This window comes from Aulostomus chinensis, chromosome 18 (genome assembly GCF_037954235.1).
Source record: "Aulostomus chinensis isolate RoL2024-O1b breed Wild chromosome 18, RoL_Achi_v1.0, whole genome shotgun sequence".
NCBI classification, from domain to species: Eukaryota; Metazoa; Chordata; class Actinopteri; order Syngnathiformes; family Aulostomidae; genus Aulostomus; species Aulostomus chinensis.
Window position 1 is genome coordinate 11922280 of NC_141337.1, and position 283076 is coordinate 12205355.

Consider the following 283076-nt stretch of genomic DNA (forward strand, 5'->3'; position numbering starts at 1 on the left):
GGTGCAGTGTAGGATGCCTACGATTGGAAGAGGCTGAGGTATGCCGAACTCACAGCAGATCCTCAAAAACAAGGCTGAAAAGTGAAGGTCTGCCCAGTGGAAGTAGGTTGCAGAGGGTTTGTAGCCACCTCAAAATCTAGGCTACTTAGGGAGATAGGAGTGCAAGGGAAGGCCCACCAGCAGGCAGGAAAGGACCTCTCCAGGGTTCCTTAAAAGGGGAGCCAGTGGCTGTGGATGAGGAGAAAGGACTCCACATGGGCCCTCAGGTGAGTCGATGACATCTAGGGAGTGAACCTGGGACTTTGGGATTCACTGCTGAACCCTCTGGAGGTGTCATGGGTTAATCAGCGAAACACCCAAGAAGGAGGGCGCCCACTTGACAAAACGAAGGGTGTCATCACTCATCTGAACACCCTACTGTGTCTCATGGGTGCTTCAAGTATCATCATCAAGTCTATACAGGTTGGCTCAGGGAGGAAGATCCCCCCGCCATGCAGAGTCCTGTGTTTCATAAAACATATTCAAAAAGGAGGGAGAAGAAGTTTAACTTCTGAACTCACGACGACGACGACGACTAATAATAACATCAAAAGACTTCCTGGTCTCAACCTATCAATACACTACTGATTAGTAATTTTATTTCTGATTTTATCACTGAGAATTTATCTATCTATATCCATCCATCTATCCATTGTTTTCCACTTATTCCTATTAAGGGTCGTGGGGGGGGGGGGGCTGGAGCATACTATCCCCGCGTCAATGTGCGAGAGGCGGGGTTCACCCTGGACAGGTCACCAGTCATATATCATAGGTCACCACACATATAGACAGACAACCATTCACACTCACAGTCACACCTACGGTCAATTTAGAGTATCAATCAGCCTCGTCCCCATTTACATGTCTTTGGATGGTGGGAAGAAGCCGGATTACCAGAGAGAACCCCCACAGGCACGGGGAGAACATGCAGACTCACACAGAAAGATCCCGTGCCCGAGCCGGGACTCAAACCCAGAACCTTCTTGCTGTGAGGCAGCAGAACTAACTACTGCACCACCATGCAACCCCTCTATCTATTGCCAAAACTGGAAATGAATGGATGAAGCCAGAATCCAAGATTGTAACTTCAAATACATCTAAATTCAATAAATCTTTATTATCTCTGGATGACAATTCTAGTTTATCTTTGAATAAAAGCACACAAAGGACAGACACACAGACATCTGACCATTACCAACACACAACAGCAGGACTTAAATACAGGAACAGTGAAAACCGATACATAGGAACCAAGCATAAGTAGATGTGTGATGATGAAGAGAGCAGACATCAGAATGATTAGAGTGATAAACATATGAGTATACTGTATGTACTACTGTACGTGAAACTATACTTCTAACTTTACATCTGTTATACTGCATCAAGTTCCTACCAGATTTTACTTTGTTTAAAAAACTTAGAAAACTTCATAAAACATGCAGACAAATAAGATGTTTATAAATGGCACATTTCAGAAGAGCCTGACAACCAGAGTGAACAAATTGTTCAGCTTCTTCCAGTTCAGTTCATTCATGAATCACTGAGTCCATTGAGTAAGTCGAGAAAATTATTACACAACTGTTGACAATGTGCACCATGACCATCTTTTATAAGCTGCCAGTGTCTGTATGCAAAGTGAGTCTCTCTCCAATCATAAATAAGTTGATGTCATGATGTCAGTTGCAGGAGAGGAAGAGGAGTTCCACCTTCAGGAGCAACCATGTTGTGTGTCGCTCTGCTGCTGCTGCTGGCTGCTGGATCCTGTGAGTCTCAGTGAGGCAGAGACACTGACAGTAGGATTCCAGCTCACTGACTCTTAGTCCACTGATTCAACATGTTTTCCTCCACAGGTGTCAAGTGTGAAAGTTTGGACCAGCCAGCCTCTGTGACTGTGCAGCAGGGTCAACGTCTGACGATCACCTGCAGGGTCTCCTATTCTATCAGTAGCTGGTACACAGCTTGGATCAGACAGCCAGCAGGGAAAGGACTGGAGTGGATTGGAAGTAAATCTAATGATTATGAGTTCTACTAACAGTTTTGGCCTGAGCTTGCACCAATATTCTACAAAATGTTCACTGAAATACAGGAAACCTCGACCCTTCTGCCCGACATGAACTGTGCAATTATTAGCCTCTCCTTAAACTGGACAAAGACCCAGCACTTCCATCAAGCTATCGTCCAATATCACTCATAAATGCAGATATTAAAGTCATCTGCAAGGCGCTTGCTAGAAGGCTCGAAAAAGTAACACCTCACATAATACATCCTGACCAGACCGGGTTTATTAAAGGATGGCACTCTACCAACAACACACGTAGACTTATCAACCTGATAGACTTCTGTAACAGTCATAGCAAGGATGCCATAATTGTCTCCCTTGATGCAGAAAAAGCATTCGATAGGGTAAATTGGAATTTTCTCCTCACCACATTACAAAAGTTTGGGTTTGGAGAAAACTTTGTAAACTGGATCAAAACATTTTACCGCACTCCCAGTGCTTGTGTCAGAACAAATGATCAAACTTCTCCAAGCTTCTCTCTCCAAAGAGGAACGAGACAGGTTTGTCCACTTTCCCCTTCCCTTTTTGCTATATTCATAGAGCCACTCACTGCTGCAGTCCGGCAAAACAAAAACATCAAGGGAATTGACACGAAAAATGTGAACCATAAGATAAGCCTTTATGCTGATGATGTATTACTTTTCCTACGGAATGCACAATCATCTCTCCCTGAAACGATAGCACTCATTGATAAATTCTCAACCATTTCTGACTGCTCAATTGATTGGAGCAAGTCAACTGTTCTTCCCATCAACTCAGGTTTCCAGAGTACGCTCGCCGCACCACTACGGCCAGGAAACATTAAATACCTGGGCATCAACATCTTTGCCAAACTGTCTGACTTGACACGGCTAAATCATACCGCCCTAATTAAAGAAATAGAGGACGACCTCACCCGGTGGCGCACACTACCCATATCACTTATGGGTAAGAATGAAGAAGAGATAAGATGAAGATGAAGAAGATGAAGAAGAGCAACAGTGAAAATGATGATCTTGCCAAAAATCAACTATGTTTTCTCGATGGTTCCGACCCAGCCTCCCCGGACTTGTTTCAAAACACTCAACTCTAACATCTCCAAATTTCTCTGGAAAGCTAAACCACCACGTATAAGCTTAAAGACTTTACAAAAGAGTAAAGACTATGGTGGCTTGGAACTACCAAATTTTTATAATTACTACTTGGCCAATAGATTGCAATACATACTAAAATGGTTAAAGCCAAACTCATTAGACCAAGCATGGCTCGATATTGAACAAACATTCTGCAAAGAAATCCAAATCTCTGATCTCCCTTTTATCAGCCCTGTTATCAAGCATCACAGCTGCTTTAAGTACATTAGCATCAGCAACACCCTCATAGCCTGGTGGGAATTTTTCAAAAGCAATGGGCTCTCTAACACCCCTTGCAGGCTCACGCCTATCTGGAACAATCCTGACATCCTGCAAAATAAAAAAAACAATACATTTTGCTGCATGGGCCAATAAAGGGATTAAAAATCTAGAGCATATCTTCCAAGACAAAGAATTCATAGAATTTAACCAAATTACAGCAAATTATGGTATTAACAAAAACAAATTTCTGGAATATCTTCAGCTCAAATCTATAATACAGGCACGGTTTGACCTTACCCAGTTAGACTTAGAGCTTCCACGTAGAATAACAGATTTTTTACAAATTTCACCCCCTAAGCTACTGTCTAAAATTAACTCAATAGTTTCAACAACAGGACTTATAATGTCTATTCCTTCCTCCAAATGGGAGAAAGATCTGTCGATCAACCCACACCCTAACTTTTGGAAACAAATCTGCTCCAACACATTTAGAATGATTCGCAGTGGTAACCTACAATTAATAAATTACAAGGTTCTCCACAGAACACACTACACAGGACAAAGGATGTTCCAGATGGGCCTCACACAAACAAACATTTGTCCATATTGTGCGACTGGCTCACCAGACTGCTATCTGCATGCTATATGGCTTTGTACACCTGTTAACAATTTTTGGCAGGGGGTTTGTAAAGACCTATCACGGTGGTTAGGGTACCCCATCCCCATCTCCCCCTCACTTTGTCTGCTAGGTGACCTCACTAATGTTAATATGGAAGTAAACAAATCCTGCATGCTTCTCACTGCTCTAAGCATAGCAAAGAAGGCCATCCTGATTAATTGGAAATCCAAGAACAACCTAAGCATTACTCAATATAGAAACCTTTTATTAGTCCGCATTTCCATGGAGAGGATGTCTGCTTGGGAGGAAAGTGGATCGTCAGAGTTCGAACAAATCTGGTCCCCGATAATTAAATCCATCACATAGTTTTGATGGGGGGGAGGCTTAGGCTCTGGTCCATCAACACACACACTAAATAATCCATAAACACTTGTATACATCAAGTTAAATGCAAGCACACTAACTCTAACATGATCAAGTAGTCATTATTCTGTCAGTTTCAGTTTTGTTGTAGTCCAGCCCACAGCTGGAAGTAAGTCCTCTTCATCCTGGACTGCATCAAACAGGGTTTTTGTACGAGGCTTTTTCATTGTGTCTGGCTGGGTATCACAGTGATACATGTCCATACAAAAACCTGGAGAGAGAAAAATGACATCTTCAACATTTGTGGTCAACTAGCGAGGGCGAAGCACAGAGTCGTCATGACGACGGTAAAGGTTAGTATTGTGTTTATCCTTTTAAATAAGCAGATTGGTGTTTGAAGTTACTTTTTAATTCATATTCTACATGAGCGAATGCTGCCCTCTGAAAACAGAATCATGTTGAAGTGCTTCAGAATGAACATCAAACAACAGCCGGCTTGGTGATGGAAGAGTAACGTTCTGTCCTAGACTGAGGGTCTGTCCACTCTTCTGTTTCTGTCCTTCATTTCAGAAACTTTAAGGCATTTTATCAACGTGTTGGATTTTTGTTCAGCCACTAACTGGAGCCGCAGCGCGGTGCTACTTCGACTACTGGGGCCAGGGAACTGAAGTTACTGTATCTTCAGGTGAGTCACTTTTCAACACAATATTTGTATCAAGAGTTCATTTTTCTATTTTGGATGTGATTTCTGATTGTAGAAAAAGTTGTAATCTGTTTTTTTAAATGAATAGAAAACTGAGCAGACCAGATGTTTTCAGTGCAGCTTTTTCTTAGAGAGCATTTAAAAGAGATGTTTTTTCTTTACATGTCACTGTTGCTGCTGGATTGTAACTGAATCTGTAAAATTTTATTGAAAATAATACCTCATCTTATTATGTCAGTAATAGAGTTTAAGACACGGTCCAGCAATTTATCAACACTTGTGACTGGTAAGGAGACTTCATCTGAACGTACGAAAACCTCGTGATGTTGGTGGGGTTCATTTGTTTTACAGTAAATTGAATACTGTTTATTCTCTGTGCTGCAGGACATATTACACTGAATAGAATAGAATAGAACAAACCTGAATGATCCCAGAGGGAAATTTTGACGACAATAAAGCACTCAATAAATTCAGCTCTTTTAAAAAAAATGGTACTGGACGAATACTTTAACAAAATAAAATAACTGTGTGTAATAATAAAAGATTTGTAATTTCAACACACTTTTATTAGGTTTTAATTTTACATTCCAAAAAAATAAAAATACAAGTTAATACATGCTAAATACAACAAATAATTAAAATGTAAAAAACAGATCTGAGGCATAACACCGTGACATATCAAATAATACTTATCGTATTGCCGCTCTGTTAATTTTTCCAAATTCAACAAAACAAAACAGTTTGTGGGAGCAAATTCCAGTCATCAAATGTGAGTCACAAAATCATTCTGACCAACAGCTGCTGATGCTTTGACATGTATTTTTATCTCTAAAATGTTCAAACTCTTCCCCAGAAACTGTTCGATCACCCACTTTGTTCCCTTTGATGTCCTGCAACTCGGAGCCTGGAGGTTCCATCACTCTGGGCTGTCTGGCTCGGGACTTCTCTCCAAAGAGTCTGACTTTCCAGTGGACCGATGCCAGTGGGACTCAAGTGGGTCATAGACAATATCTCGTGGGTCAAAGTGGTTCCTACACAGGAGTCAGTGTGCTCCGAGTCTCAGCCTCCGACCAGAAGTTGTTGCCTTATAATTGTTCTGTGACTCATCCTGGAGGATCCAAGCAGGTAGAATGTATGTGTTTTTAATTAAAACCTCATCATCGGTTGAAGCATCACATTTGAATTTCCAGCAGAAAAGAACGTTTAATAATCAGTTTTATGTGTTTGTTCCTGATCAGTTAGAAAATCTCCTCCAAAGGTGACTTTGGTTTCAGTGCCGAGTGAAGACTCTCAGGTCCTGATGTGTCAGACCGAGGAATTTTTCCCTGGAATGATTTCCACCAAATGGAAAAAGAATGATGCAGAGGTCAACAAATACACCGAATGGCCACCGAAAAAGATGGGAAACCTTTATTCAGCTGTCAGCGTCTTAAAGGTTGAGAAAACAGACTGGGACGAGGAAGACGTTTACGCCTGTGAGGTGACACATCTGGGAACAACATATACAAAGAAGGCCTACAAAGAAGAAGGTACAAGTTATTGGCTTTATGTGGAAATATCAGCCAACAGTAAACTGGAGGTTGGTGCTGAAACAAACTAAAGTTTTCAGTTGTTGATTCTGAGCCCTCTGCTCCTCCTCCTCATGCAGCTCGTGTCACAGTGACTCTGAAGCCTCCAACCGCTAAAAGCATTTTCAGCAACAACCAGGCTGAGTTGGACTGTACCATCGGTGGACCGGACTCTACCACTGTATCTCAAACTAATATCAGTTGGCAGATTGATGGAAGATCTGTATCCAGCAACATTACATCAGTACGTGAGGACAATCAGCTCAAAAAAACCAGCAGACTGACCCTTAGTCGCTCTGAGTTGGAGAATCTTGAGAAAGTTCGCTGTTCTGCAGAAGGTCTGACGCCAGTTACTCAAGATCTCACCTTCAACAAAGGAGGTATGTTGTGCTTCAGTAATCTAATCCACTGCCAGTTCACACACAAACAAGTCAGAGTTCAAATGTCAAAGCCTGCTTGGTAAACCAAATGTTTCTTTCAGACGGGACAGACCCAAAAGTGACTGTCCACATCCTCCCAGAGGAGGACATCAGCCGAGGAGACAAGGTGACCCTGGTGTGTCTGGTCTCCAGTCCTGTGCTGCAGGACTACTACATAGCCTGGTTAGTCACGGCTGGAGGGGATTCTGGGAGCTACACCGATGGAGTCACCTTCCCCCCTCAGAAGACCCAACCCGGCTACTTAGTTACCAGTGTTTACACCACCACCAAGGAAAAGTGGAGCCAGCACCACACATTCAGCTGCAACGTCTGGCCAGCCGGGGGGAATAAGTCTACCAAGTCCAGAGATGTTTCTAGTGTCCTGGGTAACTCGCTTGAATGTTGAATAGATGTGATTCAGCTTTAAGTGGGACATTTTGTGCCAACCTGCTCTTCTGTTTCTTTGTTCTGCCATGGAAACTCCTGTGATGTCACCAGTCTTTGTGATTGTAAAACAAAACAAAATATAAAAGTTTGGTGTTGTTTGTCATGATGTGTCAAACCGGTGGAGTGACAGCATCGTCTTTGTCACATGTCTAGCAGCTTTCAATCACTGTGTCAACTATTTCAAATAAATGTTGCATGGAAATACCTTTGTTACATCTTCATGTATGACTTCAGCAACCAACTTAATTGGAAATCTGTTTATTTGCCATCCTCCCCAGAGTCTGACTAGAAGATACAGAGATACTGCTAGTTAGCTTAGCACAACTTGTGGTAGTGGGTGGGAATTGTTAGCATGCCAGTGTCCAAATGCATCTCATAGATAAGTAGCTGGTTTGTCCTGAGGTAATCACCCTCATCCTCTCTGACAAAGTCGGCCATCATTACCAGCAGCAACCGCTCTTCCGGTCGTCAACATTCAGTTTGTTGCCAGAAGAGACAACAAGGTTTTTGCAGTGCTGCGTCCAGTCAAGAAAATAGTTCAGACTGTGAGTGCGGTTCTAAAATTCCAACACCTCATGATGTGAAACTGTTGTTTCTTCATGAATGTCATGCACAACCCCGATTGTATGAATGCAGTCAGACTGTAGGTTGAAAAAAGTGTATTTAATGACTTGTGATTCGTTTCCATCCACTACCATTCGTCGTGCTAAGCTAACCAGAGATCAGCAGGTCTGTGGGTCTCAGCTGCCTCATGCTCACACTCAGAGGAGAGACTCTCCTCTTGACCGGCTCTGGGAAGGAGGGACAATAAACTTAGTTCCTACAAACTTGCAAAGGACCAGCTGTAGAGGGGTAAAGCTGATGAGAGGTCATCACATGACTGGAGATCATCGTGAATTATTCCTAATGCCATGTTTTAACAGGGTGTGGTGTTGTAGCTTTGTTCATGTGCACATACTTTGCATTCTTGGATTTTCCTGCAGAGTCACAGATGAGTTTTGATCTGAGCTGCACGATCGAGGACGACGAGTTCAGCAGCCTGTGGTCCACAGCCTCCTCCTTCATATTCCTCTTCATGTTCTCCATCATCTACAGCACCATATTCAGTCTGCTCAAGGTGAACGCATCCCTCTGTTATCATGCCTTGTGAATGGAGAACAGATTATTCTCTCCCTGTAAATCCTTTCAAAAATCATCAATTAATTAAAAAGATAAACGAGAAAACAGAAGAGAAAGAATCATCCAGTAAAAACTGAATATCTGTGGATTTGAACTGAAGATTTAACCTCTGAACAAAATGTTTCTGATCATTTATTTTTCAGATGAAGAGAGAATAGATGGTTTTGATGGCTGCACATCAGAAACAACAACAGGTCCTGATTTGTATTTTGAAGTTTTATTTCAAGTCAAGTCCCATAACCCTTCATACACTGACTGACTTACTGTATTTTACCTGAATAAATTATCCTTGAATATCACGACGAACCAAAAAAGAAGATGTTTTGTGGTTTGTTTGAAATCATTTTTTCTGACATGCAAAAATAAAAACAAGTACTGATTTTTGTGTGAAGAATTTTGCTGTTTCTTTTACGGAAATATTAAAAGAGTTCTTGATGACTTTATCAGTTTTAGTGTCGTTAACGTGTTGAGGAAGTGTTGGTTCAACCTGACCTTTGCATCTTGATCAGAAATGACATCGCAGGAAAACTGTTAGTTTTAATTCTTCCTCTTCTTCTGATTTGATGCGTTCATGTTTCAGTTCACAAAAAGCATCTCATCAGTCACATTTAAGTTCTTTGTTAATTTGCGTCATACGACTGAAATGTTGATTTTTTTTATTGGACAAAGAAACATAAAAAAGGGTCCGAATATTTGTGGATAGGTTGAATCGCCAAATTTAGATTCATATTGAGGATTGTGACAATAAATAAAGAATAAACACCCATTTCAAATATGACACTTGCAGGAGACATTCAGAGGGTGTCTGTGAGGGAGGATTCTCCCCGGTTCAAAGGCTAAGAACATGAACAACAGGCAGCGCACTGGAAATGTCTTTAATCTGTTGAAGGTTTTCAGTTTCCTGGGGTTTCTAAACATCTCATCTTTAGAAAGTCACTTCTCTTTCTCTGCACCTCTGGGAGCCCACCTGGAGCTGTGAAAACATCCAGAAACTGTCAGTAGCACAAATAAACTTCCTTCACACGACAGCAACATCATGGCTGCATACAGGAGCCGGTATCAGGTGTGAAGCAGCTCATAAACACTGCACACACACACACCCCCACACACACACACACACAGGCAGCGCAAAAATAGCAACCTTGAAACAAAAATGAAGGCAGTTGGAAGAATTGTTCTTTATTTCCTGGGGGGGGGGGGGGGGGTTCCTCGAACTACAACAAAGGTTCTATTTGGTTCTATTTGTTTTAGCTCAAAGTGTTGGTGGATTACTGAGCACACAGCCGGATAAAGAAGACGTGCAAAAACTAGAACTTTGCCCTCTTTCCCGTTTTACACTTTACATTTCCTGACTTATTTTTGCCTTCGTGTGAATTTTAGTGTTCCGTTCATGAGTTTTTCCTGTTAGTTCTGCCTCATGTTTCTCCATCAAGTGTTGATCAGAGCTCATGCTTTTATTTCAGTCTGTCAGAGTTGAAATCGCCCTCAAAACCCAAAACAGCTCTTAGTGAGGGACAACTGTGATAATTTCCATCATTTAGCTGTCGTCTCTGTCAGATTTGTATCTCAGGTGAAGTTCCTTTGAGTTCATTGAATCAAGCTGGAATCAGAACAGCAACAACAGCTTCTGAGCTGTTTCTCACATCCTGAGTGTTGTTCTTTTGAGTTAAAATTTCATGAAATATTTCAGGAGTGCTCAAACATCCTGGAGCTGAGAACTTCCTGTCAGGCAGCAGATAGTGAAGCATCTTTTCGGTGATTGAAGTTTGAATGTTTGAGCCGTGGGAGGTGAAAATCTGCCTGCTTGCAGCGCCATCTTAAGGTTTCTATGTGCACTCCTTCTTCCACTCTGAGTCAAGCACTTCCCAGAGCCTCCACAGGCCTTTTCAACCCATAGAGGTCAGTGCAGCAAAGCTTTTAACCCTGTGAGGGGAGCAGGTTGTCTCTCAGGCTGAACATCAGTGCTGGGATCTGTCCTTCCAGATCACCAGGAGAAACACCAATGACCCTGATGCTAAAATACCCACTGAGTCCTTCTGACCACTGGTTAGTTTGGCAGCATGAATGTTGGTGGTCTTGGTTTGTCTTGGTCCTCCTCAACCTCTCTTCCAAAGAGGCCCATGATTAATACTAGCAGTCGCTCTTCTAGTATTCAACAAAGGTTGAGTTCTGTTGACTGAAAGCACTGCCTGTCCTGTCAGGAAAGTGGTTTCAGCTCAGTGATTTCATGTCAACTGTGAGGCAGAAGCCTTGTTCATCATTGTGCTAAGCTCACTAGCAGTCAGCTGGTCTCTGAGGGAGTCAGCTCCTGAATGCAGCACCGAGGTGAGAAGGGTCTCTGTCTTCCTGTCTGGCTCTGGACAGAATGGACCACAATATTCTACGAAAACGTTGGCGTGTCCCTTTTGACTGAGTCGATGTTTAACGCACCATGAATGTATAAAACATCTCGTTGCTGTTATCCTGATATTATTGATTTACCACTGACAATGAAACCTCTGAGAAACTCTAAATTTAGCAACATCTGTAAGAGTCAGACATGAAGGAATGTACAAGAGTTAAAGAAACAGCTGCCTTCATTAAAACATGAAGCTGAACTGACTATAAATTACATTTTGATATCAAGTCATGTCTCAACTAAGATATGGAATTGTTTGGGAGCCCCACTGTGACAACAGGTATTGACATATTTCAGAGCTGTTGCATTGAATGTGCAGTATTTTTTATTGGTGGTTTTGATGATATTATGCTAAACTGATATTTTCATATTTCATAATTATTACATATTTTAATTTAGTTAAATGAATGATTTAATTATCAAATGGGTTCATTAATATTTTAACAAAATTAATTCTGAAACCAGTCACTAGACTAGAAATCCAGTGTGTAGAAGAGCCATGATCCTCCCTGATATTTGATGATGCTGCAGTATTGGAACAGGAATCCACAAACATTGGTCATTAATGTATTTGCACATACCTGGGAGGTGAGAATTTGATCTTTTTTCAGTATCATTAATCCTTTTTTATATTTCTTCTTCTTTTCAGATGAAATGAAACAAGGTGAACTGTTTCTAAAAACATTTTTCACGTTTCTCAAAATCTCATTGTGTCATGTAAGTAATCACAACTGTCTTTTTTCCATCTTAATCACAAATGCTTCACATCTTTCTGAAAATAAACATTTAAATGAAGATATTTGATTTTGTCAATTCTTCTCTTGATGTGTATGAAATGTTATTCATATTTTGACTGAATGCTTTGTGAAATTAATTGTTCTTCTTCTTCAATAAACACATCCTTCAGAAGGGTTCATCATGTCTCCACCACCTGGAATCAACAGACCAACACAAATTGCAAATACTTTGTTGGTTCTGGAATCTGTTACTACTTGATTGGTGAACCAAAGCCTTCAGCAGAGTCTTGAGAAGCCTTGTAACTGCATGTGATGAGATATGAAACTCTTCTGAGATATTTAAATGTGCACTGTGCTGCTCCTGCTGGCATCAGCCCGTCTTGCACCTGCTGTCCGTGATGCACCGTTGCTCTTTGCTGGTTTCACTTCTGGTTTTGGTGCTTTTTGGAGATCTTGGTGTTATGCAAAGCTTCCACTTGCTGCTTGCTCTGATCACCCTGCAACATGTGTGTGACAAACTTCCAGCCTGACCTCCACCTGACTCTCACACACCAGACATTGTAACGGTCCAACGCTGCCATCTAGCGTAAATACAAAGGTATTACATGTAGAACTGTGACGTCATTCTGAAGGTATGTGGAACTCAAGCGCTCCAATCAGCTCATCTAACATTCAAAAATGGGCCACATAAAGAAAAATAATCATCTCCTCTCTTCCTCAGTTCCACAGATTGTCTCTCCAAACATCACATTATACCCAGTCTGGGAGGGTCATTTGGGGAAGTCAGCAGTCAGACTTATCTGCACCCTAAGCGGCTTCTTTCCAGACACACTGAGTGTCGAGTGGCAACAGGACAACCAGAACTCAGACGTGCGGAAAACTCAGAGAAAGATGCAAAGTGTGGAGGAGGCCAAAACCTTCACTCTGAGCAGTGAGATTGAGCCACAAATGACAGCCTGGACCAGCGGCTCTGAGTTTACATGCAAGTCCACTCACAGCAACACTGAGTTGAAGAAATCAATCAGTGTTTGTGAAAGTAAGTTTGTGTGGCTGCTGCCTCCCAATGCAGCAGGAACACATCATCATTGATACATCAGGACTGCTTCACATTAAAGTGATACTTCACCCAAAAAGTAATTGCCTCTCATGTACTCTCAAATAGGAGTATTGAGTTCATGAAGGTATTTTCTCCCTCCCACGTGACCTCTTCTTGGCTCCAGGATGCAGCTTGAACTGACCATGTACATTTAGCTTGAAGCTAATGGTGACTGGAGGCTAACAGCCGCAAAAACTGACCAAGAATGTCAGTTTACAAACTCTTAAGTGCATTATTCAGTATAATCCAGGTCTTCTTAATCCAGCTGTATGCTTCATGATCCCCAAACAACTCAGTTGTGAAGCACTAGCAAACACAAGGAAGTTGATTGGACTGAATGTGCTAGCACGCCTCTCTCAGTGCTAAAACAATAAGAGTTTGTTTTTACCTCTCATCAAAGTGTTTGTGTATTTCTGAGCATGCAGCTGGATAAAGAAGATGTGGATTGAACCGGACGATGAACCTGAGCTCCTCAATGAACATTTTTAGGACAGTTCTGCTGTTGTTAGCTGTCAGTCACCATAAGCCTCAATCTGAATGTACCTGGCTGGGGCTTTCTGCTTTCTGGAGTCAAAAAAGTGATGCAGGAAGGAGACAAAACATCATATTTCTGAGTACATGAAAGGCAAAATACAGATTTTGGGGGAAGTATTGCTTTACAATGCATGTTGGAATCTTTCTTTTTCTTCTGTTTTGGGCAGCAGCACAGGCAAGCACTCCTCCTTCCATTCAGGTGGAGCTTCCAAGCTTCAAGACTGCCATGATGGGAGAGACTAATGTGGTCGCAACATGTTCAGTCCACACTGTATTTGATGCCACTGTTACCTGGCTGATGGATGATAAACTCCTGTCCAATAACCAAGTGACCCAGTTGACAAACCCTCACCTTATAATCAGCAATCTGACCGTTTCCTCCAGTCAGTGGAGAAAACTGAAGCTTCTAAAATGTAAAGCTGAACATCGCTGTTTCTCAGGGACTGTTGAGAAGGAAGTAAATGTTCCAGGTACGCTGACTTGACAAAATAAAACTCTGGTGTGTTTATGAGTAAAAGACCTTAAAATCAGATCTGTGTTCCATGTTGGGATCATCCAGGACCTGCAGTTACAGCTCCATCAGTGGAGATCAGGAGATCTCTCCCAGTTCTCCTGAAGGGAGGCAGCGCTGTGCTTGAGTGTGATGTCACACAACTCGTCTCCGTTGACCTCTACATCACCTTTCAGGCCAATGGAGTTGATATTTCTGACAAACAGTTTGTGGATCTTCCTGAAGCTCCGGGCCTCCATTCAATCAGTCGACGCTTCCCTGTGTCTCCGAGCGACTGGAAGAAGGACACGAGTTTCACCTGCACTGTGAACCAAGGCTTCTCCCACAGCTTCCAGTCCAACTCTACTGGCAATGTCTTTGGTAGGAGGACTTGTGCTCCTCCACCTTAACAACAGCTGATTTGATGTCTCTGTTTATGCTTTATTTTTGTGGAATAACACCCACTGGTGTCTCTGTCCCCCAGTGGACCCAGAAGTGGAGCTCCTTCTGGTCCCCAGTGAAGACTCAGGACTACAGGGACTCGTATGCTCTGGATGGGGCTTTGACCCTCAAATTACATGGTTTCATGAGTCTCAGCAAAGACCTCCCTCAAGTACTCACATCAGCATGGCTGCAGACGGTCGAGTGGCAGTGACCAGCCAACTCAACGTTCCTCAAACGGAGTGGAGAACAGGGGAGGTCTTCACTTGTGTCGTCTCTGACAGCTCCCTGAATCAGAGTGTCAGAAAGAACGTCAGCCTCTGCTCAGGTAAACAAGATCCCATCATCATGTTCACGTTGAACACATTGGATTTCCATCCCAGCTGAGTCATGCAACAGTTGAATTCCAACAGAGTCCAGCTGGAATGGCATTTTGTTGTCTAATGGTACGTTCCAGTTGACCTCAGAAATCAGAGAGTTCACATCCTGCAGAGTCGTGATCAGCAGGTGTTGCACGCACCAACAATTTGTTTCTTTTCTGACTTTTCTCCACTTTCACTGAACAACTGTTACATCAGTCCCAGTTCAGACCTCTTGCTGAAGTAAAAGGAGCGCTGCACGCTGTGTCAGGTTCTCAATGAAACAGGATCATCATGTGCACCGGTCCCACATCCCACTTTCCTCAACCTGAATTAATTTGAGCCTCTGATCCTGTAACTGTGGTATTTTGGAGAAAGAAAACAGGGTTGGAGGTGATGAACAACCAAAGACACACCATTTCTGCTGGCTGGCAACCAAAAGCATCTTATCTGCTAGACATGTATACTCAGACATGTCTTCAGACGGACGTATTTTCTCCTCATCATTATTACTTGATGGTTGTTGCATTTCTGATGTCATGTTCTTTTTCTTAGCTATTCCACTATCAAGCCAGATAGTTGGTGTTTATGTCCAAGGGCCTCAACTCCAGGAGTCTCAGGACAAGAGGCAGTTGACCATCACCTGTCTTCTGGTTGGTCCTCATCTTCACCATTTCTCCGTCTCCTGGGAAGTGGAAGGGAAGAAATATTCACTTAATTTCCATACGGAGAAACCTGTGAGTCACAAGAACGGCACGGAGACCCTACGGAGCTTCCTGACTGTGTCAGCAGAAGACTGGCACGCACATAAAAAAGTGTCTTGTAAAGGAACGCAGAAATGTTCCGCCCGGAGCTTTGAGGACTCGATAATCAAGAGCAAAGGTATTTTACTTCACATAGTTGGAGAAGGCAAGATTGCATCAGAAAGTCATTATTCTAAAACAACATTGAAGACAGACGTTAAAGCATCGTGTTGTCTTCTTTTTTTCTCAAGACTTCTATCAACCCACAGTGAAAATAATCCCACCTACTGTCTCTGAGCTGTCCGCGTCACACGTCCTCACACTGGTTTGTCTAGTTTCTGGATTTTCCCCAGCGGACATCATAGTGTACTGGGAGAAGGACGGCCTCAGACTCCCATCAAGCACCTTCACCAACAGCCCTGCATGGAACGATGCAGGCAGCAGGACCTTTTCAATGAGCAGCAGACTCAATACATCACACACTGAGGAGCAGAGCTCCAGCTACTCTTGCCTGGTCAGGCATGAATCGTCTGAAACCCCCTTCAGAAGCTCTATCAAGGATGTGTTTGGTGAGCACACGCTTTTCTTTGAGCATTCAGCTTTTCTACCCTGCAAATATTCTCATTTTCCCTCCAGCCACAGTGACCCCCGCGAAACCTTCGGCCATCTTGCTGCAGGGCTCTGGTGAACTTGTGTGCCTGGTGTCTGGCTTCAGTCCTGCATCCATTAACATCACTTGGTTTCTTGATGACACCACGGAGCTTTTGGACTTCAACACCAGTGAACCGAACAGAGGCCCAGACGGAAAGTTCAGCACCCACAGCCGTCTTCATCCGTCCCAAGTCAGCTGGTTATCCGGGGCGGTCCACACCTGCAGGGTGACCCATGAAACCACCACCCTGTCCCTGAACATATCAAAACCAGGTGCCAGTGGGTCCACTGATCTGATCTTGCACAATCGTGGTTGTGTTTCACACCCGTGTGTCACTGTGTTCACTGCATGTATATTAACTCCCTTGATCTCAGATTTGGAGGAAATTTGGTAGAAAGACAGACAATCTGTCAATGAATAAGTGATCATCTTTCAGAGAGGATCTGGATCAAATTGTAGATCCTGGATCCTGAAGACTGTTCTGGATCACTGGTAGGGTGCAGCTATTAGTTTTCTGGACATGTCAAAGACAGTTTCCCATCGTATCCTGGGGTCTGTCTGAAAAGGTGGGAAGAAGAATGGCCTTGACTGTCTTTTGGATTTGTGACCCAGAAGATCTGTTTTTGCTTTCATGGTCAACATCTCCAAAAGACTTAGAGGGAGAAGTACTAAGCTCCCAGAGGCGGTAGGGATCCTGTTCAGGATCAGCGAGTCATAAGATGGAGAAACAGAAAAATCAGTCATGAATTTGTGTCCATGAAGCCTCCTTGGTGGAAGTCTGCACTCTCAGAGGGATTTCTATTTTTCTATCAATGTTCCTCAGCAGTCTCCTCTGCTCTGCTACAAAGCAGTGACCAAATGAACATGAAAATCTCTCTGTTCTAATTCTTTCACAGAGGTCTTGCAGGATTGTGACTTCATCGATGACATCACTCACGCCGTCATCAACCAAGACATAGATGTGGAGAGCTGGTATATGTCCCTCACCTTCCTCGTCCTCTTCCTCATCTCTGTCCTCTATAGTGTCTCAGCTACACTCATCAGGGTGAGTGTGAGTTTTGCTACTCTGAGGTCTTCTTCCAGTGGAGTATTTCACATCTCTTCACTTCAGCAACTTGACCTGATCCCTTCTTTATGTTTCTACTCTGAGCAAAACTGTCACCAGATCCTGATGGTGGTTTTTTCCTTTTAGATCAAATGATGACGACTGCAGGAGAACTCCCATTTTCTAGGCCTGTAGACTCTCTTGGCTTTGTGTGACTGAATGTTTGACCTAAAGACTCAAACACCAATGTAAAATAAACTTTTCATTTTTGTTTTGAGAAATAAAGATTCAGAAGAACAGAATTTGTCTCCTTTTGTCTCACTGATCACCATCAAACTCATGAAGACATTGACTGAATCCAGTATAGAGGACATTTAGTCCAACAGCCTTCATGAAACCTTGTGTCCAGTAGAGTGAGACAAAGATACATGCAGCAGTGGAGACTCTCCACCTTCATGGAAACACTCCACATGCACTCCTTGGGATAAACTGACACGTCTGAACAGGACCAGCTTAGGCAACAAAGACGTTTATTCACTGAAGACACAAACAGAGACACACACATATCTCTTTAAATATGTGCACACTTTGTCTTTGCATGACAGCTATATTCATCTCTGGGAAGTTGTGTGTACACACGCAGACTCACACACACACACTGAGCAGGTATTAAACACGTCATTTTTCTCAGTAAACACATCTCTAAATGTGCTATTATAACCGGCCTCAGACCTGGGGGATATCTGGGTTGGTCCAAGTGATTCACAGGCAGTGAGCACTGTGAGTCAATAAGGTGATCAGTGAATGACGAGGAACAGACACATCAGTTTGTTGTTGCGTTGCTCAGCCAGCAGCGTTTTATTACTGACTATAATCAAAAATATTCAGTCATCAAAACACATTAATTCGGCAATTCCATACTGTAATCACAATAATCATTTCAATATCAAAATACTATTTCCGGTCCAAACATTCAATCATTTTCAGTACTTGACAATAAATTCAATAACAATACTATCAAAAAAAAACAATAACCCAAATCATAATACTCTTCATAGAAAGAAAGTGCAAATAACCAAACTAATACAAAAACATTCTCCAAAAAAAAAGTGCAATCACCCAACCTGGATTACTTACTACACATTACACATACTTAAACTTAAGACTGTCAGAACGATCAGATTCAATGAACAATAACATTACATTTCTTAAATTCAATAAACAATCACTCATTCATTCATACCATTAGCTCAAATACATGAGCAAAACAACACGTTCACAGCACACACGCACGCACGCACGCTTGTGCACGCGCACCACGTGTGCTTTCTGTGTGCTGTCTGTGTATGTGCACACAGTGAGAAACTATCCAGCAGCATCCACATTTCAACTCGACAAAACAATAAAACTACTGGTCCAATCTTAAGTCAGGTCCTCCCAAAAAGTCACAAAACATGTTACCGATAGCTCACGTTAGTTTAGCATCATGAGGATGGCTAGAAATAGTTATTTTCAATACCTGTGAATGACGAGGAACAGACACATCAGTTTGTTGCTGCGTTGCTCAGCCAGCAGCGTTTTATTACTGACTGCGCATGCGCTGGGCCAAGTCTCTACACTGTTCCTCTTCTGTTTCACAGGAGCGCAATAGCGCCATCTGAGGACTTGGTCGTCTAATAGATGTAGAATCACATACAAAGTGTAATGTGATGTTAGTGTAGTTCTGATAAATCTTTAAAAAAAAATGGGGGGTGTATGTTTTAGTGCAAACTATAAATAGAGGCAATTTCTGAACCCTCTACACTATTGACATGAAGTTTTCACCAGATGTCAGGAACGACCCATGCAACACACATGGAATGATACAGGCGAAAAGGATTGAACACACTTACATTTGTTTAATACTTCCACAAAAATATCAAATGAATAATAATTTGAATATAAAAACCCCTCCTGGGTGGAGATACTAGTTGAATGCATTGTTCAGGTGTGATTTGGGCACTTTCTTCCACACAAATGTCTTGAATCTTGAAGGTTCCATGGGGCTCTTCTATGTACTCTGGTCTTCAGTTCTTTCCATAGATTTTCTTTTGGATTCAAGTCAGGCGATTGTCTGGGCCGCTCTAGCAGCTTTACTTTCCTTCTCTAAAACCAAATGGGTTTCCTTGGCTGTGACCCTCATTCCATCTTCATCATCCTGGTAGATGGCAGCTGATTTTCATCAACAATGTCTCAATACAATTTTTCCATTTATCCTTCCTTCAATTGTATGAAGTTTGCCAGTGCCGTGTGCAGAAAAAAAGCCCCCCTCCCCCTCCTCCACCACCACCACCAACTCGATGAACAAGAGGAGAGTCAGAGCTCAAGCACTCACTCGTCCTGACACAACCACTGAACACACTCAGGATCTGAAACCTTCATTACTGTTGTGACTCAAACAGTTCTGTGATTTTGTCCCTTTTGTTTTACACATTTCAAATCATTAAAAATAACATCAGGATTAAAAACTAAAGATGACTCATCAACAATAAAATATTCAGCACATTCATTTCAGGACCAGTGTTGTTTTTATTGAACTTTTCCCTCCATAAAGACATAAAGAATAGTTCCTCTTTTGGTGAAATGCTCTTCTGCAGCTAATAATCTACAGTAGGAGATCATTCTCATGTTTGTTTGTTCCATAAAACGCTCCAGTCAGCAGCTCTTGAACTGAAAAAAGAAATGAATACAGCTGTATTTTGTTTGACAAAACCTGATAGCAACTTAAAAACAAAAGCAAAATCTGTCACTCCAAAAGATGGATGAAGCCATTAATGTTATATATGAAATGACTGAATGAATATTCCTGATGTCTTGTTGAGATTAAATGAAAAGCTACTATTGTTATTTTTATTATTGTTTTTATAATTATTATTATTTATTATTATTATCATTATCATTATCATTATTATTGATGCTCATCATCATCAACGTCAACATAATAGCACTAATCACAGGTTATAGGATCATCACTTTCCACTTTGACAGGATAATAAGATGGAGATCAACAACTCTGGCTGGCAAAGATTCAGTTGGGATGAACAGAGTGAGAGGTCTGAATAGAACATGATTATTATCACTGAGGTTGGAGCTCACAGCAGCACTGAACTGGACCGTACCATGTTAAGATGTATTTCTAATGTTTGGCTTCCGAGCAGCAGAATTCATAGCAGTGCTGTTGTGCTGCTCTGCTTCTCTGTTGCTGGTGCAGCTGGCCAGTTTGTGGTCTCACTGCTTCTGCAGGATCCTGCTCTTATGAGCCCTCAGAATCCTTCCCTATGCAAAGAGAACTTCCTCCTCATCTGCTATAAAAACATGTTGATGTCAGTTGCAGGAGAGGAAGAGGAGTTCCACCTTCAGGAGCAACCATGTTGTGTGTCGCTCTGCTGCTGCTGCTGGCTGCTGGATCCTGTGAGTCTCAGTGAGGCAGAGACACTGACAGTAGGATTCCAGCTCACTGACTCTTAGTCCACTGATTCAACATGTTTTCCTCCACAGGTGTCAAGTGTCAACTTTTGACCCAGCCAGCCTCTGTGACTGTGCAGCAGGGTCAACGTCTGACCATCACCTGCCAGCTCCACACTTCTTATAGCTGGTCCGACAGAGAATGGTACAGAGAACCTGCAGGAAAAGGAAAGGAAAAGATCAGTACAGAATCAACCATTGTACCTTCCATGCGGAGAAAGTTCAGTGTCAACTTGGACTCCTACAGCAAGAGAATGACTCTCAATGGAGAGAACATGCAGCCTGAAGACTCTGCTGTGTATTACTGTGCTGCAGACCCACAACAACACAAAGCATCAGCAGACCTGAACAAAAACCCCTCAGAGGCTGAACACTTGGAACATGAAGCCACCAGAGGAGGAGCCCTCACACCAGTTTAGACCAGTTTAATACTGAGGAGCAAATGTCTCTTTGAAAGCTCTGGACCAAACATGAACTGGAGAAATGAGATCCAGTAGATTCTTGATTCTAAACATTCAGATTGGGATTGGAGTTGAATGATGATCAGATTCATGGAATTCAGTTTGTGAGAAGATTCCTCAACATTCATGTGATTTGTTTCAAGATTCCAAATAAGAGCCTCCAACATGCATTTGAACAATCATAGTCACCAGAATTTACTCTGATTGATGGCTGGAGTTGTCATAGAAACCTGAAAGATTAGTCTTAAAATATAACTTCATCATACTTTATCGTTAGAAAATTAATAAGCTTACCAATACAATACAATCAAAAGCACAATAAAAAATACAATAATACAGGATAAATAAACAACAATGCAATCAAATCTCTGAATCAAAGATCCCTGAGTTTCAGTGAAAGAGGGTTGGTGACAATAACTTGGATTAAGAGAACGCTATGTTTTCAAAAATCCTTCTCAGTGTTGAGACATTGTGACATCATCATCATCTCCTCTGGCATCTTGAAAGCATGTCTGACTAACATGGAGGTGCTCCTGTTTAGAACCTGATATGTTGACTCAAACAACCCCTGGTAGTCACCAAGAGGCTAAGTGAGGGAGCAATGCGCTGTTGACTTGCTGCACAAACAACAAGGCCATGTCCGTCTTTCCGACTGTCCAGTTTATTTCAGAAACAACAACCAAATCAGGCAAAAGGGGAAAGGCCAGCAAGATGGTTCAGTACCCAGATTGTGTTCATTTGAGCAGTCGACAAAAAAAGTCTCTCCCTTCTCAACCCCCTTTCCCTGCAGCCACAGCCGTGAACAGGTGAGTAGAACCATTGAGTACAACCACTCAATCAGCAGGCTCCTGACCACACCCCCGTGACCTAAGTGACAGGTGTCAAACTAACGACTGATCCCAGCACAAACACATCAAAACACACGTGTGGCATTTGGCACCTACAGAACCATGTCTCTACAGAATCTTTCAACCTTTGCTAAAACTGACAGCAACCAAATGCAGGGATCTCTTCTACTGGCAAGGCAAGGCAATTTTATTTGTCGAGCCCGTTTTCACAAACAGTTTGTCTCAAAGGGCTTCACATGGCATCATAACAACATCCTCTGCCCTTAGACCCTCACATCGACTGAGGAAAAAGTCCATAGAAAACCCTTTTAACAGGAAAAAATCTGAGAAACCTCAGGGTGAGCAACAGAGGAGGGATCCCTCACCCAGGACGGACAGACGTGCAGTAGATGTTGTTACTGGAACTCAAGGTTTCCCTGTTCACTCGTCAGACACAGTCAACGGTAGATTCACCATCTCCAGAGACTCCAGCAGGAAACTCTGACTCCAGATGAGCAGGCTGGAGGCCCAGGACACACCAGAGTGTTACTGGGCCTCATGGACACAGGCAGAGGCCACAAGAGGAGAGTCAGAGCTCAGGCACTCACTCGTCCTGACACAACCACTGAACACACTCAGGATCTGAAACCTTCATTACTGTTGTGACTCAAACAGTTCTGTGATTTTGTCCCTTTTTTTTTACACATTTCAAATCATTAAAATAACATCAGTATTAAAAACTAAAGATGACTCATCAACAATAAAATATTCAGCACATTCATTTCAGGACCAGTGTTGTTTTTATTGAACTTTTCCCTCCATAAAGACATAAAGAATAGTTCCTCTTTTGGTGAAATGCTCTTCTGCAGCTAATAATCTACAGTAGGAGATCATTCTCATGTTTGTTTGTTCCATAAAACGCTCCAGTCAGCAGCTCTTGAACTGAAAAAAGAAATGAATACAGCTGTATTTTTTTTGACAAAACCTGATAGCAACTTAAAAACAAAAGCAAAATCTGTCACTCCAAAAGATGGATGAAGCCATTCATGTTATATATGAAATGACTGAATGAATATTCCTGATGTCTTGTTGAGATTAAATGAAAAGCTACTATTGTTATTATTATTATTGTTTTTATAATTATTATTATTTATTATTATTATCATTATCATTATCATTATTATTGATGCTCATCATCATCAACGTCAACATAATAGCACTAATCACAGGTTATAGGATCATCACTTTCCACTTTGACAGGATAATAAGATGGAGATCAACAACTCTGGCTGGCAAAGATTCAGTTGGGATGAACAGAGTGAGAGGTCTGAATAGAACATGATTATTATCACTGAGGTTGGAGCTCACAGCAGCACTGAACTGGACCGTACCATGTTAAGATGTATTTCTAATGTTTGGCTTCCGAGCAGCAGAATTCATAGCAGTGCTGTTGTGCTGCTCTGCTTCTCTGTTGCTGGTGCAGCTGGCCAGTTTGTGGTCTCACTGCTTCTGCAGGATCCTGCTCTTATGAGCCCTCACAATCCTTCCCTATGCAAAGAGAACTTCCTCCTCATCTGCTATAAAAACATGTTGATGTCAGTTGCAGGAGAGGAAGAGGAGTTCCACCTTCAGGAGCAACCATGTTGTGTGTCGCTCTGCTGCTGCTGCTGGCTGCTGGATCCTGTGAGTCTCAGTGAGGCAGAGACACTGACAGTAGGATTCCAGCTCACTGACTCTTAGTCCACTGATTCAACATGTTTTCCTCCACAGGTGTCAAGTGTCAATATTTGACCCAGCCAGCCTCTGTGACTGTGCAGCAGGGTCAACGTCTGACCATCACCTGCCAGCTCGACACTTCTTATAGCTGGTCCGACAGAGAATGGTACAGAGAACCTGCAGGAAAAGGAAAGGAAAAGATCAGTACAGAATCAACCATTGTACCTTCCATGCGGAGAAAGTTCAGTGTAAACTTGGACTCCTCCAGAGTGACTCTAAATGGAGAGAACATGCAGCCTGAAGACTCTGCTGTGTATTACTGTGCTGCAGACCCACAACAACACAAAGCATCAGCAGACCTGAACAAAAACCCCTCAGAGGCTGAACACTTGGAACATGAAGCCACCAGAGGAGGAGCCCTCACACCAGTTTAGACCAGTTTAATACTGAGGAGCAAATCTCTCTTTGAAAGCTCTGGACCAAACATGAACTGGAGAAATGAGATCCAGTAGATTCTTGATTCTGAACATTCAGATTGGGATTGGAGTTGAATGATGATCAGATTCATGGAATTCAGTTTGTGAGAAGATTCCTCAACATTCATGTGATTTGTTTCAAGATTCCAAATAAGAGCCTCCAACATGCATTTGAACAATCATAGTCAAAAGAATTTACTCTGATTGATGGCTGGAGTTGTCAAACAAACCTGCAAGATCAGTTTTTAAATATAACTTCATCATACTTTATCGTTAGAAAATTAATTAGCTTACCAATACAATACAATCAAAAGCACAATAAAAAATACAATAATACAGGATAAATAAAGAACAATGCAATCAAATCACTGAATCAAAGATCTCTGTGTTTCAGTGAAAGAGGGTTGGTGACAATAACTTGGATTAAGAGAACGTTATGTTTTCAAAAATCCTTCTCAGTGTTGAGACATTGTGACTTCATCATCATCTCCTCTGGCATCTTGAAAGCATGTCTGACTAACATGGAGGTGCTCCTGTTGAGAACCTGATATGTTGACTCAAACAACCCCTGGTAGTCACCAAGAGGCTAAGTGAGGGAGCAATGCGCTGTTGACTTGCTGCACAAACAACAAGGCCATGTCCGTCTTTCCGACTGTCCAGTTTATTTCAGAAACAACAACCAAATCAGGCAAAAGGGGAAAGGCCAGCAAGATGGTTCAGTACCCAGATTGTGTTCATTTGAGCAGTCGACAAAAAAAGTCTCTCCCTTCTCAACCCCCTTTCCCTGCAGCCACAGCCGTGAACAGGTGAGTAGAACCATTGAGTACAACCACTCAATCAGCAGGCTCCTGACCACACCCCCGTGACCTAAGTGACAGGTGTCAAACTAAAGACTGATCCCAGCACAAACACATCAAAACACACGTGTGGCATTTGGCACCTACAGAACCATGTCTCTACAGAATCTTTCAATCTTTGCTAAAACTGACAGCAACCAAATGCAGGGATCTCTTCTACTGGCAAGGCAAGGCAATTTTATTTGTCGAGCCCGTTTTCACAAACAGTTTGTCTCAAAGGGCTTCACATGGCATCATAACAACATCCTCTGCCCTTAGACCCTCACATCGACTGAGGAAAAAGTCCATAGAAAACCCTTTTAACAGGAAAAAAATCTGAGAAACCTCAGGGTGAGCAACAGAGGAGGGATCCCTCACCCAGGACGGACAGACGTGCAGTAGATGTTGTTACTGGAACTCAAGGTTTCCCTGTTCACTCGTCAGACTCAGTCAACGGTAGATTCACCATCTCCAGAGACTCCAGCAGGAAACTCTGACTCCAGATGAGCAGGCTGGAGGCCCAGGACACACCAGAGTGTTACTGGGCCTCATGGACACAGGCAGAGGCCACAAGAGGAGAGTCAGAGCTCAGGCACTCACTCGTCCTGACACAACCACTGAACACACTCAGGATCTGAAACCTTCATTACTGTTGTGACTCAAACAGTTCTGTGATTTTGTCCCTTTTTTTTTACACATTTCAAATCATTAAAATAACATCAGTATTAAAAACTAAAGATGACTCATCAACAATAAAATATTCAGCACATTCATTTCAGGACCAGTGTTGTTTTTATTGAACTTTTCCCTCCATAAAGACATAAAGAATAGTTCCTCTTTTGGTGAAATGCTCTTCTGCAGCTAATAATCTACAGTAGGAGATCATTCTCATGTTTGTTTGTTCCATAAAACGCTCCAGTCAGCAGCTCTTGAACTGAAAAAAGAAATGAATACAGCTGTATTTTGTTTGACAAAACCTGATAGCAACTTAAAAACAAAAGCAAAATCTGTCACTCCAAAAGATGGATGAAGCCATTCATGTTATATATGAAATGACTGAATGAATATTCCTGATGTCTTGTTGAGATTAAATGAAAAGCTACTATTGTTATTATTATTATTGTTTTTATAATTATTATTATTTATTATTATTATCATTATCATTATCATTATTATTGATGCTCATCATCATCAACGTCAACATAAGAGCACTAATCACAGGTTATAGGATCATCACTTTCCACTTTGACAGGATAATAAGATGGAGATCAACAACTCTGGCTGGCAAAGATTCAGTTGGGATGAACAGAGTGAGAGGTCTGAATAGAACATGATTATTATCACTGAGGTTGGAGCTCACAGCAGCACTGAACTGGACCGTACCATGTTAAGATGTATTTCTGATGTTTGGCTTCCGAGCAGCAGAATTCATAGCAGTGCTGTTGTGCTGCTCTGCTTCTCTGTTGCTGGTGCAGCTGGCCAGTTTGTGGTCTCACTGCTTCTGCAGGATCCTGCTCTTATGAGCCCTCACAATCCTTCCCTATGCAAAGAGAACTTCCTCCTCATCTGCTATAAAAACATGTTGATGTCAGTTGCAGGAGAGGAAGAGGAGTTCCACCTTCAGGAGCAACCATGTTGTGTGTCGCTCTGCTGCTGCTGCTGGCTGCTGGATCCTGTGAGTCTCAGTGAGGCAGAGACACTGACAGTAGGATTCCAGCTCACTGACTCTTCGTCCACTGATTCAACATGTTTTCCTCCACAGGTGTCAAGTGTCAATATTTGACCCAGCCAGCCTCTGTGACTGTGCAGCAGGGTCAACGTCTGACCATCACCTGCCAGCTCGACACTTCTTATAGCTGGTACAACAGAGAATGGTACAGAGAGCCTGCAGGAAAAGGAAAGGAAAAGATCAGTACAGAATCAACCATTGTACCTTCCATGCAGAGAAAGTTCAGTGTAAACTTGGACTCCTCCAGAGTGACTCTAAATGGAGAGAACATGCAGCCTGAAGACTCTGCTGTGTATTACTGTGCTGCAGACCCACAACAACACAAAGCATCAGCAGACCTGAACAAAAACCCCTCAGAGGCTGAACACTTGGAACATGAAGCCACCAGAGGAGGAGCCCTCACACCAGTTTAGACCAGTTTAATACTGAGGAGCAAATCTCTCTTTGAAAGCTCTGGACCAAACATGAACTGGAGAAATGAGATCCAGTAGATTCTTGATTCTGAACATTCAGATTGGGATTGGAGTTGAATGATGATCAGATTCATGGAATTCAGTTTGTGAGAAGATTCCTCAACATTCATGTGATTTGTTTCAAGATTCCAAATAAGAGCCTCCAACATGCATTTGAACAATCATAGTCACCAGAATTTACTCTGATTGATGGCTGGAGTTGTCAAAGAAACCTGCAAGATCAGTTTTTAAATATAACTTGATCATACTTCATTGTTTGAAATTGAAAATTAATTAGCTAAACAATACATTCAACAGAACAATAAAAAAAATACAATAATACAGGATAGATAAACAGCAATGCAATAAAATGACAGAATCCAACATCCCTGTGTTTCAGTAAAAATGTTGAGACATTGTGACATCATGATCTTCTCTGGCATCTTGAAAGCATTTTGTAAGAAATTTAGATTTTCATAATTTTCACAATTACGCACCAGCATCTTACCCACTTCTTTTTTTTTAGAGAAACTTGTTTTCATTCAGCACACTTGTTTTTTGACATCCATGTTATTCATGAAGAAAGTCATTCTGGTTTTAGGGTAAACCACAGTACAGAGACTGCACTGAAAGATTTTAGATGATTTTAGATTAAATTTTGATTCACAAAAGTTGACAGTGTTGGTTCTGCTGGATCTTAGTGCTACCTTCAATACAGTCCACCACACTATTCTTCTAAATAGATTGAAACATCTTGTCAGCCTCTCTGGTACTGTACTCACATGGTTTACTTCCCACCTCATTGACAGAACATTCATGTTAAGTCTAGACACGTGTTCCTCCAAAGTCCAGAAAATCACATTTGGTGTACCCCAGGGTTCAATTTAGGGCCCTTTGCTTTTTGACCTGTACATGCTCCCTCTTGGCAGTGTCATCAGGAGACATGGAATCAGCTTCCACAGTTATGTGGATGATACACAGCTTTCCATCTCCATGTCTCCGATGACACCAGGCCTATGGATACCCTTTTTAACTGTATTTTACATGTCAAATCCTGGATGGCAGGAAGTTTTCTCCAGCTTAACCAGGACAATACTGAGGTTTTAGTTATCGATCCTGGGGCCCAGACCCAAAAACGACAAGCACTGTCTTTTAACCCATCATTTCAAGTAAAAAACCTGGATGCAATTTTGGACTCTGACTTTCAGCTGACTTTTATTCCACACATAAAGAACATAATGAAACTAGGGTTTGATCATCTAAAGAACATAGCCACAGTCCGCCCCATTGTCTCTCAGGGCAACACGGAGACGCTGATGCTTGCTTTTATCACCAGTTGTATTTACTACTGTAACGCCCTGCTCTCTGGTCTTCCCAAAAAGAATATTTCAGCTCTAGAATTATTACAAAATTCAGCAGCACATGTCATGACAAAGACCGAGGGGCGGGCCTGCATGACACCCTCATGGCTCAAGACACACCTTTAGATTTGTATTTTTATCATATTTTTATCATTTTTCATTAATATTATTTTACTCATGACATTTATTTATTTTAGGCCATTATTTCATATTTATTTAGGATTCTTTTCCTTTTCCTATCCTATTTTAAATTGTACTTTTTTAACCAACTAACCATCAAATTGCATGACAACAAGTGTAAAGGGGCACAAATGATGTCCAAAAGCTCCCGGAGAGGTAAAAAGTCAACTGAACAACTCAAAGACAACGATTTGCAGCTAGAAGCCAACGCGAGCTGTGCTGTGCTTTGCCGCAGTGCCTCTCCTTCGCCCAGCCCTGAGGATGCCGGTTTGGAGAATGAGGACGACCGAGCAAACTTGACCTTGATACAGAAACACCTGAGCGCCGTCGGGAAAGAGGTAAAAGAATTCAGGAAGGACACTAAAATCAGCTGCGGGACACGAGAGGAGAACTGGACAAAACAAATGTGAGGCAAGAAGACGTGGAAACCAGGGTCGCTGGGTACGAAGAAGAGTTACAAAGCTCAGATGAGTCATGAGCGAGATGATGCCACAGACAACTTGGACAAGATTGGTTTTATTCATCATAGACAAACAACATCAGAAGAGCATTACATATCCTAGGAAATATACAAAAGGACAAAATTCAATCTATTACAGGGAGTCTAGACGCGGAGAAAGCTTCAGACTCCCTCAGGTGGGTTTTCTTGTACAAGGTCCTGGGGAAGTTTGGTTTTCAAGATAATTTTCTCAGAGTGATTCAGGCTCTGCGTGACGAACCCTCAGCCCGTATCAAAGTCAGTGGTGATCTGTTTGGGTCCTCTCACCTGAAACGTGGGTGGAAACAGGGTCGCGCAATCTCGTCACTCCTCTTTGTCTTGTTGATTGGCCTAACACTTCTATGAACAGATCCAAGTGAAAATATTCAGGGTATTGTAATGTCAGGAGTTAAACACAAGGTGGCGATGTTTGCAGATGATGTGCTGGTCTACCCCAGGGAGCCAGAGAGATTATTTCATGAAGTGATGTCCACTTTGTCTGATTTTGGCAAATTATCTGGCTAAAAAGTTAATATTTCAAAAACTCAGTTGATGACACTAAACTATATAGTTCCTATGACTCTACGTAAGAAATGTAAGGTAAATTGGCAACGTGAGAATGTTAAATACTTTTGACAAGGAGCTTTCAGTGCTCTTCCAGCCAAACTATGTACCAATATCCTCAAAAATAAGCGCAGTAAAGATGAGTGTGCTCCCCTTTTCAGGAACTTGCCTGCAGTGTTGAGTGAAAATCAATTCAGGGAATGGGACAAGTGAATCTCCAGATTTGTTGGGCAGGGCCCTTCAACTTTATTATGGCAACATAATTAGGGCCTGAGCCCGGAGGTACTCCGGGGCGAATCCATCCATCCATTCTCATCTCATAGAGACAAACAACCATTCACACTTACTGTGAGGCGACAGTGCTGACCACTGCACCACCGTGCCGCCGTGAAATGAATTTCTGTTTAAAACACCTGATGACTCCTGAATTCTCTCACAAGCAAACAAACACTCACGACAACTGTTGTCCTCTACTTTTACTGCTCAGCTGATCACGTAGAAGGGAAACTCCCGTAGCTTCAGATGTTTTGTTCAACTGTCAATATTTGGTCTGAGTATCAAATTGACCCCACCTGCTCGGGATGACCGGATTGGTACTCAAGAGATGTTTAGGATGAAAAATTGGACCTTTCAACTGAGAACCCAACAGGACAAATTTTGCAAAATTTGGAGCAACTGGATCTTACTTGTACCCCCCATGAGAGCAGCCATTATTTGATCTCACTGGTACTACTGAGTTGTAATTTACTGATTTAATTTCTGTCTGGGTATTTTGATTATTTCCACGACAACAGCAGCAGGTTTTTGTAGTTTCCTTCCACGTGTGCTGTGAAATTCTAACCATTTGTGAGACTCAAAAGAGGAAAAACCCAAGAGCTGTGACTTTACTGTCCTTGAGTCCTTGTTCTTTGATGGCTGATGAAGCACATGAGGACTCAAACCAAACTGGAAGGACATTAATTTTCATATCTTTGAATATTGCTGTGTCCTCCTCGTGATCTGTCCCTGCCAAATAAAGATACAGCATAAAAAAAAAATAGGTTTTCATGTCTAAATATGCAGCGTCATTGTTTTCTGTGACAAAACCTGATGGCAAATTAAAAACAAAAGCAAAAATCTGTCACTCCAAAAGACGAATGAAGCATGAATGTTACATATGAAATGACTGAATGATTAATCTTGATGTTTGGTGGAGAATAAAGAAAAGCTGTAATGATTGATATTATTCTATTTTTTATCATAATTATTGTATTTATTGATAATCATCATCATCAAACTCAACATAATAGTACAAATCACAGGTTCTGGCATGACCTACTGTCCACTTTGACAAAATAATAAGATTGACAACAACTCAATTATGTGGTCTCACTGCTTCTGCAGGATCCTGCTCTTATGAGCCCTCAGAATCCTTCCCTATGCAAAGAGAACTTCCTCCTCATCTGCTATAAAAACATGTTGATGTCAGTTGCAGGAGAGGAAGAGGAGTTCCACCTTCAGGAGCAACCATGTTGTGTGTCGCTCTGCTGCTGCTGCTGGCTGCTGGATCCTGTGAGTCTCAGTGAGGCAGAGACACTGACAGTAGGATTCCAGCTCACTGACTCTTAGTCCACTGATTCAACATGTTTTCCTCCACAGGTGTCAAGTGTCAACTTTTGACCCAGCCAGCCTCTGTGACTGTGCAGCAGGGTCAACGTCTGACCATCACCTGCCAGCTCCACACTTCTTATAGCTGGTACAACAGAGAATGGTACAGAGAACCTGCAGGAAAAGGAAAGGAAAAGATCAGTAGAGAATCAACCATTGTACCTTCCATGCAGAGAAAGTTCAGTGTAAACTTGGACTCCTCCAGAATGACTCTAAATGGAGAGAACATGCAGCCTGAAGACTCTGCTGTGTATTACTGTGCTGCATACCCACAACAACACAAAGCATCAGCAGACCTGAACAAAAACCCCTCAGAGGCTGAACACTTGGAACATGAAGCCACCAGAGGAGGAGCCCTCAAACCAGTTTAGACCAGTTTAATACTGAGGAGCAAATCTCTCTTTGAAAGCTCTGGACCAAACATGAACTGGAGAAATGAGATCCAGTAGATTCTTGATTCTGAACATTCAGATTGGGATTGGAGTTGAATGATGATCAGATTCATGGAATTCACTTTGTGAGAAGATTCCTCAACATTCATGTGATTTGTTTCAAGATTCCAAATAAGAGCCTCCAACATGCATTTGAACAATCATAGTCACAAGAATTTACTCTGATTGATGGCTGGAGTTGTCAAAGAAACCTGCAAGATCAGTTTTTAAATATAACTTCATCATACTTTATCGTTAGAAAATTAATTAGCTTACCAGTACAATACAATCAAAAGCACAATAAAAAATACAATAATACAGGATAAATAAACAACAATGCAATCAAATCTCTGAATCAAAGATCCCTGAGTTTCAGTGAAAGAGGGTTGGTGACAATAACTTGGATTAAGAGAACGTTATGTTTTCAAAAATCCTTCTCAGTGTTGAGACATTGTGACATCATCATCATCTCCTCTGGCATCTTGAAAGCATGTCTGACTAACATGGAGGTGCTCCTGTTTAGAACCTGATATGTTGACTCAAACAACCCCTGGTAGTCACCAAGAGGCTAAGTGAGGGAGCAATGCGCTGTTGACTTGCTGCACAAACAACAAGGCCATGTCCGTCTTTCCGACTGTCCAGTTTATTTCAGAAACAACAACCAAATCAGGCAAAAGGGGAAAGGCCAGCAAGATGGTTCAGTACCCAGATTGTGTTCATTTGAGCAGTCGACAAAAAAAGTCTCTCCCTTCTCAACCCCCTTTCCCTGCAGCCACAGCCGTGAACAGGTGAGTAGAACCACTGAGTACAACCACTCAGTCAGCAGGCTCCTGACCACACCCCCGTGACCTAAGTGACAGGTGTCAAACTAACGACTGATCCCAGCACAAACACATCAAAACACACGTGTGGCATTTGGCACCTACAGAACCATGTCTCTACAGAATCTTTCAACCTTTGCTAAAACTGACAGCAACCAAATGCAGGGATCTCTTCTACTGGAACTCAAGGTTTCCCTGTTCACTCGTCAGACTCAGTCAACGGTAGATTCACCATCTCCAGAGACTCCAGCAGGAAACTCTGACTCCAGATGAGCAGGCTGGAGGCCCAGGACACACCAGAGTGTTACTGGGCCTCATGGACACAGGCAGAGGCCACAAGAGGAGAGTCAGAGCTCAAGCACTCACTCGTCCTGACACAACCACTGAACACACTCAGGATCTGAAACAGTTGTGTGGTTTCTGCCCTTCAGGTTACTCGGCCTGGAAATGGCAGTGTTCTACACTGGAGCAAATATCTTTGTTTGTTTCAGACCTCCACAAAAATCACACCTTCTCCTTTCAATCTGTTTTTACATTCAGATGTCAAGAATGACACCAGAATGATGACTTTTCAAAACTGTTCAGCTCCAACCTGCCAAGCACCTTGAAAAATGTCATATTCATATTTCACTGTCCCAAATTATTTCAGACAAATAAACGAAGCACAGTCTTCTTTTCCATTTCTCATCCAATTCCTAACCCTGTTGCACGTTGCTGAACTGAATCCTAAAGTAACAGAATTAATGTTGTGCTTTTCTGATGCTCCTCAGTCCAACTCTCAGTTCAATGTGTCGCCCTGTGATGAAGAAGTCAAGTGTCTGTCTGTGGTCGTTTATGAGGCAACAGTAAGTGGCAGTGTTTTATTCTGGTGAGAGGGGGTTGCAATATTGCCCCCCCCCCCATAATGATTTTATTACTAGTCACATTTCAACAAGCAGGACAAAAGCAAGAGGAGGACGAGCAGGAGTGTTTGCTGATGCTGTGACCCTGCCGACTGAACGGTGTGGATATTTATGAGGCAGCAGGAAGTGGCAGGGTTATCCTTCGTTACGGTCAGTGAGGTCTCCAGTATTTATGTGTGTCATATTTCAAGTGTTTCCTTTTCTTGTTCTTTTATCTCTTCAAAAAGCTCCACATTTTCTCATCAAAGCACTTTTTAAAATAATTGTAAATTCACGTTGTGGTGTCAAACACACACGCAAATTTGTGTTTTGCAAGTGGGGCAGGTTTTTGACAGGACGCATGCCGTCGTGATGCCTGGGTAGCAGGACGCTGCTGCACTCCATCGCAAAAACCATGAGGCCGAAGCCTCGCAGCATCACACATCAAACATTTCTCTGCTTCTCAATCATAGGAGAAAAAAAATCATTGAAGAAAAAAAAAAGAGATAAAGTTTACATAAAATAAATGAATAATGCTGCTGTTGAAGTTCCTGAACAAGACACCAGAAACTGACCTGGAGTCGGTCCCTGAATGCTCCATTTGATGTAAAGAACAAACATCATTGTGTCAGTAAACAATGAGAATAACGGCTTCTTCTTCTACTGCTAATTATCAACAACCCATCAGACCAATGTCTAAAAATGGTAAAACTACCAAATACTCCTGATGACCTGCTTCAAAGATTCAGACCAAAACAGCAAAAGTAGAATGCAGACGGTGCGACTCATCAGGCAAAGGTTTTTGTACGAGTGTGTATCACTGTGTATGACTGGGTATCCACAGTGATATATGGCAATACAAAAACCTCTGCTCAACTGCCTCCTGCGCCTCGAGGACACAAAGACACCAAATGAAGCCATTTTCTAAAATGTCAGACGATGAACCGTTAGATATTCAATGGAAGAGTGAGGAATCGTTCATTTGATGTGGAAATCAATTTATTTGAGTTTGAAGCATGAAAACATCCCCCCAGACAAGCTTCCACTTGTTATTTTACCGGCAGAGAAATTCACCTCCCAAAAACAACAGAATTTATATTTAGACTCACTGTCATGTTATTTACAGCGTGTTTCAAATGCCTGTGAAGGTTTGTTAATTAAATAACCAGGAAATATTTAACAATCACAACCAGAAACAACCAAGAAACAGCAGACCTCTGCCACGGAGGAGAAACTCTCACCAGACTCTGGTCATAAATCTTCTCTGATGTAGGGCTTCAGGATTACTGACCCAGAACTTGATCCTTGGTGCTTATCAGATCCAGATCGCCTCCAAAAGATCATCCCTTGTTCTTGGTCATTTTTCCTCTCTTTCTGGAAATTGCACCAGAACTCTATGGAAACCCAGAACATTGTTACGTCAACTGAGCGTATCATCCTCAGCAACCACCTACATGGTTCCATACCCTTGAGGTCATGGAGGTCGTCCCTGAAACCAAACAAAAAACCAGGGGTGACCCTTGCCCCTTCATTCATAGCCCCTAAACTGTGGAACGAGCGTCCCCTCCCTGCACACACTTGATGTTTTTGTCACTGTGTGGAAGGATGGAAGTGAGGTTTGACAATGGACGGCTGTTTTCCTATTTATTAGTGAAATAGTCATTTTTGTTTGTGCTCACTGAAAGTCTGATATCAAGTGCCTGATTATTGATATGGCAGATATTTTGGAAGCTGATCCTGGCCGAAAATCCAGCAGACACAAGTGTGATGTGGAGACTTGAAGCCTCCAGGTCACAAACAGTGAGGGGGAACTTTACAGAGAAGTAGGAGACGTCTTGACCAGCAGTTGAACTCTTGGAACGACAATTATTTGTACATTCATGTGAGCTGGAATTCATCATGACAGAGAAGCGACTCCTCTAAGATTACTTTTATGTGCCTTTATAAATGTGTTTGGGGATCTTCAATATTAACTTAGTGGCTGTAAATCACACTACTAGTGATTTAAAAGTGTTTCTGATGGAAGAAAACAGGGTTTTCAGCCCTTCAATATAGAGGAGAAAACTTGTGGACATTTTATCCTTGTGGTTTCAGTCAGGTTCATGTTTATGTAACTCACAGGAAACAAACTTCACCACAGCAGGTGCTTCCTCGTCCAGAGTGCAAACTGAAACTTTGGACTAAAACTGTGACACCCGACTGATAACACGAGATGATACAACACAACCGACAAGAAACCACAGTGTGTCTAACAAGAATTATGGAACTGAACTGGGGACAGTTTGAGTAGGAAGAACCAGTTAACTGCAAGTACATGTAATCATTCATCATCATGGAGTGTAAAATTCAATACTCTTCATTTAACATGACAGCAGAGTAAATATTTATTCTTGAGCTGTAAATGATGATGCAGCAGCATCAGTTTATTCATCCATCCATCCATTTTAAGGGTCGCGGGGGCGGGGGGGGGGGGGGCTGGAGCCTATCCCAGCGGTGATGGGCGAGAGGCGGGGTTCACCCTGGACAGGTCGGCATCAGTTTATGTTAAGCTGAACTCAACTCAACCCCCAGTTACTTTCCAGAGCATTAAGGCCTCAATATTAGCTGACACTCCCAAGGTGCTCATCTGTCCGGATGACATAGTCGTACAACACCAGTTCTCGAGGACACACACCTGACAAGGATATTTGATGTCCTCATGAAACACAACCTCACGCTAAATGCAGTAAAATGCATTTTTGCCACGCCTGTGATTGGTTGATTGGTGGGAGAATCCTATAGATGTTCCCCAAGAACTACTCCCCTTCACAGAGTCAGGGGTGAAACATCGTCCTAGAATGATGTGTGGGCAGTCGTCCCCACTTCTCTCAGGGCAGGCATCCTGGCTATTGCACACAAGGGGCTTCTTGGCATCATGAAGGTGAAACAGCATCGCAGGGCCTCTGTATGATGCCTGGGCATTGACAGAAGCATAAAGACTATGAGAAGAGACTGCACAGCTTGTTTGGTGATGGGAAGACCAATTCACCCCAGCCCTGCAACATTGTGGTGGCTGCCTAGCTTCGAATCACATTCAGGTGGACATCTGTTGGAAGCTCCATATCCTGCAGCACCAGCGCTTCCTTATCATTGTGCACACTGAAGCCTCCACTCTAAATGACCTGAAGTGGTCACCACCAGATTGGTAATAACTGAGGTGGCCACAGATTCTCTCAACACCCTGGTGCCTCATTGCATTCAGTTCCTCTGGGCCAAATTTGTGGCCTTTGAAGAAGACAAGGGAACTGTCCAAGTACGTACCGTCTTCAGCTTTTTGCATAAGCCTCCACTCTAAATGACCTGAAGTGGTCACCACCAGATTGGGAATAACTAAGGTGGCCACAGATTCTCTCAACACCCTGGTGCCTCGTTGCATTCAGTTCCTCTGGGCCAAATTTGTGGCCTTTGAAGAAGACAAGGGAACTGTCCAAGTACGTACCGTCTTCAGCTTTTTGCATTTCAAAGTGGCAGCTGTGACTCGGGATGACTTCAAAAATGTTTTGCGTGTGTGTTGGGGGGGGCACTAAACGCTTCCTTCTCCAGCTGAGAAGTTGTGCAGTCTGATGGCTGAAGGGATGAAGGATTTCCTCCCTGAAACTTTCAGTCCTGCGGTGCACTGAGATCACCCGCTCAGTGTGGCTGCTTCTCTGTCCAGAGATACTGTTGTGCAGGGGGTGGTCAGGTTTGACCATCATGCTCTGTATTTTTTCACCGTGAGCATCTCTCCACCACACTCCCAACATCATCCAAGCTCCTACCAAGCACTGAACCCACCTACCTGATGAGTTTATCCAACTGCTTCTCTTCTCTGACCAATTGGCGAGCACCCCAGCAGGCTGCAGCATAGAGCAAGGCGCTTTCCACCACTGATTTAGGTACCAGTATGAGGCCACACCCTTCCTGAGCCAGAGAAAGGCAGACTTGGGCCTATGGGGGACTATGACCATCTCTTTGGTCTTGGATTTGTTAAGGAGAGGTGGATTTTAACACTCCATTCACTGAAGGCCCTCACCAGCTCCCTGTATTCACCCTCTCCATCTTTCCTGATACACGCCACAACCGCTGTGTCGTCAGAGTACTTTTGAATTTGACAGGACTTAGAGTGGCACTGAAAGTCTGACGTGTCCAGTTTGAAAAGGAACGGTGCAAGAGCCGTCGCTTGTGGAGACCCTGTACAGCTCAGGACTGTCTCGGACTCACAGTTCTCAAGCCTGCTGTGGTGGACCTGTCAGGTAGTCGGAGACCCAGGTAGTGAGGTAGGTATCTGCCCCCATTCTTCAAGGTTGCCCCAGAGTATGTGTGGTTGGATGGTGTTCAATGCACTGAGAGAGAAGTCAAAGAACGTTATTCTCACATAGCCCCTCAGTAGAGCATGTAGAGAAAAGCGTCCCCTACGCTGATATTTTCCCTCTCCAGTGTCTTCATGAGATGTTGAAGCCACCGGTCTGTAGTCATTCATCTTGGCCAGACACCCGACTTGGGGAACCGGCACAAGACAAGAGGTTTTCCTTCGGACCAGTCCCCTCCCTTGCTGGAGACTCTTGTTGAAGACGCACTGGAGAGGTACAGCTAGTTGTGCTGCACAGTCCCTGAGCAGTCTTGGTCACACACCGTCCGGCCCTACTGCTTGACCAGAAAGTAGCCTCTTGACCTCTGCTCTCACCTTCTCTATTGTGAGGAACAGAGGATGGTTTGCCACTGCAGCCATTGGAGGTGCCGCTGCCACTCGTGGGACAGTGAACGTACTGCATGAAGCCAGGTAGATGAGATGTGAGGCTGATATGATTAAAATCCCCAGAGATGGCGACAAAAGCATCAGGGTGTTGTTGGTGGTGTCTGTATTTTCAAGACAGTCTCCTGGATGACATCTCACACTTCCACTGCAACGCGTGATGGGATGTCAACAATAGAGAAGCCGGTTAGATCCACACAGGAGTAGGTGATGTTGTTATCCACCAGGAACTGGGGGCAGTTCAGAGTGGTAGTTGGCTCTTACCAGCAGGTTGGCTTCCTCCCCAGGGTCGGGAGAAGGATCACAATAGGAACACCCCTGTTTAATAGATATATGTATCTGTGTGCGCGCGCGCGTGTGTGTGTGTGTGTGTGTGTGTGTGTGTGTGTGTGTGTGTGTGTGTGTGATAATCTTTTGATCTTTTTTTGTTTTTAAAAGCTGCTGATTCCAAGTGGTTCAGTGTGGTGATGGGATCTGTGGTCTAAGGGGGTGATACGAATCTATCAGCCTTAAAATAAACACAAGGCTTGTAGGCTGCTGCATGGATACAGACTCCATCTTATTATTATTCCATTATCCTGATAATAAGTAGTAGGAGTACTGGTAGTAGTAGTCATAGTAATTATGTTAGTAATAGAAGTAGTACTGGTAGTAGAAGCAGTGGTGGTGCTGGCAGTGCTGAGTTTCAGGTTCAATGACGTTCTTGTTGTCTGAACTCTATCCTGCAGGGAGCGGAGCTGACAGAGAGTTCAGTAAAGAGGAAGTTTTCACAAACCGTTGGAAAGACACACATTATTATATAAGCAGACCAAGACCACAGGAAATGAATATCTCCAGAGGAAGGGGTCAATAACAGTGTGCTGAGAAACGCTTTGGCAGTAAAACACTTGAGCTGTCTTGTTTTAAACTGAGATTAGAAGCAGATTGGAAACAACGGCTGCTTTGACTTTGGATGAAAAGGAACACAAGTATCATCTCATAATTTCCATTGAGAGTGAAGACGACTCATTAGTTATCCAGTTTTTTTACTTTAAATATACAGTCTAATATATAGTACCGGTATATTATATTGAATATGGAAAGAAGACGGAAAAATGCTGGAGAAATGTGAGATCTTTGTCGATACAATAATCAGCTTGTTTTGCTCGTGCTGGTATTTCACGCTGTGGAAATGCTTTTGTTTACTGAGGAAAAGGTTCGATGTTCCAGTAATTTCAGGTAAGCAATCCTACATTCTTCCACATTCTGATTTCAATTGATATTTTTCAAGAACTCAATTCTGGACTCTACATACTTCATTCATTGATAAAATGTGAGGTTCATGATAAACTCTGATGTTAATTCAGTTTGGTGGTGACCATCCTGTTTTCTTTCATCTTCTGACTCCAAATGTGCAAAAACCAAAGAAAAAATGTCTGTGGGCAGATTGTTGTGTGGAAGCTGGCAGGGAGAGTTGTCTGGGAACAGGTTTTGTATGCGATGGTCATTATTGGTCAGGCACAAGGATCCCCGTCACCTCAGGTATGTGCTTTTATTATGATTAGAGAAGGAAATGACATGAAATGTCAATGAAACCTTGATTCCATGTTTCGATCTGTTTAAAACCCCTAAAATGCTCCGTATGTCATGAGGTGACGGGATGGTGGTGGGTTTTTGTAACAAGTGTGAATGGAATGTTTCACTGTGCTTACTGGGTTACTCGATGGGGGAGCGGCACCACGGTAACAGTCACACCAGGTAAGATTTGTCTAAAATCTCCTGCTGGCTGTTCTGATGTCTGTTGTACTGTAACTTCTCAGCAGATCAGATGTCCTCTTAATGTGTCTTTACACTGGTAAAGTCAACAAAGTCCAAAGGACCACAGGAGTGGATCATTGATTTTATACATTAAACAAATGAAAAGGGAGAGTTTTTATTCTTCACATGAGTAGAAAGAGTTTTAGTACTGACAGTAGAGTAGATTCAACACTGTGCTACAGCTACTACTGGGGAGATGGTACAACGGTAACTGTGACACCAGGTAAGAACTCTCTCTCTTCTGTCAAATAATCGCTTCACGTCAAAAAAATATATTTTTCATTTTTACATCTATTTTTTTTATATATAATTTTTTCTATTTAAGGAATGGTTTGCTCTCCATTTGTGACTTCAACTCAGTCCAGTTTCAAGAATTATGAATGAGAACGTTTGTTCGTAGGTCGACCTTCGTAATTTTATAAACGTTGCAACTGTTGAGGAAGAAGCGTCTAAAAAAGATACGTGAATGAAGGAGACGGGCCGACTCAAAGATCGATCTCGTCGGCTTCTGACAATAATTACCTTTGGCTTTTTTTTTTTCAAGTTTTTCGGAAAAACAAAAAACTGGAGACAAAACATCACAAGGAATTTATTCAGGAAAAAAAAGTTGTAAAAAAATGACTTGTGAAGCAATTATTTTAAGAAGGTGGCGATTTGTTCATGACTGCGTGGAATTTTAAACTGTGTTTTTTTGTAAGATGGGTTTTGTTAAAAGAAGGTGTAATAACCAGCTTCTGTATCATTATTATGATTATCCAGCTTGTTTTATCATAACTGTCTGTTTTAATTGTGTTTCTGCATCCTGAAGTTTGTGTAATTTATCTAGAACTGTGAAGCAGCTTATAACTGTTTAGAAACGCAGAAATTAAAGTATAATGATAATGATAACAGTTGGTGCAGTCTTGAAAAAGGTATAATTTTACTTCTATTTATATTTCCTCTCTTAGTTTCTCCAAGAAAACCAACTGTGCCTCCTGTGGTTCAAAAGACTACAGTTGTCAAACAAGGTAAGACTGGTGCTGTGTCCCACGGACACAGAAAGACTTGAATGAGCCTTGTGTGTGTTTAGTAGGATGAGGCTGAATTCTAAAGTCTGTGTGTCGATCGTACAAACATTCCCGCTCAGTTTGAGAACAATAACTGAGAGTTCATCTCGTCCTGAATGTAAAATATAACCAACATATTAATGTACAAAACAGCATCAGAGAAATGCACGTTTCAAATGTATGGATTTATTTATGTATCAATTTATTGTATTTTGAAATTAAATTTGAGTTATGACTAGAATATGAATAGACATTTACTGATGTTGAATAACTAAGTCAAATGACACATTCTTGAGTTGAAATGATTCAAGAAATGAGTTATGGAACAGTTCATGAGATGTTGTCATTCTTCAGCCCACCAAAGCAAACAGGGAGGTGGGATGGAAAGGCTGGAGTTTGCTCTCCTTTAACTGCTGAGCCTCTGTCACCTGTCTGAGAACACGACTGCTATGCTTGTCGCATCTTCCTGCAGAATAATCCCAGTTTATCCTCCGTCTGCCTCCACCTTTGTTGTTGATTAACATTCCCTGTTCATAACAAATGTTTAATCTGTCACCTTCAATCTGTGTTGGCTTGCCTGAACAGTCAGTGTATATGCAGAAGCCAGCACACCAGAGGATTCTTTTCCACCCTCTGACGAGCTTGAGTGTCTCTACGTGGAGAATCATCTGTGTTTTCACAAAGACGCTCATGTCTTACGTTTATGACAAATCCTGATCAAATCTGCTTCTGCATATGCTCTATGTGTGGTATTCTTGGCTTCTGCATCCATATATCTGTGTGTGTGTGTGTTTATTTTTCAGAGGTGCCTTGTGAGCCGCCGGCTCTTAAAGTGTTGGTCTCCTCTGATGAGGAAAGCAAGACTTCCTTCGCCTGCTTTGCCAAAGACTTTTCTCCAGAAGTTTATGAAATCAAGTGGTTGAGAAATGAAGAGGAAATCACCAGTAAATTATACGAGTACAAAACAAGTTCTGACGGAAGAAAGACGGAGAACGGAACCACGTTGTACAGTGCAGCCAGTTTCCTCACCATACAGTCCAGTGACTGGACTCCTGATACTAAGTTAACATGTGAGTTTAAAAGCAAAGGTGGAGACTGTAGTGCAACTGCGCGCTCAGATATCACCCATAAATGTACAGCTGATCCCTCACGTGAGTACATTTCTACTTTTGCTTCAACACATTCCATTTGAATTCTACTGACCTGCAGATGTGCAGTAACTGTGAATGAACTCTTCATCCATCAGGGGAGGGATGTCGTGTGGCAGATGTGGACATTGAGATCTCGGCCCCCTCAATGGAGGACATGTTTCTAAACCGAAAAGGAACTGTGGTGTGTCAAGTCCAGATAAACGTGCCGTCTGTAGACAAGATTTGGTGGGAAGACGAGCTGGGAAATGAAATGGCTGGTGCTTCTAAAAACCCCCCAGTAGGAAAAACAGGGAAGGTTCGCCTTCCACTTGACATCACGTATGAAGAATGGAGCTCGGGGATTACACGCATCTGTGTTGTTCAACACTCAGATATGCTCGACCAGCTAAAGGGACGATATCAAAGAAAGATTGGTAAGAACATCACAGAAAGCTTCTCTTTGATCTTCTTGATTAGAGCGTCTCTGTGCTCAGTGTCCTGCACCAGGTTCTTTTGTCTGTGCCTAGAAGCCTAATTGTTCTCTCACTCTTGCAGAAAAACCTGCTCAGTGTCCATCAGTGTATATGCTGCCTCCAGTAGAACACACTAGACAGAAAATGGTCACCCTGACTTGCTATGTGAAAGACTTCTTCCCTCGCGAGGTTTTGGTGTCTTGGCTCGTCGATGACGAGCCGGCAGACGCAGCTCACAATTTCACAACCACAAACCCCGTAGAGACGGAGGGATCCTATTCCGTCTACAGCCGCTTGTCCCTCAGCCTGGAGCAGTGGAAACAGACTGATGTGGTGTACAGCTGTGTCGTTTACCACCAGTCTGTGGTTAGCACACCTAAAGCCATTGTCAGGTCCATCGGCTACAGAACATTTGAACAAACCAACCTGGTCAACCTCAACATGAACGTCCCCGACACTTGCAAGGCCCAGTAGATGTTCAGTTGTGTCGCTGTGTCTTCTGCTGTTTGTTGGTTCATGTTTGCTGCTTGTGATATGTGATTGTGTTTGTCTTTTAATGCAGATTCAAAATCAAAAAAATAAAAAACACTTCTGTTCCTGTACGTTGCATGTTCATGTGTTTATTTTTCCTAAGTCCTTCCTTATTAGTGAACACAAATGGAGATGTCGAGTGGTGACACTAACATGATGAACTCCACTCTCCACCATCGCTCCTACAATAGTGACACATGCAGCCACTCGATTCATGCCATAATTAGTCTTTGTGAATCAAGTGTCTTCACTTTGACATGTAAACGATGCATTAACGCTGTGTGTGTGACTTGTCTTTGTGTACGTGTGTTTCCTCTGCTGGGTCCTGCACCCTCAACACTAGAGAGATGAGCATTGAAGTCTCTCAGTCCTCCGATAACAGCAGCCTTCAAAAGTCACCCTGGCAACAGCCACAAATGAAGTCTTTCCAAAGCAACTCAGGACCACCAGTCACTGTAGTCGTTGGCTTCACTGGTGTTTTAGCAGGACGTGTCAAACTATTAGACCTGACGGAACGCTCCAGAACATAGATACATTTATTTTCTTCATTGTTCGTTCCGTCATTTATACTCTGAGGAGGGTCCACTCTCCCTAACATGAGAAATATTGCTCATTGTAACGTGAGCAGTGCTTCACATGCCGGCTGTGGATTCTCTCAAAGACTAACTGAAGTGTTACTGCACAGACTCCCTGAGAGAGACCCTGATTGAGACCAGCAACAAATGGAGCAACGCTGTGGAGGCAGAAGAAGACAACATGGGGAACACGGCCCTCACCTTCATCTTTCTTTTCCTCATCACTCTGCTGTTCAGCATTGGAACCACAGCTTTCAAGGTAATGGAGACCCAAGAGACGTGAGAGTTGACTGGAACGTTTCAAATAAGGTGTTGAGTTTGCAGACAACATCTTGTAACATCTGACCACATGAATTAAAGGAACATGCCACCGTTTTGGGAAGCGCTCTCATTGTCAATTGATATCAATTGTTTGGGAGCCCCGCTGTGACAACATGTATAGACATATTTCAGAGCTGTTGCATTGAATGTCCAGTATTTTTTATTGGTGTTTTTGATGATATTATGCTCAACTGATATTTATAATTATATATTATGTAATTATTTTAATTTAGTTAAATGACTGATTTCATTATCAAATGGGTTCATGAATATTTTAACAAAATTAATTCTGAAACCAGTCACTAGACTAGAAATCCAGTGTGTAGAAGAGCCATGATCCTCCCTGATATTTGATGATGCTGCAGTATTGGAACAGGAATCCACAAACATTGGTCATTAATGTATTCGCACATACCTGGGAGGTGAGAATTTGATCTTTTTTCAGTATCATTAATCCTTTTTTATATTTCTTCTTCTTTTCAGATGAAATGAAACAAGGTGAACTGTTTCTAAAAACATTTTTCACGTTTCTCAAAATCTCATTGTGTCATGTAAGTAATCACAACTGTCTTTTTTCCATCTTAATCACAAATGCTTCACATCTTTCTGAAAATAAACATTTAAATGAAGATATTTGATTTTGTCAATTCTTCTCTTGACGTGTATGAAATGTTATTCATATTTTGACTGAATGCTTTGTGAAATTAATTGTTCTTCTTCTTCAATAAACACATCCTTCAGAAGGGTTCATCATGTCTCCACCACCTGGAATCAACAGACCAACACAAATTGCAAATACTTTGTTGGTTCTGGAATCTGTTACTACTTGATTGGTGAACCAAAGCCTTCAGCAGAGTCTTGAGAAGCCTTGTAACTGCATGTGATGAGATATGAAACTCTTCTGAGATATTTAAATGTGCACTGTGCTGCTCCTGCTGGCATCAGCCCGTCTTGCACCTGCTGTCCGTGATGCACCGTTGCTCTTTGCTGGTTTCACTTCTGGTTTTGGTGCTTTTTGGAGATCTTGGTGTTATGCAAAGCTTCCACTTGCTGCTTGCTCTGATCACCCTGCAACATGTGTGTGACAAACTTCCAGCCTGACCTCCACCTGACTCTCACACACCAGACATTGTAACGGTCCAACGCTGCCATCTAGCGTAAATACAAAGGTATTACATGTAGAACTGTGACGTCATTCTGAAGGTATGTGGAACTCAAGCGCTCCAATCAGCTCATCTAACATTCAAAAATGGGCCACATAAAGAAAAATAATCATCTCCTCTCTTCCTAAGTTCCACAGATTGTCTCTCCAAACATCACATTATACCCAGTCTGGGAGGGTCATTTGGGGAAGTCAGCAGTCAGACTTATCTGCACCCTAAGCGGCTTCTTTCCAGACACACTGAGTGTCGAGTGGCAACAGGACAACCAGAACTCAGACGTGCGGAAAACTCAGAGAAAGATGCAAAGTGTGGAGGAGGCCAAAACCTTCACTCTGAGCAGTGAGATTGAGCCACAAATGACAGCCTGGACCAGCGGCTCTGAGTTTACATGCAAGTCCACTCACAGCAACACTGAGTTGAAGAAATCAATCAGTATTTGTGAAAGTAAGTTTGTGTGGCTGCTGCCTCCCAATGCAGCAGGAACACATCATCATTGATACATCAGGACTGCTTCACATTAAAGTGATACTTCACCCAAAAAGTAATTGCCTCTCATGTACTCTCAAATAGGAGTATTGAGTTCATGAAGGTATTTTCTCCCTCCCACGTGACCTCTTCTTGGCTCCAGGATGCAGCTTGAACTGACCATGTACATTTAGCTTGAAGCTAATGGTGACTGGAGGCTAACAGCCGCAAAAACTGACCAAGAATGTCAGTTTACAAACTCTTAAGTGCATTATTCAGTATAATCCAGGTCTTCTTAATCCAGCTGTATGCTTCATGATCCCCAAACAACTCAGTTGTGAAGCACTAGCAAACACAAGGAAGTTGATTGGACTGAATGTGCTAGCACGCCTCTCTCAGTGCTAAAACAATAAGAGTTTGTTTTTACCTCTCATCAAAGTGTTTGTGTATTTCTGAGCATGCAGCTGGATAAAGAAGATGTGGATTGAACCGGACGATGAACCTGAGCTCCTCAATGAACATTTTTAGGACAGTTCTGCTGTTGTTAGCTGTCAGTCACCATAAGCCTCAATCTGAATGTGCCTGGCTGGGGCTTTCTGCTTTCTGGAGTCAAAAAAGTGATGCAGGAAGGAGACAAAACATCATATTTCTGAGTACATGAAAGGCAAAATACAGATTTTGGGGGAAGTATTGCTTTACAATGCATGTTGGAATCTTTCTTTTTCTTCTGTTTTGGGCAGCAGCACAGGCAAGCACTCCTCCTTCCATTCAGGTGGAGCTTCCAAGCTTCAAGACTGCCATGATGGGAGAGACTAATGTGGTCGCAACATGTTCAGTCCACACTGTATTTGATGCCACTGTTACCTGGCTGATGGATGATAAACTCCTGTCCAATAACCAAGTGACCCAGTTGACAAACCCTCACCTTATAATCAGCAATCTGACCGTTTCCTCCAGTCAGTGGAGAAAACTGAAGCTTCTAAAATGTAAAGCTGAACATCGCTGTTTCTCAGGGACTGTTGAGAAGGAAGTAAATGTTCCAGGTACGCTGACTTGACAAAATAAAACTCTGGTGTGTTTATGAGTAAAAGACCTTAAAATCAGATCTGTGTTCCATGTTGGGATCATCCAGGACCTGCAGTTACAGCTCCATCAGTGGAGATCAGGAGATCTCTCCCAGTTCTCCTGAAGGGAGGCAGCGCTGTGCTTGAGTGTGATGTCACACAACTCGTCTCCGTTGACCTCTACATCACCTTTCAGGCCAATGGAGTTGATATTTCTGACAAACAGTTTGTGGATCTTCCTGAAGCTCCGGGCCTCCATTCAATCAGTCGACGCTTCCCTGTGTCTCCGAGCGACTGGAAGAAGGACACGAGTTTCACCTGCACTGTGAACCAAGGCTTCTCCCACAGCTTCCAGTCCAACTCTACTGGCAATGTCTTTGGTAGGAGGACTTGTGCTCCTCCACCTTAACAACAGCTGATTTGATGTCTCTGTTTATGCTTTATTTTTGTGGAATAACACCCACTGGTGTCTCTGTCCCCCAGTGGACCCAGAAGTGGAGCTCCTTCTGGTCCCCAGTGAAGACTCAGGACTACAGGGACTCGTATGCTCTGGATGGGGCTTTGACCCTCAAATTACATGGTTTCATGAGTCTCAGCAAAGACCTCCCTCAAGTACTCACATCAGCATGGCTGCAGACGGTCGAGTGGCAGTGACCAGCCAACTCAACGTTCCTCAAACGGAGTGGAGAACAGGGGAGGTCTTCACTTGTGTCGTCTCTGACAGCTCCCTGAATCAGAGTGTCAGAAAGAACGTCAGCCTCTGCTCAGGTAAACAAGATCCCATCATCATGTTCACGTTGAACACATTGGATTTCCATCCCAGCTGAGTCATGCAACAGTTGAATTCCAACAGAGTCCAGCTGGAATGGCATTTTGTTGTCTAATGGTACGTTCCAGTTGACCTCAGAAATCAGAGAGTTCACATCCTGCAGAGTCGTGATCAGCAGGTGTTGCACGCACCAACAATTTGTTTCTTTTCTGACTTTTCTCCACTTTCACTGAACAACTGTTACATCAGTCCCAGTTCAGACCTCTTGCTGAAGTAAAAGGAGCGCTGCACGCTGTGTCAGGTTCTCAATGAAACAGGATCATCATGTGCACCTGTCCCACATCCCACTTTCCTCAACCTGAATTAATTTGAGCCTCTGACCCTGTAACTGTGGTATTTTGGAGAAAGAAAACAGGGTTGGAGGTGATGAACAACCAAAGACACACCATTTCTGCTGGCTGGCAACCAAAAGCATCTTATCTGCTAGACATGTATACTCAGACATGTCTTCAGACGGACGTATTTTCTCCTCATCATTATTACTTGATGGTTGTTGCATTTCTGATGTCATGTTCTTTTTCTTAGCTACTCCACTATCAAGCCAGATAGTTGGTGTTTATGTCCAAGGGCCTCAACTCCAGGAGTCTCAGGACAAGAGGCAGTTGACCATCACCTGTCTTCTGGTTGGTCCTCATCTTCACCATTTCTCCGTCTCCTGGGAAGTGGAAGGGAAGAAATATTCACTTAATTTCCATACGGAGAAACCTGTGAGTCACAAGAACGGCACGGAGACCCTACGGAGCTTCCTGACTGTGTCAGCAGAAGACTGGCACGCACATAAAAAAGTGTCTTGTAAAGGAACGCAGAAATGTTCCGCCCGGAGCTTTGAGGACTCGATAATCAAGAGCAAAGGTATTTTACTTCACATAGTTGGAGAAGGCAAGATTGCATCAGAAAGTCATTATTCTAAAACAACATTGAAGACAGACGTTAAAGCATCGTGTTGTCTTCTTTTTTTCTCAAGACTTCTATCAACCCACAGTGAAAATAATCCCACCTACTGTCTCTGAGCTGTCCGCGTCACACGTCCTCACACTGGTTTGTCTAGTTTCTGGATTTTCCCCAGCGGACATCATAGTGTACTGGGAGAAGGACGGCCTCAGACTCCCATCAAGCACCTTCACCAACAGCCCTGCATGGAACGATGCAGGCAGCAGGACCTTTTCAATGAGCAGCAGACTCAATACATCACACACTGAGGAGCAGAGCTCCAGCTACTCTTGCCTGGTCAGGCATGAATCGTCTGAAACCCCCTTCAGAAGCTCTATCAAGGATGTGTTTGGTGAGCACACGCTTTTCTTTGAGCATTCAGCTTTTCTCCCCTGCAAATATTCTCATTTTCCCTCCAGCCACAGTGACCCCCGCGAAACCTTCGGCCATCTTGCTGCAGGGCTCTGGTGAACTTGTGTGCCTGGTGTCTGGCTTCAGTCCTGCATCCATTAACATCACTTGGTTTCTTGATGACACCACGGAGCTTTTGGACTTCAACACCAGTGAACCGAACAGAGGCCCAGACGGAAAGTTCAGCACCCACAGCCGTCTTCATCCGTCCCAAGTCAGCTGGTTATCCGGGGCGGTCCACACCTGCAGGGTGACCCATGAAACCACCACCCTGTCCCTGAACATATCAAAACCAGGTGCCAGTGGGTCCACTGATCTGATCTTGCACAATCGTGGTTGTGTTTCACACCCGTGTGTCACTGTGTTCACTGCATGTATATTAACTCCCTTGATCTCAGATTTGGAGGAAATTTGGTAGAAAGACAGACAATCTGTCAATGAATAAGTGATCATCTTTCAGAGAGGATCTGGATCAAATTGTAGATCCTGGATCCTGAAGACTGTTCTGGATCACTGGTAGGGTGCAGCTATTAGTTTTCTGGACATGTCAAAGACAGTTTCCCATCGTATCCTGGGGTCTGTCTGAAAAGGTGGGAAGAAGAATGGCCTTGACTGTCTTTTGGATTTGTGACCCAGAAGATCTGTTTTTGCTTTCATGGTCAACATCTCCAAAAGACTTAGAGGGAGAAGTACTAAGCTCCCAGAGGCGGTAGGGATCCTGTTCAGGATCAGCGAGTCATAAGATGGAGAAACAGAAAAATCAGTCATGAATTTGTGTCCATGAAGCCTCCTTGGTGGAAGTCTGCACTCTCAGAGGGATTTCTATTTTTCTATCAATGTTCCTCAGCAGTCTCCTCTGCTCTGCTACAAAGCAGTGACCAAATGAACATGAAAATCTCTCTGTTCTAATTCTTTCACAGAGGTCTTGCAGGATTGTGACTTCATCGATGACATCACTCACGCCGTCATCAACCAAGACATAGATGTGGAGAGCTGGTATATGTCCCTCACCTTCCTCGTCCTCTTCCTCATCTCTGTCCTCTATAGTGTCTCAGCTACACTCATCAGGGTGAGTGTGAGTTTTGCTACTCTGAGGTCTTCTTCCAGTGGAGTATTTCACATCTCTTCACTTCAGCAACTTGACCTGATCCCTTCTTTATGTTTCTACTCTGAGCAAAACTGTCACCAGATCCTGATGGTGGTTTTTTCCTTTTAGATTAAATGATGACGACTGCAGGAGAACTCCCATTTTCTAGGCCTGTAGACTCTCTTGGCTTTGTGTGACTGAATGTTTGACCTAAAGACTCAAACACCAATGTAAAATAAACTTTTCATTTTTGTTTTGAGAAATAAAGATTCAGAAGAACAGAATTTGTCTCCTTTTGTCTCACTGATCACCATCAAACTCATGAAGACATTGACTGAATCCAGTATAGAGGACATTTAGTCCAACAGCCTTCATGAAACCTTGTGTCCAGTAGAGTGAGACAAAGATACATGCAGCAGTGGAGACTCTCCACCTTCATGGAAACACTCCACATGCACTCCTTGGGATAAACTGACACGTCTGAACAGGACCAGCTTAGGCAACAAAGACGTTTATTCACTGAAGACACAAACAGAGACACACACATATCTCTTTAAATATGTGCACACTTTGTCTTTGCATGACAGCTATATTCATCTCTGGGAAGTTGTGTGTACACACGCAGACTCACACACACACACTGAGCAGGTATTAAACACGTCATTTTTCTCAGTAAACACATCTCTAAATGTGCTATTATAACCGGCCTCAGACCTGGGGGATATCTGGGTTGGTCCAAGTGATTCACAGGCAGTGAGCACTGTGAGTCAATAAGGTGATCTGTGAATGACGAGGAACAGACACATCAGTTTGTTGTTGCGTTGCTCAGCCAGCAGCGTTTTATTACTGACTATAATCAAAAATATTCAGTCATCAAAACACATTAATTCGGCAATTCCATACTGTAATCACAATAATCATTTCAATATCAAAATACTATTTCCGGTCCAAACATTCAATCATTTTTAGTACTTGACAATAAATTCAATAACAATACTATCAAAAAAAAACAATAACCCAAATCATAATACTCTTCATAGAAAGAAAGTGCAAATAACCAAACTAATACAAAAACATTCTCCAAAAAAAAAGTGCAATCACCCAACCTGGATTACTTACTACACATTACACATACTTAAACTTAAGACTGTCAGAACGATCAGATTCAATGAAAAATAACATTACATTTCTTAAATTCAATAAACAATCACTCATTCATTCATACCATTAGCTCAAATACATGAGCAAAACAACACGTTCACAGCACACACGCACGCACGCACGCTTGTGCACGCGCACCACGTGTGCTTTCTGTGTGCTGTCTCTGTATGTGCACACAGTGAGAAACTATCCAGCAGCATCCACATTTCAACTCGACAAAACAATAAAACTACTGGTCCAATCTTAAGTCAGGTCCTCCCAAAAAGTCACAAAACATGTTACCGATAGCTCACGTTAGTTTAGCATCATGAGGATGGCTAGAAATAGTTATTTTCAATACCAGTGAATGACGAGGAACAGACACATCAGTTTGTTGTTGCGTTGCTCAGCCAGCAGCGTTTTATTACTGACTGCGCATGCGCTGGGCCAAGTCTCTACACTGTTCCTCTTCATTTTCACAGGAGCGCAATAGCGCCATCTAAGGACTTGGTAGTCTAATAGATGTAGAATCACATACAAAGTGTAATGTGATGTTAGTGTAGTTCTGATAAATCTTTAAAAAAAAATGGGGGGTGTATGTTTTAGTGCAAACTATAAATAGAGGCAATTTCTGAACCCTCTACACTATTGACATGAAGTTTTCACCAGATGTCAGGAACGACCCGTGCAACACACATGGAATGATACAGGCGAAAAGGATTGAACACACTTACATTTGTTTAATACTTCCACAAAAATATCAAATGAATAATAATTTGAATATAAAAACCCCTCCTGGGTGGAGATACTAGTTGAATGCATTGTTCAGGTGTGATTTGGGCACTTTCTTCCACACAAATGTCTTGAATCTTGAAGGTTCCATGGGGCTCTTCTATGTACTCTGGTCTTCAGTTCTTTCCATAGATTTTCTTTTGGATTCAAGTCAGGCGATTGGCTGGGCCGTTCTAGCAGCTTTACTTTCCTTCTCTAAAACCAAATGGGTTTCCTTGGCTGTGACCCTCATTCCATCTTCATCATCCTGGTAGATGGCAGCTGATTTTCATCAACAATGTCTCAATACAATTTTTCCATTTATGCTTCCTTCAATTGTATGAAGTTTGCCAGTGCCGTGTGCAGAAAAAAGCCCCCCTCCCCCTCCTCCACCACCACCACCAACTCTATGAACAAGAGGAGAGTCAGAGCTCAAGCACTCACTCGTCCTGACACAACCACTGAACACACTCAGGATCTGAAACCTTCATTACTGTTGTGACTCAAACAGTTCTGTGTTTTTGTCCCTTTTGTTTTACACATTTCAAATCATTAAAAATAACATCAGGATTAAAAACTAAAGATGACTCATCAACAATAAAATATTCAGCACATTCATTTCAGGACCAGTGTTGTTTTTATTGAACTTTTCCCTCCATAAAGACATAAAGAATAGTTCCTCTTTTGGTGAAATGCTCTTCTGCAGCTAATAATCTACAGTAGGAGATCATTCTCATGTTTGTTTGTTCCATAAAACGCTCCAGTCAGCAGCTCTTGAACTGAAAAAAGAAATGAATACAGCTGTATTTTGTTTGACAAAACCTGATAGCAACTTAAAAACAAAAGCAAAAATCTGTCACTCCAAAAGATGGATGAAGCCATTAATGTTATATATGAAATGACTGAATGAATATTCCTGATGTCTTGTTGAGATTAAATGAAAAGCTACTATTGTTATTTTTATTATTGTTTTTATAATTATTATTATTTATTATTATTATTATTATCATTATCATTATTATTGATGCTCATCATCATCAACGTCAACATAATAGCACTAATCACAGGTTATAGGATCATCACTTTCCACTTTGACAGGATAATAAGATGGAGATCAACAACTCTGGCTGGCAAAGATTCAGTTGGGATGAACAGAGTGAGAGGTCTGAATAGAACATGATTATTATCACTGAGGTTGGAGCTCACAGCAGCACTGAACTGGACCGTACCATGTTAAGATGTATTTCTAATGTTTGGCTTCCTAGCAGCAGAATTCATAGCAGTGCTGTTGTGCTGCTCTGCTGCTCTGTTGCTGGTGCAGCTGGCCAGTTTGTGGTCTCACTGCTTCTGCAGGATCCTGCTCTTATGAGCCCTCAGAATCCTTCCCTATGCAAAGAGAACTTCCTCCTCATCTGCTATAAAAACATGTTGATGTCAGTTGCAGGAGAGGAAGAGGAGTTCCACCTTCAGGAGCAACCATGTTGTGTGTCGCTCTGCTGCTGCTGCTGGCTGCTGGATCCTGTGAGTCTCAGTGAGGCAGAGACACTGACAGTAGGATTCCAGCTCACTGACTCTTAGTCCACTGATTCAACATGTTTTCCTCCACAGGTGTCAAGTGTCAACTTTTGACCCAGCCAGCCTCTGTGACTGTGCAGCAGGGTCAACGTCTGACCATCACCTGCCAGCTCCACACTTCTTATAGCTGGTCCAACAGAGAATGGTACAGAGAACCTGCAGGAAAAGGAAAGGAAAAGATCAGTACAGAATCAACCATTGTACCTTCCATGCGGAGAAAGTTCAGTGTAAACTTGGACTCCTACAGCAAGAGAATGACTCTCAATGGAGAGAACATGCAGCCTGAAGACTCTGCTGTGTATTACTGTGCTGCAGACCCACAACAACACAAAGCATCAGCAGACCTGAACAAAAACCCCTCAGAGGCTGAACACTTGGAACATGAAGCCACCAGAGGAGGAGCCCTCACACCAGTTTAGACCAGTTTAATACTGAGGAGCAAATGTCTCTTTGAAAGCTCTGGACCAAACATGAACTGGAGAAATGAGATCCAGTTGATTCTTGATTCTGAACATTCAGATTGGGATTGGAGTTGAATGATGATCAGATTCAAGGAATTCAGTTTGTGAGAAGATTCCTCAACATTCATGTGATTTGTTTCAAGATTCCAAATAAGAGCCTCCAACATGCATTTGAACAATCATAGTCACCAGAATTTACTCTGATTGATGGCTGGAGTTGTCATAGAAACCTGAAAGATTAGTCTTAAAATATAACTTCATCATACTTTATCGTTAGAAAATTAATAAGCTTACCAATACAATACAATCAAAAGCACAATAAAAAATACAATAATACAGGATAAATAAACAACAATGCAATCAAATCTCTGAATCAAAGATCCCTGAGTTTCAGTGAAAGAGGGTTGGTGACAATAACTTGGATTAAGAGAACGTTATGTTTTCAAAAATCCTTCTCAGTGTTGAGACATTGTGACATCATCATCATCTCCTCTGGCATCTTGAAAGCATGTCTGACTAACATGGAGGTGCTCCTGTTTAGAACCTGATATGTTGACTCAAACAACCCCTGGTAGTCACCAAGAGGCTAAGTGAGGGAGCAATGCGCTGTTGACTTGCTGCACAAACAACAAGGCCATGTCCGTCTTTCCGACTGTCCAGTTTATTTCAGAAACAACAACCAAATCAGGCAAAAGGGGAAAGGCCAGCAAGATGGTTCAGTACCCAGATTGTGTTCATTTGAGCAGTCGACAAAAAAAGTCTCTCCCTTCTCAACCCCCTTTCCCTGCAGCCACAGCCGTGAACAGGTGAGTAGAACCATTGAGTACAACCACTCAATCAGCAGGCTCCTGACCACACCCCCGTGACCTAAGTGACAGGTGTCAAACTAACGACTGATCCCAGCACAAACACATCAAAACACACGTGTGGCATTTGGCACCTCCAGAACCATGTCTCTACAGAATCTTTGAATCTTTGCTAAAACTGACAGCAACCAAATGCAGGGATCTCTTCTACTGGCAAGGCAAGGCAATTTTATTTGTAGAGCCCGTTTTCACAAACAGTTTGTCTCAAAGGGCTTCACATGGCATCATAACAACATCCTCTGCCCTTAGACCCTCAAATCGACTGAGGAAAAAGTCCATAGAAAACCCTTTTAACAGGAAAAAAATCTGAGAAACCTCAGGGTGAGCAACAGAGGAGGGATCCCTCACCCAGGACGGACAGACGTGCAGTAGATGTTGTTACTGGAACTCAAGGTTTCCCTGTTCACTCTTCAGACTCAGTCAACGGTAGATTCACCATCTCCAGAGACTCCAGCAGGAAACTCTGACTCCAGATGAGCAGGCTGGAGGCCCAGGACACACCAGAGTGTTACTGGGCCTCATGGACACAGGCAGAGGCCACAAGAGGAGAGTCAGAGCTCAGGCACTCACTCGTCCTGACACAACCACTGAACACACTCAGGATCTGAAACCTTCATTACTGTTGTGACTCAAACAGTTCTGTGATTTTGTCCCTTTTGTTTTACACATTTCAAATCATTAAAATAACATCAGGATTAAAAACTAAAGATGACTCATCAACAATAAAATATTCAGCACATTCATTTCAGGACCAGTGTTGTTTTTATTGAACTTTTCCCTCCATAAAGACATAAAGAATAGTTCCTCTTTTGGTGAAATGCTCTTCTGCAGCTAATAATCTACAGTAGGAGATCATTCTCATGTTTGTTTGTTCCATAAAACGCTCCAGTCAGCAGCTCTTGAACTGAAAAAAGAAATGAATACAGCTGTATTTTGTTTGACAAAACCTGATAGCAACTTAAAAACAAAAGCAAAATCTGTCACTCCAAAAGATGGATGAAGCCATTGATGTTATATATGAAATGACTGAATGAATATTCCTGATGTCTTGTTGAGATTAAATGAAAAGCTACTATTGTTATTATTATTATTGTTTTTATAATTATTATTATTTATTATTATTATCATTATCATTATTATTGATGCTCATCATCATCAACGTTAACATTATAGCACTAATCACAGGTTATAGGATCATCACTTTCCACTTTGACAGGATAATAAGATGGAGATCAACAACTCTGGCTGGCAAAGATTCAGTTGGGATGAACAGAGTGAGAGGTCTGAATAGAACATGATTATTATCACTGAGGTTGGAGATCACAGCAGCACTGAACTGGACCGTACCATGTTAAGATGTTTTTCTGATGTTTGGCTTCCTAGCAGCAGAATTCATAGCAGTGCTGTTGTGCTGCTCTGCTTCTCTGTTGCTGGTGCAGCTGGCCAGTTTGTGGTCTCACTGCTTCTGCAGGATCCTGCTCTTATGAGCCCTCAGAATCCTTCCCTATGCAAAGAGAACTTCCTCCTCATCTGCTATAAAAACATGTTGATGTCAGTTGCAGGAGAGGAAGAGGAGTTCCACCTTCAGGAGCAACCATGTTGTGTGTCGCTCTGCTGCTGCTGCTGGCTGCTGGATCCTGTGAGTCTCAGTGAGGCAGAGACACTGACAGTAGGATTCCAGCTCACTGACTCTTCGTCCACTGATTCAACATGTTTTCCTCCACAGGTGTCAAGTGTCAACTTTTGACCCAGCCAGCCTCTGTGACTGTGCAGCAGGGTCAACGTCTGACCATCACCTGCCAGGTCTCCTATTCTATCAGTAGCTACTACACATATTGGTACAGAGAGCCTGCAGGAAAAGGAAAGGAAAAGATCAGTAAAGACTCAACCATCGAACCTCACCTGCGGACAAAGTTCAGTGTCAACTTGGACTCTTCCAGCAAGAGAGTGACTCTAAATGGAGAGAACATGCAGCCTGAAGACTCTGCTGTGTATTACTGTGCCAGAGACCCACAACAACACAAAGCATCAGCAGACCTGAACAAAAACCCCTCAGAGGCTGAACACTTGGAACATGAAGCCACCAGAGGAGGAGCCCTCACACCAGTTTAGACCAGTTTAATACTGAGGAGCAAATCTCTCTTTGAAAGCTCTGGACCAAACATGAACTGGAGAAATGAGATCCAGTAGATTCTTGATTCTGAACATTCAGATTGGGATTGGAGTTGAATGATGATCAGATTCATGGAATTCAGTTTGTGAGAAGATTCCTCAACATTCATGTGATTTGTTTCAAGATTCCAAATAAGAGCCTCCAACATGCATTTGAACAATCATAGTCACCAGAATTTACTCTGATTGATGGCTGGAGTTGTCAAAGAAACCTGCAAGATCAGTTTTTAAATATAACTTGATCATACTTCATTGTTTGAAATTGAAAATTAATTAGCTAAACAATACATTCAACAGAACAATAAAAAAATACAATAATACAGGATAGATAAACAGCAATGCAATAAAATGACAGAATCCAAGATCTCTGTGTTTCAGTAAAAATGTTGAGACATTGTGACATCATGATCTTCTCTGGCATCTTGAAAGCATTTTGTAAGAAATTTAGATTTTCATAATTTTCACAATTACGCACCAGCATCTTACCCACTTCTTTTTTTTTAGAGAAACTTGTTTTCATTCAGCACACTTGTTTTTTGACATCCATGTTATTCATGAAGAAAGTCATTCTGGTTTTAGGGTAAACCACAGTACAGAGACTGCACTGAAAGATTTTAGATGATTTTAGATTAAATTTTGATTCACAAAAGTTGACAGTGTTGGTTCTGCTGGATCTTAGTGCTACCTTCAATACAGTCCACCACACTATTCTTCTAAATAGATTGAAACATCTTGTCAGCCTCTCTGGTACTGTACTCACATGGTTTACTTCCCACCTCATTGACAGAACATTCATGTTAAGTCTAGACACGTGTTCCTCCAAAGTCCAGAAAATCACATTTGGTGTACCCCAGGGTTCAATTTAGGGCCCTTTGCTTTTTGACCTGTACATGCTCCCTCTTGGCAGTGTCATCAGGAGACATGGAATCAGCTTCCACAGTTATGTGGATGATACACAGCTTTCCATCTCCATGTCTCCGATGACACCAGGCCTATGGATACCCTTTTTAACTGTATTTTACATGTCAAATCCTGGATGGCAGGAAGTTTTCTCCAGCTTAACCAGGACAATACTGAGGTTTTAGTTATCGATCCTGGGGCCCAGACCCAAAAACGACAAGCACTGTCTTTTAACCCATCATTTCAAGTAAAAAACCTGGATGCAATTTTGGACTCTGACTTTCAGCTGACTTTTATTCCACACATAAAGAACATAATGAAACTAGGGTTTGATCATCTAAAGAACATAGCCACAGTCCGCCCCATTGTCTCTCAGGGCAACACGGAGACGCTGATGCTTGCTTTTATCACCAGTTGTATTTACTACTGTAACGCCCTGCTCTCTGGTCTTCCCAAAAAGAATATTTCAGCTCTAGAATTATTACAAAATTCAGCAGCACATGTCATGACAAAGACCGAGGGGCGGGCCTGCATGACACCCTCATGGCTCAAGACACACCTTTAGATTTGTATTTTTATCATATTTTTATCATTTTTCATTAATATTATTTTACTCATGACATTTATTTATTTTAGGCCATTATTTCATATTTATTTAGGATTCTTTTCCTTTTCCTATCCTATTTTAAATTGTACTTTTTTAACCAACTAACCATCAAATTGCATGACAACAAGTGTAAAGGGGCACAAATGATGTCCAAAAACTCCCGGAGAGGTAAAAAGTCAACTGAGCAACTCAAAGACAACGATTTGCAGCTAGAAGCCAACGCGAGCTGTGCTGTGCTTTGCCGCAGTGCCTCTCCTTCGCCCAGCCCTGAGGATGCCGGTTTGGAGAATGAGGACGACCGAGCAAACTTGACCTTGATACAGAAACACCTGAGCGCCGTCGGGAAAGAGGTAAAAGAATTCAGGAAGGACACTAAAATCAGCTGCGGGACACGAGAGGAGAACTGGACAAAACAAATGTGAGGCAAGAAGACGTGGAAACCAGGGTCGCTGGGTACGAAGAAGAGTTACAAAGCTCAGATGAGTCATGAGCGAGATGATGCCACAGACAACTTGGACAAGATTGGTTTTATTCATCATAGACAAACAACATCAGAAGAGCATTACATATCCTAGGAAATATACAAAAGGACAAAATTCAATCTATTACAGGGAGTCTAGACGCGGAGAAAGCTTCAGACTCCCTCAGGTGGGTTTTCTTGTACAAGGTCCTGGGGAAGTTTGGTTTTCAAGATAATTTTCTCAGAGTGATTCAGGCTCTGCGTGACGAACCCTCAGCCCGTATCAAAGTCAGTGGTGATCTGTTTGGGTCCTTTCACCTGAAACGTGGGTGGAAACAGGGTCGCGCAATCTCGTCACTCCTCTTTGTCTTGTTGATTGGCCTAAGACTTCTATGAACAGATCCAAGTGAAAATATTCAGGGTATTGTAATGTCAGGAGTTAAACACAAGGTGGCGATGTTTGCAGATGATGTGCTGGTCTACCCCAGGGAGCCAGAGATATCATTTCATGAAGTGATGTCCACTTTGTCTGATTTTGGCAAATTATCTGGCTAAAAAGTTAATATTTCAAAAACTCAGTTGATGACACTAAACTATATAGTTCCTATGACTCAACGTAAGAAATGTAAGGTAAATTGGCAACGTGAGAATGTTAAATACTTTTGACAAGGAGCTTTCAGTGCTCTTCCAGCCAAACTATGTACCAATATCCTCAAAAATAAGCGCAGTAAAGATGAGTGTGCTCCCCTTTTCAGGAACTTGCCTGCAGTGTTGAGTGAAAATCAATTCAGGGAATGGGACAAATGAATCTCCAGATTTGTTGGGCAGGGCCCTTCAACTTTATTATGGCAACATAATTAGGGCCTGAGCCCGGAGGTACTCCGGGGCGAATCCATCCATCCATTCTCATCTCATAGAGACAAACAACCATTCACACTTACTGTGAGGCGACAGTGCTGACCACTGCACCACCGTGCCGCCGTGAAATGAATTTCTGTTAAAACACCTGATGACTCCTGAATTCTCTCACAAGCAAACAAACACTCACAACAACTGTTGTCCTCTACTTTTACTGCTCAGCTGATCACGTAGAAGGGAAACTCCCGTAGCTTCAGATGTTTTGTTCAACTGTCAATATTTGGTCTGAGTATCAAATTGACCCCACCTGCTCGGGATGACTGGATTGGTACTCAAGAGATGTTTAGGATGAAAAATTGGACCTTTCAACTAAGAACCCAACAGGACAAATTTTGCAAAATTTGGAGCAACTGGATCTTACTTGTACCCCCCATGAGAGCAGCCATTATTTGATCTCACTGGTACTACTGAGTTGTAATTTACTGATTTAATTTCTGTCTGGGTATTTTGATTATTTCCACGACAACAGCAGCAGGTTTTTGTAGTTTCCTTCCACGTGTGCTGTGAAATTCTAACCATTTGTGAGACTCAAAAGAGGAAAAACCCAAGAGCTGTGACTTTACTGTCCTTGAGTCCTTGTTCTTTGATGGCTGATGAAGCACATGAGGACTCAAACCAAACTGGAAGGACATTAATTTTCATATCTTTGAATATTGCTGTGTCCTCCTAGTGATCTGTCCCTGCCAAATAAAGATACAGCATAAAAAAACAATAGGTTTTCATGTCTAAATATGCAGCGTCATTGTTTTCTGTGACAAAACCTGATGGCAAATTAAAAACAAAAGCAAAAATCTGTCACTCCAAAAGACGAAGGAAGCATGAATGTTACATATGAAATGACTGAATGATTAATCTTGATGTTTGGTGGAGAATAAAGAAAAGCTGTAATGATTGATATTATTCTATTTTTTTATCATAATTATTGTATTTATTGATAATCATCATCATCAAACTCAACATAATAGTACAAATCACAGGTTCTGGCATGACCTACTGTCCACTTTGACAAAATAATAAGATTGACAACAACTCAATTATGTGGTCTCACTGCTTCTGCAGGATCCTGCTCTTATGAGCCCTCAGAATCCTTCCCTATGCAAAGAGAACTTCCTCCTCATCTGCTATAAAAACATGTTGATGTCAGTTGCAGGAGAGGAAGAGGAGTTCCACCTTCAGGAGCAACCATGTTGTGTGTCGCTCTGCTGCTGCTGCTGGCTGCTGGATCCTGTGAGTCTCAGTGAGGCAGAGACACTGACAGTAGGATTCCAGCTCACTGACTCTTAGTCCACTGATTCAACATGTTTTCCTCCACAGGTGTCAAGTGTCAATATTTGACCCAGCCAGCCTCTGTGACTGTGCAGCAGGGTCAACGTCTGACCATCACCTGCCAGCTCGACACTTCTTATAGCTGGTCCAACAGAGAATGGTACAGAGAGCCTGCAGGAAAAGGAATGGAAAAGATCAGTACAGAATCAACCATTGTACCTTCCATGCGGAGAAAGTTCAGTGTCAACTTGGACTCCTCCAGAATGACTCTAAATGGAGAGAACATGCAGCCTGAAGACTCTGCTGTGTATTACTGTGCTGCAGACCCACAACAACACAAAGCATCAGCACACCTGAACAAAAACCCCTCAGAGGCTGAACACTTGGAACATGAAGCCACCAGAGGAGGAGCCCTCACACCAGTTTAGACCAGTTTAATACTGAGGAGCAAATCTCTCTTTGAAAGCTCTGGACCAAACATGAACTGGAGAAATGAGATCCAGTAGATTCTTGATTCTAAACATTCAGATTGGGATTGGAGTTGAATGATGATCAGATTCATGGAATTCAGTTTGTGAGAAGATTCCTCAACATTCATGTGATTTGTTTCAAGATTCCAAATAAGAGCCTCCAACATGCATTTGAACAATCATAGTCACCAGAATTTACTCTGATTGATGGCTGGAGTTGTCAAAGAAACCTGCAAGATCAGTTTTTAAATATAACTTGATCATACTTCATTGTTTGAAATTGAAAATTAATTAGCTAAACAATACATTCAACAGAACAATAAAAAAATACAATAATACAGGATAGATAAACAGCAATGCAATAAAATGACAGAATCCAACATCCCTGTGTTTCAGTAAAAATGTTGAGACATTGTGACATCATGATCTTCTCTGGCATCTTGAAAGCATTTTGTAAGAAATTTAGATTTTCATAATTTTCACAATTACGCACCAGCATCTTACCCACTTCTTTTTTTTTAGAGAAACTTGTTTTCATTCAGCACACTTGTTTTTTGACATCCATGTTATTCATGAAGAAAGTCATTCTGGTTTTAGGGTAAACCACAGTACAGAGACTGCACTGAAAGATTTTAGATGATTTTAGATTAAATTTTGATTCACAAAAGTTGACAGTGTTGGTTCTACTGGATCTTAGTGCTACCTTCAATACAGTCCACCACACTATTCTTCTAAATAGATTGAAACATCTTGTCAGCCTCTCTGGTACTGTACTCACATGGTTTACTTCCCACCTCATTGACAGAACATTCATGTTAAGTCTAGACACGTGTTCCTCCAAAGTCCAGAAAATCACATTTGGTGTACCCCAGGGTTCAATTTAGGGCCCTTTGCTTTTTGACCTGTACATGCTCCCTCTTGGCAGTGTCATCAGGAGACATGGAATCAGCTTCCACAGTTATGTGGATGATACACAGCTTTCCATCTCCATGTCTCCGATGACACCAGGCCTATGGATACCCTTTTTAACTGTATTTTACATGTCAAATCCTGGATGGCAGGAAGTTTTCTCCAGCTTAACCAGGACAATACTGAGGTTTTAGTTATCGATCCTGGGGCCCAGACCCAAAAACGACAAGCACTGTCTTTTAACCCATCATTTCAAGTAAAAAACCTGGATGCAATTTTGGACTCTGACTTTCAGCTGACTTTTATTCCACACATAAAGAACATAATGAAACTAGGGTTTGATCATCTAAAGAACATAGCCACAGTCCGCCCCATTGTCTCTCAGGGCAACACGGAGACGCTGATGCTTGCTTTTATCACCAGTTGTATTTACTACTGTAACGCCCTGCTCTCTGGTCTTCCCAAAAAGAATATTTCAGCTCTAGAATTATTACAAAATTCAGCAGCACATGTCATGACAAAGACCGAGGGGCGGGCCTGCATGACACCCTCATGGCTCAAGACACACCTTTAGATTTGTATTTTTATCATATTTTTATCATTTTTCATTAATATTATTTTACTCATGACATTTATTTATTTTAGGCCATTATTTCATATTTATTTAGGATTCTTTTCCTTTTCCTATCCTATTTTAAATTGTACTTTTTTAACCAACTAACCATCAAATTGCATGACAACAAGTGTAAAGGGGCACAAATGATGTCCAAAAGCTCCCGGAGAGGTAAAAAGTCAACTGAGCAACTCAAAGACAACGATTTGCAGCTAGAAGCCAACGCGAGCTGTGCTGTGCTTTGCCGCAGTGCCTCTCCTTCGCCCAGCCCTGAGGATGCCGGTTTGGAGAATGAGGACGACCGAGCAAACTTGACCTTGATACAGAAACACCTGAGCGCCGTCGGGAAAGAGGTAAAAGAATTCAGGAAGGACACTAAAATCAGCTGCGGGACACGAGAGGAGAACTGGACAAAACAAATGTGAGGCAAGAAGACGTGGAAACCAGGGTCGCTGGGTACGAAGAAGAGTTACAAAGCTCAGATGAGTCATGAGCGAGATGATGCCACAGACAACTTGGACAAGATTGGTTTTATTCATCATAGACAAACAACATCAGAAGAGCATTACATATCCTAGGAAATATACAAAAGGACAAAATTCAATCTATTACAGGGAGTCTAGACGCGGAGAAAGCTTCAGACTCCCTCAGGTGGGTTTTCTTGTACAAGGTCCTGGGGAAGTTTGGTTTTCAAGATAATTTTCTCAGAGTGATTCAGGCTCTGCGTGACGAACCCTCAGCCCGTATCAAAGTCAGTGGTGATCTGTTTGGGTCCTTTCACCTGAAACGTGGGTGGAAACAGGGTCGCGCAATCTCGTCACTCCTCTTTGTCTTGTTGATTGGCCTAACACTTCTATGAACAGATCCAAGTGAAAATATTCAGGGTATTGTAATGTCAGGAGTTAAACACAAGGTGGCGATGTTTGCAGATGATGTGCTGGTCTACCCCAGGGAGCCAGAGAGATTATTTCATGAAGTGATGTCCACTTTGTCTGATTTTGGCAAATTATCTGGCTAAAAAGTTAATATTTCAAAAACTCAGTTGATGACACTAAACTATATAGTTCCTATGACTCAACGTAAGAAATGTAAGGTAAATTGGCAACGTGAGAATGTTAAATACTTTTGACAAGGAGCTTTCAGTGCTCTTCCAGCCAAACTATGTACCAATATCCTCAAAAATAAGCGCAGTAAAGATGAGTGTGCTCCCCTTTTCAGGAACTTGCCTGCAGTGTTGAGTGAAAATCAATTCAGGGAATGGGACAAGTGAATCTCCAGATTTGTTGGGCAGGGCCCTTCAACTTTATTATGGCAACATAATTAGGGCCTGAGCCCGGAGGTACTCCGGGGCGAATCCATCCATCCATTCTCATCTCATAGAGACAAACAACCATTCACACTTACTGTGAGGCGACAGTGCTGACCACTGCACCACCGTGCCGCCGTGAAATGAATTTCTGTTTAAAACACCTGATGACTCCTGAATTCTCTCACAAGCAAACAAACACTCACGACAACTGTTGTCCTCTACTTTTACTGCTCAGCTGATCACGTAGAAGGGAAACTCCCGTAGCTTCAGATGTTTTGTTCAACTGTCAATATTTGGTCTGAGTATCAAATTGACCCCACCTGCTCGGGATGACCGGATTGGTACTCAAGAGATGTTTAGGATGAAAAATTGGACCTTTCAACTGAGAACCCAACAGGACAAATTTTGCAAAATTTGGAGCAACTGGATCTTACTTGTACCCCCCATGAGAGCAGCCATTATTTGATCTCACTGGTACTACTGAGTTGTAATTTACTGATTTAATTTCTGTCTGGGTATTTTGATTATTTCCACGACAACAGCAGCAGGTTTTTGTAGTTTCCTTCCACGTGTGCTGTGAAATTCTAACCATTTGTGAGACTCAAAAGAGGAAAAACCCAAGAGCTGTGACTTTACTGTCCTTGAGTCCTTGTTCTTTGATGGCTGATGAAGCACATGAGGACTCAAACCAAACTGGAAGGACATTAATTTTCATATCTTTGAATATTGCTGTGTCCTCCTCGTGATCTGTCCCTGCCAAATAAAGATACAGCATAAAAAAAAAATAGGTTTTCATGTCTAAATATGCAGCGTCATTGTTTTCTGTGACAAAACCTGATGGCAAATTAAAAACAAAAGCAAAAATCTGTCACTCCAAAAGACGAATGAAGCATGAATGTTACATATGAAATGACTGAATGATTAATCTTGATGTTTGGTGGAGAATAAAGAAAAGCTGTAATGATTGATATTATTCTATTTTTTATCATAATTATTGTATTTATTGATAATCATCATCATCAAACTCAACATAATAGTACAAATCACAGGTTCTGGCATGACCTACTGTCCACTTTGACAAAATAATAAGATTGACAACAACTCAATTATGTGGTCTCACTGCTTCTGCAGGATCCTGCTCTTATGAGCCCTCAGAATCCTTCCCTATGCAAAGAGAACTTCCTCCTCATCTGCTATAAAAACATGTTGATGTCAGTTGCAGGAGAGGAAGAGGAGTTCCACCTTCAGGAGCAACCATGTTGTGTGTCGCTCTGCTGCTGCTGCTGGCTGCTGGATCCTGTGAGTCTCAGTGAGGCAGAGACACTGACAGTAGGATTCCAGCTCACTGACTCTTAGTCCACTGATTCAACATGTTTTCCTCCACAGGTGTCAAGTGTCAACTTTTGACCCAGCCAGCCTCTGTGACTGTGCAGCAGGGTCAACGTCTGACCATCACCTGCCAGCTCCACACTTCTTATAGCTGGTACAACAGAGAATGGTACAGAGAACCTGCAGGAAAAGGAAAGGAAAAGATCAGTACAGAATCAACCATTGTACCTTCCATGCAGAGAAAGTTCAGTGTAAACTTGGACTCCTCCAGAATGACTCTAAATGGAGAGAACATGCAGCCTGAAGACTCTGCTGTGTATTACTGTGCTGCATACCCACAACAACACAAAGCATCAGCAGACCTGAACAAAAACCCCTCAGAGGCTGAACACTTGGAACATGAAGCCACCAGAGGAGGAGCCCTCACACCAGTTTAGACCAGTTTAATACTGAGGAGCAAATCTCTCTTTGAAAGCTCTGGACCAAACATGAACTGGAGAAATGAGATCCAGTAGATCCTTGATTCTGAACATTCAGATTGGGATTGGAGTTGAATGATGATCAGATTCATGGAATTCACTTTGTGAGAAGATTCCTCAACATTCATGTGATTTGTTTCAAGATTCCAAATAAGAGCCTCCAACATGCATTTGAACAATCATAGTCACCAGAATTTACTCTGATTGATGGCTGGAGTTGTCAAAGAAACCTGCAAGATCAGTTTTTAAATATAACTTCATCATACTTTATCGTTAGAAAATTAATTAGCTTACCAGTACAATACAATCAAAAGCACAATAAAAAATACAATAATACAGGATAAATAAACAACAATGCAATCAAATCTCTGAATCAAAGATCCCTGAGTTTCAGTTAAAGAGGGTTGGTGACAATAACTTGGATTAAGAGAACGTTATGTTTTCAAAAATCCTTCTCAGTGTTGAGACATTGTGACATCATCATCATCTCCTCTGGCATCTTGAAAGCATGTCTGACTAACATGGAGGTGCTCCTGTTTAGAACCTGATATGTTGACTCAAACAACCCCTGGTAGTCACCAAGAGGCTAAGTGAGGGAGCAATGCGCTGTTGACTTGCTGCACAAACAACAAGGCCATGTCCGTCTTTCCGACTGTCCAGTTTATTTCAGAAACAACAACCAAATCAGGCAAAAGGGGAAAGGCCAGCAAGATGGTTCAGTACCCAGATTGTGTTCATTTGAGCAGTCGACAAAAAAAGTCTCTCCCTTCTCAACCCCCTTTCCCTGCAGCCACAGCCGTGAACAGGTGAGTAGAACCACTGAGTACAACCACTCAGTCAGCAGGCTCCTGACCACACCCCGGTGACCTAAGTGACAGGTGTCAAACTAACGACTGATCCCAGCACAAACACATCAAAACACACGTGTGGCATTTGGCACCTACAGAACCATGTCTCTACAGAATCTTTCAACCTTTGCTAAAACTGACAGCAACCAAATGCAGGGATCTCTTCTACTGGAACTCAAGGTTTCCCTGTTCACTCGTCAGACTCAGTCAACGGTAGATTCACCATCTCCAGAGACTCCAGCAGGAAACTCTGACTCCAGATGAGCAGGCTGGAGGCCCAGGACACACCAGAGTGTTACTGGGCCTCATGGACACAGGCAGAGGCCACAAGAGGAGAGTCAGAGCTCAGGCACTCACTCGTCCTGACACAACCACTGAACACACTCAGGATCTGAAACAGTTGTGTGGTTTCTGCCCTTCAGGTTACTCGGCCTGGAAATGGCAGTGTTCTACACTGGAGCAAATATCTTTGTTTGTTTCAGACCTCCACAAAAATCACACCTTCTCCTTTCAATCTGTTTTTACATTCAGATGTCAAGAATGACACCAGAATGATGACTTTTCAAAACTGTTCAGCTCCAACCTGCCAAGCACCTTGAAAAATGTCATATTCATATTTCACTGTCCCAAATTATTTCAGACAAATAAACGAAGCACAGTCTTCTTTTCCATTTCTCATCCAATTCCTAACCCTGTTGCACGTTGCTGAACTGAATCCTAAAGTAACAGAATTAATGTTGTGCTTTTCTGATGCTCCTTAGTCCAACTCTCAGTTCAATGTGTCGCCCTGTGATGAAGAAGTCAAGTGTCTGTCTGTGGTCGTTTATGAGGCAACAGTAAGTGGCAGTGTTTTATTCTGGTGAGAGGGGGTTCCAATATTGCCCCCCCCCCCCATAATGATTTTATTACTAGTCACATTTCAACAAGCAGGACAAAAGCAAGAGGAGGACGAGCAGGAGTGTTTGCTGATGCTGTGACCCTGCCGACTGAACGGTGTGGATATTTATGAGGCAGCAGGAAGTGGCAGGGTTATCCTTCGTTACGGTCAGTGAGGTCTCCAGTATTTATGTGTGTCATATTTCAAGTGTTTCCTTTTCTTGTTCTTTTATCTCTTCAAAAAGCTCCACATTTTCTCATCAAAGCACTTTTTAAAATAATTGTAAATTCACGTTGTGGTGTCAAACACACACGCAAATTTGTGTTTTGCAAGTGGGGCAGGTTTTTGACAGGACGCATGCCGTCGTGATGCCTGGGTAGCAGGACGCTGCTGCACTCCATCGCAAAAACCATGAGGCCGAAGCCTCGCAGCATCACACATCAAACATTTCTCTGCTTCTCAATCATAGGAGAAAAAAAATCATTGAAGAAAAAAAAAAGAGATAAAGTTTACATAAAATAAATGAATAAATGAATAAATGAATAATGCTGCTGTTGAAGTTCCTGAACAAGACACCAGAAACTGACCTGGAGTCGGTCCCTGAATGCTCCATTTGATGTAAAGAACAAACATCATTGTGTCAGTAAACAATGAGAATAACGGCTTCTTCTTCTACTGCTAATTATCAACAACCCATCAGACCAATGTCTAAAAATGGTAAAACTACCAAATACTCCTGATGACCTGCTTCAAAGATTCAGACCAAAACAGCAAAAGTAGAATGCAGACGGTGCGACTCATCAGGCAAAGGTTTTTGTACGAGTGTGTATCACTGTGTATGGCTGGGTACACACAGTGATATATGGCAATACAAAAACCTCTGCTCAACTGCCTCCTGCGCCTCGAGGACACAAAGACACCAAATGAAGCCATTTTCTAAAATGTCAGACGATGAACCGTTAGATATTCAATGGAAGAGTGAGGAATCGTTCATTTGATGTGGAAATCAATTTATTTGAGTTTGAAGCATGAAAACATCCCCCCAGACAAGCTTCCACTTGTTATTTTACCGGCAGAGAAATTCACCTCCCAAAAACAACAGAATTTATATTTAGACTCACTGTCATGTTATTTACAGCGTGTTTCAAATGCCTGTGAAGGTTTGTAAATTAAATAAGCAGGAAATATTTAACAATCACAACCAGAAACAACCAAGAAACAGCAGACCTCTGCCACGGAGGAGAAACTCTCACCAGACTCTGGTCATAAATCTTCTTGGATGTAGGGCTTCAGGATTACTGACCCAGAACTTGATCCTTGGTGCTTATCAGATCCAGATCGCCTCCAAAAGATCATCCCTTGTTCTTGGTCATTTTTCCTCTCTTTCTGGAAATTGCACCAGAACTCTATGGAAACCCAGAACATTGTTACGTCAACTGAGCGTATCATCCTTCTGTGTCAGGTGACCGTCAAACCTTTGGATGATGTATTTAAAATAATTTCCTGAGAATTGCGCCAATTTGTTGATATTTTTAATAGAGCTAAAATGTTTTCCTGAAAGACATCATTTAACTGGAAATCCAATGCTCATAATATTCTGATACACCATGTGTTCCTTTTAAACTATTGATTCTATTTTAAACTTCTATATTCTATATATTCTATTCTGTATTCTATATTATATAAAACTTCAGTTTCATAGAACTGCAGACCAATTTTGAAGCCTCTTTAAAAGATCTTCTATCTATTTTTGTGGTATTTCCCTGGACTGAGTCGCCCTTTTAAGCATTTTAATGACCTCTTATTAACTCCTGCCTCTGGGATTCTGCTATTCTTGTGCTTTTAGATCTCCCTGCTTGCTCCTCTGTGTGGACGACTCCCAAATCTCCCTCAACAAACGCTAACAGCTCCCTGATGCCTCTGCTAGAGTGTCTGAAGGACATCAAGGTCTGAATGGCTTGAACCTTCAAAGGGTTCCTGTCAACCACTCGCAAAACCCAGAGTCGCCAACCTCTGTGGGGATGGGAATCAAAAACTGGTTCTTGTTGAGAACCGGTTCCCAATGTTTCAATTCCTTGGAATGATTTGACAGTTTTGCAAACGATTCCCTTATCGATTACAGTGGGCAGTTGGTGACGCCATTAGTCGCTCACCAGTGCAGCCAGCAGGAAACACTGCGCCGAAGCAGCACAAACGCTCGAAGGTTAAGTTACATTTCATGAGAAAGGATGACAAAAGGGAAACTTGACATAGTTGCAAAGTGGCAATTTCACCAAAGGGAGGAAATACTACCAATATGCAGGAACATTAGCACACAGCATGAGAGAACTTTGAATGAAGGTCGATCTCCTCCAGAGTGAGTCTCAACCCAGCAGCGGTAAAATTATCACGTCCTCTGCTTTTAGTATTTCAGGTTTCTGTTCTGACCTCAGTCCTCTGGCTCCCCCTCCATTTTAAAACACATCTTTAGACTTTAGTTTTTGTATTTAAGTCATTAAATGGGTTTGGGTCTCAGTACATCTTGGACCACCTACATGGTTCCATACCCTTGAGGTCATGGAGGTCGTCCCTGAAACCAAACAAAAAACCAGGGGTGACCCTTGCCCCTTCATTCATAGCCCCTAAACTGTGGAACGAGCGTCCCCTCCCTGCACACACTTGATGTTTTTGTCACTGTGTGGAAGGATGGAAGTGAGGTTTGACAATGGACGGCTGTTTTCCTATTTATTAGTGAAATAGTCATTTTTGTTTGTGCTCACTGAAAGTCTGATATCAAGTGCCTGATTATTGATATGGCAGATATTTTGGAAGCTGATCCTGGCCCAAAATCCAGCAGACACAAGTGTGATGTGGAGACTTGAAGCCTCCAGGTCACAAACAGTGAGGGGGAACTTTACAGAGAAGTAGGAGACGTCTTGACCAGCAGTTGAACTCTTGGAACGACAATTATTTGTACATTCATGTGAGCTGGAATTCATCATGACAGACAAGAGACTCCTCTAAGATTACTTTTATGTGCCTTTATAAATGTGTTGGGGGATCTTCAATATTAACTTAGTGGCTGTAAATCACACTACTAGTGATTTAAAAGTGTTTCTGATGGAAGAAAACAGGGTTTTCAGCCCTTCAATATAGAGGAGAAAACTTGTGGACATTTTATCCTTGTGGTTTCAGTCAGGTTCATGTTTATGTAACTCACAGGAAACAAACTTCACCACAGCAGGTGCTTCCTCGTCCAGAGTGCAAACTGAAACTTTGGACTAAAACTGTGACACCCGACTGATAACACGAGATGATACAACACAACCGACAAGAAACCACAGTGTGTCTAACAAGAATTATGGAACTGAACTGGGGACAGTTTGAGTAGGAAGAACCAGTTAACTGCAAGTACATGTAATCATTCATCATCATGGAGTGTAAAATTCAATACTCTTCATTTAACATGACAGCAGAGTAAATATTTATTCTTGAGCTGTAAATGATGATGCAGCAGCATCAGTTTATTCATCCATCCATCCATTTTAAGGGTCGCGGGGGGGGGGGGGGGGGGCTGGAGCCTATCCCAGCGGTGATGGGCGAGAGGCGGGGTTCACCCTGGACAGGTCGGCATCAGTTTATGTTAAGCTGAACTCAACTCAACCCCCAGTTACTTTCCAGAGCATTAAGGCCTCAATATTAGCTGACACTCCCAAGGTGCTCATCTGTCCGGATGACATAGTCGTACAACACCAGTTCTCGAGGACACACACCTGACAAGGATATTTGATGTCCTCATGAAACACAACCTCACGCTAAATGCAGTAAATTGCATTTTTGCCACGCCTGTGATTGGTTGATTGGTGGGAGAATCCTATAGATGTTCCCCAAGAACTACTCCCCTTCACAGAGTCAGGGGTGAAACATCGTCCTAGAATGATGTGTGGGCAGTCGTCCCCACTTCTCTCAGGGCAGGCATCCTGGCTATTGCACACAAGGGGTTTCTTGGCATCATGAAGGTGAAACAGCATCGCAGGGCCTCTGTATGATGCCTGGGCATTGACAGAAGCATAAAGACTATGAGAAGAGACTGCACAGCTTGTTTGGTGATGGGAAGACCAATTCACTCCAGCCCTGCAACATTGTGGTGGCTGCCTAGCTTCGAATCACATTCAGGTGGACATCTGTTGGAAGCTCCATATCCTGCAGCACCAGCGCTTCCTTATCATTGTGCACACTGAAGCCTCCACTCTAAATGACCTGAAGTGGTCACCACCAGATTGGTAATAACTAAGGTGGCCACAGATTCTCTCAACACCCTGGTGCCTCGTTGCATTCAGTTCCTCTGGGCCAAATTTGTGGCCTTTGAAGAAGACTGTCCAAGTACGTACCGTCTTCAGCTTTTTGCATTTCAAAGTGGCAGCTGTGACTCGGGATGACTTTAAAAATGTTTTGCGTGTGTGTTGGGGGGGGCACTAAACGCTTCCTTCTCCAGCTGAGAAGTTGTGCAGTCTGATGGCTGAAGGGATGAAGGATTTCCTCCCTGAAACTTTCAGTCCTGCGGTGCACTGAGATCACCCGCTCAGTGTGGCTGCTTCTCTGTCCAGAGATACTGTTGTGCAGGGGGTGGTCAGGTTTGACCATCATGCTCTGTATTTTTTCACCGTGAGCATCTCTCCACCACACTCCCAACATCATCCAAGCTCCTACCAAGCACTGAACCCACCTACCTGATGAGTTTATCCAACTGCTTCTCTTCTCTGACCAATTGGCGAGCACCCCAGCAGGCTGCAGCATAGAGCAAGGCGCTCTCCACCACTGATTTAGGTACCAGTATGAGGCCACACCCTTCCTGAGCCAGAGAAAGGCAGACTTGGGCCTATGGGGGACTATGACTATCTCTTTGGTCTTGGATTTGTTAAGGAGAGGTGGATTTTAACACTCCATTCACTGAAGGCCCTCACCAGCTCCCTGTATTCACCCTCTCCATCTTTCCTGATACACGCCACAACCGCTGTGTCGTCAGAGTACTTTTGAATTTGACAGGACTTAGAGTGGCACTGAAAGTCTGACGTGTCCAGTTTGAAAAGGAACGGTGCAAGAGCCGTCGCTTGTGGAGACCCTGTACAGCTCAGGACTGTCTCGGACTCACAGTTCTCAAGCCTGCTGTGGTGGACCTGTCAGGTAGTCGGAGACCCAGGTAGTGAGGTAGGTATCTGCCCCCATTCTTCAAGGTTGCCCCAGAGTATGTGTGGTTGGATGGTGTTCAATGCACTGAGAGAGAAGTCAAAGAACGTTATTCTCACATAGCCCCTCAGTAGAGCATGTAGAGAAAAGCGTCCCCTACTCTGATATTTTCCCTCTCCAGTGTCTTCATGAGATGTTGAAGCCACCGGTCTGTAGTCATTCATCTTGGCCAGACACCCGACTTGGGGAACCGGCACAAGACAAGAGGTTTTCCTTCGGACCAGTCCCCTCCCTTGCTGGAGACTCTTGTTGAAGACGCACTGGAGAGGTACAGCTAGTTGTGCTGCACAGTCCCTGAGCAGTCTTGGTCACACACCGTCCGGCCCTACTGCTTGACCAGAAAGTAGCCTCTTGACCTCTGCTCTCACCTTCTCTATTGTGAGGAACAGAGGATGGTTTGCCACTGCAGCCATTGGAGGTGCCGCTGCCACTCGTGGGACAGTGAACGTACTGCATGAAGCCAGGTAGATGAGATGTGAGGCTGATATGATTAAAATCCCCAGAGATGACGACAAAAGCATCAGGGTGTTGTTGGTGGTGTCTGTATTTTCAAGACAGTCTCCTGGATGACATCTCACACTTCCACTGCAACGCGTGATGGGATGTCAACAATAGAGAAGCCGGTTAGATCCACACAGGAGTAGGTGATGTTGTTATCCACCAGGAACTGGGGGCAGTTCAGAGTGGTAGTTGGCTCTTACCAGCAGGTTGGCTTCCTCCCCAGGGTCGGGAGAAGGATCACAATAGGAACACCCCTGTTTAATAGATATATGTATCTGTGTGCGCGTGCGTGCGTGTGTGTGTGTGTGTGTGTGTGTGTGATAATCTTTTGATCTTTTTTTGTTTTTAAAAGCTGCTGATTCCAAGTGATTCAGTGTGGTGATGGGATCTGTGGTCTAAGGGGGTGATACGAATCTATCAGCCTTAAAATAAACACAAGGCTTGTAGGCTGCTGCATGGATACAGACTCCATCTTATTATTATTCCATTATCCTGATAATAAGTAGTAGGAGTACTGGTAGTAGTAGTCATAGTAATTATGTTAGTAATAGAAGTAGTACTGGTAGTAGAAGCAGTGGTGGTGCTGGCAGTGCTGAGTTTCAGGTTCAATGACGTTCTTGTTGTCTGAACTCTATCCTGCAGGGAGCGGAGCTGACAGAGAGTTCAGTAAAGAGGAAGTTTTCACAAACCGTTGGAAAGACACACATTATTATATAAGCAGACCAAGACCACAGGAAATGAATATCTCCAGAGGAAGGGGTCAATAACAGTGTGCTGAGAAACGCTTTGGCAGTAAAACACTTGAGCTGTCTTGTTTTAAACTGAGATTAGAAGCAGATTGGAAACAACGGCTGCTTTGACTTTGGATGAAAAGGAACACAAGTATCATCTCATAATTTCCATTGAGAGTGAAGACGACTCATTAGTTATCCAGTTTTTTTACTTTAAATATACAGTCTAATATATAGTACCGGTATATTATATTGAATATGGAAAGAAGACGGAAAAATGCTGGAGAAATGTGAGATCTTTGTCGATACAATAATCAGCTTGTTTTGCTCGTGCTGGTATTTCACGCTGTGGAAATGCTTTTGTTTACTGAGGAAAAGGTTCGATGTTCCAGTAATTTCAGGTAAGCAATCCTACATTCTTCCACATTCTGATTTCAATTGATATTTTTCAAGAACTCAATTCTGGACTCTACATACTTCATTCATTGATAAAATGTGAGGTTCATGATAAACTCTGATGTTAATTCAGTTTGGTGGTGACCATCCTGTTTTCTTTCATCTTCTGACTCCAAATGTGCAAAAACCAAAGAAAAAATGTCTGTGGGCAGATTGTTGTGTGGAAGCTGGCAGGGAGAGTTGTCTGGGAACAGGTTTTGTATGCGATGGTCATTATTGGTCAGGCACAAGGATCCCCGTCACCTCAGGTATGTGCTTTTATTATGATTAGAGAAGGAAATGACATGAAATGTCAATGAAACCTTGATTCCATGTTTCGATCTGTTTAAAACCCCTAAAATGCTCCGTATGTCATGAGGTGACGGGATGGTGGTGGGTTTTTGTAACAAGTGTGAATGGAATGTTTCACTGTGCTTACTGGGGTACTCGATGGGGGAGCGGCACCACGGTAACAGTCACACCAGGTAAGATTTGTCTAAAATCTCCTCTGTTGTACTGTAACTTCTCAGCAGATCAGATGTCCTCTTAATGTGTCTTTACACTGGTAAAGTCAACAAAGTCCAAAGGACCACAGGAGTGGATCATTGATTTTATACATGAAACAAATGAAAAGGGAGAGTTTTTATTCTTCACATGAGTAGAAAGAGTTTTAGTACTGACAGTAGAGTAGATTCAACACTGTGCTACAGCTACGACTGGGGAGATGGTACAACGGTAACTGTGACACCAGGTAAGAACTCTCTCTCTTCTGTCAAATAATCGCTTCACGTCAAAAAAATATATTTTTCATTTTTACATCTATTTTTTTTATATATCATTTTTTCTATTTAAGGAATGGTTTGCTCTCCATTTGTGACTTCAACTCAGTCCAGTTTCAAGAATTATGAATGAGAACGTTTGTTCGTAGGTCGACCTTCGTAATTTTATAAACGTAGCAACTGTTGAGGAAGAAGCGTCCAAAAAAGATACGTGAATGAAGGAGACGGGCCGACTCAAAGATCGATCTCGTCGGCTTCTGACAATAATTACCTTTGGCTTTTTTTTTTTCAAGTTTTTCGGAAAAACAAAAAACTGGAGACAAAACATCACAAGGAATTTATTCAGGAAAAAAAAGTTGTAAAAAAATGACTTGTGAAGCAATTATTTTAAGAAGGTGGCGATTTGTTCATGACTGCGTGGAATTTTAAACTGTGTTTTTTTGTAAGATGGGTTTTGTTAAAAGAAGGTGTAATAACCAGCTTCTGTATCATTATTATGATTATCCAGCTTGTTTTATCATAACTGTCTGTTTTAATTGTGTTTCTGCATCCTGAAGTTTGTGTAATTTATCTAGAACTGTGAAGCAGCTTATAACTGTTTAGAAACGCAGAAATTAAAGTATAATGATAATGATAACAGTTGGTGCAGTCTTGAAAAAGGTATAATTTTACTTCTATTTATATTTCCTCTCTTAGTTTCTCCAAGAAAACCAACTGTGCCTCCTGTGGTTCAAAAGACTACAGTTGTCAAACAAGGTAAGACTGGTGCTGTGTCCCACGGACACAGAAAGACTTGAATGAGCCTTGTGTGTGTTTAGTAGGATGAGGCTGAATTCTAAAGTCTGTGTGTCGATCGTACAAACATTCCCGCTCAGTTTGAGAACAATAACTGAGAGTTCATCTCGTCCTGAATGTAAAATATAACCAACACATTAATGTACAAAACAGCATCAGAGAAATGCACGTTTCAAATGTATGGATTTATTTATGTATCAATTTATTGTATTTTGAAATTAAATTTGAGTTATGACTAGAATATGAATAGACATTTACTGATGTTGAATAACTAAGTCAAATGACACATTCTTGAGTTGAAATGATTCAAGAAATGAGTTATGGAACAGTTCATGAGATGTTGTCATTCTTCAGCCCACCAAAGCAAACAGGGAGGTGGGATGGAAAGGCTGGAGTTTGCTCTCCTTTAACTGCTGAGCCTCTCTCACCTGTCTGAGAACACGACTGCTATGCTTGTCGCATCTTCCTGCAGAATAATCCCAGTTTATCCTCCGTCTGCCTCCACCTTTGTTGTTGATTAACATTCCCTGTTCATAACAAATGTTTAATCTGTCACCTTCAATCTGTGTTGGCTTGCCTGAACAGTCAGTGTATATGCAGAAGCCAGCACACCAGAGGATTCTTTTCCACCCTCTGACGAGCTTGAGTGTCTCTACGTGGAGAATCATCTGTGTTTTCACAAAGACGCTCATGTCTTACGTTTATGACAAATCCTGATCAAATCTGCTTCTGCATATGCTCTATGTGTGGTATTCTTGGCTTCTGCATCCATATATCTGTGTGTGTGTGTGTTTATTTTTCAGAGGTGCCTTGTGAGCCGCCGGCTCTTAAAGTGTTGGTCTCCTCTGATGAGGAAAGCAAGACTTCCTTCGCCTGCTTTGCCAAAGACTTTTCTCCAGAAGTTTATGAAATCAAGTGGTTGAGAAATGAAGAGGAAATCACCAGTAAATTATACGAGTACAAAACAAGTTCTGACGGAAGAAAGACGGAGAACGGAACCACGTTGTACAGTGCAGCCAGTTTCCTCACCATACAGTCCAGTGACTGGACTCCTGATACTAAGTTAACATGTGAGTTTAAAAGCAAAGGTGGAGACTGTAGTGCAACTGCGCGCTCAGATATCACCCATAAATGTACAGCTGATCCCTCACGTGAGTACATTTCTACTTTTGCTTCAAAACATTCCATTTGAATTCTACTGACCTGCAGATGTGCAGTAACTGTGAATGAACTCTTCATCCATCAGGGGAGGGATGTCGTGTGGCAGATGTGGACATTGAGATCTCGGCCCCCTCAATGGAGGACATGTTTCTAAACCGAAAAGGAACTGTGGTGTGTCAAGTCCAGATAAACGTGCCGTCTGTAGACAAGATTTGGTGGGAAGACGAGCTGGGAAATGAAATGGCTGGTGCTTCTAAAAACCCCCCAGTAGGAAAAACAGGGAAGGTTCGCCTTCCACTTGACATCACGTATGAAGAATGGAGCTCGGGGATTACACGCATCTGTGTTGTTCAACACTCAGATATGCTCGACCAGCTAAAGGGACGATATCAAAGAAAGATTGGTAAGAACATCACAGAAAGCTTCTCTTTGATCTTCTTGATTAGAGCGTCTCTGTGCTCAGTGTCCTGCACCAGGTTCTTTTGTCTGTGCCTAGAAGCCTAATTGTTCTCTCACTCTTGCAGAAAAACCTGCTCAGTGTCCATCAGTGTATATGCTGCCTCCAGTAGAACACACTAGACAGAAAATGGTCACCCTGACTTGCTATGTGAAAGACTTCTTCCCTCGCGAGGTTTTGGTGTCTTGGCTCGTCGATGACGAGCCGGCAGACGCAGCTCACAATTTCACAACCACAAACCCCGTAGAGACGGAGGGATCCTATTCCGTCTACAGCCGCTTGTCCCTCAGCCTGGAGCAGTGGAAACAGACTGATGTGGTGTACAGCTGTGTCGTTTACCACCAGTCTGTGGTTAGCACACCTAAAGCCATTGTCAGGTCCATCGGCTACAGAACATTTGAACAAACCAACCTGGTCAACCTCAACATGAACGTCCCCGACACTTGCAAGGCCCAGTAGATGTTCAGTTGTGTCGCTGTGTCTTCTGCTGTTTGTTGGTTCATGTTTGCTGCTTGTGATATGTGATTGTGTTTGTCTTTTAATGCAGATTCAAAATCAAAAAAATAAAAAACACTTCTGTTCCTGTACGTTGCATGTTCATGTGTTTATTTTTCCTAAGTCCTTCCTTATTAGTGAACACAAATGGAGATGTCGAGTGGTGACACTAACATGATGAACTCCACTCTCCACCATCGCTCCTACAATAGTGACACATGCAGCCACTCGATTCATGCCATAATTAGTCTTTGTGAATCAAGTGTCTTCACTTTGACATGTAAACGTTGCATTAACGCTGTGTGTGTGACTTGTCTTTGTGTACGTGTGTTTCCTCTGCTGGGTCCTGCACCCTCAACACTAGAGAGATGAGCATTGAAGTCTCTCAGTCCTCCGATAACAGCAGCCTTCAAAAGTCACCCTGGCAACAGCCACAAATGAAGTCTTTCCAAAGCAACTCAGGACCACCAGTCACTGTAGTCGTTGGCTTCACTGGTGTTTTAGCAGGACGTGTCAAACTATTAGACCTGACGGAACGCTCCAGAACATAGAGACATTTATTTTCTTCATTGTTCGTTCCGTCATTTATACTCTGAGGAGGGTCCACTCTCCCTAACATGAGAAATATTGCTCATTGTAACGTGAGCAGTGCTTCACATGCCGGCTGTGGATTCTCTCAAAGACTAACTGAAGTGTTACTGCACAGACTCCCTGAGAGAGACCCTGATTGAGACCAGCAACAAATGGAGCAACGCTGTGGAGGCAGAAGAAGACAACATGGGGAACACGGCCCTCACCTTCATCTTTCTTTTCCTCATCACTCTGCTGTTCAGCATTGGAACCACAGCTTTCAAGGTAATGGAGACCTAAGAGACGTGAGAGTTGACTGGAACGTTTCAAATAAGGTGTTGAGTTTGCAGACAACATCTTGTAACATCTGACCACATGAATTAAAGGAACATGCCACCGTTTTGGGAAGCGCTCTCATTGTCAATTGATATCAATTGTTTGGGAGCCCCGCTGTGACAACATGTATAGACATATTTCAGAGCTGTTGCATTGAATGTCCAGTATTTTTTATTGGTGTTTTTGATGATATTATGCTCAACTGATATTTATAATTATATATTATGTAATTATTTTAATTTAGTTAAATGACTGATTTCATTATCAAATGGGTTCATGAATATTTTAACAAAATTAATTCTGAAACCAGTCACTAGACTAGAAATCCAGTGTGTAGAAGAGCCATGATCCTCCCTGATATTTGATGATGCTGCAGTATTGGAACAGGAATCCACAAACATTGGTCATTAATGTATTCGCACATACCTGGGAGGTGAGAATTTGATCTTTTTTCAGTATCATTAATCCTTTTTTATATTTCTTCTTCTTTTCAGATGAAATGAAACAAGGTGAACTGTTTCTAAAAACATTTTTCACGTTTCTCAAAATCTCATTGTGTCATGTAAGTAATCACAACTGTCTTTTTTCCATCTTAATCACAAATGCTTCACATCTTTCTGAAAATAAACATTTAAATGAAGATATTTGATTTTGTCAATTCTTCTCTTGATGTGTATGAAATGTTATTCATATTTTGACTGAATGCTTTGTGAAATTAATTGTTCTTCTTCTTCAATAAACACATCCTTCAGAAGGGTTCATCATGTCTCCACCACCTGGAATCAACAGACCAACACAAATTGCAAATACTTTGTTGGTTCTGGAATCTGTTACTACTTGATTGGTGAACCAAAGCCTTCAGCAGAGTCTTGAGAAGCCTTGTAACTGCATGTGATGAGATATGAAACTCTTCTGAGATATTTAAATGTGCACTGTGCTGCTCCTGCTGGCATCAGCCCGTCTTGCACCTGCTGTCCGTGATGCACCGTTGCTCTTTGCTGGTTTCACTTCTGGTTTTGGTGCTTTTTGGAGATCTTGGTGTTATGCAAAGCTTCCACTTGCTGCTTGCTCTGATCACCCTGCAACATGTGTGTGACAAACTTCCAGCCTGACCTCCACCTGACTCTCACACACCAGACATTGTAACGGTCCAACGCTGCCATCTAGCGTAAATACAAAGGTATTACATGTAGAACTGTGACGTCATTCTGAAGGTATGTGGAACTCAAGCGCTCCAATCAGCTCATCTAACATTCAAAAATGGGCCACATAAAAAAAAATAATCATCTCCTCTCTTCCTCAGTTCCACAGATTGTCTCTCCAAACATCACATTATACCCAGTCTGGGAGGGTCATTTGGGGAAGTCAGCAGTCAGACTTATCTGCACCCTAAGCGGCTTCTTTCCAGACACACTGAGTGTCGAGTGGCAACAGGACAACCAGAACTCAGACGTGCGGAAAACTCAGAGAAAGATGCAAAGTGTGGAGGAGCCCAAAACCTTCACTCTGAGCAGTGAGATTGAGCCACAAATGACAGCCTGGACCAGCGGTTCTGAGTTTACATGCAAGTCCACTCACAGCAACACTGAGTTGAAGAAATCAATCAGTATTTGTGAACGTAAGTTTGTGTGGCTGCTGCCTCCCAATGCAGCAGGAACACATCATCATTGATACATCAGGACTGCTTCACATTAAAGTGATACTTCACCCAAAAAGTAATTGCCTCTCATGTACTCTCAAATAGGAGTATTGAGTTCATGAAGGTATTTTCTCCCTCCCACGTGACCTCTTCTTGGCTCCAGGATGCAGCTTGAACTGACCATGTACATTTAGCTTGAAGCTAACGGTGACTGGAGGCTAACAGCCGCAAAAACTGACCAAGAATGTCAGTTTACAAACTCTTAAATGCATTATTCAGTATAATCCAGGTCTTCTTAATCCAGCTGTATGCTTCATGATCCCCAAACAACTCAGTTGTGAAGCACTAGCAAACACAAGGAAGTTGATTGGACTGAATGTGCTAGCACGCCTCTCTCAGTGCTAAAACAATAAGAGTTTGTTTTTACCTCTCATCAAAGTGTTTGTGTATTTCTGAGCATGCAGTTGGATAAAGAAGATGTGGATTGAACCGGACGATGAACCTGAGCTCCTCAATGAACATTTTTAGGACAGTTCTGCTGTTGTTAGCTGTCAGTCACCATAAGCCTCAATCTGAATGTACCTGGCTGGGGCTTTCTGCTTTCTGGAGTCAAAAAAGTGATGCAGGAAGGAGACAAAACATCATATTTCTGAGTACATGAAAGGCAAAATACAGATTTTGGGGGAAGTATTGCTTTACAATGCATGTTGGAATCTTTCTTTTTCTTCTGTTTTGGGCAGCAGCACAGGCAAGCACTCCTCCTTCCATTCAGGTGGAGCTTCCAAGCTTCAAGACTGCCATGATGGGAGAGACTAATGTGGTCGCAACATGTTCAGTCCACACTGTATTTGATGCCACTGTTACCTGGCTGATGGATGATAAACTCCTGTCCAATAACCGAGTGACCCAGTTGACAAACCCTCACCTTATAATCAGCAATCTGACCGTTTCCTCCAGTCAGTGGAAAAAACTGAAGCTTCTAAAATGTAAAGCTGAACATCGCTGTTTCTCAGGGACTGTTGAGAAGGAAGTAAATGTTCCAGGTACGCTGACTTGACAAAATAAAACTCTGGTGTGTTTATGAGTAAAAGACCTTAAAATCAGATCTGTGTTCCATGTTGGGATCATCCAGGACCTGCAGTTACAGCTCCATCAGTGGAGATCAGGAGATCTCTCCCAGTTCTCCTGAAGGGAGGCAGCGCTGTGCTTGAGTGTGATGTCACACAGCTCGTCTCCGTTGACCTCTACATCACCTTTCAGGCCAATGGAGTTGATATTTCTGACAAACAGTTTGTGGATCTTCCTGAAGCTCCGGGCCTCCATTCAATCAGTCGACGCTTCCCTGTGTCTCCGAGCGACTGGAAGAAGGACACGAGTTTCACCTGCACTGTGAACCAAGGCTTCTCCCACAGCTTCCAGTCCAACTCTACTGGCAATGTCTTTGGTAGGAGGACTTGTGCTCCTCCACCTTAACAACAGCTGATTTGATGTCTCTGTTTATGCTTTATTTTTGTGGAATAACACCCACTGGTGTCTCTGTCCCCCAGTGGACCCAGAAGTGGAGCTCCTTCTGGTCCCCAGTGAAGACTCAGGACTACAGGGACTCGTATGCTCTGGATGGGGCTTTGACCCTCAAATTACATGGTTTCATGAGTCTCAGCAAAGACCTCCCTCAAGTACTCACATCAGCATGGCTGCAGACGGTCGAGTGGCAGTGACCAGCCAACTCAACGTTCCTCAAACGGAGTGGAGAACAGGGGAGGTCTTCACTTGTGTCGTCTCTGACAGCTCCCTGAATCAGAGTGTCAGAAAGAACGTCAGCCTCTGCTCAGGTAAACAAGATCCCATCATCATGTTCACGTTGAACACATTGGATTTCCATCCCAGCTGAGTCATGCAACAGTTGAATTCCAACAGAGTCCAGCTGGAATGGCATTTTGTTGTCTAATGGTACGTTCCAGTTGACCTCAGAAATCAGAGAGTTCACATCCTGCAGAGTCGTGATCAGCAGGTGTTGCACGCACCAACAATTTGTTTCTTTTCTGACTTTTCTCCACTTTCACTGAACAACTGTTACATCAGTCCCAGTTCAGACCTCTTGCTGAAGTAAAAGGAGCGCTGCACGCTGTGTCAGGTTCTCAATGAAACAGGATCATCATGTGCACCTGTCCCACATCCCACTTTCCTCAACCTGAATTAATTTGAGCCTCTGACCCTGTAACTGTGGTATTTTGGAGAAAGAAAACAGGGTTGGAGGTGATGAACAACCAAAGACACACCATTTCTGCTGGCTAGCAACCAAAAGCATCTTATCTGCTAGACATGTATACTCAGACATGTCTTCAGACGGACGTATTTTCTCCTCATCATTATTACTTGATGGTTGTTGCATTTCTGATGTCATGTTCTTTTTCTTAGCTACTCCACTATCAAGCCAGATAGTTGGTGTTTATGTCCAAGGGCCTCAACTCCAGGAGTCTCAGGACAAGAGGCAGTTGACCATCACCTGTCTTCTGGTTGGTCCTCATCTTCACCATTTCTCCGTCTCCTGGGAAGTGGATGGGAAGAAATATTCACATAATTTCCATACGGAGGAACCTGTGAGTCACAAGAACGGCACGGAGACCCTACGGAGCTTCCTGACTGTGTCAGCAGAAAGCTGGCACGCACATAAAAAAGTGTCTTGTAAAGGAACGCAGAAATGTTCCGCCCGGAGCTTTGAGGACTCGATAATCAAGAGCAAAGGTATTTTACTTCACATAGTTGGAGAAGGCAAGATTGCATCAGAAAGTCATTATTCTAAAACAACATTGAAGACAGACGTTAAAGCATCGTGTTGTCTTCTTTTTTTCTCAAGACTTCTATCAACCCACAGTGAAAATAATCCCACCTACTGTCTCTGAGCTGTCCGCGTCACACGTCCTCACACTGGTTTGTCTAGTTTCTGGATTTTCCCCAGCGGACATCATAGTGTACTGGGAGAAGGACGGCCTCAGACTCCCATCAAGCACCTTCACCAACAGCCCTGCATGGAACGATGCAGGCAGCAGGACCTTTTCAATGAGCAGCAGACTCAATACATCACACACTGAGGAGCAGAGCTCCAGCTACTCTTGCCTGGTCAGGCATGAATCGTCTGAAACCCCCTTCAGAAGCTCTATCAAGGATGTGTTTGGTGAGCACACGCTTTTCTTTGAGCATTCAGCTTTTCTCCCCTGCAAATATTCTCATTTTCCCTCCAGCCACAGTGACCCCCGCGAAACCTTCGGCCATCTTGCTGCAGGGCTCTGGTGAACTTGTGTGCCTGGTGTCTGGCTTCAGTCCTGCATCCATTAACATCACTTGGTTTCTTGATGACACCACGGAGCTTTTGGACTTCAACACCAGTGAACCGAACAGAGGCCCAGACGGAAAGTTCAGCACCCACAGCCGTCTTCATCCGTCCCAAGTCAGCTGGTTATCCGGGGCGGTCCACACCTGCAGGGTGACCCATGAAACCACCACCCTGTCCCTGAACATATCAAAACCAGGTGCCAGTGGGTCCACTGATCTGATCTTGCACAATCGTGGTTGTGTTTCACACCCGTGTGTCACTGTGTTCACTGCATGTATATTAACTCCCTTGATCTCAGATTTGGAGGAAATTTGGTAGAAAGACAGACAATCTGTCAATGAATAAGTGATCATCTTTCAGAGAGGATCTGGATCAAATTGTAGATCCTGGATCCTGAAGACTGTTCTGGATCACTGGTAGGGTGCAGCTATTAGTTTTCTGGACATGTCAAAGACAGTTTCCCATCGTATCCTGGGGTCTGTCTGAAAAGGTGGGAAGAAGAATGGCCTTGACTGTCTTTTGGATTTGTGACCCAGAAGATCTGTTTTTGCTTTCATGGTCAACATCTCCAAAAGACTTAGAGGGAGAAGTACTAAGCTCCCAGAGGCGGTAGGGATCCTGTTCAGGATCAGCGAGTCATAAGATGGAGAAACAGAAAAATCAGTCATGAATTTGTGTCCATGAAGCCTCCTTGGTGGAAGTCTGCACTCTCAGAGGGATTTCTATTTTTCTATCAATGTTCCTCAGCAGTCTCCTCTGCTCTGCTACAAAGCAGTGACCAAATGAACATGAAAATCTCTCTGTTCTAATTCTTTCACAGAGGTCTTGCAGGATTGTGACTTCATCGATGACATCACTCACGCCGTCATCAACCAAGACATAGATGTGGAGAGCTGGTATATGTCCCTCACCTTCCTCGTCCTCTTCCTCATCTCTGTCCTCTATAGTGTCTCAGCTACACTCATCAGGGTGAGTGTGAGTTTTGCTACTCTGAGGTCTTCTTCCAGTGGAGTATTTCACATCTCTTCACTTCAGCAACTTGACCTGATCCCTTCTTTATGTTTCTACTCTGAGCAAAACTGTCACCAGATCCTGATGGTGGTTTTTTCCTTTTAGATCAAATGATGACAACTGCAGGAGAACTCCCATTTTCTAGGCCTGTAGACTCTCTTGGCTTTGTGTGACTGAATGTTTGACCTAAAGACTCAAACACCAATGTAAAATAAACTTTTCATTTTTGTTTTGAGAAATAAAGATTCAGAAGAACAGAATTTGTCTCCTTTTGTCTCACTGATCACCATCAAACTCATGAAGACATTGACTGAATCCAGTATAGAGGACATTTAGTCCAACAGCCTTCATGAAACCTTGTGTCCAGTAGAGTGAGACAAAGATACATGCAGCAGTGGAGACTCTCCACCTTCATGGAAACACTCCACATGCACTCCTTGGGATAAACTGACACGTCTGAACAGGACCAGCTTAGGCAACAAAGACGTTTATTCACTGAAGACAAACAGAGACACACACATATCTCTTTAAATATGTGCACACTTTGTCTTTGCATGACAGCTATATTCATCTCTGGGAAGTTGTGTGTACACACGCAGACTCACACACACACACTGAGCAGGTATTAAACACGTCATTTTTCTCAGTAAACACATCTCTAAATGTACTATTATAACCGGCCTCAGACCTGGGGGATATCTGGGTTGGTCCAAGTGATTCACAGGCAGTGAGCACTGTGAGTCAATAAGGTGATCTGTGAATGACGAGGAACAGACACATCAGTTTGTTGTTGCGTTGCTCAGCCAGCAGCGTTTTATTACTGACTATAATCAAAAATATTCAGTTATCAAAACACATTAATTCGGCAATTCCATACTGTAATCACAATAATCATTTCAATATCAAAATACTATTTCCGGTCCAAACATTCAATCATTTTTAGTACTTGACAATAAATTCAATAACAATACTATCAAAAAAAAACAATAACCCAAATCATAATACTCTTCATAGAAAGAAAGTGCAAATAACCAAACTAATACAAAAACATTCTCCAAAAAAAAAGTGTAATAACCCAACCTGGATTACTTACTACACATTACACATACTTAAACTTAAGACTGTCAGAACGATCAGATTCAATGAACAATAACATTACATTTCTTAAATTCAATAAACAATCACTCATTCATTCATACCATTAGCTCAAATACATGAGCAAAACAACACGTTCACAGCACACACGCACGCACGCACGCTTGTGCACGCGCACCACGTGTGCTTTCTGTGTGCTGTCTGTGTATGTGCACACAGTGAGAAACTATCCAGCAGCATCCACATTTCAACTCGACAAAACAATAAAACTACTGGTCCAATCTTAAGTCAGGTCCTCCCAAAAAGTCACAAAACATGTTACCGATAGCTCACGTTAGTTTAGCATCATGAGGATGGCTAGAAATAGTTATTTTCAATACCTGTGAATGACGAGGAACAGACACATCAGTTTGTTGCTGCGTTGCTCAGCCAGCAGCGTTTTATTACTGACTGCGCATGCGCTGGGCCAAGTCTCTACACTGTTCCTCTTCATTTTCACAGGAGCGCAATAGCGCCATCTAAGGACTTGGTAGTCTAATAGATGTAGAATCACATACAAAGTGTAATGTGATGTTAGTGTAGTTATGATAAATCTTTAAAAAAAAATGGGGGGTGTATGTTTTAGTGCAAACTATAAATAGAGGCAATTTCTGAACCCTCTACACTATTGACATGAAGTTTTCACCAGATGTCAGGAACGACCCGTGCAACACACATGGAATGATACAGGCGAAAAGGATTGAACACACTTACATTTGTTTAATACTTCCACAAAAATATCAAATGAATAATAATTTGAATATAAAAACCCCTCCTGGGTGGAGATACTAGTTGAATGCATTGTTCAGGTGTGATTTGGGCACTTTCTTCCACACAAATGTCTTGAATCTTGAAGGTTCCATGGGGCTCTTCTATGTACTCTGGTCTTCAGTTCTTTCCATAGATTTTCTTTTGGATTCAAGTCAGGCGATTGGCTGGGCCGTTCTAGCAGCTTTACTTTCCTTCTCTAAAACCAAATGGGTTTCCTTGGCTGTGACCCTCATTCCATCTTCATCATCCTGGTAGATGGCAGCTGATTTTCATCAACAATGTCTCAATACAATTTTTCCATTTATGCTTCCTTCAATTGTATGAAGTTTGCCAGTGCCGTGTGCAGAAAAAAGCCCCCCTCCCCCTCCTCCACCACCACCACCAACTCTATGAACAAGAGGAGAGTCAGAGCTCAGGCACTCACTCGTCCTGACACAACCACTGAACACACTCAGGATCTGAAACCTTCATTACTGTTGTGACTCAAACAGTTCTGTGTTTTTGTCCCTTTTGTTTTACACATTTCAAATCATTAAAATAACATCAGTATGAAAAACTAAAGATGACTCATCAACAATAAAATATTCAGCACATTCATTTCAGGACCAGTGTTGTTTTTATTGAACTTTTCCCTCCATAAAGACATAAAGAATAGTTCCTCTTTTGGTGAAATGCTCTTCTGCAGCTAATAATCTACAGTAGGAGATCATTCTCATGTTTGTTTGTTCCATAAAACGCTCCAGTCAGCAGCTCTTGAACTGAAAAAAGAAATGAATACAGCTGTATTTTGTTTGACAAAACCTGATAGCAACTTAAAAACAAAAGCAAAATCTGTCACTCCAAAAGATGGATGAAGCCATTCATGTTATATATGAAATGACTGAATGAATATTCCTGATGTCTTGTTGAGATTAAATGAAAAGCTACTATTGTTATTTTTATTATTGTTTTTATAATTATTATTATTTATTATTATTATTATTATCATTATCATTATCATTGATGCTCATCATCATCAACGTCAACATAATAGCACTAATCACAGGTTATAGGATCATCACTTTCCACTTTGACAGGATAATAAGATGGAGATCAACAACTCTGGCTGGCAAAGATTCAGTTGGGATGAACAGAGTGAGAGGTCTGAATAGAACATGATTATTATCACTGAGGTTGGAGCTCACAGCAGCACTGAACTGGACCGTACCATGTTAAGATGTTTTTCTAATGTTTGGCTTCCTAGCAGCAGAATTCATAGCAGTGCTGTTGTGCTGCTCTGCTTCTCTGTTGCTGGTGCAGCTGGCCAGTTTGTGGTCTCACTGCTTCTGCAGGATCCTGCTCTTATGAGCCCTCAGAATCCTTCCCTATGCAAAGAGAACTTCCTCCTCATCTGCTATAAAAACATGTTGATGTCAGTTGCAGGAGAGGAAGAGGAGTTCCACCTTCAGGAGCAACCATGTTGTGTGTCGCTCTGCTGCTGCTGCTGGCTGCTGGATCCTGTGAGTCTCAGTGAGGCAGAGACACTGACAGTAGGATTCCAGCTCACTGACTCTTAGTCCACTGATTCAACATGTTTTCCTCCACAGGCGTCAAGTGTCAATATTTGACCCAGCCAGCCTCTGTGACTGTGCAGCAGGGTCAACGTCTGACCATCACCTACCAGCTCCACACTTCTTTTAGCTGGTCCAACAGAGAATGGTACAGAGAACCTGCAGGAAAAGGAAAGGAAAAGATCAGTACAGAATCAACCATCGAACCTTCCATGCGGAGAAAGTTCAGTGTAAACTTGGACTCCTCCAGCAAGAGAGTGACTCTAAATGGAGAGAACATGCAGCCTGAAGACTCTGCTGTGTATTACTGTGCTGCATACCCACAACAACACAAAGCATCAGCAGACCTGAACAAAAACCCCTCAGAGGCTGAACACTTGGAACATGAAGCCACCAGAGGAGGAGCCCTCACACCAGTTTAGACCAGTTTAATACTGAGGAGCAAATCTCTCTTTGAAAGCTCTGGACCAAACATGAACTGGAGAAATGAGATCCAGTAGGTTCTTGATTCTGAACATTCAGATTGGGATTGGAGTTGAATGATGATCAGATTCATGGAATTCAGTTTGTGAGAAGATTCCTCAACATTCATGTGATTTGTTTCAAGATTCCAAATAAGAGCCTCCAACATGCATTTGAACAATCATAGTCACCAGAATTTACTCTGATTGATGGCTGGAGTTGTCAAAGAAACCTCCAAGATCAGTTTTTAAATATAACTTGATCATACTTCATTGTTTGAAATTGAAAATTAATTAGCTAAACAATACATTCAACAGAACAATAAAAAAATACAATAATACAGGATAGATAAACAACAATGCAATAAAATGACAGAATCAAAGATCCCTGTGTTTCAGTAAAAATGTTGAGACATTGTGACATCATGATCTTCTCTGGCATCTTGAAAGCATTTTGTAAGAAATTTAGATTTTCATTATTTTCACAATTACGCACCAGCATCTTACCCACTTCTTTTTTTTTAGAGAAACTTGTTTTCATTCAGCACACTTGTTTTTTGACATCCATGTTATTCATGAAGAAAGTCATTCTGGTTTTAGGGTAAACCACAGTACAGAGACTGCACTGAAAGATTTTAGATGATTTTAGATTAAATTTTGATTCACAAAAGTTGACAGTGTTGGTTCTGCTGGATCTTAGTGCTACCTTCAATACAGTCCACCACACTATTCTTCTAAATAGATTGAAACATCTTGTCAGCCTCTCTGGTACTGTACTCACATGGTTTACTTCCCACCTCATTGACAGAACATTCATGTTAAGTCTAGACACGTGTTCCTCCAAAGTCCAGAAAATCACATTTGGTGTACCCCAGGGTTCAATTTAGGGCCCTTTGCTTTTTGACCTGTACATGCTCCCTCTTGGCAGTGTCATCAGGAGACATGGAATCAGCTTCCACAGTTATGTGGATGATACACAGCTTTCCATCTCCATGTCTCCGATGACACCAGGCCTATGGATACCCTTTTTAACTGTATTTTACATGTCAAATCCTGGATGGCAGGAAGTTTTTTCCAGCTTAACCAGGACAATACTGAGGTTTTAGTTATCGATCCTGGGGCCCAGACCCAAAAACTACAAGCACTGTCTTTTAACCCATCATTTCAAGTAAAGAACCTGGATGCAATTTTGGACTCTGACTTTCAGCTGACTTTTATTCCACACATAAAGAACATAATGAAACTAGGGTTTGATCATCTAAAGAACATAGCCACAGTCCGCCCCATTGTCTCTCAGGGCAACACGGAGACGCTGATGCTTGCTTTTATCACCAGTTGTATTTACTACTGTAACGCCCTGCTCTCTGGTCTTCCCAAAAAGAATATTTCAGCTCTAGAATTATTACAAAATTCAGCAGCACATGTCATGACAAAGACCGAGGGGCGGGCCTGCATGACACCCTCATGGCTCAAGACACACCTTTAGATTTGTATTTTTATCATATTTTTATCATTTTTCATTAATATTATTTTACTCATGACATTTATTTATTTTAGGCCATTATTTCATATTTATTTAGGATTCTTTTCCTTTTCCTATCCTATTTTAAATTGTACTTTTTTAACCAACTAACCATCAAATTGCATGACAACAAGTGTAAAGGGGCACAAATGATGTCCAAAAACTCCCGGAGAGGTAAAAAGTCAACTGAGCAACTCAAAGACAACGATTTGCAGCTAGAAGCCAACGCGAGCTGTGCTGTGCTTTGCCGCAGTGCCTCTCCTTCGCCCAGCCCTGAGGATGCCGGTTTGGAGAATGAGGACGACCGAGCAAACTTGACCTTGATACAGAAACACCTGAGCGCCATCGGGAAAGAGGTAAAAGAATTCAGGAAGGACACTAAAATCAGCTGCGGGACACGAGAGGAGACCTGGACAAAACAAATGTGAGGCAAGAAGACGTGGAAACCAGGGTCGCTGGGTACGAAGAAGAGTTACAAAGCTCAGATGAGTCATGAGTGAGATGATGCCACAGACAACTTGGACAAGATTGGTTTTATTCATCATAGACAAACAACATCAGAAGAGCATTACATATCCTAGGAAATATACAAAAGGACAAAATTCAATCTATTACAGGGAGTCTAGACGCGGAGAAAGCTTCAGACTCCCTCAGGTGGGTTTTCTTGTACAAGGTCCTGGGGAAGTTTGGTTTTCAAGATAATTTTCTCAGAGTGATTCAGGCTCTGCGTGACGAACCCTCAGCCCGTATCAAAGTCAGTGGTGATCTGTTTGGGTCCTTTCACCTGAAACGTGGGTGGAAACAGGGTCGCGCAATCTCGTCACTCCTCTTTGTCTTGTTGATTGGCCTAACACTTCTATGAACAGATCCAAGTGAAAATATTCAGGGTATTGTAATGTCAGGAGTTAAACACAAGGTGGCGATGTTTGCAGATGATGTGCTGGTCTACCCCAGGGAGCCAGAGAGATCATTTCATGAAGTGATGTCCACTTTGTCTGATTTTGGCAAATTATCTGGCTAAAAAGTTAATATTTCAAAAACTCAGTTGATGACACTAAACTATATAGTTCCTATGACTCTACGTAAGAAATGTAAGGTAAATTGGCAACGTGAGAATGTTAAATACTTTTGACAAGGAGCTTTCAGTGCTCTTCCAGCCAAACTATGTACCAATATCCTCAAAAATAAGCGCAGTAAAGATGAGTGTGCTCCCCTTTTCAGGAACTTGCCTGCAGTGTTGAGTGAAAATCAATTCAGGGAATGGGACAAATGAATCTCCAGATTTGTTGGGCAGGGCCCTTCAACTTTATTATGGCAACATAATTAGGGCCTGAGCCCGGAGGTACTCCGGGGCGAATCCATCCATCCATTCTCATCTCATAGAGACAAACAACCATTCACACTTACTGTGAGGCGACAGTGCTGACCACTGCACCACCGTGCCGCCGTGAAATGAATTTCTGTTAAAACACCTGATGACTCCTGAATTCTCTCACAAGCAAACAAACACTCACAACAACTGTTGTCCTCTACTTTTACTGCTCAGCTGATCACGTAGAAGGGAAACTCCCGTAGCTTCAGATGTTTTGTTCAACTGTCAATATTTGGTCTGAGTATCAAATTGACCCCACCTGCTCGGGATGACCGGATTGGTACTCAAGAGATGTTTAGGATGAAAAATTGGACCTTTCAACTAAGAACCCAACAGGACAAATTTTGCAAAATTTGGAGCAACTGGATCTTACTTGTACCCCACATGAGAGCAGCCATTATTTGATCTCACTGGTACTACTGAGTTGTAATTTACTGATTTAATTTCTGTCTGGGTATTTTGATTATTTCCACGACAACAGCAGCAGGTTTTTGTAGTTTCCTTCCACGTGTGCTGTGAAATTCTAACCATTTGTGAGACTCAAAAGAGGAAAAACCCAAGAGCTGTGACTTTACTGTCCTTGAGTCCTTGTTCTTTGATGGCTGATGAAGCACATGAGGACTCAAACCAAACTGGAAGGACATTAATTTTCATATCTTTGAATATTGCTGTGTCCTCCTAGTGATCTGTCCCTGCCAAATAAAGATACAGCATAAAAAAACAATAGGTTTTCATGTCTAAATATGCAGCGTCATTGTTTTCTGTGACAAAACCTGATGGCAAATTAAAAACAAAAGCAAAAATCTGTCACTCCAAAAGACGAAGGAAGCATGAATGTTACATATGAAATGACTGAATGATTAATCTTGATGTTTGGTGGAGAATAAAGAAAAGCTGTAATGATTGATATTATTCTATTTTTTTATCATAATTATTGTATTTATTGATAATCATCATCATCAAACTCAACATAATAGTACAAATCACAGGTTCTGGCATGACCTACTGTCCACTTTGACAAAATAATAAGATTGACAACAACTCAATTATGTGGTCTCACTGCTTCTGCAGGATCCTGCTCTTATGAGCCCTCAGAATCCTTCCCTATGCAAAGAGAACTTCCTCCTCATCTGCTATAAAAACATGTTGATGTCAGTTGCAGGAGAGGAAGAGGAGTTCCACCTTCAGGAGCAACCATGTTGTGTGTCGCTCTGCTGCTGCTGCTGGCTGCTGGATCCTGTGAGTCTCAGTGAGGCAGAGACACTGACAGTAGGATTCCAGCTCACTGACTCTTAGTCCACTGATTCAACATGTTTTCCTCCACAGGTGTCAAGTGTCAATATTTGACCCAGCCAGCCTCTGTGACTGTGCAGCAGGGTCAACGTCTGACCATCACCTGCCAGCTCGACACTTCTTATAGCTGGTCCAACAGAGAATGGTACAGAGAGCCTGCAGGAAAAGGAATGGAAAAGATCAGTACAGAATCAACCATTGTACCTTCCATGCGGAGAAAGTTCAGTGTCAACTTGGACTCCTCCAGAATGACTCTAAATGGAGAGAACATGCAGCCTGAAGACTCTGCTGTGTATTACTGTGCTGCAGACCCACAACAACACAAAGCATCAGCAGACCTGAACAAAAACCCCTCAGAGGCTGAACACTTGGAACATGAAGCCACCAGAGGAGGAGCCCTCAAACCAGTTTAGACCAGTTTAATACTGAGGAGCAAATCTCTCTTTGAAAGCTCTGGACCAAACATGAACTGGAGAAATGAGATCCAGTAGATTCTTGATTCTAAACATTCAGATTGGGATTGGAGTTGAATGATGATCAGATTCAAGGAATTCACTTTGTGAGAAGATTCCTCAACATTCATGTGATTTGTTTCAAGATTCCAAATAAGAGCCTCCAACATGCATTTGAACAATCATAGTCACAAGAATTTACTCTGATTGATGGCTGGAGTTGTCAAAGAAACCTGCAAGATCAGTTTTTAAATATAACTTCATCATACTTTATCGTTAGAAAATTAATTAGCTTACCAATACAATACAATCAAAAGCACAATAAAAAATACAATAATACAGGATAAATAAACAACAATGCAATCAAATCTCTGAATCAAAGATCCCTGAGTTTCAGTGAAAGAGGGTTGGTGACAATAACTTGGATTAAGAGAACGTTATGTTTTCAAAAATCCTTCTCAGTGTTGAGACATTGTGACATCATCATCATCTCCTCTGGCATCTTGAAAGCATGTCTGACTAACATGGAGGTGCTCCTGTTTAGAACCTGATATGTTGACTCAAACAACCCCTGGTAGTCACCAAGAGGCTAAGTGAGGGAGCAATGCGCTGTTGACTTGCTGCACAAACAACAAGGCCATGTCCGTCTTTCCGACTGTCCAGTTTATTTCAGAAACAACAACCAAATCAGGCAAAAGGGGAAAGGCCAGCAAGATGGTTCAGTACCCAGATTGTGTTCATTTGAGCAGTCGACAAAAAAAGTCTCTCCCTTCTCAACCCCCTTTCCCTGCAGCCACAGCCGTGAACAGGTGAGTAGAACCACTGAGTACAACCACTCAATCAGCAGGCTCCTGACCACACCCCCGTGACCGAAGTGACAGGTGTCAAACTAACGACTGATCCCAGCACAAACACATCAAAACACACGTGTGGCATTTGGCACCTACAGAACCATGTCTCTACAGAATCTTTGAATCTTTGCTAAAACTGACAGCAACCAAATGCAGGGATCTCTTCTACTGGCAAGGCAAGGCAATTTTATTTGTAGAGCCCGTTTTCACAAACAGTTTGTCTCAAAGGGCTTCACATGGCATCATAACAACATCCTCTGCCCTTAGACCCTCACATCGACTGAGGAAAAAGTCCATAGAAAACCCTTTTAACAGGAAAAAATCTGAGAAACCTCAGGGTGAGCAACAGAGGAGGGATCCCTCACCCAGGACGGACAGACGTGCAGTAGATGTTGTTACTGGAACTCAAGGTTTCCCTGTTCACTCGTCAGACTCAGTCAACGGTAGATTCACCATCTCCAGAGACTCCAGCAGGAAACTCTGACTCCAGATGAGCAGGCTGGAGGCCCAGGACACACCAGAGTGTTACTGGGCCTCATGGACACAGGCAGAGGCCACAAGAGGAGAGTCAGAGCTCAGGCACTCACTCGTCCTAACACAACCACTGAACACACTCAGGATCTGAGCCCTTCATTACTGTTGTGACTCAAACAGTTCTGTGATTTTGTCCCTTTTGTTTTACACATTTCAAATCATTAAAATAACATCAGTATTAAAAACTAAAGATGACTCATCAACAATAAAATATTCAGCACATTCATTTCAGGACCAGTGTTGTTTTTATTGAACTTTTCCCTCCATAAAGACATAAAGAATAGTTCCTCTTTTGGTGAAATGCTCTTCTGCAGCTAATAATCTACAGTAGGAGATCATTCTCATGTTTGTTTGTTCCATAAAACGCTCCAGTCAGCAGCTCTTGAACTGAAAAAAGAAATGAATACAGCTATATTTTGTTTGACAAAACCTGATAGCAACTTAAAAACAAAAGCAAAATCTGTCACTCCAAAAGATGGATGAAGCCATTCATGTTATATATGAAATGACTGAATGAATATTCCTGATGTCTTGTTGAGATTAAATGAAAAGCTACTATTGTTATTATTATTATTGTTTTTATAATTATTATTATTTATTATTATTATTATTATCATTATCATTATTATTGATGCTCATCATCATCAACGTCAACATAATAGCACTAATCACAGGTTATAGGATCATCACTTTCCACTTTGACAGGATAATAAGATGGAGATCAACAACTCTGGCTGGCAAAGATTCAGTTGGGATGAACAGAGTGAGAGGTCTGAATAGAACATGATTATTATCACTGAGGTTGGAGCTCACAGCAGCACTGAACTGGACCGTACCATGTTAAGATGTATTTCTAATGTTTGGCTTCCGAGCAGCAGAATTCATAGCAGTGCTGTTGTGCTGCTCTGCTTCTCTGTTGCTGGTGCAGCTGGCCAGTTTGTGGTCTCACTGCTTCTGCAGGATCCTGCTCTTATGAGCCCTCAGAATCCTTCCCTATGCAAAGAGAACTTCCTCCTCATCTGCTATAAAAACATGTTGATGTCAGTTGCAGGAGAGGAAGAGGAGTTCCACCTTCAGGAGCAACCATGTTGTGTGTCGCTCTGCTGCTGCTGCTGGCTGCTGGATCCTGTGAGTCTCAGTGAGGCAGAGACACTGACAGTAGGATTCCAGCTCACTGACTCTTCGTCCACTGATTCAACATGTTTTCCTCCACAGGTGTCAAGTGTCAACTTTTGACCCAGCCAGCCTCTGTGACTGTGCAGCAGGGTCAACGTCTGACCATCACCTGCCAGGTCTCCTATTCTATCAGTAGCTACTACACATATTGGTACAGAGAGCCTGCAGGAAAAGGAAAGGAAAAGATCAGTAAAGACTCAACCATCGAACCTCACCTGCGGACAAAGTTCAGTGTCAACTTGGACTCTTCCAGCAAGAGAGTGACTCTAAATGGAGAGAACATGCAGCCTGAAGACTCTGCTGTGTATTACTGTGCCAGAGACCCACAACAACACAAAGCATCAGCAGACCTGAACAAAAACCCCTCAGAGGCTGAACACTTGGAACATGAAGCCACCAGAGGAGGAGCCCTCACACCAGTTTAGACCAGTTTAATACTGAGGAGCAAATCTCTCTTTGAAAGCTCTGGACCAAACATGAACTGGAGAAATGAGATCCAGTAGATTCTTGATTCTGAACATTCAGATTGGGATTGGAGTTGAATGATGATCAGATTCATGGAATTCAGTTTGTGAGAAGATTCCTCAACATTCATGTGATTTGTTTCAAGATTCCAAATAAGAGCCTCCAACATGCATTTGAACAATCATAGTCACCAGAATTTACTCTGATTGATGGCTGGAGTTGTCAAAGAAACCTGCAAGATCAGTTTTTAAATATAACTTGATCATACTTCATTGTTTGAAATTGAAAATTAATTAGCTAAACAATACATTCAACAGAACAATAAAAAAATACAATAATACAGGATAGATAAACAGCAATGCAATAAAATGACAGAATCCAAGATCCCTGTGTTTCAGTAAAAATGTTGAGACATTGTGACATCATGATCTTCTCTGGCATCTTGAAAGCATTTTGTAAGAAATTTAGATTTTCATAATTTTCACAATTACGCACCAGCATCTTACCCACTTCTTTTTTTTTAGAGAAACTTGTTTTCATTCAGCACACTTGTTTTTTGACATCCATGTTATTCATGAAGAAAGTCATTCTGGTTTTAGGGTAAACCACAGTACAGAGACTGCACTGAAAGATTTTAGATGATTTTAGATTAAATTTTGATTCACAAAAGTTGACAGTGTTGGTTCTGCTGGATCTTAGTGCTACCTTCAATACAGTCCACCACACTATTCTTCTAAATAGATTGAAACATCTTGTCAGCCTCTCTGGTACTGTACTCACATGGTTTACTTCCCACCTCATTGACAGAACATTCATGTTAAGTCTAGACACGTGTTCCTCCAAAGTCCAGAAAATCACATTTGGTGTACCCCAGGGTTCAATTTAGGGCCCTTTGCTTTTTGACCTGTACATGCTCCCTCTTGGCAGTGTCATCAGGAGACATGGAATCAGCTTCCACAGTTATGTGGATGATACACAGCTTTCCATCTCCATGTCTCCGATGACACCAGGCCTATGGATACCCTTTTTAACTGTATTTTACATGTCAAATCCTGGATGGCAGGAAGTTTTCTCCAGCTTAACCAGGACAATACTGAGGTTTTAGTTATCGATCCTGGGGCCCAGACCCAAAAACGACAAGCACTGTCTTTTAACCCATCATTTCAAGTAAAAAACCTGGATGCAATTTTGGACTCTGACTTTCAGCTGACTTTTATTCCACACATAAAGAACATAATGAAACTAGGGTTTGATCATCTAAAGAACATAGCCACAGTCCGCCCCATTGTCTCTCAGGGCAACACGGAGACGCTGATGCTTGCTTTTATCACCAGTTGTATTTACTACTGTAACGCCCTGCTCTCTGGTCTTCCCAAAAAGAATATTTCAGCTCTAGAATTATTACAAAATTCAGCAGCACATGTCATGACAAAGACCGAGGGGCGGGCCTGCATGACACCCTCATGGCTCAAGACACACCTTTAGATTTGTATTTTTATCATATTTTTATCATTTTTCATTAATATTATTTTACTCATGACATTTATTTATTTTAGGCCATTATTTCATATTTATTTAGGATTCTTTTCCTTTTCCTATCCTATTTTAAATTGTACTTTTTTAACCAACTAACCATCAAATTGCATGACAACAAGTGTAAAGGGGCACAAATGATGTCCAAAAACTCCCGGAGAGGTAAAAAGTCAACTGAGCAACTCAAAGACAACGATTTGCAGCTAGAAGCCAACGCGAGCTGTGCTGTGCTTTGCCGCAGTGCCTCTCCTTCGCCCAGCCCTGAGGATGCCGGTTTGGAGAATGAGGACGACCGAGCAAACTTGACCTTGATACAGAAACACCTGAGCGCCGTCGGGAAAGAGGTAAAAGAATTCAGGAAGGACACTAAAATCAGCTGCGGGACACGAGAGGAGAACTGGACAAAACAAATGTGAGGCAAGAAGACGTGGAAACCAGGGTCGCTGGGTACGAAGAAGAGTTACAAAGCTCAGATGAGTCATGAGCGAGATGATGCCACAGACAACTTGGACAAGATTGGTTTTATTCATCATAGACAAACAACATCAGAAGAGCATTACATATCCTAGGAAATATACAAAAGGACAAAATTCAATCTATTACAGGGAGTCTAGACGCGGAGAAAGCTTCAGACTCCCTCAGGTGGGTTTTCTTGTACAAGGTCCTGGGGAAGTTTGGTTTTCAAGATAATTTTCTCAGAGTGATTCAGGCTCTGCGTGACGAACCCTCAGCCCGTATCAAAGTCAGTGGTGATCTGTTTGGGTCCTTTCACCTGAAACGTGGGTGGAAACAGGGTCGCGCAATCTCGTCACTCCTCTTTGTCTTGTTGATTGGCCTAATACTTCTATGAACAGATCCAAGTGAAAATATTCAGGGTATTGTAATGTCAGGAGTTAAACACAAGGTGGCGATGTTTGCAGATGATGTGCTGGTCTACCCCAGGGAGCCAGAGAGATCATTTCATGAAGTGATGTCCACTTTGTCTGATTTTGGCAAATTATCTGGCTAAAAAGTTAATATTTCAAAAACTCAGTTGATGACACTAAACTATATAGTTCCTATGACTCAACGTAAGAAATGTAAGGTAAATTGGCAACGTGAGAATGTTAAATACTTTTGACAAGGAGCTTTCAGTGCTCTTCCAGCCAAACTATGTACCAATATCCTCAAAAATAAGCGCAGTAAAGATGAGTGTGCTCCCCTTTTCAGGAACTTGCCTGCAGTGTTGAGTGAAAATCAATTCAGGGAATGGGACAAATGAATCTCCAGATTTGTTGGGCAGGGCCCTTCAACTTTATTATGGCAACATAATTAGGGCCTGAGCCCGGAGGTACTCCGGGGCGAATCCATCCATCCATTCTCATCTCATAGAGACAAACAACCATTCACACTTACTGTGAGGCGACAGTGCTGACCACTGCACCACCGTGCCGCCGTGAAATGAATTTCTGTTAAAACACCTGATGACTCCTGAATTCTCTCACAAGCAAACAAACACTCACAACAACTGTTGTCCTCTACTTTTACTGCTCAGCTGATCACGTAGAAGGGAAACTCCCGTAGCTTCAGATGTTTTGTTCAACTGTCAATATTTGGTGTGAGTATCAAATTGACCCCACCTGCTCGGGATGACCGGATTGGTACTCAAGAGATGTTTAGGATGAAAAATTGGACCTTTCAACTAAGAACCCAACAGGACAAATTTTGCAAAATTTGGAGCAACTGGATCTTACTTGTACCCCCCATGAGAGCAGCCATTATTTGATCTCACTGGTACTACTGAGTTGTAATTTACTGATTTAATTTCTGTCTGGGTATTTTGATTATTTCCACGACAACAGCAGCAGGTTTTTGTAGTTTCCTTCCACGTGTGCTGTGAAATTCTAACCATTTGTGAGACTCAAAAGAGGAAAAACCCAAGAGCTGTGACTTTACTGTCCTTGAGTCCTTGTTCTTTGATGGCTGATGAAGCACATGAGGACTCAAACCAAACTGGAAGGACATTAATTTTCATATCTTTGAATATTGCTGTGTCCTCCTCGTGATCTGTCCCTGCCAAATAAAGATACAGCATAAAAAAACAATAGGTTTTCATGTCTAAATATGCAGCGTCATTGTTTTCTGTGACAAAACCTGATGGCAAATTAAAAACAAAAGCAAAAATCTGTCACTCCAAAAGACGAATGAAGCATGAATGTTACATATGAAATGACTGAATGATTAATCTTGATGTTTGGTGGAGAATAAAGAAAAGCTGTAATGATTGATATTATTCTATTTTTTATCATAATTATTGTATTTATTGATAATCATCATCATCAAACTCAACATAATAGTACAAATCACAGGTTCTGGCATGACCTACTGTCCACTTTGACAAAATAATAAGATTGACAACAACTCAATTATGTGGTCTCACTGCTTCTGCAGGATCCTGCTCTTATGAGCCCTCAGAATCCTTCCCTATGCAAAGAGAACTTCCTCCTCATCTGCTATAAAAACATGTTGATGTCAGTTGCAGGAGAGGAAGAGGAGTTCCACCTTCAGGAGCAACCATGTTGTGTGTCGCTCTGCTGCTGCTGCTGGCTGCTGGATCCTGTGAGTCTCAGTGAGGCAGAGACACTGACAGTAGGATTCCAGCTCACTGACTCTTAATCCACTGATTCAACATGTTTTCCTCCACAGGTGTCAAGTGTCAACTTTTGACCCAGCCAGCCTCTGTGACTGTGCAGCAGGGTCAACGTCTGACCATCACCTGCCAGCTCCACACTTATTTTAGCTGGTCCAACAGAGAATGGTACAGAGAACCTGCAGGAAAAGGAAAGGAAAAGATCAGTACAGAATCAACCATTGTACCTTCCATGCGGAGAAAGTTCAGTGTCAACTTGGACTCCTACAGCAACAGAGTGACTCTAAATGGAGAGAACATGCAGCCTGAAGACTCTGCTGTGTATTACTGTGCTGCATACCCACAACAACACAAAGCATCAGCAGACCTGAACAAAAACCCCTCAGAGACTGAACACTTGGAACATGAAGCCACCAGAGGAGGAGCCCTCACACCAGTTTAGACCAGTTTAATACTGAGGAGCAAATCTCTCTTTGAAAGCTCTGGACCAAACATGAACTGGAGAAATGAGATCCAGTAGATTCTTGATTCTAAACATTCAGATTGGGATTGGAGTTGAATGATGATCAGATTCATGGAATTCAGTTTGTGAGAAGATTCCTCAACATTCATGTGATTTGTTTCAAGATTCCAAATAAGAGCCTCCAACATGCATTTGAACAATCATAGTCACCAGAATTTACTCTGATTGATGGCTGGAGTTGTCAAACAAACCTGCAAGATCAGTTTTTAAATATAACTTCATCATACTTTATCGTTAGAAAATTAATTAGCTTACCAATACAATACAATCAAAAGCACAATAAAAAATACAATAATACAGGATAAATAAACAACAATGCAATCAAATCACTGAATCAAAGATCCCTGAGTTTCAGTGAAAGAGGGTTGGTGACAATAACTTGGATTAAGAGAACGTTATGTTTTCAAAAATCCTTCTCAGTGTTGAGACATTGTGACTTCATCATCATCTCCTCTGGCATCTTGAAAGCATGTCTGACTAACATGGAGGTGCTCCTGTTTAGAACCTGATATGTTGACTCAAACAACCCCTGGTCGTCACCAAGAGGCTAAGTGAGGGAGCAATGCGCTGTTGACTTGCTGCACAAACAACAAGGCCATGTCCGTCTTTCCGACTGTCCAGTTTATTTCAGAAACAACAACCAAATCAGGCAAAAGGGGAAAGGCCAGCAAGATGGTTCAGTACCCAGATTGTGTTCATTTGAGCAGTCGACAAAAAAAGTCTCTCCCTTCTCAACCCCCTTTCCCTGCAGCCACAGCCGTGAACAGGTGAGTAGAACCATTGAGTACAACCACTCAATCAGCAGGCTCCTGACCACACCCCCGTGACCTAAGTGACAGGTGTCAAACTAACGACTGATCCCAGCACAAACACATCAAAACACACGTGTGGCATTTGGCACCTCCAGAACCATGTCTCTACAGAATCTTTGAATCTTTGCTAAAACTGACAGCAACCAAATGCAGGGATCTCTTCTACTGGAACTCAAGGTTTCCCTGTTCACTTGTCAGACTCAGTCAACGGTAGATTCACCATCTCCAGAGACTCCAGCAGGAAACTCTGACTCCAGATGAGCAGGCTGGAGGCCCAGGACACACCAGAGTGTTACTGGGCCTCATGGACACAGGCAGAGGCCACAAGAGGAGAGTCAGAGCTCAGGCACTCACTCGTCCTAACACAACCACTGAACACACTCAGGATCTGAAACAGTTGTGTGGTTTCTGCCCTTCAGGTTACTCGGCCTGGAAATGGCAGTGTTCTACACTGGAGCAAATATCTTTGTTTGTTTCAGACCTCCACAAAAATCACACCTTCTCCTTTCAATCTGTTTTTACATTCAGATGTCAAGAATGACACCAGAATGATGACTTTTCAAAACTGTTCAGCTCCAACCTGCCAAGCACCTTGAAAAATGTCATATTCATATTTCACTGTCCCAAATTATTTCAGACAAATAAACGAAGCACAGTCTTCTTTTCCATTTCTCATCCAATTCCTAACCCTGTTGCACGTTGCTGAACTGAATCCTAAAGTAACAGAATTAATGTTGTGCTTTTCTGATGCTCCTCAGTCCAACTCTCAGTTCAATGTGTCTCCCTGTGATGAAGAAGTCAAGTGTCTGTCTGTGGTCGTTTATGAGGCAACAGTAAGTGGCAGTGTTTTATTCTGGTGAGAGGGGGTTGCAATATTGCCCCCCCCCCCCATAATGATTTTATTACTAGTCACATTTCAACAAGCAGGACAAAAGCAAGAGGAGGACGAGCAGGAGTGTTTGCTGATGCTGTGACCCTGCCGACTGAACGGTGTGGATATTTATGAGGCAGCAGGAAGTGGCAGGGTTATCCTTCGTTACGGTCAGTGAGGTCTCCAGTATTTATGTGTGTCATATTTCAAGTGTTTCCTTTTCTTGTTCTTTTATCTCTTCAAAAAGCTCCACATTTTCTCATCAAAGCACTTTTTAAAATAATTGTAAATTCACGTTGTGGTGTCAAACACACACGCAAATTTGTGTTTTGCAAGTGGGGCAGGTTTTTGACAGGACGCATGCCGTCGTGATGCCTGGGTAGCAGGACGCTGCTGCACTCCATCGCAAAAACCATGAGGCCGAAGCCTCGCGGCATCACACATCAAACATTTCTCTGCTTCTCAATCATAGGAGAAAAAAAATCATTGAAGAAAAAAAAAAGAGATAAAGTTTACATAAAATAAATGAATAAATGAATAAATGAATAATGCTGCTGTTGAAGTTCCTGAACAAGACACCAGAAACTGACCTGGAGTCGGTCCCTGAATGCTCCATTTGATGTAAAGAACAAACATCATTGTGTCAGTAAACAATGAGAATAACGGCTTCTTCTTCTACTGCTAATTATCAACAACCCATCAGACCAATGTCTAAAAATGGTAAAACTACCAAATACTCCTGATGACCTGCTTCAAAGATTCAGACCAAAACAGCAAAAGTAGAATGCAGACGGTGCGACTCATCAGGCAAAGGTTTTTGTACGAGTGTGTATCACTGTGTATGACTGGGTACACACAGTGATATATGGCAATACAAAAACCTCTGCTCAACTGCCTCCTGCGCCTCGAGGACACAAAGACACCAAATGAAGCCATTTTCTAAAATGTCAGACGATGAACCGTTAGATATTCAATGGAAGAGTGAGGAATCGTTCATTTGATGTGGAAATCAATTTATTTGAGTTTGAAGCATGAAAACATCCCCCCAGACAAGCTTCCACTTGTTATTTTACCGGCAGAGAAATTCACCTCCCAAAAACAACAGAATTTATATTTAGACTCACTGTCATGTTATTTACAGCGTGTTTCAAATGCCTGTGAAGGTTTGTAAATTAAATAACCAGGAAATATTTAACAATCACAACCAGAAACAACCAAGAAACAGCAGACCTCTGCCACGGAGGAGAAACTCTCACCAGACTCTGGTCATAAATCTTCTCTGATGTAGGGCTTCAGGATTACTGACCCAGAACTTGATCCTTGGTGCTTATCAGATCCAGATCGCCTCCAAAAGATCATCCCTTGTTCTTGGTCATTTTTCCTCTCTTTCTGAAAATTGCACCAGAACTCTATGGAAACCCAGAACATTGTTACGTCAACTGAGCGTATCATCCTTCTGTGTCAGGTGACCGTCAAACCTTTGGATGATGTATTTAAAATAATTTCCTGAGAATTGCGCCAATTTGTTGATATTTTTAATAGAGCTAAAATGTTTTCCTGAAAGACATCATTTAACTGGAAATCCAATGCTCATAATATTCTGATACACCATGTGTTCCTTTTAAACTATTGATTCTATTTTAAACTTCTATATTCTATATATTCTATTCTGTATTCTATATTATATAAAACTTCAGTTTCATAGAACTGCAGACCAATTTTGAAGCCTCTTTAAAAGATCTTCTATCTATTTTTGTGGTATTTCCCTGGACTGAGTCACCCTTTTAAGCATTTTAATGACCTCTTATTAACTCCTGCCTCTGGGATTCTGCTATTCTTGTGCTTTTAGATCTCCCTGCTTGCTCCTCTGTGTGGACGACTCCCAAATCTCCCTCAACAAACGCTAACAGCTCCCTGATGCCTCTGCTAGAGTGTCTGAAGGACATCAAGGTCTGAATGGCTTGAACCTTCAAAGGGTTCCTGTCAACCACTCGCAAAACCCAGAGTCGCCAACCTCTGTGGGGATGGGAATCAAAAACTGGTTCTTGTTGAGAACCGGTTCCCAATGTTTCAATTCCTTGGAATGATTTGACAGTTTTGCAAACGATTCCCTTATCGATTACAGTGGGCAGTTGGTGACGCCATTAGTCGCTCACCAGTGCAGCCAGCAGGAAACACTGCGCCGAAGCAGCACAAACGCTCGAAGGTTAAGTTACATTTCATGAGAAAGGATGACAAAAGGGAAACTTGACATAGTTGCAAAGTGGCAATTTCACCAAAGGGAGGAAATACTACCAATATGCAGGAACATTAGCACACAGCATGAGAGAACTTTGAATGAAGGTCGATCTCCTCCAGAGTGAGTCTCAACCCAGCAGCGGTAAAATTATCACGTCCTCTGCTTTTAGTATTTCAGGTTTCTGTTCTGACCTCAGTCCTCTGGCTCCCCCTCCATTTTAAAACACATCTTTAGACTTTAGTTTTTGTATTTAAGTCATTAAATGGGTTTGGGTCTCAGTACATCTTGGACCACCTACATGGTTCCATACCCTTGAGGTCATGGAGGTCGTCCCTGAAACCAAACAAAAAACCAGGGGTGACCCTTGCCCCTTCATTCATAGCCCCTAAACTGTGGAAGGGGCATCCCCTCCCTGCACACACTTGATGTTTGTGTCACTGTGTGGAAGGATGGAAGTGAGGTTTGACAATGGACGGCTGTTTTCCTATTTATTAGTGAAATAGTCATTTTTGTTTGTGCTCACTGAAAGTCTGATATCAAGTGCCTGATTATTGATATGGCAGATATTTTGGAAGCTGATCCTGGCCCAAAATCCAGCAGACACAAGTGTGATGTGGAGACTTGAAGCCTCCAGGTCACAAACAGTGAGGGGGAACTTTACAGAGAAGTAGGAGACGTCTTGACCAGCAGTTGAACTCTTGGAACGACAATTATTTGTACATTCATGTGAGCTGGAATTCATCATGACAGAGAAGCGACTCCTCTAAGATTACTTTTATGTGCCTTTATAAATGTGTTGGGGGATCTCCAATATTAACTTAGTGGCTGCAAATCACACTACTAGTGATTTAAAAGTGTTTCTGATGGAAGAAAACAGGGTTTTCAGCCCTTCAATATAGAGGAGAAAACTTGTGGACATTTTATCCTTGTGGTTTCAGTCAGGTTCATGTTTATGTAACTCACAGGAAACAAACTTCACCACAGCAGGTGCTTCCTCGTCCAGAGTGCAAACTGAAACTTTGGACTAAAACTTTGACACCCGACTGATAACACGAGATGATACAACACAACCGACAAGAAACCACAGTGTGTCTAACAAGAATTATGGAACTGAACTGGGGACAGTTTGAGTAGGAAGAACCAGTTAACTGCAAGTACATGTAATCATTCATCATCATGGAGTGTAAAATTCAATACTCTTCATTTAACATGACAGCAGAGTAAATATTTATTCTTGAGCTGTAAATGATGATGCAGCAGCATCAGTTTATTCATCCATCCATCCATTTTAAGGGTCGCGGGGGGGGGGGGGCTGGAGCCTATCCCAGCGGTGATGGGCGAGAGGCGGGGTTCACCCTGGACAGGTCGGCATCAGTTTATGTTAAGCTGAACTCAACTCAACCCCCAGTTACTTTCCAGAGCATTAAGGCCTCAATATTAGCTGACACTCCCAAGGTGCTCATCTGTCCGGATGACATAGTCGTACAACACCAGTTCTCGAGGACACACACCTGACAAGGATATTTGATGTCCTCATGAAACACAACCTCACGCTAAATGCAGTAAAATGCATTTTTGCCACGCCTGTGATTGGTTGATTGGTGGGAGAATCCTATAGATGTTCCCCAAGAACTACTCCCCTTCACAGAGTCAGGGGTGAAACATCGTCCTAGAATGATGTGTGGGCAGTCGTCCCCACTTCTCTCAGGGCAGGCATCCTGGCTATTGCACACAAGGGGTTTCTTGGCATCATGAAGGTGAAACAGCATCGCAGGTCCTCTGTATGATGCCTGGGCATTGACAGAAGCATAAAGACAATGAGAAGAGACTGCACAGCTTGTTTGGTGATGGGAAGACCAATTCACCCCAGCCCTGCAACATTGTGGTGGCTGCCTAGCTTCGAATCACATTCAGGTGGACATCTGTTGGAAGCTCCATATCCTGCAGCACCAGCGCTTCCTTATCATTGTGCACACTGAAGCCTCCACTCTAAATGACCTGAAGTGGTCACCACCAGATTGGTAATAACTAAGGTGGCCACAGATTCTCTCAACACCCTGGTGCCTCGTTGCATTCAGTTCCTCTGGGCCAAATTTGTGGCCTTTGAAGAAGACTGTCCAAGTACGTACCGTCTTCAGCTTTTTGCATTTCAAAGTGGCAGCTGTGACTCGGGATGACTTTAAAAATGTTTTGCGTGTGTGTTGGGGGGGGCACTAAACGCTTCCTTCTCCAGCTGAGAAGTTGTGCAGTCTGATGGCTGAAGGGATGAAGGATTTCCTCCCTGAAACTTTCAGTCCTGCGGTGCACTGAGATCACCCGCTCAGTGTGGCTGCTTCTCTGTCCAGAGATACTGTTGTGCAGGGGGTGGTCAGGTTTGACCATCATGCTCTGTATTTTTTCACCGTGAGCATCTCTCCACCACACTCCCAACATCATCCAAGCTCCTACCAAGCACTGAACCCACCTACCTGATGAGTTTATCCAACTGCTTCTCTTCTCTGACCAATTGGCGAGCACCCCAGCAGGCTGCAGCATAGAGCAAGGCGCTCTCCACCACTGATTTAGGTACCAGTATGAGGCCACACCCTTCCTGAGCCAGAGAAAGGCAGACTTGGGCCTATGGGGGACTATGACTATCTCTTTGGTCTTGGATTTGTTAAGGAGAGGTGGATTTTAACACTCCATTCACTGAAGGCCCTCACCAGCTCCCTGTATTCACCCTCTCCATCTTTCCTGATACACGCCACAACCGCTGTGTCGTCAGAGTACTTTTGAATTTGACAGGACTTAGAGTGGCACTGAAAGTCTGACGTGTCCAGTTTGAAAAGGAACGGTGCAAGAGCCGTCGCTTGTGGAGACCCTGTACAGCTCAGGACTGTCTCGGACTCACAGTTCTCAAGCCTGCTGTGGTGGACCTGTCAGGTAGTCGGAGACCCAGGTAGTGAGGTAGGTATCTGCCCCCATTCTTCAAGGTTGCCCCAGAGTATGTGTGGTTGGATGGTGTTCAATGCACTGAGAGAGAAGTCAAAGAACGTTATTCTCACATAGCCCCTCAGTAGAGCATGTAGAGAAAAGCGTCCCCTACTCTGATATTTTCCCTCTCCAGTGTCTTCATGAGATGTTGAAGCCACCGGTCTGTAGTCATTCATCTTGGCCAGACACCCGACTTGGGGAACCGGCACAAGACAAGAGGTTTTCCTTCGGACCAGTCCCCTCCCTTGCTGGAGACTCTTGTTGAAGACGCACTGGAGAGGTACAGCTAGTTGTGCTGCACAGTCCCTGAGCAGTCTTGGTCACACACCGTCCGGCCCTACTGCTTGACCAGAAAGTAGCCTCTTGACCTCTGCTCTCACCTTCTCTATTGTGAGGAACAGAGGATGGTTTGCCACTGCAGCCATTGGAGGTGCCGCTGCCACTCGTGGGACAGTGAACGTACTGCATGAAGCCAGGTAGATGAGATGTGAGGCTGATATGATTAAAATCCCCAGAGATGACGACAAAAGCATCAGGGTGTTGTTGGTGGTGTCTGTATTTTCAAGACAGTCTCCTGGATGACATCTCACACTTCCACTGCAACGCGTGATGGGATGTCAACAATAGAGAAGCCGGTTAGATCCACACAGGAGTAGGTGATGTTGTTATCCACCAGGAACTGGGGGCAGTTCAGAGTGGTAGTTGGCTCTTACCAGCAGGTTGGCTTCCTCCCCAGGGTCGGGAGAAGGATCACAATAGGAACACCCCTGTTTAATAGATATATGTATCTGTGTGCGCGTGCGTGCGTGTGTGTGTGTGTGTGTGTGTGTGTGATAATCTTTTGATCTTTTTTTGTTTTTAAAAGCTGCTGATTCCAAGTGATTCAGTGTGGTGATGGGATCTGTGGTCTAAGGGGGTGATACGAATCTATCAGCCTTAAAATAAACACAAGGCTTGTAGGCTGCTGCATGGATACAGACTCCATCTTATTATTATTCCATTATCCTGATAATAAGTAGTAGGAGTACTGGTAGTAGTAGTCATAGTAATTATGTTAGTAATAGAAGTAGTACTGGTAGTAGAAGCAGTGGTGGTGCTGGCAGTGCTGAGTTTCAGGTTCAATGACGTTCTTGTTGTCTGAACTCTATCCTGCAGGGAGCGGAGCTGACAGAGAGTTCAGTAAAGAGGAAGTTTTCACAAACCGTTGGAAAGACACACATTATTATATAAGCAGACCAAGACCACAGGAAATGAATATCTCCAGAGGAAGGGGTCAATAACAGTGTGCTGAGAAACGCTTTGGCAGTAAAACACTTGAGCTGTCTTGTTTGAAACTGAGATTAGAAGCAGATTGGAAACAACGGCTGCTTTGACTTTGGATGAAAAGGAACACAAGTATCATCTCATAATTTCCATTGAGAGTGAAGACGACTCATTAGTTATCCAGTTTTTTTACTTTAAATATACAGTCTAATATATAGTACCGGTATATTATATTGAATATGGAAAGAAGACGGAAAAATGCTGGAGAAATGTGAGATCTTTGTCGATACAATAATCAGCTTGTTTTGCTCGTGCTGGTATTTCACGCTGTGGAAATGCTTTTGTTTACTGAGGAAAAGGTTCGATGTTCCAGTAATTTCAGGTAAGCAATCCTACATTCTTCCACATTCTGATTTCAATTGATATTTTTCAAGAACTCAATTCTGGACTCTACATACTTCATTCATTGATAAAATGTGAGGTTCATGATAAACTCTGATGTTAATTCAGTTTGGTGGTGACCATCCTGTTTTCTTTCATCTTCTGACTCCAAATGTGCAAAAACCAAAGAAAAAATGTCTGTGGGCAGATTGTTGTGTGGAAGCTGGCAGGGAGAGTTGTCTGGGAACAGGTTTTGTATGCGATGGTCATTATTGGTCAGGCACAAGGATCCCCGTCACCTCAGGTATGTGCTTTTATTATGATTAGAGAAGGAAATGACATGAAATGTCAATGAAACCTTGATTCCATGTTTCGATCTGTTTAAAACCCCTAAAATGCTCCGTATGTCATGAGGTGACGGGATGGTGGTGGGTTTTTGTAACAAGTGTGAATGGAATGTTTCACTGTGCTTACTGGGGTACTCAATGGGGGAGCGGCACCACGGTAACAGTCACACCAGGTAAGATTTGTCTAAAATCTCCTGCTGGCTGTTCTGATGTCTGTTGTACTGTAACTTCTCAGCAGATCAGATGTCCTCTTAATGTGTCTTTACACTGGTAAAGTCAACAAAGTCCAAAGGACCACAGGAGTGGATCATTGATTTTATACATGAAACAAATGAAAAGGGAGAGTTTTTATTCTTCACATGAGTAGAAAGAGTTTTAGTACTGACAGTAGAGTAGATTCAACACTGTGCTACAGCTACTACTGGGGAGATGGTACAACGGTAACTGTGACACCAGGTAAGAACTCTCTCTCTTCTGTCAAATAATCGCTTCACGTCAAAAAAATATATTTTTCATTTTTACATCTATTTTTTTTATATATCATTTTTTCTATTTAAGGAATGGTTTGCTCTCCATTTGTGACTTCAACTCAGTCCAGTTTCAAGAATTATGAATGAGAACGTTTGTTCGTAGGTCGACCTTCGTAATTTTATAAACGTAGCAACTGTTGAGGAAGAAGCGTCCAAAAAAGATACGTGAATGAAGGAGACGGGCCGACTCAAAGATCGATCTCGTCGGCTTCTGACAATAATTACCTTTGGCTTTTTTTTTTTCAAGTTTTTCGGAAAAACAAAAAACTGGAGACAAAACATCACAAGGAATTTATTCAGGAAAAAAAAGTTGTAAAAAAATGACTTGTGAAGCAATTATTTTAAGAAGGTGGCGATTTGTTCATGACTGCGTGGAATTTTAAACTGTGTTTTTTTGTAAGATGGGTTTTGTTAAAAGAAGGTGTAATAACCAGCTTCTGTATCATTATTATGATTATCCAGCTTGTTTTATCATAACTGTCTGTTTTAATTGTGTTTCTGCATCCTGAAGTTTGTGTAATTTATCTAGAACTGTGAAGCAGCTTATAACTGTTTAGAAACGCAGAAATTAAAGTATAATAATAATGATAACAGTTGGTGCAGTCTTGAAAAAGGTATAATTTTACTTCTATTTATATTTCCTCTCTTAGTTTCTCCAAGAAAACCAACTGTGCCTCCTGTGGTTCAAAAGACTACAGTTGTCAAACAAGGTAAGACTGGTGCTGTGTCCCACGGACACAGAAAGACTTGAATGAGCCTTGTGTGTGTTTAGTAGGATGAGGCTGAATTCTAAAGTCTGTGTGTCGATCGTACAAACATTCCCGCTCAGTTTGAGAACAATAACTGAGAGTTCATCTCGTCCTGAATGTAAAATATAACCAACATATTAATGTACAAAACAGCATCAGAGAAATGCACGTTTCAAATGTATGGATTTATTTATGTATCAATTTATTGTATTTTGAAATTAAATTTGAGTTATGACTAGAATATGAATAGACATTTACTGATGTTGAATAATTAAGTCAAATGACACATTCTTGAGTTGAAATGATTCAAGAAATGAGTTATGGAACAGTTCATGAGATGTTGTCATTCTTCAGCCCACCAAAGCAAACAGGGAGGTGGGATGGAAAGGCTGGAGTTTGCTCTCCTTTAACTGCTGAGCCTCTCTCACCTGTCTGAGAACACGACTGCTATGCTTGTCGCATCTTCCTGCAGAATAATCCCAGTTTATCCTCCGTCTGCCTCCACCTTTGTTGTTGATTAACATTCCCTGTTCATAACAAATGTTTAATCTGTCACCTTCAATCTGTGTTGGCTTGCCTGAACAGTCAGTGTATATGCAGAAGCCAGCACACCAGAGGATTCTTTTCCACCCTCTGACGAGCTTGAGTGTCTCTACGTGGAGAATCATCTGTGTTTTCACAAAGACGCTCATGTCTTACGTTTATGACAAATCCTGATCAAATCTGCTTCTGCATATGCTCTATGTGTGGTATTCTTGGCTTCTGCATCCATATATCTGTGTGTGTGTGTGTTTATTTTTCAGAGGTGCCTTGTGAGCCGCCGGCTCTTAAAGTGTTGGTCTCCTCTGATGAGGAAAGCAAGACTTCCTTCGCCTGCTTTGCCAAAGACTTTTCTCCAGAAGTTTATGAAATCAAGTGGTTGAGAAATGAAGAGGAAATCACCAGTAAATTATACGAGTACAAAACAAGTTCTGACGGAAGAAAGACGGAGAACGGAACCACGTTGTACAGTGCAGCCAGTTTCCTCACCATACAGTCCAGTGACTGGACTCCTGATACTAAGTTAACATGTGAGTTTAAAAGCAAAGGTGGAGACTGTGATGCAACTGCGCGCTCAGATATCACCCATAAATGTACAGCTGATCCCTCACGTGAGTACATTTCTACTTTTGCTTCAAAACATTCCATTTGAATTCTACTGACCTGCAGATGTGCAGTAACTGTGAATGAACTCTTCATCCATCAGGGGAGGGATGTCGTGTGGCAGATGTGGACATTGAGATCTCGGCCCCCTCAATGGAGGACATGTTTCTAAACCGAAAAGGAACTGTGGTGTGTCAAGTCCAGATAAACGTGCCGTCTGTAGACAAGATTTGGTGGGAAGACGAGCTGGGAAATGAAATGGCTGGTGCTTCTAAAAACCCCCCAGTAGGAAAAACAGGGAAGGTTCGCCTTCCACTTGACATCACGTATGAAGAATGGAGCTCGGGGATTACACGCATCTGTGTTGTTCAACACTCAGATATGCTCGACCAGCTAAAGGGACGATATCAAAGAAAGATTGGTAAGAACATCACAGAAAGCTTCTCTTTGATCTTCTTGATTAGAGCGTCTCTGTGCTCAGTGTCCTGCACCAGGTTCTTTTGTCTGTGCCTAGAAGCCTAATTGTTCTCTCACTCTTGCAGAAAAACCTGCTCAGTGTCCATCAGTGTATATGCTGCCTCCAGTAGAACACACTAGACAGAAAATGGTCACCCTGACTTGCTATGTGAAAGACTTCTTCCCTCGCGAGGTTTTGGTGTCTTGGCTCGTCGATGACGAGCCGGCAGACGCAGCTCACAATTTCACAACCACAAACCCCGTAGAGATGGAGGGATCCTATTCCGTCTACAGCCGCTTGTCCCTCAGCCTGGAGCAGTGGAAACAGACTGATGTGGTGTACAGCTGTGTCGTTTACCACCAGTCTGTGGTTAGCACACCTAAAGCCATTGTCAGGTCCATCGGCTACAGAACATTTGAACAAACCAACCTGGTCAACCTCAACATGAACGTCCCCGACACTTGCAAGGCCCAGTAGATGTTCAGTTGTGTCGCTGTGTCTTCTGCTGTTTGTTGGTTCATGTTTGCTGCTTGTGATATGTGATTGTGTTTGTCTTTTAATGCAGATTCAAAATCAAAAAAATAAAAAACACTTCTGTTCCTGTACGTTGCATGTTCATGTGTTTATTTTTCCTAAGTCCTTCCTTATTAGTGAACACAAATGGAGATGTCGAGTGGTGACACTAACATGATGAACTCCACTCTCCACCATCGCTCCTACAATAGTGACACATGCAGCCACTCGATTCATGCCATAATTAGTCTTTGTGAATCAAGTGTCTTCACTTTGACATGTAAACGTTGCATTAACGCTGTGTGTGTGACTTGTCTTTGTGTACGTGTGTTTCCTCTGCTGGGTCCTGCACCCTCAACACTAGAGAGATGAGCATTGAAGTCTCTCAGTCCTCCGATAACAGCAGCCTTCAAAAGTCACCCTGGCAACAGCCACAAATGAAGTCTTTCCAAAGCAACTCAGGACCACCAGTCACTGTAGTCGTTGGCTTCACTGGTGTTTTAGCAGGACGTGTCAAACTATTAGACCTGACGGAACGCTCCAGAACATAGAGACATTTATTTTCTTCATTGTTCGTTCCGTCATTTATACTCTGAGGAGGGTCCACTCTCCCTAACATGAGAAATATTGCTCATTGTAACGTGAGCAGTGCTTCACATGCCGGCTGTGGATTCTCTCAAAGACTAACTGAAGTGTTACTGCACAGACTCCCTGAGAGGGACCCTGATTGAGACCAGCAACAAATGGAGCAATGCTGTGGAGGCAGAAGAAGACAACATGGGGAACACGGCCCTCACCTTCATCTTTCTTTTCCTCATCACTCTGCTGTTCAGCATTGGAACCACAGCTTTCAAGGTAATGGAGACCTAAGAGACGTGAGAGTTGACTGGAACGTTTCAAATAAGGTGTTGAGTTTGCAGACAACATCTTGTAACATCTGACCACATGAATTAAAGGAACATGCCACCGTTTTGGGAAGCGCTCTCATTGTCAATTGATATCAATTGTTTGGGAGCCCCGCTGTGACAACATGTATAGACATATTTCAGAGCTGTTGCATTGAATGTCCAGTATTTTTTATTGGTGTTTTTGATGATATTATGCTCAACTGATATTTATAATTATATATTATGTAATTATTTTAATTTAGTTAAATGACTGATTTCATTATCAAATGGGTTCATGAATATTTTAACAAAATTAATTCTGAAACCAGTCACTAGACTAGAAATCCAGTGTGTAGAAGAGCCATGATCCTCCCTGATATTTGATGATGCTGCAGTATTGGAACAGGAATCCACAAACATTGGTCATTAATGTATTCGCACATACCTGGGAGGTGAGAATTTGATCTTTTTTCAGTATCATTAATCCTTTTTTATATTTCTTCTTCTTTTCAGATGAAATGAAACAAGGTGAACTGTTTCTAAAAACATTTTTCACGTTTCTCAAAATCTCATTGTGTCATGTAAGTAATCACAACTGTCTTTTTTCCATCTTAATCACAAATGCTTCACATCTTTCTGAAAATAAACATTTAAATGAAGATATTTGATTTTGTCAATTCTTCTCTTGACGTGTATGAAATGTTATTCATATTTTGACTGAATGCTTTGTGAAATTAATTGTTCTTCTTCTTCAATAAACACATCCTTCAGAAGGGTTCATCATGTCTCCACCACCTGGAATCAACAGACCAACACAAATTGCAAATACTTTGCTGGTTCTGGAATCTGTTACTACTTGATTGGTGAACCAAAGCCTTCAGCAGAGTCTTGAGAAGCCTTGTAACTGCATGTGATGAGATATGAAACTCTTCTGAGATATTTAAATGTGCACTGTGCTGCTCCTGCTGGCATCAGCCCGTCTTGCACCTGCTGTCCGTGATGCACCGTTGCTCTTTGCTGGTTTCACTTCTGGTTTTGGTGCTTTTTGGAGATCTTGGTGTTATGCAAAGCTTCCACTTGCTGCGTGCTCTGATCACCCTGCAACATGTGTGTGACAAACTTCCAGCCTGACCTCCACCTGACTCTCACACACCAGACATTGTAACGGTCCAACGCTGCCATCTAGCGTAAATACAAAGGTATTACATGTAGAACTGTGACGTCATTCTGAAGGTATGTGGAACTCAAGCGCTCCAATCAGCTCATCTAACATTCAAAAATGGGCCACATAAAGAAAAATAATCATCTCCTCTCTTCCTCAGTTCCACAGATTGTCTCTCCAAACATCACATTATACCCAGTCTGGGAGGGTCATTTGGGGAAGTCAGCAGTCAGACTTATCTGCACCCTAAGCGGCTTCTTTCCAGACACACTGAGTGTCGAGTGGCAACAGGACAACCAGAACTCAGACGTGCGGAAAACTCAGAGAAAGATGCAAAGTGTGGAGGAGCCCAAAACCTTCACTCTGAGCAGTGAGATTGAGCCACAAATGACAGCCTGGACCAGCGGTTCTGAGTTTACATGCAAGTCCACTCACAGCAACACTGAGTTGAAGAAATCAATCAGTATTTGTGAAAGTAAGTTTGTGTGGCTGCTGCCTCCCAATGCAGCAGGAACACATCATCATTGATACATCAGGACTGCTTCACATTAAAGTGATACTTCACCCAAAAAGTAATTGCCTCTCATGTACTCTCAAATAGGAGTATTGAGTTCATGAAGGTATTTTCTCCCTCCCACGTGACCTCTTCTTGGCTCCAGGATGCAGCTTGAACTGACCATGTACATTTAGCTTGAAGCTAACGGTGACTGGAGGCTAACAGCCGCAAAAACTGACCAAGAATGTCAGTTTACAAACTCTTAAATGCATTATTCAGTATAATCCAGGTCTTCTTAATCCAGCTGTATGCTTCATGATCCCCAAACAACTCAGTTGTGAAGCGCTAGCAAACACAAGGAAGTTGATTGGACTGAATGTGCTAGCACGCCTCTCTCAGTGCTAAAACAATAAGAGTTTGTTTTTACCTCTCATCAAAGTGTTTGTGTATTTCTGAGCATGCAGCTGGATAAAGAAGATGTGGATTGAACCGGACGATGAACCTGAGCTCCTCAATGAACATTTTTAGGACAGTTCTGCTGTTGTTAGCTGTCAGTCACCATAAGCCTCAATCTGAATGTACCTGGCTGGGGCTTTCTGCTTTCTGGAGTCAAAAAAGTGATGCAGGAAGGAGACAAAACATCATATTTCTGAGTACATGAAAGGCAAAATACAGATTTTGGGGGAAGTATTGCTTTACAATGCATGTTGGAATCTTTCTTTTTCTTCTGTTTTGGGCAGCAGCACAGGCAAGCACTCCTCCTTCCATTCAGGTGGAGCTTCCAAGCTTCAAGACTGCCATGATGGGAGAGACTAATGTGGTAGCAACATGTTCAGTCCACACTGTATTTGATGCCACTGTTACCTGGCTGATGGATGATAAACTCCTGTCCAATAACCGAGTGACCCAGTTGACAAACCCTCACCTTATAATCAGCAATCTGACCGTTTCCTCCAGTCAGTGGAGAAAACTGAAGCTTCTAAAATGTAAAGCTGAACATCGCTGTTTCTCAGGGACTGTTGAGAAGGAAGTAAATGTTCCAGGTACGCTGACTTGACAAAATAAAACTCTGGTGTGTTTATGAGTAAAAGACCTTAAAATCAGATCTGTGTTCCATGTTGGGATCATCCAGGACCTGCAGTTACAGCTCCATCAGTGGAGATCAGGAGATCTCTCCCAGTTCTCCTGAAGGGAGGCAGCGCTGTGCTTGAGTGTGATGTCACACAACTCGTCTCCGTTGACCTCTACATCACCTTTCAGGCCAATGGAGTTGATATTTCTGACAAACAGTTTGTGGATCTTCCTGAAGCTCCGGGCCTCCATTCAATCAGTCGACGCTTCCCTGTGTCTCCGAGCGACTGGAAGAAGGACACGAGTTTCACCTGCACTGTGAACCAAGGCTTCTCCCACAGCTTCCAGTCCAACTCTACTGGCAATGTCTTTGGTAGGAGGACTTGTGCTCCTCCACCTTAACAACAGCTGATTTGATGTCTCTGTTTATGCTTTATTTTTGTGGAATAACACCCACTGGTGTCTCTGTCCCCCAGTGGACCCAGAAGTGGAGCTCCTTCTGGTCCCCAGTGAAGACTCAGGACTACAGGGACTCGTATGCTCTGGATGGGGCTTTGACCCTCAAATTACATGGTTTCATGAGTCTCAGCAAAGACCTCCCTCAAGTACTCACATCAGCATGGCTGCAGACGGTCGAGTGGCAGTGACCAGCCAACTCAACGTTCCTCAAACGGAGTGGAGAACAGGGGAGGTCTTCACTTGTGTCGTCTCTGACAGCTCCCTGAATCAGAGTGTCAGAAAGAACGTCAGCCTCTGCTCAGGTAAACAAGATCCCATCATCATGTTCACGTTGAACACATTGGATTTCCATCCCAGCTGAGTCATGCAACAGTTGAATTCCAACAGAGTCCAGCTGGAATGGCATTTTGTTGTCTAATGGTACGTTCCATTTGACCTCAGAAATCAGAGAGTTCACATCCTGCAGAGTCGTGATCAGCAGGTGTTGCACGCACCAACAATTTGTTTCTTTTCTGACTTTTCTCCACTTTCACTGAACAACTGTTACATCAGTCCCAGTTCAGACCTCTTGCTGAAGTAAAAGGAGCGCTGCACGCTGTGTCAGGTTCTCAATGAAACAGGATCATCATGTGCACCTGTCCCACATCCCACTTTCCTCAACCTGAATTAATTTGAGCCTCTGACCCTGTAACTGTGGTATTTTGGAGAAAGAAAACAGGGTTGGAGGTGATGAACAACCAAAGACACACCATTTCTGCTGGCTGGCAACCAAAAGCATCTTATCTGCTAGACATGTATACTCAGACATGTCTTCAGACGGACGTATTTTCTCCTCATCATTATTACTTGATGGTTGTTGCATTTCTGATGTCATGTTCTTTTTCTTAGCTACTCCACTATCAAGCCAGATAGTTGGTGTTTATGTCCAAGGGCCTCAACTCCAGGAGTCTCAGGACAAGAGGCAGTTGACCATCACCTGTCTTCTGGTTGGTCCTCATCTTCACCATTTCTCCGTCTCCTGGGAAGTGGAAGGGAAGAAATATTCACTTAATTTCCATACGGAGGAACCTGTGAGTCACAAGAACGGCACGGAGACCCTACGGAGCTTCCTGACTGTGTCAGCAGAAGACTGGCACGCACATAAAAAAGTGTCTTGTAAAGGAACGCAGAAATGTTCCGCCCGGAGCTTTGAGGACTCGATAATCAAGAGCAAAGGTATTTTACTTCACATAGTTGGAGAAGGCAAGATTGCATCAGAAAGTCATTATTCTAAAACAACATTGAAGACAGACGTTAAAGCATCGTGTTGTCTTCTTTTTTTCTCAAGACTTCTATCAACCCACAGTGAAAATAATCCCACCTACTGTCTCTGAGCTGTCCGCGTCACACGTCCTCACACTGGTTTGTCTAGTTTCTGGATTTTCCCCAGCGGACATCATAGTGTACTGGGAGAAGGACGGCCTCAGACTCCCATCAAGCACCTTCACCAACAGCCCTGCATGGAACGATGCAGGCAGCAGGACCTTTTCAATGAGCAGCAGACTCAATACATCACACACTGAGGAGCAGAGCTCCAGCTACTCTTGCCTGGTCAGGCATGAATCGTCTGAAACCCCCTTCAGAAGCTCTATCAAGGATGTGTTTGGTGAGCACACGCTTTTCTTTGAGCATTCAGCTTTTCTACCCTGCAAATATTCTCATTTTCCCTCCAGCCACAGTGACCCCCGCGAAACCTTCGGCCATCTTGCTGCAGGGCTCTGGTGAACTTGTGTGCCTGGTGTCTGGCTTCAGTCCTGCATCCATTAACATCACTTGGTTTCTTGATGACACCACGGAGCTTTTGGACTTCAACACCAGTGAACCGAACAGAGGCCCAGACGGAAAGTTCAGCACCCACAGCCGTCTTCATCCGTCCCAAGTCAGCTGGTTATCCGGGGCGGTCCACACCTGCAGGGTGACCCATGAAACCACCACCCTGTCCCTGAACATATCAAAACCAGGTGCCAGTGGGTCCACTGATCTGATCTTGCACAATCGTGGTTGTGTTTCACACCCGTGTGTCACTGTGTTCACTGCATGTATATTAACTCCCTTGATCTCAGATTTGGAGGAAATTTGGTAGAAAGACAGACAATCTGTCAATGAATAAGTGATCATCTTTCAGAGAGGATCTGGATCAAATTGTAGATCCTGGATCCTGAAGACTGTTCTGGATCACTGGTAGGGTGCAGCTATTAGTTTTCTGGACATGTCAAAGACAGTTTCCCATCGTATCCTGGGGTCTGTCTGAAAAGGTGGGAAGAAGAATGGCCTTGACTGTCTTTTGGATTTGTGACCCAGAAGATCTGTTTTTGCTTTCATGGTCAACATCTCCAAAAGACTTAGAGGGAGAAGTACTAAGCTCCCAGAGGCGGTAGGGATCCTGTTCAGGATCAGCGAGTCATAAGATGGAGAAACAGAAAAATCAGTCATGAATTTGTGTCCATGAAGCCTCCTTGGTGGAAGTCTGCACTCTCAGAGGGATTTCTATTTTTCTATCAATGTTCCTCAGCAGTCTCCTCTGCTCTGCTACAAAGCAGTGACCAAATGAACATGAAAATCTCTCTGTTCTAATTCTTTCACAGAGGTCTTGCAGGATTGTGACTTCATCGATGACATCACTCACGCCGTCATCAACCAAGACATAGATGTGGAGAGCTGGTATATGTCCCTCACCTTCCTCGTCCTCTTCCTCATCTCTGTCCTCTATAGTGTCTCAGCTACACTCATCAGGGTGAGTGTGAGTTTTGCTACTCTGAGGTCTTCTTCCAGTGGAGTATTTCACATCTCTTCACTTCAGCAACTTGACCTGATCCCTTCTTTATGTTTCTACTCTGAGCAAAACTGTCACCAGATCCTGATGGTGGTTTTTTCCTTTTAGATCAAATGATGACGACTGCAGGAGAACTCCCATTTTCTAGGCCTGTAGACTCTCTTGGCTTTGTGTGACTGAATGTTTGACCTAAAGACTCAAACACCAATGTAAAATTAACTTTTCATTTTTGTTTTGAGAAATAAAGATTCAGAAGAACAGAATTTGTCTCCTTTTGTCTCACTGATCACCATCAAACTCATGAAGACATTGACTGAATCCAGTATAGAGGACGAGGCTGATTGATACTCTAAATTGACCGTAGGTGTGACTGTGAGTGTGAATGGTTGTCTGTCTCTATGTTTTGGTCCTGTGATGGACTGGTGACCTGTCCAGGGTGAACCCCGCCTCTTTCCTGTTGATGCTGGGATAGGCTCCAGGCCCCCCCCCCACCACGACACTTAACAGGATAAGTGGAAGAAAATAAGAAAATGGATGGATGGATATATGGAGAGGACATTTAGTACAATGGCCTTCATGAATACATCTTCCCACTCGAGTGAGACAAAGATACACATGTATATATAGATAGATGGATAAAATGTATGTGTGTATATATCCATATATAGATATGTATGTACACACACACACACATATATGTGAAACCCTCACAGATGACCAAGGTGTGTTCTACATGTGTGCTCTCCACTGAGGCCACCGTTTCATGCATTTTGGACCAGCGGGAGGAGCTTAGGCTGCATTTCGCAGTCATCAAGTCAAAACATCTTGTATCTGATCTTTTGGAACCAGTGCTGGGTGAGGTACAGTTGTCCATCAAGGCCTTTGAGGGAGAGCGAGTAGATCCTCTGAAGTTCCTTGCCAGCTTGGTTAGCCTGATCAAGTCCGCGAGCCGCAGGGTGCTGAATACACTGGTAAATGTTGATGAATGCACAGGACCAATAGATGGATGCATCAGTCCTAAATCATGGGACTGATTTTTTTTTTTCTAGACCTGTCTCAAATCCAGCTACAATTGTGGAAAGTAGTGTGCTGGAAGGATCGCATTCAGACTGTATCATCACAAGACAGACAGGAATGCGTGCAAAATTTGGTATAAATGGCCACACTACCGATTTTGATCAAAATTCTTACTGCGCTGGTAAAGAGAATGAGTGAAAGTTCACTGCAGACATAACGCTGAAGTAATAGCACATCCCATCATTTTCCCTCACTGTCCAAACAACCTTTGACAGTTGGAGGGTGAACCACATGGGAGATAGTAAAATGCTGCTCCTCCCCATCAAGGTCTGTGTTCACATGGGCTTGAGAACAGACACTGTGAACACACCCTTGCAAAGCTGATGAAAACATCCATCCATCCAATTTCTACCGCTTATCCCGTTCAGGGTCGCGGGGGGGCTGGAGCCTACCCCAGCAGCCTTTGGGCGAGGAGGAACAGGAGAGTCAAAAAAACCAACAACGATAAAGGGAACCTTTAGTGTCCTAAGGTGAGGGAAAAACACGACGAGGCTTCAATTTTATTGAATTGCGAGCTGTCTCATACTTCCTGCTCCCCCGAATCCTCATCCAACCTTCTCTCATGTGAACATGTAATGTGTTGGCACACACTCAGGCAAGCGTGAAGTGACGCAGACATTCTAACTTCATGGTTGTGTCTTCGATTTATTGTGAGCGCAGTTTCGTTAACCAGGAAATTCAATGAGAAAAAAGTATACATCAACCTCGAGGCAAGTCCCATTTCAGTGGTTTTCCGCTCTGTGCTGTGCAGTCTATTTTTATTTCATTGTTGGTCTTCCAGCAGTACTGTACATTACTGTAACATGATGAGGCCAATTTCATCTCACAAGAAAGCTCACAGTGGAAAAAATCTCAGTAAATTATAGTTACTTTGACTTGGAGCCCTGCATTTCATATTTGTTTCCTTATTTTTGCAGTTCCGATCACGAAATACGTCTTAAAGATTATAAAATAAATATTAAAGGCCTTGAGACGATTGAGGGATGGTATAAATACATTTTTATTCAAATACTTAAGACTCCTGAACGCATGAAATCATACTCGGCATCACTGCTATGACATTTAAAGAAAATAAATTATCACCTAGAATCGAATCATTCTTTGCAGTTTGATTTTCTTGGATCTTTTTTTATTTTATTTATGATTTCTTGCAAATATTTAGCCAAGTCCTTGCTCTCGTGTTAACCTTACTTCATATGAATCTTTAGTTATTTTTCTACTTTCTTGCATATGTTAACCATTTTCATTTTTGCTTACGTTTATGCTTTTTGGGGGAGGGGGGCCTCTTTTTTTAAGTGAATTTCTCACTAATTGACTCGTGGCACCTCGTTCCAATGTACTTTAATAATTCCGACAAAACAATATTTACTGTATATCTACGTATTAAATCAGCTTCCACATCAAATGTTGTAATACAAAATTGTAAGAAGACATAAATCTTCTGTTTTCTGTCACACAGAATGCGGGCTAAAATGCAACGCGCTGCATCCCCTACGAGCACACCCAGTGGGGTGAAACACCACATTTCTCCCTGAGGCCTAAAACTGCATCTTAATGGTGGGCTTAAACCTGACTGTTTACAGGCAGACACGCACAATGATGATTCAGCCTCGAAGGGGAATCGCATCATGAGGGTATGTTAAGAAAAGAAAAAAAGATGGACACCAAAATTCTATGGGTTCTTATGTAGGCCATGTGACACACCTTTATTCAGCAAAAAAAAAAAGAAAAAGAAAAAGATTGTGATCCAGGAAATGCAACAAAACAATAAATACTGTATTTTTGAGATTTGACCCACTACAGAGTGACATTTGGCATTAGATGGATGCATTTTAGGTAGTAAAGGAAAATCTAATTTTAGGAAAACGCAGGGAAAAAAAAAGACCAATCTGACAGATGCAGGCAGACAAATGGTTAAAAACATGTTTGAACGGAATGATTAACAGACCTATGCGCCAAATTAAGCCTTCAAAATGAAAAATGATCCTCCCGGCTGCAGATGAAAGTTATAAAATAAACTAAACAAATAGGGATTTATTTCAAAGTGAATAAACAGACCCGACATGATAGGACTAGTCCTCAAGCAGCCTCAAATGTCTACATTTCTTCAGTTCTTTCTGAGAAACTTTAGAATCAGTTTGGCAATGGTTTTGTAGTGGAAACAGCCAAACCTGCTACATAGGTAAAGTCCCGCCTCCTCCTCGTGGCCGGTGGGACTCCTCCTCCGTCACACAATCACTGTCTGAATTTCCACCTCTTCTGGGGAGGTGATGACGTATTCCTCCTGCTGCTGCACCACCTGGATTTCATCCTCCCCCGTTTCTTCTGTGGTAACCATAGCAACTGTTCCGTCCGCTGTCTCCACCAGCGTGCCGTCGCTGATGGCTGAAGCCAGCGTCATAGCTACCTGCTCCGTCAAACACTCAGGTGTGGCGATGGTAATGGTGTCGCCGCAGTCGCAGATGGACGCGCCCTCCTCGTTCACCGCCACGTTGCGTACAATGATCTGATGGCCGTCTGAGCTGTGGGACTGGCTGACGATTCGCTGCACTACTTTCATGATGTGATTGCCCATCTGGCGGGGAGCGTTACAGAACGGTGTCACCACCAGCGAGAAGGAATAATCCATCTGCGTTCACTGACAATCACACTGATGGCGTCGTTTAAAGTCACGTGTACTGACCTGGTTTTGACCGTCCTGAATGAGGGAAACTTCTTCTTCCTGCACTTCCTCCTCTGTTTCAGTCTGCGGAGATACGGATCAAATAAAAAATTTGAAATACTTCATTGTGGTTGGATTCCTCCTTGATGAGTACTTATTTTGACCTTTTGACCATGAACATCCTTTCACTTCATCCTTGAGTCCAAGTCAACCAAAACGCCACTTTGCAAAATCCATCATGAGTCGGTTTGCAGTTGTAGTCGGTGTATTTTACCGTAAAGTTTTTAAGCCTCCAGCAGCTCTTTTTAAACCAATTCAACATTTTTTTGGTCCATTTAATTGATCAATTAAGTATAGAAAAGTAACATTTGTAAAATATCCCAAAATTCCCTTTTCTATGGGCGTACAAGTTGTAATTAACAGAAGTTGTATCATAGTAACGCACAGGAAGTAGCACGATACAGAGAAATCCACAAATCAAAAACAGAAATTTACACCATCCTCGTCTCACCATCTGTGAGAAGTGAGTTATTCATCCAAACGGTATTTCACACACTACCTTTAATTACTGATTAACTACTTGGGTTGAATCCCTTTAGGGTCTTTTTTTTTTTCTTAAACCACTTTTCTTCTACCGTGTAAATTTTTACCATGTCTGTTGCTGATTTATCAAGGTTGTGGCGTCTGATTGGCCGTCTCTGGTTTGATAAACTGAACGAGAATGATTGGGACTAAGCACCTCGCAATGATGAAACGAAACATGGTGTGGCCTTAGTGGACACAGCATGTGACTTGAACACTTTTAAACACCTTGATGATATACTCCTGAGTGTCGGCCACCACAGAGGAGAACTCCACCAGAACGGCGTGAGGATCCTCAGAGATGATGGCCGCCGTGGCGAGGTTGTCCACTGACTCCTGCTTCTCTATCACCTCGCCCACCTGCTTACTGGTCTCTTCCTTATGGCAGCCTCCTAACGGGGGAAGAATCAACCTCTGTCATTTGGCCTGTGGGCATAAACGTTATACATGCATTTATTTCCCTTGTGAGTCATCGTGACCTTTAGCTCGCATGTGTCGATTTAGGGTGCCGTGTTCTGCAAAGCCCCGCCCACACTTCAGGCACTTGAACGGCTTTTCTCCGGTGTGGTGGCGGATATGTCGCACCAATGAGCCTTTCTCCCTGAAACCTCTCAAGCAGACCTGACACACGTACGGTTTCTCATCGCCGTGGGTTCGCTGATGCACCTGCAAAGCATTCTGGGCACGACAAAGACGTTCATGACAGTTGGTCCGGATAACAGAGAGAAAACAGAAATGAGGTTTGGTACATTCCTCCTGCCTCACTTTAGTCTTGTATCCCTTGTTGCATCTGACGCAGTGGTAGGGTCTTTCATCTGAGTGGGCTCTCATGTGTTCCCGTACGTGCCCAATGGTTTTATAAAGCTTTCCACACTCGCCGCACTTGTACCTCCTCTCGCTGACGTGGACTTCCATGTGCTTTTTTAGCAAATAACCACTCAGGAACTCTCTTTGACACAGTGTGCACTTAAAGGGTTTGTAACCTGCAGAAAGATCACACACAAGACCCATTTTTACAGCATTAGCCGACCGCACTAATCGGAGAAGTGACGCTCTGAGCTTCGTTAGCGGGTACAGACTTACCCAAATGGCCCTTGACATGAAAGCGGAAGTAGTTCAGGCCCTTGAAGGAGCGATTACAGTGTGGGCACGTGTGCAGTTTCGAGGATGTCTGATCATCTCCATCACCGGCTTCCTGCAGCACAAACAAGAATGCTCAAAAAAAGAAATCTAAGGGAAGAAAACACCAGCAACAGCAGACGGGTATTAGACATGAAGTAATATTCGCAAAAACTAGACAGAAGGGACTGGAATGATGACAAGGAAAGCTCTGATACTGCAGCGCTTTTATATGTACTTCTAAAATGTTTCGTGCAAATATTCATGGAGCTGCAGCCATCTTCACTCTCTTCTCACCCTTTGTTTTCTTTCACTTTCTCTATTATATCATTTGTAAAGTCAGATTATATTCTCCCCCGTCACAAACTGGACCGTAGTTCACTGCAGTTTGGTCTGGGCTGGGATCCAGAGGCGGTTTCACAATCGCCATTTTGGTTTAGTCTTTTTTTTATATTTGAATTCAAATCCTTCCGGTCTTCTTTCATACTTTTACGGTTCAATCAATGTAACGGAACAGAGCTGCTTCACTGACGCTAACATGCTTCAGTTGTCCGCATGGATGTGAACCAAGGACCCATCAGATCATGTGTCGTGTTTTCAAATGGCAGTTCTTTACACAAAACGACATTATTTACAATAAACAATCGATTAACAGACAACAGATACCGCTGCAGTTTCGTTCTGTCAGATGTGAAGAAAAAAAGCTGATCTAGTTCTTAAGAATATTAGGTGAAGCACAGGATTCATTCATTCTCTTACTGAAGGAGAGTCGACAAAACTCCCCGCCTCCGATAAAGTCGATACCAAGACAAAACACTGACCGCTGATCTCTGCTTCTACCAGCAACCTGTGCATCATTTCAGCGTAGTAGACAAGCTGGTGGATTACCTCAGCCTCCATTTCCACAAACTCTTCTTTCACCTGGATCTCTGTGACGCTCCCATCAGCCTCAGGACAGTCGTCGACTTCTTTATTTAGCTCCTCAGTCGTCTCAGGGATCTCCTCCACCACTGCTTCCTCCGTCCTCAGCGCGATGCCAGAGTTGATGATGGCCTGACAGATGAGGTTGTCGCCCGCGGCTGCAGCTGCGGCAAGTGCTTCTGCCTGAGACTGCTCCACCACTACCTGGATGAAAGGGAGAGCGTCAGGGTCTCTCTAAACTGCTCTTCTATTTATAGGAAATGTACACTCAGGCTACCTGCTGCTCCTCAGTTGTGCCATCAACCTCCATGGTGAAGTGGACCTGATGGATGACCTCTTGGGAGCCAGGGTCTACTAAACTAACAACAGCAGTCTGAGCCTCCATCACTTCCTGTTCTTCTGGTTGCTGCTCCACAACCACCACCTCTTGCTGGCCACGCACAGCGGCACGATCAGCTTCGACGCCTAGCAACGCACACAGACCGTCAGTGACGAGGCAGATCTTTGGCTGCTCCGCTTTATAATCCATGACAAGAGCGTTCCACAGAGGCATTGTTTCACAAATAATTTCCTCTACATTTCGGTACAAGATTATAAAGCTTTCCTGTTCATCACTGACACACTCCATCATTATTCACCTGACCTTTCTGTACTCCATCCTTGCTGACTAGGATCTCCTTGTACTGGACAAAGCGGATCTTTTCTGTGCAGGGTGTAAGAGCTTTCAGGTGTCTGGTGAGGGCGCCAGACTCTCTAAATGACTGGCCGCACAGGGTGCAGCGATACGGTCGCTCATCTACAAGGGAACAAGGTGATGGCAGAGTTGTTATTATTTTGATGGATGATTCAAGACCAAAAAAACAAACAAACAAAAAAAAAAACGGGTCCACAGGTTTATCGTTTTTACCGGTGTGACGACGGTTGTGACGAATCAGGGAACCTTTAGTGCGAAAGGAAGTCCCACAAAGGTCACATGAGAAGTTCTTCTGGTCGCTGTGAGTTTTCAAGTGAGTTCTCAAGATGTTTGTCTGTTAATTGAATTGGGGAAAAAAAAAAAAAACAATACCAGATTGAAATCTCTAATAAAATGGATTTCTTATCTCACACAGACAAAACAGGTGTTGGGCCATGGCTTCTTCCTGGAGCACCAGTCTTCCCTCATTTGTTATTTTGATGATGGCGGTGGAGAGCGCTGTCTAACGTCTGACCAAAAACTCAGACTAGATCCAGATCTAATAATAATAATACATCTCACATTCATATGAGAAAATGAAACCAAGGACATGCGGTAAATGTGGGACTTACAGTTTTAAAAGTCTTTTCACAGATCTGACAAATGTAGCGTCCCTCTTGGTTGACTTTGTATACCAGCTTGTCACCGTCGGTGTTGTCAGTTATGGATGCCTCAGTCCCGTCTGACTGCTCAGTCACAGTCACTGGAGTGGTTTTCTTCCTGCGACCTCGACCCAATACGCTGTCATCTGTTTGGATAATAATCAAAATAACGACTCAATCAATTTAAGAAGCTGGAGATTTTACTTGTGAAATGAAATGTAGACCCACCGGTAGCGTTTGTGTTGCCCGCTTCATCTGAGGATGCACCTTGCACCACCTCTGAAGAACTCCCTTTAGCTGCCTCATCCTGTGAGAAAAAAAAATGTATATATACATATAGAAAGGAAATAGGTTTTTGCACTCTCTCTATTAATTTAAACTGGTTGCTGTCTGGGTGCACACTTGTGTTTACACCTCACCGCTTGGTTGCTGTCCTGGCTGGAGTCTACCCGGGCCACCACACGTCTGCAGCCGCGATGCAACTTGTGCTGGATGAAAGCCTCCAACGTGGAGAACTCGGTCTGACAGCGCCCACATTTATGTACATCTTCATCTATAAGACCACAAACAAAGCTTTATAAAAACTGGAATAAGTAAAGTTTGCCCGTGCTACAAGCTACTTGCTCGTTATTTTAACGTGTAAACATTTGCTGCGGACTGGGTGGATTTCTAAACGCGCTAATGTGGCTAACGGCAGCTAGCTGCTAGCAACAATTCATGATGGAGGACAATCGCAAGGCCCTCAAATAACAGAAAAATCTTTCGGATTTCTTTTAGATAGCAGGAGAACTCACCTTCATCTCCTAGGGTAGTCTGAATAGTGATCGTCTCGTTGCCGTTCTTCGTTTGCTCCCTCTCGGTTTCTGCCGTATGATTATTTTCTACATTCATGTCGTTAGAACTCTCCGTCTCTGTCGCAACGCTGCTACAGGGAGGAAACATGGCGGATTTACGACCTCGTAGTCATAACAACAGTATGGCGTGCGTGCGTGTTTTGTCATTAGACAGGTGGTTTAATTTGATTTTGGCCTGTAATTTAAATCAAAATGCTCACAAATTGTATAAAATATATTCCAAATATTTGTAAGAATGTTTGCTAATAGATAATGGCATCTATGTGTCCCTTTACTCGTGTTATGACTCACTTTTTCACAATGGCAGTACATTTTTATCATGATCCGGCTAAATTAAGATACAGCAATGTTTTAATAATGCTTTTTAAACTGACTGGAGGCAAAGTTATTTGGAATTCTCTTAACTAATAAAACAAACATGGAGCACAAATTGATTACCTACTGAGGACTGAGGCCCCGCAAAACCAGAGGCCCAGAACTACAGTTTCTCTGAAAACAAATCTTTATACGCAGGTGAAATCAGATGAATGAATCTGACACAAACTTTATCTTTTAAGAAAATTAACACCTTCCAGGGGTTGTCATTGTAATATAATTGCGTGAATTGCCTTCTTGTTGCTTCAGATAAAAAGATCCCCTTGTGTTTTTTTTTGTGTGTGCAGATATTAACATTGGATTCGTTTTTGAAGGAATAAATGTTTGAAAATAATAAAATTTAAAATAAGGTCACTCTTTAGACTGGCTGATTGGGTTGACACTGTGAAGGGGATTGGCAAATACGCAGGGAGGATTCTCTCTGCTGTGCTGGGTTGAGGGATGGCTGTTTACGACACAGAAATAAACAACTTTCACTTTACGGTAGTAAATATGGCGTCTCAGTTCAGCGGTGTGCTGCAGTTGACAGACCTGGATGACTTTATCACTCCCTCTCAGGTAGTAGAATTACTGGCACGTAGAGGATTTCTATCGAGAGGATACAGCTAACGCAAAAGAGTCACTTATCGCTTATTAAAGCAGCTACAAGAGGAAACCCGTTAGCTTAGGTAACATGCTAACAGAGTTAGCTGTGTGTGTCGGCTCTGTTTTGTGGGCAAACAAACGCGGAGAATGAATTAATTTTCTGAAAAAAATGAATAAATACTTATCGTTATGCTATATGAAGTGGTTTACATACAGCGAGGTGTAAAACCAACTCATATTAATCGACAGAAAGCTTGTTGCGCAGTTAGCTTGCCGCTTAAGTAACCTTAGTAATGATGTAACTGAGCAGAAATAGCAATAGCTGCTGATAAAATGCGTTATACAGGTGAGAGAATGTTTGTATATTTAATGTATCCTCTACATCGTTGATTGTATTGTTTCGTCAAGTTAGTATTATGTCTAGAATAGTCAATTTTGAAGTTTTATCCATGTTTTGACATCATGGAGAAAATAGGCTCCTAAAGTTCGTTTTTGCCTCTTAGATGAAGGGAAACGTTCAATAAAACTGAAACGTCTTCATCAGGATAGCAGCTGATAGTGTTTGGTTCACTTATATTTGCGGGGAAAAGCATTGGACATCTCAGTAACACACTGACGTTTAACCTACTTTCGGGATTACGCAAGCTTTTGGTTTAATTCTGTCCAAAAAAAATGATGTGACTGCATTGCTCTATTAAGCCAACTTTAGAAAAGTCCTTGATTGTGAAGTCCCTGTACTTGGCCTTATTAAATCCAGTTATTGAATTTAAATTTTTACTTCAATATGTGTGCTTTTTTTGCATCTTTTTTTTAACAATGACATTTTCAGAAGTGTATAGTAAATTCCATAATTTAAAATGTAACTGAATGTATATTTCGTAGTATTTTCTGAGTTTTATTTGTATCTATTGGTCTTCCTCAGCTAAGGACGTTCATCCGGTTTGAAAGCTCAGTTGTCCTGGATGAGTTATCAATCTCCCTCTGCTAATAATTCATCGGTGTGGAGAAGCTCGAGCAAAAGCTTGTGTGATCAAAGAATAATTTGCCACATGACTGTCTTGAAGGTCAAGAGTGATGCTTTATTTTGAAAGTATTTCACAGTTTGTCTTACTCGCATCATCTCTGTTTTACAGGAATGTGTCAAACCTGTCAAAGTCGAAAAGAAACAAGGCAAATCTGTGGCCAAAATCCAGATAGAAGACGACGGCAGTTATGTCCAAGTCAACCAAGTAGGTCGAATCTTAGCTGGGGTTTTGAATGATTTTATCACTATTCTCCTTGACATGACAGTGTCATGTTTGGCTGTAGGACGGTGGGAAAAAGAAGCTGGAGAAGGCCAAGATCACATTGAATGACTGTTTGGCGTGCAGTGGCTGTATCACCTCAGCTGAGAGCGTCCTCATCTCTCAGCAAAGCCACGAGGAGCTCCTCAAAGTGCTGCGGAACAACAAGGTGGCGATAGATGAGTGCTTCTGTACAATGCGTCTGGTTGTGATTGATCGTAACAACCTTCCCTCCACAGACCAGTGCGATGGAGCAGAAGGTGGTGGTGGTGTCAGTGTCTCCGCAGTCCAGAGCCTCCCTGGCAGCACACTATGGCCTCAGCAGCAGCGAGGCCGGGAGGAGGCTAACGTCTTTCTTCAAAAGCCTTGGTGAGAGCAAACGGCAGCTCATACCAGTCCAGGAAATATCAACAACATATAGAAAATAGTTTTGAGGAGGAAAACGAATCCTGATAGAGGTGATGTTTGTGGTGCAGGGGTTCACCACGTGTTTGACACAAGCTTCAGTCGGACCTTCAGCCTTCTGGAGAGTCAGCGGGAATTCTTAGAGCGTTTCCAGAGAAAGGAGCTGGACAGCAAGGCTCTGCCCATGCTGACATCTGCCTGTCCAGGTATTATTCCTGCACGATCAGTTTAGAAATGACATTGATTAATGGAGCATTAATCTCTGATTTGAATGAATCTTCTCTTACTGATGTTGCACCACGTGATCCGTTGATGTTGCGTATGTTCTGTTCAGGTTGGATCTGCTATGCAGAGAAGACTCACGGGGAGTTTATTCTTCCGTACATCAGCACCACTCGCTCCCCTCAGCAGATGATGGGCTCTCTGGTTAAAGGCTACTTTGCTCAAGAACAGGTACGGACACACTGGCCTGTAAGCTCCATCGAATGAGTGTGAATGAGATTTCACCCTTTAATGAGTTCACATCACTGATGGATAAAAACATGCGTGGACATGATGAAGTTGCTCCTGTAAAAAGCAAGAATTTTTCTTAGAAACAGAAAGAAAAAAAAACCCTGGATTGAACCTTAAAACTTGTGTGCTGCTTGGCACCATTTTGTGTGAAATTAAAGAAAAACAAGCAGAATGACTATAAATATTCTAGCAAATCGCTTTCAAATGATTGGCATTTCCATCCCTCGTGTAAGTTTCTCAGTAATTCTCAGGACTGTGGATTGTGTCGTCGTTGGTTCTTAACTCGTGTCCTTATCAGAACTTCTGAAAGTGGTAATAAGCCGTCAGTAAGCTGCGGGTTTGTGTGGTCAGGGGCTGAATCCACAGCAGATCTACCACATGGCGGTGATGCCCTGCTTTGATAAGAAACTGGAAGCCTCCAGGTCCGACTTCTACATGAACAAAGCTGAGACCAGAGAAGTGGACTGCGTCATCACCTCCGGTATCACGTTCTCCTCATAAACAATATCTTCTCTTCTTCTCCCCCCCCCCTAATGTTTAACTCTGTTCTTTAGGAGAAGTTCAGAAAATGCTGGAGGAGAAAAATCTGTGTCTCAGTGATTTGCAGCCTGCACCCCTGGACACAATGTGAGTCATTTCCTGTCCTGTGTTTCACAGAGTGAGAAGAAGACTTTCTTTTTTCTTAGAAATTAGACTTGCCAACATTCTGTGGACAAAATCAGAACAAGGCACAGTAACAGGAATGGTGACATGCGCTCACTTTTGATATTCAGAATAGGTTACGGAATAATGATGGTTCTCCATTCATATGTTTAGTAGAGAGCTCGGGGGGTGGGGACATAGAAAAAAAACAAAATATGGTGGGCGTTGACAGAATTATTTTTTTTTTGAGGCCACAAAATAGAAGTTGTTCCCTCAATTTGATGAAGTTGAAGTCACAATATTGAACTTTTCCCTCAAATGAATTCATTTGTGATATAACCTGATCAGTCGGTTTAGTTATTTTTGAGGCAACGAGATGGAACTTTTTACAAAAACATAATTAAAGTTAAGAAACAAGTTATATCTTTTGGCCACAAATTTATCAAATTGCAGGAACAATTAACGGGTTGTGGCCGAATCAGAGTAGAGAAGATAAAAGAAATCTGAGTGTTTCCTAAATGAACCACAGCATGTAGCCTGGGGTCTAAACAAGCACACAGATGTCCAGAATATCGTCCTCTGGACCCAGGTTCAGTAGTGTGGAGGGGGATGAGTTCCTGAGCCACGCAGGGAGTGCTTCGGGGGGTTACCTCCATCATGTCTTCACCTATGCGGCCAAGAAGATTTTTGGAGAGGAAGTAAAGGAAGTGACTTATAAGATCCTCAGGTGAGTCTTGAACGGATATTTATTGTTCAGGCTCATTAAGATTCGTGGATGGGTTCAGTAGCGCCTCAGTGTGTCTGCTGCAGGAACAAGGACTTCCAGGAGGTGACGTTGGAGAAAGACGGCACTGCCGTACTCTGCTTTGCCTCCACATACGGCTTCCGCAACATCCAGAACTTGGTGCAGAAGCTCAAACGGGGGAAATCCCCATACCACTTTGTGGAGGTTATGGCCTGTCCCTCAGGTAGGCAGGAAGACATTTTACTTCCTGCTGGTGTTTCTTTGCTCACACCGGAAATGACAAAAAATTTTCACCGATCTTTTCATACACATCAGAAATGAGACCGACCTTTTGTTATTATTCAGGGTGCATAAACGGCGGCGGCCAGGTGAAACCCTCACCTGGTCAGACTCCAAAGGAGGTTCTCCAGAAGGTCGAGGAGCTCTACAAAGCAGAACGACCTCAAGCACCTGAAGACGATGCGCACGTGGCTGAGCTGTACCAGTTGTGGCTCCACAGCCTGGGTGAGGAGAGAGCCAAAGAGCTGCTGCACACACAGTACCACACGGTGGAGAAGATGACCAACGGGCTCACCATGAAGTGGTGACGCTCAGCTCACCATGAAGTGGTGACGCTCAGCTCACCGCCCGTTTGGAGGTCAAAGTATTTTTAGCCCACATCGACTACTGAACCGCCCAAATAAAGATGGTTGCATCTGTGCACCTGGCGAGGTTAAAGACCGGGTCATAGATAGGATCCACACCGTGCTGATGCCAAATGAGCTAGATTATTGTTCTTTTAAAGTAGTAAGTACTTTATTTATGTAGGTTTTGTTATGCTGTGGAAGTGTGACTTGCAGGAAAAAAAAAAGAAACACACCAACATATCATTCCTTCTTTATTTAATCTTGTACATGTATTTTTGAAAATTAAAAACATGAATCACAGCCATTTGTCATCTTTTTACAGTGTTTTCAGATTGATATGTTTTACTGAATAATCTTGACTAATATACATACATTTCTGTCTCAAAATAGTGTGCAATGTACATTTTCAGAGGGAACTGGTCAAGATAAATATCTAGAATATGTACAGTACCACTAAAATTAAAGGAGTTCAAAGTTGAAGTGAGAATTTATATGAATTTTAGTAAATAAGAGTTTAAATAAATTAAATATCTGAATAGAAATTAACGAAAGAAAAAAGCTTGTTTTCATTCCATTTATTCTTATTTAATACCACAAATAAAAACACTAAATTAACAGGTTGTTTTTAAAAACTTGGAGAAAAAGTGCAGTTAGTTTGTGCATAATGATTTGTTTTTGTTTTATTAGGAATATTAATCGAAGCAGCTTTACACTGGCCTTTCAATGCAGATGCGTCTAATAACACCAGGCAGTACAAACCCGTTACCTTTTGGGGAAAACTTAACACCCCTCTGCAGTCTTGTAGCGTTCAGTGACTCCATCACACACACACTCACACACACACACACACACACACACCCCTGAATAGGGCTCAGGGTCTGAGGAGCCCCCACTCCAATGCCAACATGGCGTGAGGAGGAAGTCTCTCCTTAGGCTTCTTGAATTTATCCTTCTCCTTCCTCAGCACCCTCAGGACCTCAACAGGCTCCGTCTTCCCTGTGAACTTCCGCACTCCTTCCTCCCTACAGTGAAGGAAGAGACAGACGTGTGAAGAGGCTGACGCAGGACACACAATCTCCCTGACGTACCTTGGAACAAGAGTTCATCTGGTTAGCCAGTTTCGGTTTCCCGTCTGTACAAATTAACATCATGATTAAACCATTTTAACATTTTTGTTTATTGCTGTTCAATCACAGAAAAGTGAATAATTGGAAGCCAATCATATGAATAATTGGAACCAATCATCGAGCAGTAAATCTTGTAATTTTTCCAGACTGCTCGTTAACGACACAGCAGTGATATCGTTATTTCGGAGGGAAACAGCCAAAAGAAACCTACTGCTCATTATCTATCACAAAGGAAGCCACTCAAGAGATTTCCATCGAATAATAAACTATTTATATTTTATACATAACCTAGGGGCGGCACGGTGGTGCAGTGGTCTGCACTGTCGCCTCACAGCAAGAAGGTTCTGGGTTCAAGCCCCGGCTCCAGCACAGGATCTTTCTGTGTGAGTCTCCATGTTCTCCCTGTTCCTGTGTGGGTTCTCTCTGGTACTCCAGCTTCCTCCCACAGTCCAAAGACATCAAGAGGGGACGAGGCTGATTGATACTCTAAATTGACCGTAGGTGTGACTGTGAGTGTGAATGGTTGTCTGTCTCTATGTGTTGGCCCTGTGATGAACTGGTGACCTGTCCCCCCCACCCCACCCCCTTGACCCTTAACAGGAATAAGCGGAAGAAAATGAATGGATGGATGGATACATAATAATATACCCAAACTCACGAGAGGCGAAGAAAAGGGTTGTATTCAAATTCCTCCATGAGGGTCGACGGCACTGTGGGTTTGTCTTCGTCATCTCTCGCCTTTCAGTCACACGACAGAGAAAATTACTTGAGTTTAAGGAAGACTCGTCATAAAATATATTTGTTGTGATTGTCCACAAATCCCATTCAAAACAAAACAGAACACACAGTTGTAGGGATGCTGCCCGTTCATAATAGTCCCAGACATTACCTGTATCACATTATTTACTGCCATCGAGGAAACTGCAAGTCCCATCTTTTTTCAATTAATTTCCACTGAGTGTATTTGCATTTTCATTTGCTAGTGATGTTTTTCTTCGAGCCAATGTTCAAAACGCATCGACTTGGAACCACGACCCAAACACTTTATTTAACCATTTAACAAATAATGTATTTCTGTGGTTTTATTTTTATGCCTCTGCGAACTGGAGGTATTGTGTTTTGGGTTAGCTTTCCATCTGTAGCCTTTTTCGTTGGGTTAGGGTTGTAATATGTCAGATTGAACAAAAGTCTCCACTGGGTCTCAGAGATGAACCGAAAAGATTTGAGTAGTCAAAGGTCATTGTCACCTTACATAGTTGTGATATCTGTCCTATTCTTGTTCACACAATAACTCTGGAACAATTCGAGGGAATTTCTTCAGATTCGGCTAAAACGTCCGGTACAGCTCGAGGATGACGTGGTCAAAGGTCAAAGGTCACTGTCACCTCACAAGAGCATATTAGTTTAGGACTGCTTTGAGAAAATTTCATCAAATATACAATAAAAACAATCAGTGGGGGGAAAAAAACATGTTGACCAATAAACTTTGTGGGATTTAAAAAAACACACACACACACAAACTTGAATTTTAAAGCTGTTTTCAGTAGATTTCTCACCCTGGCCCAGCTGAGCATCTCTTTCACCTTCTCGTTGTCAGGTTCCACCAACAACGCAAACTTCAGGTTCTTGATGGTGTACTCGTGCCCACAGAACACCTTCTAGGAATTCAAAAGATGTAAAGATTCCCAGTTAGATCACACAGTGATGGAGTGATCTCTGCTCAGCGACGCTGAATCTCCTCATTGTTTGCGTGTTCATTCATCACTGACTCATTCTTGCCTCAGTTCTCCTCTGAGGTCATGCCGTTAACCCTCTGAGGGCTGCAGCCTCAACACTCTGCCTTTAACAAAAAACTCCACTCACTGTGTCTTGAGGTAGGGAACCGAGAACCTGGGTGAGATTGTGGTACATCTGCTCTGCTGTGCCTTCCAGAAACTTTCCGCATCCACCAATAAAAAGCGTATCCCCTGGCAACCAAAAAGAAAATCAGAGAGTTGGGATGTCACTCAAGGTGGTGTCAACAAGGATTTCTACGTCGAGGTGCCTCAAAACATATTAATGGCTTCTCTGTCTTGGTGTTCTGAGATTTCTGGTTCCTCAGCTCAGACCTGTGAACACAGCGGGGGCGTCCGTGCACTCGTCCTCCCAAACAAAGTAGCACATGTGACCCGAGGTATGGCAGGGAGTGAACAGGCACCTCACGTTGATGGAGTTGAACTGCAAAAAAAGGCACGATAAGAAAATCAGATTTTTTTTTTTCGAACTGGAACAGCTGAACGGGTAAAGACATTTTTTTTTAATTTGCAAATTTGCATCTGCGCGGACACCTTGAGTTCTTGAGCATCGGTGATTTTATCGGTCAAACCCTCGATCCGATCATCTCCACCGTAGACCCTCAGGCCCGGAACCTCCTTCAGCAGAGCCTGGTTCCCCCGGGCGTGGTCCCTGATTAGCGGAAACAGGTACAATTTTACATCAGAGTAGATGATGCTGATATGTTGTTGGTGTCTTGATGCTAAAACTCTTACCAGTGATGGTGTGTGGTGAGGACGGCTACCAAAGTCACACCTTCTCGCTTCACTATTTCTAGCAGCTGTGGAAGGAAAATAACAAATTTGCACTGAAAAGAAATAACTCAACCATTCATTTATTGTGTTTTTTTTACGGTTTCTGCCCTGCTTTTGTCTGTTGGTTATTTTTTTTTCATACTTATTAGAATTCTGTACTTTTTTGTTTAGTTTACCCAGCCTTTTCATAACTTAATTGCTTAATAGATGTGTAATTACATAAAAACAATTAGAGTGCCCAGCACCAGAGTTCAGTGTGTGTCTCTTACCCGGTGAGGTACCGCGGGGTCCACCGCTAAGGCCTGTTTGCTCTGCTCTTCTATCACCAGGTACATGTAGTTGTCCTCCAGGATCGAGATCACCTTTACCTTCATGGCCCCACTTCACGCGCATGCGCACTGGAATGGGAGCGCTTCAAATAAAAGGTTTCATTCTTATATATGAAATTAAACAGATGATTCTGCAATAAAACCTGTATCTGCATTAGTTGTTGTTGTAGAAGTGACGTCAAGCTAAGCCTTAGGTTAGCTAACACTCGAAGGCTAGTATTTTAAACCAGCGCGGCTGATGTGCGGCGTCACCAACTGCGAGCTTTATCTGCTTACGTGTTAGTATCTAATAAAAACACCTACAAAAGTCAAGCAGACAGTTACCTCACTGGCGACGGTGAGCTTGTTCTACCCTTGTCCAGCTGCGATGCTCTCAAAAACTACATTTCTGCTTTCAGACCAAGTTATCGCGACAACATCGAACGAACGTGACAACGACTCAACATCAAGACATCACAATCGAGCCGGAAACATTCATCAGCCTTTTTCCTAAACATTCATTTCATCATTTTAATCTAGTTGTTTTCTTTATACATGTTGATCATTTCTACTCACATTCTTGTCATTGTTCAAACAATAATGTTAAATTTGCGTTTCCTTGCCACTACGAACAAGATTGTTGGAGATATGGATTTTTTTCATGTGGATGATGACAGTTTTACAAACCAAAAGCCTAACTACCAGCTGTGATTTGTTTAAATTCTAGTGTCTGTAAATCATCATTTTTCAAAAGCAAATGCAGTTATTAAATTTAACTCCTGGTTAATCTGACACGTACAGACGTGTGTAATCCTCCTAATGCTCTCATATCACATGATCCCCGCACACATTAATTTACCCAACCATTGATTCATTCCGAATTAGTTTCCTCTTGACCTGCTATGACATCCCAATTCTTGTTTCATATGAATAGTAGAAATTAAATCCAAATATTTTACTTATTTACAACAAACCTGTTTATTGCTTCAGCCAGAGAACACCGTGCAATATTCTGTTTTTAAGACCATTTGTAACATGCATTAAATCAGAGTTTCTTGGGTTGACTCGTACGATGAGCAGATGATAATATTCCTAAAGAATGTTTTTCAACAGGAGAAGAAATGCAGACAAGCATGCTAAAATTTTAAATTATTGACAACCAAACAAACAGCTTAAAAGAAAAGTTAGGAAGAATGACTCAAAGTCAGGACAGGACACGTGAATCTTTTCCAAAAAAAAAAAAAAAATGTACACAAGGTATATTGCTAGAAATGTGTCCTCAGTTCCTGTCTTGTTTTCAAATCTCCGCTGAAAGATGTAAGTTTGTACATCGATATATATAATTTACAACATAACTAAATAGACTCTAAAACTCCCATTTACAGATTAACAACTCATTAAGAGCATTCAACGAATGGCCATTTTTTTCCTTAAAAGTATCACATCAGATGCCGTATACAACTAAAATAATGACTCTGAGGGCTGAAAATAAATGCAGCGAGTGAACTAAGTGTGTACCGTGACTGATGGTGATTAGTTCAAGTGTGTTTTGAAGACGGTATTTCACTCAGTGCACATGGACGGCTTGCAGTTGTGGTACAGTGGTCTGAAAAAAATGCATCACTCCTTGGGCACCCGGAAGCCGTCCTTTTCTTTACGGAGACTCCTCATGGTTTCAACGGGATTAGTCTGCTTTACGTGATCTTGAACTGATTTCTCTCTAATAGAAACATGAAAAATAAGAGAAGTCAGACAACGTACCAGCTGTGCTTCGTTTGAGCACTCGAAGGTGAGGTAACACCTTGGAGAGAACCAGTTTTGGATCTGGTTAACATACTTTACTCTCATGAAAGGGTTGAACGTGAATTCCTCAGCCAGAGTCGATGGGATAGTTGGCTCTCCGTTGCCGTATTTCTCCTCAAGAAGCAAAAACACGCACACGTTAAGGTGCTTCTATCTGCGAACTGGTCATCACCTGACTGCCAATAGCTGCTAGGATACCTTTGCCCACGCGAGCTTCTTCTGAATGACTTCATTGTCTGGTTCCACATGGCGGGCAAATTTCAGATTGCTGACGGTGTACTCATGACCGCAGTAAACACGCTTCAACACAAACGCCACAGTTAGTATGTCACATACACGTAGGGTTGTAAACTTTCTAGATATTATTCAAGCTGGAGAATTAAAAAGAGAAAACTACAATTTTTTTTTTGTCAGAAGAGGACAGAGTTGGAAAATTCCAATGGGTAACAACAGGTAGATACCAGAACCAGGTATCTGCAGATAATTTACGATGGAACCAGCAACTGTGCAGTCGTCAATCACGTGCACAGATCATAAGCATTTTGCAGGCTACTGCAGGTCTTTATATACCTCAGCTGTCCTTTGCTGGCTTGTTTTCTGTCCAAACTAACACGCGAGTTCTAAATGTCATGACATTTTTTAAAATGTGCACAAATGTTTGCCTCCTTTCCAGAATACAAAGTGTTCATGTCTGTTTGTTTAAAGGTAGACACAATTCAAATAAACTACCCCGATATCTCCAGCTAATTCCCGTATATTCCTGTTAATTCCCATGGGCAGTTTCCCATTTTTAACAAGCCCAGAATTTTCCAACCTTGTTCCTTTTAAAACCCACAAAATGTCAAATTTGTCTCATATATCACAAAACAAAAAACAATCCAGTTTTGGAATCAATAAGTCGATTATTCAAAACTCTCGTACCGTTTCAGGAGGCAGGTTTCCCAGAATGTCTATCAAGGCTTTATACATCTGCTCCGCAGTTCCTTCAAAGAATTTCCCACAACCAGCCACAAACAGCGTGTCACCTGCAAGAAGAAAATACATCGTCATCCTCAGGGGATTAAAGGTCAAACATGCTGGCGTTGAGGAGTTGAGGAGTTTCATCAATACAAAGCTGGACAGATCATATCAATGTTTATTCCTGCTGTCTATCGAACGGAGAAAGCTGCTGAAGTTAAACGTACCTGTGAAGACTGCTGGAGGCTCCGTGCTGTTCTCTTTTGTCACGTAGTAGCAAATGTGACCGGTTGTGTGACACGGAGTGAAGAGGCATTTGATGCTGAGGGAGCCGAGCTGGAGGAGAAATGAGCGAAGATGCATTTGAAGCAGACTCCGTACCACTGATGTTGAAAAGGTCATTTAAGACAGGGGGTTCACCGCCTACTTCTGGCCCCACCTACTCATGATTCTACTACAGACTGGGCCCTCAAAAAAAAAAGAAAGAAAAGAAAATGTAATTCTATGTACCCTGGATAGTATTTTTGTACGATCTCATTCTGTGGTAAAACAATAACACTACCACTGTCCGTTCCTGGCTTTAGGAGCTTTTCCATCCCAAACTGAGCTTCTTGAATCGATGAAATTTGAAGTTGTTTTTTATAGAAATGTAATGATTTCATAAACATTAAATGGTTTAAGCATATTATTTATATCAGAGCTCAAATAACAATATCAGTTTCTTTAAAAAAAAAAAAAAAAGTTATTTTTGGCCCACTAGAGGGCGCTGGTGACAAGAAACACTGATTAAGGGCACATATTTAAATTGTAGCATACATGGTTTGGTGGTCTTACTTTGAAATTGTGGGAGTGAGTGACTTTCTTGGTTATAGCGTCGACTCTATCGTCTCCCCCGTAGACCTTCAGCCCGGGCATCAGCTTCACCATCTTCTCATTGCCACTGGCGTGATCCCTGAGGAGAGGAAATTAATTAATCAATCATTACGGTTTGGTTGTTCTTGCTCTAAATTTCATATATATATATATATATATATATATATATATATATATATATATATATATATATATATATATATATATATATAGAGATATATTTTAATACTAAATAATGTGCAGCCTACCAGTGGTGGTGGGTGGTAAGAATTGTTGTCAGTTTTACTCCGTGTTTCCTGACAGCCTCCACAACCTGTTCAAGAAAGGTCTGACTGAATGGTCGTGATGAAACAATCAAACGATTAGTCAAAAACAAGATCATTTATTCCACCAAATAAATGTTGAAATACAGTTTTCAAATGTGGGGATTTTTCTGTTTTATGGTGAGTTGAAGATATTATAACGGGCTCACTCTATTCTTATTTATTAGAAGATTATATGAATGAATTGGAAAAAAATTAAAAAGTTTCATAGCCTGAGGATTATCCATAGAAACGATAAAATACACCATATGTACCATATGAGGAGCGAGAAAAACAACCCTTCTGGCTCGACTCACTCATGGTCGTGCAACATGTGACCAGCTGTCAAGTTCAGCGGAGGAGGAAGTGTTAAGGTTTGTTTTGAGCTGGAATCAAACTGTTTGTGGATAACTGAGCAATAAATTAGACAGAGATTGATAGAAGATTGATAGTTTGTAAACTGACAATTTTGCTGTCTTTTTTGTTTTGTTTTGTCTATTTGTTTTTTGCTACTGTTGTTGTTAGCCGTAAGTCACCGTCAGCTTGAAGCTTAATATAAATGCTGCCTCTCCCTGCATTTCAGGCCTCATAAAGAAGTAATGTAGAAAGGCAAATCATCTTTGAGAGTTCAAGTCCCCTACTGAGTACTAGAAAGGCAAAAATCCTTTTTGGATGGAGCATCACTTTAATAAGTATAATCAACCACTCATATGTTGTACAATTTCATGCCATGTGATGTAACACGTTGTCAGACCTTTATTGGCTCCACTGGGTCGACGATAGCTGCTTCCCTGGTGTCTGCATCTATCAGGAGGTACATGTAGTTGTCACTAAGTGCTGGGAGAAGCTCGACCCTCATGTTTGCTTGGTCCACCAGAGACGTTTTCCTTACTGCGCTGTGAAGGAGGGCGGCTGCCTGGACCTTGACTTCCGTAGATGCTTCAGAAGAGCAAACGATACATAATAGAATGTCACAGTAACACCATGACTCAGCAACTTCAAACCTGGAAAGGCTTTTTTTTTTTTTTTTAACTGTGAGACGCTCCACAAGACAAACTAGCAGGATAAAACGGCAGGGCAGCACTTTAGCTGATATCCGTACTAAAGTAAACATTCCATTTGAAAACTCTTCATATTTCTTCAATAGCGAACACATTATATTTAACTCGACTTTCACTGAGCAGTTTATGTAAGCGACTGCAGTTATTCTGTCAAACAGGCCAGCTGTCATCGGTCAGCTCGCTTTTCAGACGTGTTACAACATAACCCAAAGTTAGCAATATCGCTAACAACATCAACTCACACGCGCTCACATTAGCATGCTAAAGGTAGAAAACCGAATACATTTACCAAATTTGAAGGCTGTTGCAGCTCCGATAAGAGTGCAGGCACTCCCTGCTAGTGACTTGAATAACATAACAACAGCAATAGCCTTATCACATTCGTATAAACCAGAAAAGTTTGCTTTTGCTTCATTTCCGGCTCCGCCTCCTCGTCACCTTTAACCTCTCAGGCTCCGCCAATCAAACTCGGGGGAGTAGATTGTTAAATATTAACTTGGATGTTGGTTATTTACGATTTAATTTAAATCGCAAGCACCAAAAAGATTTATAATGTAAGTTTAAGTGGCGCTGTTTGTTAATCAGCTCATTTAAAGTTCATAAAAAAACGACAGAACAAGCTTTATATTTCTAGTTTTCGCACTTCGAATGTCCCTACAGCTTTGCCGTAGGTGAATGATCAGTCGGCTGAGGGGTGAAGGGAGTCGATCAAAGTTTGGTAAAACTGGTGCGGGCTGCTCCTTTGCGGCTTAAACCTCCTCCACAATGACAACAAGGAACATTTCTCGTTTCTGGGAATGGGGCAGGAAGATTATTTGCGTTGGGAGAAACTACGCAGACCACGCAAAAGAGCTGAAAAACGCGGTTCCGACAGAGCCGGTCTTGTTCCTAAAGCCACCGTCAGCGTATGTAAAGGAGGGCTCGCCAATCCTGGTGCCGCTGTACACCAGCAACCTGCACCATGAGGTGGAGCTGGGGGTGGTGATAGGCAAAGGCGGCACGGCCATCACCCAGTCCGCCGCCATGGAGCATGTGGCGGGCTACGCTCTGTGTTTGGACATGACAGCTCGGGACATCCAGGACGACTGCAAGTCCAAAGGTCTGCCCTGGACCCAGGCTAAAGCTTTCAACACCTCCTGCCCCGTCAGTGAATTCATCCCCAAAGAGCGCATCCCTGATCCGGGGAACGTCAAACTGTGGTTGAAGGTGAATGACCAGGTGCGGCAGAGCGGTTGCACCTCCCAGATGATCTTCTCCATTCCCTTCCTCATCAGCTACATCAGCGACTTCATCACCCTGGAGGAGGGGGATCTGATCCTCACCGGGACGCCTAAAGGGGTCTCGGCAGTGCAGGAGCATGATGAGCTGCTCGCTGGGATCGAGGACATTGTCACAATGACCTTCAGAATTGACAGACAAGAGCAGTAGGGGGTAAAAACTCTCTAGAAACGTCCATTGGCTGCAATATTGATACTCAAGATGTGCCTGTCTGGATCAGCAGGTGGCAGTACTGTACCACCACACACGGGACCATAGTTTTATACTGCCTTGTACGATCAGGAATACGTTTTCCATCAGCAATAATAATAATAAAAAAAGAAATAGGTATGATTATACTGTTCAGTTTGATCTGTTGTAATATTTGTTCAACCAGAGTTATAGAAACAATTTCAGTGTCTTTGAATCATATCAATCATTGAAGGTCATATGGAAGTAAAAGCAGCAATACTGAGGTGTAAAAATACTCTTGTAGGCAGCACTTATAAGGAGTAATACCATTGTTTGTAATACAGGTTGGTAAACAGTGTAGTGAAGTATGAAATAGTATTGAAAGGAAATGCTTGTGTAAAATACTTACAATTTCTACATATAAGTAGAGTACTAAAGTATATATTTATTTGTGCCACAGCACAATAAACTACCTCAAAAGAGACAGGTATTAGTACTTTAATTTGGAGCTGACTTCAGTCAATCGTATCTGTGACTTTTTTTTAAAGTTGTTATTTTTAGAGAAAGTGTTGCTGATATCTCCTTGGGATGATATATATTTATGTATTATATATCAAAGCACAGTCAACTGTCCTAAACTGGCGTAAATGATATTGCGTTTTTTTGTTACTTGACGTCTTTATGATATTAAGTCATGATTTCCATATTTTATTTTTTTGCTTGCGACCACTAACAACCAGGCACATCGTGACCCCTCATCAGTGCTGGCCCCCGTCGCATATGGAGGGCCGAAGTCTGGGGTCCTTCCTTGCATTGGGTAGAAGTACTCACAGAGCCAGCAATGCCTTCTTCAATTTTATTGGTACCTTCATCATGAGCTGCAGTTCGTTCATTAACAGTATTTGTCCACTAGGCGGCACTAAACTTGCAATGTTACAACTGACTTCACACTACATTGTTGGCTGTGACGAAGGAGAAATATAAAATATTCTATAAAGTATTTTATATAAATTTTCTTACTTTATTTACAAATGGAGTCAAGTTACTATTGGATGATAGATTATTAAGTGTTAAGATGATAACATTAAAAACTGTTTTAAAAAATTGAAAAGACAGGAACGAGACAGAAGAAATCATTTCATGCTCTGACATAATCTTTTGAACACTCAGATAAATCTCATCCAAGTCGTATCATACTGTGAGCATTACTGTATTTTTTTTTTCCTAGTTTTTGTAGTTCAAGCTGAGAAAGTAGCCATACTAGCAGGCTGATGGTTTGGCGCTGTCCATGCTGCCTCCTTAATTTGGAACACATCAACGCTGCTCGTTGTTTAGTCGAGGTGTGTTTTTTGAGAGCAAGTTTCATGTTGCAGAACGGTCTATGGACAAAAGTCTTGATACGCTCTTGTTCCAGTGAGATTTATTTCCTGGTCAGTGTTGTCTGGTTACCAGCAGCCCACCAGTAATGTGTATCTCCTCTCTTTATGCAGTACAACCTGGCCAGCTGTGCACCGTTCCCATATATTCACACTCTTCCTGGACTCTTTTTAACATCTGTTCCAGGTTCAGTTACAATCTTCCCACAGGCTTCTCTGTTTTCAGGATCAATCAGAGCCTCTATCAGCCTGTCCCAGCTGTAACTGGACTCTCCTCGTTCCTCACCTGGAGGCCAACTTATCTCCCAGAATCGGTCCTCTGGAGCTTTATTTGTCCATCATTGATGCATTTATGTAAATTAGATTTAGGGAAATATAGTTTTCTCCAAAAAAAAAAAGAGCGGTGCAGGGAGCTGCATGTGCTCACAGGTGTTGACTTTTATGAGACATGAATCATACGCTTCATTGTCCCCATGTGACTGAATGTATTACACCCTTGCAAGGGTTTAACAATGGCTTCAAAGCTTAAAGTCAGCTCTGGTTTAGCGTTCACTGCATGAGGTGTTGTCATCGAACAGGAGCTTTCAAGACGGCGGGGATTACATGGAGACTACAGTCTTCTCTGATCCAACATGATGTCACTCATGACATGAAATCAAGCCAGGTGGTAACTGAGCTAAAGAGACTGCAGGGAATATGGCTTCTCTGAAAACAAAGAGTTTCTGTTTCAGCACCGGCGAACACATACTTTTCATTTCTACTTCGCTATAGCACTTCTTGAATGTTTGTTCCGAAAGTTGCACGATGCAAAAATGTGAAGCCCCTTAGTGTGTGTGAAAGCAAAGGTAAGGTTAACAGTGGTCCTATGAGAGAGGTGAGACTACAGGTGAGTATGAGGTGTGTTTGACACCTGAAACCCTTCATGTGACTGTAGTCTTGCGTCATGCTCACTCTCAGTAGGTGTAGCTCAGGGATGTCAGTCTCGCTGCAGGTTAATATTTCCTGTTGATTTTCAAGTACGTCAAAGGAAAGTAAAACCATGTTACTTTGTATTTGTATTTTCTATGTACTGGATACCTATGGGTCATGACCGAAAGAAGTAGATGGTGATAAAAGCAGCTGGGATGGGTGGCTGGTGGCTCCCTCAGGGATAACACGAGGAGATCAGTCATCCGTGAGGGAGCCATGATGCCTTTGCATCTAAAGTTCATGTGATTTTTTTTTTCATATTGCTTTTTTTGGGTCACCCCCCCGGGATGTGTGCACGTCACCAGACAACTCTATGGTGATGTCACTCTTGAAAAAACAACAACAACAACAACAACAACCAAAAACCCACCAACACATGGGTTACTGGACGGAGTCAGAGGGGACATACATGACATTTCTGCATCAAACAGACGCACGCATGTGGCCACGAAATGGATTTAATTACGCTTTTGAAAAGGCAAGCGGGTGTGTGACGGTTACGGTGATCACGCCTGGACTTTGAGTCTTGACAACTTTGGACTGGAGCTCCTCTGCATGCAAACAATCACAGTGTGTTTAATCAATCATCTCCTCCACCTGAAGGAATCAGTGGGTGGTCCAAAGATGCAGCAAATAAAGAAGCAATTTGTGATTGTGATCTGACGCTGTGTTTACTTCTCCTTTTTTTAGGAATCAAATGGGATCAGAAGATCATTCGCACTGACTGAACGTTTGTGGAAGATGCCAGGGGTTTTAGTGGAGCTAAAGAATTTGATAACACCAGGCTCCTTGTAGGTTTTTTTTTTTTTCATCAAATATTTGGACATATTAGTCAAATTAGTGCCATCAGGTGACAATAGAAAATCATTTTTTCCTTTTCTTCTTTTTTTCTTATATTTTATTTTTACATTTGAATGTCCCCTCCTTACTTTGTTGACCAAATCCATCCCAAACTTGATCAGAACTCGGTGATGTAGGCGGTAACCATGAAGACCTGAAGCATTACAGTCATAGCACCACCCAGTGGTCACAAAAAGTCTGACGTAACAAATATAATTTGATTTGCATAAAAAAATACATAGTGTTGTCTTCATGTGATGTACAGATACATGACAAATAATAAATGAGTTTTCTTTAGCGCCACCTATTGGATGCAGGCAGTGACATTAGTCAGCTGGTTCATGCAAAATCCAAATGTGATCAGGTTTCTCACTCACTGGAGCCAGGGCCCTCTCATCACTGCGTCCAGCTTCAGTTAGGGCCCAAGCATGCAAGTGCCAGGGGCCTAATATTTGCCCTGTTGGGAGTATGGTATCTCTGGGTGCTCTCCAGTCTCACTCAGGTCCTCATGAACAAACCTTATGCTTCTCTGTCGACTTGAATTGTTCCAATTTTCCAATCAATTAGCAGAGTCTGACTTTTTTATTTTGCAAATTAACACACTAACAGGAGCAAGCTTTAAAAGGTTGCCAGAAAAAACAACTGTAACATCTCTTGAGTCCAAATATTCCCCCAATTTGTGTTGAGTTACTACGACCGTTTGAAAGTCTCTCTAACTCAAATTATTCTCTCATCAAATAAAGCTGGAGTCACAATTTAACTGTGAGGCCTGAAACCACAGAGTAGAGAGAGAAAATCCCAGAGTATTTCTCCCCTCAATCAAAGGAGACTGTGGCACGGTCGGAAAATGTGTCCTCCAGTCTTCATTTGTGGCTGCTCACAAGGGAAACCACTTTTACGCTCTGATCCTGCTTTTTATCTGCTATGAAGAAATGAAGTCCTTGTCTTCCTTGAGGGCCGTTCATCCCTCCTTCAGAGTGTTTCTGTTTCGGCTCTCATGCGCACATTATTCCTAAATAAGAGTCACCACACAGCATATACATCCTTCATCACGCCTAATCTCCAATAGCCACCGTAACTCAATCCCCGCTGGATGATTTTCACTCATGCAAATAAATCCACAACGGGAGGGATTGACGGCATGCCTTCAATTATGGGCTCAGATTCTTTGGAAGCTGCATGCCAGCCAGAGCTACACAGATTGCTGTCCCCATGAAAAATATTTAACATTTTATGAGACTGTAATTTTCTTCTTAGAGATCTGTAACAATTGTCCTCCAGTATATTCCAATGTAGCAGAAAAGTTATTGATTTTGAATTATTTGGATCTATTGATTGTTGTTTTACCTCCGGACTTCAGCCTCAATATGCGGAGGAATTTTTCGTCATCAAACACTTTACAAACCACACAAATATGACACGGGAGAGTCCCTGTAGTTTTTGTGGGAATGTAAAAGCATATTTTGATTTTGAATAATAACTGAATATTAAAAGTGGTAGAGTGGCCGTCTAGCAAGCGAAGGGTCGCTGGTTCAATCCTCAATTCCCCTGGTTACCGTGTCAAAGTATGTCACCCAATATCAGCTGTGATAGGCTCCACCCCCCCCCCAACCCTTAACGGATAAGAGAAAATCGATGGACGGATGGAAGTTACCAGCGATGGATTATTCATCTACTTTGTTTCACATCTGTTTAACAATAAGCTGTAATTGTTAAAGGTCGACTTGAATACATCGTGAGATGTATTACCTTTTTTTTTTTACCAATAATGCAACTTTTACTCAGAAAAACTTATATCTTGTAACCACTTTTGAAGTGCCATTTTATTTTAGATAACTACAACTCTTGATGTCTTTGGACTGTGGGAGGAAGCTGGAGTACCAGAGAGAACCCACACAGGAACAGGGAGAACATGGAGACTCACACAGAAAGATCCTGTGCTGGAGCCGGGGCTCGAACCTGGAACCTTCTTGGTGTGAGGCAACAGTGTTAACCACTGCACCACCGTTCCACCTCTTTCCTAACATCACAAGATTTAATTTATTAAAATCTGGCACAAAAGCAAAAACTTAATTAGATTTCGTTTGCAAGGTTGATTTAGGTCTTTTCGATATTTCTTCTAAACTGTTCAGAAGGGATTGTTTAAATGCCCTTGACTTACTTTCTCCTTTTATTTTGAAGGTATCTTAACCATATGGAAATGTTAAACACATTCTGAAAGACTTTATGTCAGCCGAAGTACACTATAAAATGATATTAAATATTGAACTTTGATGACAGAATCATAAAACATGTCCAAAAGCTGATGGTGTCCTCAGAGTCCTGCTGCAGCCACAAGTGAGCTCATGTGGTGGAGCGATACGACGTGCCAACGCTGTAAGACCCTCATGAGCAACATATATCCATTTTTAGGAAATATATCCTCAATCATTCCTTCAATTGTCACGCTCACTTAGTTCACCTCAATTGAATTTCTCACATCATTACCAGGGATTAGTGACAATTAGATTCTGCTGAAAATCCTCTTGATTTAATGAAACTTGATTGATGCTAACATTTTCCCCAGATGGCAGCATGGGAAATCAGTTAGCCTCAATGCCCGCCGCTGGGTTGGTACAGTACAAAAAGTAGTTTTTAGTATGGCTGGTAATAATAAAAGTTGGCACAGATGAGGTGAGCCAACCACATTTGAATGTTAGAGAGTCCCTCTATATGCCAGACGTATAAAACAGAACATGTGACAGAAATACTGGCTGAAGTTACATGAGACGTGCTGGCGTTAGCATGCATTTACAAAACACTCCACACATAAACCTCAATCTTGCAAAATAATCATCAAATGCAAAACATAGCCACGCATATTTCCACTGTAATGCAAAAAAAAAAAAAAAAGGATCTGCAGCTTCGTGTGTATTTCTGATCTTACGTGGGTTCCATATTTGGTTGTTCCACCACTAGAACAGATGTTTTCTTTTTTTCCTTTCCAGACAGGATAGTATACCATGAAAGAGAAGAGGCTCTGTTGCTAATTCGGAGCCCCCGGAGGAAGGAGTGGGCTTTGTGAGTCAGCTGACGTCTTTCATAATTAAAGGCCACAGCACACGCAGGACTCCGAGCATACATGTGGTCTCACTGTACAGAGGAGGCGAGATGGGAGGAATTGAGGAAGGAAGGGAGGGAAAGAGTGTTCTCTTCTCACAGAGTTAGCTGTGAGTAAGCAAAAGTTTGTTCGGATTGCTGGAGGAAGGATTACTGAACCTTCCTCAGATGAAAGGAATCACCTTTAGCTTATATCTGGACTCCCTCCCAAGTTTGAATGAGCTGTACAGTAACCAAAACACACACAAAAAATCCAGTGACCAATTTGACAGGCTTTTTCTGTTTCTCTCGTTCTCTTTCTTCATAACTGTTGTCATCAACGAACTTTGGTGCATTTCTATGTATCCTATCAGAAAAGGTTGATGGGTACAGCAATCTTTCAAATTCATTCCCCAAGTTTTGTTTACACTCGCTTAAAGTGGTGTGTGTGTGTGTGTGTGTGTGTGTGTGTGTGTTTGTGTGTGTGTGTGTGTGATTTATAATGATTAAATACATAAAATAGAGGAGGAAACCCCTCCAATTCAAATGAACTCTGACACAGCACATCTTTAACTCATTTGACTGTCCAGTCGTTTCTTCCACGTCTTCTTGAATATTCCCCAAATTTTTCCTAATCCCCGGACAGCACGCAACATTTCCAATAGCTGGTGCTGAAGAACGACTACAGGTTTTCCAGCTGAGGGTAATTCCTCAAGATCGATCTCCAATTTTTTCTGGTAAGTGGCAAAACAAGGGGCCAACCAGTGTTTGTAAGGTTCCCAAACCTTTCTTCGACGTTGCCTGTGTGCAGCCATGCGTGAGGTTGCTTATTCTGCCATCTTCTGACAAGAATATGCACTACATAACTGGGCTTATTTGTTCCAAACCAGCTGATGGAAATCACTGCATTTCCTTTTCTAAAATTCATTCAAACTCTCCCCCTCTGCCTCAGTCACTCTCTCACTCTCACTCCAACAGGTCGATGCAGATGGCCACTCACGCTGTTGCCACGTGTTTGCTCACGGGCTGCTGTCAGGTCTCCTCACATCATTTCTATCCATTATAGATCAGCTTCAAGAGTATAGTTTTAGACCTGCTCTGTTAGTAAAGCATCAGGGGATAACTTTTGTTGTAACTTGGCGTGATACAAATAAAAGACGAGCACCAGGAGCAGAATTACCAGTCAAACACATAAACGTGCTTTGTGTACTTTATGTATTGATTTTAAAAAGTTGCAAATATAATCGCAGATCAGAGTAGTGATTTATTGAATGTAACGGCTGATACAGTTAGAACCGTCTGAGGCAGTTACAATACTAATATACCTTCGAAGCAAACATACCCAGCTAGATTCCTTCTGAAAATTTTCTGAGAATATTAGATGCAACGCTTTGGTAATGTTTTAGAAGGAAACTTTTCCATTTGCTTCCAGAACATTTTTCCAAGGGTAAAATTTACTAAAAACATCCTAAAAATGTTCACTAAGGCATTCCCAAACACTCTTTATTCAAACATGTCTTAATGAACTGGAACCTTGATCTAACTGTTGGATTTAAACCCTTTCTTTGAAATTATTGGAATATAAGTCATTTTAGCCCATGTTTTTGGTAAGTTCCACACGGGTAGGTACAAATGCGCAAGCGTAATTGATCGGTAAGAATGGTTTTTTTGTGTGTGTTTTTTAATAATATGTACAGGTGAGGTATATTGACTGACATGTACTGTACATAGCTTGCAACAAATTCAATTTGAAACAGTAAATGTGATGAAAATGCAGTCAAAGTAATACTGCTTATAAAAAATTAAAAAAAAAAAACAGCGATTCATCATCACGGTGTGAGACATTATTCCCGACGTCGTGTCAAGGAACATTTAGTCGTGTAATAAATATATGCTCATAAAAACTTTTCAAATCAACAGACTATAAATATCAGCTTATTTTAAAACAAGTCACAATATACACTCAGAGACAATGATTCCTGTTTTCCCTTTGGTACTTAGTTTCCTTCTAACCTCGTGACGTTAACATACAAGTAAGAACATGGTTTAATGTGTCATAAAGCTAGGTGTGTATTAGCATCACTGTCGGCTTTTACTCTGAGCAGCCTCTGTGCTGCATGTCACGTTGGTCCCACTGTGGCAGTCGCTGGACTTTATTCCTACACGCCGTCCCTGAGAGTCTGTTGTGGATCATTAATCGGTTCATCTCTGGCCTGGGGCAGGATCCTCCGCTGTTAGTCCCAGCCAAAATCTTGTCCACTCAACAGGTAAAAGCGCTGGTTGAAGGGTCTGTAGAAGTCTCGGAGTCTCTGCAGGATTTCAGAAGGAATATGAGGGTGCGGCCTACCCTTTGACTTCCCAAGGCAGCGAGGTCTGCTGCTTCCTTCTGGCTTCTTCAAGCAGGGAAAACCTTTGGTCTGGTTGAAGTAGAAGTGCTTGTCAGATACAACTCTTTTTAAGCCCAAGAAGTCCTGCACCCGTCCCATCTCCCCAGCAGGATCAGACACTAACCGCTCACCGCAAACAAAAAGAAACTGAGACAAAGGGAAGTACTGAAGCCAGTTCTCCAGATGTTTGGCGTACAGGCCGATCCGCACTGCGCTCCACGTGGTGTCAATCAGTCCTGTGGAGGAGTTTTTCAAAGCCAGACTCTGGAAAGATGGAAGACCGGGGTTCTTAGACAGTGTCTGGGTGTAGTCAGACACGGCCCGTGTCACAGGATCCCTGACCACCACAATGAGCTTTGTTTGACAGTTCATAGTGCAGACACGACCGGGAGCCTCTTTTGTGACAAAGTAGCTGGGAGTCTTCTCCATGGTGATCTGGCCATCGAGCGTCCGAGGCATCAAATTCCTGAATGAAAAGAAGCAGACGAAACCTGGTCAATATCTAATACAAGTATCAGACGGCTGTTTTGGTGTCAGACGTCTGTCATGTTTAGGCCTTTTTTTTTCTTTTTTTTTTTACAGGGGGATAAACAAAAATAAACATGTTTTCTTAGCATGCTACAGTTTTTACATTTTTTCTCAGGCATTCGCGGCAGACGTTAGCCCCTTCTACATAGCAATTCATAGGCAGGAATATCACACCACTGGCTAAAAGTTTTCATAAAAAAATCAGTGGACAGATCGCTGGTACATGATGTAAACTCCTACACTGGGATGGCTATAGTTCTGCTAAAAAGCAAAAGGGCATAACTGCGGTAAAACCGTAATGTGGAATCTGTATAAAAGTGGCTAAAATTCCTGGACACTGCTGAGGGTGATTCCAATTTTCACTCTCCTATTTGTTCTGCGTTGGTCTGTTCCACCTCCTGAGGGAAATCCCTGGAAGCCTAATCTCCAAAATGTTTGCTAGCTGGTGGCTAACTGTGTTGGTACCAGGCAAGTGGTAAGAAATAAATTAAGCATCATCAAGAAATAACATAAACACAGGCCATACAAACGGCACATTAAAGCTCCCCAAAACCTGATTAAAGCTTCTTCTTTGGTTGTGTACGAGGCCCTAAGACAAAGTCTTACTAAGGTCTGCACAACAGGACCATCGACTCACTACAAGCCTGATGAGTCAAAACCACAAAGCCTCAAGAACCACTTAACAGCAATTTCCTACAGATTTCCAACCCCCCCCCCCTTCCTGCAAGAGCAAAGTACCCCCCCCCCCCCCCCGTACTAGGACCCAAACAGACCCAAGTCTGCAGGAAGTACGAGCAGCATGGCAAGCTGCTGAGCTCAGCTAGTGTTTTAAACATCTGGCTGCAATGAGGCGAGATGCTGGAAATGTGCGTAGTCTTTTGTGAAGGTTCATTTTCTAATCTAGCGCAGAACAATCTGAACTGCTGATTGCACATTTAAATACATGCAGAAACCAACTGAGGATGTTCTCTCTCTCTCAGTGTTGCATCAGTATCTCTCCGTGTTGAATGTGGCCGCCCTGACGTTTACACAGACTGGTTTGATTGCGGCACGATGGGGAAATAGCAGGCTTTGTGATCATTATGTGTAATGTGGTATTCAACAGTTCATACTTGACATTGACAGATTGTGTGAGGCCAAGCTGTGGTGGATTTGGATTTCAGAGACAAATTGATCATTTGCATGAGAAACGGATGATGAGTAATGTTTGAAATAGCAAATTCTGTTGTTCATTTACTCAGCGCGTCTTCTTGAGTATTACTGGAAACACAAAACTTTCATGTGGTTTGCTGTAAAACTTACAAGTAAAAGTGCCTGTGCGTTTGATTTGTTTGATTGGAAGTAGTTTAATTTCAAATGTCAATGAGAGGAAGCCCGTTCAGTTCAAGAGACGACTGATGGAGTTTCAAGGAACATGCGTTTGGTCGTCACTGCAGTAAAATTCTGCTGTACTGCACTGTATTATACTACAGTTTTACTTGACCAAGTTTGAATAAAAAGATCAACAGGCAGCTTAAAATTGAGGATCAAATTGAGGAAATCTGCTGCAAAAAAAACTCCATTCCTTGCCATGTTGAAAAGATATTGAGCAATTATTTACAGAAGGGTGAGTAAAAACTTTTATACAATATGAGAAATTACAAAGTAACAGACTGCATTCTAACTGCTCTTATGCCACTTAACAGTCATGTAGCTCCTGATTGGTTCTCGTAGTTGAAAACGCACCTCTTGAAGCAACAAGCGGTAACGTTGACGTTCGTGGAATAAACTCAACTGCAAGTGCAGTTATTGCAGAAATGGATGTAATCAAACAAGAAAAGGAGAACACACTGGTGGAATTTCTAGCCAGAGAAGACATTTGCCATTCTTACAAGTGGATTTCATCACATGGTTTGTAATGCTGATTGGCTGTAGGAGCTTGCTTTGAAGGAAGGTACTCAGGCCTATTATAGTGATGGTTGGTAGGAGGAGAGCCAGACGTAACTTCAGAGCTCAATTTATGAGCTTGCAATAAAAAGGTGGCTCCCGCCAGACTAAACCCTTGTAGCAACTAAGCAACAGGGACATTATCTAGTCCCCGTTGAGTCAGCTGGCTAACTTGAGCTCAAAACCAAAAAAACAACAACAACCTTTTCTGGGCTCAGTCAGGTTGTAACTAAGACATCCATTGAAAAAATAAAACAATTGCTCTACTGACAGATTGATCCACCTGTCCTCAACCATTGCATGCATTTTTAAGCCAGGAGCAAATGTCAAAGTTATTCACTTGGCAAAGAGTCAGTTTTGTTTCTAGTTCAATGCAGTCAAATGACTGTGAGTGTGAGGAAAAAGTAGACGTCTCTGGAGCCGTTCCTGAGTACGTTTTAAGTTTCCCCCCTTAAAGTAAGCCATATCAATCCCACCCCCTAATAAAAGACCATTAATTGATTATAATCCAACTACAGGAGTGCAAATGGCCTCTCTCTGCCTGTCTGTCCCCTGTTTATCTGTGACTAATCAATGAGTCTGTCTCTGTATGACAGATTGTTCACTGTGTGTGTGTGTGTGTGTGTGTGTGTGTGTGTGTGTGTGTGAGCATGCACACTTGTGTTTGTGCGCATGCATGAGGTGTCAGGGTTAACTGATGGGAGCAGTCGTCTCCCTCTCCTTTCTCGCCTCTCTCACCCCATAGTCTTAGATACGTCCTTCACTCCTTCACACACAGGCACACGCAAACGCACACACACACCCACACACACACACACACACACACACACACACACACACATACACACGTTCACTCTTCAGTAATTGACCATAAGTTGTCTTTCCATACTGATGAATATTTAACGAGGTCTGTCTTCCTCCCCCTCCCCCACTCTCCTCGCATCCCTATCTCCCTCATCTGTCTCATTATCAGAGAATCAATAACAGCCATTTTCAATCATAAATCTGTTCTTGTATGTGGTGGTGTCAGGAGAAACTGTAAACACATCAGAAGTGATTAATTTCTTATCAGTTTTCGCAGCATGCCAACCTATTGTTGTTACATGTTTCATTGAAGCTTTTAATAATCCTGCAGTAATCAGGTACCGATCCAGAGACGCAATCGGATCAGGAATATTGAAATTGGGTGCCGAGAGGGTAGAGCGCTGTGATCCAGGAACTGATCAACATTCCTGTGTAGATTGCACTGGAGTTTGAACCTGTCATAAAACACCATCAAATAATTTGAATTGTATCTGAACTGATAAACTCTGGATTGGAGCATCTCTCACTAACACAGTCAATACTGAGTTACACAAGTTCTACAAAATAATAACAACAATTAAAATTTTTTATTTTTTTTTAAATCCGTGCTTCGTCCTGTTCCAAACAATCTCACATCTTCTCATTGTGCCTTTCCTGGAATTTGTGTGGGAGAAAATGGCAGAACACTGTCCAACTTTTGAGATATGCCCAAAACTTCAAAGCTGTTACCGTAAAGGACAAGAAGAAGATCATGAGGATAGAGATTTCTGCTGATATAAGTTCAGTTTAGTGTGATATTGTTCACTTGCATTATGCAATGGCAGCGCATGTAATAACCAGGCCTGAGAACTAATAAAACAACTTTCTTCTTTTCCGAGTACCGACCCCAACACTGGCCGAGAGAGTATATCAGGACACAAAGATGTTTTCCATTTAGCCTCATTTTGGAAAGCATTGCTGACTCGCCACATTAGCCTGGAACTCCCTGCTGTTAAAAGGATGTAGCGTTTTTCCTCCCCGAAGTGCTACACCACTGATTACACTACTGATATGCTCTAGACAGTCTGGATAAGAAGATTAAAAACTAACCCTGGCAACAAGGATGTGGCCAAGAGACTTCCTGCCCCCAAGATTATGGGTTCTCCCGCTGAAGTGCTGCCATGATATTCCCTGTAGTGCCCTAACAAAAGACATCCTGCATTGAAAGCGCAGTTGATTGTGGGGAGAAAATCCAATTATCACTTGTGTTCTACACAGGTTTTTAATATTAATCTAATGAACCATCAGTGCTAAACGCTGTCTTGAAGAGGTGCCCCCCAGAGGAGGAGGGGAAAAAAAACTTAGAACATAAAAAATGATCAGGAGAGAAAAAACAAGTTAATAGAAAAAAATCTCAAATGCTGCCAAGGGTTCAGGAACAACCTCAGGGCCAGCATATGAAGTTCTTTTTTATGCACTCATGCCTAAATGAATACGGGCTGTGCTGTTACTGTCTTCAATCAGGAAAACATCAACACATTTACGTAAATTATGTTAAATTTCATGTGTGTATTTTGTCTGGTGGGTTGTGGCTCTTTAAAACAATGAGCTTGGAAAAAAGCAGTTTCAAGAAATAGTTTGGGAAGTACTCTCAATGAATTTATTGCTGAGATTTACATGAATAGACTGACTGACACCACCCTAATATCTGAATCGTACATTTGAAGCTGGAGTTTACCACCTTGTAGCTTACCCTAACCTAGCATAGCTTCCAAAGCACCTTATGCCTACATACTTTAAAACCATACGCCATTTTTTGACTCAATGTAAAATTATAGTTTAAAAATATATATTAGAAATGATATGGGATTCAAAATGTCTAAATCATACGGGCTACAATCGGCTTTTAAGCTAGGAAGTTCATATCAAGGTTATGTGGTTGCTAGGAGTCCAGGCTAAGTTAGTTGCATGTAGAAAAGTTGTCATATCATCCATAGAAGAGCTGGGAAGTGCTACTTTACTTTATTTATATATGTTGGTGGGGGCCTTTGCGATCTTTCAACTACTTTTCAAAAGGTGACTATTTTCACAAAATAACCTGAGTGCTTTACATTGACAAAGCATAAAATTCTACCATGAGGATCCATCAACTAAAGACGATGCTACCTAAGCTCATGCACACAAGAGGAGCCAACATTGTCTGTGGCAATACAGGAGGGAGGTTGTCGCCATGCTGTCTGTAAGTTCTTTGTCTCAACAGAAACTTGAGCAAGCAAGGAAGACTCGTGGACGCCAAAAGCTAGAAAGAAACACAAATTAATGTGTGTAATAACAAACGTGGCCTCAGGACTGGCTTGAGAGTTCGCAATAACACAATTAACAGCATTCCATAATAGCCTGTGACATAGTATGTATAAAGGCCACAGTAGTGTCCAACACACACACACACACTGAAAAAAAAAAGTGATGCTATGTGTTTAACATAAGTGTGTCAGCCAGGAGGTGAATTTCCGGTGCTCTTGCTGACACCTCTCTCAATAGGCAGGACGAGGAAGTGGGGGCAGAGACCCCTCTTGAAGGCCACAAGCCTGGCAGAGGACTGCTGCCACCCACAGATTTTAAATATATATGATTTTCAGACTACTTCTTCCTGAGAATAATGATGCAGTGAGGTTGGCAGCGGAGGGTCTCTCTGCTTCCATAGAAACATCAGTGAGTTTTACATTTTGATCTTCGGCAGTTTTATTTTATGGTTGAGTACAGAAATTTCAAAACATTTCTCAATACTGGTGTATTGTTGTTTGTATTACCTCAAACTGAGGAATATAAAATTAGTAAATTATCAAAATTTCTTAAAACCATCGGTCCAGACTAAACCAAGCTGTAGCATGACAAAGGATCGTATAGATGTGCAGAGCTTTCTGTTGAAAAAATGCGATCAAATTTGGCAACATTTTTTGAAAAATCCCGAATAAAAAAAAAGAAAGAAAAATTCCCAAGAGCTTCCACTGCAATTGTCAAAATTACCAGACAAAAAAAAAAGAAAACAAAAATTCCCACGAGCCCCCACTGTAATTTGTGTTCTCTGTTAGTTGACAAATATTAGCCTGCTCCATACTAATATGACATGCAATCAATAAACCTGCAACAAATTGACAAAGATGGTCACTGTGAGCATGTTAGCATGCTAAATTTAGCATTTAATCTCTACATGCTATTAGCATAATTTACAGTGCATTTACTGTCTAAAATGTGTACATTTATTGTTTAAATCTGGACAAATGTGGTGAATGTCAACAAGAGTACGAATTGGAATATACATTTAAGTGGTATACTAATAGTAGTGTGATTGATACTTGATGCTATTGCTAGTTGGCTACTTTATATCATGAACCACATTTGTGGGAATCATTTACACATCTCTGTGTTCAAGTCAAGTGGAAGAAATTAGTGTCAATTTCCAATTTGAAACAAAAAACTGGATTTTCATTCAGTGTTTTCCAGCGCAAATGAGCATAACTACCAAGCATGTCAGATATTTTATTTTGGCCAAAGAAACGAAACCATTATTTCCTTTTCCTCCCTTGCTAAGTGCAGTAGGCTACATAGTGGGAACCTTTCGAAATTTTACAGGCGCCCCAAAATGAACCACAATGCACTTCAAATTATTATAATTCCCTCCATATGGGGTGTGAGTGTGGGCATTTTTGAACCTTATAGCACCACCCAACTCCAGCCAAAACCCAGAGACCATTATAACACAACCCAACACTCTAGAGAACACGTCCAGGTCTGTTACACCAATCAGTTGTGTTCAGCTTCTAACATTAATGGCCTCAGGCCTGGACACAAAACGAGGTGTCCAGATTACAACCTGCACTTCTGAAAGCATCCACCCATGCATATTAAAACAAGTTCACTTTCACCATTTCAGCTGTCAAAAATCCAGACTGACAAGGTAAGCATAGTGATCTGGCCTTCTCGATATAATGAAATAAAATATGCTTGAGATGATTTCAGTTTCAGCAGAACACATTCCATCACAGCTCCCACCCACCACATTGATGTATTCACAGAGCTGGTAATAGATGAGAAACACATTATTTAAAAGGAGGGAAGTGAGAAGTAAAATATATGAAATTCTAGATATTCATTACACGGCAAAAATGAATGATCTAGAAACACAGCACTTAATCAAATGTGCTACGTAGCCTTTAACCACTTCTTTTAAGCAGCAAAAACAACAAATAGGCCTATGAAAACAGATAACCAAGTATATGTTAGTATTGCGCATAAAATAGATCAGACTGGATGGTGTGTTTGGAAGTTTGTAAATGGATGTTTTAGATAGTTTTACTCTTGATAATCTTCAGTCTCCATCAGCTTCCAGTAACAAGTGTCCGACTAGCATTTTCCAAATTCTGGATTCACCAAGAAGTCTTAGAGGGAACAATAAATTCTTCATGAATTCCAGACATTTAACAGCAAGTACTTGATAAACAAATCATTTTTTTGGAAGGGGGAATAATGCTTTAATGCATCTTTACACATGTACTTGCTTTAATTAGTTATGCATGTTAGCACCAGGCACACTCATTCATAACCCCCAAGAAGAGAATTTATCGTTTTCAAGACCTTATTTCCATAAACTTCTTGGCCAATGTAAACGTCCGCAGTGCTGACATTGCCGCTTGCCCTTGTGCTGGTACCCTTAAAGGAATTACACAATATTTTAATAGCAATCCGATCAGGCGTGGCCTTCGGTGTCAAGACTGTGGGTCAGCCAATTGACAAGCTTTCAAAATTGATGGATCCTGTGGATAGCAGTTTATTCTCAAACAGAAATGCATAAATTATTCTTACAGAGATTTCATTGTTTGTATGGAATCTTTTGGATCCAAAGACTTGACTCGGAGTTGCTAGTGTAAAATGTATTAAAATAACAACAGCTTGTTCTGATACATGTCTACGAAAACATTCTCATTTTATGAGTTACTCATTCCAGCCCACGTCACGGTGACAAATCTGTGACAATCTGTACCATTGTGCTGTGGAAAACTGAGGCTTTTCCATTCTCTGCGGTTCTTAAGTACCATATGAAACTCATCGCTCCATGAAGTCCCCTGAAAACCATTAAACAACACAGAAAATCATTAAGTCTTTGCTACATTTTGAGTGCACTATTTGTGGCTTTTCTATTTCCATAATAGCTTCAAACGCACTCATGCAACAAGAAAACAGGACACAGAGACGGAAGAGGAAAGAAACGCTGACTGAATCACTGAGATTAAAGAAATGGAAAACATACATGAACATCTGAAAGAGGGAAACGATGTCTGAACAAAACAGGGGATTCTGTTCTATGCACATCCCCTCCGTTACCTGTAACACCTACACAACAGATGAGGGGACATGACTCCCATCCACCTTTAGTTTGTTTGTGTTTCTCAGTCCAAGACATGTGGAGCCAGGCGGACTCTCATAGCGCACATATGCTAATCCAACATCCGTTTTTATTGCTTCTGACTCACCTTCAAAATAAACATTTTATGACAGTGGGGTTTTATGCAACTGTGGGAATGAAGGCATTATGTTCTTGTAAACTGGTAAAAAAAAAAAAAAAAATCCCTCTAGTTTGGCATCAACATCCTCCGGAACTCAAGCGTGAACTGAAAAGACTTTGGGGGTCAAAGCTCAAGATGAGTGTGAACTCACATAAACTCGATGTCTATCTCCTTCTAGTTTACGCAGTATCATCGGTCACTGTCACCTCACAATAACGCGACATCGCCGGAAGCTTGTGAAGAAATGTCCTCAAATTTGGCACAACAATCCACTGGTACTCAAGGATGAACTGAAAAGCTTTTTGGTGTTCAAACGTCACTGTCACCTCAAATTTAGGTGAACTTTTGGGAATATTTTGAAGGAATTTCTTCAGCTTCGGCACAAATATCCACTGAGATTTGAGGATCTACTGCCAATATTTTGGTGGTCAAAGGTCAATGTCATTTCAGCTTCACACATGATCTCATCCAATTTTCATGACTGAGCCATCAAGGGAAAATCAATGAAGTAATAAAGGTACTGCTTCCCTATTGAGATGAAATCCCTTCAAATGTCCATTAGAAATTTAATCCCGTTCCCCTGAGAAAAGCAAAAGAAGCGAGGAACATCAACATGATAAAATATCAAAGGTGCTTTTCTTTCACACTTTAAAGCAGACTGACTGAATCGGTGTGAGCAATGTTTGCTTCCAGAAGTGTCGGTGAGTCGACCCTCAGCTGTCTGACATTCAGGAGAAGAAGATGGCTCCCTTGTTCCACATGGATAAGCTCTCTCTGTCACCAGCACACAGAGATTTCCAGCAGCTCCTCCGTGGGTCGCTGCAGATGAATGCCAACAGATTTCCCAAGTTCGTGAGATCCAGTGACAACAGGAGAATAATATTACAGTGATTTCACCAGGGATCTTGTTGCTTCTGTCTCTTTTGTTGTGTTAATCCTTCTCTGCATCCACTCTTAGCTAAAGTCACTTCACTATCCACACAGGTAACACCTGTCAGTGATAGCAGGGCACCTTCCACATGCGCCACTGAAAAATCGGTGCTTATAAGCACTAAGAATTCATTTCTTAATGTCTTTTTAAGATGTTTTTGTTCTGTTTTTTAGGCCTAAAATTATTTTCACGGGCCATGTTAGTGTGGTGTTACAGCACGAACAAAACTACACCATTAAAAATAACAGGTTTACAGCCCTAGTCTGGCTAATTAAAACACACAGAAACACGCATAAAAAAATGCCCTGGAAACACCGGGTCTGCCACAGGTATTTCCACATAATGATGTCTTATACAAAGCAATCGTAAGGAGGGAAAGGCTAAAGAGAAGTTACAAGAGAGGGAGGGAGGTGAGAGGATGAGAACAAGTCAATGAGATGCACAATGACATGTAAAAGTGTTTTTTTGTTGTTTTGTTTTGTTTTTTGTTTTGTTTTTTTAAAAAGAGGAGCACTAGATAAGCAAACAAAGTGCCGACATGTCTGTGTGAAGGGAAACAACAGGGAGAGGAAGCTTACCAGCATGTTAAAATTATCAGTGGCAAAAGTGTTTCCATGTGTGATTTTGTTCTCAGTTGAAACGCTGCCGAGGGATTAAGAAAAAAGAGGATTAAATTACACCTAATTTCAGGCACCATCACACCATTTTACTATTAAATGGCTTGTTTAGCACCTCTCTTCACCCCGTCGAACTCTTTAGGGTGCCTCACAAGTGCTTACGGATGTAAATAGTCTCACACTTGCACGAGGTTTGAGATCAGCTCTCTGGGAGTTTGCGAAACATCTGCAGACGATCTGGATCAGCTTCATCCAGACCCTTCTTTGCAGAAAAAAAAAAGAAAAAATTACAACTTGTGCTTCAGACGCAACAGCAGCCTCTGCCGATACAAGTGGTAATTATGGTGCCTAATATTCTGTCGGACAATGACAGCAGCTTCCTGCTCCCGTGGAGGTTCCACATTACTGTTTGTGTTTATCATACAGCAGCTTGGGTATAGCATAGCTACCACCATGGCCTCCAAAGAAGTCAGACCTAATCACACGACTACAGGCAGATACCAGTGGAGATCATCTGATTGGCAGGATTTAGCTGGAGTTACTATACCAGGAGGAAGACACCAGCAGTGGACAGAGGAGGAAGAAGCAGGGGGAAGTTAGGGAAGCTACAAGCTAAGCTAAAGACAAATGCTTCATAGGCTATCAGACCACGACATAATGATGACTACAAAACTGTTCATTAATTGTTAAAATATTGTTTAATGTTATGTTTAGGCACAAAATCATGACCATCCCATTTTACATTGTGCAAGTCCATGGTGGAGGCGTTTGTGTACAACTGTATCGGTCATGTTACGCAGACATGGAGTACAGTTACCGTTACATCTCTCCAGCTCTTCTCACTGAGTAATTAATTTTTATTCTCCCTTCTTCTGTGATGGTTTTACTTTCCATGCAATGTCTGTTGACCATATCTACATATACATATATATATATATATATATATATATATATATATATATATATAGATAGATAGATAGATAGATAGATATAGATATAGATATAGATATATAGATAGATAGATAGATAGATAGATAGACAGATAGATAGATAGATAGATATCTCATATTAACTTGAACTGTATCTGACAGGCTGAAACTGCAGTTAACATCTTAGAAGCTGGAGTTTTGTTGTGACTTAAATAAAAAAAACATGTGTTACGTCAGAGAAGAAAAAGAGGAAAAACACTGATGGGTGTTGGCAAATTTCAGGTCAGTGCAGCATTAAAAAGATGCTGAAGTTTTTATTTGAAGGAAAAATAGTTTTACAATGTTTCGTTAACTCCCATAAGAGGGTTTCCCTGATTGCCTTTTGAATAAGATGGGATGATAAATATGGCGTAGATGATAAATAGGTGAAGATGTCAACATGATGAAGAGCTCCTCAGAGACCTCACTAGCCTTTTGATCTGCCATGACAGCAGCAGCACACAAGGAGAATATTGAAGCATCAGCCAATCAGACGGTACATGTGCTGATTATTGACAGCAGAGACGTCATCGCTGCTCATACATCATCTTCATCACAGAGAAGATTGAATTTATGATGGATGTGTGTGTGTGTGTGTGTGTGTGTGTGTGTGTGTGTGTGTGTGTGTGTGTGTGTGTGTGTGTGTGTGTGTGTGTGTGTGTGTACCTACCTGTACCACTCCAGTCCTTTATCATAAAACCTGTCAAAGAAGTGAGGTTCGGCTCCGACCGCTCTCACGTCCGGGTGGATGCGCAGGAACTCTAGCAGTGCGCGGGTTCCTCCTTTCTTCACACCGATTATAATCGCCTGCGGGAACCTTTTAGTACCGAATGTGTTGGACACGGGAATGTTGCTGCTTTCCTTTGCGCTTTCAGACAGCCGTACCGGCGCCTCCACCTGTTCTGCGTCTGCGGAGAGCGTGCCGTTCCTGGCGGGGAGGAGGCGCGGCGGTGGTCGCAAGCTGTCCAGAAAGTTGCGATGATCGTCCAAAATATCATCGTTTAGTTGTTTGTACAAAGTTCTCGGAGCCGAGTGACAAATCCCAGCGAGGCAGTAGAAGAAGTACGTGAAGATTAGAACCATGGTAAAACACACCGAGACTTTGGACAGCACCTTTCCAAAGTTGAACCTGACTCTGCATCCGCTACATCCCATGAGTCGATCTCCTGCTCGATGCCAAAGGGCCGAAGCGGTGACAGCATGCTTCTTCTCACCGACTGTTTATCTCACCAAACCTGTTGCGTAAAAGAGAAGCATGACATGCCGAGGAGCTCCCTGCTGCAGAAAATTCAGCACAAATATTTGTCAGATCATGTAATTAAAAAAATGATATCTATATACATACATTAAAAGTCCCTCAATCCTTTTCTGCGGGGGAGGCTCTTGATATTGAACATGCTTATTTGCAGTCAGATGAAGCTCTGAGGTCTCACAGAACGTTTGCCTCTCCCTTTACGACTACGCCCCCCCCCCCCTTCTTCTTTGCAAGTCTCCACCCTTTCTTCTTCTATGGGATGTATATAAGAAGGGGGGGGGGGGCACAAATGTATAGCTTTCACTTTCCCAAACAAACTTTATAATAAAAAAAGCACATTAAATCTCATAGTGTTTTTTTGTTGAGGAACTCATTTTGTGGCTGTGGAAAAAAAGTGTTTTACAAATGTAAGATGAACACCCCCCCCCCCCCCACACACACACACACACACACACACACACATGCGCACGTATATATATATATATATATATATATACGCACGCAAGCACATACACACCTCCTCACCACTTTGAAGCCATGATGGATGGATGGAGAAGAGCAGCCCCGAGGACGTCTATCCATAAGCTCTCTACTCTCCCTCCACCCTGATGACACGACATAGTGACAAATCTACAAACCTCCATACAAACAATAAAGCTGAAGCGAGGCGAGGCAGGACCCCTGTTCCTGCTGCACCACCTCCATCCCATAAACACACTTTCAGAGAGAGATTTTGTGTGTGTTTGTGTGTGTGTATGTGTGCGTGTGTGTGAGTGTGTGAGTGTGTGTGTGTGTCTACTCCGGGGCTGCACAGGAAGGATCAGCACCAGGATCTATCTCTGTAGATGGAGCACGGTTATAAAGTTTCCTCTGGCAAAGAGATGGAGGCTCTGACTTTGAACCTGAGTACCTCACCGAGGGTGGGCCTGTGAATGGATGAGGGGCTGGAAAGAGAGGGACAGCTGAAGTAGATAATCTGGTGAGAGGGACCTTTTTTTTGAGACAGAAAATATTTCAAACGTACGTGTTTGCTCATTTAGGGATGAAGATATTCTCCTTATTTGGCTTTATTATCTTAGAATTTTGGCACAAAAAAAAAATGCAGAAGATTTACAAAGCCTGCGATTGCAACTTCCATCCTATGAGATTTAAACAGCAGCTTGAAACAAATAGTACTCCGACAAAACGCTCTGTGGATACTGACATGACCCAGTCAAATATAGGATAATGATATGTTTTGAAGCACAAACAGCCATTGTAAATCCATCCAAAGAGGGGCCAGCCTGGCACCGAGGAATTCACAGCTTTGGTAATGACTGTCTGCTGGCTATAGCAGGCAGATTCAGTCAGAATGAGGTCAGGATTCCAACTTTGCTTTCATCAGACCTTTTATTTGCTTTTCCCCCTGTGCTAATTGCACTATTTTAGAGTCTCTCTGACAGGTTGGACCCAGAAACATAAACAGTGAGATTAAAGACACAAATAGGCAGCAGCGATGTTGAGGAAACAAATACAAGTTGTGAACTGTACTTGGGCCTACAGCGTCTCTCGGTTGATGTGTTTGTGTATATTAGTGCGCAGACATTTATTCATGTGTGAGTGTGTGTGCAGCCCAGACCATATCAACTGTCATGCCCGCAGGTGTGTGCTACCACTGCATCCTTTTTGTGTGTTTGTGTGTGTGTGTGTGTGTGTGTGTGTGTGTGTGTGTGTGTGTGTGTGTGTGTGTGTGTGTGTGTGTCACTGATAAAGCTTCCCATCGCCTTAGGCTCGCCTATGGCATGTACATGTGTCAGCCATTACAGCAAATTACAAATCCTTCCCAGCAAAAGCAGAATGTTCCAGTCCCATTTTGTAATTTCCAGTATGAGGAAGAGGCTGTTGACCATTTGAAATCGCTGCAAGATACCCAGCAAACAGATCTATGAAACCACCATCGAGGAAATGCTCATTTGCGGTAGCAGAGGCAGGGTCCTTTATAAACGGTGCTGCTTAATGACAAGATTACAAATAATGACATCAAAATTGAAGATCAGAGTGTTCACCTTCTGTTTTTGTTCAAGCAATTAACTTATGATCTTTAAACTTATCCACTTTTTTGAATTCAGTGATAATTAGACAAATGGGATGCAGATGATACAGTATTTCAAGAGCGTCTAACTACTCTATCAAGACGTACTTATGAGTGAAATCGCACTCAAAGGCGGGAAATAATTGCCGGGACAGCTTCAGGTGAGGCCTCGATGGTGGAAATCAGATAGCAGCGTCAGTCAGGCAGGAAAAGAGCGAGAGAGATGTAGCCCGTTTTGTTCTCAGCGTAATCACTGAGGCAGTCCGGCGTGCAAATTCTTGAACGATCTGGAGTCATCAAAGCTCCAACATTCATAGAACTCTAACTATTTGGGGTTTGAACTGGGTTTGAGGTGGAGAAAAACCAAAGACACACCAAAGGAACTGTTTTTTGTTTTTCTTTTTTTTTGCTGCCTAGCTAAACATGCTGGCAAACAAATAGGCCTGAGATGTACGTACCTATTTACATGATGGCTGCCTCTGTGTAGGGTCAGTGTAGGATGTGACAAAGGTGGAAAGTTTTAAAACGAAGTTAACAGGCCAAATCTGTTTGCCATTGCTATTGGGCAGAATAACTCAGAATAGCTGGCATAATTTGTACAAAATGACATGAAAACTTGCAAAATTAAACAAGTCAGAGGCTGTTATGTTCAAAGACGGTGGAAAATGCTGGAAAAGTAGAGAAGGGAATGGTACAAATGATGTCATCGGACACCTGAACTGGCTGAGCTATTATAAATCATCAAGCCACTGTCTGGGATTAATTTTCCACAAAATACAGGAAGTGATTTACATCCAGGTTCCACTAGCTAAAATGCTTCTCTCTGTTGTAGTTCCCCCCCCCCCCTTGCTCCTCTTCTACTTTGGGGTCTTTACAATAACCCTAATCCAGATATTCCGATCTAGTGCAAATTCAAACACGTCATTGTACATATATTTACAGCCACAGAGTGCAGGAAGGACTTATTCTTGTTGGCTAACTAGGGAGTTAGCATCGCCGTGGATTCTATGACTTGCAACCAATGAGATTTTTGTACATCGGATTCCATCAAATCATAGCAATCATCGTTAAACGTGTTGTTTAGGAAGATAATCGTCACAAAAGACATCAAACACAAGAGGTTTGGTGGAAGTGGGTGTCATAACACTTTTTTACAGACGAAATTCAGTTTGATTTTGATGTAAAATCTATTGAAATTGATCTTTGCATAATTATTTTACGACATATGGTTGAATGGGTTAACAGTGTGATGGAGGGTCTGAACTGAAGGTTCTGAGTTGTTTCGTTTTTTTTGTTCATTTCAGCTTTTAAGTTTGAAGTTCAGCTCCTTTGAAGAAATAAAAGATGTCACACATAATTTTGGTACGATGCTCGGCGACTGAGCCCTCAGGTGACGAGGCTCACACAATGAAAAAAACAGGCAACAACAAAGCGACTGAGAGACTCCACCCTTCTGCTGGAACACTCCCAACTTTCATCGGCAACTTGTTCAAGCGAGGGCAAAGAAAGCAGGAATGATGGATGGATGGTTGAGGAGAGCAAAAAATCACTCTGATCTCTCCATCCAACACATCCTCCTGTCTCCTTCCCGCCACCCCTCACGTCCTCCCGCCTTCACACAGGTGCATCAATCTTTTCTGCCCCTAGGAGAACTTTCAGACTCCCCCTAATCGCCCTGGAGCTTTATAGAGACATCAGCCAGAAGACGAATGGACCAAAGATCAGACGATGTTTGTTACTGAGGCAAAAACCTTGAAAGTATTAAACAGCGGAAGGCTACAAATGCCACAAATCCAATATCTCAAAATAAGAGATTACGTTACTTATATACAAGATGTGAGATACTTCTCACATAAACAAAAACGCATACCAGCCGTCCTCGACCTCCAGAAGGCAGCTGCACAGCGCAATTTTCATTATGTCTTTAATCTTGCCAATAAAAAATAAAATGTCTTTCCAAGGAGCAAGTCTGAACAGGAGCTGAGAGTTTTTTGACTGTTATTTACCCTCCTTCTGTGCTTCATGGTAGCAGTAGAATCAGGCGAGCAGGAATCCAATAAGTACGGAGGGAATTATAGTGAATGACAATCATGTCATCACGCAGGCCGCAGAACATTTGGGAAAAGCCTTCTTTTCTAATCCGCAGCTTTGCGGTGAAAAGTGGGATCTGGCAGTTGACTCCTTATTGATGTGTTGGATGTGTTGGGAGGGGTGGAAGCAGAGGAGAGGGGAGAAGGGGGGTGGGGGTGTGTATGTATGTGTGCCTTCTGTGTGTTTGTGTCTGCATGACAGAAATGAGTGAAAGGCAAACTAAAGAGAGAAAGAGGTTAAAAAGAGAGACAACTGTGATTAGTTCAGTATACAGTTTCATGCCTTCTGGCTCTCTCTGGGGGGGGCGGGGGGTTCACTCAGACGTGTGGCAGCAAATCTGACAGAGACATGGAGGTGAAACATTCTGAACTGTAGCATGAGTCTAACTCGTCCATAAGTGAAGGGTACAAATACTCTGATGGCGTTGGGGTCTCAGGCGTGCAGAGATGTGTGTGCGGAGGTCTATTGTTCTAGTCTGCGTGCACACGTACCGCTTGTGGTACCCAATCCCAGACTGTTACTGGCTAAAATTATTGTGGGTTTGCTCTGTGTGGCTTTCTTTCACTCAAGACCGTGTCGTCTTAAATGTTGATTGCCATGACGTCAAATTCAAACCGCAGCCTTGCCTTTTTTGTGTCGCTGTCACCATCTATTTCCGCCCTGTGTGTGAAAAACAACTCTCTTTCCATCTTTGCAAGTCACTGACATGGATGGTTGGATTAAACACTGAGCTACTGTTCCTGAGCCAGAACCGTCACCCAAATAGATGTGCTTATTAATTTTCACACTTACTCAGCACACGGAAAACAATTGGAGAGGCAAAAGATGCGTGTGACTAAGCAAATCCGGTCATAATTTTCACTGCCAACCATCAAAAGTAGGTCCTGCCGACACAGAACATGACCTCTGAAAGCTTAATACTTTCTCTCTAATTAAAATATACGGTCTCAATGAATCTCAGTCAAAATAAACTCATATTTTTTGGCGGTTTCGTTTCAAGATGATTTCCAGAAGCTTAGACGTTCTTAGACTCAAAGAATTTTGATGGGAATCGACCACAAATACTTAATAGCTATATCCTGCCAATGGCCTTGAACAGTCTTCAGGATTCAGATCAACAATCTGATCCAGATCACCTCCAAAAGTTCACTTGTTCCTTGCAATATTGACTCTCTTCCCAGTGAATTTCATTAAGTTAAGTTTTTATGTTTTTCTGCTGATAAAGAAATGATTATAGTACCTCCATGCAACCTAGCGAAGTTAACCATGGAGGGTATAAAAGATTGGAGGTAGGTTTCAAAACAAAGCTGTCTTGTTCCAAATGGCTAGAAGGGGCTGACTATTATTGATGCTTCTATTCACACTTGATTTATTTTCTTAGCCAACACTTTTTGTCATGAGTCTACATTATTATTTTTTCAATAGCTGGTTTGAACTATGTTTAAATAAAGCATGATGTTCATGTTGTAAAAAATGGGCAAATTCAGAGTAAAACACACCATCATGGAGGATATGCTTTAGATCATTGGACGAGTCGCTGCTACATCAACTTATCTCGCTGCTCTCCAGCTACACCCTCTCATTTAATGATCGTTTCCCACCGCTGCAAAAAACCCAAACTGGCGACGGGCAAAATGTCAAAGTCAAGGCTTCGGAAAGGGAGTTCACAAACCAACGCATGATGTCACGGTGGCTTCGTGCAATCTTTTATACAGTCGATAGTGTTAACTTCTAATTACTGGTGGAAAACCACAGCAGTTTGTCTCTCCACTCTCTGGAGTTTCCCAGGTTTTTTTACTAATTCCAACCTGTCAAATCAAGTTTGAGAAAAGGAAGCTGCCATTGCTGGAGTCAGGACTGCTAAAATAGTATCACCTGTCCTGTGATATCCCACGAGGAGGGGTAGTGTGTGTGTGTGTGTGTGTGTGTGTGTGTGTGTGTGTGTGTGTGTGTGTGTGTGTGTGTGTGTGTGTGTGTGTGTGTGTGTTTGTGTCAAACTGTTTCATGCTGCAGAAACAGGAGATGGGCTTTTCCCCCCCGTGGGACCAGTCTGCATTTCAAAAAGAATGTGAAATTATGTTCAACTCAAACTAGCAGGCTATCAGCTCAGGTGCTGACAGTGCTTTTGGCCAAAGGGGACAGGAGTGTACCAAATATGTGACCCTACCAGTTAAAGAAAAGAAAAAGAAAAAAAAACAGGCCTGCTGGGAGGTAAATGAGCTTTAAATTGGGCATATTTATATGTCAGATTGACGTGTTGTTGACTTGGAATCATTTAAAGAATAGTTTTTCTGAACATCTTCCACGCATGTCCTCATCAAACAAGTTTCAACAATGTTCATTAAGCTCATTGCTGCCGGGTAAATCATTGTATTTGATGGTAGCTGGTTTATATCTGTGGAGAGACTTACAAATTCAATTACCCTCGGAACTCCAAGGTTAAAACTGAAAATGACGTTACATCCGAGTTGACCCTATTCAGGTGGAAGAATCAGGGAACAGAACAGAAAAGGAAAAACAGATTGTTAATGTGTCAGTCTTTCGCAGCGCCAGTTGATTACAAAAAATCGGTGCAGTAATTTGTGAATACCAACATCAAAACAAAGTACAAAGGTGAACAGTACTGTGTGTATGACTGATTGAATGTGTCACAATTAAGACCAAAAAAAAGGATTAAGAACTGTTTAATGTCAAATTTGTAGTATTGGTGTGCAGGTCAGCCATTTTGAATTGTGATATCTGGGATCGTCTGGGATCTCTGAGTTTCCAGATGTATGTCAGGTTGAGTTCCAACTGGGGACTTCAGTTGGAATGCTGCATTGCACCGGCCTAGCGCTCTACTTCCAGGTCCCGCTCTGCTCATTTGAATGTGGATAAATAACTCATTCATGTGGCTCTTCAGGATTTTCCAAATGTTATCAGACTGAACCAATCGAAATCTGACGGCGAAACGTGATGTCACGGTGGCTGTGTGATGCTGAAAAAACACTGATCCGCTATTAGGGAAACAGTAATAGCAGTAACAGTAAAAAAGTTGTTGAGGTGAAGATGGACAAGAGATGAAAAAGTGTTGAAAAGAAGAGCAGAGGAGGCAAAGATGGAAGAGGAGACGAAGATGATTCTTTTTTTTATTTTGCATCATAAATTTCAAATCAGGAATGTCACCCTTTCAGTTGAGGACATTTCCAGGATAAACGAGAGGGTGATAAAGATTGTAGGAAAAGCAGAAAGAAGGAGAAGAGAGTGACCACCAGTAGAACACATCGTGAGATAATACTCCTGCTATTTCCTCAGGAAATCTAATATAATTTGAATAAATTTGAGTATTGCAGACCACAGTCACTTGGCACGATTGAGGATCCTTGATTTGCAATTCTAGCAGCCAAGACTATTGTGGGATTGATTCAAATGATGCAGATTTATCAGCCAGAAATTCAGTCAGTGAACGCAGAGTAATACAAAAATGTGTTTTGTCATCATGATGCTGTTAACATGCACGCTCACGCGCACACGCACACACACACACACACACACACACACACACAAACACACACACACACACAAAGAAATCATACTCCTCTTTCGCTGTGCAACATCAGATCAAACAGGATGAAGGCTCTTCTCAATCATTTTGTTTTTCTTCTCCACCCCAAATTATAGAGAGTTATTTAACCCTCCTCTTCTCTCAAATGGCTTGAAAAGTTGTGCATGTAGCTGCAGTGAAAATAGAAACAATTACTATGTTTATGTAATATTGAAACCAATTTGAATTGATATGCTAGTCAGACCAAAACTGGCGACAGGCAACCCGTTCGGTATGTGATGCAACAGGTGAATTAGGAGAAAGTCAGACTGCAACCTGCTGTAACTTCCTGTTCCAGAGGAGAACATACTTTGGTGAATAAATAGATCCTTCCCTGTTAATGTGTGCTGGGACAATAACACATTAAATGGCTTCATCCTAAACTATAGCCCGGGCCCCCTGAGAGACACAGCACCACGTGTCAAACTCTGAAAACCAAGAGGTAGGATATAAAATGCAACTCAGGGCAGTACAGTGAATGCAACAGGCTGGTGATTAATTCCGTTTGGATTAAGTTATTTTTTTAGTTGTTTCCTGTTTTGTTGTTTTGGCCTCATATGTCACATGCTCCCTCTTACTTCCCGTCTGTTAAAAGTTTAGCTGTATCACTTAATTAGTTCGGTCCACGGTGTCCTGTTCCCACCGCCCCGTCATCCAATCGGCTCCTCGCCAGCCCTCATGTTCCATTTTTTTTCCTCTCAGTCTTAGGCAGATTTTTGTCACTTTACTTTGCCATTTTTATTACCCTGACCAACTGAAAACCACCTTTTTTCAAAGATTCCTGGTACTTACAGTGCATACAGATCCTTGGAGCGAGATCTTCTCTTACAGATCTGTACATGAATATGTGTAACAGTGGTGGTGAAATGGAGAATATACTGACTTTCTTGACAGCAGCTCGATCACGCCCTCCCTGCGCTGTAAAGCTGATAATCACACTGGGTTTTCTGTGAGCTTCATTCCTGTGGGTTCTTATTCTGAGTCTATGACCTCGTCTTTTCTAACCCATTTACCAACACACACCCAGACACGCATGCTCACAAAAGAAATCTCCGTTCTGTAAAGCTCTCATCTGGTCTCACTTTCGGGGTTTGAGGTCTGTGTTTTTGGGGACACAACAGAGGTGCTGGTCCAAATGAGAGCGAGTCAGTATTTTGGGGGGGGGGGGGGGGGGGGGCGTCCACCAAGCATTTGTTAATTTTCTGCAGGCGGGGGAAGTATAATATCTGTCTTCACTGTGTCTATTTCTTAATCTGTTAAATCAAGATCAGACACATTTGATACCCTCTGGCCCCTATGGTTGTGTTTACTCGGAAAAAAGACTATCACTGCTACTGATCTTGATCTCTTTGGCTCTGGGTGGCTAGAATATCTGCATTCGTTCTGTAAGCGAGTGAAAGAAGCAACAGTAAAGCAAAAATGTTTTATTACTGATATGTTACATGCAATATAAGATCATAAGTGGCAGGTGAGCTTCTGTTGCTCGGGTATTTTCATTTTGTCTGATTTTGTATGGTTGAACCGAGACTCGTGGAGGAGATTTTAAACAGAGGTCTCTGTTGGCCAGTCTCAAGCCAAGCTGTCACTTAAACTGTTGCTTAATCCCACCCCAGAGAACCATAATACCAACTAGAAAGTAGTTCAACAGCAAACAGCACTGCTGCAAAGAAGCTACAGAATGTTAAAATCCATTCATAAATGTTAGGCCTCGGCCTAACCTGGGCCTAAACTAGATTTTTTTATGATGAATGATAACTTGAGAGAGAGTGTTGTCTCTGATGATGGATAATTTGAGGAGGTACAGCAACAATGTTCAAAACAGCAGTGTGTTGAGTGTTGCACAGGAAGTGCTGAGGGTCATAAAGTTCCAGAAGTCGACGGAAATCCCCACCGTCAGGTAATGAAAGGTATCCAGATATGATCGCACAGAGCTCACCGCTACTGTGTGTTTGCGTAAAATAACGCACACATACGAGTTGAACGCGCAGTTTTAAATTTATTAGTGCAGAAACTAGATGTGTTGGGATACAATAAACGCTAAGATGGTACACACAGACTCCAAAAAACACAAATGGAGGTCTAGCTCTCTTTGAGGCCTTATCCTGTAGATAATCTTTCGTCTGTACTTCAGAGGACAGCGGAACTCCTCCTGTTCATCTATCACAGCACATCTACACGACCCCTGAAGTCACAACACCTCTGCAACTGTCTCATTCTGGAAATGATGTCGATTTTATTTTACTTCTGGTTTCTACAAGAAAACCACCAAAAAATCTGCATGACCAAATGAGCAGTTTAGACTGCAGAGGCCACCCATCTGCAGAAAAGCTCTGCGCGGCCCTCATGTATACCCCAATTGGAAACACACAGAAAAGGATAATGAATAATTTGGAAAATAAAGAGTACCACTGAAACACTCCCACAGACTGCATTTTAAACACACTCACACAACATGATCCGCTGGATCTCATGCGGAGCACACTGGGATTACCAGCCATGATGACAGTGGATGAGCAGCCGCAAATTGCAGGGAGCTGGGGGTAGCAGGATGGTGGGGGGGGCAGTCTGTGGCATGGTATCCAAGGAAAGACTGAGGTAATAACTTCTCAGTCGTGTCTTTTCGGTCTGTGAGTGGGCCACGAACCTATGTCAAAGGCCTTGCGACATATTTGGATACAACAAAAACAGCATTTCCCACAGTCCATCACTGCTCTGACTATTTGTTAGCTAAATAATTCACTTAAAATCCAAAAGTATCCTCATATTTCTACTCTCTGATGACAGTGTATTTGATTAAGAATGGCGCTCTTTTATCTATAGATACACAGGAACCTTTTTTTTAACCGGCCTCCTATCTTCTAACTGGACATGTCTTGAGACAGTCTGTTCAGGACCAGACTGAGATTTTAAAGTTTCCAACAGTCCCCAATGCCTCCATATTGTGTTAGCGACTGCCCAGGAACAGTATTTTACAAAATGCAAATGTACTTTCATGATCAAGGGAAATAGTACGGGATTGTTCGAGCCTTCAGCAATAAACCAGTGCAAATAATCACAGTGTAACATGGAGGGTGGAGGTGGAGAAGCTAGCAGCATAATAGGCTGGTTAGCAGAGGGTTTAGCTGATTATCTCCGTGACTCAGGCTTGAGACCTACAGTATAGACTATTTATCAGACAGTATCTCAATCACCCATACAAAATCTGGTCTCTAGAGCACAACATTCGTTATTCCTACGAGAGCAATTAAACATAGAAAGCTGAACCTACACCATTTCCTTTCTGACGGAGTCTTAGAGGGCAGTCAGAATAGCTTTGAAGCTAACAGAATAGTTTCAAACACATTAGCCAAATGCAGTACAATCAGAGGTGTAGAATGTACTTTTACAACAGCCAGGGCGATGTATCAAAAACCCATCCATTCGGAGTCACAGTTATTGATTTCATTTCATTGTGCGCTATAGCTGCAAATCACGCTTGCTAATTTCAACGTTAGATGAGTTCACTGGTCATTCAGCTAACACAGATAGCGTTACTTGGCAAATCTCAACGCTGCTATCTAAACAATCTTATTGAAACTATCTGAAGGGCCCTTGGAGGGTGTATACCTTCATCAAGGTGAGCTCAGCCAAACCCAAAGTACAAAAAGAGTATTTTGCAATGTCAAATGAAGTTTAATGTTTGGTTTTTGTCTTGGACCGTGCTACATCCCTCCACCATGTGTCTCCACCGTGGAGACCTCTCAGACCTTGTATGAACATTAACATAGGGGCATATAATCAGTCTCATTCTGCTGTTGTAAACCGTCTCTCTGTTATTCCCTCAAAGCCCCTCTCCCTGATTCACCTGAACAATACCGCAGCCACACCTCAAGTACCGCTTTGAAGCTTCCAGACCAGACTGTGCTGCTGTCTCGGGGTTCAATCTTCCTGAGACAGATCTGAGAGCAGATAGTGAGCGATGTTTGCAAATACATACATGTTCAAAACCCTCCCTGTGTTATTGAAGCTGGCTGAAGTCTGAGACAGGAATGTGATCATGTGATAAAAGTGACAAAAAGCCACTGAAGATGTGGTTTGTTTGAAATTAGTCATATTGTTTATTTGATCACTGGCAGCCCTCATGTTCTGGATTTTAAAGCTTTTTGGGCTTTGCATTTTGCAAAATGATCCCTCGATTGTTTAAACTAGACATTTTTGTCAGATGGAACATTGTTTCTGCTTTAATTTTGAAATGAAGCAAACTTTTAAGTGTATTTTCATTACCACTCATTCCACTTTCACAGTGTTTATAACGAGCGCAGCCCATCAAGATATGCATTTCATATACCCACACCACATAGAATCTGTTAATACACCAAGTGCACATCGTTGCGGTTCACTTCTGGAACTTCCTGAGATCACACGAAGAAATATTCTCATTTTGGTTTTCCTTGTTCTAACAGAATTACAACCATGCCCAACCTGGAGTTTTCATTCCCCTTTGATCCAGAGCTGAATCACATTCCAGTGTCATGTATGAAGGTTTAACATAGAGCGAGACATATGTTTGGCTCTAAGGGCCAATCTCACCATGTATGGTACATACTACAGATATTACCACACGATGAAAGGAGTTTTCTCTATTTCTGTTACACGTTTGGAAGCTTCATTCCTCACGAGCCCGCAAAATTGATGGCAGCCTCTGGTGGTGTGTGTGTGTGTGTGTGTGTGTGTGTGAAGCAGAGCCACTGGGTGACAGATGTTTTTAGAGAATGCTACGTTGTTGAATTGGATGTAATGTCATGACATGTGGACACAGAATGAGACACTTTTTTTCTCCTTTTTTTTTTCCCTTCCTCAAAACAGAAGCAGGTGCAGCAGCTATAAACATCTAAGCAGCAACAGGCTTATAAAGGTTGCAATTAAAAGAACATGTGAATGAGTCAATGCTACACATATGTTTAGTGGAACCTCCAGGCTTGGCCTTCAGGTCTTGGGAAAGCTTTAGAGTAGTACTGGTTTAACATAATTACCGGTCCAGATCCAGGATGAGCCCCAGAGGTCAGTAGCAGAAAAGTGTGGTTACTTTCCAAGTCCGTCTCATGATTCTATCAGAGGATCACCACTTCCTCCTTCCTGTTTGCTTCCTCTCGGCCATCCAGCTGTTTTCAGATGCCAACCAGAAGGAGTGTTCTTGCAGATAGCGAACACTAATTAGAGCCCTTTTCCTCTCTATTCCTCATTCTCACAGCTGGTTTAATTTTGTATTTTGGTCTGTCTGTCTGTTTGTCTGCTGGGTTTGTTGCTCTCCCAGACTTCACCCCTGAGGACAGTCTAGTCTGAGGGCCAGCTGTGTGTGGCGACATTAGAGAGAATCCACAACAAAGACATCCAATCAGACACATGGAAGGTATTACCGAATAAACAAGAGGCTGCAGGGGGAGTCAACGTCAGAGACGGAAGCTTCTGGTCTGGCAACTGACAAACAATGTCATTGTCTCTGCTGTATGTCTTAATAAACAACATATTTTATATAAAAAATGAAAAAACAGCTCTTTAAAGAAGCTGGGATCAATGTTTTAGAATAAGAATATATCAAATGACAATATTGCCAGGCTCCACTTGCAGTTTAAGGGTGGATTCAGACCAAATTAGGTGTTGCGGGCTTGTGGGCTTGTCACCGTGTGGCCATTTGTGACATCAGCTGTGCAGCTATTGAAACACAAATATGAAGATTCTCTGACACTTTTCTCCATCTAACTCAAAAACAAACAGAGACAAACTTAGGGAAGGTGATTGTTGTCCTTGTTTTGCAGCCAGCGATCTATCTCCAGAAAACAGAAGAAGGCCTCTCGCGGTGCGTTTCTCCAAAAGCTGTCCCTGGTTCAGCTTTTCTTCACCATGCCACCATCCCCACAGCCAAAACGCATCATTACCTTCAGATGTGAAAACTTGAGTTTCTGCCAAAGACCCTGGTTTGATCTGAATTCAACCTTATAGTAAGTTTTAGTCCTTTTATTTATGTTTGGTTTTTTTTTTTTTTTTTTTTAGCTGTCCAGCCTTTAACTAAAGTGGAAAATTAACACATCACACCTTGTTTACCTAAACTATTACTAGCTGCAGGGCTATTTTGCTCGCTTGTAAAATAAAATTTAAAAAATCTTCCCACTTGGTTTCCTTTGTCGTTGCTTAAGGCAGAAACGTTTCTTTCACAGCGCTTCATGAATACCTACAACAATTGCTGTTAGCACTAAATACTGTCATTGCTGTCTCTTGTTTTTTCGTCTATTCTATTATTCGTCAGGATTATGCTAAAACTATCAGGCTGATCTTCATTAAACTTGGTGGAAGGGTGGAGGATACATAAATAACACAAAAGGTAAATAACATATTCATAAGAGCTTTCAAAATACACTCAGACAAATTATGTTCATGAGTGTATTTTTTGGTTGAAACCTGAACTCTCTGAGTGCTCCCTCCTTGATTCTTTGTTTCCACACCTGCTCATCAGCTATTGAACGTACCCCCACATCCTCACTTTGTTTAGAATTCCACCATAGGCCTGCTCTTAGACACGGGTTTACTGAGAGAACTTTGAAAAGACAAAATCTGGAACACACACTGGCGGAGTTATATTCCCTCTCCACTCAGTAAATGTGCATCCATGAGGGTGAGACGGCAAAACCGCCAGGCAGTGGAGACTTGTGAGTTGTGATTAAGTCCATGATGCTCAGTGGCTCTTAGCAACTTCATTAAGCGAGACAAAGGGAGTGAATGAGTGCTGTCCCTGTTGTTTAAAGCGGGGGGGGTGTCATTGATTTTGAGTCCGTCATCTCACCTGTCGTGACTATCACCTTGGATTAACGGTTCGATTTAATCAAGTCGCACACGGACGGACGCGCAGACACCCCTCGCTATTATAGTTAGACGCACCACATAAGTGTGAACTACTGAATTGATGCAGGAACAATTTACAATGTAACAGTTAATTCTGTTGGCGAGTGAATATTTCTACATTTGTAAGAATTGTTAATAATTCCTTACAGCAAAAATCTGCTCTTAAATTGTTCTGATTTCCCGTGAAGAACAGATAAACTCATATATTGCAGCAATTTACATTGTAATCATGGGCACAAAAATGACGTCCCCATTAAAACTTATAGAGTGAGTGATTGATACAGATTAAGGTTTTCCAGGGTAAATCGCGCCATCTACTGACAGAATAATGCAATTACAACATTGAAGACCGCAGTCCTTTACAGTGTGGTCAATATAATTTCGTACAGGCGTAGTTTAATTTTCACTGAGGCCTTTGAAATATGCAGAACTAACAACACCACGCTTGTCCTTCTTCAACAGTACAAATTACTGAGTTTGAATTTGACAGGTATTATATTTGTGTGTGTGTTCCCTGCCGAGTGGAGACACTTTCCATCAGCGTCCCAGAGCTCCATCAGATTTTGTCACAGAACGCATCATTCAGTGTCCTCATCCTCAACAGCAGGCGTTGTCTCCCCCCACTCACTCAGAGCTCACCTCCCTGTCCATCAACAACGTTGTCTGTGGAGGAAGAGGAGTTCAGTGTTGATAAGGGCGTAATCTAGAGGCGCAGGTGTGTGATGCAGAGAGACCGACCTTTAGGGACGAACATCAGTGAGCTGCTGAATATTCAGAAGCGTGACAGCCCTTCTCTTGGTCCGTCATACAAGAACTCATGGCCTAATCCGTTACCGCACTTTCCACAACAAACCTGCGATATTTTAATCCAGAAGAAGGCACGGGTTATAAATAACATGAGGTAAATTTTTATTTTTAAAAAATCCAGCTGTAAACTTCTACCTTTATGGGTCCCCATGCTTCAGGGTGTTTGGAGACACTGTTCTCGTGAATTGTCTCTGAAAACGCCGGCCAAGGAGACGAATGTTCGAACTTTGCTGAGCTGGAAAACAGCTCATGACCACATTCAGAACACACATATATACCTGAGAGGAGAAAGGCAGGGTCACCCAAAAGACAGGTCTTCTTTTCATATGTCTTTACATTGGAGGCTCTGCTCCTCTTTTAATTTAAAAAAAAAATTAATTACCTATCTATTTCACCCTGATGTAAGATACCTTGCGTGATTATAGTTTCACACTCAGGTTGTATTTTTGACCACAACGTGGTCCAATATGAGTTTGTGCTGTTCTTAAATCGTGCGTGCAGGCTCCAGAGGGTTTACACTCAGCGTGAAGGTGAACACACTCGGTGCATGCATGTGAAAACTAACTGACATTCAACCGAAGCAGCAGGGGCTGCATTTGACTCCACACGCTGCTTCTTTTCACTCACCAGTCTGAAAGTGGTTTTTGTATTCTTCCCCACCAGAAAAGGTACAATATGATATTTCATCCATGACTTTGCGTCTTAAAATCATACAGTTTTGTTGGAACTTTCAGTATGTTCACAAAGATTTAAAGCTGGAACAAACCTGGACGTCCAGCTCAAGTGTCAGCAGCTCTGTCCTTGTTGTGTAACGTCTCATTCTCATTTCCTCCACATGAGGGCAGCACTTTACTGAGTACATGTTACCAGGCAGCATTTGGTGGGTCAAAATAACCTTTCAAAATAAAAAAAAGCTAATATAATAATCGAACCAATTATTTCTATTATGTTGCCCAGAAGCGCATTCATTGTGGGGATGGTGGTAAATTCATAATAGAAGACAATTATCAAAACATTTAATTTAAATTCATTTATTTCAATTTTTGCATTTGAGTTATTGTGATCCATTTATAAAAAAAAATAAACAGTGAAAATATCATTTTCCATCCAGCACAGTAAACACTGCAGGAACAGGCCTTTGCTGATTAATTTATTTAAAAATATATCTGCACTCATATTAAGAAAATATTAATCTAAGCTTTATTGCAGTTTTTGCAAAGTGGATTTATAATTTACTTACAGTTTCAGGAGGTAAAACATTTTAAAACCCAGAAAAAGAAACAGCTAAAACAATTGTTTAAACTCTCGTCTCTGTGTCTATTAAACCTTGGTGTACATGCAGTTGGTGAGGTAGTGAATGCCTTCGCACGGTCAGAAGTCTCTCCCTGTTCCTGCAGTCCAGCATGGCCACCGACCATCCGAGCCCTGGTGCTCCCAGACTGGGTTTTTTCCCCAGAGTCCATCATCCACTGTCCATCCTGTCAGCAGCATGAAGAGACTTCAGACGAGCAGCGTGTCCGCCCCGCAGCTCACTTTACTGTCCATCAACCTTATCTGTGGAGGGAGGAGACAGACGAGGAGGAGATGAACATGGAGTTTTCTGTCCGTCCACTTTGTCGCTCTCATTAATGACATCTTTTTATTTCTTCCAACGCAGTTTATCTCCTGTCTTACCTTTAGGGATGAACTTCAGTGAGCTGCTGAATATTCAGAAGCGTGACAAGCCTTTGGCTGGCCCGTCATTCACAAACTCATGGCCCAGTCCATTCCCGCACTTCCCACAGCGCACCTACAACACACACACACACACACACACACAATGAATGGTAGTGGGTGGGCTGGTTAGCCCACAGAATTTCAAAGAAACCCTCTTATGGTTTCCTCTTTTCCCCACTGATAGTACCTTGTATGCGCCATGTCTCTCCTCATGCTTGGCCACGCTGTCTTTGTGGATGGTCTCTGTGAAGGCTGGCCAGGGGGATGAATGCTCGTACTTGGAGTGGCTGGAGAACAGCTGGTGACCACACTTGGCACACGCATAAATCCCTGGGGAAGAATGATAATGGCGTTTTAAAGTGAGTTTCCTCCACTTACGCTGTAGTAATAAACTTCCCGTACTTCGCAGGAATAAGTATTTTAAATTAAATAACCACTTTAAATAAACACGCTGGCATCTATTCATCTAGCATAAATGATGCGGCCAGGTTTTGTTGTTCTACCGAGTTTCCTTCAAGTTACTATAGAACACTATATATATTCATCATTTAACTTATTGTTTTAAAGGTTTCGCCTCTTTAACGTTTCATAACAGTTGTGCAACCTGCACTTGGGTTACGAAAGCACCAAGTGACAAGGTTATTTTCAGTTTTAGGCAAAGACCATAACATAAAACCTTCGTGAGAGTTTGTATTTGAAGCTACAGCACACAGGAACAGCAGAGGATGTATCGGCAAAACTATTTATGCTGTAATGTCGTTGGCTCACAGTGACTCGCTAGCTTGGTTTCCCCTCTCCATGCTCGCAACTAACGATGGTACATAAATGTCGAATAAAAAAGGAGCTAAATTAAGCTATTGTATGTTGACGATACCTGGTTTGAAGTGGTCTTTAAAAACCTCCCCACCGAAGAAAGAACAAAACGACATCTCCGCCCGTGTGTTTGCTCCGACAGATTCACTTCTTGGCGTAAAACTCAGGGAATTATCTAAAGTACTCGAGGAATTCCGCCGGTAACGGAGGCACTTCCGGTAGAAACTTCCGGGTTGCAGCATAAAAGTCGAGTGCAAGATGAGTTACAAAAGTCTCGCTAGAAAACAGTCTCAGAAAAAAAACATACTGCCGAAAATTGAAAAATACTATAGAAAATATCTATTCAAGGAAATATTTATAAGCAGTTTGGAGTCTCCCCCTAAGTAAATGGCGTTTGCGTTCGGTGGGTGAATCAGAGTGGAACAACTGTCTGATAAGAAGGTGGACTAACAAAAATGACAAGATAAAAATTGAGGCAATTGAAAATGAATGCGAGATATAGACAGGTAATTTATGGTTATTCAAGTTTGAGCACTTTGAGTTTTTGGCTTGCAGACTGTAAAACCTTGATGATACTTTTAAAATTGATACATTTTAAATATTTAATTCATTTTCTTCACATTTAGCAAATGGGTAAAGTAACGAGTAGCTCCTTCCGGTTTCATCGCTCCCTTAAAGCTCGGCTCCTTCCGGTCCTCCAGAGTCTTCGCCATAGGTCCTCACGTCTAAACACCGAGAGCAGCAGGATGTTTGGGGCTGAGGTCGTTCGTTTGGATGTCCTCGGGCAGGTGGAGAGAAACGTCGTACAAGCTGTACACGAGGCTAATCTGTTCCGACCCAAAATGGAGACGGAACCAAACAGTTATATTGACTTTATATATATTACTATTGTTTTTTTATATCAACTATAAATATATTCTACTTTTAAAAATGTAGATACATGTACACACACCCACAATCATACATATCAACATACTTGCATATTTATACATTCTTATCGACAAAAAAATGAACTGAAGTATCATTGCTAGATGTGTGATTGTCATCTCAAAACAATCTTTTCCAGCTCTTCACTTTTAGGTCCTTTGAGTAAAGTCAAAGTAGATGATGTGGAAGCTGGTTGAGGTCGAAGAGGAACTGGAGGAAGAAGGCGGTCAGGTTCTCCTTACTCCTCCTGAGGATGTGAGAGGTGAGCAGCAGCCTGTCCTCAGATGTCTCCTCCGCACTGAGTGAGTACAGCAATGAGGCCTGGCGGCAGAGCTGAGAAGATGGGGCCAAACAAGGGTCAGTGAAGGTATCGCACAACAAGTGGCAAAGACGTAGGCTAAAAGTCAGGCTGTTTGTGCCCATGTGTGGAAAGAGCTTTCAGTACATCTGCTCTTTAATAAAGCACATAAAAACACACCAGAGGACATGTGAAAGTGCAAAGGAGCTTCTCGGAAGTTTGCAAAGTGCTCACAATCGATGCCTCGTTGGTCATGCGTGTGCCAAAAAGTTTGTGCGTCCCGGTTGTTTACAGGTGAATTCAAAAATACACACCGGAAATAAAGACATTAAATGTCAAGACTGCAGGAAGACTCTTATCCGCAAAGAAAAGCATCTAATGGTGCTAGTCAGGACCCATTATGGAATGAGACCCTACCCTTGTGACGTTTAGGGGAAAGTTTTCAGTCAGAGTTCATTGAAGGTCGCACACAGGAGAGAGACCTTACCGCTGCGCCTCATGAGGGAAACTGTTGCCCTCTCCAAACCACATGAAAACATTTTCAGGAGAAAAGCCATACTCATGTCATATTTTTTTACCAGAATATTTTTACCAAAAGAATTTATTGGCTGAACATAAAAATACACACGCAGCAGAAAATTTGTCTACATAAGGTACAGAAATAAAAAGATGGGATTTTTTTGTGTGTATGGTTAAAACCAGGGCTGCACCTGACCAAATTGGGGCCCTAAACAAAATTTTATTTGGAGGCCCCCCTCACACACACACACACACACACACACACAAACACTTCTCCCCATCCCAAATATATCATAGGCACAAAATGACAACATGCCATTTACCTGAACTGTATTAGGAATAACAAATGTAGGCCTACTGTAGATACAGTATTTTGCCTGTAGTCCAATTAAATAATAAATTCAACCTGAAATAAATAACTATTATAATGTTAAAAACTGCTACTATTACTATCTGTTATTTAGATTATTATTATTATTATTATGTACAGACCACAGTACTAAGAAAATACTATTTCAGAATCAAACTGATATTTTGAACTTTAAATGCAGTTCCCTCTGTCAACAAAAGCATCAGTTACACTCAGTGTTCCTCCGTCTCCTCAAAAGCTGCCTGTTATGAATTAAACTTACCAACAGATGGCGACATTTACCTCCATAGAATGGGCGATAACTAATATTGATAGGCTATAAACCTGGCTGAAGTTTATAGTCTTATCAATATATGATCCCGCCTGGTAATTTTACCACTCTTTTTCATCAGAGGTGACTGTGTCGGGCGTTAACAGGACACTCAATAAATGTTAATCAGGGCCACTGGAAAAACAAATTCTCACCTCTCGGCAGAGACTGGAGACAGGGCCTCCTATCTAATGAGTAGCAGCTGAGGTGTTTGTGCCACAAACTTTTATTTCAACAACATCCCCACCTTCAAGTGAAGCATGAGCTTCCTCTTTTTTGGTCCTCTTGCTCGCTCCTGACTCATGTCTTTTGGACATATCCACAGGCTACCACTCTTCACCTGCGACCTGCAGCTGTAGAAGTGCCTACTGAAGCACCCCTCTGATTGGTCTGATGTCGAGTGCTGTCAATCACTGCAGTGATGCATGCGCGGTCAGAGCACAAGTCTCTTCTCTCCTCCCTCGAGCTGATTCGATGCTCTACGCGCACCTCACGGTAGCGCACATGCGTCCCGTCACGCCAAATGTGGCCCCCCATGGAAGATGAGGCCCTAGGCACAGCAAATTTTTGCGCGTTTAAGGAGGGGCGGCCCTGCTTAAAACACTTCTAGTGCATCATTGATCCCTCGTCCAAGGACTAATGATGGAATGATGATCTGGTACACAGTTCATCAGGCCTTATCCCCATCAAATGTCCCATTTGAGAGAACGCCATCTATTTGCCTGTTCAATAATTCATGAGAAAAACAGCGTGAAATGTCTGTTCCCTCTGTGTTGTACTGGAAACTAAATCATTTTGCAGCTGCAGGCGCTGTGCTTGTGCACCACATTTGTTTGTTTTATTAAAAAAAAAAAATCCTCCAGTCAGCCTGCACGGTTTGGCACAAATGCTGAGAAATGCAACACGTTCCATGTCGCTGAACACCTCCAGCATGTCGTGATGATGTGGTCAAGCCTGCGTCTGTATCCTGAATCCAGTTTTATCTAAAGTGACATCACGTTCAAGAATAACTTTGTCTCCCATTGAATGTATTTATCCTGGTGGATTTGTGTTTTTTGTTTTTTTTTATATATCCAACTATTTATCAAGTAGTTATTGTGAAATAAAAAAAGTCTAAACAATGACTCCCAAATATGACTTATCTCACTGTTATGACTTTTGTCTCAATTTTGACCTTATCTCGCAATTAACATCCGTAATTTCATAATGTTTGACTTCTTAAATTGAAAATTTATGACGTTCGTGTGGGAAATAATGACTGCTTTCAGAATAATAACTTTTTACTTTACATTACGACTCCCATTTGTAATTTTGAGTTATGATGAGTGATAGGAGCAAAAAAACTGATAAATTGAAACTATTTAACTACAGAAAAACTATGCATTAACACAGTTAAGTGCAGGGCCGTAATTTGGCTGCTATTTTTTATTGTTATGGACGTTAATTTATCACTTCATGTAGTCAAACTTTGACCAAAATGTGTTTGGTCTTTTCCATTTATCACTGTCAGAGTCATCATGTGATTATTGAATTAATGCTTATTCATGATCCATTCAATTAATCCTGAATTTGACGGATTCCCAGCCCCGTGTTTGTTCTTTTTATCTCGAAACTATGATTACTGCAGAAAGAGCGAGAGAGCGTCAGTCTGAGGACTCAACGGAGGCCAGAAACTGATTTGAGACCAGTGTGGATTCTGTTGAGACAAACTAAGAATGTTTTAAAGAATTCTAAACTGCCTATTTGTTTTATAGCCTTCCACAACCGTCCGGCTGCAAAAACAGGTCGTGTTTGTCTCTCTAATGGAAGCAACACTGCAGCTTCACCCTCTGGATGAGAATAGATGACATAGAATATCCGAGAACAGCGGCCTGCACCAACTGATTTGCTGTGTTCCAGAGTTCATTCTGCCCTGATTGTAGTTGTACAGGCTCTCAGATTTCAGTCCCACTGCAAACTTCATGATTAAAAGAGAGAGAGAGAGAGAGAGAGAGAGAGAGAGAGAGAGAGAGAAAATTGTCCCAACAGCGTTTGTGATAGGTACAGCAGCACTGTTATGAATTAGTCGGCGATGAGACGATCTCAGGGCTGGTTAATAAGAAGATGTTTCACTCTACTCTGAATTTTCCAGGTTACATAAGTGTGCGTCCAGGACTGCTGCCGTGTCAGAGGAGAGGGGGAGAGAGAGAGAGAGAGAGAGAGAGAGAGAGAGAGAGAGAGAGAGAGAGAGAGAGAGAGAGAGAGAGAGAGAGTCCGTCAGTCAACCGTTGGCCTCAGAAGTCTAATCTGGATTAGAGTTTGGTCCAGTCTGCAGCCAGGAGCCCAATAATCACATTATTGTGTTTTGGGTCGACGCCGCCCGAAGCGGAAGGGCTTGGAGCGGCGACAAACGGGGGCAACGCTGCTGACGCGCGTGTCTCGACCGTCTGCTGCTTGAATGGGAGAAGCTGTGCAGCGGTTCCCGGAAGCAATTTAAAAAAAAAAGAAGAAGTTGAGTTGAGTATTTGCTGGCTGCGGTGGGAAGATGGTGCGCGTCACACCAGCAGGCGCAGCTCTGCAGCATCCACGCTGACGACGGCGGTGATGAAGACCGCGAAGATGACTGCAGCCTGCGCGCACAGCTCTGCACTCACCGATGGCTGTCTGACGGTGGACGACAGCTGGAGCAGATTAGATTCAGGTGAGTTTAGCGGGCCCGAGTGTTGTTGATGGAAGCTTTTTAATGAAGCCTCAATCCGCAGCAGGATAGAAAACTGCATTCTTATAGGCAGAAAAAAAACAAATCTCGATTTAAGTTCAAATGAGACGTTTATTAACAAATCTTCTCATGCCCCCCCCCCCCCCCCCCCCCCAACACACTGGTGTCTTCTTGGCTGCAGGGGACTGGAATGATCAGGATTGGCTCCTCTCAGTTTAAAGTACCAATACTTGATTACTGTGGCCCATACTGATGTCAGGGAGTAAGATTGGTCAAAATCAATATAACATTTCAGATAAATATTCCAGGTTTTGATTGTGATCCCAAAGACTTAAACACTTGTAGCAATAATCTAATAGAATGATTGTAAATGGCGGCAAGTATCTTTGTTTTCAGAATCTTTATGTATGCTATGACTTATGTTATATAGTAAAAGGATTTCTTGTTGGACGAGACACACACACACACACACACACACACACACACACACACACACACACACACACTGATGTATCTGTGATTGGCCAGTATCATCTGCATGCAGAACATCAGGCAATTCTAAATACTTGGATTCTACCAATGCAAACAAAACGTAAGAGGCTGGCAAAGTCATAGTTTTGGGATGAATCCCCCTGTTCACACCTGCTCTCAATAATGTCCATTTATACCTGCTCAGTCATTGTCAGCAACCCATATTACCATGGCAACAGTATCCATACAATGTGTACCAGTGCTTCACTACAAGTTGCTTCACTTTTTCCCATCTAAAGGAGCGATTTGCTTCACGTTCCATTTTAAGGAGGAAAAAAAACACCCCCCCCCCCAAAAAAAAGCAAGACAAAAGAGGTTCAAATTCCAGCATCAGACACCTTCGATGGGCTTCTTGTGTTTCTTGCCTCTGCAGAAATTAATCCAGCTTCCTGTCTGGAACACCGCCAAATCCCTGCTGACTCTATATTCCACTGAAGTTTTTCTTCTCCCTGTCAGCATCAACTGCTCCAAATGAACTCCAAAGTAGAAATCGATTAGAATGCAGGGCAGTCCAGAGCCTCCTAAAGACCGATGGAGCAGCACTTTTAGTTAATTAGATTTAACAAACAGCAGCAGGTTTGTGCTTAGATTAATATTTTTGCTTATGACCAGCAAAGAGGTGAAGTGGAGGGGGAAGGGAGGAGGAGAGGGGAGGTTCATAAGAAGAATTTTCTCCTTAGATTTTGGTTCAATCGAGGTCATTGGTCTAGAATGAATGTCAATATTTCTAAAAAAACAGAAAAAAGTAGATCTATTTTAACGCTCTGGTGATGGATTATGCCGGATTATCTGATATTTTGCATTTTTCACATGTAACACAGTTTCTGTAAGCATGAACTCTTGGCTGACAGCAAGTATAAATGTCCCTGCGTAGCAGACAGTGTGAATCAGTGGTTCATGTATCATGTGTATTCATTTCCTGTTGTAAAAGCCTCTTTAATATCGCGGATTACAGTTGACCCAATCTCAGTCAGCAACAAAATCTAGCCGTTAGGGCCATGCGGCTTTTCTGTGATTCTCACATAGAACCAGACGATGTGATTGTGTCTTGATTGGAGGTTCTAGAATGGCAGAACCCTTGGGAAAAGCAGATGCTTCTGTAAATCCCTCCTAGTTTGCCTGCCAATCGAAACTCGATGAGTTTTTACAGATGTTTGTGTTTTCCATGCGGAGGAAGAAGAAGAAAACTGCATGCAAAAAACCAAAAACGTTCTTTGCATAAAAGGTGCAATGTAGGAGGTAGAGAAGGGTCGTAGCAGCGTATAGAGGCAGCGGGGGCTGTTTAATGTTGTGTATTTCTTTCTTCTTCTCTGCATTCTCAGGTTTCAGTATGAGGCTCTTCAAGCTGCCTGAGAGGGGTGTTTCCAGTCTACGTAGTGCTAGAACCATGCTCCATGTTTTGAGGGACTACTGCCCCACCTGGTTGGACACGTTCTCGTACTAGCTCCTGGTCAACAGCCAGCATGGAGGAAAGTAAGCTCATCTTCAGCATGGACCACCATGATGAGGGGCCCAGGGTGGTTTTTTCCAAAGATAAACTACAACACCAAGAGACCCGACCAGACCTCAGCCTGGGGATTGAATTTGACCTGAATAAAGGTCAGCGCTCTCAGACCACGTTCCTACCGCACTCCCCCTCCTCTCCTGGCTCTTTAGCTGACCTGGCAGCAGCATCCAATGACCTACTTATCACCACTAACCTGGTCAAGTCCTCCTCTACAGACCTAGAGCCTAAGGAGAGCAGCTCTCTTAAAGGCAAACCTCTGCTCAGCCTGGTTAAGTCTCTGAGCACAGAGATCTCGCGCCGGGTGGAGCCAGAGGTCAACCTCTCCAAGTCGGACTCCAAGCTTCACTTACATCCCTGGAAGCACATTGCCCAGCCAAAGATCCCAGAGGCCCGGCCTGAAGCAGGAGAACTGATAGAGAAGGATGGCAGGTCTTCACCTGCTTCCGCTGGCAGCTTGTCTCCCACTGAACCGCGGGGCAGCTCACTGATCGCAGAGCTGGAGGACACACGGAGGAAGTTTTCTGAAGCTATGCATGATCCTCTGAGCATGCTGAGTAAGATCATGGGGGACGAAAACTCCGGCAGTCCCAAACAGTGCAGGTCCTCTGGTGGAGGAGACTCGCCAGCCTCCCACGGAAGCGGTGGAAGCAAGGAAGATATAGAGCTTAAGTGCCGCAGAAGAACCGATGGGGAGCATCGAGGCGTATCTGACACTTTTAGAAAAATCCAAAAGGGATCTTTAGTTAAAAATATTGCTCCCTCAGAGCACCACATGCACAGCCAAGACAGCCGATTAGAGATCCACACCTTTGGAGATACGATTCAGGTGCTGGAGTTCCAGAATACATCGCATCACAGAACTCTGGGCCAATCTGGAGGCTCACCGTTGCCCCTTCACTGGCTCTTCATCGTGGGTCTTCTCGCATATGGGTTCTTTGTGCTGCCCCTGCCCTCGTATTTGACAGGTCTGTCTGTGGGGGTCGCGTGTGGATTTTTGTTGGGTTTGGTGGTAGTGTTCGTGTTTGCTCCGCGACGCTCAACTGCAAGATGCAAGTCACATTTCAGCAAGCGCAGAAACCAGGATCCACTGGATGAGAATTTCTCAGATCCGGAAATCCTTGAGGTAAACAACAATCCCATAAAAAGCCTAAAGAAGTATGTGTTGATATCGCCAGTGTTGCTTCAGTCCTTTGTAGATGAAGAGCTCTTCAAAGAAAAACAGGGTTAATGTGTTGTACCAAACCATGGTGGGTCAAGCTTTTGCAGTTTTAATTACATTTTGACGGTCAGATTGGACCCTGGGGGACTGGGATGTGTGTATTCTGCACGGTGAGATTAGAACACAAACAACAGAACGTCACAGGCGTTGTAAAAAGCGTTCTGATAAGACAGCAGGGAGTGTGTGTTTCCACAGGTACCATGTGTCACCTTTCCCCTTGTGATGAGCTGTTTTACTGAAGTTTCATTGTTAAGTTAAGATTTTATATCGTTAGACTTCATACACGTGCATAAAGTAAACTGAAAATCTGAAATTGATGCTAAGAAGGTGACTTGTTGATTGAATTGCGTTACTTATTGTTTTTATCCTTTGTTATTTTTCTTTCCAGGGCTGGATGGCTCTGACCAGCAGCTACGACCCTGAAACCTTCCACCCGTGCATCACACAGTCAGTCTATGTCACCCTGGAGGGCAGCCGGCTGTGCCTGGCTCACCAGCGTGCGTCTGATGAAACGCCCCACGAGGCCATGTTTTTGCGGTCATGCACCTACCAAATAGCTAACTGTAAGGTGAGAGTGTCCGTTGCCTGAACCAGTTGTTTCAGAGAATCTTTGGCAAATTTGAACTGGCATCACATTTTCTGCCTCCCAGCTTCTAACGTAGAAAGAAAAATAACTGATTTTTCCTTTTTTGCACCGTCTGATGACTTTTATCCCAGGTGTCGCTTGAACCTTCTGGTTTGGCTCTTAAGAGATTGTGGAACAAGAAATACCCCATCTGCATCACTCTGGCAGAGGGGGAGACGGGGGAGGAGAGTCTGATCGAAGGGCAGCAGGAGGAAGAGGAAGACCGGGCAGAAAGAAAACAAATCCAAGACCAACAACTTCCTGTCACTCTCTACCTATTCGGTCGCACAGGAAGAGAGAAGGAGGAATGGTTCCAGCACTTCCTGTCTGCCTCCAGGACAGCAGCTGCAAACAGCTTGAGCACCGAGGAGAACACAGGTAGAGCTATACAGGCCATCTTAGTCTGGAAACTTAGAACATTTAACACATAATGTTGATAGATTTTGTTTTGTAGTATCATTATTATCTTCATCGGGTGTAGAAACGCTCCTGATGATGGTCGTGAATATTTTGTTTTTTGCCCCCCCCCCCCCCGCCCCCTCAATTCAGAGTGAACAGCCTCTTCCATTCAACCGCAAGAAAAATAAAGTTGTCGACGTACTTTGAGTTTTCAGGATTTTGAAATCAAATTTCACATCTCCATCTGCCCAAATGTAAAATTCTGCTCCAGAAGGACAGATATTTTTTGATGAATTCTCTTTTTTTGAAAGATGACGAAATTATGTGTTTAAGACCGCATTTGTCAGAAATGGCATGCATTTCAAATTATTTGTACAGTAAAAGTAAATATTGAATTATGATACATATTTATATATCAACACACAATATTGACAGCATTTTTTTGTTTATTTCAGCATTTTCAAGTTTTCACCGGCAGAGTTATATTTGACGGTTCCTCCTGCTCGCTCACCTTTTTTTTGTTTTTGTTTTTTTACATTTCTATCACACAGACACACTGTGTGATGGAGATGCTACAGAGGATCTGTGCGACCTACCTGCAGCTGTGAAGACCAGAACGCTGCTGGACTACAGCACCTACATGACCCAGCTGATGGGCTCCGAGAGTTGCGACCCCACACGGAGCCCCGGCCCCAGCGACAAGGGAAGCCCCACCGCTCACAAAAAGGTCAGATTTCACGTCCAAAGCTGTGTAGTGGAACTCTTAGTCTGACGCTCTACTTACCCTGTGGATGTTATGTTAATGCTCAACATAAAACCCACTGATCACAGCCGATCAATATCAGCTTCTGTTCCATTGTTCTGCTCTGTTGAGACCAGCAGCCAAGCTCATCCCTGCTGACAGGACCAAATGTTAATGTGCAGTAATATCTGATATCACCTGGGTGAAATTATATGTATCAGAACTGTAGTATAAGTAGTGAGGCCGATAATCCTGGCTTGGTGTATTTTGGGAACAGCACCCCACCTATAGACCATCTGTTTCAATGTTAAGATGCAAAATCAGCATGGATGTGTCCTGAGGATAAACTAGAACTGGCAAAAATAACAGCTCACATCGTGGTTGTTTTTCATTTCACCTCCTGAAAAAAACAACACATTAACATATGACTTATTTTAGAAGTGTTTTGTCTTTAGATTCATAGTGACAACCACGGCCCCGGAGGTCAAACTGGTGCGGAGTCCTGTGCAAGCTCAGAGGAGCCTGGCAGCTCAGCAGAGGGCCAGCCCTCCTCCTGGGTCAATGCCCTGGTGGGACGGATCTTCTGGGACTTTCTGCGTGATAAGTACTGGAGCGATCAGGTGGCACACAAGATCCAGAAAAAACTCAGCAAGATCAAGGTGAATGTTGTGCATGCGTGCGTGCGTGCATGTGTTCTAAAGGCAGGAGGAGGCAGTAACGATGTTGCAGCATTCGATTATTTATTTCCTGCTCTCTTCATTCGACACATCGTTCCTTTTTACTCCACACTCTGGCTTACTCACCTCTCCTCTGGCTTATAGAGCCTCTGTAGGTTTCTCCTCAAGTTTAAAACCTGAAGAGTCAGTTTTAGTTTAGTTTTTTCTTTTATTCGTGTGAGGGGACGAGTACAGAACAAGTGTTAAATAGCCAAAGCTTATTGTCCACATCGTTCCCTGGATGGGCATTTACATATTTAAAATCATATCATTATCGACATTAAAATGATATGTTGTCATTTTTTAAATGTTCAAAAAAAAAATTGTGAATATGCCACAAAAAATGAATACTCTAAATATGGTGGATAAATCAACAGTTAAATTATTTATAACATTTAAAATAGTTTAAGAATCATAAAACTTGTTTGTGGTGTCAAAAATATCGTTAGTTTAATGTGCAAGTTGGAAGTTAATCATTTTCATATAGAAATACATGAAAGTGAAAACATTTTTTTAACTTGAACAATGTGAAGGAGAGGGTTACGTTTTTTTAATGAAAGCAGCATGTTGCTTGTCTCATCATAGCTGCCGTACTTCATGAATGAGTTGACTCTTGCCGATCTGGACATGGGCTCCTGCCTTCCCCAGGTCCTCAGCACCTCCAAACCTACGCTGGACCGCAGAGGTACATTTATCTCGTGACTCTTCTTCTCTGTGAGAGGGTTTACCTGACCCTCTCTGCAGACAGCTCAGGTCCTGATCTCATTTGTCTAATTACACAGTTTGTGGTTCCTGCTTCTAAAAGCTTTCTATTGTGTCCTCCCTGCGTCGTTAGCAATCCTCTTAGCCTCCAACTAAGCTATCTGCAGCTCTAATGTCCCTTCTTTAACGGCAGTTACATGGATCTCTCTCTCTCCATCTCCCAGGCCTGTGGCTGGAGCTGGAGTTAACCTACACAGGCTGCCTCCAGATGACCCTGGAGACAAAGATGAACTTGTGTAAACTGGGTAAAGAAGGAGAGGATGAAACAAACAACATGGCAGAGACCCAACAAGCAGGGTACGACCTTGTGTTCCTCATAGAGTGTTTAGAGAAAGACAGCGCTGGGACTGAAACGTGTTTTAAGAGGTTCCACTTGTGTGTTACAGCTCCAAACCCCTGTTGTGTATACTGGCTGATAGTGACGAAGAGTCATCCAGCGCAGGCTCGTCAGATGAAGAGGAGGCTCCTCCCTCCGAGCCTCAGGGGTCTGTGGGAGATAAGAGTGCAGGGGCAGCTGCCGACATGTATGTTAATACAATTAACACTGACAGTGATTGCCTTGTGCCAGTAGGTAGCTGAGACTGAGGCAATGAATGACAATGATGAATACTGTGAAGTGAGATCATAGTTTACTGGTTTAACTACTCAAATGTGTTCTAGGCACACCGGTGGCAGCACAAGCAGGAAGCTACTTAGATTTGTGGACAAGATCGCCAAGTCCAAATACTTTCAGAAGGCAACAGAGAACGAGTACATCAAGAAGAAAATAGCTGAGGTTTCCAACATGCCTCTGATGCTCAGTGTTGAGGTTCTGGAACTGTCTGGAACTCTTGCTATCAACATCCCACCTCCCCCTACTGACAGGATATGGTACAGAGCCTCTTTGTTCGCTGTCATGCCAGCTAAGTTCAAAGTGCACTGCTTTATGAAGTTCTTTCCCTTCTTCTCTCAGGTACAGTTTCCAGGTGCCTCCCAGGTTAGACCTGCATGTGCGTCCTATGCTTGGAGAGCGTGAGGTCACCTTCACCCACGTCACTGAGTGGATCGAGAAGAAGCTGCAGTGTGAGTTCCAGGTCAGTGCATCAATCGTTTCTCCCAGGAGTTTTTATCTTTAAACACTTCTTACACGTTGCTTTGTTGTCCTTTCAACAGAAAGTCTTAGTCATGCCCAATATGGATGACATATACCTGCCCCTGATGACATCTGGTCTGGACAATCCACCTGCATCCAATCATTCCTCAGTCCAATCCACATCCCACCAGTCCTCCATGGAGTCCCAGGAGTATTTATCAGAGTGATGCCCTACTCAGGGGTGACGGCAAACCGCTATGGTCATGAATCTGGGAGGTTGATGCGGCTTTATGAATGTTCTAGCACAACAGTCACCTTCAGACTTGTTGAGCTACAGTGCCCCCTACTCATATGATCATGTAACTGCACCAGTGAGAGGGCATTTAAGACCACTTTTATAAAGCGATAAAAGATGCATGACTGAAAACCGAATGTATATACCGTACAAGAACTAATTCTTTTGTTTGAAAAGAGTTGCAGTTTGAACTAGCAATGCACCAAATGGGAAATTCAGGGCCGTTGTTTAAAATAACAATTTGGCCGATAACTAATGCCATTTTTTTATTGTTTATTTTTTACTCATTTATTTAGTATTTTCAATATCCCAATTTGTGCCACAGAAATGAAGACATCAACACTAAATATAACAACAGAGCTTAAAGTGTTTCATCCCTCCATCACACTGTTGCTTAGTGAGCACAAATTCTTGAATACAAATTGATGAATCAATTTAACTCTCTTTCAAATCGACAAATAGGACTGACTACTGCAATTTGTAGTCAGCTGATACAGACATATGGCTGATGAATTGACGTTTCAAGTATCCATCCATCTATTTTGCTACCCCATCATTCTTTGCTAGGTGTGTGGGATTGAACAGACTGAAAAACATGTGACATGCGTTCAAGTAAACCAGACCGGAGTGCACATTTCTGCTCACTGTCTCGGTGATTTACATTTGAACAATAAAAAATTTTTTCAAACTTTGAATTCACCTTCATTCGTGCAATAAAACTGTGTCAAACTTTATTTCTGTACGAGAGTATAAGCCATTTTTCTTAAGCGTCCTCTGGCAGAGGCTCTGGCGGTTTCTTCAGGCTATCTCTCTTCCGTGGCCCCTGCAGGTAAGCCAGAGGTCAAAATCATGCTTGAGGTGTGATTATGTGAACACGGGTGAAAGCAAAACATAGATCTCTTTTGTGAAGTGGAAAGTCAAACAGAAAAGTTGAAAATTTCCAGGAATTCAGCTCTAATACTGACCATGAAAGCCCTCTTCTCCTGGGCGGTTTGGAAGCAGCCGTGACCAAACTTGGAGGTGGTGTCGATGAGCTTGAGTTCAGTAACTTCCGTGGCCTTGCGAGATGTGTGCACAAGCAGAGACTGTAAGGAGGAAAACAGAAACGCTTACGGGTGCATTTCCTTTCACCGTGAGAGTAAATGGTGAACATGTAAATTCAGAGAGGTACATCGATGAATATTCTATGTGTTGCAGATTCGTGAGATCTGAATTCGTGCACTACCTTTCTGAGGGTGAGGATGCGTTTCTTGGCGCCGACCACACAACCTTTCACCATGACAAAATCATTATTCACTTCACCGTAGTGTGGGAAGCCGCCCTACAGGGACGATCAAGGAGAAAATTCAGAATGAAGGATGGATGGGGATGTCTGGTATCACTTTTTGTCAACCATTTGGTAATATACGTCCATTTTTAATATGCTTATACATATTTCATGACCACATCTTGCATTTGTTATGATCACAGTGTTCATAACATCTTCATAAATATTTGCTACATAAGTTATAAGCCTTGAAACTGTTGTAAGTTGTAATCGTGAAATAAGAGGCCTTGCAGCCATTCATATTATATATATATGTATATATATATATACACACATATATATACATATATATACATACATATACATATATATATATATATATAGGGGAGGAGATAGATAACTGATATTTGGTCAAATTGTATTAAGTATATTTTAATGTTCTTATTGTATTCTATTTGGATTTCTTATATTCCAATTATTTATTGATATTATTGTAATTGTTGTAGGGATTTATCATATCACTGCACTGAGCATGTTATGGCACAAGAATTAACCGAATAATGTTTCTTCTTATTTTAAATCACATTTGAATTACGTTGCTAATGTCTGGACAACCCTGCGGATGTTTGATTTCAAACTACCCTTACCTTGTCTTTAATGATACCGCACTTCTACCTTGAGACGCGACAGTCACTGTAGCACCAGAGAGCTGTGACTTGTAGCCACACCACCGGGGAAGCTCTTCTCAGGTATTTCTATTTCGGTAGTACTTCTGGTTTGGTCTCTGCCTAAAGCTCATGAACATTGCTGCATGTTGTAATGTCAATCAACTGACAAAATGCGAGCTTTGCTAAGGAAGTTAGCATTTCAATACGGGTGGAAATTTTCTTTCTGGTCCCCTCCTCTGGTTTGGAGCAATAAGAATAAAGCACTAGTTTGTTTGGATCTCTACACATTGTATCTTTAACTCAGTATACATATAAATGCATATACTGTACATAGTCAATAGAAAGTGATATCGTTAGCACACGCTGGTTATTGGTAGATTGGTGTATTGATCTGTTCCTTTCTCTACTGCATATTTTGTCTCATTTGATGGCAGTACCATGGGGGTAACGGTCTTCTGGGAGGTGTCGTAATTAGTGGAGGCGTTGTTCCGTATCACCTTTCCATCCTGAACGTGGACACCCCTACCAATTCGGTAGATCTGAAGACAGCATGACATCATTGGAAACCACTATGACATCAAATTCTTTACGACGGTCGCTAAAATAGAATCTGACAGAACGAAGTCAAAGGCGAACTAGCTGACCTTCTTGTTGAGCTCAGTACGGTGATGATAGCCTTTCTGACCAGCCCGCGCTATGGTGAAGCCCACCCGCGCGGGATGCCAGGCTCCAATACACGCCACCTTCCGCAGACCCTTGTGAGTCTTTCTGGGCAGTTTCTTCGTGTGCCAACGACTTGTCACACCTTTCAACCCAGCAAGGGAAAAGAATCTCACTGACTGATAAAAAAAAATTTACTAATACATTTGTTATTCTCGGACTGGCTTTCAACCTTTAAAGCCATGACCCCGGGTGACCCCAATGACATCAATCATCTCATCCTGGTAGAAGACGGCAGAGACGGGCACAGCCTGCTCCAGACGTTCCTTCACCCAGTCAACCTTGTCTGAGATGCTTCCCCCGTTTAGCTGCACCTCCATGATGTGAGCTTTCTTCTGCTTTATGGGCAGAAGTCTCATCTGTAACGCAGAGAATTAAAAAAAAACAAAAAACCTGTGAAGCAGAGATCTAATCTAGATAAGAATCTAGAAGAGCTTTGTTGCTCGGGGTCAGTGGTCCTGAAATAACATAACCCAGTTTGAACTCTCAGTGATAACATCAGCAAAGTTCTGGCATTTCACTGCTGAAGCTGAAACCCTCACAGAGAAAGACTGATCCTGGCAGATCGACATGGTCCTCAGTGCCAACGTGAAGGTTTTCCCTTTGGCATAGTCCGAGGGAGCCGGCTTCTGACCTGAAAATTATTTTTAAACTGCTATTTGAAACGGCGGCCTAACGTTCCCCTCAGCCAGAGAGTTGTTTTCCTCTGGCCAGTGGAGGGGACAGAGACGAGGCAGGTTTTCTTTCCATTGCATGTGGTCAGGTGAATTAAAAACCTTTGCCCTTTAGAAGAGGTAGAGTCAAGAGCTCTGTTTCAGCAGTGATGGACCTACCTGGGTGTGAACAATAACCCTGATGACGGAACAGTATTTCTTCATCAGAGAAAAATCCTTGTCCAGCTGTTTCTTTCCTGTCTCATCTTGCCACTTCTTACTGTACTTAGTGAAGGCCTTCTTCTTGCTCTTGTGCCTGAAACACAGAAAAACAAACACAAGGTCAGCTGACACAACAGCACTCGTGTCTACAATATGCAAATGAGACAATGTGAAATCACACGCACCAGTTTCTGTAAAATCTGCGCCTGCAGTCGTCACTCAGATGCTCTGCAAAGATTGTCTTAAAGGAGCGCAAACCACGGATGGTGCGGATGTATCCGATGACTCCCGCCACGATGAGCGGGGGAGTCTCGATGATGGTGACGGCCTCCACTTCCTCGCGCTTCGATTGCTCTGTGGGATAAATCCACAAGAAGCATTTTAAAATGTTGATGTCATGTTAAATACATTGATAACTGCGAAATTATGCAAAAAATACCCTATATGAGCAAACTCAAGTCTTTGCAAAATGAAGTCAAATATATCAACATAATCCCTGAGTTTATAGGATCTTAAAGTCCTCCTCCTCATCCCTCTCCTTCACCATCTACTTTAACAGTAATCCCACCCCTTTTCCATGCACCCACGCTGCTTATTGTACATACTGAGGGCGGAACGGTGCACCTCTCTGACGGCGTGGGTCATGCCAGCCTTGTAACCCAGGAAGGCAGTGAGGTGCACAGGTTTGCTGGGGTCGTCTTTAGGCCACGTGCGCACTCTGCCTCTGTGCTTCTTGCTACGCCTGTGTGGCAGAAATCCCATGTGTCCATGGCGGGGTGCGTGGAATTTGCGGTGAGACTGAAAGGACGTAACACACAGAAAAATTCATGCCCAACAAGATTCCGGTGTCTTAACTTTAACACAGGCACGGGAGCTTCATCACGTGACTGGACGACGATAGAGCGCAGGGGACTCATTCTTTGCGGCGCTAAAAAAACTGAAATACAATGGTGCATTTTTAACATATATTCCGTTATTAAAATGCAAACTGGTACTAAAATGCAAGGTTGAATTTATTCAGTATTATTTCGGCTTTGACATGATTTAATAAGTCAAAGCGACATGTTTTTGAAAGATGATCTGATTACATTACAGCTCAGTTTTTCAAACTATTTGAAACCATTAGAACATAAAATGTCCTGTAAAATAAGAAACTAACTTCACCCGTGCGATAGCAAAGTGTCACTCTGCTGCCTGTTCAAATTATGAAAAAATAACCATGAATAAGGGATCCATGTTTAAGTGCATGTTTACCATACAAAAATGAAACAGAACAACATGTGATTTACAGTGTAATTTTTTTAATCAGGTCCATACCTCGTGGGGCATATCTCAGTGTATGGTGAGGAACAGTTAGGGCAGCCAAAAGAGGATGAACATGTCGGTGAATAAATTACAGACTGCATAGTGTGAAGCTGTATACAACTTCTTAAGGACACGGCTCCATGACAGGATCGGTGGTTGTGTTTCCTCTGTTTGCCTTTACTATCACTGAGATATAAAACTGGCTTCAATTCAACAGATACATGGATCTTCATCTACACTCAACCGAAATGTAATAATATTAAAGAAAAATATCTGCCTTGCTGTTTGAGTCATGCACTTCTGCTGTCCGTAAAAGTTGTGATTCGTAAATCTAGTGGAGAGAAGTCAGAGGATGGGCTGTCACGTTAAAACTAGACGCCATTTCAGCATTGCACGTGGTCCCCTCAAAGCCTGCTATTACGAGATAATGTTTCAGAATTCAGTCTAAAAATCACAAATCCAAACAGTTCAAACAATATCACACACACACACACACACTCATATATAAAAGACAAACACTAATGAAACGACACATTATAGCAGGGAGAAAAAAAAACACGAGGAGCACTGACCATGTCTGCACACTGACCAGTCGAGGGACAGAGAGAGAGGGAGAGAGAGAGACCTGTTGCAAGGGTCATACATAAGATGAGTGTGAGGCTCTAATTTAGAGTTTGGCCCTGTTGAGGAGCCGTATTTGCTTTCAAACAAGGAAATCTTTGCCAGACAAGAAGAGACGGGGCGGGGGGGGGGGGGGGGGTAACACTCAGTGGTCTTTGGTGGAGGAAGGCCCAGTGGACAGGAACCTTATAGCCAAGAAAGGAGTGACGAGGAAAGGAAACGTTTTCATTGTCACATGACCAATTTTGACAGCTTAAGTGCTAGTGTGTGTGTGTGTGTGTGTGTGTGTGTGTGTGTGTGTGTGTGTGTGTGTGTGTGTGTGTGCATGAGTGTGTGAATAGCTTGATCCCCTCCCACTGATTTTAGCAACCATGTTGGGTAAAGACCTCTGCCAGTTACATGCATCCCCACCTGGATTTGAACACAAATTGATCTCATCGTGTCCTAAACACTTGACCAAAATAAGGGGGACAGCAGTCCTCAGTAGGTAATAACTTGCAATTAATATTGTTTAGCAACAAAAAAAACCTGGACTGGTTACAAAAACAGATTAAAAAAATATCAGAAACATACAATATCATTATTAGGCAATTGTGTCAAGAATGCAACAGAGGATTGCATACGTTAGCATAAACAGAGTAAGCCACACAATGTTGTACATCGGATTTTCCAGTAATACAGCATTTTTCTTCAGGATACTCAAGAAGGCGAGCAGGAGAAGCATTTTTTTCTCTCCAGAATAATTCTGCATTAACAGGAAAACTTAGATCTTGTCTTGTTGTGTACAAATTAGCATTTTTCTGAAAAGTTAAATACATTTGTGAAATCTTAGATGCTATTCAATGTAGAATATAAAATATGCAATCCCACAATTTTAGCTCTTCATCGCCACCTGCTGCACTTCTGGGGTACAACAGTTCTACTTGTAACCTTTGCCCTTCGACCTCTACGTTTTAAAATAAAATCGGAAATGGGATTATGTCCCCGCCACATATAATGTTTTAATGCAATTCATAATTTTAGGATAAAAACTGTAACGGTATCCTATTATGTGTGAAGGTTCTTTTTGTTGACCTTTATTTCGCCATTGAATTATGTCCTCTTACGCATGCGCACCTACGGAAGGAGCGCTATCAAGGTCGAATTGTAGGATTTGTGTCGTCTCCTGCTGAAACAGGACAAAATGCCCTCGGACCACGATAAAGACGCGTATCCGGAGCCTCCTCGACAGACTCCAGTTGTGAACAAACAGTCAGCGTTGCCGGACCCAGCCTTGATTTTATCGAAACTCTTCTATTACTCCGTGGACCTTCCCGTCACCAAGTTTCGAGGTAACTGAGCTAGCGGGACAGCTAGCATAACAAATCAGCCGGCTGCAGCTCAAGGTGTCGTTAGGACATATTCTAGGCATGTTCTTAGTTTTAAACTACTCTGCGTAATATAAAACTAAGTCTGTTCCGGGGCTTTGTTGGAGAAATTAAGCTAGCAATGCGTGTAACGTCAGAGCAAGTTCTTGTACGTTAGCTAGCATTTGCATCTCAGTGGAACAAGGTGTTATGTTAGCTATCGCGAGGTCGCTGTTGGCTAACCTTCCTCGTAGATGTTCCGACCCACACCACCTTACCTACGTTTCAATCTTCAATCTCCACCTTTTACAGAGGCTGTTGTTGGAATCCAGCCCCAAAACAAGTTGGTCTACTACCACCAGAAGTTCCGCCGTATTCCCGATCTGACGGAGTGCGACGAGCGGGATTATGTCTGCTGCTATGAGGCGGAGATGCAGTGGAGGAGAGACTAGTGAGTACCTGACCTCACACATCTGCAGTTACTGTAACATTTATGGATTTGTTCATGACCTCTCGGTTATGCGTTTGTATAATAAATATGAAGTACTTACATTAGTACATGCAGTGTCCTGTTTTTGATTATACAATGTAGTATATAGCGTGATAGAATTCCTAAATCTTATAAACTGAGACCCAATAAAGAAGGTGAGGCTCTCTATTTATCGGTCAATCTACATTCCAACCCTCACTTATGGTCATGAGCTCTGGGTAATGACCGGAAGAACGAGATCGCAAATACAAGTGGCCGAAATGAGTTTCCTCCGCAGGGTGGCTGGGCTCTCCCTTTGAGACAGGGTGAGAAGCTCAGAGTAGAGCCGCTGCTCCTCCATGTTGAGAGGAGTCAGTTGAAGCGGTTCTGGCATCTGGTGAGGATGCCTCCTGGACACCTCCCTCAGGAGGTGTTCCAGGCATGGCCAACCGGGAGGAGGCCCCGAGGCCGACCCAGGACACGCTGGAGGTATTACATCACTCGGCTGGCTTGGGAACACCTCAGGATTCCCCTGGAAGAGCTGGTGGAAGTGGCTGGGGAGAGCACAGTCTGGGCTTCCTTGCTGAGGCTGCTGCCCCCGCGACCCGGACCCACTGGATAAAGCGGAGGACGACGACGAAAGATGAAAATGGCAGATTATACTGAGACGCTTGCTGGGACATCTATCACTGGGTGCAAGCTTCATGTATTTTCCTTCTGATCACAATTACCAGTAGTTCAATTATTTAGGTGGATGCTTTACTCAGCCTGGTTGGATGGTTATGGCTATTGTTGAACCTGAAGTTGTAATATAGGTGTTTCCCACCTTTCTTGGGTCGATGTAGACGTGACGGATAGAAATGTTGTCCAAAAAAACTGGAAAATGGAGTGATACGGTGACTCAACAGGATGGGGTGAACAATGCAAAATGTCTCCCATCAGCCCCATTAACACATCTGGAGTGATTGGACTGAAGCAATGTGTGTTGTACTGTCGCTTCTCTTCAGTAAAGTGGACCGGGAGATCATGAAGGTGATCCAGGAGCGTGTCAGCGCCTGTCAGGCAAGAGAGGGGGCCAGCTTTGAGCAGAACTGCTTCAAGGTGATCCAGCTGTTTGAAGAAGTGTCGAAGAATTTCCTGTCTCGCTGTAAGCACTGTTCATCAATTCCTGAAAGATGTCATGTCTCACTGCTGACTTAATTCCAATGGCCTTCTCTCACTACTTTTTTTTTATTCCTAGATGGGGATCTGGGTGCCTACGCCAGCGGAAGGAAATGTCTAATGAAGCAAAAAGAGAGGATGATGGCAGCTCAGACCCAAAACACTTAAATTCTATACTGTGTAATAATTGTAAAATAAAACGTGTTATTAATTCAAAAGTGTGTCTTCACTGTTCCAAAAGATACCCATCTGCAAAAAGTGCATACGGAGGTCCCGTTGGTTTCATAAAAGCCACGTTTCAAACTCCACAACAAGAACACATCAATTAATACTGACGTGTTTAAAAGTAACAACCAGATCCGTATTTTGATAGAACAAAGAACTCCAATACTGACCAGACGAGACCACAAATTTTGCAAAATGTAATTTCTTCAAGGCTGGCGGCAGCTACTTTGAAATTCCGTGACGAAGGTTTTTCTCGACTGTATCTCTGACCTTTGTTCCGTTGATCAAACTTGGACAGTAAAATCTGAGAAGGCCATTGTAAAATTCTGAAGTTTCGTGAGGAATGTTTGAAACCCCCAGCACTGCTGTCTACTTTGGTCTACTTCGTTTTGACTCAGATTTTACCACATTGGTGCAATATTGGCCACTGGTCATCAAGGTTACATATTTGATGTTTGAAACAGAAATTCCACCATTTCTTACTCACTGATCAAACTGATAACTTGGATAAACTTTACTTCAGTTATGCACAACAGGAAAATTAGGCTACGTTACCTTGAGGTCCCAATGTTCCTAATTCTGAAACATGATGGGTAGTAATGAGAAACCCACCATCCAACCTTGAAACCCCCCACCAGCCTCCCACCTGTGTTCAAAGCCATACGGTCATATTCATATAGCAGTAATAACTGCCTTTTTCCTTTTCACTGGGACTGGTCTGGTCTGGACAACAAACAACTCCACTCTATAAGAAAGGACAGAGCAGACCATCTGCTCAGGAGGCTGAGGTCTTTTGGGGTGCAGGGGGCATCCCTGAAGACCTTTTATGACACTGTGGTGGCATCAGCCATCTTCTGTGGAGTGGTCTGCTGGGGGAGCAGCATCTCCACTGCTGACAGGGAGAGGCTTGACTAACTGGTCAGTAAGGCCTGCTCTGTCCTGGGATGCCCCCTGGACTCAGTGGGGGTGGTAGGAGGGAGGACAGTAACTCCCACCCCATGTAGGACGTCCAAACAGCACTGAGGAGCTCCTCAGTGTGTGAAGGAGCGATGTTGCAGGTCCTTCCTTCCTGCAGCTGTCAGATTTCCAACCAGCAGACCACATACCCACCAGAACTTTTTCCAAGTGCAATATCACTGTACATACACATACTTCAGACTGTACTTTCTTCTTCCTCTTATTTTGTGTATTACTTCTTTTTACACATTTGCACCATCCCTTATATTTTTCTGCTGTAACAATGTAAATTCCCCCACTGTGGGACAATTAAAGTTTCATCTTACAGCCCCCCCATTTAAATATGTGATATTACCTCTACACAGACTTTGGGCTCAGCACAACCAACACACAAGACGGATTTATGTTTTTCCACATCGTTTATTTAAACGATTCCACTGTACAAAAACTTTAGGAGGTAGCAGCCTGGACAGCCTGGCCCCGCTGCACTGACACCCTGGTGTGAGTCTTGGCCAGATGGTCAGTAAACTCCTGAATCAACAAAGTTAAAAAGAACAAAGTTAGTACGAAACATCGCAGGCAATCTGAAACTCCCAGGTAAATTAGTGCCGTGTGCACACTGACCTGGTAGGGAGACTTTGTGAAGACCGTCTCCTTCCAGAGGTCAGGGGTCAGGTAGCTGTATGTCTTGGAGATGGCGTCAAATGTGGCCTTAGCTGAGGGGGTGAAGAGAGAAGTTACATGCTGCTCTGTGTTTAACGGCAGCATTTGTTTGAGAATGTTGAGCACCGATGGGGGAACAGAGAAGACCACAGGAGGAGCCTTTCTGCCGTGCATTTCAATACTCGTCTCTTTCTCTCCTTATAACGACAACTACACCACTGGAAGAGGTGAAGCTGGGCAGAGCGAGGAGAAATAAATGCCAACATTCAATCTCACCGAAGTTGCCGAGGGTGGCGGTGCAGCCCCTCGCAGAGGTGTAGCAGTCGTCGATACCGGCCATCATGAGCAGCTTCTTGGGTACAGGAGCGGACACGATGCCAGTACCACGGGGGGCGGGGATGAGACGCACCAGGACAGAGCCGCAGCGGCCAGTCACCTTGCAGGGCACGGTGTGGGGTTTGCCGATCTTATTACCCCAATAACCTCTCCTGACCGGGACGATTGACAGCTTGGCCAGGATGATGGCACCACGGATAGCTGTGGCCACCTCCTTGGAGCACTTCACCCCCAGACCCACATGGCCGTTGTAGTCACCGATGGCAACAAAGGCCTGTAACAAAGGCCGAGTTTAAAAACAGTCACCACCATGTAGACAACACGGGTAATGGGAGGCTTTTACACACCCTCTGGATGACAACTCACCTTGAACCTGGTGCGCTGACCAGCCCTGGTCTGCTTCTGAACAGGCATGATCTTCAGAACCTCGTCTTTCAGACCAGAGCCCAGGAAGAAGTCGATGATTTCAGACTCCTGCGGGAAACAAAGAGCATCAGAATATTAGTTACGGTGCTGAAACGCAAACGCGTCCGCTAGCATCGAGGTATGATGTCGCATCAGTCCGACTAGGAGGATGAGCGGCAACTCAAGCAATGTTGCTTCAATAAAGGACGAGGAAATATTATATTGTTCATCCTCTACATGAATTACACACAATTTTACCCCCACATCAATGCCACCAACAAGTATGAAGTCAGTTTAACAAAATTCTGAAGGTATCGTGTAAAACAAACTTCTGATCTTACTAGGTTTTATCATACATTTCATTACAGTGTAGTACAATTGAATGATTGGGTCCATTGAGAATTTCCCACTCATACGCATAGTTTATGATCTAACAGTAGACAAGGGGCTTCTGAATGCCATGTTCTTAGTTTTCATGGCAGCTCACCCTACTGGGTGAAACAGACACTGCATTTACACAGTTTTGCTCCACGAGGTGACTTAGACATATTTTCACATCATTTTTCTTTCAAGACACAAAATGTTGTGACATATCAAGATTTCATACCATGTAAAAACGGTCATTTTCTTTCGTGATGTATATGTATATCATCTTTCAAGATGCTCACGTGTGACTTTAATTAATCCACACAAGGTACTGACTGAAACCAGAAATCCAAAGGAACCTCGCCTCTTGCATGAGCGCTACCAGCCTCGCATGCCGCCTACCTTGATGGGCAGAGAGTACAGGTAGATCTCCTCCAGGGACTTGATCTTCATGTCCTTAACCAGGCGGCCCAGCTTGGTGACGGGGACCCACTACAGGTAAGAAGAATTACATGTAAGCCGCTGTAGACCGAAGTTATGTACATTATACAAGTTATCAGAACGTGTAAATGTTAAACTAACCTCCTTGTCCTCGGATTTGCCTCCCCGTGCACCGCGGCCCCTGCCACGGCCTCTACCGCGTCCACGGCCCCGGCCGCGGCCACCAGCGCCAAAACCTCCGCGAAAACCTCCTCTACCACCGGCGTCGTCCGCCATTTGCTGTAGAAAAAAATCATAATTAATACACGTCCGTATTACATGCTATGAAAGAAAGGGAAAACCATAACTCATTGAACCGAACATGCGAATCGCCGCCATATTCACGATGGAGAACAACTCCTCGAAGACCAACATTTTCTTCAGATCCGCTTCATTGGGCCAAAACATGCCATCGTTGTCAGTAATTAAGAGGCTCTCGTGTCATTTCAAAGCCAGGATCAATACATTTGAGTAGAGGATGTGAGGGATTGAGAGGGATTCTGACTCGATTGTAAAATAAAATCTGCTGCCACTTACGTGATCGTTTTAACAGGAAGAAGAACTGGGAGAGGTTCCGCCGAGTTTTATCCGCATGAATTATCGCGATATTTACGTAAGGAGAATGTGAGCTATCTGCTTCCTCCTAGCGGCGACGTTGTCTACTACAGTGTTATTGAACAACAGTTCGATCAGGCTTTTCAGACGCTGTATATGGTCGTGTCGGGCAGAATATTAGTGGGGATTGTTACTCTTTCTTGATGTCAAAATTATCGAATGTAAGATAAATATTTGGGCTGTCGGTGACTGAAAGGAAATGACATTCATTCTATGTTTTGAATAAATTACTATAAATTAATCACACATCAATTTTGGCTGTGACCAGCATTTCAAATATTTCAAAAATAGGAATAGCAGCTTTAAAGTCTGGGAATTATAAGAAAATATATATTTTAAATTCAATGGTTGTCGTAATTGCATTTTCATAGCTCAATTATAAGCAAATGCTTATTTATAGCCTAGCCATAATCATATTAATCTGTATAAAAGTTCGGCTTCAACCTAAATGATCAGCATTCTTCAACTATTGACAAATCCAGATTCCACTCTTCTCTAATATTAACAGAAAACGGTGACGTGTAATGTCAATTGTTTTATTTACAAAATAGATCAATGAAACAGCACAAATTGTTACAGATGCACTCAGTGTAATAATGATACCTACCTACATCTTCAAACACACAACATCAAAGAAATGAACACATGCAGAAATGGAGGATGAGGCGGCGGTTCTCTCAGCAGTTACTGTTGTTGCTACTGGGTGTCCCAGCAGAACTGGCGCTGCTCTCTCCCATGTCCTCCTCCTCCACCTCGTGCAGGTCATCCATCACCTCCAAGCTCTCACAGATCAGCCCTATCTGCCGCTTCATGTGGGCCATGGTGCTCTGCATCCTCCTCATCTTCCTCTGAAGGGCAGTGGCGATGGCCCTGTGGTTCCTCTGCCGGGCCTCATACTCCTGCCTCAGCTGTTTGTAGCAGTTGTGTTGAGCCTGCGTACGGTGAGAGAGTATGGTGCCGCAGCCCATGTGGCAGGGCTGGCGCCAGTGTTCACAGTGGCGTGCGTGTGTTTCCAGGTCCCTGCGAAGGAGCTGTGCACGGCAGCCCTGGTAAGGGCAAGGGATGAGCTCGAACAGGCAGCTCATGCTGTGGCAGTACTGCTCAGAGAGGGGAAAAGTCTCAGCACAACCACGGATCTCATTCTTACACTGGAAGAGAGCAGTGACACACTCACTTTAGAACAGTAGAACTCACGTTATGAAGAGCAACACTCAGTCACTCAGCTTGGAATACTGAGAACTAGCATTGCGCTGATTACAGCAATAATGAATTAACTGCTTCATAAATCATAGGGACCCTTTAAACATTTGCCTAACTTAATAATAAAAGTCATGTTTAATTAATAACAAATATGTGTCCAAACTCCCTCTTTCCTACCTTGATCTTCATACGTCCGATAGACTTGCTTAGTTTGAACATCACAAAGATCAAGCTTGGGTTAACAGGCTTTCTACAGCAGGGGCAGGTCTCCTGTCTGAAAAAGCACAAAAAATAAGTCCTTTTCTACTGTAATAACAATCCAAAACAGGGTTAACTAAAACCATCGATTCATTGATACCTCTTGAGCCACTGCAAGATGCATTTCTTGCAGAAGATGTGATGGCATGCTGCTCTCACAGGACACCTGAGGACCCCCTGGCATATGGTGCAGATCAGGTCATAGTCTGGTGTGTCCACAAACAGCTCCACATCATAGCCTCCACTCTGGGATGACACCTCTGGGTCTGCCTGGAAGCGGTCAGTCGGAATTTATTCATGTCTATCGATCATTGGAACATGTCAGGTGTGCACAGCTGGATATCATCACTCTACAGCCGCCTACAACCGCTCCGGAGTGTTTTCAACATAAAGGCATGGAGATGACAATATAGAATTTTTCTGGAAAGTCATATGACTGATCACGTGATTAAAGAAAGCCGTCATATTGCCTCTGCTTTTCCCGAAACAAAACACGAAATAATTTAAAACGCCTAAAACCACCAATAATTTCGGGAAAAGGGGCATTTTTTTAAAGTTACATCAGTTACCGCAACAGATATAACAAGCAAGCATGATACGAATCGATATTGTCCTTCTGTTTAATTAAGTGGATGAACTTTTATTTGTGGAATAGCCAAGTTTCTAATCGGATAACAATCGTGTGTCAATCAGTGTGATAAATACGTAGGCTGAACATAAATAGGTGTCCTTTACTCACCATGATGATACCGTCTCCTCACCGTGTTTCCATTCCGGTCGCTGCTTTACTCCATATCGCTCCATTCACATGTCACAAACTGAACACACACCCGTGTTATCAATACAAAACACACACACATGAACATTCCTGACCAAACATGAAGGAGGGACCTGGTGTGTGTGTGTGTGTGTGTGTGTGTTTGTGTGTGTGTGTGTGTGTGTGTGTCTGTGTGTGTGTGTGTGTGGACAAATGACAACAGTAAATTATATGTACGAAGGGAGAGAATAGCTGTCATGATGGAACCCGTCCTTTCCCCGCTGTTCTAGCACCGAAGCTCAGCCTCCGCCCGCCACACACCAGTTTTCAACTTGAACGAGGCGCTTTGCTGTTGTGAGTCCCAGTGTTTAATTTAACCTGTCAGAGTAGATTCAACCCGTAATGATGAATACAGAGTTTAATGATACAAGTAAACGCCCACAAAGTAGCGGTTTATATCTTTAATTTCATGAAAATACGTCGAGATTGAGCACATACAGCGTCGCTCTGCTGTAAAGAGGGAAAAGAAACTGTATGGCCAATCACAGCGCTGTCCGCTTCGATGACGTAAAATCAACGCGACTCACTTGTAAGTCAACATGCGGGAGAGCAACGCTGACTGTGGGCAACGTGTGGAGTGAAAAATACGTTATTAATATCGCCGTAACAGCCAAACTACTTTGGGTTTGGTGTGTATTTCGAGCAGCATGGCGAATCCCCACCTTCACTTCAAAACTAAGTAAGTTTTGCCCGCGTCGCACGTGCAGGCTTCAAATATCGCTAGCTAATCAACAGGAGCTAAACTAAATGTCGGAACTTTCCTGTCATATTTTTTGTCACAGTTATGCCGTCTCAAGCAAGATTGAGCCTTTCTACAAAGGAGGAAAAGTGCAAGTGAGTTGTCTAGTAGTTGTGTTTTCACACTCTCGAGTGTTCGCGCTGCTGCTTGAATCCGTGCTCCGCAGCTGGTCGATAGCTCTTGATACATACTGACTTTTAGTCCCTGTTGATGGCTCCAATAACACCCCACAGTCCTCCACCACTCCGCGTTAAAGTAATGTAAACACAGGGTCACCTCAATTAAACTGACTGGTAAATTTCCACGTCTTTCCAACACCACGCTGTCACTTTTTGTTCTGAAAATTACCTGTTTAGTGCATGGTTTCCGGTCTAGTTCATGATTATAACATTGTCATTACACTGGTTGCAGGAGATGAGGTTGTCATGGCGGTCTTTTGATATATCAGTCAGTTTGTGCAATGGCAGCTAGCAACATTTCTATCATTTGGATGTGAGAAGAATCGTTTGCAGCTCAGGAATTATAAAGATCCTCCAGAGCCACAGAAGTCACTTGGCAAATCTTTTCAAATAGAACTGCTCGTGAGAGAGAACTCTGGCGTATTAAATCACTGTACTTCCCCTTGGAGCTCTTGATTAAATGTACTTTGTTTCTCAGATCAGCAAAGATGAGAAATACATCTTTTGCACCTGTGGATCTCGTGTCAATGTATTGGAGATCACTACGGGCAAGGTGGTCCACAGCGTTGAACATGTAAGTCTAACATATTTCCTAACCACTGAGTGCATGTTGCCTATCTTAACTGTGCATTTATTCAAATGTTTGTGGATTTGCAGGATGATCAAGAGGACATTACATCGTTTGCACTCAGCTGCGACGATGAGGTAAGAACGCACGTGTGTTTTGCTGTCTTTAAAATGTTTACACGCAGAATGGACATCAGGGAATGATTGCTTTGTGTCACATTTGACATCACAGCTGCTGGTAACTGCCAGCAGAGCTCTCCTGCTGAAGCAGTGGGACTGGAAGCAAGCACAGTGCACTCGCTCCTGGAGGGCCATCCACAATGCTCCTGTAGCCAGTATGACCTTTGACTCCACCTCCACGCTGTTGGCCACAGGTCAGCTTACTGACGACCATCAGTTGTGTTTTTTTGTTGTTGTTTTTTTTTTTGTCACACTTGTTTCTGTATGTCTGCTACATAGAGTTTATCCTCTGTACTTGCAGGTGGTTGTGATGGTACCATCAAAATTTGGGATGTGGTGAAACAATACTGCACCCACAACCTTAAAGGGTCTTCTGGTGTCGTTCAGTAAGTTCCGATATCAGTGATTTAGTTACCATGTGCATTGACACAAGTCTTGTATTGGTTTGGAAACTACACTCCTACCTTCAACAGCTTATCAGCTTAGCAGTTTTACTCTTAAATTAAATTAAATAACAGTAGAGTCGATTAATTACATCACGATGGCTCTGTTGTATTTTGATTGTTTTTACCCAACAGGGAATGTGTACTAACTTTAATCGTGTGTGTGTGTGCGCGTGCAGCCTGGTCCAGTTCCACCCTGATGGCAACCGGCTGCAGCTGTTTTCGTCCTCTCTGGACTGTGGCATCCGCTTGTGGGACCTTCGCTCCAGCAAGTGCGTGTGTGTGCTTCAGAGCCACTACAGCGCCGTCACCTCTCTCAGCTTCAGCCCCAATGGTGGCACCATGATCAGGTACGGGGATAGAAGTATAAACTTGTTGCACACTTTTGGTTTCTCGCTCGGTCATTAACTTGATCTTTGCTTGCAGTTCTGGCAGAGATAAGATCTGTACTGTGTGGGACCTGAAGACCCAGAAAGCCAAAAGAACTGTACCGATCTATGAGGTAAGACTACATACCAGCGTGCTAAGAAGTGAAAGACATTATTTTGACATGTTAGCATCCTGCAGCTTCATGTGTTCTGTGTGTTCTTTGTGTCTAGGCTGTAGAGGGTGTCGTGGTCCTACCAACGAAAAAGGACTTCTCTCAGATTGGAGTAAAGAGCAAAGACTTACATTTCATCACGGCTGGCAGCAAAGGTTTGGCTCGGCTGCATCCCAAAGATCATATTTATGTGCCTTTACGCTCCGTTTCTCACCTCCCTCCCTCTGTGCAGGTGTGCTGAGAGTGTGGGAGGCCAGCACTGCCCAGTGTGTCCACACCCAGACGCTGCCCTCCACCCTCAGCTTGTCCTCTGAAGAAGAAAATGAAGACAACCCCCGCAGTCTGACATACCTGCTTCACCTGCCCACCTCCTCCAGACTGGCCACCGTCACTGCCGAACATAACATATTGTTCTACCAGCTGCCTGGTCTGACCACACAGCAGCAGGTGAGCACTGAGGTCACACCTGAGCCACCGATGATGAATATTTGGAAACAAGATGACTAACATGCAGCACCAGGAGGAGGAAGCATATTTTGATGTCCTGTAAACAGTGAATATCTCTCTCGCTCTCTGTCGCCCTCTCCCCCTCCCTCTCCCTCTCCCTCTCCCTCTCCCTCTCCCTCTCCCCCTTGGCAGTTTGTGGGTTACAGTGATGAGGTGCTGGATGTGAAGTTCTTGGGGAAAGGCGACAGCCACATTGTGGTGGCAACCAACAGCTGCCAGCTGAAAGTGTTTGAGTTGCTCACCAACAGCTGCCAGATCCTCTACGGGCACACAGGTTAGTCACCAGCAGGTGGCAGCGTGTGTCTGCGTGGAACTACGTGTGAAACACAGTATCAAGGCGCAAAAGAAGTGGCAGGGGTGCGATGGCAGTTATAGCGAGTATGTGTGAGTCAAACAGCAAAATAAAGGGGTTCCCACTGTCATGAAAAACCTGAAGGATGGAACTGGGAAAATAACAATTTTTCAGGCATGGAGAAATCTTTGCTGTTGAACAAAGTTGTAAAAACCACGCAAATTTACCTCACAAATCCCTCAATATTAGATTCTATGAGTTTAGTTGAGAACAATTTCTTCTAAGTAATTTTTCATTTACTCACTATTTGTTTTCTTTATATAGTTTTAATGAAATATACACCAGTAGATTGGGATGTGGATGGCAGACAATAGTCAAGAACCAGTTTATCAAAGGTGTGAAAATGTATTGGTTAAAAGGTGCGTGGACCTTGGAGAGAAATGACAGGATTATTTATGTCATCTTTTTTAATGTAAACCACTACTAGTAACAAAAGGGCACTCATGACTCCACTCATATTTCCATGTAATCTTTTGAAAAACTGGCAAAATCTTGGTGAACAGAAACTTAAACAATAAAAAAAAAAACTTCCTGTGGTTTTAGTGATATAATTGAAGTGGTGAACATAGTCAATCTTCGAGAGCACAGCGTGGGTCTTTATTGTCCAGGTTGAGACCAGACTGATCAAATTAGCATGCACGGTTACGCGATGAGCTTATTCATGATTAAAAAAAAAAGCCCAAAAAAACAGATAACAAATCCAGGTTTGTTATTACACCAATTTTAAGATATGTAAGATGAGTTTAATCGTTTGAATTAGTTGACAAACAAACACAATGCAGCATCAGTAAAGTAACCCAACTACAATCCATGTAACTGCGATGTTGAAGTTCATCTGGTTGAGCAGGTCCGAAGGACGCTGTTCTTTTCTGTCAATCAACTATTTAATCTCTGGATCTCTCACAGATACTGTCCTGTCGTTAGATGTGTTTAAAAATGGCCGTCTCTTTGCGAGCTGTGCAAAGGTGAGCACGCACAGACACACACACGCACGCACCATGATAAACTATTCTATAGAGGCAGTCATGCGTTAAGTGACTTTTGTCTTCAGGACAAGTCGGTGCGAGTGTGGCGTTTGGACAGTGAGAGTGGGCGGGTCTGCTGTGTGGCTCAGGGCTGCAGCCATGCTAATGCTGTGGGCTCCATCACCTGCTCCAGGTAACACCTCCCTACTGTCAGACATGTACTTTATTACTGCATCAGGTGGGAAGAGGAACAAAAAGAGGAATTTTTCTGATATAAAAGGAAACCATGCAGAGTTGCAGTCGAGCTATACTTTTCTATCTCAATCAGTTGGCTGTGATTGATCGGATGAACAGAGCAGAACCGTCCAAACACTGCAGCGGAACCTACGGAACGTGCAGAACACCGGGCTGATACGAGACTGACTGAAGCATCTGGAATAATTTGTTCCTCAGCCACATTATCTAGGAGTCCGACCTCTGAAAGTACACTTTCATTTGGACTAGCATCTGTATTAAAACATAAAATAAATAAACTTTATTTTTGTGGCACCTTTCATTAAAAATGTTGCTGCTCAGAGTGCTCAACGTCAAAAAGAAGAATCACCTTCAAAGACAATTTTGAAAAGAGAATAAAACCAGAAGGCACATCATAATACGGATATTAAAAGTTGCGATAAAAACATTTCAAAGAGTAAAATAGATAAGATTACTTAGAGCGTTGGGGAAAAAAAGAAGTGTAGCAGAGAGCAAATGAGCAGCTGAGTAAGAGCTGAGCTGAGTTTGACCAACATATTAAACTGTTTGTAACATCATGCAAACGTACCAATCCTATGTGTGTGTGTGTGTGTGTGTGTGTGTGTGTTTTCAGGTTGAAAGCCTCGTTTGTGGCGTCTGGCAGTCAGGACTGTACTGTTAAAGTGTGGGATCTTCCTCCAGACTTGCCTACAACGGGGGACGACGTGCATCAGCTGACCGTCCGAGCCACAGAGAAGGCCCACGATAAGGTAACAGAAGCGTGCCCAGAAAACGTGCCCACGGCGTACAAAACAGTACGTTAGTTTAATTCAGATCAATCTGAGTAAAATGTCTGTTCACCTGCTTGTCATTACCGAATCTCTGAGGACACTTCTCACCAGCATTTGCTGATTCATGCTTGGCACCCTGTCCACTCTGAATAGAAACTCATTCTCCTCTTCACCAGTTGTACATGTATCAGTGTCACGTCCTTTTTATGTTTATGGTGCGAGCAGGAAAAACTAAGCTGTCTCAGCTAGGATCAGTTTCAGCTCCTGTAAGCCAGGTCAAAATCCGCTTGTAGTTTGTCGCTTGAGTGCTGCTCAGCACGTACTACATTTAAGTAAGAGTCTGGGCTATCTTGTTACTCCTCTACAGATTTCCTGGTTCCATTCATTGCCTTGACAAAGATCTGAGTCATTTGTGTCATTTGATGACGTCATGCAATTGTGCTCTTCTCGTTATTTATCTCTGCCCCGCTGACTGAAAGCCAAAGTGATCTCGCTTTCTGGGAAATGAGGCAAGGAATCAAAGGAGAATAATGACTGTAAAACATGCCTTTGCACACAGTCGGTCATCCATGATTATCCTGTAAAAGAAGGCCAGGTTTTGACTCTCCTGCTCTGACGATGGCTCAGTTATTTCCCAGGTTTACGGTTTCCTTAATTCCACCTAAATGTTCATCAATAGTCTTCTCTTTAGCCTGACATCGACTCGATAGACATCAAGATGCTACTATTAACATCTGAAGCACATTTACGTGGATACACAGCTCCACTACACCTGACTTTACCTGTCTGAAACCTGTTGTGTTGGATGTATGCAAGGCCAAGGAATCCAGTGTCTCTGGTGGAAACGTCTGCATTAATGTACAGAAACTCGTTCTTCATTTAAACGAGGGGAGCTAGGACGCGTGTCACAGTAGACCGATTAAACCGTTGTTTTATTCATTCATTCATTCACAAACCCAGCTTTTTCAAACACACAGGTGGGTCACTCTCCAGGTATCTGTAAGGTATTTAAGTACAGGGAAACTGTCAAGTGGAACTTAGTACTGTTATGAAGTTGCTTCACTGTAACTTCCTACTCCACCTCCTCGCCCTGTCATAAGCTGAAGATAGAACAATCGACTGTGTGTCAACACTGCTGGCTTACTTAAGGGTTTGTTTTTTTTGGTTATGTAAAAGTGTTGTTTCCAGGCGGCCCACCTGCCCTACATGTTGATGTCCCCCCGTATTGTTCCATGGCTGTATCTCACCACTGAATGTCCTTGTTAAACCAAGCACTGTCCCCCACGTCATTCCCCCCCAGGATGTAAACAGTGTTGCCGTATCACCCAACGACAAGCTGCTGGCTTCTGGCTCTCAGGACCGCACAGCTAAGCTGTGGTCCCTGACGGGGGAGGGGACCCTTGACCTGCTGGGGGTATTTCGGGGCCACCGTCGTGGCATCTGGGCCGTCTGCTTTTCTCCCGTGGACCAGGTGTTGGCGACCTCCTCGGCAGACGGCACCGCTAAACTCTGGAGCCTGCAAGACTTCAGCTGCCTCAAGGTGTGGGGGGGGTAACAAAGGGTGTCAGAGAGGATCCGTGATAGGAAGCTACTGATCACATTTGTTAAGATGACTTAACAGCAGGGGGCGTTGTTAGGGTCTTTCTGTTGTTATATTTGAAAGGGACTGTTTGTGGGTGAAGTACCAATCATGTGATTTTTGTGTCATCTTCTTTTGTTCAGACGTTTGAGGGGCACGATGCCTCCGTTTTGAAGGTCATATTTGTGAGTCGAGGTACTCAGCTGCTCAGCAGGTAACCACAGCCCTCTCTCCTGCAGGGTGTTTCATAAAAGCACACAGACAAATAGTCACAATTTAATCTTAATGCCACGCCTACGCCATCCTTTGCGCCTGATTTCCTTCACAGGTTCCTTTCAGTCTATCAACTCCTGTACAAAACACACGCAGTATGATTTTAAACAAAAATGTTTATTTAATTGTTAACGCTAGCTGGTCACTTTGCATCCAAGCTTGATCGAACAGCTGCATGCATTTGTCCTCAGTGGCTCCGACGGTTTGGTGAAGTTATGGACCATTAAGACCAACGAGTGCGTCAAGACGCTGGACGCCCACCAGGACAAGGTGTGGGGTCTGCACAGCAGCCGCAAAGATGACAAGATGGTGACCGGGTCAGCGGACTCCAACATCACAGTGTGGGTGGTGAGTAATTAGACCCACAGTCACGTGCAGATGAGAGGGCCGCTCATCTTATCTATGAAAAGTATTCAAAAAATCTCTCTGCTTCGTTGTATAATCTTAATTTTTTTCTTGCTTACATGCATGGCTGCCTAGAAATCTAAAATGAAAACACATTTCCTGTATTTTTACACCACCTAATTCCTGCTTGAAGTCAAGAAAGTCTCCTGCCGTAACAAATGAATTCCGCTGAGAAAGATATGACACAAAGAATGCATCAAGATCACTATCGGTATGGGAAATGTGAATTAAAAAAGAGAAACTAAAATGGCCTTACACTAACAAAAAAAAAAGGATTAAGAAAGTTAAACCCAGCTACTGAAGGTACAGTTTTTAAAGTCTTATCAAGTGCATCACAAACTTTGTGGATGCTTGAAATAACAACAATCTCATACCTGGCCCCCCTGCCTCAGTGAAACACAGGTTCACCGCTGTTGTGTGGGGGCGACGGAGAGAGCGGGAGTTGGGCTTACTTCAAAACAAAAGCTTCCTCTCTCTGCATTTTAATTTGAAATGGACAGCAGCAGAGTTGAGTTAGCATCAACAGTGCGATGCAGCTGGGACAACATGATGATTTTAGACAGCGACTGCAAAACCGCAATCTCAATCGGTCACCTCTTCTTCAGAGGCTGTCGAACGTAGAACCAGGAAGTACATCTCTAAATAAAAGATAGAGGATCCAATCAAAGAGCTTCAACAATCAGTGGAGTCTTAACGAACAACTACTTTGGCTCTCATGGGAAGATTTGATGATTTTCTTTGTCAGACATGATTGTAAACTCATTAAAAGACAGCCATGTTTTTTTGAGTTTGAAGTCAGTCATTACTGCCTTTAAAATAAAAGAATCCAACCAGCAAACGGTGGAGAAAATGATCAGAGAACCTTAGAAAGCAGAGTAGCTGACAAAAGCGTGTGAGGCGAGGTATTCCATCCATCTGCGTCTTATCTAGCCGGTTAGCTGACCTTAGAATTCCACCGGTCAGAATCAACAGCAGAAAACATGCCGTGTCCTATTTCCACCACCAGGATGTGACTGAAGCGGAGCTGGCAGAGCAGCAGGCCAAGCAGGAGGATCAGATACTCAAGTAAGTAACCAGTAAGACGTGAGGAGATTGGTTGAAACCTTGAGGGTCATTATTCATCCCTTCACCTCCCTCTCCAACTAAAGTGGTGGACAAACAGTCTGCTCTCTTTTTGCTGGAGGCCAAATTCACTCAAACCCACCTGATGGGGATCACGTGATGTTTGTCTGTCTGTGCTGGGCGAAGGTGGCGCTCACTGGGTCACACATCCAGCCTGGTGAAAGTCAAGGTTTAGGCTCTAAATATAACCACGCGTTAGATGTGATTGAGACTGAGTGAGGTCATTCCTACAAATGTTGGTAAACTGTGTGTGTGTGTGTGTGTGTGTGTGTGTGTGTGTGTGTGTGTGTGTGTGTGTGTGTGTGTCTCTGAAGGCAGCAGGAGTTGTCAAACCTGCTCCATGAGAAGAAGTATGTGAAGGCTCTGGGTCTGGCCATCTCTCTGGACCAGCCTCACACGGTGCTCACCGTCATCAAAGGTACTTGACGTGGAGATTCCCATTTTGAGTTTTTTTGCCTTTTCCTTTGTGTTTTGCATAGAAAAGTTTGTTTTTTGATGTTTATATGCTAGCGGATGTGTCTGTCTTCCTCAAACACACACACACACACCGCTGAAGAAGTGCATCGCATCCAAGTTTGCAAATGTAGACATCTGCAAAAAGTCACCATTAGGATGTAAAAGGATTAGAGAACAAGATAAGAGAACAAGAGAGGGGACATCACGTCTGGCTTTCTTTTTTGGCCTCATTATCCTTTTTCGGAATACTTTTCCCAGCTCTCTTATTTGCTGTAGCGCAGAAATGCAGCTGGACGCACCCGTGGTTGGTGGCCAGTGTCGCTCCAAAGAGGTTACTGACATGTACAAGGCAGTCTCTCCTCTAACCGTTTACCTCAAAGCAAGGATTTGAACCAATTACTGCTAAACATTTAACGATGAACATCCCATGAAATGTTGATTTTATTTATAGGGTTTGTCCTCCTGCGGTTACATCGGTGAACTGTCGTACTGCCAGCCTGTCATCTCTGTCCTCTCGGGTGGCTGCTCGGTTTAAGAGCTGAGTCACACTGAATAATTCACAGCGGCCACGTCTTTTGTTCGTCCCTTTTGTTTTGCGTCCTGAAAAATTGGACAAAATCCTGGCAAAGAAAGTGTAATGACAGCTGTCATTTGACACTGCCTTTGACTTGACAGTACGGATGTTTGTGCAAAAGAAATTAGTGTGTGAATCAGACTTCTCCTAATTCGAGAGAGACCCTCACCGCTTGAATATTCTCTAAAATTCTGACAATCCTTTCATCCATTATTAACAGTATTAAACCTCTGAGAAATCGGCTGTTGCCGTAATCTGAAGTTGCACCGTGGCAGCTGTTGTTAAACTCTCCGCTGTTTAAAAGCGTGATTTTCCTGACCGTTGTTTGGATTCAGATAAGTCCGCGTTGCAGCAGTGGTCCGTCTTCAGTCGCATCCCCTGCTGCAGGGGGCAGATCAGCACATGCATGAGCGTTCGTCGCCAGGCAGGTGCATTCTTACCTCTATCAATGGAAATCTGTAGAAATCACATCTCTCACATGGAGGATTGTGCCAAACCCAGGTCAAGCTAATAGGTTTCTGGAGGATGGAACAATTTCCACACGCTGGCGTTTTATCATCAGCAACTACACATCCATATGGTAACTGACACTCAGGGTGTGATCAGAAACTGGTCCGACTGGCTCCCGTGTTGCACCTCCACTTGTTTTTCAACCTCACCAACTTTTCCTCCTTTCCAGAGGTCTGACGGAACCTGAGCCTGTCGATCAGTCACCTATTTAGCGACTTACAGATGGGTTGATGAGAGCAGATGGGTTAACTGGTACCAGAGGAGATTGTGCCGCCTTTTCCTACCGTCACAAAGCCTTTATGTCTTTGTGCAAGTTAATGAGTTCAGACGACATACCAATGAGACTCTGCAGGACGGGACTCATCATTTTACCACCGCAAATGTTTGATTTGTTTCTGTTAACGTACCAGGACGCCTGATAATCCCACCTCACCTGTGAGGCAGGTAGTTTTGATGGAAACGGCACTCCACATTTGTGCCGAGATGGTCACAAAAGGTGTCTTAATTTTCTCCAGTGGGGTTTCACAAAGTCTTACATTCAACCTGCCAAAGCTGTGCTGTACTGGCAGAGAAATTGTTCCAATCCCTTAAATTTGCTGCTGTAAGCTTTAACATCCACCTGCTGCTGCCAGGGATCAATAAAGGCTTAACTCCTCCGATCTGATGGTCTGGAAAATGTAGAAGTCCTGGAATTCACTGGGCTGGAATCATCGTAGCCCTTGTCTACCTGCCTAGTTTATGATTTATTGATTTATTTTGGGACACAGGTCCCCCAGTTCTTTGTCTTTTCTTTCATGAGATGTTTTCTGTTGTTCTTAGCGATCCGTCGGGCTGACGGTGGCTCCAAGCTGCTGGAGGAGACGGTGCTGACACTTCGACTGGACCAGAGAGGTAACAGTTGACCTTTTTGTTTTGTTTTTCTCGTGAGACTGCACTGAAGTGATGAACAATAGTTATTCAATGGCTGATGGAAGCCGTGGTGAACTCATTACTGCCTAAGTAACCTCAGGACCTTAAAATCTCAAAGACATGAAAGAAATTCTTCCAATTCTAAAGAGGATCTGACGAGCTCACAAACACAAAACTGGCATGCGGCAGGCCGTGGAAAGAATGTCTGTCATTTATAACTGTCTCGCCATCTTTCTCCTCACCCAAGAGTCGCTCCTGCGCTTCTGTGTGGTGTGGAACACCAACGCCAGGAACTGTCTGGACGCCCAAGCCGTCCTCCAGGTGCTCCTCACGCACGTGCCCCCCGAGGAGCTGCTGCAGTACCAGGGCGCCCGCACGCACCTGGAGGCGCTCATACCCTATACAGGTGAGAGTGACGCTTCACAGTGAGAGGCTGACACAAAATACCCAGGACACAGAGGTGAAAATACACACCTGCACGCGCCTCGAGCAAAGAAGGAAGCGTGTGAAACAATTTGGATGTATGACACCAATGACTGTAATTATCGAAGGAAACCAGAACGGCGAGAAAAAAATCGCTAGCTGTCCTGATGAGCTGGTGCTTTACTATCACGCAATTCCATGTGAGTTGAACTCAGGACGGGAATACGTTTGGGTTCAGTTCCAAACTGTGTTTTGATCACTAGTTTGACAGTTTTGTGTGTGTGTGTGTGTGTCTGTGTGTGTGCGCGCGTGTGTGTGTCACAGAGAGGCACATGCAGAGGATCGGCCGTCTGCTACAGGCGTCGATGTTCCTCAACTACATGTGGCAGAAGATGAGAGTGGTCGGAGCGTCATCCAGGTGAGAGGAGGCTCTGAACGCTCCTCGCTCGTCCTTTAAGCTCAAACGGGATATTTAGGCCTGTGTTGGTTTAACAACACAGACGACATAGAGTTGTGGTGTTGTGCTGCCACGATTTGTAAACTAGCAGAGTAGCTGGTCGACTTTTATTGCGAGGTTACTGAATCTGTGTAAAAGAGAAGACAATAACTTCCTGTCTCCCAAGCTAAATGCACAATCGCACACTTGTAAGTCACAGAAATGTTTGAAGACACGAATGTAATCCTTGTCGTGTCCTCTCCAGCACGGGCCAAGACGAAGACATGGATACGACTCCGCTGGACCTGAACCCGCCTCTATTTGTTATTGACAAGAGCGGCAACCAAGACAAGCAGGACCACAGCGACGGCGATGAAGACGAAGATCAACATTTCACCGTTGAGAAGGAGGAAGAGGATGGAGAAGACGACGAGGTCAGCGTCACTAAGAAAGCTTCCGATAGCGACAGAGGAGTAAAAAACGGAGGGGCAACGAACGGCGAGAGCGACTCCGAAAGTGAGGAGGAGGAGGTTTCAGAAGAGGAAGACGCAGAAGGAGACGAAATGACTGTCAAATCAGTGAAATGTCAGCTCGCTCCTCCTAAATCACAATGTCAGACTTTAATGAGCTGACAGAGCTCAGCAGGTTCACTTCTGGAAGAAGAATCCCAGTAGGTGGTCTTATCTGGGACCAGTAGCTGGACTGGCTGCTGTGGAGGAAGATGATTAACAGGCCTGCGTTTGTCTTCACCCTGGCAGCAGCTAAATAATCCATCACATTTACTCATTGAACATACCAGGACGTAGTAAGTGGCGTAAGCATCTAGGCAGTATACCCCCCAAGCAGAAACCAGCACCAGTTCAGAACAGTTCAGTTCTGCTCTGCTGCGTAGTCCCGATCTACCGGCTCGACCACAACGCAACAGCTGTCTTACATAAGCGCAGCCGCGTTAGGTCACAACCACGTGTGTTTTGTATCATAATAATTAAGAAGGCGTTTTTTGTTTTTTTGCGAATTTAAATAAAAAGACAAGAAGTACGTTGTTTTCCAAATTCTTTTCAATATTCTTCACTAAAAGCTCAAGGGGACGACCGACCGTAAGTCAAGCTCATCTACAGAGTTGTTCATAGCTGATGAGTCATCTCTTCCTGGCACACTGACAAAGTTTTAATCACCTGCTTTCACTGCACCTCCAGTCAGCTTCAGTGAAAATCGTGGGAGTGTTCGGTTTCCTGCCGACTGTCAAACGCCCTTGAAGACGTGAAAGCCGTAGCAAAAGTAATAAATGGAGAGAAAAAAACAAACTACAAATCACTCGTTATTGTAGCAGATCCCAAAAATACCTTTATTGGTTTAAAGCTCTTCAACATGAATCCACCCAAACTCTATCAATGGGGGGGGGGGGGGGGGTGAGCATCATTTCCTGTTGAGGTATTTACATACAACTGAGCTAAAACATAATTTGAACTTTTAACCAATTAGGAAGGCAACTTTTGTCGCCGATTAACTGATCTCAGGTCTTGCCGGTGTCACAGAATATTACACACGAACAACCTCATATTTCAGAGCAACATTTTCTTCTAGTGCACCCCCCCCCCATTTTTGTTTTTTAAAGAACAAATTCATCCAGTAAAATGCATATAAGGCACAACAACAAAAAACATTTTCCAGTATGGAAGATAGATGGTTGAGAATTGTGAGGAGGCGTGTGATGAATGTGCTGTACGTTCCCCGCGCGGCGATCACGACATGAGCCGACTCTTTTCGATCACCTACCCTTCATAGCTGATACATTCTTGTGTCATATTAACTCTTTCCAAGTTGATTTAATAGAACGAAGCAAACACGGTTCAAACTTTTACCGACTGGTTATCTCAGTCGGCATGGGTGACGGACTTCCTCTGGCTGCATTCTTGCGGGTGATGGTGGAGCAGCGGGTGAGGATGTCCTGGGCTCTTGGTCTGGGTGGCACCTTAGGTGTTGATGCGCTTTTGTAAAGATTGGGGTCAGATACGCTTGGAAGAAGTTTACCCTCAAGGGCGCTTGTTGGGCTGAGACGGTTTCTTGCCATAGGTGGAGGCGTGCGGCTGAGTCTCAGCTGCTCACTGTTGGCGCCCTGGCTCAGGTTGAAAAAAGAGCTCGCTGAGGAAGAACTGAGGTCATCGCTCAAGCTGAATTCGCTGTCGCTGATGAAGCTTTCGTCGCTGTCTGTTAGGTTCCTCGCTCGCTCCTCCTCTCCATCCATCTGCACCATGATCACAGGCGGAGGAGTGGCTGTTACAGCAGAAGATGTAGCGCTGGTGGGAGAGGCGGCGGTGCTTGCCACAGGCTGAGCAGGAAGTTGGTCAGACAGGACGTTGAGAGACAGTGACCTCTGCTTGTCCTCTAGTTGGAGGCGGTGGGATGGGGAGGGGCTGGAGCTTGGAGGCTGCAGCAGGTTGCCTTGGGAGCGGCTTAGCTGGTGATTCTGCTGCGGCAGGTTCAAGAAGGAGAGCTGGAGAGGAGAGGCGGGGCGGGGGCTGTGATGGTGGGCCATCACGCGGATATGATTGTGGTTGCTAGGCTGCAGGTACATGGTGGGGATGTATCCCACTTTAGCGTTGTACCTGTGGAGAATACACGTGGATGGTTTTAGACTAAGACCCTCATTTAGAGAATTTCAGGTTCAGATCTTTTAAAACCAGGAGAGACGAACTGAAAAGCCAAAGCGTTCACGTACCTGACGAGCCACCATCCATTCTCCGACTTCTGCAGGACCTCCACGACTGCTCCGATGGGGACGGTTATTTCATCGACGTTCGTGGCTTTGTAGCTCTTCACCGCAGTGTAGAACATCCCTGATGACGACAGACGTGAACCGTGAGCTTCTGATGCACCTCTACAAAACATCCCAACGTGATGAATCGCGAAGAAAGTGGACTTAGGCCCTCACCTCTTTCAGGAATTCCATTTCCGTGTTCCTCATCATCATCGTCCTCATCCAGCTTCCCCAGGTAGGGGGCGGGAAACCACGCCATGCGTTTGTCCTCTTTCTCCACCAGCCACCACCCTTTGAAGCAACACATGACACATCAGAGCGGTGCCAGTGATGACTCAGATGTCAACAGGTCACCAGCGCTGCCAAGTCGCTCACCTGCTTTGTCTTTGATGAGAACGTCGACTTTTTCATCCATGGCCACCTTGAAAGGTTTGTTCTTTGTGTCTTTGGTCTCGTACGGCGCCACACACCTGTACGTCTCTGTGATGAACGGCTGGGTCACGTTACCGCCGCCGCCTCCGCCTCCGTCAGCTGCTTTGTCACCTTCGGGGGGCATGATGATGACGCTGCAGGGGAGAGTCAGACTGGATGTAAATACAGAGGCGGGGGAGTACAAATACCACTGTACATAAGTAGAGTTTGCAGGTATCTAAAGTATTTGATAAATATCTGTTTTCTACTCTTACGATCGAGCTCGTTACTTTAATACTTTAAATGCATTTAAGCAGAATTAAAGTCTTAAAATAGACAACGGAAGAACATCTATATTTAAAGCCTCATGTTTAACACTTGTTCGATTTAAAGTGTGTGTTTGTGTTTTGTTTGTCATATTACAAATTCTGTCACTCCTATTGAAAATGTATACGTTCATTAAAGTTGAAATACTTTCTGGTGTTTGAATTTCTGTAAAGCAGGACCTCTACTGTCACGTGAGCATTTCGTTAAAGGTTTTGGTTTATTTTTTCCCTGTCATGATGGATTCTAACTGTAGCAGTGAAGCTAAATAATTAAATCATGTGCTCTTTCGTGTTTGCAGCAAACTTTGACTGCAGATTAAATGCTGGCGGGTGAACTCACCCGTTCCTGGAGAAGTCGGGCTGCAGGTCCTGGTCTTTGGGTTGGAAGAACTTGATGAGGTCTGCAGACTGACTGACGCGCTGGTCGCAGCTCAGAAGCTGGTTGCAGTACTTCTGCAAGGACTTGAGGCGCTGGAGGGATTTGCCAGGACCTTTCCTCGGCCCACTACGTCTCACTTTTTTCACTAAAACACACACACACACACACACACACACACACACACACACACACACACACACACACACACACACACACAAGGAAATGAAGTCAGAAAAACCTGCAGCAGCACACGGCGATGACGTTTACTGATGCATGAATCCATTCTTATAACTGTCACTTGAGCTTGAAAAACTTTAATGTCATGATATGTGTCAGGGGCAGCCATCAGTGTGCTGCTCTCCGCCTGTAAGACTAAAATGAGGGCTGAACAACCCAGTTTCTGCCTGCGAACATTTCGAGAATGAGGCGCAATAAAGGTGGGAACGAACCAAACCTTTGAATTTGGGGATGATTCTGTCGGATTTTTTCAGTTTACTCGCTGCTGGGAATTCTTTCTTCATTTTTTTCTGTAACAGCGTGAAATCAAATTCAACATTACTTATTAACACACACACACACACACACACACACACACACACACACACACACAAAATCGTGTATTTGCTCTTACGTGCATTTTCTTGAAATCCCCTAAAGTTCTGTAAACCGTGATATCGTTGTTGTCTGACCAAAGAACCGAGGTCAGGTACATCTGGAAGAAGAACGTTTTCTTTTTAACGTCATCATCGAATTATAAAGGTATTATAATTCTCCAATAATTATTTAAAAATAGAACAAAGGTCGTACTTTCTTCTTTTCCTTGTGCATCACTCCGATCAAACGGACACTGATGGGATACCTTTCTGCCTCCATGACCGAATGAATAAATAAATCACAGGGTGGAAGACGCGGCGTCGTCGACGTCTGACGCGGTGATGCTCTGCAGGTGGTTTTGTAGCGTCCCCGCACCTGCGCGGGTGTGGCTGCGCGAGCTTCCGTCACGGGCAGGAAAGTCCAATATTGCTAGTGAGCAGTCACGTCACAAATGGGTCAGGTTGCAAATGGAGGATTTAGGATACAGTAAGAATGAGGCAGCTGGCCGGAAGAAGGATTGAAATGCGACGAAAGGTTGCGATGAAATTTAGATTCCGGAGAGATTTTTGTGGTTCAGGGGCGGAGACATATTTCGTTAACAACTCTGTTAAAATTCAGTTTTTTTGTTGTCGAAACTTCTCCGGGGGGAATAAACAACACAACAACAACAATCCATGAACTAACCGAGACTGCTTGCAGGTTTCTGCTCATCTTCTTTGTATTCATTTTTTTTTTATCCTTTTTGTGACTCAGTTTTGCATCTAAGGCCGTCAGCCAGTCTCAGAGTGCAGATCCTGCCATCAGTTACAAACGTGTGTGTTCCATCGTTCCAGTTCTGTGGACAACTGGTGGCACCTTCTTGACATGCGCCATGGGCCACCACCTTTATCTGTCCATCTTCACCCCCCCCCCCCCCAAAAAAAATACTGTGGGTGAATTTGTGTGAAAAATAAAATTAATGAATTAATTAAAACAACGCTATAATATGACCGACTATTAAGTTCAAAATAAAATACGAAAGACACTTCCGGGACTGCCGGAGGGGAAACTACAACATTTCGCAGACACTCTTGCCTTGAATACCGAGCATTGTTTCCTTGACACACACTTAGCAAGTTTCAGAGAAACACACACACACACAAACACACACACTCTTAAATATGATATGATATCATGCAGATGATTTGCAAGATGTTGATCCCAACTTTCAGGCCTTTTTTGTTTTTTTGAATCCTTTTTATTCAGATCTACATGAAGAATGTTTCTGATAATTTGATCAAAGTTATTTATTCTTGCTGTGAGGTTTTTTTTTCCCCCTCGATTCAAAACAGGAGACGAATCCGGGATAGAAAACACACAACACACATATACAACATATAATCACAGTTTCTAAAATGACTTGTCTTTATTCTGTTATTTTATCATTGTTGACGCCTGTGCTTGTTTCTCTCTCATCACACTGGGAATGGGAGAACTCTTCCGCCTCAGCACAAATTCCATGTGTGGATAAATATGTGAACATATTTCTGCTGAAAGTCTTGTTTTGGACAAGGAAGTTGACGCCCGGAGTTCTTTTCTTTCCTGATCCTCCAGCACGTTCACACAACATTATGAGGCCCGTTTGTTGCTCAGTGAGAAGTTTCATGTGTTGGTGGTAAAGAGCGCTGCTCTGGTAAAGATAGTTTCCAGTCAGTTGTCTCTTAACGGTGCAAGGGGATTTCTAAAATATAGCTGCTGTTCCTCTGAGGAGTCCTCCTTTTAAAACTAGAAATAAGGTGTGCCCTTAAACCCCATGTTTACTTATTATTTTGATTTTTGACGCTTGATCTGGAACGTTTTTCTGTTATTTCATTCACTCAACTCAAGAATATACGAACTTAAAAACTCGAAGTCAATTCCAACTTAGAAAGCAGGAAAACATTCTTTCACCTCCATCACACACACAGAATGCTTCATCATTCATCCAGGAACGGCTCACCGGTGCCACCTAGTGGTAACTTATAGTAGCGACCTCTGGGGGCCGAACTCTCCTCTCCACTTTTATCATCCATCAATTCAAAAAGAAAATAACATTATATTACATTATATATTTACATACATTATATGCATTTATAAGACTTTGTTGTCAGCTTTCTAATATTCGGTGTACAAAAATGTCTATTTAAATAATTTGAAATGCGATAACTTATGAGACTGTAAGTACGGTATTTACTTATATTTCCTCCCAAGAACTAATTTTACATGTATTCAAAATTCTGTATTGATTAATTTGGGTCTCTACACTAAACTCGCACATGGTTTTATATTTCCTTCGATGTTCACATTATATATAGACTCAAAAAACGATTCGAGAGAACAGGCGTGTATTCAATATCTCACTTTTTATTTCCCCTCCAACGACACACGATGCAGATTCATCAAACATCATTCCAACAGATCTCTTTGAATCATCGGCAAAATGTTGAATGGCACTCTCAGATTAAGATCTCTCACATTGCACATTTTGTTCTTTTCTAGTACATTACAGATAATCCTCGCAGATCAATATATAAATTTAAATATATTTTTTTAATTAATATTTCTGCCCAGATATCAATCTTGACATTTTAGTGCCGACAATATTCCACTGATTCCACTTGTCCCGTTTTCTCAACAGGGAGTCACACTCTCCCCGTTATTCTCAGGATACTGTGAAAAAAACTCTCCCCATTAGTTTTCTTCTATATTAAATAAACTACACTAACCCAACGTGTGTTTTGTTAAAAAAAGAGGAGCTTTATAAACATTTAAAATGGTAAGGCAGCGGGTTTTTTGCATTACTTGTCCTCCATCGCTCATTTTTATGATTTTGAGCACACTTGCGCGTAGCTGCTTCTAACATAATATAGATGAGATTTTATTCCAGAAACTCTTCTCTAATCTTCCTCTCCTCCTCCTCCTCTTCTTCTTCTTCCAAGAGCGAAATGAACGTGTTTTACCGTCATTATGAGCTGGAATGTGCCGTCACGTCAGCGCTGGTCCTTCCTTTAGCGTAAGACTTCCTACTCGTTTCCGTCAGTTCTCTTGTGCAATTTCCCAGAGGGTCACGCTTGGTAAAGATAAATAGAATCACTCTTAAAAAAAAAAAAAAAGCAAAAATAATTAAAGTTACCGATTGGGGGGGGATGGAAATTTGACCTTTTAGAAAGCTTAGAAAGCGAACAGAGAAGCCGTTTTTAGACTTACTGGGTTCTCCTGATCTACTGAGCGTCTAACAGCGTGATGACACCATCCCTGCGTGAGAAAGGCCCCCCCTCAATGACAGAAATATATCTTTGTACCAACTGCACTCATTTGTCTTTGCAAATTTGCTGAAACAGTAATTTGACTGTATCAAAACAAACAACAAAAACAGGACGTCAGGGTTGAAGATTCTTGGAAAAAAATTGCACGAAATGTTAATAAAAAAAAAAACAGGACAAATTAAAAATGAATAAATTAAACGCCAGGGAACGACGGCTCTTCAGCGACCCGTCCATCTGTCGTTCGTCTTTGACCTCCTCCGTCTCTCGGTGAACCATCGTTCTCTCACTCCACCAGGAGTGTCCGACCACTTTTATTTCCTCACAGCCAGGAAAATTGGTCCGCTCCAATCATGCCATTTAAGGGCTTCCCGTCGTTTTTGCCCTGTTATGAACCCCCTCCTTTTTTTTTATTATCAAATTCTATCTCTCAGCGGAATTCATAAATGGGCATACTGTGCTCCGGAACGTGGTTTAGGTTGAGAGACTGGTACCTGCAGACGCAGTTAAAAAGAAACGTGACAAACGTGAATAAAAGTACTTTTTTTTGTCACTAAGTGTTTGTGGTTACCATTCAGAGCTCCTGTGGTAATAATAGCCCTCGATGGTGGCCGTGGACTTCTGGAAGCAGATGTAGTAGAAGCCTGCGAAGGAGGCACCGCTGATGTCTTTGATAGTGTGGTCCGGGACTAGAAATTGCTCCTTTGGGTGCAGAGGGAAAGAAAACAGGTTAGGAGTTGAGAAGGAAGAGGGAAGCAGGTATGGACGCTAAAATACGAACCTTCCACCTCATGAAGACGTAATCGCTGTTGTCCAGCGCCTCGTAGTCAAAGTCATCTGAGTTGAAGCTCTTGGCATATTTGTAGAAAGGCTGAAATTTGCCCTGGTGAGAGGTCAGTAAACACAAGTGAGACGATAGCAACGATTATCAATCATTACACGCTTACGTAATAAACATTTTACATGGACTTTTTGATGGTGTGGTCCTGCTCCGTGTGACACTTACACACATATTGTCAAACAAGACTAAAAACAAGCCTGCAAAAGATTTCGTTCCCCTGACAGACACCAATCAGGTACAAGTGAACACGAACAGTTGTAGCTGCGCATGAACGCACCCTCATTTCAAATCCGAGTCAAAAGACGAAGTGATCAATCAAATACCAATGTCCGAAAGGTTCAATTATGTTACTGCAAATGAGAATTATTATTTTGAACATTACGGCATGATTCTGTAGAAACTGATTTATATTTATAAAAAGGATATTTTTTTGTCATTTCTATTTTTTGAATTTTTTTATTCAAGGTTTTGAAGTCAGAAAAGCAGTTATCTTTTTAATTTTTTATAGACATTTTACCTGAGAAATACACTTTTCAAGATTAGCAGACACAAACCAATCTCTGCCTTTTCTGTTACGGTATTCTTGATTCTTACGTTTCTGTAAATGATGACTCGAATAAATACACGAGAGCGGTTACACACCCAGTGCTTTCTGTCCACATCCTCATCCGCGTCCCACTTCCTTGTTAAAAATGGTCTCTTTCGACTAATAATTTCACCAGCAAAGAACGTTGTGAGGGTGGGATACTCCTGTTACACAGAGGAAACAAACAGAGGGACCATAAAAGGAGGGCAGGGAAACATTTGTATCACATTAAACTGAATAATAAAAGGAGGTTGAATCAGTCACTGCGCAACTTGAGAATTTGGATTTGCTGGATAATTTATGCACGAGCAGATAGATACAGTACATAACATGCAGAAACGGTTTTCCCCACATTTCTTGCATTTGGAAATGCACTTAATAGATATATGAATAAATCTCTCTGTTTCAATGGCTTGATTTCATTTTTAACACGTAATACTTTCTGTAGCAACCTGATGACGCGCTCCTCATCTTACACCGCTCTCTGCCACAGATGTAATTTACTTCAGGACTCTGCTGACCTTTTCTCCTCCATGACTTGCATAATGTAATGGATATACAGTTGACTCGCGGCGGCTGGGGTCTAGAGCGTTGACCTGATCTGAGTCGCAACTCAGCGGGCGCAGACCAGTCTGTGATGGTTTTTGCCAGAATAAAGATGGGTCAACCTCCACCTGACCAAAACTCAAACCCTTACCTCAGTCAAGCCTTTAATCTTCAGGTATCCACACAAATAAGAGTCCTCCACGGTCACGTGCTATAACAGAAAATAAACAAACACGTTAATTAATACAGGTGCACAAATCATTAAACATACTACCATTCAAGTTTTCAAGAAATGGTGTAACTTATATCTTCCAATTAGTGGATGCAGACAGATATTACGTTACCTGTTAGCAAGCCTGCTGACATTAGTAATCAGCTGCAAGTAAGATTACTGACATTAATTGTAGCTCCTTTTTCAAAAAGGCATGTCAGATAGCTTGGTGACGAGAGTTTATTTTAGTCCAGATTCAGAAATGTCACACTAACTTCAAAACATAGAGTTAGTCACCAAAGCTGGTGAAAATAGGTCTGCGTGTCAGTGTTGAATGGCAACCGCGAGCTAACGTCACCTAGCTAGAAAGTTAGCAATTAAGCTACAAATATGCTGACTTTGCTAATGAGAGTAAACTAAATTGAGAGTTAAAACAACACGAGACATCTACCTGAAGCACAACATCAACGTCGTAGGAGTTCCCTTTGCTCTTCTGATAACCCCGAAACTGCGAGCCACTGTAGAGGAGCGACGTAGCCACCCCCGGCTGGTAGGTGTTGATTGGGGCAGGAGGAACAAGAGAGGCCGAGGATGAGCAGGCCGAGCCGGTGGTGCTGCAGCACTCAGCTCGGACAGGCATGATAAGCGCTAACGTGTCACCGTCAGCAACCGTCATGAACTTTGTGACTGAGCACCGACGGAGAGAGACGGGTTACTGACAGATGAGGGTGGGACAGCTGCACGAAATCCCACAGATCCACAACTTTGCGCAATTTTGCAAACTGTTCATTTACTGTCGACCTCAGTCGTTGGACGCTCTAAAACCAACTTTAAAAGGTGCATACCGCCACCTATTGTTCCGGAGTGTGTATAACACATCAAATAATCCAAATCAGGCGAGTCGTGTTGTAAAAATGCTACTGTTGTTTTTGCGTTTTTTTTTCTTCTCTTTGGCGCCAGACCGATATTTTGTGCAATGTATCATTTTATCAAAGAATTACAAGTAAACATTAAAGTTTGGGATACGACATATTCATATAACATTTTTACCTAATTTAAAGATTTTTTTTTTTTTTTTAACATTACATTTAAGCGTTTTACTAGTGGGCCTGTTTTGTATTGTTCTTTAAATCTGATCGGCCAAATTTAACCAGACGGTGGACCCCTCTTTGATCAGCCCTGAACAAAACACAGATTAGTCCTTAAATATTTACTGCAATGCATGGTAATGTGTTCAACATATTCCAGCATCAAACCACTGAAATAAAGCACACAAACTCCATTGTATAAAGTGTGGATGAGAGCTGTGACAGTGTGAGCTCTTTACAATTAGACATTTGTCTCTGAAAATATGATGCTGTAACATAATAGCTCACAATAATCTGTCACAACTCTTGACGGATTGAAAACAAACATTTGTTTTGGTTGAATGAATGTACACTCCACAATGTTACTGCTCCTTTATTTGATGTTTTCATTAAAAACCAAGAACTGTACAAAATCTAAATCTAATGCGCTTGTTTGGATGAGAAACTACAAACGCAGTAAAATTATCAAAATGTTGTGATTACCTCAAAACAAAATGGGAGGTGGGGAAAAAATAAAACATAAAGATGTTTTTTATTAGGACATTGAACTCATCCAGAAAAAGTGGGCTTCTTTTCAGTGATCGCAAGACCGCAACTCTTCCAGCTGCTCCCTCAAATAATCCATATACCTGTGGATGTCTGAGACTCGCACACGGTTCAGCTTGAGCACTTTGTCTTGAATCTGTAAGAAGAATACAAAGCCAACAATCACAACCTTGTCAACCACAGAGAAGATGAGAGATGCACCAGGACTCCTTGTTGTTGTGTAATTTCCAACCTCTTTGATGAAAGACATTTTCCAGTTGCTGAGACGTGTCACCATCTGAGACTCTCTGTCGCTGATGCTCAGCAGATGGTTGTCATGGCTGGTGGCCAGTACTTCCATCACTGTGTCTTTGTCTGTGAAGAGCTACACACACACACACACACACACACACACACACACACACACACACACACACACACACACACACACACACACACACACACACACACACACACACACGCAGTCATTCCTCTCCTCAACTGCGATATAAAACACAAACATGGCACTGTTTCTGACAATGCACTGATTTTTATTTTAACTTTCATTGCTCATCTTTTGTGCAGGTTTTGCAACAACTCACAGTAATTATCCATAGCCGATTTAACAGAGCAGAGCTGACAGAGAAGTTTAATAACGTTCTCACTAATTCTCTTAGTACCTAAAACTCACCATTGTAACATCCTCTGGTAAATCCTCCTCATTATCATCGGCCACCATCTCCAGAGTGGCCACAGCAACCTCTTTCATCCCCGCGTGATAGCTGTCCTCCAGATCTCGACACTGAGCAAACGTATCTTATTAATTAAGGAAAGTCTAAAGAGGCCTTTCCCAAACTTAGACTCAGGACTCAAAAGAGGTCAATGACCTCTTTTATGGCACTAAAAGAAACAACTATACGATAATATCGGAATTCAATTCTAATTAAAATTTTTTAAAAAATGTGTTTTTTGACTTTGAGTGAGGCTGCTCTGTAATTCAGCACTTGGTAAGAAAACACAGAACCTGAGAAACTTCATAACTCTTGTCATGCACACTAATACATTTCATATCAATAACACATTTTAAATCCATGGATAGTAGTGTTTATTTGTTTTGTTTTTTTAATCAGTAATTTGAAAAGTATTTTTATAATTTTGGGTCCCTTCTTCAAGTTTTTATTGGTTCAGCAATAAAAAGAAACATTTAATTTTACTTTTACTGAAATGCAAATCTTTATTCAAGTCCAAAATTTTAATCATTAGATATAAAGCTATGTTGTTCGTTAAAAATAAAATGTTCTCAATTTTCACAGAATTCTCCTATAATTCTTTTCCAACAAATTTCTTGCTAGTTTTCCACTAATCTTTTTACTTACAAACTTTTACCAAGCAATTACTAAAACATAAAACCTGAAAATATGCAAACTATATTTCCACAACAACATAATTATATTTTCAGTTATTAATCAATATGTGTTTTCGATTGACATACCAGTACTTCAGCTCGGTTAACTCGGTGGTCCACTATAGTTGTGCAACCTCTGCTTCAGAGTATACAGTTGGTGATTTTACGCCTAAAGCTCTGGCTATCAAAGTATGCAAAATCCACATGTTTGCAATTAAACAGCAGGAGGTTACCGACCAGAGGGAGCAGGTAACAAGCCTGGAGCTCTGCTTGAACTGAAACATGGATGGAGTATCTCAAGAGCTTGTGTACACATGTGCTAAGCATTCAGATGTATATAGATTTCGTCTTCTAGGCGCTCTAAATGGAACTAAAACCAGTGATACTGGAAAGCTAATAAAGGATATGTGGCTTGAGCTGTTTCGATGAAGCAGTTGACCATGTCTGATAGGTTGACGTTGAGCTTCTTGGTAATATCCTGACATGAGCAGACAAGATGGCTGTGAGTAAATGTCAAACTAAAGCACAATAACACCATGTTTGTCATCTGACAATATTTCCCAGTCAGATTTGGAAATATTTCACAGAAGGTGCACACACACACACACACACACACACACACACACACACACACACACACACACACACACACTGACCTCCAGCTGGCTGACCAGCTGAAACTCCAGCATCATGAGGCTGTGACAGAGAAGGTTGATTTCCTCATTGCAGAGGTTGACCTTCACCTTTAGTAATTCCGGATCTGATAACTGCTGCAACTCTAGGACCCTCTAGAAAGATGGAAATTCTCTTTATACCGATCACTAAAACGCTGGTTCCAAATAGCAGATTTCAGGACACACAAACAGCGCTCACCTCCCTGTGTTGTTGGTCAAAATTAGCCAGTATCTGCGATGTTCGGAGCTGGAAGTCTGTCACAGCTGCAGTCTGACCACAGAAAAATGAGTTTACCTCTGTCTCTCGTCGCTTATGCTCCGCCAAACCGGTCTCAAACAGCTGGACACACAGCTGCATCATTTGCAGCTCCAATGTAAATAATGAGTTAAAGAATTCCTGCAAAGATCTTTCTCAGCATTACACACATTATTACACAGAGAGTCAAAACAGGAAAGGATATGTCTGAAGCAGACTAGCCGCTCGCGGAATGGAGCGTAAGGTTGCTGACTGCTTGTCATCTTTGAGCAAGGTTCTGAACAGATCAGACCCATTCAGATTCTCCACAAAGGCATCCTGCAGGAAAAAAAGCCAGGAGGTGACACACAGCATGTCTTGGAACACCGAGTGGAGGATGAGTCCAACATTAATATTACCACATGCAGTTGTAGTTCAGCTTCTCGTCTTTTCTCAGCCTTGGCGGCTTGTTGCACCTCCAACTCCTCACATTTCTTTTCCTCAATAATATACTGGTATTTGGTATATGCCTTGTTTCTCTACACATTGATAGTATGATTTAGTTAATGTTCCAACATGATACAAATATGATAAATTGATTGCTCGAAGGCAGAAGGATTTGTGTCAAACACACCACTTACTGTCTCCTCCTCAATAAATGTGTAGTCCAGGAACTTCAAGTTTGGAAAATGGGCAGCTATGAAAAACATGTAATCATCCTCCTTGGAGATTGGATTTCCAACCATGTTGAGGGTGAACAGCTTCTTAAATTTCCTGAGATAAAGCACCTTTGAAACGTATTAGATTTGCATGATGTCAGGTACAAAATCTACAGCGCTATAAGTGATTAAAATGCGAGGCTTGGCTAATATTATTACATTATCCAGCTGTTCAATGTGGTTGTTTGTGATGCAGAAAAGTGTTAAGTTCTCAAGCGTCTCCATGTTTTCAATGACTGAGATTTTGTTGTTGGACAAATTCAGCACTTCAAGTTTCCTGAGAGACTCCAGACCTTCGATTTTCTCAATGTTGTTGAATGACAAATCTGAGGGACACGTTCAGAATGATGGTCATAATTACCGAGTTGCCGTTATTATGCAATGTTGTCAAAATATTTGATGATAAATGTAAAATATCAAAAGAAGATGTCTTCAAAACAAAACTTCTTACTTACTGAGCCATATCAGGTTAATCAGATGGTCCAGACCCTCCATCTTCTTTATGAGATTGTTGTTCAGATGAAGTTGAGTCAACATGTTCAATCCCCATAAGTGGTCGATTTTCAGGATGTCTGTGAACAATCAACGATCTTGGCTATGTATCTAAACCTTATACATTAAAATTATTGAGTTTCCTCACTTCTGTATTCCAGACGTAACTGAAGGACTTCATTAATTTGAATTCCCTCTTCTTTTGCAATACGTCCAGCTTGATTCTGAGGAAGTTCTTCGATTATTGCCCTTTGCAGGATCTCCTCATCCAGGAAAATGGGTTTAGATATACCACGGTGCCCGTTCATCCTGCTTCTTGTGGGTTTTGACACACTTCACCTCCTAATGAAAAGATAGAAGTTGATCATAATCCATTGATATGTAAATATAAAAAATATATTGGAATATTGTTGGTATACTACTGGTTAATTCTGTCATTAACCGTCATTCGCTTTCTAAAATGAATAAAAAGGCTTGCCAGAGAAGATTAATTCAGCATAAAAAGCAAAAGCAGCATCCTAGGCGACTTCCAAACGTTACCAACTACTGATGTTTAAAGTTCGAAGTACTTAAAAATGAACAAACGAACAAGTTTTTGGGGTCATAAACTGAGTTTCTTACCTTTCCTTTATTTTCAGTGTACACACCGTTACGTAGCAACTGGCGAACTTCCTCTTCCTCTTCTTCATGACTCTAACACTTTATAATATACTTCATGTGATGACTTTGTGCAGTTGGTTAATTTTATATGTTTTTAAAATTCACAAAATGTGCTATGGCAGGCATTTTTTTTAAATGAATTGACAATAAATAAAAGAGTGTCAATTTTTTTAGAACGCAACTTCAGATGCAGAACATGACCGACAATAATTTTAGCCATACACGTTGAACTATCAGATTTGTCGTCCAATAGGATCTTTTGGTGGGTGGGACTTCGTGGTACAGCCTCTGGGCCTCAGCCTGTCACTCCCGAGCGGATTGTTTGTTGTCAAAATGGAGTTCTTACTTGGCAATCCTTATAGTACTCCCGTGGGTCAATGTATAGGTACGTAAGTCTTAAAAAAATACGTATTACATGTTTGATAGCTTCAACTATATTGTGAACAAACATTTGTATGTCCCACGAGGGTTTGGCTAATGGAAATAGCGAGCTAGCAAGCAGCATCATCGCGGCAAACGTCATATACTTGGAATGAGCTCTCAGCTAATAATAGCTAGCTAACCCTCCACTGGAGTGGCTTCTTTACGGAGGCAGGAAAGGAAATAAATGGATAGTACGGTTATGGACTTGGCTTAAAGTGGCTCACAGAGCCAAAATGAGCCAAGTTTCTGTTCCATATTTTACAGGATTTTTTTTAAAAATTGTAACGTTTTAGTTCTGTATGGGTTTATTTTAGATAGGGTGTGCAGGTGCTGAAGCACTCCGGTTTGTCCTCTCGACGGTAAGAGGTTCAATATTTGGCCTACTACATCCTTTTGATGTGGTTTGAATTGTCGTTGTACTTCGCCTGTTTGCAAGATGCTCAGACATAACTAACATCTGACACAGATGAAGCTCTGCTCACCAAGAAATATCCCACAACCATCGTCTGGAGATTTAAATATCTTTGTGTATTTCTTTGGGTCCTATCAGTTATAGGGATCATCTAGTGCGAAACTCAGCAATGAGGAAGTATCCGCGTTTGATTGACTGTATTTCTTAAGCTGATTGTATTTCAGTGTTTTAGAGGAACACCTCTACTGTTTAAGAGGAACATCTCTAGTGCTTTTTGAGGAAGATCTCTACTGTTCTTTGACTATAGAGAGACCAAAATGACAGGTTCTTATAGATGCTTAACTACTTGACTTCTTTAGTAAACAGTCTAGATTTCTCGAGGAAGTGTTATTAAAGTTGCATAAGCAACCAGATAAGATTGTAGATCCTGTGGTATTGACATCATTTCTCAAATGCTGACTCCTCCCAGTGAGCAACAAGTGTCACCAAAGAAGATGTTGTCTGCATATTTCTGTTTAAGTTTCTCATGTTCTCACCCAGCTAGTTTTTAGAGACAAGTACTTTTTAGTAACAGTGCTATATTTTGATGAAACTCCTTGGTGCTCTTGGGTAAAAGCAGTTGAGAGGAATGTATGTGGACTCTGGTTTGGGTGTTGCCCACCACCCACGGGTCAGCTGCTGCTTCTTGCTGCTTCTTACTCATGCAAGACTTTGAATGCAGCATGTATCAGTTTTGCTCAATTTTCCCAGGCGTCTCCTACCTGATCTTCCAGTTGAGTTGCAGCATGACTCGGGAGTTACACAGGCAGCGTTTTTTTAAGTGGTTGCAGTGACATTGTATACCTCCTCAGCAAGATGCAAGATCATTTTACCTGACACGATGAGAGACATCCACATGTGACGGGGGTAGAAGGGGAGGAGTGGAATTAGTTTGTCACAGCAAAATTTTTCTAACTTTGCTCCACTGTTTTTCCTAAAACTCTTGATAAGAGGCAGTTAGTTGCTGAAGTGATGCTGCCGGTCAATAACTCAGCAGTGTTGATTTATTTGAAACATTTCTTTCACGCACATTTGCTAAATGGATGTAGGTCATACTGGACATAGCTGAGCTTTGGTTAAACCTTTGGCTCGTACCTCAGATTGAGGACAAGTAGAACGTGTGGGAGCAGAGAAAGGAAGAGTTGTGAAAGGGCCAGAGAGGAACAGAGATTTGCAGCTCTGTTGGCAGTGCATGGCACAGCCTGCCACTGTAAAAGTCATGTGATCAACTGGCTTCACTGATGTGGTCTCAATTCCCAGGACTGGGTTTATTGGCACAACACCATGAGTGAATGCACTCAGAAAGTATCTAACTTCATGAGGTTGTTCTGTTTTGTTCATCTCACATGGTGTTCATGCTTTACCGTGAGTAAACCTCACAATCCACTTGAGGAGATTACAGAGGATAGCACATTGGTTAATTCTTCAAATGGTGTTAAATGTAGTTCACATTGATATTCACCTCACAATTTTTTTATTTGTTTTTCCAAGGGCTCAGAATTTGTACCAAAAAAGTTCTGTCTCTTGAGGTTTGCCCAGTTTGCCACACGCTCATTAGACAGCGGGGTCATGGCTGTCAAACTTGTCTAATGTTGAGCTCTCCAAAAGGAACACAGCCCAGTGAGAAGATCTTAGCCTGGGCACAACAGCCTGCTCAGGGCCTCTGGGCGTCAGGCAGAGGAGCTCCTCCTGCCCAAGCTCAAATCTCAACTGTCTAATGAGATCAAAATCTTTCTTCAGTCAGTCGTTTGAACTCGGCCACAGCACACCTCAGTAGACAGACTTTTTAATTGTGATTCTCACCATTGATGGAAATCCAATACTACTATAAATAGATTCAGGTTCGAAGAAGGATGATGTTTGACCTGCATTTATTTTAGTTTTTAATGACATTTTTGTTTAACCTGGAAAGACCTTGAGATTAACATCTCTTTCCCAAAGGTGACCTGGCCAAGACAGCATGCCAGTTCGAAATTAAATTAACACAAACATCACATGTGACATCCAAACCTACAAAAGTATCAGCTATCCAGCTTAGATAGGGGCGTTACATTTCTCAGGCTTTTGACTTGTTTCCAAAGTTTTCAAGCAGATCTCTCACTGACAGGTAGCATTTTTCTTAAATGGTTGTAGCAATATACCACTGGATACAAAGGACTGAGATGTTAGCTCTCAACTTTCCAGGGAATCTGTTGGAGCAACAGGTGGTGCATGATATTTGATGAAGGTTTCTTGTGGAATATCAATCTAGACTATCAATACCAGATCTTTCCACTTTTGGTAGTAACTGAATTCACCTGGCCAGAAACTATGAAGTAATAAAGCATGTTAACCAGAACTTGTAACCCCCCCCCCCCAAAAAAAAGAAGTGCAATGACTGTTTATTACATCTTTTTGTCACCTTTCACACAAAAGCATGATGGATGGATGGCTAGATGCTGACCATGACAGTGCAAATATTTAAATACATCTACACTACACTAAAACCAAAAAGGAATTTATTACTCCATCAATAAAAAGGCAGTGAGTACTTATTTTGGGGGGTTTATACCTCAAGAAAGTTGAGAACTGGTGTGTTACTCTACCGAAGTATGAATTCTGAATGAGTAAAGTCCACTTTTCTTAAGGCGCCAATCTGCAGAAATGAAGCATCTGAAATGTAGTTCACTTAAGTCTCCCAGCACACACTGAGTTGCTTACACAACTCTTTAACCCTCATGTTATATAAACCGTTGGATGCTTTAATTAAAGCACTGGCGACAACTGAGCCAAGACTAAAAGGCGGCATCCTATGCTGCTGAAACAGCTGACAGGCTGCTAACCCTGGATCAGGTCTCCAAACTGTAACAGTGACAGGGTGTGTTACTGAGAGGTCAGGCATATTAATCATTAAAACTCAACCAGGCTATGCTGTATGTGCTACATGCACTATTATTGATGAGACAATGCTACACTTGAGCCTATAGTAAAGTGATAGCAAATATTCTGTAAACTGTGTTTCAGAGAGGGCCACAGATGGAGGCCTCCAGAACGAAGACTGGACTCTCAACATGGAAATCTGTGATATCATCAATGAGACTGATGAAGGGTGAGTTACTGCAATTTCCTGGTTCCATTTTGCGTTACCAATGTTTACAGAGTCCGTTGAGGGTGGGGGCGTTTGGTCTGAAAGGACCTCTGGGTCCTGGGTTGGTTTGTCTCACAGCAGTTTGTATTGGAATGCTCTTTGTTTTAATACACACTGGCTGACTGAGTGACTCATGCCAGTAATACACTGCTTACTGTGCTTTGCCAACAGACGCTACAGAAAGCCCTTTGTTTCTCGTAGGTGTCACTGAGTGAATGAATTTATGTCATCGTCCTGCATTGAAAGATGACCAGCCTTGCTCTTTTCAAACCATGATGTCTTCCATATAATCTTATACTATAAAGAGCAAACATGACTTGATTTTCGTGGAACTACAACACAGTTTATAGCTCACAGTGTACATGCATTTAGACACATAGGTTGTAACTTCTGATGAGGGCTAATGTGTCTTATTTGCCAAGGTACTTATTGTTCTGTATTTCTCTGTAATGTAGCATCGCAGCGCAGTCTTTCTCAGCCATGTAAATCATACCACTTCGATGCCCCTCGGAATATTTCGATGATTAAATGGAATAGAATTTAATTGTCCGTTGAGGAGGAAATGTGTCTCTGGCTCACCAAATACATGAAACAAGATAGAAGTAGAAAAGCAACCAGTATTAACAGAAAAAAAATATACGCAGTACATTGAAAAAGAGTTTCACATCTGTGGCTTAGTTACTTTGCTGAGTTAAGAATACTGAGAGCGCTCAGGATGAAGGACTTCCTGAATACATTTTTACTTGGCTGAGGAACACCATAGCGCCTTCCAGTGCTAGAACTGTCTGAAAAGAGGATGGGAGGATAAGTCTCAATTTCCTCCTCCTCCTGTCTATGGAAGTTGGGACAAAGGCTTTGAGGCTCGCCAACAATTTTGCTGGCAATAGATAAAGTCCCTGATAGTTGTTTGGATCTACACTTATAGCGATCGTACCAGGCAGGAAGGTACTTTGACTTTCACTTTAGCAGAAACTAAAAAGTAGACAACTCTATGAGTTGATTAGTTTAATCAAGAATGGCCCATCTTCTTCTTCTTCTTCTTCTGAGAAATAAGGTTTTTATTTAACATCCAGTCAAGCACTCTAATCAGTTCCTTCGTCTGATTAAATTGATTGTCAGGAGGAAAGAGTCTTTTTTTTTTTTTTTAAGGAAGAATTTTAAAAATGCTTTCTGGAATCTGTCTTTATCCATTTTCTCTCAGTACATCAATTTTCCCTTTCTCCTCACATTCTACATGCCTACCCACAGACATTGTCTCTTCACAAAACGTGGGGCGCACTTTGTTAAACACACACACACACACACATACACACACATACAAGCAGAGAGAACAAGAATGAATGAGAAGGAGCAAACTCAGCTGCACACAGAGCATCTTGTCTTCAACATGTTCAGCAAGTTCCACAATTAGATAAAGAAGATTCTGCAGCTGAAAATGACAACACGTGATAAGCACTGCCAATGTAACAACCGTGCATAACTGAAAAAGCTCACAGACGTACACTCAAGATTGTGGTTCGAGAAGGATTTCCATTCTTTCTGTTCAATCTCATTTCTATACATTTCAGCTCGCATGCAGTAAATGTACCGTAGCTCATGAGGGAGTTCATAAAAGTTTATTACTCTCATCTGCAGTGAAGACACTGGCAGCGTGAGCCAACCTGAGCCTCCTCGTGCATGAACAGCTTTGATCTCGCCTTGGGAGAAATTGATAGTCCTGCAGAACAAACTAGAGAAACAGATGGTCTGACGGCTTTTCTCCATCCCATTCATACACCGACTCTGACAGACTGACACGCATCTGTTATTGTGGCACAGAAAATAATTTATGACGACACAGTCAGAGACGTCGATGCCTCCTCTCAGCTGGGGTGTCTAATCCAGCTGTCTTCTCTCATCTGTTTCCCTTTAGGCCAAAAGATGCAATGCGAGCACTGAAGAAGAGGCTCAGTGGCAACAAGAATTACCGAGAAGTGATGCTGGCACTAACGGTAAGATATTTGTACCTGGATGTTTTTATTGACTTAGAATCCATTTGACTCGTGAATTCATCTTTATCCTGCATAACTTGACCTTTATAGATCTTGTGTATGATTTTATTCCACGGTGTCTCTTCCTCAGGCCACTGTCCAGCCTGTTTTTATCTAACATCCACTCACTTTTGATGGCTCTGGTAGTTGAATGCCTCTGTGTGATGAAAGCATCCAGATCAAAATCTCCTGTGTAAAGCCAAAGTCTTTTTCTGTTTATCACACACACACCAGACTTCTGTTATGTGTTTGATCCTCTGAATCTCTGCAGGTACTGGAGACATGTGTGAAGAACTGCGGCCACAGGTTTCACATCCAGGTGGCCAACAGGGATTTCATTGAGGGCATTCTGGTTAAAATCATCTCTCCCAAAACCAACCCCCCAACCATTGTACAAGACAAAGTGCTGTCGCTCATACAGGTAGCAAAGCTTTCTCTGTTGTTGTAAACCATTTTTTCAATGTCAAATTTTGTGTTGCATTATATTGTGAAAACGGAGGGCACGCAGGGCACATACATCACCGTGGTGAGCCACACCCTAGGTAAAATGAGCAGTGATGAGGTCCTTGCGCACATCAGAGAGTCACTGTCCTGTCGAGCAAGAGGGGGTGAAACCTGCTTATATTCAGATGTTGCATATCACAGTAGACTAATGCCTCCACTGGCGTGCTTTGATCTCCTCCTGTAACCATTATGTGGTGCCATATGGCATACAAGTGATCCATGGCCTGGGCAGTTGGCAGATGGTACCATTTGTGCGGCATGCATTTGGGGTGATTTGAGCCTTAATAGAGACATTCAGTACTCTCTTATATATTCATAGAAGTATTTTGGCGTGAGGGCGGCACGGTGGTGCAGTGGTTAGCACTGGTTAGCACTGTCAGCTCACATCAAGAAGGTTCCGGGTTTGAGCCCCAGCTTGGGCACGGACTCTTTCTGTGTGGAGTCTCCATGTTCTCCCTGTTCCTGTGTGGGTTCTCTCTGGTACTCCAGCTTCCTCCCACAGTCCAAAGACATCAAGAGAGGACGAGGCTGATTGATACTCTAAATTGACCGTAGGTGTGACTGTGAGTGTGAATGGTTGTCTGTCTCTATGTGTTGGCCCTGTGATGGACTGGTGACCTGTCCAGGATGAACCCCACCTCTCACCTGAAAGCTGCTGGGATAGGCGACCCTTAACAGGATAAGCGGTAGAAAATGGATGGATGGATGGATGGATGGTTGTTTCTGTTGCACCTGGACTTGGGGTGTAGCTATTTCAGTGGAGCATACATTTCAACTGGGAGAAGCGAGTGCTTCTTATCTGAAGAAACAGACCTCCTCGTGCGCCAAGTGAAGGCGCACAAGCACGTCTTATGTTGACATAAGAGAGCAGCAGGAATCCATCCAAGCCATCGGAGGTGAAGCAGGCCTGGGATGCTGCGCATCTGCTCTTCTGATTGATGCCTACTTGAAATATCACTTCACACACGAGACCTTTGCCCAAGGACCAGCCTCTTCTTGGTCTATGGCCCAAATATTTTCTGCCAAAGTCGCAATGCGCTATGGTTGTGCCAGACCCCACCTCATTAACATACCAAAGCATCTTCCGGCACAGACGGAATGCATGTTCATGTGCTAGTAAAAGGGTGAGGGTGCTTGGCGTGAAAACGCCATTTGCACCGGCTTAAAACTAGCAATGATGCTTATGCTTGACCAAGTGCCACCTTGGGCTATGTTTAAAGTAGGGAACTTTGACTCAAATTCAGCTTGTAGTTGTCTTGGCCATATATCAAAGTTGGCCAACTCGCCTGTTTCCACCAGGTAGTCCTCTGTCTAATCTGCATCAAAAGTTAATGATTTCTTCTTTTCTGCTAAATGAAATTGTAGAATTCTTTTGTCCATTCTACACGCCTCCACTTTGTTTGATGAGAATCGGCCTCATAGTCTTTGGGTAACCCTGTTGTCAGATAGACAAACACCACTGAAAACATGACCTTCTTGGCAGAGATTATCATTGTTGAATGACCATTGTCCAGTTTATCTGTGTGATGTAACACTTCAGGAAGGTCAGTGCTGCTTCCCAGGTGGGCACATTATGCTCCACTTCTGTTTTGCCAGACAGGACACCTTGACCAACAGGTGGTGCTCTCTGTCTCCATTCCCAGTGTCCTCTATTCAGAGGGACGTAGTGAGGGCTGTAGGAGACCCCGGGGACGCTCAGCCTTTAGACACCTTCTGTCCTTGGCTCAGCCTCTTTACACTTTTGGAGAGTGTATGTCTGGAAGGATTTAGGAGCTCATTCAAGATCTGCACACAGGACAGGAACTAAAATTTCTGTGCTGGTATTGTGATAAAGAATTATGTGTGTGTGTGTGTGTGTGTATGTGTGTATATATGTGTGTGTGTATGTATATATATATATATATATATATATATATATATATATATATATATATATATATATATATATATATATATATATATATATATATATAATTGTTTTTTTATTTTATTTATTTTTTTGTTCAGGGAATTAACCCCACTATTCTGAAAGTGTTTTGTCTGCTGATGTTTTCTAATCACTTGTATGTCTCCATGTGCTGTAGGCATGGGCTGATGCCTTCAGGAGTAGCCCTGATCTAACGGGGGTGGTCCACATTTATGAGGAGCTGAAGAGGAAAGGCATTGAGTTCCCAATGGCTGATCTTGACGCATTGTCTCCTATCCACACACCACAGAGGGTAAAGACAGAATATATATTTATATTTAAGCATGCATGTATATGAGCTATCTTCCAGAAGGTTACTTTTTTCCTCTTAGGGTACACCAGAGGTGGACCCGGCTATGATCAAGTACCTAGCCCCTACATCACCTGCATCTAGATCTCCTAAACCTGCTCCAGTGTCCAACCCTGCCACACCAGTGTCCCAAATCCCCGGCCCCATCACTGCAACCCCTGACCAGGTGATGATCCTTAATCCATTAACATCAGATTTGATCAATGAAGCTGATTTATCTGAGTTTGACTGCATAATTTAAAGCAGTGAGTAAGATTTCTGGTGTCCCATCTATTGCTGCTGTTGCACAGCAGACACAAAATAAGACCTGATTTATTTATTTTTTTTAATGAACTTTGACCTTCTGCGCCCTCAGATTGCTCGGCTGCGTAGTGAGCTGGACATCGTCAGAGGAAACATTAAAGTCATGTCAGAGATGCTAACAGAGATGGTCCCCGGCCAGGAAGCTGCCTCCGACCTAGAACTGCTTCAGGTGAGATGAAACACTGTGAGCTCAATCAACAATGTGCAATGTCACTCTTGATTGCCAACATGCTGGACATACTTTTCAGTTTTGGATTTTGACTCAATAATGCGGTGTTTATGTTTCTTAATAAGGAAGTCCAATTCAGGAATAAATTTAGAAGACTCCAGTCTGCTTATTTATGCATTAATACAAGGTCTTACAAAGTTGTGGCAGTCCAAAGTTAAATTTGATAATCAGAATTTAAGGCCCTGATAAGTTTTAAATTGGATCAAAATTGTGTATTTTTTTTGTCCTAATTAAGATTTTGATTGGTTGGTAAGTGTAAACGTTTAGGAAGTTACTTGTATGTTTGATAACTGCTCTGTATCAAGTTACATGTTTTTTGAGAAATGTAAAATGAGCATTATTGCAATAGCCTGAATCAGTTCCTTCCAGAACTTCATAATTACCAATAATTACAAACTTTTCAATCCCTGTTGAATTTATGGGAGACCATTTAGCTTGTGCCAAGCGATGGATGGATATGGATGTGAGATGGATCTTAAAGTGTGTTTAAAAGGTCTTAAGAAGTCTTAAGAATCTTTTGAAACGAGTAGAAACCCTTTTATTTTTATGAGATGAGACGCTCTGGTGATGTCATAACAACGCTATTCAAAAATCAAATGCTATGAATATTATTTTCCTACAAATAATGAAGGGTGATTACTGCTTTTCTCTACAATGCATTTAAACTTACTGATGATGCCATCATATTCTGAGGAGACATGTGATGTCCATTAATGTCTTTTTCCCTTTGCAAAATACAAAATGAAATACCACACGCAGCTCATACGATGTTCATAAAGAGGTGAAGGCTCTTAAACATATGCCAGTTACAAGCGGTCCTTTTTTTTAGCGACCACCAGGGGGAGCAGCGACTTTAGTTATTAGAGAAAAGATTCAGCTCTCGCTCAAGAGCCTGTTGTCTGTCATCACATTCCTTCACTTGTTGTTAAACCTCTTTATCATCGATTTTCTCTGTCAACTGAAGGAGCTGCACAGGACTTGCAGAGCTATGCAGCAGAGAGTAGTCGAACTGATCTCACGTGTGTCTAACGAGGAGGTGACTGAGGAGCTGCTACACGTCAACGATGACCTCAACAACATTTTCCTCCGATATGAGAGGTACAGGCCATCAAAACATCTGTCACGCACACAATTTAAGATTTTCCTGGCTTATCGTGTGCTGCTAAGAAGTGTGTTAACATGTTTTGGCCCTGGTAACTCGAGAGTTTCACCGACTCCTACGAAACTTGGCACCGATTTTTTCCGTCACTGTGTGATTTTAGATTTATCGTTCTCTGTTGCTAACGCCCACTGTCATCCAGATAGGATTGTTTTTACAAAGCCTTAGTTATGTCTTCTAATCACATGATATTTACTTAATATTTCAGAAAAATGTTCAACGAGACAGAAATATATCATTTGAAATGTTCAACTTACTGTGACAACCATATTACCTCATGCCAAATCTGAAATACCACTTCATAAAAAGATGTATTTGTTTGCTACATTGGTCATGTTTTATATAAGATATGATAATTACAGAAAGGAAAAAGGGGAAAAATCCTACTTATGAATACAAAAGTCCTGCTTTTTGGGGGTATTTTCTCTCGAGTTATGGAGGTTTCCTACTGTATTGTTGGCACCTTTGTTTTAAAACACAGCGATTAGTTTTGTGCTGGTCTACCTCACCCCCACTGTTAGCAGCTGACCATCGAACATGTTCAATAGATGAATAAACATGTTTGCTCCATCTTTGCTGGTTGGCATTCAGGATAAAATCCTTCATTCTTAAGCTGATTCTCTTCATGTGATCATGTTTGAGCTTATCAAAGACATTTTTTTTTCATTTGCTTGATGAAGTGTAGAACTCATTGTGAGGGAATCCAAACCTCACAGAGTAAGCTATCTCCTATGAAACAGTGTACATAACACTTTCCTTTTAAACATTCTGCTAAAAAGTCCCTTTTATGAGGTTTCTGAAGATAAAAGACATGTAGGTATTTTGAACGTGGCAAAGAATATGGTAAAACATTCAAAGGATCTTGTGTCGCTCACAGGTACGAGAGGTACAGGTCGGGGAGAAGTGCACAGAACAAAGGGGTGAGTGTCATCAGTTGCTAAGAGATCAAACACCCCAAGTTCTCTCTTATGATACCTTGTTTCTGTTTGCTTTTAACATCAAATGCCCCGTGGCAACTTGTACATCACCAATGCCACAAGAGATGTTTCAATCAGTCCATTTGTGCTGCTTTTACAATGTTCGTGTATGCTAGGATTAATTCTACTAAATGGGTATTCTGTCTGCAACATTATTTATTAGCCTCATGAATACGAACTACTGACCAAATCTAATCTGCTATATCTGGTGTATATTTTGTCAGTATCAGGCATTCGCCAGGTGACGGGTGCATCTGGTTCTACGTCCAACATAGTTGTTTGTTTACATTTTGTTGATTTTCCTGTGCGTTCTGTCTGTTTGTGTTGTGGCAAGCTGATGGAGGCAAGTATGACGCTGCTGCTGTGGTCGCTTCGAGCCAGTGTGTTGGGACGAACAGAGTGACTGATGTGAATGTGTCTGTTTCTCTGGAGCTAAAATGCTTCATGGTTCAACATTCGTGCCTAGTCTTCCTTTCCTGTTGTCTTGAATTTTGCAGAACCTCCTTATCCCATAGTATTGTTCCTGGACATAGCCTCTAATCCACAAGTCCCTTCCAAGTTGTCTCAAATAGAGTGAAATTAAATAGAGAATGTAATGTAGAATTTTATTAGCCAACGACATTCCCTGTACATACACAATTTAAACATTCTATCATCTAATGTCCTAATTTTAAAGAAGGAAGTTCATTTATTCATAATTCTTGATTACCATATGGTTTCCTTTCTCCTCCTTAGATGATGAATGAGGCCACAGATGACAACCTGATAGACCTGGGCCCAGGATCCCCTGCTGTAGTCACACCCAGAATCACCTCCAGCCCTCCACTCAGCGCCACTGCCGGGGCCTCTGCCTCCGCGTCCCAGAATCCCTCCACAGCTGCGCTATCCTCCGCACTCGCTGGCCTTGGTGAGAACAGACTGATCCCTATGTGGTACAGTATAATGATTGTGCCCTTTCTTTCCTCATACTCAGGCAGGTTTCACACCAGGTGCTTGAGCAGTTGTGCAGCATGACGTCAAGTCTCTCCAAAAGTAGACTTCTGTTCAACTTGTTTGGGCTGTGGCCACAACCCCTGCTGCTAAAAAGCAGTACCCTCCTTTTAGATGAACGAGAGAACCGCTGTTTTCGCCTGACTTGGTCTGAATGCAGCCTTACTCATTATTAACTTCTGCCTGTGTTACACACTCACTCTCCAGAGCTAACACTCCTCCCCAGTCTGTGCAGACCGGATATTGGAGAGGCAACAGAGTGTAAAATGGCTCATCATCTAGCTGCTAATGGGAAATAATTCATCCCTACACCTGCTAGCTCATTGAGAAAATCTTAGTAGCCTCATAGTAGTATAGAAGTGCAGTGAGGGATGGTTGATGTGTAATTATGGAGGCTCTGATTGGTAACAATAAAACTTTATGTATTGTTTTTTCATTTCATTTATTCTGCCACTCCTTTTGTCCTGTTCCCTTGACTCTTCATCCTTCTCCTCCTCCTCCTCCTCCTCCTCCTCTGTTCTCTTCTCTTATCATTTCTCTCTAGATGTAGCTTCAGACAGTGGGAGTGGTACCTTGTCCACTCGACCGAACCAGGATGACTTTGATATGTTTGCCCAGACGAGGAGTAGCTCACTAGCTGAGCAGCGCAAAAAGTAGGTCTATTCACTTTGATTGTGAGGCCCATATAATTGTGCCGTTATTTAGTGCGTAATTTTTAAAACAATCGTTCCTGCTGCAGAAATCCATCATTTGACACTACAATTTTCTTCATGATAAATTTTTGTTCTTTCCATTATCCCTCTTCATCTTTGGGTTATTTCGTTTGATATAATTAATCGTTCTTTTAATTTCTTTTTATTGAAACTCATAATTGAAACTGTGTGTTTATTTTGTTGGTGTTTTTAATAGTTTCTTCTGCTTCACTTTTAAACATGTTGAAGCAAAGCAGTGTTGTTTTGATGTCTCATCTACGTTATTATTGTCCCCGTGCACAGTGTGAAGTATGAGGACCCTCAGGCTCTGGGTGGCCTGGCCTCGGCTTTGGATGTTAGACAGCAGAACACAGGAGGGGTGAGTTCACTCTAGAGTGTATTTCAGTACAGTTTTCACCCAGGAGTGAGGGTGCTGCGCCTGTCCCCTCCTGCATGTGATTGTTCAGCAGCGACATTTGTTCCGTGTGTAGTGATACCTGAACTTTGATCACGCACAAAGTGGTTTGTGTATTAACTATTTGCAGATTTGACATCCAAACGACTGGTTTTTGTGTTATTTTCTGGGCAAGCAGAAGATTATCAGCCTTCAATGCAGATATCAGTTCTTTTTGAATTTCTGTTGATTCACAAAATCACTTTGCAGAAAGAATGAAATATTCTAGATTTGAAATTAGCTTCCCCGTCTGAGAATGCATCGTGATATATTTGTGTGGTTATCACTGTGTACACAGACAGCTCTCTTACACAGTGGTGATCACATGCAGACCAACTTTCTTTTTGCCATCTCAGATGTCAAATGCCTCATAAAGCACTTTTAACTTGAGGGTCTTGATGTCTCTTCTTCTCTCATAATTTCCTTCATTTTCATCTTTATGGAATGAACCTTTCTGCACTTTCTTTCATTCTCTCTGTTTTTTTCTCCCACCTTTTAAGTGACAGTCATCTCCTGCATATTTGACTCTGTCTGCACTGTGTGCTATACTGTGGTGGGGCCTGCGACCTCTCTTCTCTTGTGTAAGGTGTTGTTCTGTTGTTGATTCAGCTGAGGGTAAAAGGGGATGATAACCCGGCAGATCAGGAGCTGCCCATAGACAGCTGGCTTATTACCCAAGGAATGGTGAGGACTCCATCCTCAGTGTGTCCTCCTCCTGTCTCTCTCCCCTCATGTCCACCATCACCCCCTGCTTCCTCTACCATCATCCATAATCCTCATAAGCTGCTCTTCATTTTCACTCTCATCTCACAAACAAGCCCAGCTCCAACAGAGTTCTCCCCCATGTCTAATACACACGTAGTGCTCCAGTGGTGGGCAACATGGGATTGGTTAGCTGGTGGTAATAAACATACTGTATATTCTCCAACATGACAAACTCTTAGATGAACTTGTCTCAACCAAAAAAAGCCCTCCTCTCATTTGATTTTTATGACAAACAACAGGAAATGTCACATATTGTTCTGTGATTTATTATTGTGAATGCTACGTTATGTTGTAGTTTTCCATCCATGTTGTCCACCACTACCTAACGACATGGGCGCCAAACACTGAACCTGTCACCGAAAGCTTTCACCTTAATTGCCCCACCCTCCCCCCGGAGCTTCCATACGCTAAATCCAACTCTTAACATTCTCACACTAAAACAGCCGACTACAGACACCACTGCGAAATGTCATCAATTACATGGAGGAACAAAGAGGGCACTCAGTAGGGCACTCGCCTCTGCCAAAGCCAGTAGTCCATGTTTAAAACTTTTAATAGGATTTGCACAAATCCCAACAAATTTTTGTTTATTTTACTTGCATATACATATTTTGAAAAAAAACAAAACATGGTGCATAATATTTAGTACAGCAAGTAAAAGACAATCTGCAGGAGAGAGCGAGAAGTTCTACAGGGCTACAGATTAACATCATATATAATGTGATATCACTAGGTATGGCTGATATTCTGTCATGAGGGTCCATGTAATATTTATTTCGACATTGTCAGGACATCACATGTATCTGGGAATATTTCTACAAAATAGTAGCGCTAGAGACCACAGAAACAGTAGTAATAATAGACTTATCTCACAAATGAAATGAAGCATGTAAGAAATGAAATCCTGGATCCACTCATCAGTTTTTTTCTACAAAACTCAATTCAAATCAGCTCAACAGTTAGAGTAATCTTGACGTGAGAGCTTAAGTAACCTCCTTGGTGGAGGTGTGTGTGTGTGTGTGTGTGTGTGTGTGTGTGTGTGTGTGTGTGTGTGAGACATCTGTGTTGTGGTATTTGTCAGTTGAACAAATGAAAAAAGTGGTCTGTGGATCTCAGCTAATACATTAAGTAGATGTTAGTAACACCAGGTCTCACATCGTCTTCTAACCAACTAACACATGACTCAGTAATCCTAATATGTTTAATGGAGTGTAGCTATTTAGTTCAAAAGAATTTAGAATCGACATCAGAGGCTGTGGGTTGTGGTTGAAACTGACTTCTACTCACAGCGTTCTACTCTATTTTTGCCCTTATTCTTACAGTGGCATGTGTTTATTTCTTTTTTCTGTGAATGACTCTCACTGCCTGGTTTTCATTTTCTCCTTCACTGTGTCAACAATGACCCCACGAGGAAACCCCACCAATGTTTCTCTCGATAGAGCCTCAGGAAAAAGGTCTTTATAGGTCGGTCAGAGAATGTGGAAGACGATACTCTTATTATTTACAATCTCATTACCCTTTTCTGTTTTATATAGAAAAACGCACGCCAGTAATGTTTACTGCAGTGTCGCTCTTCATGGATGCTATTGTGAATCGCCACACACTTGACGGTGGAGCAAAAGCATAGAGAGAGGAAAGACATGGTGTGCAGTGGCCCTGAGAGCTCTACACACTGCTACTTTAATAAAAACACATGAAAACATCATCATCAAATTCTGTGCAAAGTTACACAACAATTGTCAAAAATGCTGCAAGTTTTGACTGAATGTTTCCAGGGGAAATATTTCCAGGGGAAACATTCAACCATCCCATCTAGATATGTTGTTGTTGTTGTTGTTGTTGTTTTAATCTCATTTCCGAAGTCACAGTGTTAAAACAAACCAAAAACACTTGGATTTGATAGCATCATGAGATGATGATGATGAGCACGAGTTCCTTTTCTTGAATTTATGTGACAATGGACTTCAAGCCAGTACCGGATATTAGTGCTAGACTAGAAAGGCATCTTTTTTCTTGCATTTTCATTGTTTCTTGGACTTTATGTTAATTTTTTAATTAAACTTTTTTTTTTCCATATACTTCAAAAAATGCAATCTTTGTTTTAATAGCTGCCAAGTTATGTGACCTAAAGACTCCAAATCAGTGTCAGATAATGCTGGACTGAATTAGAGTTATGGCAGCCATATTTCATACGATACTGTCAGTTCAAAATTCTTTTTATTTATTTATATATATATATATATATATATATATATATATATATATATATATATATGTGTGTGTGTGTATATATATGTATATATATGTGTATATGTATATATGTGTGTATATATATATATATGTGTATGTATATATATACATATATACATATATGTATGTATATATACATATATATGTATGTATATATATACATATGTATGTATGTATATATGTATATATATGTATGTATATATATATACATATGTATGTATGTATATATGTATATATACATATATGTATGTATGTGTGTATATATGTATATATACATATATGTATGTATGTATATATACATATATGTATGTATGTATGTATATATACATATATGTATGTATGTATATATGTATATATACATATATGTATGTATATATATACATATGTATGTATATATGCATATATACATATATATGTATGTATGTATATATGTATATATACATATATATGTATGTATATATGTATATACATATATATGTATGTATATATGTATATATACATATATGTATGTATATATGTATATATATACGTATATATATATACGTATATATGTGTATATATATGTATATATATAAAAATATAATCTTATTCATAAATACGAGTATTTGATTGCAAAAGTAATTGGTTGTTGATGGGGTTTTTTTGTTTGTTTTTTCAAACTCGAATCATGTAGCCAGCTGGCAGAAAAGATTCATACGTCCGGATGTGTTTAAGTTCCCTTGAGAAACTTTTCTGTTGCAGTCTTTCTGTCGGTGCGAGTTTGCAGCACGTTTTATCACCGCTGCTCATGAGTTGTCACACTTAGTGTAGTTTTGTTTTTTGTTTTTTTTTAAAGTTGGAGTGTGTTAAGCGTCCCTCCTCTCTGAAAGTCACTGTTTAGTGCCCGACACCTACATGACCGTCACATCTCCACCGTCATGGCTGCTGGAACCGTCAGTCACCGCACGCCGCGCAGTGTCGCTCATGCCCTGTGCGCCCCCCCGTGTGTGTGTATGTGTCTGTGCGCCTCACATACGTGGGGATGCCGTGTGATTGCCTCGCCTCTCGACAGTCCGTGTGCTTTTCCTCTTCTCCCATCCAATCAATCTTTTAATGGTGTTCCAGTGATTTGCTAATTAACTAATGATGTGGAATAATTAACGCTGCTGTGTGACATTAGTCGGCAGATGTTGAGCCATGTCAGCAGTACAGGACTAATGAGAACAACACAGCCTGGGAACTCCTGTTCTCCCAGAACAACAACATAAGAGCACAGACTCGAGAGAGGGTTGTGTGTGTTTCCACTGCAAGTTTTTGTTATACTTTGATTTGTTTTAATCACCTTCCTCTTGAGCTTTTTGGTGATTCCTATCTTTGTTATTTTTGTGTGTGTGTGTTACAATATTTGTTTTCCGCTGTCTGTGTCGGTTGTGTCTCTGTGGTGTGGCTTTGGGTGCTGCCCCCTGGTTTGTCCATGGCTTTGCTCCATAGATCCCTGTATCGCAGTCCTCTGTCATGGATGACATAGAGGAGTGGCTCTGTGCTGACGTGGTGAGACTCCTTTACCTTGATTTATAACTCTTTCTCTTATTTCTCTCTTCTCTTCCTTTGCTTCTTTCTTTAAAAATTTGATATCGCATTCCAACCATCTGACATAATCAAACACATTCAACATCAGTTTGCTTTAAGTACTCATGCTTTCCCTCACTGCTTTATTTCCACCAATGACTGACACCTAACGGTTGAGTGTGAGGTTTTAAGACTAATGAGAACAAGTCTTCGTTAATATTTGCATGTGGAGGTTGTGGGGATGACATCAAGGTGTGTGGAAGGGTGCGTGTTTGACGGATCCTTCAGGAACAGCTTTATGTTTTATGTTACTGTTTTTCTGAACTTAACAGGCCATAAGATTTGTGTGATGCATTTGTGTTTCCTGCGGACAGTTTTTGTACCGACCATAACAAACCCACATCAATAGAGTACCGCAGGGATGACGTATTTTTGTTGACAAACCCAGAAGTTTGCATCCGTGGGTTCCCTCGATGATTCCTGTTTGAATTGGGTATCTGATCACGGCCTGGAAAATTCTTTCTACGCAGCAGAGGCATGACTACAACGTCACCACTGATTAGCTTCACACTGCTGCTTTGGGCTTAATAAACTCTGTAGCTGTTGATAGCTGTGATAGAAACTGCCATTTTTAAGGAACATGAAAGCTTTGAATGTTTCAGCGTGATATTAATTTGGGTATTTTTATACTGTGAATTAAACTGTTAAAATAGCTAAAGCTAGCGTAGCCCAGATTTACGGCATCTAACCAAACACTCATTGACTTTGAGACGAGGAAACCGGATGTTCCACAACTTACTTCCGGGTTTTAAGCACTCAGTACTGCGCCGCTCTCTTGTTAGTGGTGTCTGGTTTTATACCTTATCCCATCTTTTCTTTTTAGAAAGGTGATGGTGCAGAGGAAGGGGTGACCAGTGAAGGTACAGAGATGTTTGGGTTTTTTTTTGTTGAAATTTTACTCCCTTACACATTCTACGCACTACTCTCTATGACTGACACAAACCTTGTTGGTTTTTTTGTTTTGTTGTGTTTTATTTCTCCCAGAGTTTGATAAGTTCCTGGAGGAACGAGCAATGGCAGCAGACTCTCTCCCATCTCCCCCTGGAGCTAACCCGGCTCACCCTGCTCGCGCCCCCAGCAGCTCGCACAAGAAGGCTGAACGGACAGAAGATGCACTCTTTGCCTTGTAGACTCTTATCAGAGAATCTCAATCCCTCTCTTGGGCATCTAAAGGTCCTCACCCTAAACGAAACCCCCCGCCTCCTGCTCCTCCGCCTCCCGCCCCTCTCAACAAAAGTCAAAGAGTCTTATTTCATCACTGACCGACCGGCAGTGGCGTAGCGATTTATCTCCTTGTCATTTTCTCGCAGCAGTGTTGCCCTAACATTCGGAGGTTGTTTACCGCGCACTACTGTGTTGCGTTTGACTATATATGGATGTATTAATCTGTTAGTGTGGGATGTACTCGCAGCCTTGCCTCTCATTTGTAATGCTCCACCAAAGGAAGATGACTTCGATGTACAAAAAAAAAACAAAAACAACTTATTTTATTGCAGGGGTTTATGGAAAACGTCACTGAAGGAAAGCACATAACTTGGATTACACAGTATTGGTTTTACTACTAAGTGTGGCTAATTGCTAATTGATGCATTTATTTTTTTAATGGATCGCTCTGGTCGATCCGCGACTCCTCATTTATCGTCGTCGTTTTTGTTTTTTTTGTTTTTTCAACAAATATTCCAGGAGTGCTCTAATCATTTTCGATTGAAATATGCGTGGAATAGCAGCATGACCCAGTTTGTGTGAAGCAAAGTGGTCAAAAGACGAATGTTAGCAAGCTGACCTGGCAAAACTAGGAAATGAACAGAGATGATTAAGAGTAAGCTGGATGAACTGTGTACGACAGCATTCCTGTAACAAAAGGGAATACAACAAATGTAAAATTTACGAGTCAGAAGTCTGTCATGTAGTTTTAAAGGGTTAAGAGAAAGAGCCACATCTGATTACCTGAACCAAACCGGTCTTGAACATTTTCAGACATTCCGAATGATATCGAGAAGGCTTTATTAATGGCCTATCAGCACCTATTTTGACCTGTTCAAGAAGATTTATTGAACGTTTATTTTTTTCCCTACCCCTGCGATGTTAATGTCTGTGCACTTTGAAGCAAAAACAAATCTATTTTGTCTTTTCGTGTTTACAAGATTACTATTTTTCTAGGGAAAGGGAAACGGTCCTTAGATTGTCTTCATTTTGCACATAACTTTTCTAACTGTTTCATTCTAGCGCTTGTTCACGATGTAAAACACGCCGATGGAAGAAAATAGACAGACTTAAAGCAGGGTTCATACACATTTTTATTAATAAAAACCTTTCCATGACTTTTACATACCTGTTCGGAAAATTTCCATGACCACGCATGTTCTACAACTGCTGTTCGCTCATAAAAAGTAAACAGAGAAGTAAATGCTCTTACAGTATATATTTAACTAAAATGACTGACAAGCTGGTTGTATACTACACAAACTAAATCAAAATTAACAAAAGAGATATTTCTGACTCGATCGGAACTGAACACCCTACCACGAATCTTGTGCTTGCTCTGATTTGCTTTAAAAATTTCTGAGACTTCCAAAAACATTTTTACTTTAATTATTCCAGGGCTGGAAACATTCAAATTTGATGACTTTTCCAGGTTTTTCATAACCATATCAAGCTTGTCAATGTTAGGAATACACAATCGCGTAGTATAAGTTACAAAACACGGCATTTAAAGTTTCAGCATGGCGACTAGCTTACGATAAAGGATGCATTCATTTACTTAAACGTCACATACTCTAAACTTTGTATTCTATATACCTCAAAATGCAGAAATATTAGTTTCTATACTTAGTTGAAATATAGCACATTGGGTTATAGTAATTTCCAGGAGGCAGAGAGATTTACGTTTATTATTTGATTCCTGAGTTATATTTCAATAGTTTGTTTAAAAGAATAAATCATGTTCGTGTCCATAATTATTACATTTTTTTTTGCAGTTTATGCCGAAGTGCGCTGAACAAACAAAACTGCTTTCTTTGATTCGTGCAGTCAAAGAGGATACGTTCCCTCTAGGTGTGTTCTGGTGGTTCTTCTCTTGTTGGAGCCGCTGCCAAGCTCGTCTGTGATCTCTGATAACAGCTCTGACTGAAGTGCGTCTTTGGTGTACCTAAGATCTCACTTTGAGGCGACGGCAAAAAAAAGGAAAAAAAAAAAGAGGAAGCAATCCCGCCTTCATTCCAGTTCTTTAGCTAATGTTTTGGTTTATTCTAAATTCGCTCTTTATCTGCACTTCAGATGTATTTTTCTTTCAGCCCACTAAGACCAAAACTGTTTTCAGTCAGTGTCAGTATGGGCCTGATGCGAGAGGCAATGGTGTTGCTTAATTTCTTTCTATGTTATCAATATGATTAAAATATTTAAATGTATTTTAGCAGAGAAAATTAATTGATTAATGAGCTTTAACTTTTTGTTTTATACTGTTTGAGAAAATATGGTTATGTAGGTTTAATAAAGTTGCCAGGTGACTGATAGATCAACTTTACAATCATTGTGTCCACTTTGAAAACCATGCAGCCTGAACAAAGACAGTTACTAAAAATGTAACGGGAATGATTTTTTGTGTTTATATGTATTTCTAGACCTGTAACAGAGCGTACTGTTGTTACTTTTATGATTTTTTTTTTGTTTTTTTTGCAACATGTATTCCTCCTAATTCTGGCTTGGTCCTGGTGGTTACTGAATGTCTTTTAATACCGATGAGGCAGAACATTGAAGGGGTTACACCGTAGACGAGAGAGAGAGAGGTGTGTGTTTTCTGTTAGTCTGTCTGATTTGGCTGTGCCATCTGCTGCCATCATTGATTGTCAGGTATCTGTTCGACCTTATGCACGTATGTAACTGCCCAATAAAACACTAGCAGTGTGTGACCTCTACCTCATACTTGTTTGTGATTATTTTACACTTAATCGCGGTCTGCCGCTTCTCCTACACACGCTGATGCAACCCGCCCCCAATCTCACTACCAACTGGTTGTTCTTGGTCACATGAGACTCACCCCCTCTTTATGTGTGTGTGTGTATATATATATATATATATATATATATATATATACAATAGAGGTCTCCTGATCACCTGCATTTGCTTTTTAGTAGCACTGTCCTGTTTCCAATGCAAGAAATGCATTCTTAAACAAACACCCCATCACCCGCTATAGCCTTATAATATTCCTCCTCTGCTCCCATACTGACAACTTTGCCATGCTACTTTAGGTCAGTGACCTAATTCCCTTCCATGACATCGAGGAACTCCTCCGCTGTATACAAATGACATTGTATAGTTTCAAAGTTGATGTTTTTCTTTCACACCGTCCCTTTATGTGTTTACATTCTTTCCGAAGTTCAGTGTTTTCTTGAACAGGAATTTAACGTTGTTAAGTTAAAATGTACCAGGGAAATTAGTTTTTATGTTCGAAGTTTTTGTGTGCTAAAAAATAGTTGTAATACAGGTTGTTCATCATCATCATCATTATTATTATTATTATTATTATCAATATTGTCATTATGTGATATCCAATTTTAGACACCTGTGTCCACTTCTGATTGTTTCACTGCTGCAACTGCCACTACTTTACGAGTGGAGAAACACATGATGTAATCACTAGAGTCAGAGATGTGATGTCAGATCACCCCACTCGGTTTCTAAGCTTCTCATTGGACGATTTTACTGGTTCTACAGGAGGAGCCGCCGCTGCGAGTCAAACAAACTTGAACTTTATTAGCATACGCTTGCTCTTCTCTCATTGGCCGTGGATGGCAAGCCCACAATAAATATATCCATGCCGTTTCCCTAAAAAATATTTAGGGAAACATTTATGCCTGGCATTTGTGAAACCCATACAGAGTTTATGTTATTGTTGTTGGGCTGGATTATTATTGTTATATGTATTACATGCTTCACATCGCAATACTTTACGCGGAAAATAGTCATTCTCACAGTTCACGTAACATGTCTTCATATATGTGCTCTGGAGATATTCATTGCTTTGTCTAATGCCTTAATAACAATGCCTCACTCTACAATTTTCTTTAGAACTACATCTCCTTCGTCCATCATGTTGATATTCTCTAACAGAAAACCAAAACAATCCTGAAACACGGACAAGGGGAGATTCCCGTTCCGAGGCTGTGATTGGCCGCAACGCCTGCCTGTCATTGTCGAAGGCGGGTCGGGTTCGCTTCGGCGGTAGTCAGGTTAGGCTGGACCGAGCTTCAGTGTTTGTCTTGGCTTGACAAGTTTCCCCTGAACGATCATGGGGGTAGCGGTGACTGGCTAGTTGACAAAATCGGCAGAAAAGTTTCAGCTCACTCTCGGCGCATGTTTCAGGTAGATTTGGGGTCTTGGTATTTGTAGCTATCTGAGAGGTTCCTGGATTTTTCCCCCCACCGTGATTTGTATCAACCACTCAAGTCTGCATTGGATGGTCAGGCACAACTGTGAAGATGAACAACCTGTCGTTTGACGATCCCTCGTTGGATAATCTGGATCCAACATTGTCGCTTAATGACCCCAGCGATATTGACACGGCTCTCTTAAACGACATTGATGGTAAGAAACCACAATTGTGGCTACTAGCTAGCTAGCCAACTCAGTCACGGTAATATGTTTATTTTTACACATGTGTACCAATGACACTGGTCGTGCATTGCTTTGTTTTCACTTGTCCGGCTTGGATTATTTCCAGTATATTAAATACTTTATAAAATAAAAAAGGCCAGTGTCTCCACTGTGTGTATCCAATTTGATATACATTGTAGATTTTAGCACTTAAAGTAGCTTTAACTAGCTAACCATTTGCTGGTTTCCTCTCAAATTGGCTGAGCTGAAATTGTATGCAATTAGAATAATATACGTATTTTTTTGTTTATTTTTGTGCTCTTACAACAACTTCTCCTAATAATGCATAATAGGTCTGCCTGATACACAAAGCAGGTTAGCTAGGTGAGGCTAGCATGCTAACATGATCGTGGGGGCGCCCCGCCCCCAGCCTGCTCCACAGACAGGGGTTACTGTCGTTCATTCCACCTTGCTAGGTTCACACAGTCTATGGTGGCTCATTTGTTCAAGCCTTCACAAATTGTTTGACTGAACAGAATTTATCCTTTCTTTCCATACTGATTTAGTGCATTGTGCGTAATGTTAACTCTTATTCATTTGAACCGCCTGCGTTCTGTAATTTTAGGGATATAATTAAAACCTCAAACAATGGTATTACCCAGGTGTAATATTTTTTTTAACTTTTTTACGTACTTGCTTTTTTAATGTTAGATATGTAATTGTCTGGAATTAAAAAGACTTGGGAAAAATGCACTCAACAACTCTGCAAATGCGCTCAGTAGCGTCCCAAGTATGACCGACAGTAACCTCCCTGTGTGATGCTGCCACAGACGGCGCACCCTCCCTTTCCGTCTTGGACTGATCGGCATAGCAAGTCTCCGAGACGCACTCTGATTGGTCAAGAACGATCACCTCATATAAAACGCCGGTTTACAAATCCAGGCTGCTGTGTTTGACTGCACATACACAGACACACACACACACACACACATAACACACACTCAGGTTTTCCAATATATGGGAAAAAACACAGGTCATATTCAGCGATTTGTAATCATTCAGCTTATTTTCAGAAAAAGGATGTAACAGTTCCGTGGAAACCCTATTGTTTTTTTTTCCCAAATAAATTCCAAGTAGGACCCAAATAAAGTAAAGAAGTTTACTTTTAAACAGACTGTTTGGCAATTTCCATTGCATTTTATTCATAAAAAACAATTGTGACACAAGTGTTTAGTTTTGTGGCATTTATAATTTTTTTTTTTTTTTTTTTTTTAATCTCAGTGATGATTACTGCAAGCACTGCTCAAGTGTAGAATTGAGTGCAGGATACCCAGTTTACTATTAAGTGTTTTTTGATGATGAGTAGAGTTGGAGTTTCCCCAAACATGCCTTGCCCTTTATATTCAGAGCCATTTCTTTTCATAGGGCTGTACACTTTTGAAAGACAATATCGAGTTCTGACGATTTTGACTGCTTTTGCAATTGGATATGATGTGCAACACTGTTATTATTTTCATTGAAAAACTCAACAAATGCTGAGGGTGTGATTTGTGTGTGTGTGAAGATCTGTGTCAAACAAAGATGTCTAAGTCCGTAGGATATAAAGTGAGGGCAGTATTTTATTAAAAGTGCACATTTGAACACACAAGGGGTCTTCAACAAATATTTTGCTTTCCTTCCAAGTTGTCCTTTTGATAAATCAATTGTCCTAACATGTAACTCTCACGCTGAAGCTGTAAAACTCACCATATGTGACTATTTTCATTAGTGTTTAATTAGTTAATAAGACTAACAGTGACTCTGGTGTCTCCAGACATGCTGCAGCTCATCAACAACCAGGACATGGAGTTTGGAGGACTGTTTGACAACCCTCCGTACACAGGGCCTACACCCAACCAGGAGCTCCCTTGTTTGACCCAGTCCATCACCACAGCAGCCCCCCCTCCCTCCACCACCACCACCACTACCACCACCCCTCCATCCTCTTCTTCCTCCTCTATCCAGAGCAGTACCCCCCACCTGGATGCCCTCCTTGGTCCTCCCATCACCCGTAGCTCCTCTACTCCAGACAAGGCCTTCCAGCCCCCCACCTTCCAGCAGTCCCCACTTGCCCAGATACCCAATGCCCCCCTGAGGCAGCAGCCAACCTCCCCACAGCCGGCTCAGAGCCTCAGACACACCAAGGTGGAACAGCCCCAACCTATTCTCAGTCAGTCTACTCCAACCCATCCAGCGTCACCTCTGAACTCACCAGGACCCAACCCAGTGTTCAGCTCCTCACCCCAGACGCTTTTCACCTCTTCTGCACCTCAGACCCCACCACAGCCCCAACCCCAACCCCAGGCCCAGCAGGCCCCGCTGCAGACCCAACAGACCCGGACCAGTTACAGCCAGAACAGCTACACAGGTAACAAGTGCTGTTTGGTTTATCTCGGTAAACATTGTGTTTTATCTTTTTATAAGGAAGAAGACAGAAAATCTTGCTTGTGGTAGTAAATGCAGATGCAGTGCATCCTTTTAGTACTCCTTGAGAAATTTCCCCAGTCTTGTAACTGGTGCAATGGATTGCAATCACCGTCCCTGTTGGAGCTGATAAGTCACCTGATGTGACACACTGAATGTTGCTATCAGTGGTTTCTAATGAGATAGCAGGTCACCCAGTGGTCTACAAACCTATAACCAGGTGGTGACAGAGTCTCATGGTCCTGCCTCTGTGTTCCAACTGTATAGATGAATATACTGCATACACCAACTTGTTCAGGCTTATGTGATTGTAACCTCACCGTTTCGTTTTTTTCCCAGGAGCACTTGGAAAAATAATTGGGCTCACTTAAGCATCATTGAGTGTACCAATTTGACAGATTTAGAATCACACAAAATTTACTGAGGGGGAATTTTTTTTTTTTTTTTGAAGAAATACTTTCATTGCATTTTGTTGTCCAAGTGAGAGCTAAAAAGCAGATGATACATTTTTTTTTATCGAACTATTTCTGAAATGTCACGTGCAAATTGCTTTCAGTAGATTCTTATCACACAAACCAGTATGTTGAACATCTGTTGGATTATTTGGCATGTGATATTCTGTACCAAGCAGATAGCGTGATATTTTTGATACATCCATATATAAAAAAAAAGACTTAATTTTTGATCATGTTGCCCTGTCCTTGTGAGGCTGAACAAAGTCGCTGTGTTTTGTTTTTTGTTTTTTTCCCCCCTAGCTGGGAGTCCTGGCAGTGTGAGCCAACCAGCCCCCAGCTTGTCTTCCTCACCTCCGAGTGTTCAGCCAGTGGCTATTCCCGCTCCGCTCGGAGGACTCACCACCACCTCTCCTCTGCTGGCCACGTCGGCAAGCCCACCAGCTCAGACCATCGCACCTCATGTACAGCAAGTACCTGTAAGTGTGCACTCGCTGGATTTGTAGTTCTAGTATCAGATTTCAAGTTAATCTCTTCTAATGTGTGTGTGTGTGTGTGTGTGTTTCTCAGGTGTTATTACAACCTCAGTTCATCAAGGCTGAATCTCTGCTGTTGACCACTCTGAAGCATGACCCCTGCATGGTCACGGTGTCGTCGCCCTCATCCCTGGCCACCACCACCCCAGTGCAGAGCACCTCACTGCAGGTTGGCACATTCCGCAATTTAGTTCAATCATTCCTGCAGTGTACGTAGAAGAGAAATGTGACATCACACTCACAAGGGCAAAGTTCAGAACGGTAATTAGAACAGAGAAGTACATTAAGCTAAAATGATTATGAAGCCATCATCCAAGTGCATTTTTGACCTCGTGCCTCTCCTCCTACCTCCTCAGGCTTTTATGGGCGGGGGTACAATCCTGACCACCGTACCCGTCATGGTTGACACAGACAAGCTGCCAATCAACCGCATCGCCATCACTGGTAAGCCAGCTGGCCTGCCGCACAAGGGAGAGAAGCGCACTGCTCACAACGCCATCGAGAAACGTTATCGCTCCTCCATCAATGACAAAATTGTGGAGCTGAAAGACCTGGTGGCGGGAACTGAAGCCAAGGTAGGAAAAAGTATCTTCCTTAGTATCACTGCAATATCTTTGATGAAGATTAATAACATGCTGATTGAAATTATAGACTCCTATTATAACTAGTGGGGAAAAAAGTAAATGATCAAATTTTTGATCTGGTATCTAGTTGCTGCCAGTAAAAGGAAAGTAAACAGTTGATGCTAACTACTATGTGTTATGATGTACTTTATCAATCAGATATGGTGACAGACTTGACAATAGGGCCCTACTTTTAAACTGGGTTCAGCTCAACAGCCATGAACTATTATAACATATACTATTTTTATCAGTTATTTTGGGGAATTAATTCTTTCTTTTCTTCCGCTACAGCTCAACAAGTCTGCAGTGCTGAGGAAAGCCATCGACTACATCCGTTACCTTCAGCAGGCCAACCAGAAACTCAAACAGGAGAACATCGCTCTAAAAATGGTCGCCCAGAAAAACAGTAAGCGCTTAAAACCTCTTTTTTTTTATATATATATTCCTTAACCACCTCCCCGCGGTTTATTTTATCTTCCTCGGAAGGAAGTCATTCAGTTGACCTTTCATGATGAGGTCTATTGATGGCTCCTGTTATCCTGGAATGACAAGTACAAACAGTCTTAATGGCCTATAAATAAGTGAGTTACGGTTAAAGGTGTCTCTGCTTTTCTACCCCTGATTGAGTGCCAAGTGCTCTTCTGGACGTTCCTCATATATATATATATATATATATATATATATATATATATATATATATATTTTTATTATTTATTTATTTATTTATTTATTCCAGAGTCTCTCAAGGACCTGGTTGCCATGGAGGTTGACGGACAGGCTGATGTGAAGAGCGAGCTGCCCACCCCGCCAGCCTCTGATGTGGGCTCCCCTACTTCATTCTCACATTGTGGCAGTGACTCAGAACCTGACAGTCCGATGGGGGAGGATATGAAGGTACGCAGCTCTCACCTGAACTCTAGACAGCAATCTGGAGTAGATGTCTGAGCTTTTGTTCCAGCTGTTTAATTTAGATAACCATCAAAAGTTCAAAGGTTTACAGGAGTTTAAAAGTAATGCCTCAGAGTTTTAGTTGTGACTCAGATCTGTTAATCTGATTCTACCTACATTGAATAAATGATCTCAGCAATAAATCAGATATGAGCCTTAAGGTTTACAGAGTGACCCACCTGATTATAAACCAGTCAACATAGTTATCATCTCTATGGTGATGTGATATGTGTGAATACCTTTTTTTTTTTTTTTGCTTTGTTTTGTTTTTTCAGCCTAATGTAGGCACATTGGACAGATCTTCAGCTAGCAGCAGCGCCGGCGGCATGCTAGACCGTTCCCGCATGGCACTGTGTGCCTTCACCTTCCTCTTCCTCTCCCTCAACCCCCTGGCCGCCCTGCTCTGTTCATCCGGCAGCAGCTTGGCTGGTAGCACGGCTGCTGCCAACCATCTGGCGGGCAGGAACATTCTGGGTGTGGACATTACAGGTATGAGCGGCATAAATGTTGGCAGGGAGACAGAACGCACGGTTTCACATCATAAAAGGCTGCTCAAGATGCTCACAGTTCAAAATGATCTTTTCTAGCTGACTCATGGGGCTGGATGGATTGGATGCTACCAACTATACTGGTGTGGCTGCTGAACGGGATCCTGGTGTCGGGAGTTCTGATCCGACTGTTGGTGTATGGAGAGCCTGTAACCAGACCACACTCAGGATCCTCAGTCTTGTTCTGGAGGCACCGCAAACAGGCTGACCTTGACCTTGCAAGAGTATGTGGATTTAGCTGATCGAAGAGCTTGATCCTCACCAGAACATATAATCAACTCAAAGCAGATTCAACAAGAAAGCCAAGAGCAACACCTCTCTATCTTTTCTTCCTCATCATCTCTGATGTCTTACTCCCATCATAGGGGGATTTTGCCCAGGCCAGTCAGAACCTCTGGACTTGTCTGAAAGCACTGGGTCGTCCTCTCCCCACCTCCCAATTGGACCTTGCCTGTGCAGCATTGTGGTCCCTTCTACGATTCTGCCTCCAGCGCCTCTGGGTGGGCCGCTGGCTGGCTGCAAGGGCAGGAGGGCTGAGATCTAACCGCCCCCTACAAGAGGACGCCTGCAGGAGCAGCAGGGACGCAGCCCTGGTTTACCACCGCCTTCATCAGCTGCACATGACAGGTCGGTCGGTGGGAAAAACTGTGCTTCTAAATTAAATCTGTGTGCAAGACTGAACACTCTCGGGTGGCATAATCAAGAGTGATTAAGCAGAAACTCAGCCCCCTGCTTTTTTTTTTTTTTTTTTTATTAAAAAGTCAGCTTATGTTGATTTTCTGCCAATAAAAGGTTTCTACTAAAGATGCAAAAAAAAAAAAAAGATGAAGCTCAAGTAATTGGTGTCAGACCATTTTTGTGATTTGTTTTATCAGCATGACTCATGTCTATTTGCTGAACTACTCTCTGTGAAATGGCATGTTTTAATGAAAGGCCTACTTTCCTGTCCACGCAGGTAAACTGAATGGCAGCCACCTGTCTGCGGTGCACATGGCTCTCAGTGCAGTGAACCTGGCTGAGTGCGCCGGTTCCTGTCTGCCTGTCGCTACGCTGGCTGAAGTTTACGTCTCCGCAGCTCTACGGGTCAAAGCTAGCCTGCCGAGAATCCTCCACTTCACCTCTGTATGTCCTTCATGTAACACGTGAATGTTTTATTTTGTACGGATTCAAGCAGCATTTTTGTGTAGCTTCATAATACATTAAAGCACTGAAACGTTTATTTGCTTTAACTGGTGATCATCACACGGACTGTTAAAAGTTCTCAGTTGAAATGCAGCCCTCTTGAGAGACTGTGATAAGTTGATTAAAGTGAATTGTAAAAATGATCATGAGACTAAGCTGAACTAAACTGAACTGAAACCTAATTGTTAGGCCGTATGCTGCATCTTTGTCCTAACAGATATGCAAGAACAGAACGCACACAACTTAACTTTGGTCCTGTTTTCTTTATATGTAGCGTGTGTTCCTGAGCAGTGCCCGCCAGGCCTGCCTGTCATCTAGTGGCAGTGTGCCTCCGGCTATGCAGTGGCTCTGTCACCCACTGGGTCACCGTTTCTTTGTGGATGGAGACTGGGCTATCCGCAGTATTCCCAAAGAAAGCATCTACAGCCAGGCTGGCAATACTGGTCAGTGTAGACAAACAGCTGACCGTGAGGGACTTTGTTATCTAAGGCCTAGATCTGTCTTTTGTACTCATGCAAGCATTTGGGTTTCTCCTCTTGCAGTGGACCCTCTGGCGCAGGTGACTCAAGCATTCAGAGAACATCTCCTGGAAAAGGCTCTGTACTGTGTCGCTCAGCCGCGTGGAGAGAAATGTCCCAACCAGGGCGAAGGGTGAGGAAACCTCGTCAGCGTCCAACCAGTCGCTACCCTTTAGTTTTAGTGTGTGCTTTCAATATCGGGCCAAACCACCATTAAAAGCACGATCATGTACTGAGCAGACACGCCACATCACTGATTTTATAACGATATCAAAGAGCCCTTGCTTAATAAGTGTTGTGGCTGCTCACTGTGTACTGGGCGATTGATTAGATTATATTCTAATTTGTTATCACCGCGTAGAGTACAGAGTGCACTGAAATAAAGTTTGGATCTGATGAGTACAAAAAGAGGCAGGAAAATGCAGTGCAGTGTATTTGACGCGAGTCAAAGAGTGAAAGAAGGTTGTTGTTTTTTTTACAAATATCAGTACTTTTGACACAAAAACAACCAAAGAAATAAAAGTAGTGTTGCTAATGGTAGTTTTTATTTTGTTGCAGCAGAAGAATAACGTGTGTGTGTGTGTGTGTGTGTGTGTGTGTGTGTGTCCGTCCCTCCTCAGGGAGTATGCTGATGCACTGGAATATCTCCAGCTGCTGATCAGCGCGTCTGATGCGGCTGGTGCCACTTCCCAGTCCTTCGCTATCGGCTCCAACATGGCAACAGTGACTGGTAAGGCAGCTGCAGTATCTGTCAACAGTTGTCTATTTTTATATATCAAAAGATGAAATTGACCTTGTGACGAAGAAATGTCTAAATTAGGATTGCAATGCAACATAAGCTTTCATCATTTAATATCACAACTAAAAACTTAAGTGCCTGCCATTAGCAGCAGTTTTATTATTCTGGCTGACCTTTTTAGTTTTACTTGAATGCATCAGCAAATCAAGCGTACATGTGGGTTCCCGACTCCATCACTGATTACATTTGCTTTTCCTGCATCTTCTCTTCATGTGGTGGTTTCTATACTGCGCTTGCAAACTGAGAAGTTGGAAGATAAAGTTCATGTTCTACTGAGTTCAAGTAGTTGGATAGTGGAATTCTTCTTGCTTTCATCTGGACTGACTTCAAACCCTCCCACTACTTCACTTCGCTCTCACTGATCGCTCATCAGAGCAAAGAGGGGGACAGGTGAATGGGAGGCATCCACTAGATTGCTTTATCTATCTTCAGCGCTGTCAAATTGGTGATCACCTTTAGACGTGGGAGGGAGAGAGAGGCTGTTTGGGGATTTTAATAGGAGATATTTCTTGGCAGGTTCAGTTTGGTGTGTGTGTGTGTGTGTGTGTGAGCGATAAATGAAGCGTTTTTTTTTTTTACGAGAGTCGTCAATATGGCTGCTTTCTCTCAGCATGTCGTGAATATGCTGGCAGGGGAAGACAGATTGATTCAGAGGTCAAAACACAGACAGCAGATGTCTGGATGTAATGGAATGAATGTTAAAACTGAAAGTGGGCAGTAAGGGATTCAAATATTTGTGCTTGTCTTTTTGTGTGTGTTGTGTGTGTGTGTGTGTCTGTCTGTCTGTCTGTCTGTCTGTCTGTCTCAACTTCCAGGCTGCGACCCCCACTCCAAGTGGTGGTCTTCAGTCACTGTGGTGATCATCAACTGGCTCCAAGGAGACGACACTGCAGCGAAGAGATTGTATCCAACTGTGGAACACCTGCCCCGCACTTTGCAGAACGCAGAGTGAGTTGAACATAGACAAATTGAAGACGTTTCTTGTAATGCCACCCAGAGGACACATGTGCACATCGCCACTTCTTTAACTTGTGGGGTTTTTTTTTTCTCTCTCTCCCCCCTCCCCCTCCACAATCTGTCAGGAGCCTTCTGCCTAAGGCATGTCTGAACACTTTCAGGGCGGTACGGGCTCTGCTGTCCAAGCCAGAAAACTGCCAGTTAAGTCTAAGCTACAGCGACAAGGCCAGCACCCTGCTCAGAGACAGCCTCAACCTAGGACCACACTGCCACAGCTCTAGTTTAGACAAGGTACACACACACACACACACACACACACTTGCAAATGTGTACTCGTAAAAGTCGTTGATTTTTATTATTCCTATGAGGGCTGTTTGTTTGAGGGCGATGGCATTTGCATTGAAATTCTTTCTTTTTTCAAACCTCTAACAGTGACAGATGTGCCGACACATGTGTGTGTATAAAGTTGTAAACAGAGGAAATTGCCCACACACATGCATAATCAGTGTACACACACGCACATACAATTTTCACAGTACAAAGCCCCGTAGCAAGTCCCCTCTGATACTACAGCGTCCTGTCCTCTGGTGTTAAGCAGATGGTTATGCTGGTGGATGGGTGTGTGTGTGTGCGCGCGTGCGTGGGTGTGGGTGTGTGTCTATGACCAGAGCTGTGGTGCATTGTAGTTGCATTGCATGTGTGTCTCAATGTAGTGCAATGTACCTGCAGTGCAACACAGAGCTGGGCCACAAACAGCAGATCACATACAAGTGCAAAATGTAACAAACCAACAATTACATCTATTCTTATAGAAGGTTGTTGGAGACACTTGTGGAATTCCAGTTTATTTACATCAGTCAGCAGGGTGCATCACCCTCTTCTAGTCCTCTTGTAAACCCTGAACATTTCCCCGCAGGTTGTCCAGTTGCTGTTGGGTGACCTGCTGTTGGTGATGAGGACTAACGTGTGGCGTCTGCAGCAGCAGGGGGCTGCTCCAGCAGGGTCAGGTTCAGTGGGTGCCAGCAACCCTGTGGGGGTCCACCAGGCCTCCCCGCCAGAGCTCCAAGGCTTTCAGCAGGATCTCAGTTCCTTACGCAAGCTGGCGCAGAGCTTCAGACCTGCAATGCGAAGAGTACGTTAAAAAAACAAAAAGTTAGACAAGTCATTGTAGCCCTTTTTACTCCGAGGGAGCAGATTTCAGACACACTCTCACACATCCAAAGTCAAGCTGATGACACACACACACACACACGCACATGTTGTTGTGTTATGCTGTCATGCGCTATAGAAATGAGTTGGAATATTAGAATTTCATATTTTTGTCCAATTCCTGGTGATGCTGATTGATGCCAACATCTACCTGATATAGCACATCCAATGATTTTGTTTTTATCCGTCACTTACGTTTTCACCAGCTAGTGTCTAACTGCATGGGGGAAAAGAATAATACAAGGCCTACAATATTTCAGCACGTTTTTGGGTTATTATGCAGTTTTTTTTATTAAGTTAAATATTTAAACTCCTAAGGAAAACACTGACAATCTTATACACATTTAAACACACATGAAACACAGCTACCTCCCGCCCCCTCTGTTTCCCTCATTGATTTAGCCATGGTGTCTGTTGCAGTATGTGCATTGACATATTGATGTTTTTTGTTCTAAATTCCAAAAATGGGTGAAATCTTACTTCACTGCAGAGCACAAGAAGCGCTAAGCCCCGCCCTCCTGATCATTAGCATAATGGGCCCCTTTGAAGTGTAATTAGGTGTTAGTATCAAGTGGGTTTGTTATTTCAGCAGACAGAAATGCCATCTTTGCAATGAAGCTGTGGTCCACACATGACATCATGGATAGGTGCACGCATACACACAGAGGAAGTGAGTGGTGTGCTTTTAAACTGCTGGTTGTTGGTTAGCGTTCTGCTCAAGTTGTTGCTGTAAAAGAGGAAAGAAGCAGACTGTCACTAACTGTTGCATTATTTGTTAGTAGATGTGCTACTTTCTACTTCCTACCCGCCGCCATGGCTGCTAGGTTGAGCAGAAATCACCCTACACTATGCAAAATCACCCGCTACTAATATCCAACCAAGAGTGTTGGAGAGCGCACACACACCCGAGGCAAGTGTTTAGCAGCGTTGTTCACAAAGCTTCAAAGTCTCCTCTGAGGTAGAGCTGAACATTCTGTATGAGTCATCGCCAGCTTTCATCCCTCCTCCTCTTCCTCCTCCGACTCTTCTCTCATCTCTCTCTTCTCTCCATCCCTTCCAGTTGTTCCTCCATGAAGCTACAGCCAGGCTGATGGCAGGAGCCAGTCCCACCCGCACACATCAGCTCCTGGATCGCTCACTACGCCGCAGAGCAACTCCTGGAGCCAAGACAGGTGTGTGTGTACTTCTGTTGATTCTTGCTAATAATAAAAGCGGCATGGTTTTGTCAGCTTTGTCCTGTTGACATTTAGTTTGTAAAAGTGGGAGCTACGACATCTGGGTATTGGTTCCCTGTAATTTCTCATGCATGCCTAGGAAAGGCCGCTATTGTTAGCTGAGAGATGCAGACTGGCTGTAATCAGGTGGTATCGTCACAGTTGTCTGTCTCCCCCCCCCCCCCCCCCCCCCAACTGTTCTTTATAAAATCACATCTATAATTAAAGGGGAAAACACAGAAATCCAACTGGTGGCTAATGCCATCAGAAAAGCTCAGTTGAGTCACCCCAGTAACAACATCCTTTGTGTGTGTGTGTCTTTTTTTTCGGTTTTGTTTTGCCCTGCAGAGGAGTGCGAGACGCGGCCAGGCCAGCGGGAGCAGGCGGAGGCTGTGATGCTGGCGTGCAGCTACCTTCCCCCCTCCTTTCTGTCGGCTCCTGGACAAAGGGTGGGCATGCTGGCAGACGCCGCCCGCACCCTGGAGAAGCTGGGAGACAAGAGGACCCTCCATGACTGCCAACAAATGATCATCAAGCTGGGCAGCGGCACCACTGTCACCAACAGCTAGAGAGATGCGAGAGGGGGAGGGATGGGAGAGCCATGCGCTGTACATAGAACCATCTTTAACACACAGGAAGAGAATTATGCCCCCCGCCCCCCAAACACACACTCACACAACTACACAGACATTTTAGCGTGCAGCTGTTGAATATATTCAATAAACTATTCAGATTCCTATCAAACTGACTGATGGATTGTCCCTCCCTCCCACCACCCCCTCATCGGAAGGCGCTTGTAGAGGTCATACTCACGTTATTGTTGTTGTTGTTGTGGATTATTCCCGGAATAATGACAAGCTTGTGGGAAAGAGTTGCAGTGCCCCAGTTTGACCACAGAGGGGAGCCATCACAACCTCCTGGTGGAGAGTGTCGTGTGAATGTGGTGAGTGTGTGAAGCATGAAAGAGATATTGGCCCTGCATTGATTCAGTTTAGCCCCGCCCCCTCCTCCTTCCCCCCTGGAGTCTATGTGATCGATGCAGCTTCTACAGGCAGATTGCTCGGCAGGTCGGAGTGGCTGGCTCTTCTGATTGGCTGTAGAGTGAGAGACCTCTTGAGAGGAAAAAGACCAAACTCGGATTGGTCAGACTGTGGGCTTGTTCGGTGGGAAGCCGTAGCACAGGTTGTTGAAATAGCGGCGCCTTGTCTGTGTGAGACCTGATGTCACCCACTGAACAAGCCCTTTGTCCCTATCTGCACTAGGCCTGCGAGGCTGATTTCAATGAGATAATAAATAATATAGCTTTATGAGGTTATTTTCATAGAGGTTGTTTTTTTTTTCCAGTTTTGACATGTAAATATTTTAAAGTGTATTTATAATCTGTATAATTTTGATTAAGCAGTATTTTGCATAAGCAGAGTGATACTTTTGTTCCCATGAGCCTGTTTGTCTTTGGTAGCACTTGACCAGGCTGTACTCTATTGCCATGGCGACAGGCGTGTTGAACTAGCGGCAGTATCAACTTCCAGAAATTGACATTTGAGTCATGTGGTCTGACTCAAATTGACCTTTTACACTGTTGCACACGCGTGCACCAATGATTTTGACATGTTGACGGTGTTAAGTTGTGTCACAGCACATCAAGAACCATAAATGTGAACCTTGGATCACTTTTGTAATGTGTTACACAAGTCACGCAGACAATTGCAAAATAACTGACTGTTCCAAAGAGGATCTTCTCCTGCTTTTTCTTTTGTAGCTCCCAGCGAACCACCGGTAATTGTTGTTGTTGTTGTTGTTGTTGTTGTTGTTGTTGTTGTTTTTTAGAACAGTTCCAAAAAAGAAAAGAAAAAAAACTGGCATGTTATTTGTTCCAGGACCAGTAAATTTTGTTGTGTGTCACTATTGTGACAGACTGGGTTTGAAATGAATGCGAAGCGAAACATGTCTTAGAAGTATTGTTTCGTGTGTCCTCACATCTTTTCATCTCTTCCATGTTCTTGTTTTTCTTTCCTTGTATGATGTAAATATTAAAATATTTTTTAAAGAAGACTTTTGTGTTTCCCGTGATTTGTGTTCCAAAATCCATTTTACCCCCCCCCCCCCCAAAAAAAAATGTAATGAGTTGCCTGCAAGTTTCAAGGTCATGAAAAACCTGAAAAAGTCATGGAATTTGAAAGGGAAACTGAAAACAATATTTAAGCCAGAAAAATTTGGGGCAAGTTATGGCAACTGACTTTATGAATACCTGTGTCTTAAGAGTATATGGGGATCGGCTAAGATCAAATGAGAAACAAAAACTCTTGGTTGATTTGTACTAATTTACCTTTTATGTTGTAGCCTGTCAATAATCTTGAGCAAATACAGAGTTACGGCTGCACAGTAACGCCTGCATATTGCCAGATATTGGTCATTTCTGAAAGTTATAATTTCTATCTTGTCAAGGGTCGTGGGGGCTGGATCCTATCCCAGCAGCTTCAGGCGAGAGGCGGGGTTCACCCTGGGCGGGTCACCAGTCCATCACAGGGCCAACACATAGAGACAGACAACCATTCACACTCACAGTCACACCTACGGTCAATTTAGAGTATCAATCATCATCTTTAGGTCTTTGGACTGTGGGAGGAAGCTGGAGTACCAGAGAGAACCCACACAGGAACAGGGAGAACATGGAGACTCCACACAGAAAGATCCCGTGCTGGAGCCGGGGCTCGAACCCAGAACCTTCTTGCTGTGAGGCTACAGTGCTGACCACTGCACCACCGTGCCGTCCTGATCCAGGATTGTTCATCCCTATGTACAGAAGTAAACTGACTGCTGGTTTATCTTTTTAATTTCTTTTTCATATTTTTCATGTGTAAAGAGATTTTCCAATGAGTGACCTTCCTCAAAATTGTGGAAAAATTTGTAAAAAATGGAAAATTTCAATCTAAAAGACAGGAGCGGTGGTAGTAATAATTACAATTGGAGAATAATAACTTCTGGGTGGCTTATGGGAACAGCTGCACAAAGTTGTCTCTGGTGTGTGGATGTTCATGAGTGCATGTACAAGAAGAGACAAAAAAAAAGAAAAGAAAAGAAGAGCAGGCATCGGCCATAGCAGCATTGAAAGGTGCTGGTATATTTAACATTGGCGTTACAAAAAACATGTCAAACAAAGTGATGCTGAGTCATCGAGTCCAAACAAAGACATGAAAATCAATAAAACGGCATGCTCCAACTTAGGACAAGTGACATTCCCAAAAAAGATCATAATATTTTCATCAATGGATTCTTTTAATAATATTTTATAAGCAATAACATATTCCATTTTATATAAAATAAACATCTCTAGGAAATACTATACACAATTATATTAGTACATCACATCTTACATTTAAACAGCATCAAATACTTATATACACAATTAAATAATGAGCTTCATAAAAGAGAAAGTTTGGTGTGGCGTTTTTGCACTTTCTTTTATGCTCTAATACTTAAATATGTCTCCTTGACCAGTACTTTAAACTAACACCGGCGCAGGGTGCTGTTAGGTAGCACGGCAGAGTGAGAGAGGCTACATTTGAGATACACAAACAGACAGGTGCTTCATGAGAGCTCAACTGGATGTATATCGTTCTGCACGGGTGTGGTAAGTGAAGTAAGTATACATCATGGCGAACAGTAATACTTCTGAACTGTACATCGATAGAATGAAGTGAGATGACCTGATCTGCAACCTGTCACGTGATGATGATGATGATGATGATGATGATGATGATGATGGATTGATGGTGTTTACTGTACATACTGAATGTGCACACAGTTGAATGGTAGTTAACACTCTTAAATAGAGCCTTTTTTCATATCTCTTTTTTTTTTAATTATTAGTATTATTTCTGAAGAACACAAAGCCTGACATATACCAAGGGTGACTCAATGATGTTGTATAGTCATAATGCACACCAAAATACATCTCAGAAGATAAGATATTAAAATACTGCGTCCATTTTTTGTTAACTCTTCGATATCAGAATATTTAGAACCTGTAAAGCACATCATCATGTACAGTTTCCTGTTTTGTTTCATGTCGCCTCTCTTGTTTCAAACACATACATATTGAGATAGTACATCCAACGGTTGGCTGCTGTATTTCGATGCATGACATCTTGCATTGGAGATGCGCTTCTTCACACACGCACGTGCGCGCACACGTGCGCACACACACACACACGCAGGCACGCACACACGCACACTGATGACCTGGTTGTACAATGACAATTCTGTGACGATCACATGCAAGCGTGCACGCGCATGCACACGCGCACGCACACACACACACACACACACACACACACACACACACCACACACACACACACACACACATACACACACCCCTCTTGGCCCACAGACAAGGTGGCCAGATGGATGTTCCTGTCCAATCAGTGTCTGCCAGGTGTCTGAATATGATAGCAACCCATCCGAAGGCAGAACACATACACGCGTTCCTTGCTCTGCATTTCAAACAGCCCCCCCTGTGCGCTGGGCCCTAGGCGGCACATGGTCTCTAAAGAGCCGTCCATCCTCCTGTTAAACAGCGCCGCTGCCTTCTGCCTTCCAAGAACAGGCTCCGTTGAGAAAACACCGTTCCAGGCTGGGTTCACGGAGAAACTATTCTCCACCTCGATGCAGCCATGGCTCCCCCCCACCCCCGCCCCATTGGCTGACATGCTTGTCTGTCATCTGTCTGCCATTTTTTAATAGATTTTGTGGCTTCTTCGCCTTGCTGGATGGGTGGTGCCTGCCTGGCTGGATAGGTGGTGGAGATGGAATATCTTACAAATCCTGCAGAGAGAGACATAAATGCACATCATAAACATGCTGGTAGAAATGTCAGAGCTGAGCCAGAGGTTATGAGGTCTTCATTTTGTAGCCTGGCAGTCACATTTACTGGAATTTATGCTCTAAATGCACGTGTCATTCTATCATAAAACCAGGCAGAATGTCTTTTAATAATCTTAAATGCTGCAGCACTCATGCATGCTCGTGGAAGTGCCTCCCGCCGAAGCTCACGTGTGTGTGATCTCCCTCTTTTTGTCGAGTGTTTCTGTGCGGATCTGCAGTCATGGAAGTGAGCTGGCTGCAGCATGCAGGACTGGGGAGATGGATGCAGCTGGCCTGTGAAGCAGCTCCTCCGTGAAAGACACAGCAGGAACGCCCACTAATTGTGCTGGTGTGATGGTGGTACATTGTCCTCTGCAGCCCCCCTCCAAGTATCTCTCGTTCCCTTTCTGCCTTTCTCTTGAGCGTCCAGTTGCTTCTCTTCATCCTTGGGATGGAAGCTTTCCATTTCTTTAGTCGTCTCCCTCCTGCTGCGTTTACATCCCTGGAGTAACTCTCATTCTTCGGCACCTTCACTCTCTTGTTTTTTCTCTCTCCATTTGCTACATGTTTCTTTTGCCCCCCCTCTTTTCACTTTCTATCTCTCTTTTGTTCATTCTGTTGCTCTCTGACGTAACTGCCCCCATTTGTCTTTTGTTCCCACTCAACCGCAGCACAACACCGCCTGTTTTCCTTCCTCCTGCCTGACTCTCTCTGTCTCTCTCACTCATTATGTACAAACATACAGGTAACCAGTTAATGAACCTGTGTTGATGCAAACAGTGAGTCCCTCAACTGTAGAGAATCCAGAGTTGAAGGCATATGAGTGTGTGTGATTTCCCGCTATAATCCTGAAACTGAGTGAGCACATGGAGAGAGAGAGACTTTCATAGGGAGACCCTTGGGTGTGGTAGATACGTGCCTGTGTGTGTGTGTTCGTGTGTGTCTGCTCCTCACTTTGATTAGGCTACTCAGTGTAAATTGGTATGGCGTAGACCCACACACACACACACACACACACACACACACGCACGCACGCCCACACACACACACACACACACACACACACGCACACACACACAAACAGCCTCAGATCCCTCAGCTGATGACAGCTCTGCCTTCTCCCACTAACAACAATCTCCCTCTGTCTTGTTCTCCTTTTTCTCTCCGTTTCTCACACTCTGCTCATTTCATCTGCTCAGACATGGGAGTTGAGGTGAAGAGAGGCGGGGAGAGGAGTAGAGAGGAGATAAGAGAGAACGAGGGAGAAAGAGATAGAGGAAGGGATGAGGAGGGATGAAGGGAGGATGACTGGAAATGGAAAAGGGAACTCACAAGAGATGAGAGGTGAAACCGAGTGAGAGACGGAGGGAGTTGGAACAGCAGGGGAGCGTAGAGGTAAAATAACGGGAGTAGGGAAATAGGAAGATATAACGAGAGAACGAAAGAGAGTGGGAGAGAATGTGTGAGGAGGGTAGCAGGCAGCGATGGTGGGTGGGGTGTTTTGATCAGCAGCCAGCTTTTCATCACTGTCAGTCTGCACAGAGGAGAGCAGGAACAGAGGAGTGAGGGAGGGAGGGAGGGAGAGAGAGATGCAGAGAGGGGAGGGAGGAAGGGAGGCTACTGCCACTGCTGCCTCAATGCACCGATGCTCCCTGCTGAATGTCAGCATCTCACTCTCTCTCTACCTCCCTCCACCCCTCCTTCTCCGTTTGACCTTCCTCTTTGCGATGCAGTGGAAATACAGCACCAGCAGATGGCGTCTGTCGAGCAGGAAAGCTGACTGTTGCACTATTAAACAATAATGGGGAGCTATTGTTATTGATCTGAAGTCATAACAGTAGGGGGTGTGCATCAGTAACACACATAAACCACACATCTTTAAGTGTTTCCACCTCTAGTGGTGGTTGAAGCTGGTTTAGCTTGCCAAGGTCATAGGGTGCATAGGGATTTAGAGCAAAATAACTGAAATACAAATCCTTCATGGTTGTAGGAGACTGTATTAGGGTAATGGATGCAAACAAATTATGACTTTAACACTTATTTTTCCTCATTTTCTTTTTAAAAAGAGCTGATAGCAAAGGCTGAGAGTTTGGAAGAACTGCCAACTGTGCAGGGGGAAAGAATATAATATGATGAAAAGGAAAGCGAGGGGAGAAGAAATCGAAGCAGCTCATGTGGCATTTGAGGTGTTCTAAAGGCAGCATTCACACCTCGTCATCCTTTAAAAGCCCTGATTACTTGGGAAAAGCTCTGGTGGACTTGACACCTCAGAGGCTGTGTTCCCTAATTTCTTGAATGTAATTGTGGATGCTGTTATGATTTGGTAAGACTCAGGAGAGTATTTTCACCCCCAAATCTGGTTTGCATTCGTTCAAGTTTGTAGCTTTTCTTACCTCGTGTTTGGGACATTTGATGGAGAAGTCATCTTCGTGGAACGTGCAGCCTGGGCAAGGGAAAGAGAAAAGAAAAGAGAAGAAAGAGAGGATGAGATATACATAGAAATGGACATTAAAAAAAATGAAATACAGCGGGAGCCAGATGTACACAAGAACCCTTTTCCCTAAGGGAACGAAACAAAAATTGGATAAATGATGAAAAATTTGCTCAAAAGTGGTGGAGAGAACAGGCTGAGTAACAGAGCTATGGGGGAGACTGAGTGGCTGGGTTGCAATGCAGACATGCAGTCAGTCAGACATGGTTGGTTCACTCAGCAGGATTGAAAAGGGGTCCTGCTCTGCACCCTGTGATGGCTCGGCACACGTGGCACGACCTCTGATGCTCACACTGTGCTTGGTTGGCATGTTGAAACCATACAACACATGGACAGATACAATTTCATACGAAACAAAAACAAGGGAAACACAAT

General features: G+C 42.5%; 19 protein-coding genes, 1 long non-coding RNA gene, 1 pseudogene and 8 gene segments (V, D, J or C); 16 read left to right on the forward strand and 13 right to left on the reverse strand.

The window, feature by feature from the left end:
* Positions 1-4601: 4601 nt before the first annotated feature.
* LOC147245167 (immunoglobulin heavy constant mu-like) lies at positions 4602-9025 on the forward strand. The segment is given in 8 exon segments: positions 4602-4767; positions 4985-5099; positions 5971-6249; positions 6356-6646; positions 6766-7065; positions 7167-7490; positions 8535-8668; positions 8874-9025. Coding segments are annotated over 6 exon segments (1311 nt in total).
* A 3880-nt stretch (positions 9026-12905) lies between these two features.
* Positions 12906-17372, forward strand: LOC147245168 (Ig heavy chain C region, membrane-bound form-like). The segment is given in 7 exon segments: positions 12906-13965; positions 14055-14366; positions 14470-14754; positions 15341-15667; positions 15780-16097; positions 16165-16452; positions 17077-17372. Coding segments are annotated over 7 exon segments (2169 nt in total).
* Positions 17373-39214: 21842 nt separating this feature from the next.
* LOC147245169 (Ig mu chain C region-like) lies at positions 39215-43408 on the forward strand. The segment is given in 5 exon segments: positions 39215-39467; positions 41105-41164; positions 42007-42354; positions 42450-42767; positions 42889-43408. Coding segments are annotated over 5 exon segments (1131 nt in total).
* A 2127-nt stretch (positions 43409-45535) lies between these two features.
* Positions 45536-50459, forward strand: LOC147245170 (Ig heavy chain C region, membrane-bound form-like). The segment is given in 9 exon segments: positions 45536-45840; positions 46602-46904; positions 46994-47305; positions 47409-47693; positions 48280-48606; positions 48719-49036; positions 49104-49391; positions 50016-50164; positions 50312-50459. Coding segments are annotated over 9 exon segments (2136 nt in total).
* A 24188-nt stretch (positions 50460-74647) lies between these two features.
* On the forward strand, positions 74648-78824 carry LOC147245171 (Ig mu chain C region-like). The segment is given in 5 exon segments: positions 74648-74900; positions 76521-76580; positions 77423-77770; positions 77866-78183; positions 78305-78824. Coding segments are annotated over 5 exon segments (1131 nt in total).
* Positions 78825-80845: 2021 nt separating this feature from the next.
* Positions 80846-85874, forward strand: LOC147245172 (Ig heavy chain C region, membrane-bound form-like). The segment is given in 9 exon segments: positions 80846-81256; positions 82018-82320; positions 82410-82721; positions 82825-83109; positions 83696-84022; positions 84135-84452; positions 84520-84807; positions 85432-85580; positions 85728-85874. Coding segments are annotated over 9 exon segments (2349 nt in total).
* A 24233-nt stretch (positions 85875-110107) lies between these two features.
* LOC147245173 (Ig mu chain C region-like) lies at positions 110108-114258 on the forward strand. The segment is given in 5 exon segments: positions 110108-110317; positions 111955-112014; positions 112857-113204; positions 113300-113617; positions 113739-114258. Coding segments are annotated over 5 exon segments (1131 nt in total).
* Positions 114259-116279: 2021 nt separating this feature from the next.
* Positions 116280-121263, forward strand: LOC147245174 (Ig heavy chain C region, membrane-bound form-like). The segment is given in 9 exon segments: positions 116280-116690; positions 117452-117754; positions 117844-118155; positions 118259-118543; positions 119130-119456; positions 119569-119886; positions 119954-120241; positions 120866-121014; positions 121162-121263. Coding segments are annotated over 9 exon segments (2349 nt in total).
* Positions 121264-123444: 2181 nt separating this feature from the next.
* Positions 123445-129700, reverse strand: e4f1 (E4F transcription factor 1). 2 transcript variants are annotated; one of them, XM_086184484.1, is made up of 14 exons: positions 129544-129700; positions 129169-129302; positions 128978-129056; positions 128720-128895; positions 128322-128442; positions 128058-128210; positions 127692-127879; positions 127415-127618; positions 126458-126569; positions 126140-126357; positions 125854-126052; positions 125603-125766; positions 124814-124876; positions 123445-124705 (listed from the first exon to the last, which is right to left on the reverse strand). In XM_086184484.1, the coding sequence occupies exons 1-14, from the start codon at positions 129689-129691 to the stop codon at positions 124358-124360; spliced, it is 2307 nt and encodes a 768-aa protein (XP_086040610.1). In that variant the 5' UTR covers positions 129692-129700; the 3' UTR covers positions 123445-124357. The 2 variants fall into 2 exon arrangements, with proteins under 2 accessions (XP_086040610.1, XP_086040609.1); XM_086184483.1 differs by having other exon boundaries at positions 123447-124705; positions 127382-127618.
* Positions 129701-130421: 721 nt separating this feature from the next.
* Positions 130422-135086, forward strand: ciao3 (cytosolic iron-sulfur assembly component 3). The gene is made up of 11 exons (XM_086184449.1): positions 130422-130536; positions 131697-131792; positions 131872-132015; positions 132086-132215; positions 132323-132457; positions 132586-132704; positions 133116-133245; positions 133319-133391; positions 133996-134133; positions 134217-134374; positions 134497-135086. Exons 1-11 carry the CDS (start codon positions 130471-130473, stop codon positions 134736-134738), a joined length of 1431 nt encoding a protein of 476 aa, XP_086040575.1. The 5' UTR covers positions 130422-130470; the 3' UTR covers positions 134739-135086.
* On the reverse strand, positions 135025-139242 carry LOC147245177 (hydroxyacylglutathione hydrolase-like protein). 3 transcript variants are annotated; one of them, XM_086184453.1, is made up of 9 exons: positions 139125-139242; positions 138741-138883; positions 138433-138497; positions 138232-138349; positions 138013-138121; positions 137768-137871; positions 137461-137559; positions 136563-136642; positions 135025-135799 (listed from the first exon to the last, which is right to left on the reverse strand). In XM_086184453.1, exons 2-9 carry the CDS (start codon positions 138843-138845, stop codon positions 135649-135651), a joined length of 831 nt encoding a protein of 276 aa, XP_086040579.1. In that variant the 5' UTR covers positions 138846-138883; positions 139125-139242; the 3' UTR covers positions 135025-135648. The 3 variants fall into 3 exon arrangements, with proteins under 3 accessions (XP_086040579.1, XP_086040577.1, XP_086040578.1); XM_086184451.1 differs by having other exon boundaries at positions 137461-137562; positions 139125-139241; XM_086184452.1 differs by having other exon boundaries at positions 137461-137562; positions 138741-138869; positions 139125-139202.
* A 530-nt stretch (positions 139243-139772) lies between these two features.
* On the reverse strand, positions 139773-144234 carry LOC147245178 (hydroxyacylglutathione hydrolase, mitochondrial-like). The gene is made up of 9 exons (XM_086184450.1): positions 144065-144234; positions 143469-143653; positions 142661-142725; positions 142374-142491; positions 141767-141875; positions 141504-141607; positions 140781-140882; positions 140617-140696; positions 139773-140499 (listed from the first exon to the last, which is right to left on the reverse strand). The coding sequence occupies exons 1-9, from the start codon at positions 144129-144131 to the stop codon at positions 140400-140402; spliced, it is 930 nt and encodes a 309-aa protein (XP_086040576.1). The 5' UTR covers positions 144132-144234; the 3' UTR covers positions 139773-140399.
* Positions 144235-144313: 79 nt separating this feature from the next.
* On the forward strand, positions 144314-145914 carry fahd1 (FAH domain containing oxaloacetate decarboxylase 1). The gene has a single exon (XM_086184455.1). The coding sequence runs from the start codon at positions 144541-144543 to the stop codon at positions 145201-145203; it is 663 nt and encodes a 220-aa protein (XP_086040581.1). The 5' UTR covers positions 144314-144540; the 3' UTR covers positions 145204-145914.
* A 7382-nt stretch (positions 145915-153296) lies between these two features.
* On the reverse strand, positions 153297-179324 carry LOC147245180 (heparan sulfate glucosamine 3-O-sulfotransferase 6-like). 2 transcript variants are annotated; one of them, XM_086184051.1, is made up of 3 exons: positions 179204-179324; positions 165862-166426; positions 153297-154340 (listed from the first exon to the last, which is right to left on the reverse strand). In XM_086184051.1, exons 2-3 carry the CDS (start codon positions 166344-166346, stop codon positions 153722-153724), a joined length of 1104 nt encoding a protein of 367 aa, XP_086040177.1. In that variant the 5' UTR covers positions 166347-166426; positions 179204-179324; the 3' UTR covers positions 153297-153721. The 2 variants fall into 2 exon arrangements, with proteins under 2 accessions (XP_086040177.1, XP_086040176.1); XM_086184050.1 differs by lacking the exon at positions 179204-179324 and adding an exon at positions 166537-166605.
* Positions 179325-181296: 1972 nt separating this feature from the next.
* LOC147245181 (methionine-R-sulfoxide reductase B1-A-like) lies at positions 181297-182656 on the reverse strand (annotated as a pseudogene). The gene is made up of 4 exons (XR_015110007.1): positions 182502-182656; positions 182010-182152; positions 181806-181920; positions 181297-181730 (listed from the first exon to the last, which is right to left on the reverse strand). The product of XR_015110007.1 is annotated as a methionine-R-sulfoxide reductase B1-A-like (transcript).
* A 233-nt stretch (positions 182657-182889) lies between these two features.
* On the reverse strand, positions 182890-184636 carry LOC147245182 (methionine-R-sulfoxide reductase B1-A-like). The gene is made up of 4 exons (XM_086184543.1): positions 184465-184636; positions 183778-183920; positions 183549-183663; positions 182890-183428 (listed from the first exon to the last, which is right to left on the reverse strand). The coding sequence occupies exons 1-4, from the start codon at positions 184517-184519 to the stop codon at positions 183409-183411; spliced, it is 333 nt and encodes a 110-aa protein (XP_086040669.1). The 5' UTR covers positions 184520-184636; the 3' UTR covers positions 182890-183408.
* Positions 184631-187896, forward strand: LOC147245183 (uncharacterized). 2 transcript variants are annotated; one of them, XR_015109980.1, is made up of 4 exons: positions 184631-184909; positions 185030-185264; positions 185470-185592; positions 187153-187896. It is a non-coding gene; the product is annotated as an uncharacterized LOC147245183 (long non-coding RNA). The 2 variants fall into 2 exon arrangements; XR_015109979.1 differs by having other exon boundaries at positions 185030-185191.
* Positions 187897-189049: 1153 nt separating this feature from the next.
* LOC147245184 (testis-expressed protein 2-like) lies at positions 189050-198041 on the forward strand. Its single transcript, XM_086184134.1, has 12 exons — positions 189050-189507; positions 191379-192686; positions 193171-193350; positions 193500-193785; positions 194358-194533; positions 195004-195207; positions 195850-195949; positions 196191-196323; positions 196413-196550; positions 196687-196896; positions 196979-197099; positions 197179-198041. Exons 2-12 carry the CDS (start codon positions 191520-191522, stop codon positions 197323-197325), a joined length of 2862 nt encoding a protein of 953 aa, XP_086040260.1. The 5' UTR covers positions 189050-189507; positions 191379-191519; the 3' UTR covers positions 197326-198041.
* On the reverse strand, positions 195506-202817 carry LOC147245185 (large ribosomal subunit protein uL3-like). The gene is made up of 10 exons (XM_086184135.1): positions 202801-202817; positions 201529-201721; positions 201109-201277; positions 200882-201017; positions 200221-200407; positions 199973-200133; positions 199766-199867; positions 198619-198714; positions 198359-198478; positions 195506-198216 (listed from the first exon to the last, which is right to left on the reverse strand). The coding sequence occupies exons 1-10, from the start codon at positions 202801-202803 to the stop codon at positions 198157-198159; spliced, it is 1227 nt and encodes a 408-aa protein (XP_086040261.1). The 5' UTR covers positions 202804-202817; the 3' UTR covers positions 195506-198156.
* A 1128-nt stretch (positions 202818-203945) lies between these two features.
* Positions 203946-206062, forward strand: ndufb10 (NADH:ubiquinone oxidoreductase subunit B10). The gene is made up of 4 exons (XM_086184136.1): positions 203946-204180; positions 204508-204646; positions 205672-205811; positions 205905-206062. The coding sequence occupies exons 1-4, from the start codon at positions 204033-204035 to the stop codon at positions 205991-205993; spliced, it is 516 nt and encodes a 171-aa protein (XP_086040262.1). The 5' UTR covers positions 203946-204032; the 3' UTR covers positions 205994-206062.
* A 1345-nt stretch (positions 206063-207407) lies between these two features.
* On the reverse strand, positions 207408-209917 carry rps2 (ribosomal protein S2). Its single transcript, XM_086183803.1, has 7 exons — positions 209795-209917; positions 209360-209497; positions 209180-209269; positions 208373-208480; positions 207947-208280; positions 207632-207723; positions 207408-207538 (listed from the first exon to the last, which is right to left on the reverse strand). Exons 2-7 carry the CDS (start codon positions 209492-209494, stop codon positions 207458-207460), a joined length of 840 nt encoding a protein of 279 aa, XP_086039929.1. The 5' UTR covers positions 209495-209497; positions 209795-209917; the 3' UTR covers positions 207408-207457.
* Positions 209918-210070: 153 nt separating this feature from the next.
* On the reverse strand, positions 210071-212296 carry rnf151 (ring finger protein 151). The gene is made up of 4 exons (XM_086183804.1): positions 212070-212296; positions 211431-211600; positions 211250-211346; positions 210071-211020 (listed from the first exon to the last, which is right to left on the reverse strand). The coding sequence occupies exons 1-4, from the start codon at positions 212070-212072 to the stop codon at positions 210550-210552; spliced, it is 741 nt and encodes a 246-aa protein (XP_086039930.1). The 5' UTR covers positions 212073-212296; the 3' UTR covers positions 210071-210549.
* Positions 212297-212624: 328 nt separating this feature from the next.
* On the forward strand, positions 212625-225370 carry tbl3 (transducin beta like 3). Its single transcript, XM_086183801.1, has 23 exons — positions 212625-212826; positions 212930-212981; positions 213544-213639; positions 213723-213770; positions 213865-214006; positions 214114-214198; positions 214435-214605; positions 214682-214757; positions 214855-214951; positions 215029-215243; positions 215436-215577; positions 216562-216620; positions 216707-216813; positions 217489-217624; positions 218946-219185; positions 219368-219438; positions 219689-219845; positions 220909-220967; positions 221339-221442; positions 223384-223455; positions 223721-223879; positions 224221-224314; positions 224598-225370. The coding sequence occupies exons 1-23, from the start codon at positions 212795-212797 to the stop codon at positions 224962-224964; spliced, it is 2781 nt and encodes a 926-aa protein (XP_086039927.1). The 5' UTR covers positions 212625-212794; the 3' UTR covers positions 224965-225370.
* A 309-nt stretch (positions 225371-225679) lies between these two features.
* On the reverse strand, positions 225680-229174 carry noxo1a (NADPH oxidase organizer 1a). Its single transcript, XM_086183802.1, has 8 exons — positions 229014-229174; positions 228838-228918; positions 228661-228733; positions 228168-228351; positions 227466-227656; positions 227265-227381; positions 227052-227169; positions 225680-226938 (listed from the first exon to the last, which is right to left on the reverse strand). Exons 1-8 carry the CDS (start codon positions 229077-229079, stop codon positions 226191-226193), a joined length of 1578 nt encoding a protein of 525 aa, XP_086039928.1. The 5' UTR covers positions 229080-229174; the 3' UTR covers positions 225680-226190.
* A 1997-nt stretch (positions 229175-231171) lies between these two features.
* Positions 231172-235121, reverse strand: gid4 (GID complex subunit 4 homolog). 4 transcript variants are annotated; one of them, XR_015109932.1, is made up of 7 exons: positions 234717-235119; positions 234206-234265; positions 233565-233672; positions 232863-232964; positions 232653-232783; positions 232026-232575; positions 231172-231913 (listed from the first exon to the last, which is right to left on the reverse strand). XR_015109932.1 is itself a non-coding variant. In XM_086183809.1 (7 exons), exons 1-6 carry the CDS (start codon positions 234939-234941, stop codon positions 232040-232042), a joined length of 660 nt encoding a protein of 219 aa, XP_086039935.1. In that variant the 5' UTR covers positions 234942-235121; the 3' UTR covers positions 231172-231913; positions 232026-232039. The 4 variants fall into 4 exon arrangements, 3 of the variants coding, with proteins under 3 accessions (XP_086039935.1, XP_086039932.1, XP_086039931.1); XM_086183809.1 differs by having other exon boundaries at positions 232026-232073; positions 234717-235121; XM_086183806.1 differs by having other exon boundaries at positions 231172-232073; positions 234717-235121.
* Positions 235122-235716: 595 nt separating this feature from the next.
* Positions 235717-240212, reverse strand: drc3 (dynein regulatory complex subunit 3). 3 transcript variants are annotated; one of them, XM_086184065.1, is made up of 13 exons: positions 240025-240212; positions 239552-239745; positions 239367-239483; positions 239071-239237; positions 238834-238980; positions 238612-238731; positions 238417-238531; positions 238157-238329; positions 237940-238071; positions 237691-237761; positions 236570-236690; positions 236132-236263; positions 235717-236035 (listed from the first exon to the last, which is right to left on the reverse strand). In XM_086184065.1, exons 2-13 carry the CDS (start codon positions 239709-239711, stop codon positions 235928-235930), a joined length of 1563 nt encoding a protein of 520 aa, XP_086040191.1. In that variant the 5' UTR covers positions 239712-239745; positions 240025-240212; the 3' UTR covers positions 235717-235927. The 3 variants fall into 3 exon arrangements, with proteins under 3 accessions (XP_086040191.1, XP_086040192.1, XP_086040193.1); XM_086184066.1 differs by lacking the exon at positions 240025-240212 and adding an exon at positions 239882-240014; XM_086184067.1 differs by lacking the exon at positions 240025-240212 and adding an exon at positions 239905-239996.
* A 109-nt stretch (positions 240213-240321) lies between these two features.
* tom1l2a (target of myb1 like 2 membrane trafficking protein a) lies at positions 240322-259976 on the forward strand. Of its 5 annotated transcripts, XM_086184060.1 has the most exons (16): positions 240322-240448; positions 243941-244025; positions 245977-246055; positions 246366-246515; positions 248683-248817; positions 248897-249040; positions 249230-249346; positions 250371-250504; positions 251443-251485; positions 252278-252449; positions 253077-253185; positions 253528-253603; positions 254288-254362; positions 258164-258223; positions 259125-259161; positions 259286-259976. In XM_086184060.1, exons 1-16 carry the CDS (start codon positions 240397-240399, stop codon positions 259429-259431), a joined length of 1614 nt encoding a protein of 537 aa, XP_086040186.1. In that variant the 5' UTR covers positions 240322-240396; the 3' UTR covers positions 259432-259976. The 5 variants fall into 5 exon arrangements, with proteins under 5 accessions (XP_086040186.1, XP_086040187.1, XP_086040189.1 ...); XM_086184061.1 differs by lacking the exon at positions 254288-254362; XM_086184063.1 differs by lacking the exons at positions 254288-254362; positions 258164-258223.
* Positions 259977-263531: 3555 nt separating this feature from the next.
* Positions 263532-277398, forward strand: srebf1 (sterol regulatory element binding transcription factor 1). The gene is made up of 19 exons (XM_086184413.1): positions 263532-263887; positions 265710-266303; positions 267115-267290; positions 267382-267516; positions 267704-267922; positions 268262-268376; positions 268707-268864; positions 269194-269407; positions 269506-269690; positions 269832-270093; positions 270422-270588; positions 270923-271091; positions 271191-271299; positions 271787-271896; positions 272781-272913; positions 273048-273213; positions 273839-274054; positions 275192-275303; positions 275694-277398. The coding sequence occupies exons 1-19, from the start codon at positions 263782-263784 to the stop codon at positions 275912-275914; spliced, it is 3567 nt and encodes a 1188-aa protein (XP_086040539.1). The 5' UTR covers positions 263532-263781; the 3' UTR covers positions 275915-277398.
* Positions 277399-278283: 885 nt separating this feature from the next.
* Positions 278284-283076, reverse strand: part of rai1 (retinoic acid induced 1) — a 59101-nt gene continuing 54308 nt past the window's right edge. The window contains exons 4-5 of the mRNA XM_086185436.1: positions 282604-282653; positions 278284-280171 (exon numbers count right to left, since the gene is read on the reverse strand). Of these exons, the coding sequence (XP_086041562.1) occupies positions 280163-280171; positions 282604-282653 (59 nt within the window). The 3' untranslated portion in view covers positions 278284-280162. The remainder of the gene's footprint in view (positions 280172-282603; positions 282654-283076) is intronic.

Excerpts from the sequence above, each read along its gene's own strand:
- e4f1 (XM_086184483.1), bottom strand. The coding sequence starts at position 129,691 with ATGTTTCCTCCCTGTAGCAGCGTTGCGACAGAGACGGAGAGTTCTAAC. Across the intron at positions 127,619-127,691 it reads GCACAACTGAGGAGCAGCAG|GTAGTGGTGGAGCAGTCTCA; the intron begins GTAGCCTGAGTG and ends CCTTTCATCCAG. Across the intron at positions 125,767-125,853 it reads TCGACACATGCGAGCTAAAG|GAGGCTGCCATAAGGAAGAG; the intron begins GTCACGATGACT and ends TTCCCCCGTTAG.
- ciao3 (XM_086184449.1), top strand. The coding sequence starts at position 130,471 with ATGGCGTCTCAGTTCAGCGGTGTGCTGCAGTTGACAGACCTGGATGAC. Across the intron at positions 131,793-131,871 it reads GTTATGTCCAAGTCAACCAA|GACGGTGGGAAAAAGAAGCT; the intron begins GTAGGTCGAATC and ends GTTTGGCTGTAG. Across the intron at positions 132,458-132,585 it reads GCTGACATCTGCCTGTCCAG|GTTGGATCTGCTATGCAGAG; the intron begins GTATTATTCCTG and ends TGTTCTGTTCAG.
- LOC147245177 (XM_086184451.1), bottom strand. The coding sequence starts at position 138,845 with ATGAAGGTAAAGGTGATCTCGATCCTGGAGGACAACTACATGTACCTG. Across the intron at positions 138,498-138,740 it reads ACCCCGCGGTACCTCACCGG|CTGCTAGAAATAGTGAAGCG; the intron begins GTAAGAGACACA and ends TTCCTTCCACAG. Across the intron at positions 138,122-138,231 it reads CCGATGCTCAAGAACTCAAG|TTCAACTCCATCAACGTGAG; the intron begins GTGTCCGCGCAG and ends CTTTTTTTGCAG.
- LOC147245178 (XM_086184450.1), bottom strand. The coding sequence starts at position 144,131 with ATGTTATTCAAGTCACTAGCAGGGAGTGCCTGCACTCTTATCGGAGCT. Across the intron at positions 142,726-143,468 it reads ACCCAGTGGAGCCAATAAAG|GTTGTGGAGGCTGTCAGGAA; the intron begins GTCTGACAACGT and ends TTTCTTGAACAG. Across the intron at positions 140,500-140,616 it reads AACCCTTTCATGAGAGTAAA|AGAGAAATCAGTTCAAGATC; the intron begins GTATGTTAACCA and ends TGTTTCTATTAG.
- fahd1 (XM_086184455.1), top strand. The coding sequence starts at position 144,541 with ATGACAACAAGGAACATTTCTCGTTTCTGGGAATGGGGCAGGAAGATT.
- LOC147245180 (XM_086184051.1), bottom strand. The coding sequence starts at position 166,346 with ATGGGATGTAGCGGATGCAGAGTCAGGTTCAACTTTGGAAAGGTGCTG. Across the intron at positions 154,341-165,861 it reads AAAGGACTGGAGTGGTACAG|GAATTTGATGCCTCGGACGC; the intron begins GTAGGTACACAC and ends CTTTTCATTCAG.
- LOC147245184 (XM_086184134.1), top strand. The coding sequence starts at position 191,520 with ATGGAGGAAAGTAAGCTCATCTTCAGCATGGACCACCATGATGAGGGG. Across the intron at positions 193,786-194,357 it reads GAGCACCGAGGAGAACACAG|ACACACTGTGTGATGGAGAT; the intron begins GTAGAGCTATAC and ends TCTATCACACAG. Across the intron at positions 196,551-196,686 it reads GCAGGGGCAGCTGCCGACAT|GCACACCGGTGGCAGCACAA; the intron begins GTATGTTAATAC and ends AATGTGTTCTAG.
- LOC147245185 (XM_086184135.1), bottom strand. Across the intron at positions 201,278-201,528 it reads GGTGCACCGTTCCGCCCTCA|AGCAATCGAAGCGCGAGGAA; the intron begins GTATGTACAATA and ends TTTATCCCACAG. Across the intron at positions 198,217-198,358 it reads AGGAGAAGAGGGCTTTCATG|GGGCCACGGAAGAGAGATAG; the intron begins GTCAGTATTAGA and ends GCTTACCTGCAG.
- ndufb10 (XM_086184136.1), top strand. The coding sequence starts at position 204,033 with ATGCCCTCGGACCACGATAAAGACGCGTATCCGGAGCCTCCTCGACAG. Across the intron at positions 204,181-204,507 it reads TCCCGTCACCAAGTTTCGAG|AGGCTGTTGTTGGAATCCAG; the intron begins GTAACTGAGCTA and ends CACCTTTTACAG. Across the intron at positions 204,647-205,671 it reads ATGCAGTGGAGGAGAGACTA|TAAAGTGGACCGGGAGATCA; the intron begins GTGAGTACCTGA and ends GCTTCTCTTCAG.
- rps2 (XM_086183803.1), bottom strand. The coding sequence starts at position 209,494 with ATGGCGGACGACGCCGGTGGTAGAGGAGGTTTTCGCGGAGGTTTTGGC. Across the intron at positions 208,481-209,179 it reads TGTACTCTCTGCCCATCAAG|GAGTCTGAAATCATCGACTT; the intron begins GTAGGCGGCATG and ends TGTTTCCCGCAG. Across the intron at positions 207,724-207,946 it reads CGCCACCCTCGGCAACTTCG|CTAAGGCCACATTTGACGCC; the intron begins GTGAGATTGAAT and ends TCACCCCCTCAG.
- rnf151 (XM_086183804.1), bottom strand. Across the intron at positions 211,347-211,430 it reads ATCTTGCAGTGGCTCAAGAG|ACAGGAGACCTGCCCCTGCT; the intron begins GTATCAATGAAT and ends GTGCTTTTTCAG. Across the intron at positions 211,021-211,249 it reads TCGGACGTATGAAGATCAAG|TGTAAGAATGAGATCCGTGG; the intron begins GTAGGAAAGAGG and ends GCTCTCTTCCAG.
- tbl3 (XM_086183801.1), top strand. The coding sequence starts at position 212,795 with ATGGCGAATCCCCACCTTCACTTCAAAACTAA. Across the intron at positions 212,827-212,929 it reads CACCTTCACTTCAAAACTAA|TTATGCCGTCTCAAGCAAGA; the intron begins GTAAGTTTTGCC and ends TTTTTGTCACAG. Across the intron at positions 219,186-219,367 it reads AAGACTTCAGCTGCCTCAAG|ACGTTTGAGGGGCACGATGC; the intron begins GTGTGGGGGGGG and ends TCTTTTGTTCAG.
- noxo1a (XM_086183802.1), bottom strand. The coding sequence starts at position 229,079 with ATGGAGGCAGAAAGGTATCCCATCAGTGTCCGTTTGATCGGAGTGATG. Across the intron at positions 228,919-229,013 it reads TGCACAAGGAAAAGAAGAAA|ATGTACCTGACCTCGGTTCT; the intron begins GTACGACCTTTG and ends TTCTTCTTCCAG. Across the intron at positions 227,657-228,167 it reads CCCGACTTCTCCAGGAACGG|CGTCATCATCATGCCCCCCG; the intron begins GTGAGTTCACCC and ends TCTCCCCTGCAG.
- gid4 (XM_086183805.1), bottom strand. The coding sequence starts at position 234,941 with ATGACGGTTGCTGACGGTGACACGTTAGCGCTTATCATGCCTGTCCGA. Across the intron at positions 233,673-234,205 it reads AGATTAAAGGCTTGACTGAG|GAGTATCCCACCCTCACAAC; the intron begins GTAAGGGTTTGA and ends TCTGTGTAACAG. Across the intron at positions 232,965-233,564 it reads ATGTGGACAGAAAGCACTGG|GGCAAATTTCAGCCTTTCTA; the intron begins GTGTGTAACCGC and ends ACCTCTCACCAG.
- drc3 (XM_086184065.1), bottom strand. The coding sequence starts at position 239,711 with ATGAACGGGCACCGTGGTATATCTAAACCCATTTTCCTGGATGAGGAG. Across the intron at positions 239,484-239,551 it reads GTTACGTCTGGAATACAGAA|ACATCCTGAAAATCGACCAC; the intron begins GTGAGGAAACTC and ends GATTGTTCACAG. Across the intron at positions 238,330-238,416 it reads GGCTAGTCTGCTTCAGACAT|TGGAGCTGCAAATGATGCAG; the intron begins ATCCTTTCCTGT and ends CATTATTTACAT.
- tom1l2a (XM_086184059.1), top strand. The coding sequence starts at position 240,397 with ATGGAGTTCTTACTTGGCAATCCTTATAGTACTCCCGTGGGTCAATGT. Across the intron at positions 246,056-246,365 it reads AAGTGATGCTGGCACTAACG|GTACTGGAGACATGTGTGAA; the intron begins GTAAGATATTTG and ends GAATCTCTGCAG. Across the intron at positions 246,516-248,682 it reads AAGTGCTGTCGCTCATACAG|GCATGGGCTGATGCCTTCAG; the intron begins GTAGCAAAGCTT and ends CATGTGCTGTAG.
- srebf1 (XM_086184413.1), top strand. The coding sequence starts at position 263,782 with ATGAACAACCTGTCGTTTGACGATCCCTCGTTGGATAATCTGGATCCA. Across the intron at positions 274,055-275,191 it reads TCAGACCTGCAATGCGAAGA|TTGTTCCTCCATGAAGCTAC; the intron begins GTACGTTAAAAA and ends CATCCCTTCCAG. Across the intron at positions 275,304-275,693 it reads AACTCCTGGAGCCAAGACAG|AGGAGTGCGAGACGCGGCCA; the intron begins GTGTGTGTGTAC and ends TTTGCCCTGCAG.